General features: G+C 36.8%; 16 protein-coding genes and 2 long non-coding RNA genes across 20 annotated transcripts; 7 read left to right on the plus strand and 11 right to left on the minus strand.

The window, feature by feature from the left end:
* The first annotated feature begins 7032 nt into the window (after positions 1-7032).
* On the plus strand, positions 7033-9822 carry LOC135079529 (uncharacterized). Its single transcript, XM_063974182.1, has 7 exons — positions 7033-7079; positions 7283-7401; positions 7829-7940; positions 8573-8742; positions 9090-9189; positions 9352-9507; positions 9811-9822. Exons 2-7 carry the CDS (start codon positions 7310-7312, stop codon positions 9820-9822), a joined length of 642 nt encoding a protein of 213 aa, XP_063830252.1. The 5' UTR covers positions 7033-7079; positions 7283-7309.
* Positions 9823-10834: 1012 nt separating this feature from the next.
* Positions 10835-17941, minus strand: LOC135079320 (myelin expression factor 2). Of its 2 annotated transcripts, XR_010258778.1 has the most exons (13): positions 17827-17941; positions 17444-17635; positions 16688-16850; positions 16532-16613; positions 16290-16407; positions 16028-16174; positions 15609-15953; positions 15123-15381; positions 14938-15041; positions 14214-14349; positions 13718-13793; positions 11307-11451; positions 10835-10942 (listed from the first exon to the last, which is right to left on the minus strand). XR_010258778.1 is itself a non-coding variant. In XM_063973949.1 (12 exons), the coding sequence occupies exons 2-11, from the start codon at positions 17627-17629 to the stop codon at positions 13738-13740; spliced, it is 1596 nt and encodes a 531-aa protein (XP_063830019.1). In that variant the 5' UTR covers positions 17630-17635; positions 17827-17941; the 3' UTR covers positions 13040-13294; positions 13718-13737. The 2 variants fall into 2 exon arrangements, 1 of the variants encoding a protein (XP_063830019.1); XM_063973949.1 differs by lacking the exons at positions 10835-10942; positions 11307-11451 and adding an exon at positions 13040-13294.
* A 1573-nt stretch (positions 17942-19514) lies between these two features.
* LOC135079311 (integrator complex subunit 3 homolog) lies at positions 19515-25127 on the plus strand. The gene is made up of 5 exons (XM_063973941.1): positions 19515-19702; positions 19878-22481; positions 22844-22969; positions 23518-23646; positions 23980-25127. Exons 1-5 carry the CDS (start codon positions 19628-19630, stop codon positions 24043-24045), a joined length of 3000 nt encoding a protein of 999 aa, XP_063830011.1. The 5' UTR covers positions 19515-19627; the 3' UTR covers positions 24046-25127.
* An 83-nt stretch (positions 25128-25210) lies between these two features.
* LOC135079312 (uncharacterized) lies at positions 25211-28133 on the minus strand. Its single transcript, XM_063973943.1, has 5 exons — positions 27754-28133; positions 27470-27623; positions 27292-27392; positions 27000-27123; positions 25211-26748 (listed from the first exon to the last, which is right to left on the minus strand). Exons 1-5 carry the CDS (start codon positions 27997-27999, stop codon positions 26651-26653), a joined length of 723 nt encoding a protein of 240 aa, XP_063830013.1. The 5' UTR covers positions 28000-28133; the 3' UTR covers positions 25211-26650.
* Positions 28134-29522: 1389 nt separating this feature from the next.
* On the minus strand, positions 29523-30553 carry LOC135079313 (uncharacterized). The gene is made up of 2 exons (XR_010258777.1): positions 29981-30553; positions 29523-29805 (listed from the first exon to the last, which is right to left on the minus strand). It is a non-coding gene; the product is annotated as an uncharacterized LOC135079313 (long non-coding RNA).
* A 4477-nt stretch (positions 30554-35030) lies between these two features.
* On the plus strand, positions 35031-39885 carry LOC135079322 (arrestin domain-containing protein 17). Its single transcript, XM_063973951.1, has 8 exons — positions 35031-35496; positions 35979-36134; positions 36722-36933; positions 37117-37299; positions 37477-37665; positions 38078-38257; positions 38982-39078; positions 39305-39885. The coding sequence occupies exons 1-8, from the start codon at positions 35382-35384 to the stop codon at positions 39451-39453; spliced, it is 1281 nt and encodes a 426-aa protein (XP_063830021.1). The 5' UTR covers positions 35031-35381; the 3' UTR covers positions 39454-39885.
* Positions 39886-41751: 1866 nt separating this feature from the next.
* LOC135079317 (regulator of nonsense transcripts 1-like) lies at positions 41752-47516 on the minus strand. The gene is made up of 10 exons (XM_063973947.1): positions 47181-47516; positions 46897-47084; positions 46369-46569; positions 46045-46115; positions 45652-45719; positions 45420-45535; positions 44905-45114; positions 44200-44370; positions 43750-43909; positions 41752-43493 (listed from the first exon to the last, which is right to left on the minus strand). Exons 1-10 carry the CDS (start codon positions 47358-47360, stop codon positions 41766-41768), a joined length of 3093 nt encoding a protein of 1030 aa, XP_063830017.1. The 5' UTR covers positions 47361-47516; the 3' UTR covers positions 41752-41765.
* Positions 47517-72264: 24748 nt separating this feature from the next.
* On the plus strand, positions 72265-144825 carry LOC135079475 (A disintegrin and metalloproteinase with thrombospondin motifs 7). The gene is made up of 22 exons (XM_063974132.1): positions 72265-72628; positions 90646-91018; positions 97947-98160; positions 109703-109865; positions 116960-117571; positions 117654-117827; positions 117926-118176; positions 127632-127745; positions 135776-135922; positions 137286-137356; positions 137665-137831; positions 138223-138410; positions 138442-138612; positions 139579-139709; positions 139883-140008; positions 140795-140943; positions 141525-141640; positions 142691-142805; positions 143035-143390; positions 143423-143586; positions 143994-144130; positions 144691-144825. The coding sequence occupies exons 2-22, from the start codon at positions 90820-90822 to the stop codon at positions 144823-144825; spliced, it is 3900 nt and encodes a 1299-aa protein (XP_063830202.1). The 5' UTR covers positions 72265-72628; positions 90646-90819.
* A 3036-nt stretch (positions 144826-147861) lies between these two features.
* LOC135079325 (G kinase-anchoring protein 1-like) lies at positions 147862-152158 on the minus strand. Of its 2 annotated transcripts, none has more exons than XM_063973955.1 (7): positions 152070-152158; positions 151675-151855; positions 151213-151329; positions 150945-151131; positions 150529-150834; positions 150000-150142; positions 147862-147951 (listed from the first exon to the last, which is right to left on the minus strand). In XM_063973955.1, exons 2-7 carry the CDS (start codon positions 151837-151839, stop codon positions 147916-147918), a joined length of 954 nt encoding a protein of 317 aa, XP_063830025.1. In that variant the 5' UTR covers positions 151840-151855; positions 152070-152158; the 3' UTR covers positions 147862-147915. The 2 variants fall into 2 exon arrangements, with proteins under 2 accessions (XP_063830025.1, XP_063830024.1); XM_063973954.1 differs by lacking the exon at positions 147862-147951 and adding an exon at positions 148036-148197.
* Positions 152159-153321: 1163 nt separating this feature from the next.
* On the plus strand, positions 153322-154934 carry LOC135079315 (leucine-rich repeat protein 1). The gene is made up of 4 exons (XM_063973945.1): positions 153322-153949; positions 154021-154112; positions 154194-154348; positions 154434-154934. The coding sequence occupies exons 1-4, from the start codon at positions 153370-153372 to the stop codon at positions 154843-154845; spliced, it is 1239 nt and encodes a 412-aa protein (XP_063830015.1). The 5' UTR covers positions 153322-153369; the 3' UTR covers positions 154846-154934.
* Positions 154924-160048, minus strand: LOC135079314 (elongator complex protein 1). The gene is made up of 8 exons (XM_063973944.1): positions 159627-160048; positions 159274-159496; positions 156723-159165; positions 156470-156636; positions 156163-156385; positions 155786-155990; positions 155556-155703; positions 154924-155467 (listed from the first exon to the last, which is right to left on the minus strand). Exons 1-8 carry the CDS (start codon positions 159960-159962, stop codon positions 155403-155405), a joined length of 3810 nt encoding a protein of 1269 aa, XP_063830014.1. The 5' UTR covers positions 159963-160048; the 3' UTR covers positions 154924-155402.
* Positions 160049-161396: 1348 nt separating this feature from the next.
* LOC135079318 (large ribosomal subunit protein mL65) lies at positions 161397-163580 on the minus strand. The gene is made up of 5 exons (XM_063973948.1): positions 163069-163580; positions 162858-162996; positions 162638-162779; positions 162331-162486; positions 161397-162236 (listed from the first exon to the last, which is right to left on the minus strand). Exons 1-5 carry the CDS (start codon positions 163509-163511, stop codon positions 161467-161469), a joined length of 1650 nt encoding a protein of 549 aa, XP_063830018.1. The 5' UTR covers positions 163512-163580; the 3' UTR covers positions 161397-161466.
* Positions 163581-163720: 140 nt separating this feature from the next.
* On the plus strand, positions 163721-165278 carry LOC135079327 (eukaryotic translation initiation factor 2 subunit 2). The gene has a single exon (XM_063973956.1). The coding sequence runs from the start codon at positions 163824-163826 to the stop codon at positions 164739-164741; it is 918 nt and encodes a 305-aa protein (XP_063830026.1). The 5' UTR covers positions 163721-163823; the 3' UTR covers positions 164742-165278.
* Positions 165279-165651: 373 nt separating this feature from the next.
* On the minus strand, positions 165652-168244 carry LOC135079323 (beta-ureidopropionase-like). The gene has a single exon (XM_063973952.1). The coding sequence runs from the start codon at positions 167812-167814 to the stop codon at positions 166645-166647; it is 1170 nt and encodes a 389-aa protein (XP_063830022.1). The 5' UTR covers positions 167815-168244; the 3' UTR covers positions 165652-166644.
* Positions 168245-168500: 256 nt separating this feature from the next.
* Positions 168501-173094, plus strand: LOC135079321 (microfibrillar-associated protein 1). The gene is made up of 9 exons (XM_063973950.1): positions 168501-168762; positions 168927-169120; positions 169354-169565; positions 170140-170252; positions 170538-170719; positions 170941-171065; positions 171208-171351; positions 171471-171567; positions 171881-173094. The coding sequence occupies exons 1-9, from the start codon at positions 168681-168683 to the stop codon at positions 172064-172066; spliced, it is 1335 nt and encodes a 444-aa protein (XP_063830020.1). The 5' UTR covers positions 168501-168680; the 3' UTR covers positions 172067-173094.
* A 5305-nt stretch (positions 173095-178399) lies between these two features.
* On the minus strand, positions 178400-179556 carry LOC135079127 (uncharacterized). The gene is made up of 2 exons (XR_010258740.1): positions 179298-179556; positions 178400-178670 (listed from the first exon to the last, which is right to left on the minus strand). It is a non-coding gene; the product is annotated as an uncharacterized LOC135079127 (long non-coding RNA).
* A 2774-nt stretch (positions 179557-182330) lies between these two features.
* Positions 182331-184592, minus strand: LOC135079128 (acyl-CoA Delta-9 desaturase-like). The gene is made up of 5 exons (XM_063973723.1): positions 184222-184592; positions 183807-183937; positions 183446-183651; positions 182983-183168; positions 182331-182768 (listed from the first exon to the last, which is right to left on the minus strand). The coding sequence occupies exons 1-5, from the start codon at positions 184400-184402 to the stop codon at positions 182477-182479; spliced, it is 996 nt and encodes a 331-aa protein (XP_063829793.1). The 5' UTR covers positions 184403-184592; the 3' UTR covers positions 182331-182476.
* A 14527-nt stretch (positions 184593-199119) lies between these two features.
* LOC135079316 (uncharacterized) lies at positions 199120-205274 on the minus strand. The gene is made up of 2 exons (XM_063973946.1): positions 204316-205274; positions 199120-199683 (listed from the first exon to the last, which is right to left on the minus strand). Exons 1-2 carry the CDS (start codon positions 204607-204609, stop codon positions 199357-199359), a joined length of 621 nt encoding a protein of 206 aa, XP_063830016.1. The 5' UTR covers positions 204610-205274; the 3' UTR covers positions 199120-199356.
* Positions 205275-255560: the final 50286 nt, after the last annotated feature.

A 255560-nucleotide genomic window follows, 5' to 3' on the forward strand; every position in this document is an offset into this window, starting at 1 on the left:
AAAGAATCGAAGGCTTTCTCGTCCTAACTTTTTGTATCTAAATGTTGCCTCTTTTGACTTTGGCACTGGGTTTTTAATAAAACCGATTAGAGTTAACTTCACAGATATTGAGTTCACCATAGCAGTTGTACTATTGTATACCTACCACAAGTAATCCAAAATTGAGTTTTTAAATAAAATAGCTCAGCTATTTTTGAATAAAAGTGCAACAGCAGTAGGTATTCATACTTGTTTGCTAGTTAAAATACCGTTTAAAAATACATAGGTAGTTAACATAGCCCAGGCTCGTAACGCAGCATGCCCAAGGTTAGCAGCCGCTCAATTTACATTGGAAACTATTTTGCATAATCCCAACTTGAACCAGGAACTCGACGCAGTTTATCCATGTTTTATTTTCCAATATTATCCGCGATAATATCGTAATCTATACTAATACTAATATACTAATCTATACTAATATTATAAAGCTGAAGAGTTTGTTTGTTTGTTTGTTTGTTTGTTTGTTTGTTTGTTTGTTTGTTTGTTTGGTTGAACGCGCTAATCTCAGGAACTACTGGACCGATTTGAAAAATTATTTTTGTGTTGGATAGCCCGTTAGTTCCTGAAGGCTTTAGGCTATACAGTGTGTCCGGGCATGTAGTGATCAAACTTTAAGGGCGTAATCTATGGACAATTTTATCGGTGAAAATACTTTAAATTTGGGGCTTGACCCATTTCTCGCATATTTACAAGGATTTAAGTTTTTAATTTTAAGTTTTCACCTCTTCCTTCAAAAACAAGTGATAGCGTGGGTAACTTAACATTAATAAGCTAATATTTTATATCATGCGATAGCCAATAAAATTATCTACTAGTAGAAGTAGAAAACAGACACAAGTTTCATACATTTTAAGGGAGTAAGAATGGATTTAATTAGAAATAAACATGTTTTTTTTCACATCTTTTTCAGTTATTTCCCAACACAAGAAAAACCAGGTCGTTAAGGTATGTTTTATTTGCATTGTATTATTAGTATTTGAGCCATTCTACAAAACGAATGTAAATTTATTAGTCTACGTCTATTAGTTTCGACGTAATTGTTGAACAGAGATACCCATTCCCAGCGGTTTCCATAGTAATCGGAATAGGTTGTGTGATTCTTTCAGGCAGTGCATTTTCGCATGTCGCGTGCGCTATGGAAACCGCTGGGAAGGGGTATCTTTGTTCAACAATTACGTCGAAACTAATAGACGTAGACTAATAAATTTACATTCGTTTTGTAGAATAGCTCAAATACTAATAATAAAATGCAAATAAAACATACCTTAACGACCTGGTTTTTCTTGTGTTGGGAAATAACTGAAAAAGATGTGAAAAAAATTATGTTTATTTCTAATTAAATCCATTCTTACACCCTTAAAATGTATGAAACTTGTATCTGTTTTCTACTTCTACTAATAGATAATTTTATTAGCTATCGCATGATATAAAATTTTTGCTTATTAATGTGAAACTACCCACGCTATCACTTGTTTTTGAAGGAAGAGGTGAAAACTTAAAATTAAAAACTTAAATCCTTGTAAATATGCGAGAAATGGGTCAAGCCCCAAATTTAAAGTATTTTCACCGATAAAATTGTCCATAGATTACGCCCTTAAAGTTTGATCACTACATGCCCGGACACACTGTATATCATCACGCTAAGACCAATAGGAGCGGAGCACCAATGAAGAATGTTTCAAATCAGTGATTTTTTTCCTTTTGAGAGCTGACGCTGCGTAAACGGTTAAAGTTTCGCAAAAATCATGTATGACAGAATTGTTCCCCTTTAAAAGTTCTAAAAAAAGTCCGCGATAGCATATGTCTATCTTTTAAGGTTGGCTCATAGTAACCCTTTTAATCCAAAAAGAAATCTGTTTTAAATTAATGCATTATTTGCGGAGGTTTTTTCATAAACATGATATTAATCCTTATCCAAATAAATAAGTTATTGATCACAAGTATTTAATTTTAAACATACTTGGCCTTTACACCATTCGATTTCAATAAATATCTTAGAAGATATCGCAGTTTTAAAATATCATCGCAGCAAAATAATGATCAAGTACTGCGCGCGCCACTGATGGATCAATGCACAGCCTAAACCGCTGATCGTAGAGACCTGAAACTTGGACGGTGTGTTATTTGTATGACGCAAGCATCTGATAAGAAAGGATTTTCCAAAATTCTACCCCTAAGGAGGTAAAAAGGGGGGGCAAAGTTTGTATGGGATAACAAGATTCCTTCGTTCAATCTACTTCAAATTTCGCATAAGCATTCTATAACAGAATTAATGGAAGATGTGTTTCGTATTTTAGTGAAATGCACCCCCTAACTATGTTAAAAAGGGGTAGAAAGTTATTTTAGTGGTGATTTGCTTCAAAGTTGATATTAATTACTCATTAGTGCATTTTTTTTTTCAAACATGTCATGTTAAAGACTATCATAATCTAGGTGCCCGCTGCGTGCGCTCGCGTAACAATGCATAGTAATGCATGACGGTCATGCCGCGGGCACAATAAACTTATATTCGCGCGAGAGTTTTGGCGGAGGCCCTTGAGGTAGTGGGAGTAGTCTTGAGGAAAAGCTCCTTCTCCCACGGCCAGTGGCATGCTAAAAGCTTGGTGATTCTAGCACCCGTAGGAAAATAAAAAAAAGGTTTACCAATAATACTGCGGTAGGTGTAGTTTTCGATTTCGTTGTAAAAAGATAATACCACCGATCAAAGGCCGAGCTGCATATTCATAAAATATAAGAAAAAAATATTTTTATGTTTATTTAACCTTTAAGATTTTTATATTTTATAAGTATGGAAATCCTTGGGGGAGGCCTTTGTCCAGCAGTGGACGTCTTTCGTTACGACAGGACGACATTTAGATAATAACGGTAAAACATTTAAAAATCGTATGAGAACGTTTTCGACTTCTCCGCGAAGTCGCGGGCAAAAGCTATTTGTAAAATAATTAGACTAAATTATTAAAAGTGCCTACCCAAAGTCATTATTCCACGCGGACGAAGTCGCGGGCACAGCTAGTATACTAATATACTAATATACTAATATACTAATATACTAATACTAATACTAATACTAATACTAATACTAATACTAATACTAATACTAATACTAATACTAATACTAATACTAATACTAATACTAATACTAATACTAATATACTAATACTAATACTAATATACTAATAATATTATAAAGCTGAAGAGTTTGTTTGTTTGTTTGTTTGTTTGTTTGTTTGTTTGTTTGGTTGAACGCGCTAATCTCAGGAACTACTGGACCGATTTGAAAAATTATTTTTGTGTTGGATAGCCCGTTAGTTCCTGAAGGCTTTAGGCTATTTATCATCACGCTAAGACCAATAGGAGCGGAGCACCAATCAAGAATATTTCAAATCAGTGAATTTTTTCCTTTTGAGAGCTGACGCTGAGTAAACGGTTAAAGTTTCGCAAAAATCATGTATGACAGGATTGTTCCCCTTTAAAAGTTCTTTAAAAAAGTCCGCGTTAGCATATGTCTATCTTTTAAGGTTGGCTCATAGTAACCATTTTTATGCAAAAAGAATCTGTTTTAAACTTCTTTTTGCACCACCGAGTAACTTTCACCGGATCAAAGGCCGAGCTGCATATTCATAAAATATAAGAAAAAAATATTTTCATGTTTATTTAACCTGATTTTTATATTTTAAAAGTATTCAAACATTTAGATAATAACATTAAAACATTTAAAAATAATCGTATGAGAACGTTTTCGACTTCTCCACGGACGAAGTCGCGGGCAAAAGCTATTTGTAAAATAATTAGACTAAATTATTAAAAGTGCCTACCCAAAGTCATTATTCCACGCGGACGAAGTCGCGGGCACAGCTAGTTCTGTAATAAAATAAACAGCTGATATTTCTTCGTAAATTAATTACTGCTAATAAAGCTAATTAGCTCTGTCATAATGTCTGACAAACAAATCTGTTATTAGTTTCATACACACATTATGTAGGTGCTTCAAGTTTAGGCCGAAATTATGGCATAGTAAGCAATGTAACTATTACGTACGTAAATCAACCTGTAAATCCTAATCAAACTAGTTTGTACTGGTTATCCAAAACATGGTAATAAAACCTAGTTTATGCTACTAAATCTGTTTGATTACAGAGCTAATACCTACTATGGATGCTTGAATTGAGGGCAGGATAGGTATGTACTCTAAGTACATACATGCATGATACGTTAAGTAGCGCTCTAAGGATACATGTAGGAGTTTGTTTTTGTAAGACCGGGAAGATCGAACAATTCCATCGGCAATCTGCGAAAGGAACTTGTTATCTCTGCGGCTCTTGCGTTTTGTTGAATTAGTAAGAGGGTACAGACAAATGGGCGTGTAAGAAACACGGAACGATCTCCGACTCGCCCGAAAGCGATAGTGCTCCGCTAGTTACGATAATAAATAGGGGCTTAACGCTAGCAAATGGCCGATTAGGGCATTCTTGACTACAACACGGGCATTCTGATAAAGTTACCGTTTGCTACGCTACGAGCCTCCAGGGCTTTATGAGGACGAGCGGATCGCCTCTCTGCATCACTCACACGCTCGCTTGTTTCGCGCATATCGCTTTGTGGCGATTTGTTTGTAAACGCAGTAAGCAGTAAATACATACAATATGTAATCCGGTAAATGAGGCAGGTAGTCGAGGTAACATTCACGTGTTTTGTTAAGTCAATACACATCAAACTTGTATATTTTAAGGAAACTACGCAAGATGCCAAAATGTTTAGTTTAGTAGGTTCATGTGCATGTCGTCCTTAGTACACAAAAGCGTAGGTACCTACTTAACTATAAATTAACCACCTACCTTGCCATACACGTGTAACCTACTCATAAAAAATTAAAGCAGCCCTATACAATTTTACCCAATGAACGCTTTGTCACTTTTAGTCCAACGTTAACTTCGGCATTTTACAAAGGGACAAAACAGTGAATTAATTAACAGAGTTGCGTTTTATGTACAGTAAGCATTAACAATTAAAGTAGGTCCTCGCCTAAAAAAAATATTAATGAAATAAGAGAAAACGTGTAAGATCCACCTACGCTCTTACGAGATTTTAATGAAAAAAGAATAATCATGCAAATTATTTAATTATTTTGGATTGATGTGATAACGCCTACAAAACGTTTATTAACAAAATTCTCCCGGCTCCATTCGCCGAGATTCTCCCATTATACCTTTCATTAAGGACAATTGAAGAAATTAAAAGCTTATTGTTTAATTAAGTTAATTTTCTAAATCCATTTAAGCTTCATTTCACTTAATACTTTATAATTCTTAATTGCATTTAGCCTCTTTCTTAAGTAGGCGATGGTCTCGAATTTAAGAAATATCTACCTCTGCATTTGAGACTTTTAATAATATGATAAATGATATTGAAATTACAATGTTTACTAAATTACCTTACCAATGAGCTTTTCACTGGCAGTAGCCGAATAAAGAGTAGGTATTTATGTATTTACAAAAGCTTATTACAATGTAATTTTTCCTAATAATGGAATAATAAAACCCGTTTTCAATAGGACACACCGTTCCATGAATATTTAATGACATCTGAACAACAGCATTGTTACCGCAAAGAATACAAAACCAGGCTAGTAATTGAACAGTGGATAGCCACAGTTAACTGTTAGATAACTATCAAACAGAACATAAAAGATGTGGAGTATCCGGATACTGCCAGTTAATGCCAGCGTTAAACATACACCTATCTAATACAAAGAGCCTTAAAGAAAGGAATAAACAGAAGAATACCAAAACCAGGCTTAGGATGATACATACATTAGAAGTTGAATCTAATAGGTAGATGGCATGGCTAAATTAAGTAATTAAAATTCCTAAAATTTTCGTTTGCAGGATTTAACCACAGAAGCTATTTAATTTATTATGCTGTAATAGGGGTTGATTAGATCTAGAAAAATTAACTAGGCTACCTTTTGTCGGTAAACAAGGGGCTAAGTGAAGATTTTCTGTAACAGTCTAAAATGTAGAACTTTTATAGTAAGCTACAGCTACAGACAACCATTAGGCTGTGTTGCACCATCTTACTTTAACTTTGACAAACGTCAAAAATCTGTCAAACTCCATACAAAATGCATCGGTTATCGTCATAGTTAACGTTAAAGTTAGGTGGTGCAACTCACCCTTAGTTAAATAGTCAAATACAAATACAAATCTTTATTGTGAATCATAGCCCTGAAACATCTGCAAGTTATAAAATATCGTATGACCAAAAAATGCAAACAACATTCTTACTCCAATCCTTTTTAACCCAAAGCTCAGAATAACTAATACTAGCGTACCCGAAGGCTATATATTCACACGCAAAGTCATTTGTGCTCATTTTGTGACTCAGAAAACTAGTCATAAGTTATAAACTTATTTATCATTCGTGATGGGCCTAAGAGCGAGGGAAAACAGGCCATTATTCAAGAAGAAACGTGATAATTACGCGAGGAAACTGAGGAAAAAGAAACTAATAAACTATTTAGTGAGTGAGTTAAGAACTTGTACTACCCACGGGCTGCCTTACATTGTAAACAGGGAAATACATTGGGCAGGAAGGTAAACGTTGATACACCATTACGAGCGTACACACGATCAAGTCGGTCGTCCAATTTGCTTGATAGATAGGTACGATTAGGTTTGATTGACTAATTTGCAAAGTATAGATCCCATGCTAATCTATGTGTACCTGCCAAACGTTTATTCTATCCTGCTTGATCGTGTGTAGCGTGAAATAAACAAACTTTATTTTATTTATTCCTGTTAAATTTTAAATTGATGTTATGTTATAATAATAAATCATCAAAGTCCTAACTTTTGACACTAAAACGGTCTTAGTCTAGACTTTAATGTTAAAATAACATTCTGTCGCGTTCAATTTAACACAGAGCTCCTGAAATATTTAATGATTTATTGTAACATTACAGGACTTTTTGGGCGGTTAACTTTCTACTCGCGGTAACTATTCTTATAGCGTTGTTGGAAACACAGTATTTCAGGTTTACTGTAAGTATTTATTTAATCTTTTTACTTTTTATTTTATTATTTTTACAACTATTAAATCTTAAAATATGTATTAAATACTTATGCCTTATAAACCAAGTTACCAAATTCAAAGCCAATCTGAACTATAATAATATGTAGAACGTAGATAATATTGAAATCCAATCTTGATCGAGCAATGTAGAGCAATATAAATTCATTGGCAGACCTCACCGATCGTCACGAGTGTGGAAATGGACTATTTCAACTGGAACATATCGTACCCCGCCATCACGCTGTGCCCGATGTACAAAATAGAAGACGACGACCTGAATGAACTGGTCAAGTATGATTTTTATAGTTCTTTGGTTTTTGAGCTAGCGTTTTTTTAAAGCTTTAACCGTAGCTTGGACGCGTGAATGAGATTCAGCTTCTGTTATGTATTCGGGGATTAAAAAGCTTTTGTATAGCTTGTAAAATTTCTAGGTACCTATACGATTTGCCCATGTGAATTCTTATTATACCTTCCAATCTACTTGCATAATCATTACTTACGTTTAAATCCGTTTGCTACGAGTTTTTCAGTAAATTGTTTTTTTTACCTAACTCCACCCTTTACAACTTATTTTACAATAACATGTACCTAAATGGGACGCACTACCTAGAGACCCTATTACTAATAATAGATTAGCTTAATGACTGACAAGAGTAATGATTAGATGCACCAATTAATTAACCAATTAATTATCAACGGAATAATGACTTAATTTCAGCGAAACAATGGAAAGCACGGGCGAATACATAGACACGCAGCTGAGAGTGATCACTAGCATCTCCTACGACACAGCAGACATAGTGGATTTTGATAACTTGGATGTTACTTCGGTAGGAAAGTTACACGTAACTTTTAAAATTCCGTGTCTGACTATTTTTACTGCTTTACCTGTCTTAGAACCTGAACTTCGAACTCCTCCTATGTTCGTGTAATTTCGTTGCGGGTCCAATGACAGTTTAACTTTCCCCCGGGACAAACTTGACCTTCACTGGTTGGGTTTTTATTGGCGGTCAAGCTGTAGATCCTGACTACACAGGAGTTGCAGCGGTGGAAACAAGAGGTGGGATTAGTCCCGTGCTTTACCTGTCTAGTGACTAATTCATCATCATCATCCCGCTGCCGCTTGACTATCGTGGTGAGCCTACTTGTAACACAAGCATTTAGCTTGGCACGAGGGGCTAACGGGACTATAAGTAATTGCGCAAAATGTACTCCAGGCGAATAGACTCTACCCCAGGTGGGGTCAACAAAAGGGTTTTTAAGAGTTGAATGAACTCCAAAAATCCAATAAAGTCATGTTAAACTGCCGATATTATAATTAAAATAGCAGTTAGATCTAGATCATCAAATCAGTACTTGTCAATGATAATGTTGTGGCGTCAGTCACGTGCTACTTAATTATTAAAGTAACAAATTAATTAATCAATTAACTAATTAAGTAGATAATGTTCGTGTTTATTAGGTTATAGTTCCATCCGATTACGGAATGCTAGCGGCCATGATGTTCAAGAAGTTCGACAACAATTCCCTGACCACGAGCACCAACTGGCCCATCTCTGTGGAAATCTCTATGACCGAAATGGGAATGTGCCACGTCATCAACTCCAATGTCGCACAACTTGATAATCCTCTGTAAGAAAAAATCTGCAACTTTTTTTTCATCATCATCATCTCAGCCATAGAACGTCCACTGCTGAACATAGGCCTCCCCCACTGCTTTCCATGTTGCCCGGTTGGTAGCGGCCTGCGTCTAGCATCTTCCTGCTACCTTTATGATGTCGTCGGTCCACCACATTGTGTGTGGACGTCCCACCCACGCTGCGTTTTCCGGTACAACTTTTTTACTATTTATTTAAGGTAGTTTTAGGTACAAGTTTTAAATGTGTATAACTATGTAGAACAGCTATCTATTTAAAAATATAAATCATTCTTAAAGATGTTGACGTCTATCTATTAGGTAATCCGTTTTCTTTTTTCAGCAAATGGACAACCGCTAAATATGCAAAAAACAATATTGACCTTTCGGTACATGAACGGGATTTCTTCGTTCAGTTAGTAAATTATGCAGATGTGTATAAGGTACCTTGTACTCGTAATACCTACAATTTATTACCTAATAAGCAAGCCTAATTCTCATCAGGACGAGCTATATTCTGATATAGATAAGTGCCATGAAAAGGGCCTACATACTGATAAAGAATTGAATTAAAAGCTCTTTCATATTTATTTTACGATTTTCAGATTTACATTCATAGCCCAAATGAACTGATACAAACTACTACGCCATCTTATACTTCGAAATTGAATAATTACATAGACTTCGGGGTGAAAGTGTGGAGCACGCGAATATCTCATCGACTAGCAAAATATCCTTTGAGCGTGAGAAAATGCAGGCGAGTAATTAATAATTATAATACAAAATAATAACATTATTCACTACCTAATCATAATTTCAGCATTACAGATGCCGATCTAAAGAATCAAGAGAGCAGGGAAAAATTAAATTATTCGTTCTTCAAATTATCTAATTTTAATTAGCTATTTTCGTAGTACCTCCCTACTGGGGTACCTACTTACTTAATTAGAAAAGTAGCGGAGATATTCGCGAAATCTATTCTATAAATAAAAATACCTACTACATTGTTTAGTCATTGAATCCACCCACAGCTGTAATTACTTACAACTTGCGCTTTTTTTCAGGTTTCTGAATGAACCTATCAGCAAAAGATACCCAGTCTATTCATATACCCACTGCATTATTGAATGCAGAATTAAAATGATACTAGAAATATGTGGGTGCATACCACATTTCTATAAAAGACTAGGCAAGTACTACCTACCTAAGGTATAAACGCACATGTGCGGAATTCCATTTCGGTTTCCCCGATTAATTCGGAATTTCGAGGGCAGCAAACTATAAAAGAAATTTTAAAACGGAAAGCTGTGATATGGACTTTGATTTTTTATGGATTTTCTCTCTTCCGAAACGGAATTCCGCATGCTTTTAGCCGGTCTTACTATATTCTAGAAATATAGCTACATGAGCAATAAATGAATTATTAATTCGAGTAACAGTGATTCTGTTACTGTTATTGCTAGGTAAGCAATTAAAACTCAATTGCAGATCACGAAAGAGTATGCAACCTAACAGAGCTACCATGCTTCGTCGAGCACAAAACGGAATTTATAAAATTGTCGCTATCTGATGAAAGCTTGTCAAATCTCACTAACAGTAACAGTGCTAACATTCCGAAGTCGCCGAGCGATTGCGGTTGCCTCAACAGCTGCGACACTGATATCTATACCAAAGATCATGAAACCTTTACGCCTCAGGACGATCATAACAGCATGCGAGTTGGTATATCAGCGTATCCCAAGATAAGGATAGTCAAGGATACCATTATCAACCTATACGATATCATCTGTAAGTAATGTGCTCTGATTACAATATAATTTCGAGGACTGCTTTATAAATAATTATCCATAATTGAAAGTTTTTATCAATAAAACCAATTTTATTTTTAGTAAGAAGCGGAGGCGTAATTAACTTGTGTATTGGATCATCAGTTATATCGCTAATGGAATTGCTCGTGTTACTACTAAAAGTTATTATATTTTATTCACGTGTATTGGCCTCAATGATCATGCGAGCATTTCGTTATATTATTCCTAGAGTTAGAATGTGGACGATGTTCATAAGAATTAAAAAGTAATAAAACAAGTGTTTAAAAATATGTTTTTTATTTGTATAAAAATTATAAAAAAATTAAACGTAATGTATGTATAACTCCATACCACCACTGCCACCGACACGCGTCAGCTCACGATCAGCCTGTAACAAATAAAATTAGTTTTATCCGACTGGAATGAAAATAAAATGAAGATTGTCTTTATGGCGCAAACGTAAGAAGAAAACAGTTAGGCTAGAATACAGTGTTAAATATTAAAAACAATTACTTCGACATCTTACAAGCTAATAGATATTGTGTGGGCTCTCTTTAATTTTTAAGTAAGAAAATTATCAAAACTTCTTAAAATATGTACAAATTCATCTGCCTGCTTTTTACCATACATACTATTATAGTATCTATCCTCCTAAAATAAATAGGTAATATTACTTTCAGAAAGTAGTAAAATTTCATAAAACTTGAAATTTTTTTTTTCACTAAAAATAATATATCATGAACAAATCTTACCTTCGAAGAGATATCTTGCCATTTGAAAACCATCTTATCATAGAGACATCGGTATGATGACCGAGTTGGTTCTTATGATTTCTCTTCATTATCAGTTAACTTTGGCCAAATAGAATCAATCTATTGCCATTATTTCATTGGGAGCCTGAAAAATATTAAAAACTGTTATAAAACCAGTTATCATTGTCGCATCAAGTACGTTGCGTTTAAAATCGGATAAACTGCCGTCTGCTAAAACTGGAGACCACCGTCAAGTGACTATGACACCACCACAGTCGCAACCCAAGCAAGAATGCTCTTCTCGACACTAACTCGCTTAGGCGAAAACAGACCGAATCGATGCAACAAATCTTCTCGGCCACTGCGGAACAGAATCACAAGCTGTGGTCAGCAGTGAGCGCTTACAAGTTCCAATACACGCAGAAGATTTACCGTGTGAAAAGACGGAGGAAAACTGAAGCAACTACAGTGGCTACACAAGATAATAAGGAATAATGACACCCTTTTTGAATCGAAACCCCATGCATGCCCGTCAAAACAAATACAAATCCGTCCGATAACAGATCAACTTACCCTCGGTATTCAAAATTGACTTCGTACAGCAGCGACCGACATCATTGAAGATTTCATCTTCGACAAACGCCTTCTTCTCAATACTAGGAGACTTCGTGGAGCTATTTTTAACAAAGTTTTAGAAGTATGGCACAAGTTATACGGAGAGCGTCTAACCATAACGCCGATATTGTTCGTAATGTGTTTGAAAGTTAAATTAGGGTGCATTAAGATAATTCCTGGCTCGACTTCGAATATAATGTCTAACAGTTAACATTACCACAAACCTTATTACATTTTGTGGCGACTTGGCATCATATTGCCGTGCGCAAGTTTCAACGAAGCCGAATCGACAATATTAGATGCATCATATGGGAACAGTTCATGGAAATTGAGTGACTCATATTGTAGATCCACCTTCGTATGAATTGCTGCTTATCTTTGCAGTGCAGATTTCGCTAAAATCGGTTTCAATCGACCACAGATAAAAGGAATAAACGCTCTCATCTTCTCTGTGACTTGCAACTACAGACTACGCCTCGTTACCAGCAACTGTATTCATTCTGACTAATGATTTTTGCAAGCAGAACTCGACGTATAATTTGTTGGATGGACGCAACAGGCTTAGATGCTGTGCAATAACTGACATTTACTCCGAAGCCTCGCTTATCGGTGATCTAAAATCGGAGAACAACCAACACAATTCAGATTTAGTTGTGACTGCATTCCCACGTTTTAATCAATCTGTGACTCTCCAACAAACTTTAGTCGCAGCCAATAATAACAAAATAATACGATTTCGTTGAAGCCGATTGCAATAAATATAACAAATGACATTGATGGTTTTCCTCCATACGAATCTCTGTATGAGGCGATGTTAGATAATTTGAACTCGCATGTTATTAATAATAACAACACAAATAAGGATGTTCTTCGATTACCTAATGTGACGTGTTGAAACGCAAAACATATTTTACCCGACTGCGCATCATCAGGAAGCCTATTCTGATACAAAAAAATTACCTAAACCGATACAGCTACTGGTTACACTACCTAAAAATGCTATATGGTGTGATAAAATTGATACCGAAAATGTACACATAAGTCGACTTGGCGTACTATTCGGATAGCTTTCCCAAATTCTTTGCATCTCCTTTAGGTAACATAATAACAACTACAACTTCAATTTAAGTTAGAACGTCTCAAACTTAGTTCAAAATTTATTAATCTTAATCATTGGATGTACAGAAACATTAAGACACTTATTCTACTTTATCCTAAGATACAAATGTCGATAGATTGAAATCAACCAGAAGAATAATGTAGAAATTGTAGAGTATACGTTACATCGAGAAAGACTTAAAAACGAAGGTGAAATCCAGGCAGCAGAGTTTTTAGACAGAGCCCACTACAGACCGACTTCAAACCTCATATTCCTGAAAACACAAAACATAACAATTTCACTATTTTATTTTATGACACCAGATTTTTGGACACCTATCATCTCATGTAATCGAATTGGTTCCGTTGATAACACAATTTAATACAAAAAAGGAAATACAATGGGAAGACTTATCGCCGAAAGTTTTTATTTTATTGTTCCAAACAGGGACATGACCAACTGAATAACAGAAATTCAATTCATTACATTTAATGGCAATTTTGTATTACTTAAAACTGTAAGGTTCCAAACCATAGATATGAAGTTTCGGAAGATTATAATATAACGTCATGAATGGTAACGGTAAAAACCAATAACGTTTTTGAATGCAAGACAATAGCCATAGAATTTTCCTACTGCAAGAAAGTCAAAGACGATCTACGAATCCAATGTCAAAAAGTAACAGAAATCTACTAACCTCAAGGTTCCACCGATATTTTAGAAGTAGCGAACATCAATGGTTCTGCCGTCGATACGGGTCCTGTCGAACATTTCTGTTAGTTTGGTGTAAGAAAACCATTATTGAAAACAAGAACTTTTATATGCCAACATTGGAGCAATAAAGAATTTGAATTTGAATTATTGTAACACAGTTTGGCATTAAAACCATTTCTGTCTAAGGAAAAGATCAGATACTACATCTCTTAGGTAACTTTCTTTCTAGAAGGACATTAGACTTAGGTAAAATTGTCGAAAAAGTTTATCTTTTTCAGAAGAAAAAAAAACTTACGTGAAGGAAATAAGTGTCTGAATGTTAGTTACATTCAGACACTTATTTCCTTCACGCCCTGGTTTCATTACATTATTACATTCGAGCCCTGGTTTGGACTCTATAATCAGTTTATGCCAGCCTTATCATAATTTGCAAATGAATTGCACTAGTGTTGTTTTTTAATAATAATTTTAAAGGATACTGATAGCTCTGTCGGCGTCCCACTCTTTATGGAAGCGAACAATGGCGGTATCTGGAGCCGTCATTTCTGCAAACTTGACGTCTCCACACTCGCTGAATTTCTCACGGATCAGCTGCCATGTGACTGTCGGTGGAAGCTAAAAGAACAATGATCATTGAATCAATTTCATATCAAGAAATTTCCTTAACACATTCTCTGCCGCGTAGGTCATCGGCAGTGGCGGCGTAAGGCGTAGGCGACGTGGGCCACCGCCTACGGCCTCGCGGAACAGGGGGCCTCGCGCATCAAAAATTTTGCTCACATGTCAAATTCAACTTTTAAATACTATTAAATATAAATTATTGATAGGTAAACAATGTAGTTAATTTTTTTTTTTTCAAACAAATTCAGCCATAATCAGACACAAAATTAAGCAACAACACGGTTTTAAGTGACAAACATTATTCTTTGGCGCAAAATTCCTTTAAAAATAATCACTGAATCAAGAAATCAGAAACTGTCAATGAATAGACCATTGACCCGTTTTTTTTATTATTTCATAAAATCCGTCTTCAGGTCGCCACAGAACAAGGCCTCGCGAAATCTGTCTTGCCCACATCAAATTTAGGTCTTGCCCCGCCACTGGTCATCGGTGACCTCACCTGTACTGGATCGAGGCGCCGCGGCAGAGAATGTGTTAAGTATCTCACAAGCTTTAGATAAAATCAAAAGACATGAAACTTACATTGGTTATGATAACCATATCAGAGGGTTTGTCCCTTTGCTGGACACCTGAATCGCGATTGTAACCTTGGTTTGTTACAGATACTCCCAGTGGCCTGTTTGAACCTAAAACATGTGCAATTTTTAGTATATAAGAACTTTGTTACCACTGAAATAGATGACATATTCAGAATAAATTATAAGTACCAGAAAGAGGTCCACTGTTCATGCTTGTATTGTTGCCCAGCACACTGGTAGTCAAGCCAGAGTTACTCATGTTATTCATGTTGTTCATGTTGTTCATGCTGTTCATTACGCTTGAACCAAGGTCAGTGTTTGCCAGAGTCAGAGCATTGGTGTTCACATTTGCGGCTTGCGCGGTAAGAACTGTTGCCAAGTCGTTTGCTGTCAGTCCCTGCTGCAGCAACTGATTTTGAAGAGCTCCTAAGCCAGTCAGTCCTAAAGCCTGGAAGTATAATAAATATTGTTAATATTGGTCAATGCAAAATGTCGATTTTTTACTGCATTTACATGCCCTTATCTTCAATCAGGGGAATCTCAGATAACAAAACAAAAAAACATAATCAAACTGATCAGAATGGTGGAAGGCAAAGTAACTTTATCAATGTACCAGAAAATATTTAGTTTAGAGCAGTATGTGAAAATATTAGTGATCAGAAGTCATAACCATACCTGGAGTCCTAGGTTTCCACCCAATGCAGAACCGGCATTCAATGAGTTGGTGGACAGACCAGAGCCCAAGCCATTCAAAGCGACACTAGCTGCTGTCGGCACAGCACCCAACACTCCTGTGCTCAACGGTGCATTCGTGTTGGCCAAACTCAAGTTATTAGTTGTTGACGTCTGTTGCAGGTTTCTAGCAACGTCTCTCAGAGGTTCTCCATTAGGTCCCAAACCAAGACCAATGCCCTTCAGACCTTCAGGTAGCCTGAACTCGGTCTTATCAGATAGTCCCCTGTCCATGCGGACTGTCATCCTCCTATCATACAGCATTTGCTTGTCAAACATAGATATGGCCTGAAAAAATTACATATTCTCAGTAATTCAAAATATAATACTTTAGGAGCAGTTGTAATATTATAATACCATACCTGAACTGCCTCCACTGGATGGTCATATTCAATAACTGCAAATCCTCTGCTATTACCATCTTTGTCAACCGCCAAGTCAATATTCCTTACTTTACCAGCCATTTTATAGATTTCCTTGATTTTAGCTCTGTCTGCTTTGTAATCCAACTAAAAAAAATATTTTTCCTAAATTATCAATTAGGAAATACATCCTATTTTGCATCTACACAATTTAATGTGAAAAGGTAAGTAAAGTTGTTTCTAAAAATTAAAAAGTACTTACATTAGCTACAAAAACTTTCTTTACAAGTGGTGGTTGTACATTGATGGAGTCCAAAAACTGAAGACTAAGTCCATATGTGTTGAAATTCTCTGGTTCCCTTGGCTTGTTCATATTCCATCTGTAAGTTTACATTTTAGGTGTAAGTTAAATTAAACCTGAATAGAAATAAGTAGCTAGCTTGGCAATGTTACAGGAATTAACATCATTGATGCTAATAGAAATAAATAAGGAAATACACATACCCATCTTTGTCATCTCTATTATTTCTTCCACCACCACCACCACCTGTGGACCTTGATGAGTTAAGCCTGTTGCGCTCATTGCCTAAAACAAATTGGCATTATAAACATTGACTTGTAGAACTTGTAGAGAAAAATTTATATGTCTCGGATACCAACCAGTTTCTTCTTTCAAAACTAGTTTCCTCCCATTCAGTTCATATCTGTGCATAACAAACAGAGCCTTCTTCATTGCTTCAGAGTTTGTGAACTCAACTACCCCACACCCTCTTGGTTTTCCATTCTCATCATTGAATAACTCCACATAAGCTACATCTCCCACCTGGAAACAAAAGTTGAAGAGTTTTAATTCCACATTTTGGAAATAAATAACAAGGATGCAAGGGTTTCTGTTATAATAATTATAGTGCTATCAGTCACTAATGCAAATAATAAAGACAAATAAGGCCACACGCCTCCTGTACACCCCAACTAGCACCTTTCATAATGGAGTTAATACTCTTTCAAGTATACATTGAGCAGTTATGAACAAAATGAAGAATTCTCCATCCAGTGTGACAAATCATTAAACTAGTTTTTTGCTTTATCATCAATGTTTTTCTCTTTCAATAAATCTTTATTATCATTTAGTAATCACATCAGCTACTCTACTGGTATGGTTGCTTACAGGTTATGGGCCCTCCAGCAAGAGATTAACAATGATGGATGCAGCAAATTGAACTTCTCAATTTTACATTTATTGATCCAGTAAAGCAGATCCTGCCCTCTGACCCCTTTTGGTTTAACAGGGTGTTAGGGAAATCGATAACCTATTGATCTAACTAAAATTTAAATCTCTGCTATCGTCATTCGCATTGCTGATCTCTACATTGACCTAAGCTGCGCATTAACAGGGTACAGTGGAAAAACACAAACCTTTTCCTTGAATAAGTCTTTCAACTCCGTCCAACGAAACTCATAGGGTATGTTTGAAACAAACAAGCGTTTTCCTTCCGGACGATCTCGATCGTTAGACCGGTCGCGTGTAGCATCTGAGAATCTTGATGGTCGGTCTCCACGCCTTGATCGGTCACGGTCTTTTTCCCTTTGTTGATTTTCCATCTTGATCTAAAATTAAACAGGGCTGCTTTATCCGTCTATTTAAGGCTTCCATGCGCCAAATAAACAATTTTGTTCATCACAATTTCAAGGAACTTGCCGGCTACACACACACAGGAACTGTTTTTGGTGAAAAACAGTACATAAGTGGATTGAAAATAATTTCACTTAATTTTGTTATTTACGGAATGCAAATCTACCTGTTTTAGAAGTGTTTGGTAATACTAAATCCTAAATCCTTTGAATTACAAAAGTCGCACGAAGGCGAAGCAACAACAAATTGATTGCACTTCAACAAAATGGCGAATTGCCGAATTTGTCGACGAAGACAAGTGTTCCGGTTCCGGTCACAGATTAGCTATAAACTCACAGACAGACTGTGGATGATGACTTGGCTGAAAACCTTTAGACACCACACTACCCAAAGTGAATATAATTTTTCCATTTCTACAGCGCGGCAATGTTTGATTGATCGGATCTCCAGCGCTTGTTTTGCCCTAACACTACACAATGAAGAATGTTCACTAATTTTGTTTTTTAGCTTTCTGTATTCTCTGTTAAAAATAAAAAATACACGTGAAAGAATTATTTCGATACGTCAATTAGTTTCCAAGATATTGAATTTTAAAAGTGCGGGCGGCGGCCGGTTCGCCATTTTATGCGCGTGACGTCATATTACAACGACTGGCTCATATTTGTATGGGTGGAATCTTGCAAACTGAATTAAGACCCACTTCCAGGCAACCGATTAAGCTGAAATTTCGCAAACACATGTGATTTGGATGACCATGCAATATTATGATGACATGGAGCTGATCTGATGATGGAGCTGGAAGGTGGCCATAGGAACTCTATAATAAAACGACTTAAATGCATCGAGTTTGGGCTCGTTCGTTTTGTATTGATGAGTATTTTAATTCTATATAGTAATCGGGATCTAATGATGGAGCTGGAAGGTAATTCGCAATAAAACGACACAATCGCATCAAGTTTGGGTTTGGTTCAATTTTAATTTCTGTGATGGGTCTGGGTGTTAATATGTATAATAAGTTTGTATTTACAAAAAAAAAATTATTTAAGTATGTTTATATCCGTTTTCTAGTGAGCGGACGCTGTGAATGTACGTCACACGGGGTCACGTGACCATCGGCGGGATTCAATATTTAAGCGAACTTTGAATGCCTATAAAATCATAACTACTGGGTATTTTGGAATGAAATAAAAACTAATGTATTTGTAAATGTAAAGGCTTAACTGTAACATAGGTTTCAAGTGATTTTGCATACCTAGTAACATTCTCAATTAACAAAAACATGTCAACATATTAAGCTTTGTTGAATGTTGAGATGTTTTTATTGACTGTGTAGGGAGAGCACATGCTTCTAATAACAAATATGAGGTTTGTATCTGTAATTTTATTAGGTAATGCGAGAAAGTTATTGCAATGGGGCGGAGCCGCGATAGAATGTCTAGACCGCGTCTAGCTCGGATAATAACCCGCTATATGACAGGAAAAGCCTCACATCATAATCCAATGGTTCCCTTGGGCCAGTGGGTAGGTATGCAAGTTCATGCATTTCCTGCCTGAAGAAAAAAAAAGGAAAATATTTAAAAAAATATATTTTTTCTTAGGCACGCACGACGACACGACACTGCCTAGTTGTAATATTCAGTTTTACAGCTTTTATTCTATAATTTTAAACAAAATTAAGTTTTGTAAGCTGATTAAAATGATTTTGAAATAAAAGTTTCGTTAAGTTTTAATTAAATTTAATAACAAAAATTGTGAACTTATTTATATGTAAATAACGAAACGTTTTTTGGACTAAAGCTCCATCTGGTGGTGACATGAAACTTTTTGTTTGATCCACGATGACATACTCACACATTCATGATTTTGATTGTGTTGCTTCATAAATATTTTTCGCCTACGATAGCCATGCAGGGGACAACCTGTGTTCGATTTTTATTAAAATAAGTAGATATAATAATTTACAAATTATGGAGCAGGGCAAATCTAATTCACCTAGATTATTCGTGTGCACCGCCATAGAAAACAAGGATGAAATAGAAGAGGTACTGTCTACAATTTCGCAGTTTCCCAACAAAGAATCGTTTAGTCAGCCATGTACAACCGCACTTTCCCATATCGACCGTAGCGGCGCTGGTGTTCCACTAGCGCGAAAGTTCAATTTGCATCAAGTTTGATAACTTGGTAACTTTAGCTCATGTGTGATTTCCCATTTTTCAGAGGTACGAGAGAGCTTACAACTATGTCCACTCTCTGGTGGCTGACTGCAGCGAGAAGGAAGCTCACGATGCTCTCAATAATGCAGTGTGCAAAAACCATGAAGATGTATCACTTGGGCTACTCATGTCCATTCTAACGGAGCCTCATAATGCTACCAAGGGCTATAGAGACCTTACTCTCATCACCAGAGATGGTCTCACATGTGTGCTCAACAATTTGACAAATCTGATCTTAGAAAGGTATTTAAAATTTCAAGATACAACTCGAAATCAACTTTTATGGCTTATTAAGGAAATGATAAGAAATGCAGTTACTGGAGTTGATAGTGTGTGTTGGAATCTGATGCGTTATGCATCTGGAGGCGATATCTCTCCTAAAAACATAATCTTAGTGGAATCTCTACTGGACATTTACATTGAAAATAGAGCTTGGCTTGACAAATTCCCAGTACTTATTTGTATGGTTGTGTACACATACTTGAGGTTGATAGAAGACCACAACATACCACAACTGATGAACCTACGACAGAAAGAAGTCAATTTTGTGATTGCATTGATAAGGGAAAGGTTTGCAGATGTTTTGTCTTTGGGCAGAGATTTGGTACGTTTACTCCAGAATGTTGCTCGCATACCGGAATTTAGTCAACTTTGGCAAGATATATTGACTAATCCAAAAACGTTGTGTCCAACTTTCACCAATGTTTTGCAACTCCTTCAAACTAGAACATCACGCAGGTATTTACAATCCAGATTAACACCTGATATGGAAAGAAAACTAGTTTTTTTGACGTCACAAGTACGGTTTGGCCATCACAAAAAGTATCAAGAATGGTTTCAGAGACAATATCTAGCAACTCCAGAATCACAATCTCTCAGAAGTGATATGATTAGATTCATTGTTGGTGTAATACATCCAACGAATGAATTGCTCTGTTCAGATATCATTCCAAGGTGGGCTGTGATTGGTTGGCTACTTACAACATGCACGTCTAATGTTGCTGCATCCAATGCAAAGCTTGCTCTTTTCTACGATTGGTTGTTCTATGATCCCGAAAAGGACAACATCATGAATATAGAGCCAGCCATTCTGGTCATGCATAATTCAATGCGGTCACATCCAGCCGTTACAGCCACTTTACTAGACTTTCTGTGTCGAATCATTCCAAATTTCTATCCTCCTTATGCTGACAAAGTTAGACAAGGAATTTTTAATTCATTGCAACAAATTATTGAAAAGAGAGTGTTGCCTAATTTACAACCATTATTCGATTCACCTAAATTAGACAGAGAACTGCGCACAACTGTAAGAGAAACATTCAAAGAGTTCTGCAGTAACGGTAATGGCGAAGGCGTTTCTGGATTACGTGATGATAATAATGAAGAACTACCCCGCGGAGGCCCTGATGAACCGGCATTTTCTGATGACGAGGACGACCCACCGCCAGTCATAGCAGAAGATACAGATGACGACGATCTCCCGTTGTCAGAAGTCCGAGCTCGAGAGCGTCCTGAGCTGGCCGCAGCGTTGCCGCTAATCTTGAGGCCGCTCGCCGAAACTCTATTAGACGAACGTACTGCTGCTGCGGCCACTGCTCTACTTAACGCCTGTAGTGCACCGATGCCTACGCCTACCGCTCTTGCCGACCTCTTCACGGCTGCTATACAAGATTTACCTCCTCTTCGCACCAGTCGCAGTCCCAGTCCCGCGGAAATGGATGCTGCTTTAAATTCTCCAATATTTTCCATGTTCACTTTTCTGAGAGGCACCGGCGAGGGAGCAGAAGCTAGACGAAAACTCGTATTAGAAACATTCAAGGAAATCCACGCTCAAAACACTTTCCACAGTGTGGGATTTTATTTACTGTTTTATTTAAAAGTTGGATACGAACGTGAGCGTCGCTCAGAACGAGACGGGGCTAAAAGAAGGAATATTAAATTCAAAGCAGATTTATACAAAGAGTATTGTAGCTACTTGGAACTCAAACTTGGAGACAGTTTAGCTACCGATTTTGAGACGAGTCAGGAGTGTGATGCAAATGTTCTGGTGTGGCTGATACCAGATGTTTACCGAGAATTCAAGGACCAGGCTCAAAACCACATAAGGTTATTGCATGCTATTGTCTCGACGCTGGACGCGGGTCAGCTTCAAAGGTTGGTGTGTCTGACGCTCCAGGGCAATCTCATGATGTTCAAATCCGACGATATCACCACAATGCTGTCCACCAGCCTTGGTTGGGAAACGTTCGAACAATATTGTCTTTGGCAACTTCTTACCGCGCACGATATATCTGTCGAGGACGTCTTGCCTATCATACCCAAACTCTCATACAAAGACCACGCCGAAGCGCTGACATCAGTTCTATTGATGCTGAAGCAGGAAAGGCCAACAGCGGACGTGCTACGACAGTTATTCTGTAGAGACGTTGACGAAGAGGATACATTTGTTGTGTCAACTTTATTATATTGGTGTCAAGATTATGAAGATAAAGTTGGAGATATGCTTTCGGTGTTACTGAGCACGCGATACCCTGGAACGAGTCCCAATAAGCGAAAACGCCCTGGAAAACACAGCATACCGCCTAACGCCCCACCTTCAGCTGAATTGGTAAGCAATTTTTGAAACCTACTAAATTATTTATCCCTTAATTTTTTAGTGAGCTGCCACACTGGCGGATTACTGGCGGCAGCGTAAATGCTTGTAATCCGCCAATGTGGCAAAGCCCTTAATATGCCAATGGCTTTATTTAACTTATCATAGGTAATGTAGTTATGTTAAGCCAGTGAATCTGCTTTTCCCTGTAATTAATAATAATGTTTAGCAATTAACTTCTATGAATTTAATTAATGCAAACAGTTAACAGGAAAATGTGCTTTAATGTAAACATGAACCCAAAAGTTCGAACTAACGAACGCCTATGGCGACACTCGATGGTCGATGTTAACGTAGAGTATTAAAATCTTTTACAGGTCCTTGGTCACTTGGAACAAATGAGAGTACACTGCGTGGAACAAGATGATATGTCAATTTTCAACATGGAATGTATGCAGAAAGCTTTACAACAAGCACAGTCGAATAGTAGTGATAGCCTAAGGGTGAGTAATATAACTATGCCATGTACTGACATTATGTACGGCAAATAAGCCTAGGCGTAGACCACCAACTATTAAGTAGTCGGCCGATAGTTGGGACCGATTTTAATTTGTATGAAAATAAAATCAGTGTAATGTGCGCACTTAACGCCCGGTTACCAGCTTACTGGTTAACAGCCCGACCCAACTATCGTCCAACTAAAAGTCAGTGGTCTGCGACTAGGCTAAAGCTAAGAAACATTGACATAGCTGTATTCTAGCTAGATTAAAACTAATTACAATAAATATTGTTCTATAGAGCTTATTAAAAAAAAATTACAACTGTTAGCAATTTCACCCTATATATTTACAAAATTGGCACTTTCCTTTGGCGCGGACCATATTTAAAATAATAACATTAAATAATATTTGTATTTGTTAATTGACAAACAAAAAAAAATCATCGCATAGTTTATTATTTACATGTTAATTAGAAGATAGCAATTTGTAAACTGGTATCGGAATGGAAGTCATTGCAAAAATAATAATGCATTGTTGTTTTTTCTTTTCAGAAACAGTATAGCGAATTATTTACTTTAGCATGGGAAGACGAATTACCAATTTCAAGGCGCGCTAGAAAATTAGTCTCAAATTCGTTGCCTATCAACCAGAATTTACATTCATCAAATGACGACAGTGAGGTATGTATATTTTAATAATTTATTAACCATTATGATCAACTAGTTAGGAACTTGGACTCTATGTTTTATAAATTATGGATGTGATTCTCAAGTACTTATACCATACGTTGCGTCGACCGCCTGGCCTTCCCAGACTACTTTACCAGAGGTCGCGGGTTCGATTCCAGCACAATACAAGCAGAGCAGATTATATCTTAGAAGGTATCAGAAAATGGTTTTATTCCAGTATACCCAGATACGTGCCAAATTTAAAAAAATTAAAGTTATTTTAATAACTCACCGTTTTTGTTATGTCACCTAAACTTTAACTAAACGGGTATTTTTTTTTTCAAGGAGGAAGATTTCGTCAAGCCAAAACAAGCAAAACGTCGGAAGAAGGCAATTTCAGACAGCGATTGACATATCTCATGTAAAAAGGATCGGTAATTTTAAACACCATCAGCAAATTGTAGTGTGGGACATAGGAGGTTAAACACCAAAGTGCAACTCTACAATACAATAAATATAGTATTGTGTAATACATAATAATTGTTTGTTACCTTATGTTATTATTCAGGTGCAATTCCAAGAATGGTACCTTTGTTCGACGGTATAAGTTTGCCTTTGTTTATGTACATTTTTAATTTAGTATATGTTGTCTTATTTCCATAGAATAATTACGAAATGTCAGTAGTTGGCGATAATGTTTTATGAATAATAATTGTCTATCGATTATTAATATTAATTTAAATGGCTTAGGAACTACTTATAATAACAGTAACAAGGATTAAGGTAAATGTGTTATATTGCTTTATGCCATGTCACCAACCGAGTTTGATAATGAGTGCTCTTTACTTGCATACAATTAGGGCGGCCATATACTAGCCGTTTGGGCAGTTACTCAACTTGCACAGTCCGCTCGAGTAGTCATTGTCAACTGTTTATTAAATTAATAATCTAATTGCAGTTGTAATGTTAATTTTAAATTTACGCGTCAGAGTAGTAGAAAAGGGTAGTAGTCGAGAACAATTGGTGTCTTGCGATTGCTACTCTGCACTATGTTTTTGCCTTTCTACAAACTGTTTTGCTCAAGCGATCTCGTGCACATAATATTTAAATAAGTGGGACATAATCAATGCTTCAAGTTGCTCGTCTATGGCCGTCCTTATGTGACGTCATCGTACAGTAACTAAAATAAATATATTTTATTGTGACTTGACATTTGCAAAATAAATAATGGTTGCATTTGAATGTAAAAAATACTTGGTGGCTTGGAAAACTCTTACCAAACTGTACATTTTCAACCCATTATCTTACCTATTTGTTTAATGTTAGGTAGGTACCCCATTGTTGTACAGATTATTTTTGTCCTCCATACAGATTTACGTTAAGTATATAAGGTATCAGGCGACCAAGAGTTTTATTCAGAAGATATAATATTGTATTGATGCAATTTTCGAAATACATTTTACACTAGGATCAATAAAGTATTTCCCCTTTCATTTATATTTTTATTTATCTACCTATATTTTATTTAGGTAAAAGATTTCGATTGGTATATTGTTTATAATTAAAACAAATAAGATGAAATATTTTGTTTTAATAAACTTTTATTCTGATAACTCGAATTTATTATAAATGCAAAGTTGTACATACATAAAGTAAATTAATATAAATCCACTCCAATTACCGCATCTTAAATTAACAACACTGGCGATAAAATAACGTAAAAATATAAGTACACTGTGTAAACACCCCACCACTCTCTAACTAGATGCACTCCCATCTCATCCATAGAACATTTATTTTAGTTTGCCCCGTGAAGGATATTATGACGCATTTTTATCGTACGCGAGTCCTTTAACTTTCCACCATTTCGGAATCGAATTGTAACTGACTGAACACATTCATTTCAAACATCAATAAGGTGTACACAAACAAGGTTCTATGAAAAAAGTTTACTTAACAATGAACACAGACTTATGTGACTTACGACGATTGGTAGCAGGGCACACATATTAGGTTTTATATACAGGATGCAAGGGACAAATTGTAAAGTGAAGTTAAGCTTATTAAAATCCTATTACACTAGGTATTACAAAATTTTTGTTACTTATAAAAAAGGTGAAACTTTTTGTGAGTTACTTTACATTTATTTGTAAAGGCTACATTTCTATGCTTTAGAACCGACTCAGTATTCCTGCTAGTTCGATATGATCGTATAACAACGAACAGTTCAATAAATGCTTATGGAGATTAGTTCGATACCCGCTACGAAAATTCGCGACATAGGTATAAGTTGAGATGATTCTGTCACACACGCGAAACTTATGCTTGTCTTATAAAAGTAGCAATTGAAATATTGTAGTGTTTATAAGCCAGGATAAAATGTTTCTTTTTCTCAGTCTATTCTATCTAAATAAGGAATGTTAGTAAAGGGCAAACAATATAAACAGAATGAGATTTATAAAACAAAAGTGAAAATAAGTATATGAACATTTATTATGGAGTTCTAAAATTATAAGAAAACTAAATATACAAAAAAACCTCAAGATATAGACTAGAGCTGATGTAGATTATAAGGCTACGTTCACATATACGGGAGCTTGGCGGATCTGGTTCCCATGTACTTAAACATTCATGCAAAGGCTTCTAACTCAGTGACAACATGACCGGCAGGCATAAAATGTCAATATAGAAAAAGTTGTTGACGCTAATTCACATTATGCGGGATATATAATTGTAATGTAACTACGCCTAACATCACACTCCGCGCTAAGCTCCTCGGGTTTTGAAACGCGCGCGAAAATTTGGAAGACTAAAGTAGCCAATCAAGGATTATGGATAACAAGTAATTAAATCGTGTTTATATTTTACTGTCACATCAATGGTGATTCCTGGTAACCAGTGCCTTAAATCTTACCCTATATAAAAATCTAACAAAGTCAATAATATATGTAATTCAATTCCTTAAGCTACCCAGACCAAACATCATTAAATTACAAAAGAAAAACATTTTTTATGACTAAAGCTTTCCTTGCTTATACCTTTGGCGTGCTTGGGCCTTGCTGTATTTGGTTTTTTTCTCAGGTATTGTTTCTTCTTTGGAGTTGTCAGTGAAACCTGAAAATAAAAATACAAAATCTTTTAGTATAAAAAATGAGAGAAAGGTTGGGAGACTTCACTTTTTGTTAGAGTAATTTTTATGAGATTCAGATAATACATACAGACAAAAAGGATTTAAGATCCAAGTAATGGGCCTGAATAAGTACAGCTTACCTGACACAAAATTCTAATTGGAGTTTTTACATAGAATACTAGCTGAAATTTTAATGAATTCTAAATATAGGTAGGTCAGGTATTTTTTTTTTTACCTAAATCTTCTGGTGGCTGCAAAGATTTGCCAGCATTCCAGCTGCTCATCAGGGTGGCTGTTTTACCCGCAGCATATCCAATCCCAGCCAGAGCTATTGAAAAGGCGACCATACTAAATGGGTGCTGAAAGTAATTGATTTCATTAAAAATTTAACCAATATCATAAATATTTCAAATATTGTAAAGCTGGATAAGTTTCAGTTTATTCCTCTTTATAAAAACATGAGTTTTGGTGAAACTTCATGATCTAATTTTGATTTTTTCAACTGTATGATAACTAAATCCACTAACCGTTAGGGTTGGGTTTGATGTCAGGGTATAATCAAGTATAACCACCAGAATTCCTATAACTAGACCCAAGCATGTGGATATCCAAATTGTATTCTGATTGCCTGAAATAAATGAAGTAAAGTCACATTTTTGTCATAACTACACAAAACATTGATAACTTCGTAATTTACTAACTTACTCTTCATTCTCTTGTTCTGCATATCAGTAATGCTTTTTATGGATTCAATAAGCTTGGGGTTCTGTGGGTCAAGCTGTAATGCCCTAGTGTATGATATTATAGCTTCGTCATGTAGACCACTTGCTAACTCTACTTCTGCACGGCGAAAATACCCCTAGAAATACAAAGATCCGAAATTAGTTTATGCATAAGGAACTGTTGTAGAATGATTATTCGGTTCACTATTCATCTTTGCTGCTTGATAGAATATATTTAGTATGAAACACATTTATCTTTTTAATTACCTTGGCCCATTGAGGTTGTAGTCTAACAGTTTCATTTGCATCCTGGAGGGAAAGGTAATGCTGGTCTATTTTCAAGAAAGCAAAGGATCTATTGCTGTACAACACGTAGTTACTTGGGTCCATTTTAATTGCTTGAGTATAATGTAAAACCGCTTCAATGAATTTACCATCTTTCACACATTCATTGCCTTTATTCTTGAGTTCTTCTGCACTTCCCACTTGGGGAGTTTTCTTAGAGTCATCCATATTTTAAATTAAGCCTGAGCACTTCTTAATAGCATTAAATATTACGGCAATTGATTCATCTAATTATTTTAAAGTGTTTTTTTGATGCTAAGTAATTTTTGGCAGTGTAATGTGAATGTATGTCAAGTTGACAGTTGTTGTCAAAACTGCCACACTGTGCACTGCGTTCCGAAATTACTGGTTTAGTGTCCGAAACTCTTAGATTAATAAAACCGAATCAATTATAACTATGCAAAATCGATTTTGATGGGCTATTTCTGCTTGCTACTAACGAACTACGAGACCACCATCCATCCTTAATAATACGCTCCTAATCAATGCTATAAGCCATATTAAATAATAACCCGTAGAAGTAAGAACACACCATTCCCGTTCCCCTTGTCCTTTGGTCATCTTATATGATTTACATGGTTAGTTGGTGGACTTGGTTGGACTTTACATTCCACAAAGGTCCTGAATTCGATTCCCGGTCTTTTCTAATGATACAGTATTTAGGTTCTACCTCATTACAAAACTTTCTTTAAGTAGGTATTCAAATGTGTTCCTCCAATAATTATGATGTGGCACAGCCACATCATTTTGGAGGAAGTGATTATTGCTCAATGATAAGAGGTACCTACCCATAGTTTAATTTTTTTGTACTCTTTATAAAGATCTATTAGTGTCCGACCGAATGTTCGGTTTCGGTTTCGTTTTCGGTTGAGTTTCGGTAAAAACACGAGTTTCGGTTTAGTTTCGTTTTCGGCGGCAAACTTGCCGAAACTACGACCGAAACCGAATGTGCATTCGGGAGTTTCCGCGCTGTTATCGGTCATGTTCGGCGCGTTGAATGAGCGAATGAATCCGATCAGAGCCAATATCGTGATTCGCTCGCTTGTTTGTTTGCTGTTAGTTTTGTTTTGTTGTGGTGGCGAGTTTTCGAGTGATTTATTTTGAATTTGGTAAGTTTTATCTCGTTTTATGTCGTTATAACATAAGAGCGGGTGTAAACATAAAAAAAAAAGAATATGACTGATAAAAGTAACTATAATCAAGTTTAATCTAACCTATAAATTTTTTTTTGGTTCGCAAATGCTATACGTAAACAAACATTTGTTAAGTAGTTAGTAATGACTATAGTGCATTTCATGGTGATAATATTATGGATTCAAAGTTTCAAAGTTCATTTTAGTATTTATCACCAAGGTATCCAAGTGGCAAGTACAGTAGATACTAACTTATGTACTTTCAATTTTGTTTTGAGAAATTATTAAGGTAAAAGACCCGACCATGGGACGGGTTATGTAGATGTCCTGAATATTGCGAGTAATTTAAAAAAATCTAGACTATTCGCTGGGTGCGAAGTACTAGGTGGGGGTAACATAATCTATCGCAGCGCTCATGGTGGTCAAAAGTAGAAATAATGTAAGCTCTGCCATCAGATGTATCTGTCAATGGCAAAGCGATTCTACATAATACATTTTTATATCATTAATTAATCGCATGAAAAGGGTCCTACTGGGAACTTAAATAAAAGAGTGGACTGTATTTCGATAGGGCTGGTTTAATAGCCGTTTACAATTTGGAAATAACTAGACTATACAACGTGGTAGTACAAAAATGAGTCACAGTAGTTGTTGTGCACAGATGTTTGCCTTATGATGAGAGCGTGAATTATTGAACTCTGCCCTTGTTTTGTTCTGAATTCTTCTACATCTCGGACTTGTCCAGCCAATACCAACAACTTTCCTTTAAATACGGTTTGTGGTTGGAATTTGATATTGTAACACTCACAAACCCGGTCTTCAAAACAATACTCATTTCGATCTGAAAACGATATTTAATTTATTACTAGCGATACAGGAACATTTAAATATATTTACTGTTATATAATGAAACCGTTAAAGTAGCTTTTTCTTTTTGTTTTACTGTAAAACTACAACTATAAATGAAGTAAACAAACCCTGACACAATCAAAATTAAACACATTTTTTGGACTTACCTCATTTGATTTGAATGACCAAAATGATTTCAAAACCTTTTTTCCACCCAAATCGTGGTATCACAACAATTTATTAGTCGAAAATATTTGTTATTTTTTCATTTCGATATTTTTTCACTAATATACGACCTAAATGTCAATGTGACAGAGCCCTCAAAGTTGTGGACGCTAGTTGGCGCTGTAATCGTGCACAGAGCCAATAAATCCTTCTTTTTCTTTTTTAATACATAATTTGATACCTTTTAAAAAGGCACTTTATAAGTTCAATTTTAATGCAATTTAAAGAGAAAACAATATAGACTGACTGATTATAATAACGTTTTCTTTATTTTTCTCTCAAAATATGAGCCTTGTACGTAAGGAAGTTTCGGTTTCGGTTTCGGTTTCGGCCGAAATAGACATCGTTGCCGAAATTCGTTTTCGGTTTCGGTTTCGGTCGTAAAACTAGTTTCGGTCGGACACTAAGATCTATATTAGAGATGAAACGGATATCCGGTAACTATCCGGTAGGCCGGATATCCGGCCTAAATTTAATATCCGGCCGGATACCGGATAGTAACTCACTATCCGGATACCGGATATTAAAAAAGTACGACAATTTCCTATTAATAAAATGAAATACATTAATCTTTGAGGTAAATATCAATAAAATGGCTTATAATAATGACGGCTTAATTATTTAAAGTCCAAAAAGTTACAAAAGCCATATTAAGGCCTTTCAAAAAACTAATTTCTCTTTCTGGGCTATTCACTCTAATGTCGAAATATTGCTGAAATAAAAAAGGCGATATTTTTTTCACTGATGGTCTGATGATGCATTCAGTTCAGTCAGATTATGCAACAAGTAAACTATAATTTAATTTTTGCTATTCAATCACACTAACGATAGCAATTGAAATCGCCCGAATTGATCTGCCCCCTAGACAAGTGGCAAAATCTGACATTCTATTCGGACGGATTCGGTTTTCGAAAAGAGTGACTAGTCTAGTCTACTAATGGACCCACTATAGGTGTACCAGAATCTCATGGCAAACAAAAATATTGGAAAAGTGTGTTTTTCATATGGCCATTGTCTATGGATTTATTGTCACCTGTCAAAGTAAATCAAGAGATCTGTCAGCCGCTGCAGAAATTTTGTAATCTCTTCATGCCTATTTGTTATTTTTGTGAAAAAGACGAAAAAACTCAAGCAAGTCATATTGTTTTCAAAGTGTATTGTAAAATAAGGCATAATTCAAAGTCCATCTTTGATTTTAAAGCGCGTCGTTGAGTTGACAGTAAGTTGGAGTGAAATGTTTTGATACTTACCTACATTTAGTTAATTACCTAACTGCGTCAGAAGGAGGGTTATGTTTATTTTTATATTATTAGCTATTACCAGGCCTGGCTCACTCCGCGCGGTACATCCGATAATTACCTACAGCGAAGTGTCACGCGCGCGCTCGTCAGAACGCTGGCGTGTGTTGTAGTATGATTATAATTCTATGATCGAAGTATTATTTAAAAATGGACATAAAGAGAAAGAAATATTGTGCGGCGTTCGGGTGTTTAAATTCGAAAAGTAATCTACCGGATTTATCTTTTTTTTTCGCTTCCCAAAGATGCTGAAAGGTATGTTGGCCATGTAGGTAATCAATAATTCTTAGGATAGTATAGGAACCTAACCTACTATGAAGGTTTTCCATAATGAATGCATACTTACCTACATACGTACCTCATTACAAATAAGTACATTAATTATTTTTTCACTAGACAGCAACCCTAACAGCGTAAGAAGAGTTCAAAGGCACGCGATAGAAAGAGACAAAACTTGTAGGTGAATAAAATTGTAGGTACGTAGTGCTGTGCGAGCTGAATTCCACTGTATCGCGTCGTAGCAAGACTCGCATTTATTTAAATCGTCTTGCGGAGTAATCCTTCTGTACCTGTACTATTACTTATTCTGTGCTATTACCTAATAGCTGCTTTATCGGGGTTTTCAGGTGTATTTCATGCATTGGTGCAGAGGAATGGTGAAAATGTTATGACCATGTAAAATTATGACCATGAAAATTGAAAAAGATTTCATCAAGCAAGTTTGAGTAATTGAAATGCTGAAAAAGCGATTTATAGTATATTAATACCTCTTTAACTTGATCATCTATTTGAAGAACAAGAAATGCAAGTGGAGTTCTTAGAATCGTTTTCTAGTTCTGAATGAAGTGATAAGTTATAAGTATGATACTTAATAAAATTGTTTACAGTAATATACGGTTTACTTATTTTTCAAGACATGTTCCTATGTTAAAAATCCGATGTATAACAACATTCTTCATACACATTAGGGTGGAGCGAAAAATTTTTTTTTACATTTGCGTTTGTGAATACCTCTTAAAAGTTGCATCTTGTTGCAACGGTTACGAGAAAAATAAATAAAAAAATATTGCGACCATTTTTTAGCCCTCTACTGACTTTCGAATATTTCATAAAAATGAAAAAATAGGACTTTATTGCAAAAATCATAAATGACCTTAGAATAGGTTTTATTTGATAAATAATGTATTTTTGTAACTTTAAATATAATATACATCGTAAAAAATATTTGTAAATCATTATAAGCTTGTCATAAACTTAAAACAATACATTATTAAAAGCGCCGATTATAAGCAAAACTCACAGTCAGCGCGTAACTTTGCAACTTGAACTGTTGACATCAGAATTAGTCCAGTTACCTATTTTCTTCTTTCTATCTTTGTCTTATGTCTTTATCTTTAGTTGACTGATATGAATCAAGTAGATAGTTCGTAATTGCGTTGTCTAATTTTATTCATCCAAAGTCAAAATATAATAATCACTCGTAGGGACCTATTTTAGGATTTCCTTATTTGTTTTGTACCTTAGTCAGTGTTACCACTCACACCTGTTTTTTTAAAAAAATTAGATAGAGTGATTCAAGAGGAAGATTTTTAAGTATAATACATTACGTTGTACCTACCTATGCGAAGCAGGGGCGAGTCGCTAATCGGAAATAATAAAAAAAGGTAAACAGCCCGTTGTATTTCTCAAATTTTAGTCGAAACTAATAGGAAAACTTCTTAGCCTGTTGTTATGTTACGATACAACGAATAAAACAATTGTTAAAGTGTTGTTCTAATAAGTATTCACATTTCATTCGCTTTCCATAACCAAAACAATCAGATAACTTCAACGCTAAACTACAGCAATGTAAAAAATGCATACAAGAACTATTAGATAGTTTTCTTATATATCTAATCTGTAATTGTCCAAAAGATGAGAAATAACATTATTAGAATTAGTCATAAATAAAAATTAAACAGTATCAAGATCGTTTAATCCAATTTCCCCAGTATTGCACTCAACAAAGTTTATTTTCCCCATTTGCCATGAGATTCTGGTACACCTATACTAATGGATCGCGTTCGAAGCACCTGTGCGGCGCTAAACTCGTCACGACATGCAACGAGACAATGGGTCAACTATCCGGCCGCCGGATATCCGGCTATCCGGCCTAGCAACTGGCCGGATATCCGGTATCCGGTATCCGGCCAAACAACTATCCGTTTCATCTCTAATCTATATTATAGTTTTCTTTCTATTGCCTACTTTAACTTCATTTTATAGCTTTCCAAGTAAACAGACAACAAACAATGAGTTAGAATACATTTATTTCTTAAATAAATTAGGTAATAAGTTATAATTTTTCATGAGTTTGTAAATAATTCTTAAGATAGCATACTTATTTTATAAGTTTATTAGCTAAATAAAATATAATCTTCCCCTTCCTTGAGATTCAATGATTTGAGATTGCTTTCAAACTGACCTTTAGTAAGATCCAATTTAACACATATAACCAATGGAGGCTTGGCATCTCTAAAATGTATCACAGGTATTTTTTTAATTATAATTCTTTTTTTTGGACAATATAATTCAATAGTGCGGCCAATTTTTTTAACATCAACATCACAAAATGCAGTTACTTTCTCCAAGTTTTCTGGTGATAAAGCTCTAACTAGCTTTCTTCCAGACTTTCCAGCATTCCATACTATAAAGTTTGACCACTTTGGGAATACATGAATCTGCAGTCTTTCTAATTGGATTTGCCATATTAGTTCTCGTTTTACTGAAAATGTTGCAGAAAGCTCATGATATGTATAAATAACTAATTCTTCATCAATTCTATGCAAATCACCACCTAGATCTACATGGTTGTAGAAGAAAATAAGATCTTCAGGTGTTCCTAATCCAGATTCATTAAACCCCCCAACTCGGTCATATACAGATTTATGGCAAAACCAAGTGGGCATAAGTAAAGTTGGTCCATTAGACATATAAATTTGAAGTTTTAACTGTGCTGGAGTTAGACTGTTAGCCCAATGAACAAACCGTGGTGTGGAATTTATTGGAGCTCTACAAACTCTACTACCAACTAAGGTGTTACGATGATAATTAGCATAATTCCATTGTAACATTATTCTGTCTTGATGCATTATATCATCAATGTCTTGGAAGCATAAAAAAGAACCACAACTTTTCTTAACAGCGCCATTTTTAGCCGCACCAACACCTTTTGAAATTGGTGATCCCGTTATAATGAAATCCACGCCACATTTACTGAAGTGCTCTTGCCATTTCGTTAATAACTTAGCAGAATCGTCAATACTGCCGTCATTGTAGACAACTATTTCAAGTTTTATGTCCGTGCCAATAATGGTTTGTGATGCTATTGATTTCATGCAGTTATTTATCCATTTTACACCATTATAGAGTGGTATTATTATGGATATATCAGTCATTTTATTTACATATAATTTAAATGCACAATTTTATTTTTATTACGACATTTTTGAAAAAAGTGCAACAAACAAAAACAATGTCAAATTGACATTGCTCGCTCGCTAGTCTATGCCCCGCATGAAACATCCAAAGATTATGTAATTTCATTATGAATCATTTATTTAATGCTACGGTTATAATTAAGACTTTATCAGAGTGTAAAAGAGTGGTATACTTATGAAGAGTGTATTCGTCACAGAATTTTAAAAAAATAAAATCATCTCGCTGATAAGCTTATGTGCATTGCGCTAATTTTTAACGTCTCCAATACATTGGCGCTTCTTCACTAGTTGCGCGGGGCCAAGGTCTCCAATGTGTTATTCAAATCTCCTCTCCTCTCCGCTTCGGTAGTAGGAAACAGAGCATCAATAAGGGTGAAAAGGGTGATTAACACAGTTGCTTGTTACCTCACTATCTTTCAGCTGTCAGTTTTGTCACTGTCACACATCTGTCACATTTCTGTTTCTGCCTCTTCGCGTTCACGTCGTCCTCGTCTCGTCATTTCTCAGTTTGAGTTTGAGAATTGAGTGTTTTGTGATTTAAACTATTGGCTTTTTGAACAAATACAATGGGTATCAAGGAAGCTAATATATATCTCGATAATCAACTGAACACTTATTACGCTGGACAAACTGTTAATGGCAGGATTGAATACGTGTTCGACAGTCCCAAAAAAGTTAGAGGTAAGACTCATTGAAGAAAATTATAGTTTGATGCGTATTGTATGACTCATTTATCTTGGAATCCTATTAAAGATAGGTCGATACATTAGTTACATCGGACATAAGCTTATAGTGTGTCGTTAGAGTGTATGTTTGCTTGGATAGAACCATAACCGGCTCCAAAACAGAAAAGGCTAATGCCATAGAAGTTTTAACACTTATTTTTAAGTTCTAGCTCGTTGTTAAACAACAGTCTCGAAAAAAATCTTGCGTACTACTAAAAGAAACAGGATGTTGAGTATTAAGTCCTGTTTCTAGTAATGCCTTGTTCTTCAACAACTGCTACAGGAAATTAATGAGATAAAATTTTAGGCCATATTGCACTTATTTGAAACTATGAGACCAAACTATGTTAATTAGACAGAACCCACTTAAACCATTCATGTATACAATTTTAAAATAGCATTAAAAGTATCACAAATTAAATCTGTATTGTTTTGCAGGCATCCATGTAAAATTTAAAGGTGAGGCCCACACTGAATGGTATGAGAGCAAACAAGAAGAGAATGCCCAAGGAAAAACAGAATCAACTGACACTCTACACTCAGGGAGTGAAGAATACTTCCAAATTTCTTATTACCTTCTTGGCAGCAACACAGGTAATAAAAAAAATTTAAAATATGAATACATATTTGTAAAAATTAATTAAAATAAAGTTAACTCTTTTCAAAATATTGTATAAATTCTCTTTTGAATGTTCAAATGAATACAGTTTAATCTGATTCTGATTATGTCAAGATTGGTGGTAGTTCTAAAAATAGTGATGTAGCAATGATGTCATACACTAATATTGAGGGTCACACACATCTATTTGAATTGTTTAACAATATTGAGGCACGGATTAATGGTGTGTCAACTGTGTGGATTAATGTTTTATTCTATTTACATGCAAAATTGCTTATCTTATTGAAAACATGTACATTTGAAGCAATGTTTTAGGAGGCAATATTTTAATTGCCTATTGCACTCATTATGTCTATTCAGAATGGAATGCACATTTCAACACCACAGATAAATTGAAACTACTTAATTAAATAAATAAAAAATAATGACTCAAGAGTTTTTTAACTACTAGAAAGTCAGATTTCAGACCATTTGACTGATACCCAACTGCTACTATCAATTAGATTTTTAAAATATTTATTTGTAACATAGCATCAGCATTATACCACAATTTATTTTGCAGGTAATGAGATAGAAATCCCTGCAGGGAAGCAAGTGTACAGCTTCACTTGCACCCTGCCCCCTGTGCTTCCATCATCCTTTGAGGGGGAACATGGGTACGTCAGATACACTGTCAAAGTCACACTTGACCGACCATGGAAGTTTGACCAGGAGACCAAGATGGCATTTACTGTCATTAATGCTTTGGACCTGAACCTCAATCCGTCATATAGGGTAAGTTTATGTAATGGAATGTTAAGAGAATTAAAGGTTCTTTTTAATTATTTTTGTTAAAACTAATAATTATAATGCTCAGTAATTTTTAAGATTGTTAGGATTACAATTTGTGGTTTCTTTGAAGCTTGTATGTATGGTTAAGAACTGTCACTATTTGCTAAAGTTATTTTTCTTTCTTAGGAACCAATCCGCATTCAAATTGAAAAGACATTCTGCTGTTTCTGCTGTGCATCTCCCCCACTGTCTGTAGATGTCCAAGCACCAGTCTCTGGATACTGCCCTGGACAAGTCATACCGATACAGGTTGATGTTGAAAATAAGAGTAATGTGCAACTACATTTAGTGAAGATATTTTTAAGAAAGGTAAGATTTGCTTGAAACACCTTAAGTACCAACTACACATTGTTTTCTGGCCTAAAATTATTTAGAGGAGTTTATTCCTAGTAAAGTCAAAACAATATTTTTAGGGCTCTACAGATCTCAATATATTTTTTTTTGACTGCAGCCCTACATACTTTTTTTTTTGTTTATTCTTCAAAGGTGGTGACATATCGCGCAACATCGCCGTCAACTGCTACAAAAAAGGTTAAAAACGTTGTCTTGATGGTGCAAGAAGGCCCAGCTCCTGCTGGAACCACAAAACATTGGGACTTGAAGCTTGAAATTCCTCCCATTCCACCCTCGAATCTCGTCAATTGTAACATCATTGATCTGGACTATGATTTTAAGGTAAACACAGCACTATGTCACTTTTCATAGAGTCCTAAATTGTCTAGTACATTTTTAGGAGGTTCCTTTTTAAACCTTGTTTTACCGCCGCTAATTAACACTATGACCGTGTAATCAAGGTTACTTCAGTTTAAATGCCTTCTATTCTGTTATCAATGATGAAAATCTTACCTTGATGATCATGGCTGCGTTCAAAATAAAGAACTTTGCTTGTTTTATAAATCTACTGTACTATTAAATTAACAGGTTAAGCAATTTCTGGAGCTATTAATCTGGTTTTAAAAATTATTTTACCATTATAAAGCTACATTATTCCCATACTATATCTTTCTATGACAGACCGAAACTTACGCTGGCGAAGCCGCGGGAGACATCAGTATCAAATACAGAAAAAGTACAAAACTTTTTACAGGTTGAATGTGTCGTGCCAAAAATGCATTTGAACATGCGCGACAAGAAGTACATAACTATCGGTACGGTGCCTCTGGTAGGCGTGGGGCAGGCCGCGCCGGTCCCCGGCGACAGCGCCCAATACTCCCCGAGCCAGCCTGCCGTGCTACCGGTTGACCCTGGACAACCTGCTCAGCCCACGGTTAGTAGTATACCTAATGGACACACAGCCCGGCGTCTTTATTTTGCAACCTTGAAGGCTTTAAAACTCATTTTAATTTTACAAGTAGGCTTTTATACACGTCCCAATGTACCCTGCCACTGCTTCGGGCCAATAAATGGGCATGAATGGGCAATGGACAAGAATCTTAGTCATTATTTATCACACTGGATGCGTTCCGCGATCTGCTGTCAGGTCAGCAAAGAACGCAAATCGCACCACTACTGACTGATTGCCTTGTCACGACTGCTGACAGATTAATTGTTTTACCCGGGTCGCTGATCGACAATGTTGTTCATACATGATGTGGGCTGCGTTCACATTGACCTGACCGCAGACCGCACCCAATGTGGCAAATCCTTGAACCCGCGTGTGACGACTAACTTGCCTACAAAAAAAGTCGACTCATATCGGCGGGTTCGGTTTTATACATATTGTAATACACATCCAAGTATTTTTGAGCTTGGAAAATTAGTCATGATTGGCAGACTAACAGTGTTTGTAGGTAACACAAGCACTGAGTCATAGACAGTTTTGTCTTAGCACTATCTCGCTTGTAATTTCACCTTGTTTGTGACAAAGACAGGCGTATGATATAACACGTTATCTTTCTGCTAAGGTAATGTGATTTATTTGGTAAAGGTGTTTCAATAGTTCTGTAAGAGTGGTAGGTATTTAATTTTTGTATTTTTTGTCGTCTATCCAGGCTCCGTCTGCTCCAAGTGGCGATCCTTCGCCAGGATGGGTGATGCCTGGAACGGTGCCTGCGCAGCCGCCTTACCAGTCGCTGTATCCTACACTTTGTATGTATAACTTGTTCTAATCTTTGTAGGGCATGCAGTTTACTGTAGGTCAATTATTTCGCGTATTTATTTAATCATGTCTACTTATGATCCAGTCTTGGCTTTATTACAGTCATGGTGATCTAAAGCTGTAAAAAATCTTATCTCATATAATATTAAGTTGTAACAAATACTTTATAAGCTCTAAAACGTAAGTTTTGCTCAATATAATTCAATTTTGTTTCAGCTCAACCTGTGTATAAGGAGTCGGCATACTCAGCCCGTACGATTCAAGATAAGGGTGATAATAACTACACAGCTATTACTGGCCCAAATAACTTTGCTCCTTACTACCCTACATATGCAGCTGTACAACCACCCCCTCTACCTCAGTAAATAACAGTATTTCGTGTATTTTCGACCTTTTGGCATTTTATATTACTATTTGATACTAACAGCTATGTATAATTGTATGATATTAAAAATAGCACAAGGCGGGTTGTGGCAAATTGATATTTTGATATTATTATTTGCCTTTTATGAATGGCGTGTCGAACAAAAATTGTGAATCTCTAAATTCAATCTGTAATAGTGATCTAGCATTTTATACCGACCTTTATTTATACTAATATTTTTAGTTAAGAGAAATAATATTTGCTGTTATATTTAAATTCAGATGCTATTATGACTCAGACTTATTATGCATATTATGTAATTAATAATTTAAGGACCGAAGCTAAAGAAAATGTTATTACACATTTTATTTGTATATTAACTTAGTGAATAAGGAAAATATTTAGATGGAAATAATCAAAATTATTATGACAATATCTTTTATTGATTTTCCTTCACAAAAGAAACTATAAAAGTATTTGATGAGCTAGATATAACACTTTTCCACAAACTTAAAAACCAAAACGGAAATTATGGCAATGGAATACGATTTAGTGAATTTCATACATTGTTTCACATTATAGATAAGTTCATTTAAGTCGGGTAGAAGTAGCTTCTTAACCCACAAATTGCATACATAATGTGTTCGATTGATAAAGTTGAGTCAAATAATAAAGAAGCCCGATTGTTGATTAGGATGATTGGAATATGATGGACCTTTATGTATATGAGATGAGACATCGGTAAAAAAAGAGAATCAAAGAAATAATTATGGGCTATGAAACAATATCTGCGATGAAAGATGAGTGGAACACAGTAAGATAGTTTATGTAATTAAAACCGAAAGTAAATAGTTACACAAGTACTATTACTTTAGCTTAGTGGGTCAGTGTTTAGCACTACTAATTAGTGCTTTATTACAGTTTTTCGTATCTAATGATTATGTAGATAATACATACAGTGTTATAGTTTCATGTATAGTGTGTACATAAATTTGATTATTTACTATATTCATATGTCCAATAAGCTTTCAATAAAAACGCATGCATAAACTTTGAAGAGCAGTTACGTATTACCACTTACTCGTAGTTTTGTTACATAAACCAAATACAATTTGGTAATTTATTAACACACTTCTTAATTTTGTAATTCATTACAAATGATTTATTTCCTGTTTGCCAGACTTCTTTCATAGAAACATAATAGGCTGACTAAAAATTTTGTGTACAATATCAAAAATATTTAGGAATATCAAGTAAAAATATAAAATATAGACTGGTACTGTATTACATTTATTACAAAAAAACTTTTGTACTTAAATTTTAAGACGAAAAATAAGTAAAGTGGACTGGACTGAAGAAAAAAAAGAAAATATTAAAAATCTACAAAATACTGTAGTTGATGATAATAAATATACTAGTAAAGTAGTCAGCACTATTTCAGAGTTTAATGCTATTAGATCCTCGATTATTTTTTAAAATTATCAGCTCATACAATCTTTCGCCTATGGTTATGATGTGAGAAGGAAAAACAACAATTTGCGTTTTTGTCTAAATTTAGACTGGACATTGCGTCATTATTTAAAATATCGGCAATGTTTATTACGATGATGACGTAAACCACCCTTTAATGAAAAGAAATAATGAATGTTACTCATAAATGTAGCCTAAAATAGTTTACTAAAACGGCTTAAACTGTGTAATTTTATATTGATGTAAAAATAAAAGTAGCATAATGTGTAATTTCTAACGGTTACTCCAGATTTATTAGATTTTAGAGGATGCACTAACATTTTATATAAACTTAAAAATGATCAGATATTATATTATCTTAATCCTCAGCGATCGGAATAAATTTTATTAGGAGTGAGCGGGTCTTCGGAACAGTATTATCCATCCGTCCATTTTTAAGCCCATACAATTAAACTAAAAAAAATATTGCTGAAATTCGCAGTGAGTTTAGCCCGTGGCTGTCGAATCGAAAACGTGCCGATCGACGGTCGAAACGAGCGCATTCAGCGTCGCAACGACCCCACATTCGGCGTTCACCCGCTGCGTCTCATTAGAATTTAGCGTTACTCGCACTCGCTACACGTTCTATCCTTGCAATACAACGGTGAATTTATCGTTACGCGTCCCCTGCGACGTCGGCGACGCCCGCGCTGCGACGGACGCTGTGCGTGACACATTTTCTAAGTTGCAACTCTTCGGAACGGTCTCGGTGGTGGGTGTCGGCCCCGCGCTCGTGGCGGCGGGCGGCGGCCCGGCCCGGTCCGGGCGGCGGCGGCGGCGGCGGCCTGCGCGTGCGCGCGGCGCTCAGTACTGCGAGCAGCGCGCCCGGAAGCCGCCCTGGTACGTGGAGTCCTGCGACAGCAGCCCGTCCGGCTGCGACGGGCAGTCGGGCGCCGCCGACTCCTGGCTGAAGTCGGGCTGCGAGGCGCCCTGCGACAGCGACAGCGGCGGCTGCTGCGACAGCGGCTCCTGCGACAGGCGCGGCGCGCGGCGGCGCGGGCGCGGCGGCGGCCGGTGCGGCGCGAAGGCGGCGGGCGGCACGGGCGCGTGCAGCAGCGCGGCGCGCTCGGGCCCGACGTAGGCCAGCGGGTCGCGCAGCGGCCGCGCGCGGTCGTACACCGAGCCCGGCACCATGGCCTCGCGCGCGTCGAACATCGACGTGGACATGAAGTGCGAGCCGGGGTTCTGCGCGTTCACCAGCTTCTTGGGCTTCGCGAACTGGATCGCGGACTCCTTGAGGTTGGACAGCGGGCCCTCGGTGAGCACGCGGCGCTCCTTGTAGAAGGCGAGCAGGTGGTTCCACAGCGGCTGCTTGCTGAGCACCTTGGGGTTGCCGACGACGATGAGCCCGTACTTGGCGCGCGTGAGCGCCACGTTGAGGCGGCGCGGGTCGCTGAGGAAGCCGATGCCCTGGTGCTCGTTGGAGCGCACGCACGACATGATGATGATGTCCTTCTCGCGGCCCTGGAAGGCGTCGACGCTGGCCACCTCGATCTCCTGGTACAGCTTGGCGTGCAGGCTGCCCTGGTACTGCATGTGCTGCACGAGGTAGGAGCGCTGGCCCTCGTAGGGCGTGATGATGCCGATCTGCTCGGGGCGCACGCCCGCCTTGAGGAAGCGCGTGGTGAGCTTCTCGACGTTGGCGGCCTCGGTGCGGTTCAGGTAGGACGTGCCGGAGCCGGCGATCTCCTCCTGGCCCTGCGTGACGTAGAAGAACATCGGGCGGTCGGGGCGCGGCCACGGGAAGTCGATCTTGTGCAGGCGGCGCTCCTCGGCGCTGACGCCGTTCTGCAGCGAGCCCTCGTAGAAGAAGTCGGACGGGAAGCGCGACAGCTCCGGGTGCATGCGGTACTGCACCTCGAGGCGGAAGGGCCGGATGCCGAGCACGACGAGGCGCTCGAACAGGCTCTGGCTGAGGCCGGCCTTGGCGGCCTTCTTGCACATGACGACGGGCCCCAGCTGGCAGTGGTCGCCGACGAGGATGAGCTGGCGCGCGCCGAGCACGACGGGCACCATGCACTCGGGCTCGGTGGACTGCATGCCCTCGTCGATGAGGATGGACTGGAAGCGCATGCGGGCGACGCGCGGGTCGCCGGCGCCGACGCAGGTGGTGCAGACGACGTCGGCGGCGTCGAGCAGGCGGCGCTCGGCGGCGCGGCGCAGGGCGCGGTAGCGGCGCTCGTCGGCGGCCGACAGCTCGCCGGCCTCCTCCTTGAGGCGCGTGAGCTTGCGCAGCTCGCTGTCGGCGGACCCGAGCGCGCGCGCCTGCTCGTGCAGCGCCAGGAAGGACACGGAGGACTCCATGGCCTCGCGCGACTTGGCGCACAGGCGCACCACCTTGAGCCCGGTGCGGTGGATCTTCTCGGTGAGCTGGTCGACGGCGGTGTTGGAGGGCGCGCACACGAGCACGGGCCCGCCGTTCTGGCGCACCAGCTGGTACACGATGGTGGCGGACGTGACCGTCTTGCCGGTGCCGGGGGGCCCTTGAATCAATGAGAGCGGACGTTGGAGGGCATGTTTCACAGCGTAAACCTGAGAAATGAGAATTTGATGCTTTTAACTGTAGGCTACGTTTCCCTTTCTTCTCCATACTCGGCAAGTTTATGATTCTATTTGTATTATGCTGCTTTTACACTATGCGGAAATTAGCCGAGTCAAGTCAAAAAAACAGAGGAGTGGGGATGAAATTCATTCATAATTCATCCCCACTCCACTGTTTTTTTGACTTGACTTGGCTAATTTCCGCGCAGTGTAAACGCAGCATTATATTATTTATGAATAATCTTACCTGCGAGCGATTGAGGTCGGGCAAGTTCGGGGCGCTGAAATGCTTCGGCAGATGGACGCGGAACAGAACTTCCTCGACTTCGTGTCCTAGCAGGCGGCGGTAAATGTAGCCCGACACCGAAGAATCGTCTACGGCGAATTTGCGCAGGGCCAGTTGCATCCTGGAACAAGAAATAAGAAATGAGTAAACATGCTTAAAATGGTTTCTTGATTTTAAATGGGTATAAATAGCCGTGTGTTTCCAGTAGAGTAGAATAGGACCACCCCCACTCTTCCCGAGAATGTCGGACTCGGAAGAGACAACTAAAAGAGAAATATGCAAACATTAGGCCTTCTCAACACATCTGGGTAGTATTGGGGAATAAATAAAGTCTAAAACCTGCCTTTTGCCTCTGGCAAATTAGAGGGTCATTGTCCTCCTCTAGTAAATACAATACAATATAGCACTGACCTGTCAAACGACGTGCTCTTCCAAATAAAGTCAACGACAAAGTTAGAAGTGCAATCCAGCGGTGCGCCGGCGCCGCTCTTGAGCTCGAGTCCTACGTCATCGCCGTAGTTGTCAGGCACCTTGATCACGTGACCCACGCCCGACCACGCCTTGTGCAACTCGCCGACGTATCTGGGAATAGACAGATATTTAATCTAATTGAATAACTTCTTCTTCTTCTCAGCACTGGCCCATTTATTGTCCTGAAGCAGTGGTAGGGTTAATACTGGGACGTGTAAAAGTGCTTTTTTTAAGCCTATTTACAGAAATAAATCGAGTTTTAATGAGTTTTTCACAAAAACCTAACTGTGTAAAAAATTGTACTGTAAAGATAGAAACGGTGTTCACAAATGCAGTCTGAGGCATCCAATACATATCACCAAAAAAGAACTAGTCATTGGAATGTTTAAGTATTAAATAATTCAAAACATTGACCATATTTCAAAGTCATGTCTAAAATATTTGAATCTACCACCTACCCAAGAATAGATGGAAGATTTTTCTTTATTGGAAATTAACCAATTCCTGGCTTGAATTTATGCTAGCTGATTTAAACAAAATATTCCATTCATATCATTTCTTATTACAGGCTAAGTATGTTTATGCATCTTGAATGAGCAGCAACTACTTCTAAATCTTCTTATTATGTAACAAACAATATCTTACCTCAACCTAAGCTCATCACCATGCATGAGCTTCATATCACTATCAGTTTTGGCGAGTGTAAAGTAAGCAATGGTCTTCTTATTGAGGCCCACGTCCCAGCGAACCTCAATGCCTTCCTGGGTCTGAGACTCTTTTAGTCTCTTGTCATAGTCAGCTTCCAATTTCACTAATGGTCCAAAGATATTCTGGTATTGATAGCCATCTTCATATCTGAAAATAAAATGGAAATCTATGAACTACTGGATATCTGTATTTTATTAGCAAAAGACTTCTACAATACAGGACCTTGGTTTGTCTATATGTACTTGGCAGGATATAAAACTCCGTCACCGCGATGCAGGTTTGTATGAGCGGCGGAGTGTGCCATAGTGTAGTAGTAACAGCGCCATCTGTTGGTCACTAGTTTGTAGTGGCGTATCGTCGGTGTCGCCACACCAGCAAAATCAGTTGTTATGTAGTTCCAGTACACACTTTTAATTTTTCTAGAGATAAAAATGGTGATTAAAGAAACATACCTCAAAAGAACTTGGTTAGGTTCCTCATCCACTCCAGGTTTCTCCAAGTCTTGAAAAGTAGCATCGACGTTGTCACGCCATAGTTCTTCAAGGCGCCCTATTTGTTGAGGGGTCACCTAAAAAGTGAAGAGAAACGGAATTAAGATATTTAAAAAAACTATATCCAGACCTACATTTTGAAAAGATGTTGGACATTGTCAAATCAAAACTAGATTCTTTCATTTCAACATACCTGGCGAGCTCTCATTTGCTCTGCCTCAGATGGAACTTTAACTAGCCAGGACAGGAAGGCACGATCAGCTGTAAATAAATTATATCTATGATTAAATTATCTTGTAGAAAATAACTGGATAAAATATTTTCTTTTCAATTCCAATTAGTTTCTTATGAGCATCTAATAAGGTGAAAACAATCTACATAACATGGTGTAAGACTATGTATTACATAAAAAAAAGAGAGTAAAAAAAACTGATTGGCACAAACATTTCGTGATAGAGGCAAAATAAAATAGCTTCAGCTTAGCTTAGCAAGCTTACATAAACTTTTTTCTATTCTATTCTACATACCTACTATGGAATAGGTGTTATGCTTATCAGACCACTTGAAAACTAATAAAAAAACTTACAAATCAAAGGTTTCCACTGTTCTTGGTCCCAATTCATATCCTTCAATGAGCTCTGTGCAGCACACGGTTGGCTGGAACACAATAATAATGATTTCAGTGATAAAAAAAAACATATACCTACTTATTACACCTTATATGACTAAGATTAATTAGTAAGAATAAGAATAAGAAAAACTTTATTTAGAAGTACAGACAACAACACATCAAGCTTATCACTGTGGTATCTTAAACAGTAATTATTTTAAGTGCTCTTTTGAAACACAAATGACAAATCTGATGTTCTGTTGACAGTACTTATACATTATTTTTTATTGTAATACTCACCGGCACAACAAAACAACCACAGAGTCAGCTTTGGCCGGAATAAATCCAAGGACAAATACATTTCGGGCACCACAAGAATAGCACTCCAGCAATGTCTCTCCAAGGGGTCCGTCACGATGCAGGGCAGCTTCCTTATGCTTGGCCCTGACCAGGTGATTGATGATGTGAGAGCCTGAGGTGTTCCCACGCCCATTGCAAAACCTGAAATATTGAATTTAATAAAATGAAAACACTTTTGTTAACATCTAATTTATATGTTTTACAAAATAACAGGTCCAGGTTAGAGGATCACACAATCTGAAATATCATTCCAATTAATTTCTAACTGGATAACACGAAAATGTATGTTTCTTAAAAACATGTCTTTTCAAAAAAATTTTCTTATAACTGTACAACCATTTATGATTGAATTAGAGGTGACCTAATAATAATACATGTACACAAGCTTCTAGAAATCCAGAAACATTACATAAATTCGCTTCAATGTTTATCTAATACCTTAACATGAATTTCACTTTCAAGACTTACCATTTACTGCATATGTTGCACATAACGACCGTGGCAGGGTCGTGGATGCCACAGTACTTGCAAGCATGATCAGGCAACTCTTTACTGCTGTACAAAGCTTCATCTTCTTCCTCGAATTGCAACTCTGCTATCGCATTAGTCACGTTCAAGACTTTAGATGTATGGTCTGAACGTCCAAGACCGTTTACCTAGAACATTACCATACTGGTTAAATTCACAGAAAACCATATTTCAGTGGAAATGTACTGAGGTTATGTGTACAACAAAATAAGTCACCTGCTAACCTGATTGGATGTTGTGAGTCCGTGGTCATGTTGAGATGCCTGCGTTTGGCTTTGAGAAGGGAGAGTGAAGTCAGTAAACTCAAATTCGGAGCCCTGGGTATCAGCTCCAATAAGATCCGCTTCTTCAGTGTCCAGAAACGTGAGCGTTTGGGAGCTCGGACCATACGCGTCGACACTCATTTTTAGGCAGTTCAGTTATTGCGAACTAAACAAAGAAAATATGTCAAAAAGTAAAGAATACTGCCTTATTTAGCAGAATTCCCATAACAGCCACGCAATAATTATCAAACGTCCAGCGAAGAATGATGAAAATTCGCCATGTTAGCACATGGTTTGTTTCCGTTTACAAACTGGTCATTCATTGGCACATAATTTAATGCGATTTAGAATTGACCAATCAGCTTGACTGTAAGTTTGACGTAACCCAAAATCCACCAATGGCAACGAAGGAAAACATGAACCATAGACAACATTTAATTTTTTAGTAAAATCATGGCAAAAGTAATGACATTGTCTCAAAATTATAACAACGGTATTTCTAAATAACGATACCGTTATCAATGATATGACACTCATACGGGTGTCAAGCCATAAATTCTAGATTTGGGTTAAGGCGGTAGATTTAAACAAAAATTGGGCCGATAGTTGGGTTGGACTGTTAATCAGTGGAGATGTATGAAAGTAACGCACATTACACCGATTTGCTATCGGCCGATTCTTCATACAAATTAAAATCGGGCCCAACCATCGGCCAACTAAAAGTCGGTGGTCTGCGCCTGGGCTACAGGTCAGATCAGATGAAAAGATACTTAAGTACGTAAGTAAGTGCAATTTATACGTTCTTTCAATGAAGACAAGGTTATAGCTGGAAAAAGTCTTCTCCTAGGGGTTTCAAGGTAGTCTCCGTGACCTTCTCAGGATCTTCGGTCCATCAAGTAGGATTATGATTAGGTAATCGTTTTGTACAAACACACCCTAGAGCACACGACACCAGCTCAACCCAGCAGCTTACGTATTACAAACACAATGCAGCTGTGTTAGCGCAGAAATGGCATTGCTTGCATTGACGGACCTCGTCAAAGTGTTGTAAGTATCTAATGATGTCTTAATGTAAGTATTACATTAGGTACTCATTAGCTACTAAGTTTTTGGGGCGCCACTTCATATTATCATTACCAACCAACCAGTCCCTAGCCTACCGATAAATAAACATGCTTAATTGTATGATGAGTACACCGCGGCGGGGTTCGAACCCACGATCCTCGTATCTGACCCGACACCGACACTATTGGGCTATAGTCGCCTGTTCTGTAGTGACAATTTCGTGAAGGTGTAAGGTAGATAGGCTTATTATATTAGGTAAACAGCATGAATTGTATTTCTAACGGTTTGTTTTTACCTAAGCCAGACATTATTTTATTTTATATTGAGTTGCTGAAACGTGACCATGCAGTCTCTCCAATGCTGCACTTTAGGTCTCCACAACATGAGGGACCTACAAAATCTTGCAGGTTGATTTGGTATCTACCTATAACTGGGTAGTACCTATAGGTAGGCTCACAGTTTCGCGTAAGGAAAAATAAAGCTAAATGTGTAATAAAATTTGCGATAGCTTCTGTACACTAATGTCGGCTACTAGAGCAAGAAAACTCTTGACGACTTGGTTATTTTCGCATGGAACTAAAAGTGTTGGCCGGAGCTGGTTTTAGAAAAAATGGGTCAGATATCGGCAGCTGAACGCCGCGAAATTGCTGGTTTCGGTTTGACGAGACGTGAATATTATTTTTTATCGCTTTTCCAGCAAACGATGCGGTCGACGAACCCGTTGAACTTTATAATATTAATAAATCATACGGATTTTGCTTGTATCTTGCGTTCCCTTGATGTCTGAAAGCTCTGAAACTTTAGAAATAGGCCAACTTTTGTACTACTAAGTAGACCTACCTACCTAAGTACCTAATCTTGGTTGGAACTCAACTTAATAGACATAATGAAAGTAAGAACTCACCGATAAAGAAAACTCTAAAATGAATTGAAAGTGCTTACCGCTTAAGTTTGCATGGCGTAAAATTACAAATTCGCACATCAACCGGGCCGCGGACGCTGAAAACCGCAGTTAAGTGTTCAGATATAAAATGCAAATAGATACAGTGCATTTTCGTAAAATTCGAGACGGCTCCTTGGCTGGACGCCAGGGATTCCAAAGAGTGGTTGAAATCAACTATTTCTCATGGAATTGCATAGAAACGAACAGGAAATTAATTATGTCTAGTTTTGGGAAAACAGGAAGATTGTAGGTACATTTTAGTACCTAAACTAAAAATAACAACATTGAAACATCTACAGAGCCATTACTACGTGTTAAATCTCTTAAGGAAAGAATAATTTGAAACGACGTACAGGCGCCTGAAGTGCAATAAAAGATCCCAAAGGGCTTTCTTGACGTTTTTATGGGCTGTGATACATTAAATAATGCAATAACGTTTTATGATACGGCTGATTGTGATGATTGCTCTCTTTGTTTTCATAAGCACCAACTCTGTTATTTGTAACGATTACGACATTTCACTTTAAAAGATAAACAAGCGTCCTTCTTAAAAAGTTAGTAGACGAGTAACTTCTACAAACTAAGTAGATGTTAGAGGTAACTCTACCATTTCTAGCAGTTGCCCTTTGACCTAATTGTAGCTTTGACCGATTGGGGCAATTTTTTTTTTTTTTCGCTGGAAAATGCTTTGCGCATACCTACCGCCCTCGGGGGGGGGGGGGGGGCGGCAGTAGGTTATGTGGGACTCTCCTATTGGGGCATACCCACTAAAAACCAGCGGCGTTCTCGGGAGCCATGAGTTCGGGGCCACGGGTCAGCGCCATCAGCACACATCCACGGCCCTTCACTGACTAGACCGACACACGGTCTCACCCGATCTGGAGAGGGCATAATGCCCCTACCTCCAGCGCCGAAGGAGGGTATCCTCCGGCTTGTTGTCCCGATGATGCGTAGAACGCATTACACACCATCGTGCCTCTTAGTGGGAAGCGGACGCCCCCGCGTCCGCGACCCGAGGCACAGAACGATTTACATGCCTGCCTTAACTACGACTTAGCTCACATGATATCTTATTTTAGCACTCAGTGCTTAGTTTCATAAATCACAAACGCTGTCACATGCCCACATCCAATTAAGGGTCTGGAGTTGTCTGTAGTACTTAGTGGTCGTCAAGTTGGTATCAGATTTCGTCGGGATGCCGTTAGTTGACTCTTAAAACTTTAACTAATTGATGCAAATGCCTTGATTGATGGGTACGATGCCCTTACGCTCGTCTTTATTAGCACAAAATGAATCATTCCCTACATTATTGCCTCTGAAAGCTCAGTTTAAGATAAAGGAAGAAAACTTGTTACAAAGAGCCCGGATTGTTACATCAGCGATAAAAGCAATATACGTTTTACGATGTCGTTTATTCAATAGGAGCCAATATAATTATTAGCGTGCAATGATTTTATTAAGTACTTAAGCAGTAAATTATGCGTGCGCCGTACTGTGCGACTAGCACGAGACAATTGCCGACAATTGGTGCGGAGCGGCGCCACTCGTGATGTCACCCAACAGCTCTGTTCTATATTTTAAAATCTTACGTGATCCTTAAATTTTGTATCACATACAAGTAGCCGTCAGTATATGCTACTTGCCTAATATATCAGTCGAAGTTAGTGATGTACAGCCTCTTGTAAGATTGTGTCTGTGAATAGACATTCTGTATCGAGGAATCGAAGAGCTTTCAATCGGCGGCCCTAATTAGATCGCTGCGCGCTGGTTCTGGTTCTATTTGAGGGCCCCGAAGCTACTGTTTAACTGGTGTAAAACTTTGGCACGAACAAACGATAACCGCACAACGGAACGACATTAGTTACGGACCACTGCCTAAGTGATATTTTTCCAACGTGGCCTAATCAAATAAAATATCAAGCAAAGACATAATGATGCTTTAATTTTCCCACATCTAGTTATTAAGAATAGAAATATACCGGAAAACATGGAAATGTGTTATTCGTAGCTTCTATTTCTGGCTAAGCTTTTTACCTACAGTATTGTTTGTTTGTAGCTTTCGAATTGAGAGCGAGAGAGCAGCTTTCCTTCAATATGTCGCTGCCGAATGTGTACCTGTCAATGTAGCAAGCCTACATATTCATTGATCTCGTACAATGCAAGGACAGTGATCGACGTCATTTGTATGCAAATCTGGAGTGAAATTGTTCCACAACTCTATTATATCTCGGCAATAAAACACAAATGACATCATGACGACAGGCCGACCCGTATTTCGAGCCCATACAACCGTAAATCTATTCGACTGAGCGATGAATTCGTATCGTAAAATCAAAGACTTATCCCGCGCAAATGGTTAGAATCTGGCAAGCGCTACGATATTACAAATTGGAATTTCCGTTGTGGAAAATGCACGACACGAAACTATGAAAAGAAAACAAGAAGCACCCAAATCGTCTTATAGGTAACACGTGGCTCTATAATTAGTTACACAAGATCTAGAAATGCGATGACTAGGTAAGGTCTTAATGAACTTTCACCTTCTTTGCTCGGCTTTCGCGTGAAAAAGGGAACTTCCCATATTATGGGGTCTGCACGTGTCTGTCGCGCTATTTGTAAGATGGATACGTTACAAACTGACATTAACTTGCAAATAATGTGGACGGAACCAATTAGCAAGTCTGTGCTGTGATTAATACAAATTCGTTAGTTTTAGTCCACAGGAAGTTAGTTAAACATGAGAATGAGAATAACGTAGCTGCGTAGGTACACAACAAGAAATGTCTAGTCTACGGTAAGAAGTGATGAATGTGAAAAACAGCTAAGTAGTGTGATAACATTATACTGATGCGATCGCCTTGAACAGTGAATTTCTAGATTGACTGCTAGTGACGTCAGTCCAGAATCTTCGACCATAGTTGGCTGTCTGCACCTCATACAACTAGACACAAGGATATACCGACTTTGGTTCCTACCACGTGGTAAAATATTACCGTGGATGTTTGCTGTTCTTTGCTTGCTTGAATAAAGTTGAAATACCTAAATTGTTTTTTAAAGAATTCTTATGTAAGTACTCTACACCATAGATTTCCGTTGCATGTATTGAAGTCTCCGAATATGAAATAAGAGGGCAACCACAGTGCACGTACAAATAATTAGTCACGCGATTTTCATACTAATAGCCCGTGGATGGCGCCAGGACTCATCGGAATTCACGTCGCGGCCACCTCAGCGGCAGCTATCAATGGCTACCTAAGAAGTAAAAAAAATATGAAAGGTCATTATCACTAGTTACAGTCAATGTCAAGAATTTAAGGTCTGTTACAAAATGATGGACAAGACTCGATTCAATCTCAGACATAAGATACTGTCCTGAATTTTGAAACTCTACCAATCAAATGCCTTAAGCCTAGCCATCCAGGCTTGAAATTGAATCGCTGTTTGAGCTTTGTTTTAGAATACGCACATAAAATGTAGGTATCTCGGTCGGTTATGACTAAAAATCAGTGCTAAATCATGGCCTATGACTTAGATTACACATCGAAAAGAATGGAGAAAGTGAATAACAGCAGCAGACTGAAAGCAAAATTAGTTTTTCAGAAAAGATTTTACAGTCGATTTGAGCAAGTTTTTAACTCTACTAAATTCTACAATCTATACTTATAATAAATCTGTAGAGTGGTCAATTCTGTACATTAAATATATTTTCAAAATAGCTAACTATCAGGGGGTGATACTGATGCCAAAAATGCAATCAGTAAAATTTTTGTCTGTCTGTCTGTCTGTTCCTTATAGAAACAAAAACTACTCGACGGATTTTAACGAAACTTGGTACAATTATTCTTCGTACTCCTGGACAGGTTATAGTATACTTAGGAATTCCCACGGGAACGGGAATTAGCGGGAAAATCCTTTTGTATGAAAAATCTAAACCGCTTATGCTAGATGCTTGAAATTTCACATGCAGGTATCTTAGTAAACTTAAAGCTTACTTGCAATAGGATATTGCAAAATTCCCTCGGGAACGGGAGTTAGCGGGAAAATCCTTTTGTATGAAAAATCTAAACCGCTTATGTTAGACGCTTGAAATTTGGCATGCAGGTATCTTAGTAAACTTAAAGCTTAGTTGCAACAGGATATTGCAAGATTCCCAGGGGAACGGGAGTTAGCGGGAAAAAACATTTGTATGAAAAAATCTAAACCGCGTAAGATAGATGAAGGGGATCCACGCGTACGAAGTCGCGGGCGGCCGCTAGTTTAAAATAAATAACTAAGTTTATTTCAAATCTTATACTTTTTGCTATCATTAAAATTAACTGTATACATATTATGTGATTATAATCACATGTATATAAATAATCGCTGAAATTCTGAAGATTTATGTTTTGCCGCGCACTGATGCTAACGAGCCGAATGGTATCTAGGACTCAGACAAGACTGACTAGTATTTACCTAGACTAAATTAAGAACAATTTACGAGATGGTTGTTTTATGTTTGCAGACAATTCAGTTCACGGCTCATTCGCTAGTATGAATTCTGCAACTACACGCTATAAATGCAGTATCCAACGCTAATTATATTGTTAACAGCTTGTTTAAACAGGACCTTTAGGGTCGCTTGTGTCATACGCTCCTCTTCATCATCTCTAAGATGACTGTTTAACGAGCATTTAGTGTTCTAGCCTTCTGCTTTGGATCATATTTTTATTCTGTGCCACGAAAGTTTATTCTGTCATCTACTTTTTTAGATCTTGTTTTTTTTATAACTTAATGTTACCTACTTTATTTATTAGGCTTAGTTTTTGATATACAAAATGAAAACTGGCCAAATGATACAATAGTTTTTTATTAGGTACCTATTGTTTATGGTCTTCTCCGTAATATGAGTGATAGAGTTTTACCTAGGTATTCAGTGCCCTTTATATGATCGCAATCACTTGCAAGAATCAGCTCTATCGATGTAAATGCATATAAATAACATATGGAAATTGATCGTGTGTGTAGGTATAATGTCTTGATTAACAGTTTCATTTACATACGCGCCAGTCGTTATGCACAACGTGTCACGACCCTATTTATATACGTTTACCTTAGTTTAAATAGGAAATTGCAATTGATTAATTGCGTTTTTGTTTATAGAAAACAACAGCATAACGTATTGAATATGCGTTGTTGCAAGAATGATTCAGTCACAGAGTACGAGCACACATATTATTGTCTATTCGTATTGATTTCCACGTGGCTTGATAGAACTAAGTAAAGTACCTTATACCTATTATAGCTTTAGATTCTGTAACATGGATTTATGAGACAAATTATTATTAAGGGTGAAGGTTAAGAGCCATTTCACAAAAATATTCCGCGCGAATTTAGGTAAAAGCTGTCAACGCAACGTCAAAAGAGTAAAAAGAACGCTGAAAAGGACAAAAAAATCTTGAGCCGTGCGTGACCGTATTAAGACTTGATTTAAGTTATTAATTTTAAGGTAGAATGAGGTATTCAAACTTGATTAATTAATTTAAATTTTTAATAGAGTTTATATTATGGGTATAATATGTAAAATATAATATATTAAGTACAAAATAAAGACAGTCACATAGTGAAAAATAAATCTGCCCCCTTACAGCTCCATCATCGGACCCTGGATACGAATAATGAAACACGAATAGGTATAATATGTAAAATATATTAAGTACAAAATAAAGACAGTCACATAGTGAAAAAAAAATCTGCCCCCTTACAGCTCCATCATCGGACCCTGGATACGAAATATTCGTCAAGGCGAATCACACAAGCCCAAACTCCATATGGTTCTATTGTTTTGTTACGGAGGTGGCCATTGCATCTCCTCCAGATCCATTATCAGACAGAGCTAAGAAATAAATAAATAAATATTATTATAAGTAAACAAATAACTAAAATAATTCATCTTACTATCTTACTTTTTACTAGTCTTACTAATATTATAAATACGAAAGTTTGTGTGGATGTCTGGATATTTGTTACACTTTCACGCAAAAACTACTGAACAGATTTTGATGAAACTTTACAGTACAGTACAGCAGTACTAGGCAGCCTGTGTTCAACTATCACTCGGGTCGGACGTTCCTATCGCAAGACCTTTGGTTCACTCAGTTCCGATACGACTCTAGTGCTGTGTGTAATTATTTTCGTTAATACACTGAGTTTATTAATTTCTACGAGTGGATTTCATTTTTCCTGAGACCTACGCTATGAACCCTGAACCAGAAGACCCTGTCGCCAGCGACAGCGACGCTCATCCATCCCTGGCGTCGACCAGAATAACAATGTATAGGCTATAATTTATGACGATCTGTGACAAACTAAATTTCAAGCGGGTGAAGCCGCGGGCAATACTACAAATTTCATACTAGCTTTTTGCCCGCGACTTCTTCTGCGATGAAGTGGAAAATGGTTCTAATAGAATTAAAATATTCTAAGAAAATTAATTTTGTTAAATGATTATATTTTTTGATATAAAATCTACACATCATTATGTTTAAATATTTGAATACTTACAAAATTATGAGATCTTTCTAAAACAAAATTAAAACACTACACCTGCCGCAGATTTCTTTGTAAACAATGTTTTTTTTTGTTTTTCCTTCAGGTGCTAAAATCACCAGGCTATTGTGTGCGTATACTCTGGAGTATTCCACATACAACTGGTCATCGGAGAAGCATAGATTTCCATTAAGTCTACTCCCGCTACCATATGGAACTCCGCTAAAACTCGTGAGGGCGCCAACACTTGCTTTTTATCGAAAATTAGTATGAGCAGCTGCGCACGCGGTTGCCCGTTGCAGGCTCTATGCAACCACACTATTTTAAACCGTGGTCCCTAAGCATGAGATGGGAAACTGCACTCTCTTGAATTCTCTTGAATTTGATGGTGTTAGGGGAATCCTAGGAATGAATACAGACTTTCCAATGGAATCTCCTCATCAATATTGCGAAATTGCGAGTTGCAATGCAATGTTACGTTTTCACTTGTTATTTTATTGTAATCTGACCTTGATTTTTCAAACACGTGTCAAAATAAAAAAAAAATTAAATCAAAAGTACTAAGGAATATTTCATTGATATCAACTTAGAAACAAGCACAGATCACAGAAACTAAAGGGAAATGTGACAAGGGACAAATTGGAACATATTGCTTGTGAAAGCAATGATGACAGTAGCGACGTCATTATGTAAACAGTTTATATTGCTTGCATAGTACTAAAGATTATTCGAACGTTGAATACTGATACCGCAATGGATAATGAGCACATAATTTGATTTCTTTGTGTGTGTGAATTTCTAATACGACACTGAGTTTCGAACTCAGCGCATTACTTAGCATCTCTCTATATTTCTATGGAACCAAGTTATCTCCAAAATAACATCCCACACCTTTTTAACCTAGTCAGGTAATAATTTTAATAAAATACGAAGCACGTCATCTATCAATAGGATATATGTATATTTTAGAAGTTAATAAATTATGCATAAAATATAAACACTTTAGAAGTTTAGTTAAATCGTAGAATTTCTGAAAAACAAGTACTAAAATCGTACTGAAAAAAAAAGTATTAACATGTTATCTAATTTATTTATTAAACGTCGAATTTTATCAAAGATTTTGGACTAAAGTTTTTGAAAATATTTTATAGCCTACATAGAAAAAAAATAGGATTCTAAATCGTGAAAGAAATTTTTTTAGGAGCCTATTGCCTCCAAACAAACAAACAAACAATTAAATCTTTCCTCTTTTATTATTATAGATTTAACAACAAAACAAAACGCTTCTTTTTCTTCTTCACGAAACAAAACTCAAAGCGGATAAATAAATAAACAAATCTTTGGACAATTTCACAGCGCCATCTAGTCCAAAAGTAGGCAACCAATATGCTTGTGTTAAGGGTGCTAGCATAATGGATATACTTTTTTATAATTTATTTATTAAATTAAATACATGGTACCTACATATTATACATAGTTACACCCAGATCCGTCAAAGAAATTAAAATTCATCATTTCAATTTCTGCTCGGCCGGCCGACTCGAAACAGCCTCTCGGCATAGTATCAAATGTATTTGGTCGCCGTACAAATCACCGCTTTACGACACGAACGCACGTAAACGTCACGGCGGGAAAAATGACACAGGTCCTGCCTTGACGGGCGCTCGCGCCATACTAATCGATGTCGGCTTGCGCATTGTAATTTATACTGATATTCACATCAATATTTTGACAAAGTGGTTACTAATATTTAAACAATAACTGTAGAAATCAATTCTACAATGAATATTCTTTATTTGGGGATACTTTTATTGCAGTTATTGCTGTGTTTTTAAACCAAAAACCACGATCAAAATGTGACGTTAATCTTCAAATTTGCCAAATTATTTTTAGATTTTACTCAATAATGGTAATGAAATTCAAGAATCTATTTCATTAATGGACTACAAGAATATATGTCCGATGATTACTATATATTTTTAAGCTTATTATATGAGCATAAATAATAGATACAGGACTTTGAAAATGAGTCTGCGGCAATTTTTTCGTAAAATGGTTGTGGGAGATGGGGCACTGTGAATTAAGCAAAAGAGTTTTAGTAAATCCGTTTCATTAATGGTCAACAACAAGGATTGACCTATCTTTCGCAGTTATTAAATAATCTCTGGGTGTTGCTTAAGATAGTAATTCATGCTTCCAAAATCTTAGAAATTCGCACGAAAATGTAAAATGGCTCTTAAAAAGGATGCTATGATAGAAAATATTAGAAATAAAACGTTGTATAAAATTGTGCTTCAGTTGTTTGGTCAAAGAAAAAAAACTTAAATAAAAAAGCAACCTTTTGGTTTGCAAACTTTAAACACGATTCTCGCTAAGCCAAAACAACACCAAGTGTTAATGCAATCCGCCCAGCAAAACAAAAGCTCCAAAAGCTCGCGCGCGGCCATTCATCGTTCTCTCATCAGATAAATTACATTTTTAACCCACGGGCTCCAAGAACTATGGGCATTGTTTCAAACTCAATCACGATTCCATTATTTTAACTAGTGAGAATATAATGCATTAACGATTGCTATTATTCAGATAAGGCAATATTTATTCACTATACCCGTTCGTAATAAAAGTATGAGCCATTCGTATCTCTACTTATTCATTATTAACGTTTTATATGCTGAATGTTGACAATCACAGGTACTTAGTCCACAACCAAATACTATGAGTAAAATGAGCTAACAGTGTGTCAATCAATCACGTTACTTGGTTGTTGTTACGAGTGTTATATTTGTATATTTTGACAAATAACTCGACTCTACGAGCGTGATGAAATCTAATGAGAAGAACCCTGTATTGGTCGTTAGTCCACAACAATTTTTTGTCACTTGCTCATTTCTTGACGATTAACCGTATCCGTCCAGACAGTATCCCTTTTTGGTGCTGCTGACCTCGGCAGTCCTTAATGGATAATAGAGTAATTGTATTTAGTAATCTATTATAAAATTATGACGTGGGAATCATCCAAATTTATCCCTATGACGTCAGCCGAGTTAGTTTTGGTTGTCACGACGGTCAATTTGAAGGCCTAATATAGATGTGGATTGCCCTTTACAGTCTTTAACTAGTCTTGCAAAGCGGTGATTTGTTACGATCTTTGTAGTTGTAATGGTACAGCACAAAGATAGCCTCTCAACTTATTGTTTAGCTTAGTTTATGCTGTCTATTTTAGGTTTCATTTTGGTCTAAGTTGACGTCATTAAATACGTTAATCCTTACTTTACGAGGTATATTATTATTTGAATTTGACGTGTTTCAAACTCTATTTTTAGGTACCTAGATAGATGTCATTATTCTGGTAATTGTGTAGCCCAAATATCTATTACAAAACCAATACCATTTTAGAGCAGCGCCATTTATCCGATCTTATCGGAAAAACGATCTGATCACACGATGCCGATGGCCATTAATTGCTTCATCAGAAACATGGAAATGGCATAGTTGCATCCAAAATTCGATTATTTAATTTATCGACATACGACGTTCTTATCATGGAAAGAATGGATCATGCCTATCGTGTGCGAGACATGTCAAGTACCTCACCGTCGTAACACCATCATTTGAATTCGCCAGTCCATCCGGTTAGCGAATGATTAATGGTATCCTAAGGCAAGTAACGATATAGTCTGCAAAAATGTAATAGCTTCATTCATGTGCCATAGAGTGATTAAAGCCTGACATGTTAAACAAACTACCTGGAGGAGTTACTACTAGGAGTAACATAGATAAATTTGAAGAAAGTAGCCGAAATTTTTCGGAGTCCGCTTCCTCGGTTACTCATAAGTCAAGAAAGTGACATCCCTAGAGATGGTCTCGTTTCAAGCATTCATTCACAAACGTTTGCAAGCGTACGTATCAAGCTACTACGATTAACTGGCGTCTATCAATGAACCATTAGCCAAGAGCGGGTCAGTCGGAAGTTTGACCTGTGGCTATTGGCTATCAATTGACAGCTGAACGCAATCATCTGTGGCGCTTCACTCGACATGTGATGATAGCCTTTCACGTTTTTATGGCCAAGTATCCAAGCCAATATTTACAAACAAACGTTGTTCTTGATACCGGATATAATGTTATCTGAACGATTTGCATCTCCCTTCAGTTTATTCAAGGCTACTTTCAAGCGGTAAATTGTTATACATTTACCTCTGTTTAGTCATAAACCACAATTACTTATGTCCTTTAATTTCCTCCTAATAAAACAAAGCGGTATTTGTTTCCCTAGCTTTACTCAATGGAGTGTGACGTGTTTTACGGGCGCAGTCGTCGATACGGCTCTTCTGCCCACGCCCCATCATGCGGCCATTATACGCTCGATTACTTTCAAATTACCTCTTCACTTTGAGGTTCCATATAGCGATGTCAAATGAGCACTATTTAGCCAACCAAAAATCCATTCATTCGATGACAATCGGTTCCTTTTAAATTAAGCTGAAGTGCTTGCGGATTGTGAAAGCGGGAAACATAATTTTACCTTGTCCTGCGATAAGATATGACTGAACAGTTATGACATACAACTGAACGTGGCTCTATTATCCTTTGTTAAGGTAGGTGGGGCCTCACACGTTTACTAGGCCTAAGCGATTACACCAAAGGATCTCTGCGTACGGAATATAAATAGGCTTTCATACACCTTATGCGGTCAGACCACACAAGCAACAGGTACGTAAGATAAGAACAGGATAAGGAACACTTGTCTCGATTGTCGATTGTAAATGGTTCCGTGTTTTCCATAATACCGATCGGCAGTTTTGGATCTTAAATTGATATACGGAACAACTTTCGAACTTAACCGCAAGTGGAAGGCCCATAGCGATATTGAAATGAATCCACACGTAGCCAAGTTGGGTTCATACAATACTTAATGGTTGACATGTTCGCATCAAAGTGCAGTGAATCGTATTACATTAGCATGGACACAATGGGACTCTCGACGTATTCTCGCCGCATTGAGGACCCCCTGAAATCAATGCACATGCATTAATGTGAAAACGAGCTTGCACAACTCGCGTTGGCGTTTTGAGACAAACGTAGCGCTTAACGGGTAATGACACTCGCGACTCGGCTGGAGTAAAATTAACTTCAGCGTAGGATTGCAACAGAAACGTTCTAGATGCTGCAAATTAAGAATAGTGAAAGGAATAATTCATTAGAAGGTCGGTACATCCAATTGTTTAAATTGATCGCTTGTATTGATTCGGTGTACAATAGACGATTGATCTATCTGTAACATGTATCGGTTTACGTGTAATTTGAAAGTGGGTGTCGTCTCCTACGCTAGGATCGGAGCGAGTGACGGACGGACGGAGTAAGTAGTGACTAAGATAAGGAGTAGTTCCCAGCAATAAATTCAATTTATGTGTTTAATATTCTGCATAGCACACGTCGCAAATCATTCGGCGGAAAGGTGTCTGTCGGTAAATTTTATACATTGGCCAAATAGTCCAGTAGAATTAGCTTTTAAATCGGAAATAATTCCTACAAAAGATTTTATTGCTTTAATGGCTTCATTGGTTGCCCATTAAGACTCTCCTAAGTTTTCGACTTCGACGGAGTTGTGCTTAAGTGGTGGGGGCCCCCGAAAGGGGCGCTTTTTCGGTTTTCCAGTTATACCGCGTAAAGGACTTACCCTATCGAAAAGTGGTCTTCCTGATGGTTGAAGGGCATTTAATTCTGCATTAAATAAGACCAAATTCATATGTTTTGAACAAACCGTTCTCGTGCAAATGTTCGGCAAAGTAGAAAATATGTGTATAATTAATGACCCTCTCCACGTCCAATGGCTCGTTACCCGCAGGCTTCCAAGTCTTGAAAAGGAGCGCCTCAACCAGTGTAACCCTATCAAGGCATACGAGCTGGATTCGCCGATCCTTGTTCGTCCCAGCCGTTCCTTAACTGCGGTTGCTGCACCTCTTCCTGGCACTCACCTGAACGACTCTGTGTTACCTACTGTGGCTGCCCCTCTTCCTTGTATCCTCCTGCACGACTACGTTGCCTAGCCGTATGCCTGGTCTAAGGTTTGACGCCAAAAATCAACAACAACAAGTTCATATTAAAACGCTGAAGAGTTTTTTGATTGTTTGTTTGAACGCGCTAATCTCAAGAATTACTAGTTTGATTCAAATTATATTTTTTGTGTTGAATAGCTCATAAATTGAGGAAGGCTATAGGATATATACAATCACTCTACGACTAATAGAGCCGAAGCAGTAAAGAAAAATGTTGCAAGCACGGAAAATAGTATTTAAACTATTTTCACGCGTGCGAAGTTGATTTTGTGGCGTCGAACCTTGGACCAGGCATACGGCTAGGCAACGTAGTCGTGCAGGAGGCTGCAAGGAAGAGGGACAGCCACAGTAGGTAACACAGGGTCATTCAGGAGAGTGCAAGGAAGAGGTGCACCGACCGCAGTTAAGGAACGGCTGGGACGCACAAGGATAGGCGCATCAAGCTCGTAAGCCTTGATAGGGTTACACTGGTTGAGGTGGCCCTTTTCAAGACTTGGAAGCCTGTGGGTAACAAGCCATTGGACGTGGAGAGGGTCATTAATTATACGTATATTTTCTACTTTTCCGAACTTTAGCGCGGGAACGGTTTGTCCAAAACATTTGAATTTGGTCTTATTCAATGCAGGATTAAGTGCCCTTCAACCGTCATGAAGACCACTTTTCGATAGGGTAAGTCCTTGACGCTGTATAACCGGAAAACCGAAAAAACGCCCCTTTCGGGGGCCCCCACCACTTAAGCACAACTCCGTCGAAGTCGAAAACTTAGGAGAGTCTTAATGGGCAACCAATGAAGCCATTAAAGTAAAAAAATCTTTTGTAGGAATTATTTCCGATTTAATCAATTTTTGTGTTTAATTCTACTGGCCTAAAATATCATGGCGAAGATATAAAATATAGACGGATCACGGAGGTACTTCTTTGGTGGTATAATTTAGTATTTTGTAGGTGGAATTAATCTGAGAGTGCAATATTTTGCTAGGAGTAATGGAACACATTACGCAAGTCACACCTCTGCTAACGGGCTTATTATAAAATATCTGAGCTGAACCACGCTGGTAATAGACGTGTTACAAACCACTCACAAATTGCTTGAAAGCTGCTCTAGATAAACGTTTTTCTGGCTCGCAGTTGCCAAGTATAATGATTACATATGTGTAACTATCTTGGAGAATTTTGTCAATCACCAGCTCATAATAGAAAATGAGTTGGAACGCCCACGATATCCGGATTTCTGTCTGCAAGGTATAGGTGTTTAATGACGACTTCATAATTCCTGTAATTCAGTAGGTACGAGTAGCTGTTTTCTCTGCTTATTTACTTTTATGGCAAGTTATTACTTATTTACTATTTACCTATTAACATACACATTAAATATTATACCTAGTTTGTCTGAAATGATTAGATTTTGAAGTCTCAATTATTACCAAACCATGTTAACGCAATTAAAATCGATTTAACTACGTGTTTATATGAATTGACCTTTGACATGTTTTTTAAACTGTACACCTATCTATCACACTCTCGTATTTGTTTGTATCTCAATCTGTGTACAGCCGAGATGGGCGCACGGCGATGAAACGCACTGTATGTATTCCCAGAACCATAACAGTGTTTCTTGTTTTAGTTTCAGTGACGTGAAGGAAACCGTGTTTTCTTACTGTGTGCCTACCATGAGTTTACGTTAGGTGTGCTCGCTAGCGACTGCGTAAAAAAATGACATTTAAATGTATGACATATTGTGCAGCGCCCCTAGTGGCTACTTTCAAGAAATAAAATCTTCATAGAATTTTTTGACGTATTCGCTAGCGAGCTCACCTAACGTAAACTCATGGTAGGCACACTGATTCCACGAACTTGACCTTCCCACCGATGTTAAATCGATAAGAGTAAGTGCTCGCTGTTGGAAAACTCAAATAAACCAAGATTTTTTTAACCTAACTCTATCAGTGCTTTACTTTAAACATATCTTGTGGCTTTTGATGAATCTTTAATGGAATTTGAGTTAAAACAAATGTCCCTGCGATGTTATTCAACCATTAACATCTAGGCAAGCAAAGGCTGCACCATAGTCGTCTATCTATTATTAAAAATGTTCCTTTGTTACCTTTACAATGGAAACCATCTTGAACAATGTAACAATTGCCCAGAGGGAGAAGTAAAGGCAATTGCTATCAAAACACAAGTAAAAATATAAATTGATGTAGCCGTTGATGTCGGCTCGATAAATTAAGAGTTATAGAGCTGGGAGTCTTGGGGTGACCATGATTTATAAAGAGACCATAAAATATCATTTTTACAGATCTTGAAAAAAAATGAGTTTAATTATTTTGGATTGAATACTATGCAGTCTGCATGCTGCAACAGTCTAAAGTATAAAACTATCTGCACAGACATCATCATTGTGAATCAGTCTATTAGTGAAAACCGTAATCTGATCCGTGCATGCAGGCGTTTCCGAGATAAGCTAATTTAGATAGATAGCGCAAACGTGATGAAGACGCAAATAATTGATTACTTGTAACATAAAACATGTTTTATTTTCCTATTAAATCTAGAAGAAAATTATACATTAATTTTCTTGCCTTTGATGTATTTCGATACACTACTACACCTTGTAAATCAGCTAATAGAAGCGAAAGCGATCTCTTCCAATAACCAATTTATTCCGCTTTAACTTCAGTCAGGAGCTATTTCATCCTTTTACTCTCGAGTAATCGCGTTTCGGCCTGTTGATGACGGTGTCGATACCCTAAATATAGTCTGGTGACTGTTTGAAGTTTTGCTTTCCAGCACAAACATTGTGCTTTGCGCTGATAACGCAAACGCAGTGGTTTTGGGAAACATGCGTCCAAGACTACAGCGTGTTAGTGCGTGAGCTGCGTGCTTTCAGTATAAACATGGGAACTTTTAACGAAGTTCTAAACATCATTAGCTCGAGTACGATCTATGACGTGAACAGTTTTGAAATTACTCAGCAAAGCGGCGTGCTCGCGATGTATAGATATTTATTTTTACAAGGCGAAGGCTAATCTTAATCGTTAATTCGTTTCGTACACTTTGAAATAATACGGCCGTAGGTTGTGTTGCCCGAACGGCTGGTGCGTAGCTCTATAATAGTCGGGTAATCTTTATGTAGAGTGTCGATCTGTTAATATGTTGCCCGAGAAAATAAACAGATTTTGTTTTATAATTTAAACAAAACGAATACATATTTACATGGTTTATAAGTTAAACAATATGAATATTACCATTAATACTCTAGATAGTTAAAGTAGCTACACACCTACTTGAATATGAGAAGCAAGTCTGCATTAAACAAGTTCAATCATGAGGAAAAGTTACGTGTTAGGTGTTGAAATTTCAGACGTTTGAAGCTATTTTTGGCCAAATTTTGTGATCATCACTTCCAACAAGCGAGTGATCTAATGTAAATTATCAGACATCCCACTCGGCTCTGATCACTATAAAATTGTTATTTAGTATTATTAACCACTGAATCATCGGTAATTACCAGGCTGCCAATCTCAATATAATATTTTTTTGTCTATCTATTTCTAGTATAAACTTGTACTTATTAGGCTGACACGAATCATCCTCATTCCTCAACCAGCGCGAGACTTCATGTTAATTCCTAAATATTATTTCAGAACTACATTTACTAAAATTCACGCGGAAGTCCATATCAAAAACTTCACAAATAATGAAAGTATTAATAATACCTAATGGCTAGGTTTTTACAGGTCGTAACAGGACAAAATTTTAAATATTTTTTATCATGACGCATGCTTTTATTACTATCAGCAACTTGAAGTCAACCTGGGTCACATCGGTATGCATCATGTAGGTACTGACATTAATCATATTTTACTAATTAAGTTAGTTTCCATGAAGGTGATAAGATTCAGCTCATTATTTTATTTTACCCTTTAACTGCACACTAATATTATGAAAAAAATATCGTTCAATAACTATTTGTTGTGTATTTTATTGCATAAGGCTAATTAACCTGGTTCTGTAAATGTTCTTCTTTATATTTTCAATATTGGAAGTTGTGAAAAAAATGTTGCATTAGTGCAGCCAATTGAACTTTTTTAGGTTAACGTCGGTTATGAGCGTTTGGTAGGTAAATTTTAAAACAATTGAACGGTTTTATGAAGTGTGAAACCTCATGATATCACTACACCAAGTGCTAAATTCCATCAATTTGAAACATTAACATAATTAGCATGTTCCGATTGAATAAAACTGCCGATTTGAGAATCATTAAAAGAATGCACAGACTAGTAAAACATACGGAAGGAAAACTGGTCAGCTGGTATATTCTGTCTGGAACGATATGAGCAAAAAATATTGTACGAATTGTATTCATCAAGAGGTTTTCGAGTTGTTTGAATATCAATGTACTCAAAACACCTAGACTGCGAGGCGCTTCGGCTTAGCTAATGATATTTGGCAATATTAACCTTCTCATGTGTAGTCTGTATCTATGTTGAGTCAACGTCCAACTCAAACGTACTTAGATACTCCTACGCCTTAACCAATTTCAACACATCTTTGACCTACAGCAACTACACTATTTTTAGAGAAAATTCTTCTACTGAAAACGTGACAGTATGTAAACTTGCGATAGCCCGATACACGGAAAGATTTCAGACGCGAACGTTGCTCGTGTCGGACCTAATCAAAACTAGGGCGTCTAGTTTCGGCTGAGAAAGCGTCCCATAAACATAGTCAATTGCTCTAACGAGAGAACTTTTATTCTGGGACGATGAGATCATTAGGTGAATGGCCGAAATTGAGCAGATTTGGAGAAAATGGGTCGGTGGGACTCCACCGTGACATTGATGGGTTAGACGGAGGTTAAGAACCCAATCACCATCTTCTATTCTCAGAAATTCGTGTAGGTTTTTAAAGCATTGTAAACATTTGCGCTTCAGTCAGTATGATAATAGGAGCACCGACAGAAACTAAGAATATTGTTTCGTGTGATTAATGGTGTGTAACACAAAAAGAATTGGAAAACAATATAAAACAAGTCCGTTTAATGGAAATTCTTCGCCGACGGTATACAGTTAATTAAATCGATTAAGACAGGGTCAATCCACTGTCGAATTGCGATGAGGTGATAAACATTAATGTTTTGACAAAACTCCACAGCTGCTGGTTATTTATGTAGCTTTTCCTGGTTTAAGAACTATTTTAGACTATTTGTACAGCAGACTGCGACGCGAACTCCGGAATATTAATGAGATTATAAAGTATCTCTATTAAGAGATCTGCCAGGAATCTAGATATTATAATCAATTTCTCTGAAGTTTCGTTGATATCTATCTACAACCGCTTAAATACTTTATATCTGCATGTATATTAGGTTTCTTGAAAATAAAAGCTAAAGTTAAATAATCTATTCGCTTGTAAAAAAGGAACAAGTTTAAAAAATGTTTTTTTTTTAAGAATTGTGAGGTCATTGCTCACCTCACAGCAGCGAACTAATAAAGTGAATTAGAGTTCACACTGCACTCATTAAAGCATGAATCGTTCTAGCTTTGAAGAAAAAATTAATTAAGCTACGAAGAAAAAGAAAATTCGCTAGTTCCATTTTGATTAGAATGAAATGATGCTCGATGTAGAGTTCGATTGAAATTAGATCGAATTTTGAATATCGTTTAACTTTGGTACATTAGCAATATAGAATTCGTATTTCTTGGTAGAGCTTGCGATTGCGATCGCAATTAATATCTGAAACCATAACTTTTTTTTAATTGGACCTTATTACCTACATGTGAGTAATTATATTCGTAATTCCATTTCGTTATTCATTTCAAAGTTACTAAAATAGTAACTTATTGGGTTTTCATGGATAGATCTATGCATTCTTCAGAAGTTGCCTTGAAACTCAATTTTATTTGCAGCGTTTGCTAAGTGCTAACTATTGTCTCTTACATACCCTAGTTATTGTCCCTTTGACCTCTATTTTTACTATAGCTTTAATAGAAGATTGTAATCTCGTTTATGTTTATTAGTGTCCCATTCTCAAACGTCGTTGACATAAATACGCGGAGTCTGATTCAGGTTGGATATTCTGAAACTACGAGAAAATTTTATCAAGATGTCAAATCATTATTCATTTAAACTTTTCCTTCATGAGCGACTTTGTTATCACCAAAAGATTCCCGCTAAATGTAAAAAAAAACCTATAGATTCTACTTACCTACAAATTACCTATACTACGATAGCTACGACGCTACGACGCATTTTCATAGAGCACGCATATACATTAATATACAAAAAAATAGGTTTTGTTTTACGTTACATGTTTCTATTGTTTCCATGTCGTGTGCTTTGCGGGTTGGCCCCCGATAGATCGCTCGCATCAATCTGACTTATTGGTGAAATTGATAGGCGCCGTCTGCACAACTAATAACGCGTGCACTCCGACTCATCTACGGCTGACGTTTGACCGAAAGCTGCTGTCAATACATATCAATATGTCAATTTGAGAGCATGCCGCTTGTCTTTTGTCTTTGTCGTTCCTTTTTTTACAATCTGACTTTTGTTGGGGGTATGTAGAGACATTTCTGCACAAATGAAACTTTCGCTACGCGCACAAATTTACAATAATATGTTAAGCTTTTCGTATGCATTTTTGATTATTACGGAGGTTTGTAGGTTTTCTCAAAAAGTATCGGAATCTTTGAATTAACAAAAAATATGGCGGAATAAAAAATTATTTCAGATCAATTAACGATTTAGTGAAGCCTTTGTTGATTAATGAGCTAGTTAACACTACTAAGATTAAACGATTGCGAAAACCTTGAGCTTTCATTTATTTTCATCAGCCATCACTGAACACCTCCCAGTCAGACCAGAAGTTTTACTCATCACATACATTTTCCAGTCAATACAACTTGTCTGTAGTGGAAGTTGTAGGCTCATTAACGCCTGCCGCCTCGTATGACACCAGATAGAAATGTCAAATGAAAATATTTGACACAGTTTGAAAAAACTCCCGCCGGCATCCGTCTCATGAAGTGGCGCCTACCGCGCGAGTCCAATTCTGTAAATCATACAATTTGGCTGCATGCCGGCCAAAGATTAAGCAGCCATCTAAACAAACAGAAGATTCGTGAGCGTTTTAAGAGTCAATATAGTGGCTGTTATGTTATAAATAGATATAAAGTTTTGCTCTAATTATGAAATCGGTAAGCAAAAATGTGTAATTGTCCTATAATTTGTTGTTGATATCATGTAATATCGCGTAGTCGACTCTACACTTACTCTTGGTCGATTATGGCTACGGTTTCAGCTCAATATGGCATATTTTTCTCGTAGCATCCGCTTGGATGCTAGAATGGATACTTGTGGAAGCTTTTCTATAGGCGTAAAATATTTTATTTAAATATTAATCAATCTTTAGCATAGTCAGCTAAAGATGCAATAACTGATGAAGAGCTAGAAACCTGGAACTTAATGACTACACCAGCAGTCGGTGAACATCTTTAGGGTAGGTCATGAGGAATAACTTGTAGTTAGGTAGCAATTTTGAAATCTAGAGTTTACTAATCTTCACTCAACATGCATCGGTACGAACCACAATAATTTCGTTTGTATTCAAATATCAGAGGGAACACTATGATATCTTAGAAATATTACAACCGTATGTTATTACCGTAAATTAACACATCTAACCATCTCTATTTTGAAACGTGCAAGTGTTGTATATTCTGCTTTATTACGACCAGTAACCGCCCAGACGGCTTAGATACGAGGATGAAACGTTACAGCAAAATTAGCAGTGCAATAACCGACGGGCTCATTTCAGGCAGTTTACAACGGCACGCTACGTCGCTTGGCATTATAGTCACCAACAAATACATTAAATGGATATATTTTTTAATACTATCGGTTATCTTACTGATTGGCTTTATTAGGCTCGAGACGCGGAAGTAATAAATATTATTTGCCTACTGAACTAGGTCGGGCAGCGTTGAGTCATTTCACTCTAGATTATATTAGAAATTATGTCTGTCTAAGAAAATTGCTTTGCATAATCGAGATCATTTTTAATGATAAAAAGTGGTGGGATATTTTTGAGAACACTTTTCACATGTTAAATTATTGTTACAAGTATTAAGATCGACGATTGATTCACTATAAACAATCAATGTGCTAAATTGAGAAGCTAGGCAAGTGGCAACCTATATGTATAATCGAAAGGTGTTGGGTTTTCAATCATATACTGTAAATTAACAATAACCTCAATGATGTTTATAAGTAGAAAGCATATTTATTTACCGCGTTGAAGTACGTTACGTTATTTGCAATAGGTCCGTTTGAAAGGTTGTGAATAAATGAATTAGCGTTAGTACCATCGATGATGGCGGTGGTTGCTGCGAAGCGAAACTTTTACGATTTGTTTGAAGTGGTCCCTGAGGCGTCTGTGGCCCAGTAGGATGTTATGACAGACCGTCATGTCCGCAAACTGGCAACCGGCTACTTTTAGATCCGACCGCGTCGCCGTGGCTTTGTTAAAATATTTTCTACTGGACGATACCTCTTTGTGGTACAGATTTATCTTGAGAACATTTTCGGATGTTTTGGTAGAGGTCATTTGTATTATAACAAGGCATACCAACAAATGAAAATTTTGATACACACGAAACTAAATTCTGCCACACAAAAACATATTAGCCGATCAATCATATAAGAGGATATTTATAAAAAAGTTAAGACGTTCTTATATTGTTGTAACCTTGTTATGGTTACTAAATTATTTATATGAGAGTATCAATCAAAGTAATAGAGTGGGCAGATAAAATGAGGGATTATGGAGTGTTTAGACGTGAGATACCGGGCGCACCCGTTGATAGGATCAACGACAGGAGGGTTATGGCTCGCACCGAGAACTGACATGATCCGATGACTAGTTGACGGATTTATAGGACCACACACGCACGACCACTCACGTGCAATAGCTAAATTGACTTTCTTAGAAAATCACACGTCTCAATTTATTTCTGCAACTGCAACATTTTCAAGAATAAAAACGAATGTTGCTTTTATTTGATCTTTTAAACTGTCAACTAAAGCTCTTTCGGAGATCAATGAGATAAAACAGATTAACTTTATAAACAGATTTTCTATCGTGAACATTTTTATTTGTCGTCTCCATTACGAATTGTGACGTCTCATTTGTAATTCCGGCAATCATTTTGTCAGTTTATTTTACATTAGATACGCAGTTTATAAGAGCTCAGAATATTGCGTGTTAACAAGGCTCCAAGGGCTAGCAGATTGACATGAGATACGAGTGCTGGGGCCCTAATCCCGACAAGTGGTGTCGATAAATCAGGCTGGTGCTGCTGACATCACCGTCTGCTGGCCTTCCAGCTAATAGCGTCATGTACCAAGTCTTCGACAATTGTAATTGCTTTATACGAATCATTTCAGTAATTGAATGAAAAGGGTATACGCAGTTTGTTTTTACACTCGAGTGGTCTAACGATATAAATAGCGCGTCTTGTCAGTATGAAGGTAAGGGTTTTAAGAGCTTTCCTGGCTATAACAATGTAAACATTCGTCTACTTCACAATATAAAATCAATTGTTTCCGGCTGGCGTCTACACCGTGATCGTTCAGCCGTTATCACATTGTCCGGTGTTTATTTTTGCCACGATTAGGTATTTGTTACTAACGACAGTAGTTAAAGTATTCTTTCATCACTCTTTTTAGATTTCAATTTTTCTTTTCATATTTTCATGGAGCGGTCACATATTGTCTTAATACTGACGGCGCCGGTTTCCACGCCTTGTGTCATTATTTTATTTTATTGAATATGGAGATGAATTTGATTAAAATTTGTTGTGAAATCACACGCATCCGAACTTTAACCGGATCTGAAAAAATTTCCGTAGGCTCTATGCCATTTAATAGGATTTTCTAATGTCTGCACCAGTTGCTCATTGTGTTCCTAAATAGGTGCTGTAATTACAGTAGTTTGGCTACTGCTGACGTAGATTACTGTAACCAAGTATGGTGATAGATAGCTTTATCACTATTAGATGAAAAAAACTTGAAGTGAAGTACCAAATGACTTATTTAAATTGATTTGAATTTATAGTGTTAAAAAATGTTGACTCTACTTTGTAAGTAATCTTTATGTAATCTAATAATTTATGTGGTTACTCTTACTTTGGAGTTTATTTTCAGAGTATATTTTCCTAAAGATAAATAAAAATTATCAATTTTATAACAATTTGTTTTATTTTAAAGTACTTACTTAAAAGTACTAGGATATTGAACATAGTTATAACCACCCCTATAAAATCAACCATATGCCCAGGCTGCGTCGATCTTGTGGGCCTGAAAAGCGTGTAGTATAGACATTCTTAAATATTTAAAATTGGAAGAGTCTTGCGTTCTGTGCGCGGGCGCGCGCGCCGTCAGTGGCTAACAAGACGCCGCGTCGCGCGCTCCGCTCGGCCTGCCGCTCAGCCCTCGCATCTCCAATCGAAAATTACGAACGCTCGCAATCTTATAATCTAACCGCACAAATACGAACCGTCGCACATAAAAATTTAACTAAACAACCTCTTCTCCTGACACAAAAATACACTTCGTACTATATCTGAAATTATCAAACACGTGTTTATATATAGTTGGCGCGAACACGGTGTCGACTGATCCACGTTTTTCACTACGAGTGAATAAATAATTAGCGTCCGACGACGTCGCGAGAAATTTCACTTTTTACCGGCGAAGATCTGTTGCTGTCTAACCTTCTGGACCTGTCTGCACTGGATGGACCACTGAGCCGAGTGAGTATGCAGCTTATTTTCTACCGATTTGCAGAATACCATTTCTCGCAAACATTTATTTTTAAGTCGATATAGGGTTTCACTTTTAGGTAAAGTTAAAACTGACAGCTGTCGCATAAATTCATTTTTTGTCACATGCACGATAATGTAATATTTTTGAAAGTTTATTTCTGTGCGATGAATGAATATTTACAGTTGGTAGACATCGAACGATTGGAAATATTTATTTGTTCAAGTTGCTCGATCGCACTTGCAATATTACGCGATCGGTTCCGAGTGTATCTAACCCGTTGACGACCATTAATTGTCAATTACTTTCTATTTGATTAGTTACTAAAATAGTGTGGTTCTATGTGATTTCACCTGAATAAACGTTCGTTACCTACTTAACTGACGAGGATTAAAGTAAACGATAAGTATAATAGAAACCACAGGAAAGTGGAAGTGGTTGCTAAGAAGAAAATTAACTAGATACCTAATAAACAGCATTTACATCACAGCCTAACTGATAGATATGATAACTACAAACATTTTAAGACAAAAAAAAATTCGTACGCAATAGATACTTACTTATTCGGATGATTTTCAGTTTGTAATTTACTTAAGAATCCAAAATGTACGCGCGTCCTTGGACAAAGTAATAAATTACATAATGTAGAGTTTAATGGCCGGTTTTACATCATGATAAGAATTACATTGATAAAAAATACAACTATTTTAGATCAAAATATAAGTACACGTGAATTTTATATTACTTATATCGCAGGTGGCACCACATCACATTTGACCTTTGACATTTGATACCGCCGATCGATGACTCTGTTTTATTCAAATATGTAATTTATTAAATTTATATTAGTGTATAAGCTGAAGTTCATTATCGGTCAGATTAGTAGGTACGTGTGATGTTATTTTTTGCTAGTGAAGCATTCTATACAGTTTCTATATTTCTCATGTAATAAGGTGTGGGTGAATGACCGTGTTTCGTATGTGCTAATTTCCAGCATTGTCACTACTTAGCAGAAACCATTCTTTGCTATTAGCTACAACAAGGCCTTGAGAGTTCGACTTGAGAATTATTTTAGCCTTCCTAAATGTGCATTTCGTGAATCTTTTTCAATGATTATGAAATTTTGCGAATGTTTTTTTCTGAACTCTAAATTTCATCACTGATGGGATTTTAAGAAATTTTGTGTTTACATGGTCCAAAAAAGTAATTGAAAGGACAGGTTTGGAGGTTTCAATGAATATTTAGTGCCCATTAGTGCCTAAAACGATGTCATTAGTCAGAATCAAACCCTGTTATTGTGCCTTGTTCGGTCCCACTTAATAGCGCCATTTGGCTGGCCTCACATCACCTACGACAGTTTGTATCAATTAAATTGTCATTGTTAATTTTCGCCATAGGCTCGTGAGAACGGCTGGCGGTCCTAGCCAGGGCAGGGGTCAATGGGAGCTGTCTTTGACTTCCTAGGGCTACTAATTGAATTACTCCATTAAAGGCTCTGCTCCAAACGCTATGTACAAACAATGGGTTTTCACAAAACGTCACAAAATAAGTCAGTAACATCTTGTCCTTGGTCTATACTGATAATTTTGCTTTAAACAAATTTTAAGACATTTTCGTATGTTCCAAGACGGTAGGTAATAAAAATGGGCAGAAGGCACTGATCCATTGACCTGATTTTATTAGCACTAATCTTTGCGTAGCAGCAAAAAACATTCACGAGGCACTTATCCCAGACCTATTTTGAGCCTGTATGCAAAATGTAGATATGTTTTATAAAGCGCATTATATTGATCGGCTTGCTTTTAAGCTCGCGCACAGACTACTCGGCGATAAAATTGGTAGGATTACGTCAATGAAATGGATGAACAGTGCCGCACACTAGACTACCTATTAGCTACAATTAAGGTGGTATATGTCGCAGTTGGTCAGATGTGGCTTCCAGTGGAAACTACAAGAGACAGTGTCAACTTCCAACTCACTGAGATTAAAACAAAATGGAAGATTTTTCAGGAGACTAGTATTTGACCTACAGCAGTAGCAGCTTTTAGATGAATGTTACACAATTTTGTCATGTTTGCTATTATACCTGTAGTGGATGCCGATAGTGTCCAAGTGTGCTTTAGTTATAGCAATAAAAGTGGCCCTCGCCGTGAACTCGGGTGCAGAATCGCGCCCGCACAGCGAAGCTGGTCATGTCGAGAGCAACAAACATTTATCTTGTCACGTTTCACTTTCGTTTAGTCTATTCACGTACATGACCACTTTTGACCCGTATCACGAGCCTTAAGAATTCCACTTTTGTCGGTACCATTTTTAACCTCATTGGTTATAAAAGTTACCGTAGGTACTAGAGTTTGTGCTATTCTATCTCTTATTACTTTTGTAATGGATAATCTATTGAAGAAAAAGAATGGACAATTAAACCATGTTCCTCTCCATTTATTTCAGTCTATGAATAACAATATCAGATACATTTATATGCAGACTCGTTTGGATAGGTAGGTATTACATGTGCCAGACGAAGCGTGAATGCATTGCATTTTAATTTTCAAATTATATTATACATCCATATTACAATGACTTGAGACTTCGCTATAAATAGGACTCAAAATAAAACGAGAATGGTACCCATACAAATCGAAACATAGTAAAAAGTAGCGGAAAGTTTGTCTGCAGTCTTTTGTTTCTCGTAGCATCTAAAAAAGGTAATTCATATGCCTGCTGGGCATTCTTCGGACAATTTCTGGAACCGCTTTGTACATTTCCATAGTAATGGTATAATGCGATAAAGCATAAGTTGATCGGTATTAGAATAGGGTCGGTAATGATCCAAGAGTCCGCATTGAATGGTAATGATAAGAGCGGTCGTTGAACGAAACTCGTGAACTTGCGCCGTGGCCTTCGGCTCACATCATCTCATTGTTAACGCGTTACTATTTCATACCCAATCTAGTAACTAATGACTAACGTTATGCAATAATAGTGGTTAATTGATAACTTATACGTTTGCCCTCTCGATAATGAATTGACACAGAAGTTTGACTGTATCCCGCATTCCTGCTCTATCGCAATACCTAATTGCAGAATACGGAATTATTGCAGCACTTACAGAATATTGACTCTATAGTAATCAATTGCTAGTGTAGAAATGGCAGTAAAATAAACAAGCATGGGCTTAATTTTACGATATTAGTTACCTGCAAACGTAGCATCATGTAATACCTTAATGGCCTATGTAAGCTGTTTTATAAGATTTGAAATGAATTAATAATAGGCAATAGCTTATCTACCTATGCAACAAGCCCGTGAATCGCAGATAGTTTTGTATACCAGTAAAGGTGAGCCCAATCATGTGACCTATGTAACTGGTCTCAATAGAAATGCTCTCTCGCAATTAAGGAAGTTGTATATTAGCCCGAACACGCCGGCAACTCGATTCGACTTGAGATAAGCCTCTTGAGCCTCAGCCCAACAGAAGACACTTAGTCGATAAGCATTAAAGGAGGAGGAAGCGGATAGTTTTGAATACATTTGGAAGCTGCGATATTTTAATTCGTGACCACGTACAGATATGGCAGCACGTAATTTTAACGACTTAACCTCAGTAGTGTATACATCCATTAGGTATTTTATTAGGGAAATGAGCTTGCCTAACTTAAAATGAGAGGAGCGGTACCTAAGTATGGATCACACTGGTTGTAGGTAAGTGACTTAATTTAGATTGCGACATTTATCATTGTCATCGAACCATGTCAGTGATTGTAAACTCTTGAAACACAGTCACCGCACCATATGTGATGGTGTAGCCCCGTGTAACTATGTTAGTCCACATTTAGGTCGTACGTGATTTCATCCGAATTTGCGAGTATCGAATGTAAATCTGCGGGGACTTGTGGAGTTGACCCGGTTTGTATGCGCAAAATTAAATCTATGTCTGTGACATTATATTATAAATAAGCGGCCCAAATCTGTGTATGGCCGATGTCTGACTTGTTGGCCTAATTTCCACTAGTTCAATAAAACTCTTCCTCGTCTGGTTTCCCTGAACTTGCTCGCGTTCGATCCGGATGAGGTTTCCGCACGAAAATAGACCGCGGTACATCGAGCTACAAAATTTTATTTGAGCAGAATTCAAACACATGGACACGACATTGTGATTTTGATTCCCTTTGTGTGATGGATGAGATAAAAGCAATATAAACTAGCACATACTTTTATGTCAATCATAGTTGTTGAAAATGACAGGCATATTTATTTTAAAGGCCCTTTTTGAAATGCTTCAGTTTAATTTTTCCAATGTCAAAGTAATTCTAGCGTAAGAGTAGTATTAATACCTACTTATTAAATCACGACCGATCGTGATGGATGAGTGCATCTCGATGCCACATCCAATCAAGCTTGTTTTTCTTCGCGAGTGTAGAGTCGAGTTTTATTTTGGCCTGTAGTTGGGCGCAGCGCTGATCGTTAAAATTTTATTGTTGGGCCTCTAGTACGCTCGCTGATTTTCGCATGTACCTTTTATATTTCGTCATCAAATAATCTACCAACTCGATAAATAAGGGCTTTATTTATTTTACTGGTATTATAAATACGGTCATATTGGTATGCCTAATATATTCATGAAACACTACGGAAATTGCTTTTACTGTAAGTAGTTAGCTGAACCAGAGGTTTTTACGTAATCGCTTGTTTACGAGGAATGTGCACCAATAATCTTGTAGTTGTCATGAAATTAACATGCAAAGTTCAATTTACTAATGTCTGTTGCTAAGATCGCATCCTGGTTTTCAAAATTTTTATCTACATACCTATTTAATACAAGATTTGCGATAGGTGCATAGTATAATCCCAAACCGATAAAAATCGTCCGCAGTCCATCCGTTATTGTTTTATAGATTTTATATAAAATACTATCTTTGCTGATGTTATTATCGATTTCGATGTAAGATAATGCAGTTACTATGCTCGTTAAGGTACCTACTCGAGGTCTATACTACTGGATTCCGGCATTAAAAGAATATTATGTATATGTAATCTGACTGTTATCAACCAAGTAATGTCACAGAATACCTACATTGTTGTGCATGGACAGTTCTGGTAAAACCGGGTGGTATTTTTAAGAAAAATGTGATAAAATCGAGTAACTGTACGCTTAGCCAGTGTAATGATGATGTTCGTTATAATTTATTGTTATGACTACTAATTATACTCGTAGTGCGATAAAAGAAGCAAAGAAATGAATAGCATGTGATAGTATTGACCTGTGACATGTAACGTATGTTCTCGTGTAAAAATGCGAACATCAGTTAATTTCGGCGTCTTTGATTTCATTCTTAAATAAAACTCTTGCCTATACCTAAAGTAAATTAACACGGTTTTCTTTTATCTATTCTTTTACTCGCATTATCATTTTGTTCTACTTTAAACACAATTGTAATAAAACGTGGTTGTGACAATTTATCCCCGACTACTGTAAAATAAAAATATAATACTGAAACTTTATATAAAGACTAGCTTTCCGCCCGCGGTTTCGCGCGCGTTGACTATATTATCTATATATTTTACGGAACCCTATTTTTTTCCAAAATAAAATTTAGCCTATGTTACTCGTGGATAATGTAGCTTTCGAATGGTGAAAGAATTTTTAAAAACGGTCCAGTAGTTTTTGAGCCTATTCATTACAACCAAACAAACAAACAAACAAACTTTTCCTCTTTATAATATTAGTGTAGATAGTGTAGATTAGGAAAATCAGTATAAATTTTTAGCATTTTCCGATATGTTGTCCCTACCCTAAGTACATATTTTCAGTCTTAATGACCATTTTCAGACATTTACTAGTTTTTGATTATTTTTCAAGTCTCTTCCTTTATTTTCTGTCTATTTGCACATTTATCGAAACTCGTTTCGTTTAATCGCACTGAATTTTAACATTCAGCTACGTTGTTAATTTAGTTGCGTGCTGAAATATAGGCGCCTAGTTTATTGGGGCCTTAAGGTGCTCAATGTCTAACAAAAAGGTTAAGGTTTAATTGTATATTTTAGTGTAGATCGCAACCGTTGCTCCGCACAACCTAACACTGAGGTATTCCGCGAATTTCAAGTTTATGACCAAAGCACCAATACGGTCTCTGCAGCTCGTAAAGTTGATCATTTTTGCCAAGTTTATTGGGCAGTTCCAGCACGGAAGTCGTTTGCGAATCTGAGCAGTAAACAATGCGCGGCGTGATATCTTCTCGGATAATCGCTAACGATTGTTTGAATGTTAAAGGGCGCGTCCTCATACACTCATATTCTAGATATTAATCATTATATTATGCCTTTAATTATATGCCTTATAGTTGACATCAGAAAAAACACAGACCTATACCTGATGATGATGTACATGATATAATAATAATGAAATAATTTGGTATTCCAAGCATAACGCTCGTTTTTAACGCTACTAGTTTAATAATCATCAAGGTCCCTTATCCATATTCATATGATTTTGTTATTTTAATCAGGTTCACGTAGTTTGGATACAAAGTGTGCATTATAAGTTTTTGGAGTAATCATAATTCTTCAGGGTTTCTACAAATAAAAACAGAAAATCTATTGGTTAACAAATGTATAGGAAAAAGTAGAACAAAAGGTATAAAATAAGCACAAAAATAGTCCACCCACGATAATCTAAATCTATCTAGCGCGGGCGCATTATAGAACGGAGTCAGCGTGCATTTCGCGATTTTCTCCTGACAATCAGGGACAGATTTATAGGTTCTTTCGTCGGCCTACGCTCTACCTTACTCATTACAAAAAGAACTTCGCTAGATATTATAGTACCTGAGCTTTTTTATTTTTGTTGTACAAAGATAGTTTCTATGACTCCTTCGATCTAAAAATAAATATTTTATTAATACATACGTTTTTAGTAGAGAAAATTATTCGAACAGTAGAGAAAGCGTTTGTAACACATTTTTCATTCTATTCCATATTTTTTTAAATTATCAGTCATGTCTTTCATGAGCATGAGTAAATTGGAAAACTTGAGTAACTTTGACACCTACAGTAAACACGTAACTGTAAGTTGTCTTTGGCATTACTGACGTGGATACAGTTATGTATTTACATGTTTCAAACAGTTAAAGTTAATATACCGAATGTAAAATACAACAATGGCAGATGAGCACTAAAACAACCAAACAGCTGGAGATCGGAAATGTGGCCTGTTTAGCATTTATATTGGACGCCTAATGGAAAACTTAGCCATGAAGGACTTTTGTTTAAAATCACACCATAAAATTGATGGTATTTTCTTTTTAAAGGCGATTAAGTTAATTGCCATAGGTGTGTTGTGTCTAATACCGCTTTCAATTAGTGTCAAGTAGGAAATAAGCAAATCCCAATGACTGAGCGTTTTGTATCAATGAATAAAGTACAGTTGGCCGAGCTTACAACCTTGTAATTACGTTATTGCATTCAATTTTACATAATTACTCTTACGCAACACAACTAGAGAATTAACTGCAAATGGATCCATGTTCAGAAGTTCGTATTTATCAATGCTTCACACTTAGTAATTTTCCATAAGTTGAATTATGGATGTTGATTAATGTGGGTTGATACAAGAATTAACGGAATGAATGAAAGCCTAGTGAGGTGATTATCGTTTGTCGAACAACAGAGCTTTCAATAAATGACTTATGTCTGTTGGGAGATAGCGTTAATTTATTAAACGAGAAATCCCAAAATTAATAACTTCGCTGTCTGCGCTTGATTACATTGTATTATAATGCTCACACGGTTATTTGTCGTGTTCGAACGAATACTTTACAACTCTTTTTAAACATTTTAATATCAGAGACTACCTGTCTCCGCGTTTATCGTGAACAGATTAGCATCAGATCGCGGCCTTGTCAAGGCGATAAGGTTGCATTATCGATAACACCCGATAACTTATGCATATGACTGACCGCCATTTTGCCACTGTGCGTTACATCACGCCATATCATGCTCGGAGACAATTTGTCGCCTACTTTACCGCACTTTTCATTTTCGAAATAACCACTGTACATATTTGACACTGAATATGATGAAACGAACTGACAGGTTAAATAAACACATCACAGCCTCTTGATTATGTAACGCAAAAAAACCGTCTGGTCCTATCATAAATCGAAATCGTACACTAAATATTAATTTCGATTGAAGGCTCATGGCGAAAAACATTGTCACAACGATAACACGGTTTCGATCCAAACAGATTTGATTAGATAACCAATCTAGTAGTTAGAAGACTCCTGTTTTACATATCGCGAGGTACGAGTACTTACCAATTGTAAAATTTTAGTATCAAAAATGCATTGTAAAGATATAAACACCATTGTAAATTTATTTTGTACCGCAAACTTTTTCGCGTTTGAATATTAAAAGTACAAAACACTCGGATCGTATCGAATATGATTTCGATACAAAATGTGAGGTAGCGTCACTACTGGTAGACATTTCGAAGTGCTACGCGGCAGGACGTTTCGCCGCCGCGAGTGCACTCCGCATGCAAATCGTATGCAGCTGACAATGTAATTAGCACCTTTATCGGACGCCCGTCGGTGTACCGACAGAAAATAAAGGAATGGAATTGATAATTTGGACTTCTGACGCAACAATACCAACATAATACTTCGTATCATTGTCGCGACAATCTAATTCTATAATTTTTACTGACTATTTGCCGTCAGTTTCTACACTGTCGATGTTTTGTGGCGTGACAGCACATTCGATATGGTTCGCAGTCCAATAAAAAGTATCAATCAATATTAGAACGATCGATGTCTGAAAATTCTACATTGTGTTGTATTTCAAGAAAAAATTCAATCATGATTATTGTAAGCAAATAAATTTCATTATTTGATTGCCAGTACGAGATTGTATTATAAAAGCTAGTTTTTTATTGGCAGTACAATGACAAGCACTAAAATCACAAGAAATTAAAATAATAATATTGGCCCCGGCGCCACCATGCGGTTCTCATTGACAAAATATTTCAAAATATTTTTGGAATGTTTAAATTATTAATTTTTATTGCAATAATTTGCATGTTAATAGATTTCAAGTTTTAAACGAAATCATTTAAGTCACACCCACCTAGATAAGGCTTACCTCAAGCTTCTTCAAAGTCATTTTTTTTTAAATAAATATAATAATATTTTGCATTATCTATCTACGTATTTTAAAAAGCAAATATGTCGGTTCCCTTATGAAAAAACATCGATTCTTATTAGTTTTCGCATACGTAAACAGAAACTATAGGTGATTTTTAAAAATTTGCTTAATTAGGCTTAGATTATTTAGTTAAGATAATTACTACTTATATTTTTTTACTCATCTTATAGCCACTGATTTATATCCTATCTTAGTACCATCACTTTATAACGATTTGATGTGACACGTGACTGTTTGGCTGCAAAAACCACATGCTCTATTCGGATGTCGACCCATTAACATTAGTTTAATGAAACCGGCACCTACTACGACAATATCGGCGAGATGGTATCGCTAGAGCTTATTAAATTCAGAAGACAACACTCGAAATTGCTTCCTGTATAGTATGCGTCCAATAAAATAATAATTTTATACGGGGCGCATGAAGGTCAAGCAGGTGTTAGTTACTTTATAGATTTTTAGCTTTTGCTATTTATTAAAACCCAAGGCCTTCGAGGTATGAGAGAATTGGTATCTTCTTGACAAGCGATTCGCTTTATTATATCACATTTACACTCTCGCCTGAGATTTAAATCTAACTAAATTATGAAATGTAGAGTTAAATTTTAAACGCGCATAAATGAACGCTAAAGCTTAAAATCAAAATTAAATGTAGAGTAAGCAATCTTAGATTTTAATTTTTATATTGGTCAGCAATTTTAAGCAATGAGCATCAAATACAGAAATGCGTTTAAAAAAATCCAAACATCTGATTTTACAGTTAAATATGGTCATAATAATTTTATCTACCGCTTTTGTAATCGTTCATGCCTCATTTTAGCTCTACTGCATATTTACTCGGATAATTAAGGAAATTGAAGATAGACACAAGAAATGACTACATGGCCGTTAATTAAATAACCCATCATGAACATATCTAATGTGAGCTGTGTAGTATCAAGACAAATATGGCGCGCTCCATAACTCTATCTTCTCGGAAAATAATCTTATCCCATACGATTTGTAACACGAATAAGTAGATATCGATAAGCTGCCTACAATGGGACATTACAAGATACGTTTAAGTATTCCGATAAACCTCCGCCTACACATTCGATGCAATTTACAGACATAAAACACTATTTTTAACTGACCAGTAACAAAGTTTATACTTTTTCAAAGCGAGGTTATGGTTAATTTCAGATGTTTAAGTTAATTATTGACTTGAATAGTGGTAGTACTTTTCTTGGTAGGGTAATAATAGTTATGTACAATTTACTTTTAAATGTGTATGCATGCTAGACAACGACTTAAAGATAATTCAACTTGTGCATGTTGCAATGTATATGTGCGTCGAACCTTAATCAGAGTGAATCCGTTGAATACTTGGAAGCGGCTAGAAGAAGGGTGCTGTCATCAGATCGATGGTACTCAGGTTTCATTCATCGCATCGTTGCTCGTCGCTTCGTAATAAACGATTGTCTGTAAACAAATGAGATTGTGAACTAAAGTCATTCACCTTTGATTAATGCCAGATCTACAATAGAGCTGGGGAGAAAGAAAATGTTATATTGCCTATTATTTGAAGACACTTTACTCAAAATCATTAAGACTTAAGATAGGTTATATACGAGTACATTGTACTGTTAAGTCTTTGCTTGGGCCATTTTGATTGACTCGTATTTTCTTCTTGCTCCGACTAACTCAGGCATTTGCATATTTTTAGATAATAAAAGTTCGAATTAGAATTCTTGAAACATATCAAACGTCAAACAGCGTGAGACACCGCACAAAATTAACCCAAATGTCAGAACCGCAGGTCAGACCAAAGTCACCTACTTAATAAGCAGATTTCCGTCAGCAGATCCTTATTCCTATTTATGTTACACGGTATCATCTGACGTGCTGTCAGTTTTTACAAACAATGTGCGACATACATTATTCAAAGCAGTCGATACAATGAACGGATAGAGTGGCGAGAAACTCCCCTTTGCTTTATATTGACTGGTGGCCTAGTGAGGACAGCGCTTTAAACGAGTGGGTTTGCAAATAAAAGAAATCAAGCGTGTTCTTTGTGTAGCAGCCTGAATAGATCATAGGCGGTCACCGACAAGTCTAGCAAATAATCTCACAGATTCACAATACATATATTCAGGGGCTAGTGTACAGTAAAGTTTACTCTACCTTCATGCCTTAGTTGATGTTAAATTAATTAACAGCTGGGTGAAGAATTGTTGCCAACTTACCATCAGTCTAGTGAAAGAATGACTACCAAAGTTTGTGTGTGAAGTAATAATGACTGACAAAATGTAAATGGGTTAGAATCAGCCGAGTTGGTACTTAGGTCGCTGACTAAATGCGTTATTAATGTAAGTCAAAAACCCACAAGTAACCCACAGTTCAAGTCAAAGGTTTTGTGTTTTAACAAACAATGATTTTTAGCATGATATTAAATGGGTCATACTCGGTCACATAATGATAAAAATCGTTAGACACGGCGACTCTCTACCGATAAAAGTTTGTACTGCAAGGATGATAAAAATACAAGGTCATGACCATAAAAAGATTACTGTGACGTGTGCGATGCCCTTCAGAAGTGCACCGTAGTTTTTACGATAAAAGTAAGTAAGAACGTTGTTCAATTGGTGATAAAACAAATGTTATTTCATGTTTTTTTGTTTTATTTACTCGTTTTGAACACCAAGTTATCAAAAGTCAATAAATAATTTTACTTTATCATGACTCTATCCTTTTTAATTTCAATATCTTGTAAACGCATATAATCGGATTACATCATATTACGAGCATATCGCTTTAGTTATCGGACGTTGTAAACACCATGTGGGATTATGCTTTAATTGAGATAAATTTTACACTTCACAAATGAGCTACCTAGAGCCCTAGAGCCAAGTTCAACAACCGATCGTGACGTAGTCTTGACGTCACGTCATAGCTTGCTGATAAGTAGCCAATTTGCAGGGTTTTTTTTAAATAATTAAAAACCCAAATTTTTAAAAATTACACAATGATTATTACTACTAGCACACTACTACATAGTATAAGTAGAGAAGCTGGGTTAGGTATCAAGACAATAAATAAACTTGTTAGTATTTTATATCTGCAGCATTAATTATTACTTTCATGTTATAATATTACTTTGTAAATCACATAGTTATGTAATATCAACTGTCTATACCCACTGTATTAAACGAATAAAGGCCATCTTATGCAAATGCGATTGTCTTATTAGTATCTTTATATCGTTTTATTGATAAAGACAACTCACAACTTCAAAGACACCATTTTTATTTCTATAGAAGCAAAAAATGTATCTGTCATACTAATACGTGAAAGGGTATCTAACTTCTAGATGATCGAAAAGACATATCGCTCGTTCACTATTTCACTAATGGCACCTGTCAACTGTCAAGGTGACACGTGAGGACCGATACTGTCGTCGAAGACAATGGCAGCCACAAAAAAAAACAGTGGTCGACTTAAAACCGGTGGCATGCCTCCTAGGGATCTCACTTCCGGGTTCTTTTAGAGACTTCAATAAAGCCTAAGAAGGCTTTAAATTTTATATAATTCATTAATGATTTAAACCTTTATTATAAAAGTTTAACATTAACTTTATAAAACCCTTTTGGTTCTGTCTTTTGTTCTTTAGATTCCTCTGATAGTATCTAAACCTTTAAAGGCTAATAATACGTTATCTTACTTGCATTCAATCATAACTCCCGCACCTTTTATTATTTTAAAGAGGAATTACGTGCACTGCGTATGGAGAAGGAATAATGGGGTTTTATTAAATTGTATCATGAATCCAATTAACTTATGCAAATCACTTGTAGCTTTATGGATAGGAATAATGAAAGCATTCCACCTTGTTCAACGTTTTAGTTTTTGTTTTACGCATTGGGATCGGCATATTTTATTTATGGCAAGGAAGACAGAGATTAACTTTCGAGTGTAAATTGAAAATAAATAAAATTGCACTGATTTCACCTGCGTCGGAATGTACCGAGGACCCTTAAATGTTGAAGACTTCAATGAGATTAGAGACAAGATAGTAATTTATTCCCGTTCGCTTATTTTGCGTATTGGTAATGCAATAAAAAACAAATTGGACGCATTTCGGACCCTTGCATTTTGCATCCATATCTGTGCATCAATTTCGGAGAAACAGAATGTGTTCGGTACATGTACCTACCAATAAATAGTATTCCAGAATATCTTACTGTACCTTAAACCTCGCCGTGGTCATTTAATTTACAGACGAAAATGTGTGTAAAATTAACGAAAAAATTGCTATAATTTTGTAGAGCAATATTTTCTCATTTTTTTCAAACTCTACAACGGTAACTTCCGTTCGTAGCTTGAATATGTTATTATTTCTTTGTGTATTATTCTGTAAGACCAGCATTACGTATGAGTCTTTTATTTATTATATTTACCTTTAACAACCTTCACGCCTTTTGAAAGTATCATCAGATACTAAACCCAATCATGATGTGTAAAATAATCTTACTCCTCATCCTATACAGGGTACCCGCTTCTCTTAAACTGTTATAGCTCATCGTACCCATTTAACCCTTAAACGCGTAAACGATTTCGAGCAATCCGAAGGCGCTGGGTTCACGTCGGGCAATAATTCGAGGCTGCGAACCGGCGCTACCGGTCGGGCACAATGCGCGCGGACAAAGGCGCGCGCGAGACGATGACGGATCGGCGCACGCGCCGCGTCTGCTGCACAGTTCTGTTGTTTCTTTTGATTCCGTGAGCTTTAACATTATTTTGTAATACTGGCATTATACGTTTCAACTTCATAACCATTATTATCTCTCTTCTATTAGATGTTGGGATGGATTAGAAACATGGTAATATTATATGTATTGTCTGTAAATCATTTGCAATAATGTAAGATATTAATGTCCCGTTATATCTTGATCAATACTCCTTAACAAGTAGGTAAAATCATAATGTAACAAAGCAATTTTTTATGTAAAGTAAAGCAAATCCCGCTCTACATTGGTTAAATAATAGCACATTACATTGTATTCTATGCATTTAATTGGAAAATAAGTTCTATAATTTTATGAATGAGCAATTTTATTGTTCCATTGTCTAAAACCAATAAAGTAATTTCATCCAATTAAGTAAAGCTCTTCAACTTTTATTTGGTTCGCTTCACACATAAAGGCTGACGAACATTAATTAGTCTATATCTGGAAACTAGGAGGGCAGTGTAAAAAGTGGATTAACGTTAGTGTGGGCTGAGGAGCACGTAGCATAACCGGCGACTGTATGCGCAGGAGTAATTTCCACGGCGCCAACGTCTGCGGAGTTTTTACACAACATACCAATGCATTTACAGATAATGTTTTCGATTTTCATTCCATGATTTTATTGTTTTATTCATGAATACAAGATTAACCAATTATATTTTTATTGCTCTCCTTTTTTTGTAGAAATTGGAGGGAAATTAAATTCATGATATTCATGACACGATAGAGTTTATTGAAATAAACTATCTAAGTTATGTGCTTATAAATAATGAAGTACGTGCTAAGCGCCACATTTAAATGAGTTTTCTTATCTTAATTCGCATTTGCGATTGTCAAATGACTTATTAAGTGTTCACATTAGTGTCAGCTGTTTTTTAGTTTGCTATTTAAAAACTTGTTTAAGGCATCACCTGAGTTTATCTCCGTATGTCCTCAATCGTGGAGTACTCTAAATCTCTATTATCTGGTGTTGACGCAGAGGAGACTGAGTCTAGGTCATACGTCATTATTAGCCACCACGATTCGGGTCAGCACTGAGATTAGACGATGTATACAGAGAGATCTTCGCTGATAACGTGATTATATCACGATAACGGAAAACTATAGCGCGATTTAGTCTTCTGTAATCTTCATTATATTTTATCTACTTAGTTAATACGTAAAATTTTCTCGTAGTTTTCATACATGAGCAGGTTTTGCAAAATTAATATGAAACTTGGTCTTCAATGAACATTGTTATGAAATAAAAATCTCAATTTATTATTCATACAGAAGTGTAATGAATATTTTACACAATTAATTCGTTGCCATGTGCTCGAAGTATATCTACCTAACTACTTGATAAACTTTTTTTAAGTTACGATAATGACGTTATAAATTGATTCAAGTGTTTGAAGCATGAAAGATCTAAAGTTGTATTTTATTGTAAGAAGATAAACTAACAGGTGTTCAAGGATAGCACGCGGTGTACATATTGGCGTCTCGCGCCCCTATTGTAATAAAAGTGATTTAATATGTATAGTTATTCAATCGCAGAAAGCAATAATAAAATCGAATAATTCTTATTTCACTCATAAAATGACTCCAAATTACAATGGCCATAAAATGCAATTGTTCATTACATTAATGACAAGTAACAATAAGTCTACCAAACCTTTGTTTCAAGTCATAAAGTAATGACTAGAAAGAAAGCAATAAACCGTCTCAGTAAACAGTAAAAACAATCTGTGATGGCGCCACTCGTCTCTTTCTTGCATTTGAGGTTCTATTCTGGAAAACGTTTCGTCTCTACTTATTGTAGCATTCATGGTGTGAGTGAAAAAGACAGATAGCTGATGTATCGAGTCAGTTTCCGGAGTAGACCCCCTTGCTCTTGAGGAAGCAAACAAAAACAAAGCGGCATTGTGGGGCCCGGCCATTGCCGGCGCCCGTCTTATCGCCCCATCGTATCCACGTGCCCGCACTACCTTCGCCCTCTCATCATTCTTCCTAGAACACATTCCGGTCCCACAGAAAAAGGGTGCGTCCTTTTACTTTTTTAAAAAGAACGTCTGCTTGTTTCTAATTTTTTTACGGCATTCTACGAAAATTCTTGTCGATTAAACATTCACTTTTATGTTTCATTGTTGATATCGAGGTAATGTATGCCGTATTTAATTAAAGTGCTTATCAAAACAGGCTAATGTTATGTCGTGAACTAAAAACTACACGCTTCATTCAATGTCGATAAGGTAGCGTGTTAATTTCCAAGAAAATTATACTTTTCAACCGTCTTGTGCTAGAAAATATGTCAAATCAACACCCTGTATACGAGCAAGTCAGCAACTGTCAATCATTCTTGTTAAAGCCTGTAGAAAACGTCGCCATAATAAAGAAGGAAAACCCGGCAGCACATTTCATTTTAATATCCACCATGATTGTGACGTCACCGCATTCGGTATCACATCTGTTTCTAAGGTAAATACAGCCAATGTCAAAGTTATCACTATGTTAATTTGGTAAATTGAAATTATTATAATAAATTAGTGTATTAATTAAAATTTAATAAACGCGTGGGGATTTTGAAAAGCCTTAACTCATAATCTCCCTGGCCGTGGTGTCATGTCGTAAAGTTTTACGTAGCGCACGATTATTAAGGTACACTTTGGAGATAGTACATGAGATAAATTATGTAACCATAGCTCCTCATTCAGCTAACGCTGCCTGACTCAACGGTCGTTTCCTGAATAGTTAAAATTTCAATACCAAAGGACATCATCCATTTTGGTCCAAAATCAAAAGTGCCGGCCAAAAAATAAAAGTGCTGTATTCTGATAGAATACGTCCGCCTTAGCATTTATTACTATGGCACCAAAGCTGTAGCACCACTGTGCATCGTAGTATTTGAGTTCTAAAAATATATGAAACGACTGACTTTGATCTCAAATACTACGACGCACAGTGGTGCTACAGCTTTGGTGTCATAGTAACAAATGCTAAGGCGGACGTATTCTGTCAGAATACAGCACTTTTTTTTTATTGGCCGACATTTTTGATTTTGAACAAAAAATGTTATGAATTATCGATGAATTTTAGATCACAAATACTCGACGCACAGTGGTGCTACAGCTTTGGTGCCATAGTAACAAATGCTAAGGCGGACGTATTCTGTCAGAAGACAGCACTTTTTTTTATTAGCCGACACTTTTGATTTTGAACAAAAAATGTATGAATAGTCGATGACTTTTAGATCTCAAATACTCGACGCACAGTGGAGCTACGGCTTTGGTGCCATAGTAACAAATGCAAAGGCGGACGTATTCTGTCAGAATACAGCACTTTTTTTTGTTGGCCGGCACTTTTGATTTTGGACCAAAAATATATGAAACGTGGATGATGTCCTTTGTCTCGTGGTTAGGTTTTACCATTTACGAGTATGTGGTGAAATTATTACATAAATTAGTAACTACAATTAATTTCCTATTGACGTTAGTTTATTAGTCATAAATTATTAGAAACCAAAATTAGAAATAACCATAGAATAAATACAGCTTCCTTTACGACCTATTATTACTTTTGTCGTGGCAGTCAACCGGACCACCAGAATAGTTCTTCAAACGTAAAACCTAGACTGATGATGGAGAAATAGAGGTATTGTACTAAAATATTAAACTTTAATTTATTTCTTTATTAATATTAGGGAAAAAATCAATTTTGATCGTTATAATTATTCATATTTTTAAACATTATTGTATACCTCCGCGTTTACCAACTTCGCTTGTCGTTCTATCATTCTTAAAATACTGACTAAATGAGACAGGGTTATTCATTTGTATCAAAGTTGCGTGAACGCGACCTTGTCTTCGAAGCTTTTGATTAGAATCAGAATTTTTAATAAGCGCCCACCGCACTAATCATGTTGGTTTATTTATCAATCACAAAGTTATCGTTACTTGATGTGACAGTTGTCAGTTTTTCACACTTGTAGATCTAATTTGTGTTTCCTCGATGTTTTTGTAGTGTGTACTTGTCTAAAGTGAACTTTGTTTTTGTTTCAGATCCACTATAATGAAATTTTACCAGAGTGGAAGAAAAATTATATATTCATCGAACTACAAGCACAAAATATAAACAGAAGCAAATTATTTCCTCAATTTGATATCGAAGTGAAAGTGTTATGTTTAATTCATAGTGACTGTTAAAAGGGTATAAACGACCCTGTGAGGACAAAAATGGTTGTTAGTGACTGTTGGGTGCTCAGAAATATGGATGTCCGACATTCAATATTCAAACTTTTATTATTCCAAATTTTGGTGGCGTGGTGCAGCGCGAAGCATGTCACGATAGAAAATAACCTACCGAGAGTAGAGATTCTATCGAACGATGTAGAAAATGATGTCCAGGATAGTATAAGAAATTTATTACACAATGGTAAGTAACTTTTTGTTTTAATTTAGTTAAGATTCGACATGCTTAATCCTGTCGTAATTTTTAGCAACGAAAAAAAGTTGCATGATACTCGTACCTTGATGGTGTTAAAAGATCTTAACATTAAAATATCGTATTTAATCAAAGATGACAGATGAAAAGGGTACCATATCGTGAGTTCGAGATAAATAAAATGATTTTAGATATTGTAACTTTACCTAATCTGGTGTCGGTTATAGTAGATGTCACGGTTTGAAAAGTTGATAATTGGATTCGCAGTTTGTGACAGGGTGGGATTGCCGGGAACGATATGTCTCATCAACTTCTTAATTATACTTTATTTTATTACCGTTAGTGAAGCTTCAACCGTCGGCAAAGTTCTTAGGAAATGTGCAAGCTCGAACTTTCGGGTCGAGCCACAAATAATAATTTCGTAACTCATATAATTTACGTCCTGTCCTTTCACCCTTAATTTTTATTTTTCTGTCTTCAAACGTGTACCTACATTACAACTTAAATATTATGTAATGCTACTGAACACATAAACATGCAATTATGGTAATTATCATTCACTACCAACGAGTACTGACCACCCAAGGAAGCGATCTGTCGATTGAGATTTTTAAAATTATATTTTTATTTTGATTTACTGGCTGTTCTAAAGAGTTGAAATATAACACCCTGAACTATAAAATTACATGAACAGAGTTGGGTTACCGTTGCAAGTTTACGCACGTAGGTCTTGTAGTTCATGGTATTGTAATATTATTACATTTTATGATAATTAAAATAGTCAACAGATTGCATTATTTTATTTTAAAAAGCTTACAAATAAACATTGCGCAACATAGTATTGATTGTACAATTCTTGCTAGATGATTTTCTAAAATAAAACGCGTAAACTTATTCCAATTTTTGTCAAACCTTAGAAAGTTTAATTTCATTTCAATAAACTGTTTGTATTGTAAAGTATTAAAAAGAAAAATATTTAAATAGAAATTCGTGAGTGAAACGGCAGTCGGACTCTACTACATTCGTAAAAAGATTTAGAGTCTCGTAGTCGATAAAAAGTGAATTGAATTGAATTGTAAAATTGGTTACGCAGAACTGTGACGAGTTAAATAACCATGCTAACCAAACATTTTTTTGGGGTCACAAAAAGTAAGATCGGCTTTACAAGTAGCAGCACCTAAACACGTAACTGAATAAATCAATAAATAGGTAATAGTAGCAGTATTTCTACTACCTCTCAGTAGATCAAACTTTATCGGAGCTTTAGAAATGGTAACCCGTTTGGGGCCATCATAATAAGTCATTGGGTGCAATTGTCAACGAAACCGCTCACAAAATGGAGCAATGAAACCAATAACCGTAAAACGGCAATCGCTGGCAGGATTTACAAAACAAACCTATTATGCATTTGAGTCGACACGGTCGTCGAACTTTGCTTCTAAAATTGATCCAGGACTGCGGGGCTGAATTCATGGCATATTATTTCTGTGCGTTTATCTCATCACTCAAGTAGTCAATAGTCCCTGCTTGCTTTGATTAGATCTTTGTAGAGCATGCCAACTAATTTTGTATTTTAGTATCTTCAATTTCAGTCTTCATAATTCTGCAAATAATATTCTTTGAATTAATATTTTAAAACTGGACATTTGTTCAAAGACCTGTAATTTTACTCTAACCTAACCTCATCTCTCATTATTGAACTAGCCTATCTGGTGAATACATAATAACGCCAAAATTTATCTCAGTGTAAAGTGTAACGATTCTAATTCTCTTATCTAGTTTCAATATTTGTAAAGTGAATCTTATCTGTAGTGCGAAAAGGCGCGAAACTGTTGCCGCGGTGACGTGTGTACGTGACGTAGCTGTCACCTGCCAGGTGATATTGCGGAGCGTCTAGCTTGCGTCGCGTGCGCATGTCGTATTTGCATGTAGCCAGTCTTATGCAGTCTTTTTATTATCACTTACTTTTGTTGAAATATAATACCTATTACAACTGCATAAGATGCGACTGTGTCATCTGCTTCCACTACTACTACTTACTACAGCCACAACTTGCTGTAAATTAGTCTGAGATGTTTGCAAGGGTTTACGGTCAGGAAGTCCTTTAGTCACAAAGCAAACTTCACGCATCACTAACATGTAACACATCACGCATAATATCTCAGTTTACTCGCTGCGATGAAAACAAATAGGTAGAGTCACTTCGCTACTACTCTAAGATACGAGCAAATTAACTAAGTGATCTCAAGTGATTGTTTTCGAAACAATTATTATAGGCTCTTAATCAAACTTATGTTAATGAACGTAAAAGATTGTCCATAAAACATTAAACACTATTTATTACATTAAGTAATCGTCGTAAACTCTTCGGCATATAAAATTAATTGCATTTTATAAAAGACTACTCGTAAAAATTGCCTAAGGTAACATAACTTTGAATAACATGAATGAAAATGTAAGAGACTACCTAAAGTGTGGTTATTATGAGTCACCTTGACCAAAGACCCGAGCAATAATGAAGATGATTATTGCAGACTGAATGTAGAAGCGTACCGTCTTGGCTTGAAGAATACCAGCAGACTGGTTCCTATCCGGCATTGGAACGTGATAAATAATTAATTCTATTAGATTAGTTATTATAGCCACAGGGGTTCTCCGATAAGGACGATCGAATACAATGGAAATCTTTTCAAATGTTTTTCTGGTCTAATTTTGACTCTAAACCTTTGTAGTGTTTAATAGGATTAAAATCGAAATAATCATTACAAATGCGGGTTTAACCGGCGCATCCTTCCTCATTATCGATAAATTATCTTAACAAGTGCGGACCATAAACCAGTTCGAAAAGATTTCTTACTATTTACGGCAACGAAATCGCTATTCATACAGCTTAGATGGCTCTATGGCACGACAGCAATCATAGGTCGGGTCATCAGGCAGGCAGAAAAAATGCGGCCTAACCGCGTGCCGGAATGCCGGGGAAACATAAATAATATGTTAATAGACGAACAAATGAATAAAAGGACAAGGATGTGGCAGTGGAACTAATATGGGTGTGAAACACTTAACCGATGGGCACGACATATCATTAGTACATAAACGTGAGATTGACGATTCTCGATTTGGTCTGAAGCTGTAGCGTCAGGAAAGAAAGCTAATGAGAATATACTGACTTCTATCACTTATACACTATTCATATCTCCTTTTCAGTAAATCGATAAACTTGGTTGCTATTATGTGAATGACACGAGAATAAAGCCACCAGTCAGTGTCATAAGTATTAGTTATTATTATTTACCTTAGGTAATCTATTTACTATTTAGTACGGTAAATAAGTACGACTACTCATGTACTACACATTTAATGTCTTAAGGCCGTCAATGAGATTGTAAAGTACCTAGTTGCAAAACAGAACTATAAACTTGTCGTACAAATATTAGAAACGTGCGAAGTGTTTTGACCCTCATTACTACCACTTGTCTGTCCGTGACATTCGTAGCGTAACAATCGTAACTAATGCTCGCACAAAAAACGCCTGTCAATCCGATATGAGAGTATGAATCCCAAAATAGACTGACCAAAAAACGTTCTCACTAGTTTAGAAATCCAATTGGCCAAGTCAAATAACTTTTGTCTTAGAATAAAACAGTTCACGTAATTGTTGAATAACTTCTGTTCAGACAATATAGCGTCTGAAATTTGAATAAGTGGCCTAAAGAAATATAGAGTCGGTATAACATTACGGACAGAAATGGAGTTTGTTTAATTATTCATTAGAAACGGATTGGGTTGCATGTACTGCGTTGATTAACATTTAATACGTTCAGTTGGATGTATGGTCCACCCACGCGGGGTTCAGTCGACTCTCGCGGCAGGGGGCGGGAGCCCTGGTAATCTCCGGTAATGGCTGCCATGCCTCTAGAAGCAACAGCCAGCATTCGTCTAGGCGGCCCACGCTGTGTCACAAAAACCTACACCGAGCTAGCTCCATAAATGTAAATGATTTTAATTGCTCATCGGAAGTACCAAACTCACTGCTCTTGTTTGCTGTCGTAATAAATGATCTTACTCGTAACTTGTCATTTAAGGGATTTTGTTATCATTTCCGCTGTGCCTCCAAAGTAACTGTTAATCATTTCCGTTTTTCCTGCTCATTTCATGTTAGCGTAATTTTCCCTAGTTATCTACGTGGTGCCACTTATGTTTACCTAACTATTATAACTGACGCAGACACGTAGATAAAGTGATATCGGCGGATATCGGACATAAAAACAGATTCTGGTTCATTTATCATGAGGCCAGCGTGAGCCAATAACTCCGGTGGAAAGATGATTTCGCCCTATAAGTAGCGATTCTAAGAACCGAACGGTTAATTAACGAGTTGTGGCTGGTTTATTGCAGTTTTTACTTTAATTAAATCGATTTATGTATGTGACAAATATGGTTGAAGAAAAACATAAGTAGCGAGTGGACCCTGTGTGGCCTTACTAGTCAGCGGTGTCGTGTGACTAGCGCCTGCTGACCGCGCTCAGTTTCTTGTGAACCGTGTGTGATGATAACCTATGATTATCAATGAAAACAAAACTAATTACTAGGAAACCTCCGCGGCGCATGGTTACCGCGGCGGCTCTATGGCGCCAGAACTTTGTCAAACGTGTCGTAAGATGATGCCCGTGTATCTAACTAGACTATAGCAATGTTCTGCTTTACATTTTATTTAGATTACTAGGAAACTACTCGATAATCTCATCTCAATATACTCGTACTTTAACTTTACGCTCTGAGGATTTCGTAGCAGTACTTATTTCTTCAACGTTCCTACTATGTAATACCGATGTAATCCTTATATTATGTATATGTATGTATTTATGTAGGTATATATTTTGTATTAATATATTATAATATTTTATGTATTATATTAGTATAAGTTTTTTTGTATTTGTACTATTTTGCACCGCCTACTTAAATTCTCTGTTTTGTCTAATTTTCTGGTTAGCTGGAAGAGAATGCCACATGGCATTAAGCTCGCCTGTTGTACCACTGTTTTTATGTGTGCAATAAAGATTTTAAATAAATAAAAAATAAATATGTATGAACTATGTCAAATTCAAAAGCAAACTTTACTGAAAGACAAGATACTCATGGATACTCGTAGATCTTATCGTAGATAGACATAGAAATGATTGTATAGATGTTACTTTGAGGTACGGTAGAACCAAAGTTGTGACTCTACCAAAATCGGTGCTACGTGACGGTACCTTAATTTTATTTCCACGATTGCGTTGTAACCAACGCCTTATGGAAGATAGTACCCGAAAATAAATCTAATGTTTCATTACAAACAGTGATGTGTGCTGTGTAATCGCTGCTATCAGTACAATATATAATTAGAGCGATAATGACACGGCGGTGTGCGCCGGCGCCGCGTCTGGCGCCAACTGTAGGGCGCAGGGCGTGACATTGACCCTCAAAATTACAGCCACAGTCGACGCATTGTTTGTAGTAACATCATTGAATACAAAAAATGCGTTAAAATACAAAATCTTTCTACCGCCCTGATAAAAAATATGGATTGAGCGTCTGATTTAAGATTTTGACGTCGAAGGAATTGCAAAAAAAATTAGAAGTTGTGTCATTACTTTTGAAAATGTGATGACTACTATAAAAATAGTGAGCTACTTATAGCTCCTAAAGGGATAAGATTTCATTGCATGAAAAATTGTTCTAAAATTCTAAATAAATGATTTAGCTCTCGATAAGCACTGATACAAGTAATATGTACATTGAACTGGTTTCGATTTCGATTTTATTTAACACTGTATATCTTATTTTTTCGATTTTATTTATTATTTCGATTTTATTTAACACTGTATATCTTAATTAAGATACAAACAACATTAGAAAATGTGTAAAGGCTTTAATGAAATATTCTATTAAAATAGTCGGAATTGCATCTAGTTCTAGATCTCTATATTACTTTAAAAATGAATTTAGCTGCAATTTTTTTTTCACAAATTGCAAATGTTAAAACTAAATTACTACTGATTTCAAAACTCAGGTTACTGATTATTTTCGTACTGTGACAATTAAATGAGACTGACCAGGCCCCACAATCACATTGTAATGCTTATTGCATTATGAATCGTCATTATTTTATTTTTGTTCGTGAACCTCTAATAAATACTCGTGACAGCCACAATATGAAATGATCGAGGTTCTTTGGTTAGGGCTTTAAATTGATATTGGCCCTTGTAAACATGTTATTAACAATACTGATTAAATCAAATGTAAGTTCATAAAGATAAATAAATCAAACGAAATTTATCTTAGATACTATTGAAGATGATTTTCGAGGAACTCGGTCTTATTCATACATAATAATTAATTGTTCCACTACACAATCTAATCTGGTTTACTTAAGGTTTTCCGGAGAGCAATTCGTAGTAAAGTTTATACTTTGTGTACGAAAAAGTGTCTCACTATGCTAAAAATATCGGAGTGTTACGTAAAGGAATCATATTACAAAGATGGTGTGATGTTCTAAATTCTGTGACAAAGCAATTTTAAAGAACACGCGTATGGACCGACTTTATTGACTAGTTTCAGCATAATTTTGTTATTAACATGTCAATGCTGATCAGTCAGACACCAGACAGTTTCACTATTCGTAGAATGCATTCTAATAAAAGCTGAATAGGCGGTGAGAAAAATATATTAGCCACTTAAGTAATCAATAACTTAACTAAGCATATTTTCATTTCCGATCGATCTCAATCCAATTTGTGCGCAGTCATGACTGATAAAATATGTTGAAATTAAAATGGTAGTTGACTATCAAAATCAATTAATCAGACTGATAACAATCAAAGCTGGTTGTGTATGCGTAAGTGCATTGAAACTTTTTCTCTATTGTCCCCAGGTTTATATTCTCATCAGCATTTGAACCCATCAAGTCTACAAGTGACGACGCCGGTGAAGGTGACGTATGAGGGCGAATTCGTGTCGCACTCCCTGGACCATGAGCATCCGCACGGGCACGCGCGCGCGCGCCGCGACACGCACGAGCGCGGCCTGCCTCATGACCTGCACTACAACCTCACGGTCGACGGCCGGGACCTCAGGCTCGACCTGCGGTGAGTTAAGCCTCTTCTTTATCGATTGGTGCAAGTACACTATGCGGAAAATTGAAGTACGAAGCGCGAGCCCGAATACCGCAGTATGGAAGACATACGGCGAAACTAACCGAAGTGCATGCTTACACTAACGTCTCGATCAAATTCGCATAGTGTACTTGCGCCATATAACTATAACTATAACTAATCATCTGCTTGGACACACGGCGCTTGCTACGAGACGCATGAGCGCGGGTTACCTTATGACTTACTCTTGAACGTTACCTGAGAACATAGGCTCGATCAGCAGTGAGTGACGACTCCACTATATGCCTAAATGTTACACATGAGACCACATGAGCTGCGACTGCAAATTCGGGTATATTCTATGAATATTGTTTTTCCGAAATTGTCACCCAGTTATCTAGTCTTTTTGTACATAATTTTCATTAGTAAATTATGTAGATATGTAGTTCATTATTTAGAGAGAGTAGAGTAGAGTCCTAGAGTTCCAGGAAATCAAAAAGAGCACCTTGTATAACTTTGCACTACATATGTCAGAAAATTTCTAGAGATGCCTACTCGGGTCGCGTATGCACAAGAATTGTAGAGCAGGCGGTCAGCAAAAGTAAAGACTTTTGCTGCATGTGCGAATGTAGAAATCACCAAGAACTGATCCAATACTATCACGGCTAAAGTACACAATATCAAAACCGAACATCATGAAATCATCATGACACTGATAATGACTGACTCTACATGTTACTGTGTTTGTCAAAGATTTAACATTAGAGTCTTGATACTGTAGCACTAGCACCTATCTCATGTAGCTTTATCAATGAAAGATAAAATCATTTAAATTATAATGAAACTAAAGCAATTCATTAATTGTTTGTAATACCTACTGTAAAACTGAAACACAAAGAGGAGAACAAAGTAATAGAGCCAAATTGTTATATTATTTTTGGCACAAACACAAGACAGTCACGTCATAATAGAACAGCAAAAACAATGTACTACCTACTCTAATAAATTAAGGACATTGACCTTTACCTAAAGACTACTGTAACACGACAGGTAAATTATTTTTTCAATAATATAATCACAACCTGTTATAATAATAAGTGCTTAATCAGATGTACTACTATTTGTCGCTTATCGCTTACAAAATGTTTTTAGTGGCATTAAGGTTATCAAATACATCTCTATGTTTATAGACATCGTAAAAATCTTTGGAGCATTGATCTCGAAACTTGTAGTAATTACAACGTATTGTTACAATTACAATCGTTTCTTATCAAATGACCGTGTATCTTGCTGATAGCATCAACTATGTGAAATTTTGGCCTGAAAAAGGCGAGAGTAATGGCAATAATATTTGATAGGAGAGAACAACAGACGTCTGTTCAACGCTGCTCTCGGTAAACGACTGCCACAACTTTTTTCGCTATCGCCTCTCGCAGATCGACCTTCTCAAATATTTGACTTGAGAGTGTGTCGTGAGCCACGTTTATCTGCGGTCTGCAGTCGAGCCGACTGTCGCTAATGTCCTGTTATCATTATCTCATGTGAACGCTTAACTTTAATACTCCTTATCCAGCGGGTGGAGTAATATAATGCACGTTTTTGTTACTATCATCAACTTGATTTTTTGCAGTTCGACACCCACGTCGAATGACGCTGCCGGACAAAAAGCTTAATTTGAAATAATCAATCATTGGTAATTATAGCTTTATACAATTACACCGTGGGCTCTATTGCGTGCGCGAGAAATGCAGTAATTGATTAAGAAGTGCGCTCTGGCCTCTTGACAATTGACCGTGAGCAGCGACAACCATATAATGTGCTTACACACTAGATTTATTTATTCAGTTACGCTCATTACTTACCGCGGTTAGCGTGTATGTTAGAGCAATTAGATAAATTGCCTTCATTCACATTTGTCAGATTGTAACAAATCAACGTAATGATACGAAACGAATCGCTCCCAGGCATTTATTATTAGATTAAAAAAAACTCGCTGGGAAATGATGCCCTATTTTTTACTTAATTATCTAGACATATTAATTTATTACATTGCTCTTCCGGCAGAACCGGATGAACGATATGTCTGAATCAAATTAAAATCTAATTAGTCCCAATACATTATAACTTTATAAGTCATCAAAAGCCTATCGAAACCTTGGCCTGAGTTTATTATTGATTTCGACACCTCCTTATGAGGTTGATTGGAGAGACTAAATGACTTATGATGATTGATGGCTTTATCGCGAAAGCTGTTATTAAGTTGCGGGGACATGATAAGCGCTGCAGCGGCCTTGAGCGCTGTCTGAGGACCGACTGTTTCGACGAATACGAACATAAATCTTCGTAAGTCCTGTCACTCCCTCTCAGGCGCAGTCGCGAAGATTTAATCTCATTTGTGCCACTCTTTACGCCGATTCACGGAATTGATCAAACGTAGGTAAATTAATCTATACTAAACTCGTCTCAATAATCCAAATAGCCAGAAACGCAGCCACATTTGAATTCGTAATAGCCGCATGAATATTTATATTTGTCTCAATTTAATTTAACGATATTACACGACATATCTTCAGATTATGGACGACATGATTTCCCAAAACATTTCGGGTTTATGAACACGGAGCACAACAGCCGGCAATGTTGACATCAAAGTTTGTAAATTGATAATAGCGTAACATAATTACGTCGTTCATTATTTGTGTTGGATACAAGACTGAGTTTAGACACGCTGTTGGCGGGCGGCCGAACAAGCCGCCTGGAGTGGATATAATAAATATTCCTGTAGCTATTACTGAACTTTTTCAGAACAACTTATCACTCAGACTGACTAATGTTGATTTTTTCCAACATGAAAAGATATATTTTCCTTCGTGTATGCGAGTGAGGTTCGGCAAGGTTAACGACTAAATTCACGAGCAGCCATTAGTTTAGAGCTTTTTAAAATTGGACTACGGTGGAAAATTTACTCCTTCCTAAGCAGACTACATAGTTTTTAGTATTATAACTTGAAATATTGCACAAATGCAAACAATACTGAAAGTAAACCATCAAACTTTCCAAGAGGCTATAAGCTTTTTCGTCAAAAGGAGCTTTTGCTACATTTTATCGTAGATACAAGTAAAATGAATTCCTAATCTATAGTCTTAACAACATTCTTGTCCCAAATAGTGCGTAGATTAATCACGTAAAGTAGGCACTCACACGCAATAAGGACTTTTAATTAAACATTTAATTTTGTGCAATCGTAAAACCTACCAATTCATAAAACTATCATACTAATATCAATTTATGAAGACATCCAATTATAATTGCAAAATATATCATGATTATAAAGTGAAGTATTACCAAACTGGATATATTACCTAGGCCTGGGTTTATTAGATTTTATGCATGTTAATGATATTGCGTTGCAAAAGTGAAGTATCTACCTAATGTGTGAATCTGAAACTTGCCTTACTAGACATTAGAATTTTTTTCACGCATCTGCTAATACAACTGTTTGTTACTTAATATTGATATTTTACTATTACTATTGTCACTTTAGAATTAATAGCGCCTGTGCGAAAACATATTTCAGCTAGTTTGTGTGCATGACTGTACTAGCCAGTGGCCAGCCCTGGTGAGTCAAGAAAATTGCACAGCGCAAAGGCTTTTAGGTACCAGATAAAATGTACTGATTAACTCCAATTAATTACGCCATAACTTATTACGTATCACATAATCACGACGGCAACAGCTTTGTGCATAATTCAAACACTAAATTCATTTAGCTGGTTCTGGTAATAAGACTAGGCATGTAACTCAACGTTAAATTTAAATTGCTAAACTTAACGATATTGAGGGAATTTACTCGGCTGTTTACGGCAATCGTAATGGTATGAACACAGCCTAACGATTTCGAGTATCCTAATGAGCTTTTTATTTCTTCATAACTTCGTACCGAAACGATAAAGTTAACGCTTCCCGTATTTTTTAGTTATTCTGCAAAAAGTTGTAAAATTTAATTTTAGTTGGCAGCAGAGTTCATTCATGGAATTGTAATTAAATATGTTTTACACCTCGCTCAAAATCAGAATTTTCCTTAGCCTAAGTTATCCTAATACGCAAGCTTATGCAAATTGAGAGTTCTCATGAACATTTCTGTGTTTAGAATGAAAATCCATTCATCTACATTATGATGTTTTAATTACTGAGTTAGATGAATATTATAATTTATCTTAAACATTAGCCATAAATAAGTAGCTATCTCAGTTTCTATCTTATTTACGACATGCGTTTACCGACTAATTTGGGCAAAGGCGAGACTAATTCGTTTGTTTGTGTCTGGAGCGCATGCGCCGCCGAGGATCAAAGGTGCGCACGCAACGATGTTATACACCCTAGATGTAACACACTTAAAGCTCAAAACATGACCCGGAAAAAGAGTGCGTAAGTACCTACACTATTACTCACAGTCGCGAGCGAACCATCGATGATTCAATACGCCGAAAAGCTCTGTGAAAATTTCAAACAAATATTTAACTGCTAGTTCTAAAAAGAATCGGGTGAAGTTTTTCCTGTAATTAATAAAAATTAGAGCCAATATTTCTCATTGTGCGAAAAGGCATAAATAATACTAGCTTTACAGAAAGCTAAAAAAATTTTTTAGGAAAAGTCACAACTACTTAATGAATGAACACAGATACGATATTATTTTAATATCGTACCTGTGTTCTAAGTTTATTTTAGGATACTGAACGATTATTTAATTTGGTAAATAAACAAATACTATTTTCCTCATGTACTTGTTCACTACTTTTGAGATACTTTTCAGTCGAAATTTTATGTGCTGGTGCATCTAGAGTATTCTGCATCTATGTGCGCACGCCACGGAAGTGCCGAGTTTCGCGTGCAATCGCTTCGCGGAAGCGCTCCTATCTCGCGTGTGAAACACGCACTAGCTTACCGGGAACCTGCGCGTGCACTGCGAACGCATCTTATGACCTGACCCGTGCAGGTGATAAGAAAGATCAGCGCGTTACTTTTCTTTTGATCTTTCTATGTCTGTAACCGTAATTAAAAAAAATGACTTCAGCTATCTGAAGTTATTAGATACATAAATGGTATTGTTAATATATTAAAATTTTGCCCTGTGTACTCGTTCACTCATGATTTATTAAGGAAAAAGGTCCACTACATAAACGAAAATTGAAAGATACATAAATAATAAGATGTTAATAAATAGTAATAACCATGATTAAATAAACCGAAGGTTCATTATTCTACTTCCTTATGTGGCTAACAAAAAAACATGGCCACCACAGAAATATGTCACCAAAGTTACACACGGCCTGACCTCATCGAATTTCACCGTAGCAGTAACGACGATTCTCATGCATTTTTAATGGAATGGGACAAAAAGCTGACAGTTTGAAAGTCGCTGCATGATTTTCGAGATTCATACATATTTATGCACCAATTACTGTAATACAATGAACGATGAATATTGCAAGGATTGCGCAACGTGACCCTCCCTGTGCCGCTACGCACCCATCTCGAATATGGAGTAGCCATAATAAATAAAAGGTATAAAGCTTACAATGTATTCTTGGCTTTACATACTTAATGTTGAAAGTTTTGACCCAGCAACAGCAGTGTAAAGTCGCTGCCATGGATCGAAAATAAATAGCCAGGAAAATTCCTATGTGAAGGGACTTTATCTAACAGGCGTTAGCGAAACTTTATTAATAAAACAAATATCAATATAGCTTCACAATTTCATTATGTTTATGTTAATAACTTGGCTATCTTTCAGAACAACATATTGTTCTCGTTTATAATAAAAATACGCGACAGTCGAGTTGATAAATATAAACCAAAGTGTAAGGCCAAGGCTACAATTGTTTATGCAATCACCGATCAAAGGAATTTGAACAGTATTTTACATAATGTGTCAATGAAAGTTAAATTCTTTTGATCTTGCACGTAAAGATCCTACCAAAATCAAGTCGGAATCGTTGCCCTACTATCGCCCAAACTCTCAGTATACTTGATAACATCTCATTACTTTTATCTCGACAAATTACTCGACGTTTTATCGCAGTTTATGTGGGTTTCCAACCGCGTAAACGTTATTTGGCTTCACAGCTTTAAACAATTTGGCAAGTGATATAGTAATCGTATTTTTAAGAAAAGGTAGAGTCATAAGACATTTGGGGAACAATCTAAAAATGAGACTTCTTTATGCTTGCAGCTTTTAGCATGTTAATGCAGTGTATCTGCCTAATTTTAAATTACATTTTTACACAAATTGCTTCAGCTTGAGCAGCAACTTCTTGAAAATAAATAAATTTTATTTTTAAAACTTTTACGAACTAATTTCAAATATGAAATACCTACTACCTTAAAGTTTCCAATTATTTTTAACCATTGAAAGCATTCAGTTTCAACACGAAGAATGAAATTAGGGTATGCTTGCCATTCAGATATTTAGGAAGGCATTTTACATTGCAAATACACAAGCCAAATGCTCGAGCGAACCGGCGATTGTGAACACGATTACCAAATGACAGTTACTCGATATTTCCAAATAATATTATTCCGATTAAAGGCAGTAAACTAATTGCACCGAAATGCAGTAATGGGCGCGAGGTGGCGCCGCTGACGATAAATTTTCGCATCGGCACGCGGCCGGATCAGACAGGCCGTGCGTGCCAAGTCGTTAGGTTCAAAATAATTTACATTACACACTAGTGATGTGCTATGGTAGTATGTTCTACGAAAAATAAAACTCATAAGGAGTTTTTTTGAGTGAAGTTTTACTGTCGTTCCTCTGACGTCAATACAGACAATAATCAGAAACTAGAGACTATCTTGTTAGCAATCAAGAATGTCTACCAGGTTTTCTTACTAGAAAAATGTGATAACACATGTTGTCTGCGTCGATAGAATTTGATAATCTTATAAGATATGATTAAAAATGTAGAGAAATTGAACTCTCAGACAGTTTAGGTATTTTACTTAAAATGAGATCACTACGAATACTAAATCATTCATGAAAGTAAAATGTGTTACTAACTCAGACTAAGAAAATAAATCGACTACTCGCAATATACTCGAGTCGCAAGCAACAGGCGCCACACTCTTTTACACAATCTCATACTCGTACCTGCATCGCGCTTTCGAAGGTAGGTAATTTTCGAATTTTTGTACGAAGAATTATGTTCGGCAATTGTTTCAGAAGCGTAAAATTGCAAATTTGCAACCACCGCGCGTACAATATTTTTCTTAAAATTTTCTCACGTTTCTTTTTTGTGCTCCCAGGCAATGTAGGCCAGTATGCCTGCTAGACAATACAATCAGGCTTTTAGACCTTATTATGTTGCGATAAGACTAATTTATCTATTCACATTTAAATAAACTAAAGCCTATTCTAAAAGTTTTGTCTTGAACAAGTTTTGCTAAGGGTGAGTGAGACCACGCCTTGGGTGCAATAACCTCGTAAAACGTCACAACGAAATAAAGGGCCCGCAAGACACTAACCGCACTACTTTCATGCATCAATGCATGAGGTACGCGTAACAGGTAGAGCGTGATCTATAACAACTAGCACGTGTGAAATTTCAGCGAAGTGTCTTTAAGTTATATCGAAATTTACATTTTTCTCATTGTAATGGTCTCGTCGACAATTCCTTTAGGATAGGGTGCAAGACTTGCCAAAGACAACGACCATTCTTAAATCTCTACCCAACCCTTGCTGAACCCAACATTGAAGCAAAGTTCGAAAAAGGACCAAGACTTAGTTTCTTTATTTTGTGGTTTGCTTCAACATGTTACTGCGCGAGGTGTGCGATATCCTGTCTGCTCGAGTCAATAGCTTTTTGTGTAAGGCAATCCTTTAATTTTTTTGAGTTAGTCCTTTATTTTTTAATCAACAGGTAAAATATGCGTCTGAAATACCTTTTGGTTCTTAGAAAAGCTGTAAATAATTTTATAAGTTTAAAGGATGCTGGAACTGAATGTTACGATGTCACACCGCAAATCATTAATATTTTTGTTCTTTCTTTGATCTTGACGTACCTTTATATTAAAAACCATAAAATATAAGCTTTTTATAGTTATTTTATAACTATATCTACGTTTCCAATAAGAATTTTCATGTAAATTGTCCTCAAATCCTTCCACGTACGAAAAAGGTCAAGGTCAAATAATGACCACAGTCCTAAACACCCATACTACGAGGTTCTAAGGGTTAATTCGCTTATTGGCTTTATCTTTATAGATATTAGCATGCTAATCGCGGCTGTTAGGTCGTAATTGTCCAGTTATCTTGTAGAGGTCTTGCAGCAGCGCCGGTGTCGCCTAGCCATACATATAAGGATATTACCAACTATAAAAGTTACACCCACCCTAATTGGTACTAACAGGTATAGGCTCTAAATCGTTACATTTAATGTCCGACCGCGCTTTTACATAAATTGTTACATAAGCAGCTTTATACTCCGCCCATGATGAATGGTTATGATTTCTAACACGATACAGACAACCGTAAAATGGCAATGTAGTTCATTCGAATGATTGAACGGCTGAGATATCGTTACAAAAAGTTTTCTCAAAATAAACAACTTAATTGGGCCGGTCAGAAATTTGTAGCATCGTACGTGTAGACTGCAATTACGTGCCATTATCATCGGATTTGATATTATTCATGAGCTGGAACTCGTCTCGTCGGGCTTCCTTTCAAAGGCGAGTTTACACAGCTAAGTGGGATCGATTCAATATTTGAACTGGTTTATTTGTACACGAAATCGATTTATTTATGTTATCTAATCATAATATTAGCGCAAGGCTACTAATACCTTCACGGCTGAATTAAAATTTTATGAGAAATGTCAACACTTTAGTAAAATCAGGACAGTGACCCTTATTATGTGTAGATGTTTATTAATTTATTTTACTGAATGGACTATTTGACACCATTCTCCAATAATTCGAAAACACAACTTTTCTAAAAAGACACTTCTTTCTGGTCTTAAAAACTTAATTAGTTTTAAATTACCTGTAAATACCCTAAATTACGATTTTTGGTCGCATTGTAAATTGAAAAAAGTAGTTTATTTGAGTTGACAAAATAGTGACGTCACTTGCTTGTAGTGCCATACAAAATCTATGGGAGCATTTCGTTTTGACAGTTTTAAAAAGTACGTCAATTGATTGGTGGTGTCAACATGTCTATTTACTGATCCCATATATAGACCCTAAGAAAATTTTTATTTTTCTGATCAACGTACAGAAGCAATCCTTTACAAGTTGTAGTTAATAATTTATAGGTAGATAGGTGACAGTGATCCGTCCGCGCGTATCAACATTTGTGTCAACACGACCCAACTGGGGCGGCCATGTTTACCTCCGCTAATTGCCATAATGAGCCTTATCTGTGTGCTTAGCCGCCGTTGTGTTTGCTGCCGATCGACAGCCGATGTTCACCCCGCCCAAGGCTCATTGTCCAAACAGGCTTCTATGTCAAGTATTCATGCAGGTTACTCTGAAATCACAAACCCATCGCTAGCCGCGCTTTCTCTTGGCGGGAGTTGAATAAACTTGTAAAACTTTACAACTCTCAAAATATACACAATTCTATCTTCTAGCTCGTTTTACATAAATGCAACAAATGCTCCTAGATTGATTGAAACTACCCACACAGCCTACAGTTTAAATATTTAATGACTACGAGCGGATATAGCCAAATGTAAAATAAATATAAGCCCCTAGTTACATCGTAATTCATCGCTAAAAATCTAGATTGTTTATGTGTCTAGCTTCTAGTAGGAGAATGCAGTTTGAGTCTGCTTTATATTTTATTAACAAGTTTTCAGTGCTAGAGTCAAACACTGATCGGCTCGTCTGTCGGTAGCCAGTCTGGAGCTAGATTACCGACGTAACGCCAATTAATTAGGTGCTAACTACGAAATTTTCTTTCTGCGTTAAAAAACCTAAGAAAAATTATTTCCCAGTTTAAGATTTTTTTAAGAAACCAATTTACTCAGGCACATAGGTAGGTATGTATTATTATTATGTAAAAAAATATACGAGTAATAAGTATCAACTTTAGTAAATATAATTAACTGTACGAATATGAATACAACAGCATACAAAAGGTCCTACAAATTCCTAATAAAGCATAATAAGGCTGCCTAGTGCCTGTCATTTTCCTTTTAGGATTCTACTTAATAAATTGTAGCATTCCACAATTTCTTGGTATCTAAGGCCGTCGGTGGTACTGCTCGATAAATCTTGACCGTGTGCCAGACTGCCTGCGCGAAATCTACTTTTTATGGTCGACGCTATGGACAGATGCCTTGGCCGATATGCGCTTAAACCGACTTGGATTTATTGCTATCCATACACATTTTTCAATGTTCAGCATTATGCATTGAAATGAGAAAATTGAGGCTTATTGAAATCATATATCCTTCTTTATCTATACCTCAACGTTGAGGTAAGAAATAATTCAATAAATACATTTCAGTTCAAAATAAGACTTTTCATAACTTTCGTGTATTTTACAAAAACTTTGAAACTTTTAATATTTTAAGTAAATAATAAATCTTATTTTATTAAACAAGGGTTTCGTGCTTCTTACTGACACATCAAGTCGTAATTTACGGGGAAACCCGAGGATTAAAATTAATAAAATAACCCTAATAAAAAGTGTGTGGAATTAAACGTGAAATTAACGTATAAAAACCTAACTTACCTTCTAGATAACATTCATTTTGGTTGCCTGTAAAATAAAGTTATCCTGTGAATGGGGAATCTTGAACAACTTATATTAACAATCATATCTTTGATAAGGAAAATATTTGCTTACGCCATTATGTGTTGCATAACAACGTTTGGATTCTTGGTTGCTACAATTCCAATTAATCATTCATTATAATTATTATCAAGGAAATATTAAGTTCAGAAAAATGTAAAATCCATACTACATTATCAACCTTATAAATATTTACAAACGCAACTATAAAACTGTTCTTTCCTCGTAAAACGGCAGAAGGCTGAACGCTGACCCTTGACTCAGCCTAAGTGTTTGCAAAAATAGCCAATAGACTGTCTGTTCGAATGTATATTTTTATAGCTTTAGTTTCGTTGTATATCGTAAATTTTACTGTCCATAGATATAAATAAATGTTATGTGTTTTCTTTTGTCTGTGCCCTCTTGTATTTTCAATTGATGCTGTGAAGGCGCTCCTTCAGTGGGAAAATTTACATAATGTTACATCCAAGAATGGATCTTATAGGAGACTAACATGTACTTAAGTATAAAAGTAAAGCTATAAAAGATCTTAAAAAGATAGGATTACAAGTTTTAAGGTGAAACTGTCCTCTGGCTGGCTAAAGAACATTTGCTTGTAATGTAAAAACAATCTAAGATCGGTCAGTTCTCCTCACTTACTGGTGTACTGCCCGAAACGGAACATCATAGCCGAACATACCCTGTAAGGAACAGCCTCAAAACTGTTTTGTCAACTTATTCATGAAATACTTTTTTTCACAGGCCGTCGGTGTCATTCGTTGGACCAGCGATGATCATAGAGCGGCACAGGATCAGCGGGCGCACGCGCGAGCGGCCGAAACCTAAGGCCACGGCCTGCCACTATACGGGCGCCATCCGGGGGCAGCCTGCCTCTAGCATCGCGCTCTCGGCGTGCGATGGACTTGTAAGTAGCAAACATACATATAGAGTCAGCTAATATACAATACATTATTCAGTAATTCATACATTCAATAGTTAATTTATGTCATAAGCAACATAAAGGACATTGTCAGAAACGGCCTCAGATTCCTGGGCACAGCAGTAAAGTATCAAAATTGATCTCTTACTTTTTGAATACATAAATATTAATTAGATTGTAATGGACACTTGAGGATTAGAAAATGAAATAATAAAAGTCTTTTATATGTATTCCATAATACTATGACGACATCCGGACATTTTAGGGCGTGGCCTGCTCCATATCCTATGAAGTTCCATAATTTGTGTCGATAAAATCTATGTAAAATCGGCACAAGGCAATGCCGTACTTCATTGTTAGGAATCCACGTAATAGTGATGTTGATTGCGGTCATCATAGACAATAAGATACCGATCTTGTAAATAAAATAAATCGTCCAAATTGCTACAGTATGACTAGATTTTAATTAAAAGTTAAAAATATATTGCACGATACTACAAGAAGCTATCTAATGTGTCCAACTGGTCTAAAAGGTCATGAATAAAATAAAAAGAATTGTGATCATAATACTGATATTGACAATGACATAAATATGGGATCATCTTTAATATATCTGTAACAGTTTCAAAATCCGATGAAAAATCCAATGCCGCTTAAAGTGAGAGAAATGTCTAAAGTTCTAATAGAATTGAAAGTTTTATTCACTCAAAATGCTTATAACAATAATTGGTAATACATTTCAAATATTAAGTACCTACCTTTATAATGTATCGATAGAACCAAAATGATGTCCTCTCAGTTTGGAAAGGGAAAACCCAGGATTGGGGGAGCGCTCCAGGCAATTTTCAGAACATTTCATAGGTGGTAGTAAATAATATTTATTTTATTATTAAAATTGAATATTTTGATATTGATAAAATTGAATATACCTTTCGATTCAAATACCGAATATTTTTCAATCGATAAAAATTATCGAGAATTGTTAATAATATTCAATTAAAAGTTGTTCAATCCCTAGTCATGCATAGACTAAGACGGTAACCATGGAGATAGTTAGTTTGGTAAGTCACGTGTTAAATGTCAAGAGTGGAAAGTAAACATAGGATTCATGTTATTTATTTACGTGCAAAATGTAAGTAAGTAAATGATAAAAGTGGAACGCCGAGCTATTTCCAAAACCCGTCCAATATTATAATACAATTTGGCTGCGACAACTACAATACAGAACATCTCCCAAATCGATGTGCATACAATATTATAATACAATACTAGTAAGTAAGAGGTTATGATAACAATATTGCTATCAATAAGTTTATAGAATTGGTCCGCCAGGAATAATTGTTCTTACATAAAGATTTGTGTCATTTAGAACCTAGAAAGTATTTTTTCGGCACTGTTGATCTAACGGCGAACAATGTATGGAGAAAGAACATTGTCCTTTGGTTTACTTGGCAATGGACTCATAAAGCGTAACGTAAAACAATCGCCCTTAACTTGTAAAACCAAAGGTCTGCGATTGAACGGGCTCCATCCGAAGAATCAGTGTTTTTAGATATAATGAGTAATTAATACACTGCAATGGTTCGTATTTATTTACATAGCGTAGGTTATATTTTTCTAATTTGGGAAAAAGAACCTCTATTTTACTAATTTTGGGTATTTCATCCACACATAAAAGGAATATGTTACTTTGTATGATTTTATTTGAGGAAAAAGAACATTCCGGAAATTCAAATCCTAACAATAAAAAGTGCATAGACCACCCAGACTATGCATTTGTAGCCAGAAGACTAAACTTTTTGTGATCGCAAGAAGAACTCGTTAATTTTATTGTCAGTTATAAATAAACGGACTAAAAGATAAATCACAGCCAGAGATTATAAAGGAACAAGGTCAAACGTAATAGTACGCAGATGATACTAATGGGCAACCTGTAGGTTAAGCAAATTATAATTGCTCATATTGTAAAATAATAATGTAATAAAAACTTCCATTATACGGCCTTAACAAATGGAGGTTTGATAACATTGAGCTTTAGACGCTTTGCATTAAGACAAGAATCATATCGATATTATCGTTAAATCTCATCAATTTTAAAGATACATATTGCAATATAAACGGCTAATAAAGAATGGACCTGCGCAAAGGGTACCGGTGCATTTTAAGTAATTAAAATTTTCAATTTTATATGATAATTTTTCTTCATATGATACTTTAGAATGTGAAGATTGGAATCGAAGTAATGACAGTACCTACATTTTTCAAACTTGTTCAGTGCCCTTAAAAAGATACTTTACTAGGAACAGTAACATATATTCCGATACCACATCATTAATCACATAAAATTTATGAGTCGTGATGATAAAACACCGCAGCGTCTTCCGGTCAAAGAAAGTGAAACTTGTCGGTCATTCATAGATAGCATACTATTTTTCAATCATAAATAGATTGATCGATTTCCGTTGATTAGCCGTCAAACTTTATTTATAGCCTATAAAATATTATAACATATTCACGACTGCGATGGCAGAAATTGTAGAAAATTGACGATTTCACTTGCGAAAAAGTTGTGTCTAGAAATATATATTTATTGATCGCTATAATTTATATTTTATAGTTTCGCCATTTTGATATGCTATATAGGTAATCGACATCAATCAAAACCTACACCAAGTTTCGTATTTCCAGTTTACTGACAGGTGATATCGTGATAAAAATTAGCGCGCTTGTTATACAATAGTCAAAATATATCTGCATATGCAAATAATTAGACAAAAAGTGGGCGTCACCTGCCGATTGACCGGAGCTAATAGTTTTTGTGTTATGACACAAAAGTATTAATTAACAGTGGCGCGTGTTCGAAGATGTTGGTGATCGATCAATGTAACATTATCTAAAATATAATTCGGCTTCACAAAAAAGAATTATGACCTAACTACGCCTGTGGGCGGTAGGAATGAAACAAATCTTTTTTTCTCCTTAAAATAAATCTCTTTTAATTATAAGCATTTAATCAAAAGCGACAAGAGTATAATGTTATAACAGTAAAGGATGATACCGCGCCATTTATTTATGGAAATGAAAGATGTTCATTCAATTTAATAAGAGTAACATTCTACTCGTAGTGTGGTGCTCAAATCGAATATTGGTACTTATGAATATTTTTATTCGCATGTTTATAAGTATAAAATGACCGACTGATTAATTAAGTGCGTGACCACAGTGTAAGCTCCGAGCCGAATATTAAATAAATTAACCGAAACACTCGATTAAAAGAACATAAGCCCGCGTCCAGCAATGATGGCATAAGGATAATTTATTTAAATCACACCCATTTGTAACTGGTCATATTATGTCACGTGTACGTTAATTAATGTATGCAAAAAAACTGATATTATCTAACAATTATTTCGCTTAATTACAGTCTACAGCTATTATTATTGGCTATTATGGTGCCTGATAAACTAGGCGTTCGTCTTGTTTTACAGCTTAATTAAGTTAAAATGGGCATTCTTTTTTTAATTCAAATGTTGCCTGCTTTTTTGCACAGATTAGGCGATACTTTTTGCACGTAATAAATACAACTCTGTCCTTCTCCGAAAGCTAAAAATAATATACTTAACGTTCGTTACATACATCGATGCACATCTGAACACTTTGTATTCGCTGTGACGGACGCTCCAAAGATCACACATCTAACAGCAAACATCCCATGAATACCGCGTCAACTAACATGAATGGACTTGAGCAGCTGAATGAGATGTCACAGGGTTGCTACTAGCCAAATAAAGAACTAAGTATATTCCCTGAAGAACTCCAAATTAACCATAAAATGATCTTACATTAATCCTTTTCCTCGTTTCAATAAAAAAATCGGTCAATAAGGAAAATTTAGAATATGACGTTCATAAACTGCATTTTTCATAGTGTATTTTCCAGTTTTATGGCCTAATATAATCGTGATAAATATGTATTATTGATTAAATGGTTCATAACACGCCGATTTAAAAATACTACATCTAATATTTTTATTTATGGGTCGATTATAATATAAGTCACTTGCTCGATGTGTCAATATTTATGTAGAGACGGCCACTGATCCTGTTGGTTCGCATACAACGTCAGTGTCAGGCAGGCGTAGGTTCAAATCCCGCCGTTTGAAAATATGTACTTATTAGTACATAGATCAGTATGATGAGATGTAAATATTAATGCTATGTTACATTGTTTTCTATGGAACAAGCTCTACCACTTTTTGGACTAAGCAATTACGAGTATTGATGTATGTATAACTGAAAATATTATGTGTACCCATCATGAACATAAAACAAAAAATATTTTCTGGTTTTGGACAACCCTTCCTCCCATGTGTGGGTACGTCAAGATCCATTAATCAAACACACTCTTCTATTTTGTTGCATATGCATTAATACCGCGGCATTCACCCTTTTTTGTTCAGTTATAGCTATAATTAAGATGCGAATCCGAAAAGGAATTAATTGAAAAAGGCGTTCGTTAAAAATACACATCGCCATTTTTGTTGATGGTCGTTTATCTTTTTTTTTTTTTTTATAAACACAGCTTTTGGCAAATTATTTTCGAATCAACTCAGGAGCAAGGGTCAATTTTAGATAATGATGGAATCAATGGCCTGCACATGCATGTAAAAATAAAAGACATCAAATATTAGTGAGGTTAGTCATCATGGCACATTTTAACAGAACTTTGCAATTTTGCTAAGAAGACATCTATGATGTAATGTTTTGCTTCTTAAGATTTATTGAATTGTGAAGCTAATTTAAACGCCTTACATTTATATTGATGGCCACATAAAACAATGAGTGTTAATTTCGCAATTTTCGCATAAAACAAGGTTTATAGAGGATGTTACGTTCGATGCAACCACTAAACTTATAGCAAAAAATTTGATTGTAATTGCCCTTGAGCATTCAAAAAACAAAGTGTGGGCAGAACGGGCCTGGTAAAACAATGCCAATAATATTAAGATCAAAAGATAAGCAAAGCCGGATTATAAGCATCGTATAATAAAAAATTAATCGATTTCATGAGCATCGCGAGAAGACACTACGTATTTGCATAATGTAATAATTTTAAATGAATTTTATTTAATTTCATTATTGCCATTGCCCATTCCTACGTTCTTATTATTTCGAGATCATACACAGAACAATAATTATTTTATTTTTTGTCTTCATGTCATTAAGGTTATGTTAACTAGTTTAATTTCATTAAGTAGGTCCTTTATAAAACAGTATAATTTGAATTACACAATATTACAAAAATTCCTTCTTACTTGTTTGTAATGTTTTCCTTGGCTTCTGTTACAGATAAATATTTCTTTTACGTTTTCCTTCATTGTATGCCTGCTATGGTAGGCGCTTCTATATGTATTAGTTTATGCTCTATATTAGCTTTAAGATTCTATCGAAAGTTTTGTATAATTGGTCCTATGCGCCCACATTGGTGCCAATTATTATAATCGGTGACCTTGGTCGGGGTTATTAGTTTTTATCATTCCAAATTAATGAATTCTATTTTTAATATACGGTCGACTTATCAATCACTAGGTATGCGGGCGTGGAACTTCCGACGGTATTTTAATATCGTTAGGAACTGCGTTAATAGTAAACCAGCATTCTTTTTATCGATATCGACCATTATCGAATCATAGCGTATCCAATTGCATACATCGTCATCATCGTCATGCCGGTTAAGAATTCGATTCGATTCAAAAATAAGTATTGGGTAATAGAAAGTCGTCTGCTAAAATATTCTCACACTCTCGCGGGCCTTCCACTCTGCAAGGTCGGCGGCATCGGCAGACTGGCTGGCCACACGCCTTCATTGTAACGATATGACTTGCGACTACACGCATATTGGTATTACTAATATTTATGTGATTGACCCAAAACACTATTCCTGTTCAGTTTCTTAGATTTAAGATTGATTTTACTCCCACAAAAAGATCGCCACCACGACCAAGAAAAGATATATGACTCTAGAGATAAGATCACCTTAGCCATTGTATCTGGGTGCCATTAATTCCTTATAACATAAAACTACTGCTATTGTTGATGAAACCAATAATATTAGCTAATATTGGCCCAGACAAACAAATTGCAAACGTTATAGCCGCTAACAACATTAGCACCATTAGTTATGGCTTGACTTCTTTGAATATTGACTTTGACTGCATGCCTTAAAGCAACAAATACTTGTACAATAAAACCTTCAAGTTAACAATTAAGCGGATGTGAACTAAATTCGCAAGAGCTATCTCAAAAGTGAAATCGATTTTATAATCGGGAAATGCAGTTTAATATCGTACATAAATCATGCTTGTGTACAATCGGGCGCGCGGTAAGCTTATCAAGATATCTGCCCAGATGGAATAGTTTCCATTAGATTTCGCGCAAAGCCGCCGCAGGTTCGTTATCAATCAATTTATCTAGTTACCAGCAAACAGACGGCAGATTTGTTGACCCACAACTGCCCAGACCGGTTTGCCACTCAATGGACGTTTTGCCATTCAATGTTACTTTGAAAACAATTTTTGCAAACCTTTTCATACCTCGAGGTTATACTTTTACAGTATAATGAATTTTGCATAGAGAAAATGTTCAAATGCATGTAAGAAGTAAGAAGCAATCAATTTAAACTTTCAAAATTTATCGACTCTAAATTAACACATAAATTGATTCAATTCAGTAAATAGAATATCAATTTAAGCTTCATAAGATCAGATAAAATCTAACACCATTTTATGTTAACTCATTTCCGTTGGAAAACATAGATGACAATGCGTCAATTAAGTTTATCAAAATAGCGGGAAATTCGCGTCTTGGAAATGTAGCGCTAACGAGACAAACGGCCCTTTGCTGACAGGTACACGCTATAAATTACACGTAATACGAACAAACCCGACAACAAATGTAACTGCAAGCTAAGTATGAAATATTGTGCGTTTTGTCAGAGAAGGGCTTAAGTAACCACAACAAACTCGATAAAACAATCCAGATGTTTCTCCGATAAATCACGCAATGTATCTTTGTTCACAGGCAGGCCTTCTACGAACAGAACACGGGGAGTATTGGATTGAACCGTCCAATCAAATATCTTCTGATAGTTCGCAAGGACGGCCTCATGTCATTTATAAAAGATCTGCTCTGATGCAACAAGGCACTCATAGAGGCAAAAGAGAAGTAGATACGAGAACACATTCCGATAGACCTACTCAAAGATTTAGCAGTAATAAATACACACAAAATCAGCCAAACAAGTATTATGACACGGCAAGAAGGGATAGACTAGCGATGGATCGTCGTCGGCGAGAGTATTTGGAGGAAAGGCGAAGACGCTTAGAAGCGATGAGAAGAAATCCTACCGAGTACAGAAGTCATCAAGCCAAGCTACGAATGGAACAACGACGATTGCAAGCAATGTCTAAAAGTATTTCAGTAGAGAGCAAGTCAGTGGAACAGAACTCAGCATTAAAGAACGGGAACCGAAAAAAAATCAACAATGATATGAGATTGCGACGAGTAAAAAATAGACGAAACAGACGTAGGCGATCAAAGAATTGCGCCACGAAGCAGCCGCCTTACCAGTGGAAGACCAAAGACATGGATCATCATGAGCTTGAGCAACATAAAAATAAAGGACAAAATAGGGTAAGTTTTCATGTCATCATCACCACACAAGGTTCTAATTGCTGGCAGTTGACGATTTTAACACATGTCTTTGTTGTTCTAGAACAATCATTACAACAGCAACTATCGTCGCGGCAACCCCAGAAGGCAGAGACGGCCAACACGGTCAGTGAGCAAGCCTCGCCATGTAGAAGTGTTGCTGGTAGCAGATAAGTCCATGACTGACTTTCACGACGAAGACAACATAGAGACTTATCTCCTTACCATTATGAACATGGTACGTACTCGTAAAAGATTAAAAATTACCTTCTAACCAGTACCTATTCTTTAAGTTAAGCTATAGGTTTCTTCTATAAACATCTGTTTTTAAACCAGGTGTCATCGCTCTACATGGATCCATCAATAGGAAACTACATCAAAGTGGTGGTTGTAAAGATCATCTTCGTGGAAGACCTAGGAGCAGCTCCTGACTTGGAAGTGACGAGTGACGCCGACACCACGCTGACGTCATTCTGCCGGTGGCAGCAGCAACTGAACCCGGATGATGACGCCAACCCTCATCACCACGACGTAGCCATTCTCATCACCAGGCAGGACATTTGCAGTCAGCACGGCAACCCTTGTAGGTATGGATGATTTGCTTACTGTGTCCCAAGAAAAGTATCATGTAGTACCCCAGAGTAAATAGAGCATTAGTGCCTGGCAAAAATAAAGATCTTATCATAGTTTACATAATAACATCTTGGTCTTTGTTTCTCTGGATTACCACTTCACACTGTTTTTGATGCATTTTCTTATTTGTAATCTAGAACCTCGAAAGAATATTCTTTAAAACTAGAGTCTATTTACTACAGTCAGGTTACTACTTTTTATTGACGTTAAAAGCAAACCTAATAAATCATTGATATTGTGTTCCGTCATAGCAAAAATCGCATGTAATTTATTACTTTCATTATATAATACAGACTCAAGATCGTTCAATTTTGAAGTGCTGGTGTCTGCTCTTGATCCATAAATATATTAAAATATTGTATTTTAAGCGTATTTTATCATCGAACTTGTCATTTGCACGACTTGAATTATTCGCTCAATCACAAGTAGTGAATTGATTGACACGGTTTTCAGCCTTATCAACGTAATACCAGTAGAGTGCGTGAAGAGTTTTCCCATGGTTATCGTGTCTGAAGTGAATGAGTGCCATGAATGAATCAAGTCGGTGCGTGACGGTCGCGCTGCAAAGGCGCGATATTATTTACAGTCGTACTCCGTGCTGACTCCAGACTGCTTCAAACGTATTAGCATTTATATATTTTTTCTAAACAAACTTACGTTGAGACAAGGTCAATGGCAGGAGCAGGCGTCTGTTCGCAAGTAAACAGTTTTGCGATGAGTAACCGGCTTCGAAATAGAACACTTTCGCATCCTCTCGTCGCCACCTGGGAACAGGTGCGTCCGTAATCAGTTGAAGTCTAATATTTTTGCATTTACGTCATTTTGTAGGTGGATGTATAAATTCTTTCCATAGCAGTAAAATGTTTAAGATGTAATGATCAAAATAAACTGTAAAAGACTTTTAAAGAGTTCACCAATAACCAGAGAACTGATAATTAAATTAAATACGTTATTATAGATAGAGCATGCTAACCAACTGCCATATCTCAAGAATTTGCATCTCGTAAAAATCGTATTATATGACTGAAAGCTATCAATATACCTATGATTTTTGTTTCTACTTAAAAGATTTGGTTAACCAAAACCGTTCTACTTGTAATAAAATGGTCTAGTAAAAGGAGCGTAATCAAAATGAGAACACTCGGAGATAAACGGAGACAAACTGTCCTGTGGCGCTCTGGGCTAAGTAAATAGGCTAGTAAAACTAAGTGGAGATTAAATACAATATTTGGAGTGCGTTAAAATAACAGTGTAATCAGTTGTAATCGGACATGGCTCAGGCCGTGCATACAATGTTGCACAATCGGTGGTATTTAGACTGCAGGCTGTCGGAGCGTTCGTAGTAGAGCATGTCAAGCTTTAACTTACTAAATAAATAGACACCTTCGATACTCGTAATAGGTTCTATATTTCAACAACAATGTATAGTCTAATGTGCTGTCGACTGTACTCAGAAATTCAATTTAAACATTCGACGGCACCGAGGTGTCTGACCACGCAACTGCTCGCCACACACGAGCGACTGGCCAGCATTGAGATCATTGACGTATATATTGATAAATGCAAATTGTACGGTGTACTTTTCTTTTGATATTATGTTATCTGTGACTATATGTAGATAAATGTATCAGACGTTCCGCGTACGCAGTGTATACTGCAAATAAAACAATTTAAAAGTATACTTACGTAGATAAGAGGTCAACAGGAAATAACAGTTAATTATTCTAGTTGACTTACGGTGTACGAGTATAAGCAAAAAATTAAAATAAATACTTGCGCATTTTACACTTAATGCATTTACAATCTCATTCTGCATTTAATGTTAAAACACACCAGCCAAACCTCTCGCAAATATAGTATTAAATGCCTTAGTAACATCAACGTAGTTTTTTGTCCTGTGTAAAATCTTGCATATCATGGACATTTATTTATTTTTTTCTATATATACATTTATGGACTCTAAATTATCAGCCTACATTCGTAAGTGTTCTCGCTGGCCGCCGATCTTTGAATTATCATTAATTACGGTGCTTTGCAAATTATTCAAGGTGCTTAAATGATTGCGTAAACTTTAAACAAGCTTGAAGGCAACACGTCGGGTTGTATCATTTTAGAAATAAAAAAACTAGTAGCGACATACCTTAAAAGCAATCAGAATATATATTTTTTAAATTTGTATTTCAATGATCGGCTCATGCAAAAACGCGTGTATTTAACCTGAAAATTAGTTGCAAAGTAATGTTTAGTAAGGAGTTTAGTATGGGTAATACACCGCCGCGCTCGCGCTGGGCCTCTGGACAAATTGCCGTTTACATTATCGCTTTTTTACGAATGTTTGCGAATCGCTAACGGCGATGCGGTCACATCAAACACGCCGACATTAAGGCCAAGGATACTGAGGTGTATATAAATTGGACACTCATTATTTTAACAAAAGCTTACAACCATATAGCGATACGTAAGTAATTACGGACGCAAGTTTTTTGGCCAGGCTTACTTTTGTGCCTTGCACAACACTTGTATGTGCGATGAGTATGGCGTATTCCTAGCAATTTGAATGATTAAAGTCAATATACTCCGACACCTCTACCACATAATTTTCATTTTAATTTTAATTCATTTTTTGTAAGCAAGCTATCGCGCACAGCGTGAGATGCGACATACTACACAACAATGGTACCCATTGTAAGAACTTATTTGCAAAATAATGCATGAGATTTTCTAGTTTTATTATATAAAGTAATAGAAAAATAATGTGCGAATTGTAATTACCAATAATATGAGATTTTATGCGAAAAACACGACTTTCCAAACTTTCAACGTTGAGTAACGCTTCATTTGAATAAAATTCTCACACGAGTAGTACTCATAGTTAGTCATAGTCTACGAGCATTTTCTAAGAAAAAGTTTTTCAAGTGGCTCTTTCTAGTGCGATTTATTTAAATCTTTCATTAATAGGTGGGCGTGTGTTATTTTTACACGAGCATTAGGTGAGTCGTAGGATAGCCCGCAAACCTGGATACTGAACTGAGATGAAGCAGACACAGGTCTTACATAACGCGATCATCGTGTTGAGTATTTGTTTAGAATCAAATATTTTTCAGCGGTGCCGACAGCACTCCAGTCTACTCATCAACACTGCACGTGTTTTCTCACTCGAATTCAGATTTGCATATATTGTATAAATTAGTAACAAGCGTTCATGTTTTATGCATTGTTTAAATAATGTCACTAGGTACACCTACTTTGGTCTGCGAACTGGCAAACATTGTTTTAACTGTGTAAAGAGTGTTACGTGATAATTATTTAGTCATTTACGAGCCTGTGCCCTGACCTTTCCTATATCGACCAACGTAGATACTCTACGTGTTTCTAGAATAAAATCAGTTTTAAACTTCATGTAGGATTTATTAACATGCAAAAGCAAATTGGATCCAGATTGGCCTGGTAGGAATTATAAATCGGCATAGGCCGGGTGCCTTCGGATATTGACCCACCGGCTAGCCTTCGACTGTCAGCTCGCTAACCGGCCGTGCCTAATTTATGTTGATGCAATTTACTCTTACACTCTTGTTAATGTTTTTTCTCAGCTTTAATACTCGTTCAACATTAATAATGACGCGCTTTGTTATGCGAGTAGGAGTATTTACAGCGCATTTTGTACTTTGGGTACATATTTTGTTTCAAAAAATCACAATTGATTGTCTGTAGACCTTTTTTCGTTTAGAAAATGCACTTTGTATGTGAATATAAATAAGACATAGGTAAATGAAATACTCGTAGCTTAAAGGCAACATTACTGATTTTCTAGGTAAGTAGTAAGTAGGTATCTATTGTCGTAGGTCATTATTCAAATTTCGTTTTAAATACCCTATTGCGGACCTCTCTCGCCACAGAATGCAAGTTATTCAGCAAATCGATTCCAACACGGAGCACGTATGACCAAAAACCTGTGCGTAATGAATGCAACGAGGAAGCACGGTTCGGTAAACGGTACAAACGAGTAGTCGAATGTTCTCAGAAGGCGGCAATCAAAGACAATGTGCGGTAACGGTGTCGCCGCGGGCTTGCACATGCATTATGCATCGGCACTCGTAAAAAATTGCAATCATCAATATGTAAACACGGCGCATAAGATACGCATTTGCAGTTGCGACACTGACGCGAATAGCGAAGCCAGAATTTAATAAAACATGCTCTAGAGATTTTGCAATAGCAGTAATAAATTGTTGACCACAACAGATAAATGTTTAATAGTTTTTACCTTCATACTAAACAATAGGTTAATTAAAATTGAACTTATCAGTGTAGAGTGCAAAAATATTAAATATCATCTGTCGTGCACTTAGGTAATTGCATTCAATTTAAGATTTATTTAAAGCTTTGGCATAAACACCAAGTTGATGCAACAAAAAAGATTATTCCAAACGATAACCAAATACTTCTTGCCAATATTACAATATGAAACATGGCCGATAGCAGTCGCAAGATCATCATAACCGCTAATTAAAAAATAAAAAAGGGTCCAGACATCCGAAGAAAGTCCGACAGATGGTGTCCCCATTTCAAAAAGAGGGCAGATCAGTGATAAGCTATCACCTAATCTCGCTTGATTAATCGCCGCGCAATCTAAAGACTGCTTTGACTGCTTCTCGGTAGCGGTCTTTGGACAAAGGGCGCTCGTTAAAAATAATGAAGACAGTTAAGGCGCGGTCATGCACTGAAAATTTAATTACAATATCGTCTGTCATATGAATGGGAGCGATGAAAAGAAACGTTGAGAGAAATTCATACATCCGATCCTGTTGATATATGTACATATTTAGTGCAACTAAATGCCTGACAACCATATTCAATTGCGAGTGTCACCTCCAAAATATTACGTAAAATATAAGTAAATAGGTTACCGAAGCAGTCGCCAGGCTGTCTCGAGTAACCTGCATGTTTGCACAAATGCACCGCTTTGTCGAAAATACGATATGCGATACGTTGGGGTTAAGCGAATGACAATAAATTTTATACGCACGATCGGCTCATCTCTGAAGTATCCAACAGTTTTTCATTCAATACGGTAAAATGAAAATTTATGTAGGTACATAAATTCCATTAAAAAAGCAATTTTATTGAATTTTTACGTTAAAATTATCGCTATTCGAATCGAGTCGAGAGATAATCATAATTCGGCCGATATCGAGGTTACTTTTACTCGAAATGATTCATTTCCATTCATCCGGCGTTCGTAAGTCTACCACTTAACACGGTCTCTGCGGTCAGCCGCCACGCCGTCTCGCTGCGTACCTCCGCCTCTTCCGCTGCAGTCCCAGCTAATAATAACCCAGTTATTAGCACAGACGAATTGCTCAGGAAGCTGCTACTTGCTGTCATTACGGACAGGTGGTGTGGAGCGGCAGCAAAATGGTTAAAGGATACTCAAGTTCGTTGACACTTCAAACTGGCAATGTTTAAATATACGATAACATTTTTTCTGTAGCTTATTAGAAGGCGTGTTTCCTGATATTATGCAAATGCAAAATAATGTATTCAGTATAATTAAAATATCCATTAATCACACGTTTATAACCGTATGGCTTAAGACGGTATCATAGACGTAAAAACATGAATGTTAGTCGCAGTAGACATCCAACTGGATATTTTTAAACTTGAATGACCATTTTGTATTGCTTTATAAAAGTCTTTACAAATAACACAGTAAAACAACGAGATTCCCTTCTGAATATATGAATGTCAGCGAAATAAAAAAGACTGCAAATATTTATTTAGCAAGACATAATTGCTCAATAAAATTGCCATTGCGCCTTCGCGCTATTTTTTGCTGCAAAGGCTCGGCGCTCCAGGCACTCGGTGCATCTTACAAAATTAAGCACAAGTACGGATAACTTGAAACTCGTTAAAGCGAGTGTTCCGTACAATTTAATAGAATTACTAAATAACGCATACAATTTATGTTATAGTTGAAATTGTTATTGCAACTGAGTAATTGCATTTGAGCACTACACAATACGTTTACGGGAACCGCCTTGCAACTCGAGACATTTGATTTACTATTTCCACTTAATAAACAATTTTCGAAACATAAATAATCGCACTTTGAAACTTTATGCATAGCTATTCAATTAAAAATAAATAAATAAATAAATAAATAAATATAAATAAATCTTTGGACAATTTCACACAGCGCCAGCTAGCCCCAAAGTAAGCAACTTAATGCTTGTGTCATGGGTGCTAGCTTAACGGATATACTACTTATATGCTTTTTTTTTTTTTAAATACATACATATTATACATAGTCACACCCAGACCCGTCACAGAAATTAAAATTCATCATTTCAATTTTCTGCCCGGCCGGGAATCGAACCCGGGACCTCTCGGCATAGTAGTCCGTTCTGAACCACTACACCAAACGGCCGACAAAAATGAAGTTACCAATAACTTTGTTATGTAATTTTGACCTAATTTATAATGATTTACGAGAAAATAATTTATTCGAGTAATTTTTCAATGGTGTACATAACCGTTTTAAAATTGATTCCCATAACCCTGAAGCGCTGCGCATGTGGTTGACCCCATTACCGACAATTATTTCCCATAAACGGTCCGTAAACTGTTTAATATGTTGACGTTTATTCACACGCCTACTTTCTCCGTTTTCAACGCGAGAAATCACTGGTTTTGATTCGAAATCTTTATGCACGGGATGAATTTATGTGTCAGGCGGTAAATCAAACACGTAGAATCAAATTTTGCAACTCGCTGGAACTAACACCCGTGTCGGGCCGCGGTGGTCGGCCCTTTGCCGCCGTGATTTACGCGCTCCGTAAAAAGAAAATGTCAATCGATTAATGTCATTAAAACACAATCACATGGCGATTGAGCGTTACAAAATAAAACCTTATTATGCGCCGACTATATCTGGAAAATGACCTCTAAATATATGCGGGTTTGGGCATTGACCAAGCCCGTCCAATACCTACACACGTCAATAATATTAATTGCCTAATTTGACGCTTCGCAACATATTTTTTGTACATACAAGGTGTGTGTTTTATATCTATAAAAATACAACAAACATGCCGTATAATCATGATTAATATGGTGTTGCTGTATTTATTTCTTCGAGCTTTATTTGGTATTGTCTGTTATTTACGATTACAAATACAGTCATATTTAACTGTTATAGCTACTGTAGACCTTTTGCATAAAAAGTTTACATATAAAGTAAATATATAAACCTATATTTTACTATAAAAATATGTTTATCTAAATATTTGGTACAAAAGACATCAACGCGTTGGTAACTTTATTATTTTTATTTATTTTGCATTTGCAGTGAAAAGCTTGATATTTAATTTTAAAAAACTTTAAATTACTAACAGACATATAAATTAATCTGAACCAAAAATATACGCAATCACCGATGCAATCATATGATACCTATGGAAGTAGTAATATTGAATATTCAAAACCGTTTTACAGCAGCTGCATTTACGAGTACAATCGAGTAGACCTCCTTTTTACTGTGCCACTTCTTACGGTCTTGTGCCCTTTAGCCCAGTACAGTCTGAACAATGAAAAACACCAACACAATATTTAGACGTGTCGTAAAGTACGCCGTATGTAGGTTTGTACTGCAACCGGGAGCCCTTTTTACTGGTCCATAAATAAAAAGCTTAAACGCTCTGCTGTTTTGTGTATGAGTAGAGTATATTGAATTTATTGCACGCAATTTATAGTGCTTTTCATCGGCTTCCGCGTGGCTCTGAGTCAGCGGCGGCGGTATTATTAGCCGCCTATTCCCGTACGCGCCGGCACAGACTAGCCGACAGATATTTCACAGAAGTGAATTGCTTTCATTCAAATTATGGAATCGGGGATTGTCTACATTGATTTAGTTTAGATTTGGTCTGTCCCCTTAACTGTGACTTTCCTTTTAGCTACTCATGTAAATGTCAGTATCCTTTTGGTTTTACTAATTGAAAATCTTAACTAACTTACCCATTCTCCAAGTAATGATTTGCTTGCAAAAACGACTTAAATACTCCTCACTTGAGTCCTCAGCTCCTCACTATGAAAATTGCTGTATTTTTTGCAAAATTATATGATTTATTACGATCCTATTTCCATTTATTCTTTGAGTATGTTCAGTTATTCGTCGCAACGCTACCGCTGCGTAATCGCGACGCACTATGCGTGGCCTGCAATTAGTGCATTGCTGATATTTGCGACACGAACCGCGATTATCTGATATTACGCGCCATTCATGACATACCTTCAGTGTACACCGACAAAATTGTAACCGTTTTCCTTATCGTAATGAATGAACACAATGGCTTGCACTTTTTCCTTAACACTAGCAATATTCGCATTTATCTATAGATATGTAATATGTATGTACTATCCATCTATGTAGTTTTTCCATTCCATTAAGTGATGAAAATGACATATTTTTCCCCGAAAGTGTGTTGAAAAACATTGCTACGCGCGTGAGCTTTACTGAAGCTCTTAGTAGCGGCTGCAATTCCGCCTCGACGATATTAATCAACTACGCATTCATTAGGATCCAGAGCTAATTAGCATAAACCCAGTTTTTTTTATCTGGGACTTAAGATACCTATTGATAATCATCTGAATAGTAACTGTTTGTGAGATTTTCCGACAAAGCAGTAACAAGTTTTTTGTAGATACGACATGCTGTAACTTATCCGTTTGTTAACAAAAAATAATGTTTTTGCAAATCTCAATTTGTCCTATGACCGTTGCTCTTTAGCTAGGTTTAATTATTCGGTAATTCTGCGTACGCGCACGCGCGTGCAAATTACTGCAGCTACGATTTGCGACATACTCACGCTAATAAGCGGCTAAACATCACACGTCTCACTAAACATAACCACTAATTAATTTAATAAACGTTTAACTTGAAATTACAGTTTGGTTAGAACCGATTATAAAATTAATTTGTTGGTTTTTCGTAAAATAATTCTGACTTAATTTTCTGCTTTATATGTTTAATTTCTGATGTCATTAACTTTATGACATAAGTAGTTAGTAAATATAATTTTGAGTACTACTGATCTTTCTTTAGGTTTGAAATCGATAACCTGAAAAACCTGAAAATACTTAGGTATGTGCTCGCTTTCTGCATTATTGTTTTCGTTTAAATACGAGTATGTCATTGTCTACCTACATTATTCTTACACATTACAAACTACGTCATAATCTCTACACTTTCAGTAAAGTACACAGCTCCGTCTTCTTTTCTGTTTAGACTTAATTTTCCCCCATTTTCTGCTCAAGCAGTTATCATCTACTAAAGTCTTAAGCATATTTTCCCCCATCTACTCTATACTCTATCGGTTATTATCAGCACACTAAGTCGTTTGTTTGTAAACAGTACGTTGGGCGTGGCGCACGTGGCGGGCATGTGCAAGCCGGACCGCAGCTGCTCCGTCAACGAGGACAACGGCATCATGCTGGCGCACACCATCACGCACGAGCTGGGACACAAGTGAGTACCATGGCTTCTTCTATTTTATGACTTTGAGCGGTTTTTTCCACTTCTTCTATTATCATCTCTCGTTCCCACCGCGGTACCAAATTATTTATTATTCGCGGTATTTCGTCCAAAATACCGCAGTGCCTGAAGACGAAAGTCTACAACCAATGTGTGTTACCAGTGATAACTTATGGCTCGGAAACGTGGCCTCTCACTATAGGCCTTATACAGAAGCTCAAAGTTGCACAGCGTGCTATGGGGAGGGCTATGCTTGGTGTTTCTTTGCGAGATCGAATCAGAAATGAGGAAATCCGTAAACGAACTAAAGTCGCTTACCCGACGGATTAGCAAGCTGAAGTGGCAATGGGCAGGGCATATAGTACGCATAACTGACGGCCGATGGGGCAGCAAGGTTCTGGTACCGTTGTTACTCCTATGTAATCAGGATGTAGATTCTTTTCTTAAAAGTCCTTGTATGTCACCTGACATCCACTTTGGACTGAGGGGAAGTCGATCCATTACTTAGAACTTCTCATGTTCTTCTTTCGTTGCGGATCCAATGACAGTTAACTTTTCCCCGGGACAAACTTGACCTTCATTGGTTGGGATTTTATTGGCGGTCAAGCTGTAGATCCTGGCTACACAGGAGTTGCAGCGGTGGGAAATAGAGGTAATATATATTGAGGATCTCTATGACTTTGAGCTGTTTTTCAAGGGATTATTCCCTGATACTTTTAAGAAAAACTGTATCTTGGCAAGAAGTTGCAGCGATGGAAACCAGAGGTGGGAATAGTCCCGTTAAATGAGTACTATGTTTTTTTCTTCTTTGAGCGGTTTGCATAAAACTCATTTCCATGAGTTCCAGTTTTAAAACTACTATCAATTATCTACTTTAAAGTAGATATGCATTGCATGACATCATTTTCTTTTAAAAGTTAGGCAGATACTTTTAAGATCAGGAATGTATAATACTCAATGTGGTTCTTTTTTCTGAGCAAAATCATGACTATTAATAATATCAAATTCAAAGAGTTTAGAGTTGCTGAAACAAGGTGTCATTCTTAATGACTTCGGTATTATTTATGACGAGTTCTCAAATTGCCCAGAATCGTTTCACGTGCACAGAATGAAAATAAAACAGTCAAATTATATTGATATATTTTTCTTTCTTTCCTTCGATGTTTTTATAATACAATCGTGGTATGTGTATTTTTCTTTAATATCTATTTTTCTGTTCAAAAAATAACCAGTTACTATTATTGTTAATAGAAATGCATCAGTTTGTTATGACTTGAGCGAAGAAATGTTTACATAAACTTTTATATGTAAATTGTTATTTTAAGAAGATTGCACCATTTTTCTCTTGATATGTAATCACAAATCTGTGCGTAGATACTAAACCGAAATAGAGACGGTTTTCATAAATCCGCAATAGATAATATCTACTGAATGTTTTACTATGCTATAAAGAATTTAATGTTCGATTAGATAAGAGAAAATTATTTAGACCATAAGCAAGATTTATGGCGGAGGAGCGATCGAGCGATGCATTATCGGCCGGCGCGGCATCGATGCCTAGTATTCTGAAACTATAAAATACTAATAGGCATTGATAAATTCAAATAGATTTCATGCTTTACATCGGACTGTAAATTTTATGTGATTTATTAAGACCACAATATAAATTACAACAGTCAATCAAATGGGAACTTTACGGTTTGTGTCGTAAGAGCTGTAAAAGCTAAACGCAAAGTAGGTGAACTTTATAAAGGTTTGTTGTTAGTTCAAAATTATAATTGGGTTTGTTTATCATTGCAAATGCCGCGCTGTAATTTAAGCTCTCATAAATTAGGTTGTCTAGATAATAATATTTCGCTTGTTTGACCTTCCTGAAAGTATGATTACATGCAATTGATATTGTTCAACTAATTACAATTTGCATACACTGTATCACGAGTCCACGATCAGTAACATGCTTAGTTGAAATTCACTGTAAATATGAATATCAAGTGAACCAGAGTTCCCATTTCACTGCGTGTTCGATATCCATCGTCTCACAACAGCAAATTATTCCTAGCCGTATTTACGTTGATAGTTTTACGCAACGTAACGTTTATAGTACGCAGCTAAGGGCCACATCCCACGACGGTTCTATGGCGACGTAGGCATAATAAAGCTTCAAAACACAAACTTCAGCTTATCATATTTTTTGATATTAGGTAGAATTGGTTATTTGTAGTTCTAGCTTTCATACCATCTTCCAGATTCAAACAATTTGATTCAATCTTGTCACTATAGAACTGCTGCTGGCTTCCCATAGCTTCATAGTGAGATGTGCGCCTAAGTTCGACTGGCTTCGCAAATAGGTTATTGTAACATTGCAACAGCATCATTAGTCTGTCGTCCACTTCGCTCCAGGCGCCTACTGTATGGGCTTCACGATATTCACTTCGATCGTCTATCGAAATGATAAATTACAGTTGAATAGCTCCATCCAAATTATATTATATTACCAATACATTTCATAATAGCTGTATTGTGTGATAAAAGCACACTTCATTATGCGTAAGTTGTAAAGATTTCAGCATTAGCTGATTGTAAGATTATGAAAATAAAATACGTTTATCGTAAGTTTTATCACTTGCACAACACTCGACAGTGTTCAAAAAATGTTTACAACGACAACAATGTCTTACGGTTTCACCAGACGGATAAATCATTTCCCCACAAAATGCGAAGATATTTTAAGCCCCACGAGTGCTGTTACATTGTTATGCTATATTATTTTGAAAATAAGTGCTAATTTTATTTGGCAACTGTTGCCTAGCGCTTCGCTATCGACTGACTCATGTTACTAACTCGGGATTGCCGCAAGGACGTTGCGTTATGATAGAAAAATTAACAAATGATTCTTCCATTCCACTTCTAATTTTAGTAATCATTATTAGAGGTGCGAAATTGATGATGATAAGATACAATTTGCGAGTAAATCTTGCGCAATATTTTATTAAAGATTTTACGCAAGTGTTTGTTGAATTCTATCCACTATAGCTTATACAGCTGAATTTACATAATAATAACACCTATGGGTCTTGCATTTCACTTATCTTAAGTCTGAGCTTTTCTTTAGAAGTCGCAGAGGCTTTCAAACTGCCATCAATACTGCAAGACACCGCTAAAGAGCTTTAAATAAAGTACGATAGTTGGGTGTAAATCCGTGTAATTTAAGGCCAGGGATTGTGTGAACACAAACGACGGCTGATTATGAGCCGACAATGTAGCAAGAGCACATCAGGTTTCACATATTTGTCGCAAAATCACCCTTAGCACTACTACATAAGATACTATAGTGCATGAAGCTTGATGTGCCATCATGGATACGAGAAAAGACTCCGTGAAATGTAGCTGAGGCATTGAACGGTTTGAATACGTATCGTGCAATTGTGTATTTACAGTTTACAAGCCGTAAATAGCCATAGAGGGATTTGTGGGCGTGGGCCTTTAGTACATGATTGTGCAAAAATATTGCTTGGTATCAAGAATAATATTCGAATAAGTAGTGTGATGAGCATATATCTACGAGTATACGCGGAATCATAGAAGTTTTGAGTACAAAAAAACGTATAAAGTGTTAAGTACCAAATCATCGATCGACTTCAACAATAAAATTGACGATCAATCATAGGTAGGTGTGGCAGCTTTGACCGGTTTAGACAAAACGTAAGCTATTAAGTAATGGCCATAAATTCGATCGCGATCCAAAATACCTACAAAAACATAATAACACAGATATCGTATCAGGCAACAGCAGGTGTATTTATGTCAATTTGAACTTCCGCTCTATCAGTAAGTAAATAAAGGACGTAATTGGAGTTGCGTGCTAGACAACACCTACAATCATAACGCACACAAAGGTTACATAACTGGCGCACAACGACCTTCCGACGAGAATGCATCATTCGCGCAGAACGATGCCCCCGCGCGTATCTCCAAACAACATCGTTATTTTTTAACTTATCTCGAACAAAGAATAATGGAAATGATAACCGGCGCCAAACTACGCCTGTTTATGCAATTAAAGATTTTATTACCAATAAATGTATCATCTTTCCGTATTTCAGCAATCAATCAATGTTGACATTAATTAGATAATTTATGAAAGACGGTCTTATAAAAATAACCGCGTTTGCTATTCTTGTAGTACAGTCATCAACAGATAAGCAGTGTCATGTATTGGGCCGATACGGAAATAATACACTAATATTAAATATTGACCACAAATAGGTAATTTTCCTAATTTATTTAACTCCGAATGAATGGGCTGTTGTAATCGATTTAAAAACTTAACGAAATAAGCCATAAAATCGTTATAAGGCAATAAAATTAAACATAAAGTACCAACATTCATTGACTAAGGACCATTTAAAAATTAAAATTGGTAATTATAACGATAAATAAAGGCAATAAAACGACTTTCAGAAGACTTATAAAATCATATCAGTGTCTTTTTATTTTGAAGTAGGTATTTATGCCTGTTTATGGGAATATTTGTCTTTTATAAATAAAAAAATAATAATTCGTTTTATGATTCTTATTAAATATTGTAGGCCTTGATCATACTTGGACATTTGCCACTATAAATAAAGGTCGTTTAGCATACATATTCTTATAGGTACTTAAGTAGTTAACTGAGTGAACTGTGCGATAAAATCCGCAATTTATCACTGCTATGATCTGATGAATGACACTGACATGTGTAGGCTAGCGGCTATCGTCCAAATCGTTTTTCAACACCCACGCTCATGCGTTGCAAATCGACCATTTACATCGCTTTTAAAACTTTATCTACACTAATATTATAAAGAGGAAAACTTTGTTTGTTTGTTTGTTTGTTTAGTTGTAATGGATAGGCTCAAAAACTACTGGACCGATTTTAAAAATTCTTTCACCATTCGAAAGCTACATAACTCACGAGTAACATAGGCTAAATTTTATTTTGGAAAAAAATAGGGTCCCGTAAAATATTTAGGATTTTCATAAGACGTGGAAAAGCGCCATCTATCGTCATTGGTTAAAATCTTCTTGCGCCTGACAAAAATTTTTGAGGTACGTAAATATTCATGAAGGCAAAGCTGTCAAACGCCATCTATCGACATCATTAGTAAATTAGTAACTAAATATTACATGTACTATGAATAGCGCTGTTCGTAAATAATATTGAAAATTTAATAAATAAAGATATTTTATGTAATTGAACCATTCACTGTATGTACCTATTTGAATCATTCACTGTGTTTAAACGAGCAAATCAAAGTGTTAATTAGTTACTTTTTACAACTTCCTTGCAAATTCTTACTATGTGCCGCCATCTACCGAGATGAATATTAGGGTACGGTTCAGCGGCGGACAAATGGGATGGGCGCGTGGGCGATTGTAGTTAAATAGGATAAGAATTACTTCGTTTTTATTTTCTGTATGTAATTTGTAAATTTTTTGATAGGGTCTTTATTTTAATTACTTAGGTTGGTAGGTACTTACTTATTTGATTTTAATGATAATTACTATAGGTACGTATTAGTAGAAAGAAAGGTCATTGAATGACTAAGTGACTCACTCACTCATCACGAAGTCTCGGAAACTACAAGTCTCAAAAGAGTTCTCATAGGCGTTAATGGTCTATCTATTCCACTTTGATCACCTGGCTTTGATCACCAAGATGATCAAAGTGGACTCCAGTTAAATGATTTTTTTAGTGTTCTTTGATCACCTATAAATAAATCATACCTCTGAATTGTCACATACATGTCCAATTTGTTTATTGCGGTTTTTAGAAAATATCAAAAATGTTACAAAACAAAATATTATGTAGTACAACAATTGGACATGTGACTATTCAGAGGAGGTGTGATTTGTTTGTAGATGATCAAAGGACACTAAAATAATAATTTAACTAGAGTCTACTTGGCTCACCCAGGACATCGTATCCGTGGCTGATCAAAGGCACAGAACAAATTCAAAAGACACTAAATTGTCGCTGTAAGTCCACTGGCTTTGATCAGCCAGGTGATCAAAGTGGAATATACCTCCTTTTAGAACGTAGGTAGTCTCTAAGACGAAATTTTGCAAAATTAAACCCTTATGGGAGTTATAAAGGGGGTTAGAAGTTTGTATTGCAGTCCTCGGTTTTTAAAGTAAGAGACTTGAAAGTTAAAATGTATGCTCACTATGATCTCTAGATATTGTGGAGGTGTACATATACTGTTCGGTATACTTTGGTACTGTGTACACATAGGTTTGCCGACGATTGTCGTCATGCCAGAATCGTTGGAAGATCTTGGCACAATGCTCGAAGACCTTAATCGATTTTCCCAACAGGTAGGCCTGAGGATGAACATGGACAAAACGAAGCTAATGTCGAATGTCCATGTTGCGCCCTACCCAGTTTCAGTTGGGAGCTCAATTCTCGAGATTGTCGACAAGTAGGTATGTCTACCTCGGACAAACGATCCAGCTAGGTAGGTCCAATTTCGAGTAGGAGGTCAATCGTCGAATCCAACTCGGCTGGGCAGCGTTCGGGAAACTACGCAACATCTTTTCGTCCAAAATACCTCAATGCCTTAAGACTAGAGTGTATAACCAATGTGTGTTACCAGTGATAACTTATGGCTCGGAAACGTGGCCTCTCACTATAGGCCTTATACAGAAGCTCAGTTGCACAGCGTGCTATGGAGAGGGCTATGCTTGGTGTTTCTTTGCGAGATCGAATCAGAAATGAGGAGATCCGTAAACGAACCAAAGTCGCTGACATAGCCCGACGGATTAGCAAGCTGAAGTGGCAATGGGCAGGGCACATAGTACGCAGAACTGATGGCCGATGGCGCAGAATGGTTCTGGAATGGAGGCCGCGTACCGGAAAACGTAGCGTGTGACTTCCACCTACAAGGTGGACCGACGACATCGTAAAGGGAAGCGCTGGACGCAGGCCGCTTCCAATCGATCAACATGGAAAGCATTGGGGGAGGCCTATGTTCAGCAGTGGACGTCCTATGGCTGAAATGGTGGTGGTGGTGGTGGTGGTGGTACATATACTGAAAATGTATCATTAGAAATCAACTACGGGGGCTAAGGAGATAAAAGGAGGGTTGGAAGTTTAAATTATGAAAGTCCTATGTGTTTAAAGTAACAGAGTTGAAATTTAAAATGTATGCGCTCTAGATGCTAAGAGCGGATTTTACGAAACTCCACCCCTAATGGAGTAAAACGAGGTCCACGCGTACGAAGTCGCGGGCGGCCGCTAGTTTTGGTAATAAATTTGGAAAAGATTTACAACTTCAACACCAATTAACCGTGTACCTTGTAAATCAAACATCAATATCATATTACGCCCCAAAATTAATATCTGAAAATGGAAACCATTCTTCAATCTGCCCACGCTGCTAACAATGGGTTTTCATCAAACGTCGACAAGAAAATTTAATCTGTTTTCGTAAATTGTTCGGGACCATAGCCGCAGCACTAAGTCATATTTTCATTGATGTGATTACAGCCCGCGCCCGGTAACAGCGATTACGCTCGATTCTAATAGAGCCATTAAAATAGCCAATACCTAAGCTTGTTGCCTCAAACATGCGCCGACCGAATGGCTCTGATATACATACAGTTTCTTGGTGGGTTAATCGTTATGAAGGCTATATTCGACTTTTTGCTACATACATGGATCAATTTTCACCTCAGAAAGCGAGGCGCTTTTCCGTAGCAGGTAATTCGTTGGCAACCAGACGAAAATGTTTATAGCGCCCTGCTGGATATTTTCTTATTCAAGTCGCGAAAAAAATATGAATAAATAATAGAAAAAGCTAAGCATCCATCAGCCATCAATACTCTTATCCATAGACATGCAACAATTATACAATACAATATCCAGGCATAAAATAGTATTTACATTTAATTCAACTATACCATAGACTATACGTACCTGGGTTTTCTTTTATTTTTCTTAAACTTAACTTCATTCGAATTTTAAATCCACGCCTTTGTTCCAGTTTTGGCCTGTACCATGACACGGAGAAGATCGGGTGCCATCGGCGCGAGGGATCTACCCTGCACATCATGACGCCAATCTTCGAGGCTGACACCGTACAAGTGGCTTGGTCGAGATGCAGCAAGCGGGACGTCACCAACTTCTTGGAGTTAGTGAGCTCTACCTACGTTTATTATATGTAGAGGATGTTTTCAATAGCACAGCAGATGTAAAATTACAATGTTACCATTCTTATTTAATAAAACTTGCTGTTATAGAGTGCTAAGCTTACGTGCCTGAAAGTACAATTTGTTAAAAGCAATCGTGAAAAAAATCTGTAGATGATGAAAATCGGTAATGTTCTACAAAAAGCGGGTATTTTATTTACGAAATGTTTGTGTTACTACTCCAAACCGCATCTGGCTTAGTAGCTTTACAAAAAACCTGTGTAGTAAAATCTCAACAATGCCTTGAAAAATCATGAAAAAAGTTACTTAACTTACATTGTTGCAAGGAAAATTATCAGTTACATTATCAAATAAGACGAAAAACAACAAGTAGGTAATGTACGAATCAGTATTAATTAAAACTTGAAATAAAGATCCAATCAAAATAAATACGTGCAATTAACGCAAAATCCTTTTCATTATCATCGGCGTGTATCTTTGATATCCGGCAGATATTATAAAGTTAAATAGGTACGCTTTAAAATAAAAGACCTACGCGAGTAAAATGCGTAAAGCTTTTAACGCTTCCTACTCACAGCGAGAATTAAATATCAAAGCTATTATTGATTCGCGTTATCGCGCGATCGCAGATGCCCCGCAGCGGATCTATTGAAGTGCCACTATATAACTTTCCTTATTACAGCCACTTAGTTCCAAACTAGTGTCGTTTAGCATAGAAAGTTATTTGATTGTACTAGTTATCTGTCATCTTATTACACGCTAATAATACGAATGTTTTACGACCATAATAAAACTGAAAGTTGAAATAGAAATTCTACGCGTATGAGCCGCCTCACAAGGCCAGATGTCGTGAAGGCTTCAAAAATTTAATATTTATGCCGTGATTCAAATCGTCAATATTTATTATGTTCGACCCAAAACTGCGTGTCCGAGGTATTTGTCATCGAACACACTAATCACCATAAACCATCGCGTTATGGCGCATCACCCGATATTTTATAGCGGTCTTTACTTAATTTAGATACGAATGTGAATGTAATTATTACATATTTATGCTAATACAATACAATTAGCTGTACTATGAATAAAAGCTAATGGTTTATGTTTTAAAATTATCTATTTTATCTAAACCAGGTTGTATGTTTGATATCTTTATTGTAAAAGTAATTTGATGTAAATTAAATTAGCCTTAGGTTCGCTCGCTTGTAGTATGAGGTATCGTAATTTATAACTCATTAAATTAATCAATAAACTTTTGATGCTTCATGTCGGCCTCCCATGACACGATATTAAAATAGTATGTTGACAGGAGAAATAAAATAACACGAATTTGTATTCCCACAGTGCTGGCATGGGCGAGTGTCTGAGCGACCGGCCGTCCCAAGACGAATACATCTATCCCGAAGTCCCAGCTGGTAAGCATTACATCGATAAATTATTAGATCATAATGAATTTGGTACCGAACGTGTCTCTCTTACGACATAGTAAAATCTTTATCCGCTACATTATTAATATTCTGCTGTTCATGTAACCAAAATGTCCTATGGGTATTTATGATTTCTCACGATCTGATTTGAAGTTTATCTAATTGCCCATTGCCTTGACTCTTGCGTCGTTGTTTTAATCCAATCGCTGTTTGCACCTTAACAATTAAAAGTGAAGATACTGTTTTTAGATAAGTACCTAGTTCTTTTTCTCAAAACCATGAACTTTGTTATCCAGGGGTGATGTTTGACGCGGCTACACAGTGTCACCTGCAATTTGGCGCGGAGGCAGTAGTATGTGCGAAGCCATCGGAGCTGTGCGAACACCTGTGGTGCCTCGTCAACAACACCTGCAAGACCATGCTGCGGCCCGCCGCGCCCGGGACCACTTGTGGACCTGATATGGTATTTATTTATTCATTCATTATAATCGATGCACCGTATACCAAGCTAAATTAGGGTAACTACCTATACTATCATCATTTGCCTATAGCAGCCTACTACTGGACATATGCTTTCGGCCATATGCGCCATTTAAACTGTCTCTCCACCTACCTGGAGGGTGTCGAGAACTCCCAGCGGTTCTTTGACAGATATGACCACCGCTGTTCCTAATTCGACGTAATCCGCAATAAACAAGCACCAGATTAGCAATTCAAATCTGTTCCTAGTCCCCACTACCGGATAACCTCCATTGCTTTCAGAATCAGACATTGGTATCAGACTCCGAAAAGCGCTCTAACGATCATATAGCAGTAATTTTTATTGTGTACTAATAAGGCCTATTTGTTTCTAGTGGTGCCAAAACCAGACGTGTGTAGCCCGAACTCCATCACCCGCGCCGCGTCACGGCGGCTGGGGCCCGTGGAGCGAGTGGAGCGAATGTTCGCGCACGTGCGGCGCCGGAGTCTCCACGCAGTCGCGCAAGTGCAACAACCCGGAGCCCTCCAACAAGGGCAACTACTGCATCGGAGATAGGAGCCGGTGAGTGTCTTCCCTAAGCTCTGCACCAGACGTGTGTAGCCCGAACCCCATCACCAGCGCCGCGTCACGGCGGCTGGGGCCCGTGGAGCGAGTGGAGCGAATGTTCGCGCACGTGCGGCGCCGGAGTCTCCACGCAGTCGCGCAAGTGCAACAACCCGGAGCCCTCCAACAAGGGCAACTACTGCATCGGAGATAGGAGCCGGTGAGTGTCTGCCCTAAACTCTGCACCACGCGTGTGTAGCCACGGCTTATATTTATACAGCATAACAAACTAAGGATACGTAGGTACGCGAGGTCTGCTACTGACTGCACTAGACGTGGGTATAATAAACTGTGTACCTGCGCTACTAAAAGATTTGCTACGGATAATATGCTTTTCTTCTTTTTTATGTGAAACCAATTGCTCTAAACGTTTCACACAATTCAAGTTCGTGACACAGTGAGATCAAAGAGATCTTCATTTCTGATCATACTTCAAGAGTGACTGGGACGACGGTCTGTTTAAGTAGGCACTTAGACTTTGAAATGTCTAGGCTACTAGGCAGGTCCTAAAAGCGTGAGAACTATGATTCATGTCAGTCTAACAAACGTGAGACGAATGGACACGACTGCTTCGCTCCGGACATCAGAAATGTCCCACTACCCTACCGATACGCAGTCTGCGAATACAAACTAGTTTATTACCGATTGGAGACGCAGTGAATATTAAAACGGTAAATGACATAGATCTCCGTTTATAGCAACACTCGATAACCGCATAGTACTTATGCACGCTCGTAAACCTTCATCGTAGCTAGTAACTGGTTGCAAAAAGACCACCGAAGCCCTTAAAATTGCAAATTAATACTTTCTGTGAATCATCGACCACTCGAACTAATAAAACGGCGAATTAAATCTAAGCTCAGCTTTTTGCCTGAAGTTACGTCACGGTTAATTTGACAAAAACCCTAGGAGGTCCGAAGGACGAAACGGATTTGATGAAAACCGAGACCGCAACGCTTCAGTTGAGCTTAAACAAAACGATTCCATTAAAAAAGCGCAAAGATTAAAGGATGTCTACAATAGCCGACGACTAAAGGTTATCAAACTGTATTCTATAGACGCACAATATTTTTGTTTTCGAACTCAATCATAAGATTGTTTATAAATATTTTATGTATTTTTCTAGATACAAGATATGCAATACGGATCCATGTCCAATCAACGAGCCGACGTTCAGAGAAGTGCAATGCGCCAAATACAACAACAGAACATACAAGAACGTCACAGTGGCCGAGTGGATACCTTACTTCGACCAAGGTAGCTAACAGTCTTTATTCTCCTTTGTTTCTTAACTTTGTAATATATTTTTTTTGGGATAGACTGTCCCGCTGAAGCGCAACTTTGTAATAATATTATGCTTTTGTATTGCCTGGATTTCTGACGTACGTCACTAGTGTTGCAAGCCCCTAACTTGAAGTTTGTGCCTACAGACAGGCCGTGCGAGCTGAAGTGTGTGCCTCGCGATGACAGCGACCTCCAACTGATGTCGCCAGCCTTCGTGGCCGACGGAACACCCTGCAGGCAGAGCATTGGCTCTAGGGACATGTGCATTGCTGGTGAGTTATCTTCCTTAACCTGCAGCTGTCTACTGGTATGCTTACCGTATTTCCTGCGCATAAAAGGGGTAGAAAAACACGAACCAAATCCAAATCGTAACGAGAAAACAGAAGTATGCATAAAGTACTACTCGTAGATCTTTTCCACTCTCATTAACACATGAACTTTTCCTCTCCATTTAATTATACAGGTAAATCTTTTTTTATTTTCGATTAACTTAATTTACTGTCTTGTTGGTTGTCCTAATTAAATAAAAAAATATATAAATAAATAAAGTATTCCCAGTAATCACCTCTAAGACTGGGAATTGTCTTGACATATTTTCCCAGCTGTTCACTTTTGATTCATTCCAAAGAGGTCAACTGGTAACTTTTTTCTCAATTTTCTCTCTTGACACCTTCCCATTTGTCCACTCCTAGTGTATTTTCTCTTCTTTTCCCTTTCTACTAACATAAAACTTCAAGATGAAGAAGATGCCAGTCTTTAGCTTGATGGGCAGTCGTCTGTACTCTATGAAGCATAGACGTAAAATTACAGCTTTTAATTTGTTTCCAAGCTTTTAATTTGGGCAGCAAGGTTCTGGAATGGAGGCCACGTACCGGAAAACGCAGCGTGGGACGTCCACCCACAAGGTGGACCGACGACCTGATAAAGGTAGCGGGAAGGCGCTGGATGCAGGCCGCTACCAACCGTGCGATGTGGAAGTCATTGGGGGAGGCCTATGTTCAGCAGTGGACGTCCTGTGGCTGAAATGATGATGATGATGATGATGAATTTGTTTCCAGGCGTATGCTACAAAGTTGGCTGCGACTGGGAGGTGAATTCCGACGCAGAGGAGGACGCTTGCGGCGTATGCGGCGGCAACGGCTCCGCCTGCAAGACCGTCAAGGGCATCTACAGCAAGGGCACCACTAAGCAGTCCGGCTTTAGCGAAGTAAGACCCCCTCGATCAACCCCCCCCCCCCCCCCCTTCATAAGTCCTAGGGCACCCCCTGGAACCCCCCCAGGATTTTGGGGGGTTACCTACCGATTCGAAGATTGAAAGATGAGATTATTGAATCTGCGTGACTATTGTCACCCCCTGATGCTTGGCACCCGGGGCGGACCGCCCCCACCGCCCCCCCCCCTTACGCCGCTAATGAGTAAGACCATTAATACTTCAAAGACAAATTTCTTTTATCATTGCTTGCCTAGAATCCATTCGGTATCAGTCGTACGTAGAACTTTTGAAATGGATAAGACTACCACTTGGTGGATCGACACGTTATTTATAAATAGTTGCGGGAAGCAACTGAATGCGGGCAACACAGGTCCATTCGTTGTGGAAATCTTTGAGGGAAACGGCCTCTCTGGCCTGAACTTTATCCAGCAGTGGACGTCCTTTGGCTGAAATGATGACAGTCTATCGTATGTACTCGTACGTGTAGACTCGTAGTTAGCTAGCAAGGACATTACGTGAAAGGTCTTCTTGGTTGGTTATTATAAAAAAATATAAACCGAGGAATTATTTCGTAGGTTGCGGTCATACCAGCCGGCTCAAGAAATGTGAAGATTCAAGAGAAAGTCAGTCCTGGAAACTACATCTCCATTGGAAGCGCGAAGTCGAGGAAGATTTATTTGAGTGGAGCAAGGTTGGTATCATCTGTTTCATTTTCATTCCATTTTCTCATTTATACAAAACTAGCTGACCCGGCGAACTTTGTTCCGCCTTAACCTTCAAGCGGGCGCGCGGTCTTTTGTAACGGCAGCGGTCGCGCGTAAACGAAAAGACCTATGGGGTCTAGTAAATAAATAAAGCACTTATTTTCCAATAATCATTTATTATTTTGTATGCAGATATATTTTGATTGTATTTAAGTCTTAAGTAATTTGAATTAAGTTAAAGAAACAATTATTTAATCAATTAACATGACGAAAATATTTGGATCAAAAACTAATTTTTGAACACAAAATGTTTTAAAATACCTCAGAATAGTTCATATACCTGGTAAAAACGATAAAAATGGCAAAATAATGATAAAACATAATTTTATAATTTTGACTCAGTTTAGCTTGGTATCTGAGCTCCGATTCACTCTCTTTTTCATCTTTTCGTAATAATGCCTCTGTTATTTCACTTTGTACTAGCAGTCTACGACTTATTTAATAAGAAAAAACAGTATTGCAAGCTTAATTCAATAATATTGGGTGATAGCCGAAGAAATGTTATATCGCATAGAGAGTCGCGCGTAACCTTTTCGACGACAGGCGCATGGCGTGCTTTCGACGCCGGCGCCGCGACTAAAACAATAGCAAGCCATGGGGTGGGGAAAGCGAGGAGAGCTGAGATAAGCTCTTTATTTCGCTCACAATGAGCAAGCGACAGGCTACTAAAAATGAGAAATATGTGTAACATGTAAAAAAAAAGTTATGAACGAAAATGTGTTAGGCGCGGTCGATTCGACGCCGCGCGCCCGCTTGAAGGTTAATGGCAATAAATAAGCAGACTTTTTTTTTATTTCGAACGGGATAAAAAGTATCCTATGTCCTTCTCCTGGTTCTAAACTACCTCCCTGACAATTTTCAGCTAAATCGGTTCAGCCGTTCTTGAGTTATAAGTGGTGTAACTAACACGACTTTCTTTTATATGTATATATAGATAATCTAAAATATTTTATAACTTTTGATTGCTTCTATTATAGAAATACCACTTTGACTGAGTACTTCGTGGCTGGAGCGCAAGCAATCTATGAACGAGATCGCGATTGGGAGAAAGTGAGAATCTCAGGACCAATCGAGGAAGACATCAAAGTTTATGTAAGTAATAATTACTAAAATTGCGACAATTACAACTATAGTCAACTTGTAAATCTTCGTCAAGGGGCGGGGAGATGCTGATGCTGAATGAAGGAGTTAGCATAATGGCGGCAGACGAATGCTTAAAACTTATCAAGAGTGCCTTCAACAAATAAGTTTCAAAGACATTTAAGAAAATCAACTAAAGAGAGCCATAAAGAAAGTAACTAACCTGTTATTGCCATTCCAGCAACGAATATACCGCGGCCGCCACCGCAACCCGGGCGTGACATACCAGTACACGGTGGACCGGCAGCGGCAGCGGCGCTTCGGGTACCGCCTGTCCGACTGGTCGCCCTGCTCCGTGACGTGCGGCGTGGGCTACATGCGTCGTCATTACGAGTGCGTCGACGAACACAACCGTGAGTACAAGGCTTCACATACGAATATACCGCGGCCGCCACCGCAACCCGGGCGTGACGTACCAGTACACGGTGGACCGGCAGCGGCAGCGGCGCTTCGGGTACCGCCTGTCCGACTGGTCGCCCTGCTCCGTGACGTGCGGCGTGGGCTACATGCGTCGTCATTACGAGTGCGTCGACGAACACAACCGTGAGTACCAGGCTTCGCATACGAATATACCGCGGCCGCCACCGCAACCCGGGCGTGACGTACCAGTACACGGTGGACCGGCAGCGGCAGCGGCGCTTCGGGTACCGCCTGTCCGACTGGTCGCCCTGCTCCGTGACCTGCGGCGTGGGCTACATGCGCCGCCACTACGAGTGCGTCGACGAACACAACCGTACGTAAACACTGTTTCGATTCTTTTTTGTTTTTTCTGTACAGACTGAAACAACCGTGTATCAGGCCCGGTTTCCACCAAAGCGGAGAAAATTATAACCAATTAGATTTCATTATTTCCACTTCTTATCTCCGCCCCGCATAGGAAAAATTTTACGGCCCGACACTTCTCCGCTCTGCTACACTTTGGTGGAAACCGGGCTTTACACTGTCGAATCACTTGACTCTTCAACTTTTACCCAAACGATTAAGTATAGTGATGATGATGAATAATTTTCTGCTGAAACCCAATCAATTCTTTCACTCCCTCCTACACTGTTTTCCTATACCTTGTATAGAAAAAAATTAAAACGCCTCACTGAAAGAACAAAAAATATTCCCAATGCTGAAAAAAATCTTTGTCAACAGACCTGGTAGAGCAGTCGCAGTGCTACCACATCGAGCCGCCGCGGCACGAGGCCCTGATGCAGCAGTGCCGGCCAACCGCCTGCCCGCACTGGTGGGTCGGCGCCTGGAACCACTGCTCCAAGCCCTGCCATATGCCGGTAAAGACATAGTTTTAACTAGACGAGACTTTAAGGAATTATGCCTAAAACTCAATACATAATCAGTCATAGATTTTGTACTGTCTTCTCAGTCGTCAGACTCTTGACAGAATGGTAGTGGCGTCATGAGTGTGATTTGTTGTGGGTGGATATTGCTCGCCTTAATATCACCATCTTTCTCAATGGCGGTCAACTTGGCGCACTCATACAGCTTTGAGTCTACTCTTAAGAATCCTGTGATTGATCCAAAAATATTGACATCACACCACGGAATCACACGCTTGAATTAAGTTTACGGGCCGAAGTCAGAGATGATGTATACAGGGTGTTAGGTAAATGGGTATATGAGCCGACACTATTATTTAAATTTTCATACAAATCGGATTTTATAAAATTTATTTTGTATGAAAATTAAAAAAAAATAAATGATGATATCAAATTTCTGACTTCACCATACCATTTATATGACCATGTTAACATGGACTAGTGTCGGCTCACATAGCCATTTACCTAACACCCTGTATAATTCAATCACACTTCATAATCATGATGTTTTGTAGGGCGAGGAGGCAACGAAACAGCGCAGCGTATACTGCGTGGACAAAGTATCAAACGGGGTCGTGGAAGACTCCAAGTGCGACGCGGCGACCAAACCGATCAGCATCATCAAGTGCGCAGACGTCCCCGCGTGCTAGCGGGGCCACTACGCCTACTAAATGGATCACGTTACCTTGGATCAAACCAGAACAGAAACCTAATACACGAATTACAAACAAAATATGAGAGTCAAATGACTGAAGATAATAAGAGATAAGTAGCAGATTACAGATTAATATCACTAAACAAATGGTGGCTACAAAATTAGTGACGTAACAAAATAATATAATGAAACGGTGAAAGTTTATGTGAAGTGTTTTGTCTTGAGTGAATCTAAAATTCGGACAAGAAAACTTTATTGAAACGACGATTGTGAGAGAGCCGGGAATATGTGTTACGTTTTACTTACAATAAATAAGTAACCCATCGAATAGACTTAAAATTACGCGTAAGAACTCGAATAGTATCACTTTGTGGTGACGTGCGAATCTCGCGAGACACGAAACAGTTTTCTGCAATTACCACTTACTGCCATATTACATAAGTAATTTCTAGTTTTAACATAGTCTCCGCTTAGTTTTTAACGACTAATAATATTTTTCAGTATTAAAGTGGTGTATGTATTTCTGGAAATATGCAGATTAAATGTGAAAGTGTTTTTGTAGGTACTATAAAAATTGGACCAAAAATATTTTAGAATTCAAATTCACGTTGCCATAATCACGGTTACTGCCAATATGACACTGTATTATAATAAAGTTAATGCATTAGGTCTTATTTAAGATTATCTTATTAGTTACTAATAAAGTTGATATTTTTATACAAATAAATTAGAAGTAGGTACACAAGACGTAGTGGGTAAAACATTGCTTACCTTTAGAGTATAGTAATACGTATACAGCTAGTCAACAATTTATGCAATGTTTAGCAATAATGATAAAGAACTTACTATCATTTCATGTCATCTGATAAGAAGTCGTAGTTTTTACGTACACATAAACTAAACTATATTTTAATGTAGTACATCAAAATTTTGTACCTACTTCTCTTGATTATGTAACTATCGTAACAAATGCATTTGATTGAATATGACTTAGTAGTTTTATCTATCGATTTGTATGTATAAAAATATTGAAATCATCTTTAGCTGGAACAAATATGCCGATATTTACAAACTAATTTATATTATGTTTTGTGCCTTCCCTTCTACATGTGACTATGCATAATTTTATATAAATTAGTAATATGTTATTTATATACGTACCTATAGGTATAACCCTTGTAAAAATAAGTTCATTGATGTTTCGGTTCTAAGATTCATCAAGGAACATTGTCGATCAATTGATACACAATTTTAATTGATCAAATGAAATGTATAGAACTAACTCGCTTAATATAGGTAATAAATATACTGGACATTTTGTTTTTGCGTTTTAAAAATTTCACATCGATGTAGTAGGTAATTATAATTGTGTATTTAATTAGACAAGACAATAAATCTTGCAATGTTATAAAACATCTTTTATTTTGTACCCTTCAATAGTCAATCTCTACTCTTCGTTTTTCGAATGAAAAAAAAAAACAACAAATTCAACAGTGAAAAAAACGCGTTCGCGCAAGTTATTCGATATTTCTGAGACACAGAACGACATAATACTTTACGCTATAATACTTTTTATCCGATAAGAGTCCCAACTGTAATCTGTAAATTAAAGTGAAAAAAATAATTGGGTAATTACTGAAAAACGTTGTTTAAAGTCGAATTTTGTTTAATTCTAAAGATGGAATAATCGGAAAAAAGTCACAGTATTTCAAAAATTAAATTATTCACAGGCAAATAAATCAGTATTTTTGTAACTAAATAGGCCAGTCTAAAATGTATCATTATTTTCTATCTTTTTAGGCAGTGATTAGCATTGAATTCCATTCATTCTGTATTATATAAAAGAAAATATATGTGAAAAAAAATACAAAGGAAGTCAATATGTTACTTCCCATAATAGGATATTGAACGTACGAGTATGCTGTCATTTTAATAACCTTTGAACCACAATAAAAGCAACTATGAAATGGGCATCTTTAGTACAAATCTCCGCATATAAAGACGTAGGCAATACCCGTGTTAACATCAATTGTTTTTTTGTTTAACATTTCTTAGCGTTGTCTTTGAAGACCTACCAAGTAGGCACACTGGCTTTCAAGATAGATTTAATGTGATATAGAGGAGGAATAAAATATTATATGATTCACGTGTTTTTTCTTTATATCAAGCAATTAAATGATATAAAAGAATGCATTTAATTGTTAGAGTGAACATTGGTGGAAATAGAAGTCCAAAATAGACACGAGTTATTATAGCGGGCTCAAAACGTGGGCCTATTTGACGGGTCGCCAAAGACAGACATTTTCAACTTTATTTCTATACAATTTAAAGACATTTGCGTCCCGATTGCGCTAAATATTTTCAACTGCAACGCGACTGGACGACGAACAAAAATCAGCTGTTTGCACAAATCCGTATCGCAGTGTCGCTTTGACAGCTAGTTCAAACGAAGTTGTAACGTAAACGAAACGCTACTGCGTCTTTATGTAAAAGCTGATAGAAAGCTACCTTTTTTTCAAACGCAAGTCAAACGCTTCAGGAATTTTAGTGAAAAATTTGATGTGTTTTAGTGAAAAAATAAGGTGTTGGGACTTTTAATGGAAAGTGCTAAAATCCGTTGTTTCGTCTTTGTTTGCGCGTGAACTTTACCGCGATACCGAATTGCACATCAGCTGGAATAAAAATGGAGAGTGACTGGAGTGTGGCCTAGAGATGAAATGCGAATGTATTGGAGACATTACAAATTAGAGCAATCGGGGCATTGGAACTGTAGTTCAGATGAGTCATTAAAGACGAGGCAGATTTCTTTTCACTGTTTATCATTTTTATAGCATGAATGTTAAGATTTTTTAAACATAAATTCGATAGGAATAATAAAACTAAACTACAAATATATCTAGGTTTAAAACTAAGAGATCTTATAAAAGAAGAGTATTTTACCAAAATATTGTTTTCTAAGTTTATATGAGTAATAAAATAGGTGGACTTAATAAACGCTCTTTATGATACCTACCACATATAACTAATTGCATTAAATCATCGTGATGTCGCACTACCTATGTAGAATGCTGTCATTTATCATAACTCACAACTTTTCTTTATCATTGCCTCCTTTTTTCTTCTGAAAATAAAGAGAAGATCTGCCTTGAGCGACAAAATATATTAACATTCAAGCATATTAAAAATGAAATAATAAATTAGTAACTTAATCTTCAAAGTTCTTTATTTCAAGAAAGAATGTAGCTACTAACAAAATTGTTTGATATTTCACAGTCATAAATTAAGCAGTTCCTGTACTTGATTCTTTTGATATTATTGCTTCGGAAGAAACATCAAATCGAATATTTTTCTTTTTAGCAGAGTATTTCTGAAAAATATGGCTTGATCAAAGAACTGGTTGAAAATTTTAGGTAAAAGCACAGAATAATAATAAGTAGGTACTACGTATAGAAAGTTTTCTTGGTGAAGGTATTTAAAAAAATGTATGCTCAATGCCGTCAACAATATGGTGTAATTTAGCTTGTCTCAAGAGTCGAGCACCGTTTCGTTGACATACGTCAGTGATCGGTACTGTGACGGCGCCATAGGGCTGACTTCGGTAAATTAATGTGTGACGGGAAGTGCCAAACTTCGGAAAATGGCAGAGGAAATACAAGATTAATTATTTTATTATTCAGGCAGTTAAAATACTGCACAGTATTTAATACACCACCACTTTTTTCTACTTTCCATCATACATAGTTTATGTCTTTACAACGCAAATGGGTGAAGAATACGCGTGCGTGCGTCAATGCTCGCTTGTGAATGTCCTATCGATTATACAGGGTGTTACTTTGCATTCTTGCCATATTTACAGAGGTAACTATATTACTGATACTGACTGAACACAAATCCGTTAAAAAATAATGCCCGAAAATTTTGATTTTTAATTTTGAGTATTTTATTTTATCGACAATCTGTTAAACACATCACTAATTATCGTAACGCATGCACATCACTTATTAGCGATGGCGATGGAGACTTTTTTACTTTTTATTGTATTTTTAAAAATCTATTGCAATCTATTGTCTTTAAAATGTCTTTTTGACACTTTTGTAAAAAACTGATAAATCCATCAATCACAAATCACGTTATAAATAATACAAAAATGACTGAAGTGTATTCAAACAACGAATATTTAATTCAAAATGGTGCTTGGAGTGTCTGCAAGACGTCTTAGACGAAATGCTTGATGACGTACCCTTAGCGTTACACCAAATGCTCTACTACCAGCAGGATGGTGCTCCCCCACAATAAGGACGTCAAGTGTGCGAATAATACGTTTGGTGAACAGTGGATTGGACGAGGGAGTCCAGTAGCTTGGCCACCACGATCCTCGGACCTAACACCAATGGACTTGAAATGACCTGGTATGCGCAGAAGAGATAAATAGTGTAAACGACAAACGTGTTACGTGAAAGTATTGTTTCAGCGAAACTGTGAGACAAAACGTTTATGTGTTGCGAAAACTAAAGCGAAATACCTATGCTTCGCCGTGCTAGACTGTGCCTTCATCAGAACGGAGGACACTTTGAACACTTGCTTCGCAGTACGTAAACTTTGTAAGTAGGAACTTATAAATAAATAATTAATTGTGAATAAGGTGATTTCATTTCATACTTAATTTATTAATTTATAAAAATAGGGAACAATGTTATAAATTAATTAAAAGCCTAATAATTATTACGTATTTTTGAGATTTAAGCCCGTAAAGTAGAAAGGAAAATCTAAAATCAACTGAACAGTATTTTAAAATAATTATTATGACTGGATAAAAAGACTGGTACCCAGAGCCAAAATACATCACAGATTAATAAGAACTAGGCCACGCCCACTAGGTTTATTCCACTTGCACCTGTAGAACGTGCAAGACAAAATTGGTTTATTCCAATTTGTACTGCAAAACCAAATTTACTAAAAACTCAGTGTACTTTCTTTATGGGAGTCTCTAGTTTATCTTAAATAATAGGTATTGTTCCCTACTTTTATCTCTGTGAATATGGCAAGAATGCAAAGTAACACGGTGTATATCCCAGGAGGGGTCGTCGCGCGTATTTTGTTTTCCATGCAAACTCGCGGAGATGAACAGGCCTGGTAAAAATTTAAAGATATACTTAAGTATGTCATTACCTTATCTTTAGTTCGAGGGTCCTGAGCATTCTTTGAACGTTCTTTTTCGAGTTCGGTGTGCAAAGCTGCCAATTCGGCATTTAGCTCCGACTGCATGGTTCGCAAGTTTTCAACTTCCATTAATACTTCGGCTTTGTCTTTCACTGCGATTTAAAAAAAATGGTAAGTCTTAACTCAAAATATATCTTAACTGCAGAAAAATACATATATGACACATCCTTAAGATAGAAATTTATGATAGATAAATTATTATTCAATTTAAGTCCTTGGCGGCGTGGGGCGTAGCAGGTGTTGGGATTGTTTGAGAGATATATTCAGCACTCATAATAATTTACACAAAATGACATTTAAGAGAATGGGCGTTAAATAAATTAAAAAGTTTCCCACGCGCCCGTCGACGTTGGTCCTTGTCGCGCGTAGCACCCTAAAGACTATGTCTGTCTATGGAAAATCGATACGACATTCTTACAAATTTGTCATGCTGCCTTGAAAAAAAACTAAAATAATGTTACACTTAAAAAACACTTACTTTCGCCCTGGCCAAGTATATTACACAATTTTTTATTCCTTGATTTTACTGTCAAAAGCTCCTTTTTAATAGAACTTACTTCTTCTCGTAAAGCTAATATCTCTTTATCTTTCCGCTCAAGGGCATCAATAAACTGAACTCTAGTTATGACCTCATCTGAGACTGCCAAACGGTGTCGGACTTTGTCAATGATTTTGTCTTTGATAAGCTCTTGTTTTGTGTCATCTTTGATTCTTTCAAAAAACTCGGTATCCTTTTCAGCAGCTTTTTCAACTTCAAAAGTGTCAATTGCATCTTCAAAGTTGACTAAAAATAATTTATTATAGTGATTAACATAGCTTTAGCTTGGAAAGTTATACACTATTTATAAAAAAATATTCTTGCAAGTTTAAAAAATCAACTAATAACTCATTTACCTTTTTCTTCACCAGAATTCACCATATCATTAAACTGATCAAGGCTCATCACATTTTTCTTCTTTTGTTTCTTTGTTGTGGTGCGTGAATTCTGTTCACTCAATTTCTTCTCATTTTCAGCATCTTTCTTTATCTGTTTGTAAACATCTTTTTTCTCTTCGTAATCTAGTTTTGATAAAAGTATAGCCTGAAATGAGATATTTAAAAATAATTAAGTAATGGAAAAAATAACAATTAAAATTAATTTCAGAAAAATATTTTTTATTACCTGTTGTAGTTCACTCTCAAAGTTGCCGTCCACAAGTTCCTCATCCTTCTGCTTCCAAGTTTCCCATTGTTCAGAAGTAGCAGCATTTTGCTTGGGCTTCTTCTTCTTTGGAGCAGCCTGAAAATTTTATAAAAAGACTAGTTTTATATCTACCCTCTAAGACAATAATTATCATACATCAGTACTAAAACTCTAATATTTAGATTTTTTTATATTTAGGTTTAATTAGATAGTTATTATATTATTCATGTAATATTTAAATAAACTGCTCAACACCAAATAAGAAATTTTGATGACCTATAATCAGTTTGGATTCAAGTTTGAAATTAAATTATGTAAAGCAACTACCTATATTTATATGCTTTCACATTAAGATGAATATTTTTAGCTAATTTGCACATCATTAAAACTACAGACATCTCTTGGGTGAGCATAATTACAAAACAAAGGTTCATCAAGTACCTGAGTCTTAGTAGCACTTTTATTTTTTTTAGGAGGTTCAGCAGGCTTCTTAGCAGCACTTGGAGCTTTCACTTTCTTAGATTTCTGAACATCCCCGGTAGGAGGGTAGTCGTCGTCCTCAATTTTAAGTCCGGCAAACCGAGATTGTACAACAAGTGCAGCCATGTTTCTTAATTCAATCCTACATCAAAATAATCGCTTATTAATTATAGAATTGCAGTTTCGTTCCTCAATCTGATAAATTGTTATTTAATGAATTTTAATACAAAACAAAATGTTTACGTTAACAGGGAGACAATTGTTTGTGCATGTATCTAGCACGATTGAAATTTGTCCTGCATTACGTATTTAAATTGTGAATAAGAAATTAATTGTGATAAATGAAAAATACTTACTGGATTAGAGTTGAAGTTTTTAATTTGAAAACAATTTCGTCGTGTAAAATCCACTAGCCGAATTGACAGCTTTGTTGTTACAAGTTTCAGTGTTGCCAGTAAACATAAATAAATTGTAAGTACACTATTTAAATAGTGATGTCACACATAACTTGTTTCACCCCCAATTTAATGCTATGCTTAAATATCAGACTATTGACTGTAATACCTATTAGCCAATGCCATTAAAGAAATTAAATTTAAAAAAAAATTATAGTGACAGTTGTCACTTTTGACAGTTGTTTGTTTCGCAGATTCGCGATCACAGATATGGATTAGAGTAGATACAGCAAGTTGCTAGTCAAAGCGTGCCATTCCGATATGTCCAAATGGACATACATGGTCGAGTGATGTTCATGTAATCCGATTACAACAATCGGATACGATGATTTTACGAGGACAGTAGTACGGACACGGTAGAGAGAAGAAATTATTTACGGATTGAGAATTGTAATTAACAGCAACGAGTAACAAATATGTAATTAATTAGAATAAAGTAGCAGAAGAAGAATTATAAAACAAGTTAGATCAGTGATCGCGGAAGACAGAGTGCACTGTATAACGTCGAAATATACAAATCAAGAAGTTAGGTCAGTGATCGCAGTATACACTATTACTACTATGTATACGACGCCCGAGATTTTGTCGTTTAGAAATATCTTCAAAACTAGGTGCCTGACTTAGCTTTATGAAAAAAAAAACGTATTGGCAAAACTACGCATTTTTACATCTATTAAAAATAAAAAGCTTGAGTAAAATAGTCTTTATTTTATGAAAGTAGGTCATTTACTTACTAGGATATTTAAAAGTATGGAATTAAGTATGAATTACTAGTAGTACTATTTAACATAATGGAATAACGATCATTACTTTTATAAACATTAGGCACAACAAAAATATTATTTGCAAATTAATAATGTTGAATTGTAGAGTAACGTCTACCTACCGCTACATAATTATTTTAATCCACAGTCAGACTAGCTATAAATTTAACAAAATATCAGTTTTATCGGAATTAATTAATTTTTGAATCGAGTCACACGATATCATTCGATGACTTTGCGAATGCAGTACGATGATACGATTACTTTTACGTTGCGGCAATCACTAAAATTCGCTAAAATGACACTAATGACGTTTAAAAAGTGGCACGCTCGGCTTCATACAAATTTTGACACATGCTGCATCTATCCTTATCTGTGTTCGCGATTGTGTGGTTGTTGGTTTCTGTTTGTTTACTAAAATTTAAAATTAAAATACAATGAAACTTCAATGCCAAGTAGAAGTGGTAAATAGATTGTTAAACAACCTCAATATTAAATCTGGTGGAAGATACTTAAAGTCTACGTTAGCTCTTGCTAGGGAGCCAAAAAGTAAAGGCGACAAACCAGAGTATGTTATACTGCTTTTCTCTTCTATTAATAAAACGGGCACTAAATACAGGGTTAAATGTATGAAACAAGTATTCTGCAAATGTATTAACAAAGGCCTAAGCACATTGAGGTTTGAAGATCCACCTGTTGATTTGTGTATAAAAAGTGAAGTCACACAGTTGAAGTGTTTCTTGAAACTGCTGAAGTCATGTATAACAGGAGATGTGAAGGATTTAAAATTGAGTGACATATCCAATATATCAGTAACAGCCACCGATAATATTCCCACCAAATTATGCATCCGAGATAGAAGTCAATTTCCAGACAAAGGTTTGCCAAGGACTCTGGAATCACTTCAAATTATTGGGCTCAAACTGCATAATTTCCGTAGAGATATCTTATTACTACGAAATCTCGTTGTATTGGATCTAAGTGATAATGAAATTGAAAAAATTCCTGCAGAATTTGGTAAGTAGGAATAACAATTTTTAAATAAAAACTGAAACATTTCAACTTTTTAACCTTCTAATATCTTACAGGTAGAATGCCCAATCTTGCTGAACTAATTCTGGCCAATAATCAACTTGGTAATAAACCTGACATAGATTGGCGCTGGCTTTTTGGACCCCAAGTAAGTTCCATTATTAAATTACTAAAATAATAATAAAATACTGCTGCTGTATCATTAAAACACGAAATTTTTACCTTTCAGATCACAAATAAACTAAAACTATTAGATTTGAGGGGCAACAAACTGAAAGAACTACCTAAAAGTATTTGGAAGTTACAAAAGCTTGTAACACTCAATGTGGATAACAACATGTTGTCTAAATTGCCTTCAACACTCGGCCGCATCAGCACACTAAGGTAAAAAGTAGTATAATCTTTATCAGTTATAAATGCCACCAAATGTTCCCAAAATAATAATATTAATTTGTATTTTTTTTTTCAGATACCTCACTTTATCTCAAAATGAATTAGAGTCCCTGCCATGTAGCCTGATGCATTGTCGATTGGAACACATAGACATCTGCAATAACAAGTTTCAACTTAAGAAAGGCAAAACAGAATGCCAAATGAACAGTCCCTGGGACATGTATGTGGGAAGTTTAGTACACTTGGCATCCAAGGTCGTTTTAAAACACAAATTATTCTATGCTCCAAATATAATACCAAGAACATTAGTGGAATTCTTAGACAATGCAAACATGTGTGTCTGTGGAAACCCAGTTGTGAATCATATATTTTGTCTGATGGAATTTGACTTAAAAACCTATTTTAATGTTGTAGTGTTTGATAACTATAGAAACAGCTCTGTTGAATTTGAGTGTTATTTTTGTTCACCAGTGTGTCTTTCAATTTGATTTAAGTTATTATTTTCTTATTTATTTTAATTATTGTAAGGTCTGTGCTGTGACTGCTATGAATAAAATCAAAATAAATCTTTCCTTAATTGTTATTTTATTTCAGTAAATATACATGTATTTATATTATAATAGTTTATTTTGGCTAGACTGTAATGAATGCTTGTAACATTTGCCACCATCAATAACATTTTTAAGATAATAAAACTGAATTACATTTTATCCAAACATCTACTATAAAATTGCTTTGAAATATGAATAAATAACCCTGCTGGTGCAGTCGGGTAAAGATCAGTGTCTATCATAATGTACATAAATGTGCCAACAACGATTTTGGGCGACTTGAAAGGCTAATAAGTTAGTTTCTGCTCTGGCGAGTTTATATTCATGCTTCGCGAGTACATACAGCACCATCGTAACGTAGTCTCGGAGTTCACGAATATTTGTGGTTGAGGGTGTAACAGTGCTATACAAAATTTTCGATTGTTGAATTTATTCTTGTTTTTCATGGAAGGTTGGATATTCACCAACTGGTCTGGTTCAGTGAGGCACCATCACTAGTTTAAGCCTTCCAGTTTCCATTTCACATCTTGGATTACTGGTGCAATTCTTATGTGCGGTTCTGAAAGAAATTATAATGGTTAAGAATAAGAATGTTAAGGTTGTACTGTTTTGAAATTTGTAAAGTAGGTACATAATTGTGTGATTACCTAAAGTAGCTATGCCCTCAAGTTTACTCCCAGTTTCTGGACCAGTCTGTGCTGTTATTGTAGCCTTTGTTGCTTCCATTACTAGATCATTAGTCCAAATATCTCTGAAACTATCTTTCATCTCTTTCAAACACTTTTCCAGTGTCATCTGAAATAAATTACACATTTTATTAATGCTTTAAATATAATAAACACTGAGTTTTGTTGGTAATAATTACAAAAATAATTACTTGTAAGATTAATGCTTCCTTGTCTTTATCCAGGCAGCTTAAAGCTACATTGAGTTGCTTCACTTGTAGCCGTAATTCGAATGTTGATGTGACGACAGTGTGAAGGGCCATTACAAGTGCTACATCTTCGTACTGTGAGCCTTCTTTTAGAGATGCTAATTTTCGCTCGTGTTTTCTCCTATTTTTGCTTGACCGGAAGCTTCGACTGAAACAATTATTATAAAAACACATTGTTATAACTTAGCAGTTTCAATAATTTGTTATTTTTAAAACTACATCAGTTATTAGGCACAACTATTAGTCTAGTATAAATGGCAGAAGGCCGCCTTTTTACCCTGTTCTATGTGCATGCATAGGTGAATATCATTTGCTCTCACCTTGAACCCCTAGATGAAGATGCTAAAGTACTACCAGCGTCAGAATACAAGTCGCAGTCTCTGATGGCGTAAGAAGGATCATATATTTCACTGGGTCCCTTATTTTTATTTTCTCTAACTACTTGCAGACGGTCTCTATGCTTTGTGAAATTGCTCCAATTTGCATCTATTAATTCTTTCAAGTTTGTATAATCTTCAAGAACAGCTGGCACTAATGTTGTTTCTGTAAATAAGATATTATAATAGGTTAAAAAATGTATTGAATAAAATAAAATTATTACTAATCATGCTAATAACAGAGACATACCCCTCAAGTCAGATTTGCTGTGTTGTGAACATAGTCTCAATGCAGTTTTGTAATGTCCACTTTCAATTGCATAGGATATAGTTTTTTCACAATCGTCATAATATTTCTCTAAAATATTTAGTGCTTCATTATGACGTTTTTCTTCCTTTAAAGCATTCACTAGATCCCTAAAACAACAAGAATGAAATAAATTTATACTTAGACATTGTATACACTTCATGAACTATTTTCTAAGATATAACAGAACACTTACCAGCACAATTCCTTAAAATGATCTGATGTCCACCTGTTGTATGCTACTTCTATAGCTAATTCCCACTCTAATGCATCTTTATAACATTCAACAGCCTTTTCATAGTTTCCAGCTCTTTCAAAAACAATCCCTGCTTCAACATGTTGTTTTTTTAGTTGTAAGTGATGTCCAAAATCATTTGATATTTCCTTGTAGATGTCACTTCCCACAGGAAATTGATCCAACGCCTCCCTGTATAGGCTGTGGTACTTCACAAGTGTTTTCAGCTCCTCATACTTTTCAGGACCACACATCACCAGGGACTTGACAGCCTTACTGAATCTCTTCAAATATTTATTAATTGAGAACTGTTTATAGTTTTCGTCCATTTCATTCAATTCATTTAACATAGGGATGTACTCCTTTGGGTCCTTTTGAGACTTGTCAGCGATAAGCAGAACTAAACCAAAGTCGTACATACCTAGAGCTATATTAAACAGCTCATTAACATCTACCATATAAAGCAAATATTTAATAGCATCATCTGATCCAATGGCTAGTTTCGATCCACTGTTTTCTCTTGTTTTCAGTTTTTTGATGATGGAAAGAGCACTTTCCAGATCTTCCACAGTATTTTTCTTCACATACGTAGTCAGCAAAGGCACTATTTTATGGTCAATATCAGCCCTTTGCTTTAAATGTGAACGAACCATGTCACAAATAGTGTGTACCTTTGTGTGGCTCACTGTGCTTTTTGGTTTATTTGGGTAACTACTTGCGTACATTGTTTTGGTCACATCCACATTTTCTAAATCTGACAGGAAAAGTGTCAGCCAGGAAACATTTTGTATAGATCCCAGGAATATGTCAATTGATTCAACAAACTTTATTGGATCATGATCATAAATTAAGTTCAAATTGATCCTCTGCTTCCTCATCAAATCAAATGCTTCATGATATTGCTTTGCATCAAGGTATTCACCAATTACTTTCAATGACAGTGGCCTTGGTTGAATAGCTTCCAAGTTTCCTCTTGGCATTTGAAAGACTGTTCTGGTATCATTTGCTAATGCAACTACTAATTTTGTTCCCCTTTCTATTTTCCTTTTGTAGATCTTTTCTGACGATTCATTGGTTTGATACTGAATTATTGCATCAAGTCCTAACTTTGTCAATTCAGTGCATAACAGTAAATGTTGTAATGTAGTTATAAGTAAAAAGTGAGTGTGAACAAAATAAGAACTTACTCCATTCATGATAACATTCCCATTAATGTTCAAGGTATTTTTGTGGGACAAACCCAAGTAATACAATGTTTCGTCTATGAAAAGCAGACTGAATTTTGGACAAGCTACTGAAAAAGACATGCCTTGAGACTCTATAGAACCTCCCTTGTCATACCTTACAATTTCTCCATTTCTTAGCTGTATAAATACCACTGTATTCTTAGCAGGATGTGGTTGTATTCTTAAGCCCCCACCAGGTAGCAATGTCCTACTGTCTTGGACAAACTTCCCAGGTTCAAATCTGTATTCTAGTACATAACAGCTTCCATATTCTGCTTTTGTGCATAAAATAGTGTCATGGTTCATCCAAAACCAGTTATAATATTGGTATGGGAAATCACTGACTTCTATATTTAAAACTTGTGATTGGTTATACTCCAAAGGGAACTTTTGTTTCTGTTCATAAAAAATAAGCTTATTATTAGTAGTTATAACAAAAAAGTTGTTACTACAAACACCCTGCTCTGAGGGAGCAAATTGTACACAGTTAATGGGGGAGTCTAACTCAATTTCTGCAGCAGACATTGGTGGAGGCACCACTGTTTGTCTGAAACCAGTAACCAAAAGTTTTTTTCCATCTATCACAGCCACCACAGCATCATCATCAGAACTCTGGCCTCTGCTGTGGTCTACATTCCAAATCCATTTATACACCAAGTGTTGACCATTTTGTAAAAATATATGCAGGGTTTTATGACTTGAAACATCAAAATCATTATCCCAGATGATTTTGTTTATTCTCTGCTCACTTTTGAACTGTAGAGTCTGTTTGTGAAACCAATGGTAATTACTTGATGTGAATAAGAGTAGCTCTTGTGTGTTTGTTTCAATGCTTCCACACAGCAATGTAAGTATTTCAGAATCTGAACTCCAAGTAATATGTTCAACGTAAGCTGTAGGCTTTACTGGTATGGAGAAACTGCCATGTTTTAGACCATTTTTCTCAAAAAATGATACAATATACTGATCAGAAAGTCTTTGTGTTGTAGTAATGACATTTCCACTGGGTCTCCATGATAGATTGGCTTCCAAGCCTGGTTGCTTTTCACTTGTGTACAGAAGATGACCTTCTCTGTCAAAGACTTTAAATCTTCTTAAACCGTCCATATTAAAACCAATGGCATACATGTTTCCATCGCCTCTCCATGTTATTTTGATTGAATCATCTACTCCTGATTCTGTAAGAAGTAAAAGAGGAGTAAGACTCAACAATTTCTAGCTATGTGTATTATCAATTTCTAAGAAAGAAAGAAAGAAAAAGTACATTTTAAACTATGAAACCTTACCTGGTGTAATTTCTGTTTTCACTTTTGCTGCCTGTTTGCCTTCAGACCCATGGAATTGCGTTTCTTTCTTGCCCCAGCCAACAGTCATAAATTTTCGCTGACCAAATTCCTCATCCAAGAGGTTTACTTCCTGTATAGTGTCATATGTGCATGACATCAATATAGTATCGTAACTTTTTGTAGCTAATACCAGTAACTCTTGGTCTGGGCTCCACTCCATAGCCTAAAAAGGTGCATTTGTTATTTTTGTTTACAAGCAATAATGGAAGGAAACACAAAATTCTTTGGTTACCAAATGTTTTTTTTAAATGCAATTGGACAAATTTTAATGATATGGATGATGGTCAGCTTACCAAAATGCCACTTTCACACACTCCAGCCAGCTCACATATGCTACCAGACTCGGCAATGGTAACAAGCTCTCCATCTTCTAATCCCACACACAAAGTGTCCAGTAACGAAAGATAAGTCACGTTAACTGGTTTGCTTTTATTTAATATAACGTCGGAAAGGTCTTTCTGCCATTTAACTTTACCATCATCAGCAATGTTGGTGACTTGGAGGTTATGTGAACATGTATACAGCTCAGCAGAACTACGTTCATTATGGCTGTAACTTAGGGTTAAAACATCTTCCGCATTTATCTTATGATTCTTTTTAGACACATCCCATAAGATTAAATTCTTCATTGTTAAAACTAAACCTAAGAAATTATAAAAACACGATCTCCGAACCAAAATTTTCGTCTTTTACAGGTGACACTAATGACATTTTTACTTTTTTTTATCTTTTTAATATTTTTGAATCACGGCTGTAGACCTAGCAACTAGTTTGAGCTCAGAAACACTGAGCTCATTTAGAAATAGTGACGTTCTTCTAAATTATTTATGTAGGGTGAAAGCACAATCTGGGGCATTCTGGGGTATACAGCAGGGTGTTAGGTAAATTGGTATATGAGCCGACACTAGCCCATGTTAACCCTTATTCAAATAAAGGTAGATATATTACCACTTTGTTTACTTTTAAAAAAGGATCCTAATTTTCGATATGGTAATACTTAAAGATATTTTGGTCACTTATTTATATTTTTAAATATATTTTTTTACTTATCTATGCCATTTTACAACTTTTCCACGTCATTTGTCACTGTCAGGTAATGTCAAAGTCAACCAAACGGTTTTGGTGTGAAAAATTTCAAGTTTTTAGCGCGCGTTTTTGGTATTTTTGAAACTTTGTTCAACGAAAATTCTGATAAGTGTTTTTTGGATTCAGATTCCTAAACTATAACATTTATTGTATAATCTCACTTATAGGCAACGTCTGCAATTGATTTATTCATATAATTTAGACATTTTAAAGAAGTGGTAAATAGTTTACCATTGTCCGATCCCGTCTTGACAAAAGTTTGATGATATATAAAAAAAACTGTTGTTTTTTCTATGTGCCTAAATAAAACTAAATAAATATTTGGAGAAATTTTAAGTTATTTTGATAACTATTTACGTAACATTTTGACGTTACGTAATTAGTGAACTGTTAGTTTCAGACTCAAGGTAAGCATCCTAATTGTAAGCATAATAAGTAATATTAATAAATATTTTTTTTTATAAAAACAATAAATTTATTTCCTTCCCAAAATATTTAATAAAATATAGGTAGAACCAAGAGGAAGTCACTAGTCAAGAACCAAAAATAAACCAAAACGGACAATGGTAACTATTTTACCACCAACATTTAATAATTTGTAGTCATGAATGGATAATGGTAAATTATTTACCACCCAAAAAACTACCCCTTCCCCTATTTTTTTATAAATTTTAATCAAAAATATGAAATAAGTGACCCACAATTACCCAAAATCCACTTCAACTTTGTAAAAAAAATGCATACCAGCTCGCGTTTGAATAAGGGTTAACATGGGCTTATAAATGGTATGGTGAAGTAAAAATTTGATATCATATTTTTTTTTAAATTTTCATACAAAATAAATTTTATAAAATCCGATTGTATGATTAATAAAATGAAGATACCAATTTTCTGACTTCACCATACCATTTATATGCCCATGTTAACCAAACATCTTGTATAAATTCTTATTTAGATAATAGATAATTAAAAAAATATTTTTCTTCTTACACTACATTTTTATTGAAATAACAATTAAAATGAAAACTACAAAAGTAATAATTAATTTTACACATCAGGGTAGTAAGTGGTTTCGAACTTCTTCTTGCTTCTTGGATATGGTCGGAGAACTTTAGGAATATAAGGTGGCAAATGTTCGTCCAAACGTCTCTTGTAAGGGTTTATGTCAAGTTCAAATGGCCTTCGTTTTTTCTCATGGTATCGTGTATCAAATTTTATTTTATAAATCTTTTCCCACAGATATACTTCTGGTTCCAAAAAGTGTTTGGGCCTATTTGATACTAAATGCTTATATCTGCTTTCTAGCCAACACCGCTTTTTATCATCTTCTATATCTGCAACAATCTGCTCTTCTTTTCCTAAGAATGGCTTCAAATCATGTTCACGTTCCTCTGGAGAGTTCAGGTAGAACTGTACTAACATTTTTAAGACTTCTTCATTTAAACCATTAACTTTTCCATTTTCTATGTTATCATACAGTTTCATTGGCTTTGTACCAAAGCAAATATTATGTTTAGGGTTTTCATCCATTTGCTCATTATGCATCACTATTGTGTTCAGTTGGTAAGCATAAAAAGACCAAAGTTGGCCATTTGTGATTACTGTTTGTGTTACCAAGGGATATGTTATGTCATTGTATGTAGTAAATCCTTGGAAATTTGCTTGTGCAAGTAGCCATCCAAAACTAGCCTTCATAGCTTGACAATGTAGTGCTTCCAAGTTATCTTCAGGTCCAAAAGTATCTTTTCTATCAAGAATGTGTCCCCTGCCATGATATGACAGCACACCAAACTCATCATAATCACCAGGCCAATATCCTGAAACAGTAGAATAATTTTATTCTTTTAAATTATTCAAATCAAGAGTATCAAGTGGTATAAACCAAATTAATTAATCAAACACATTAATTACCTGGTATATTAGTCCCATGTCTGAATTCCTGAAAGTACCCAATATTGTTAGGGGCATAGGTAAATTTTGGTACTTTGAAATCAGGATTTTTTGCTTCACTATAAGGTATAATGGGTTTCAAAGGCAGCTTGTTTCTCAATGTCAAGAGAGGAGTACCTATAAATCAATATAAGACATTGATTACAAAAACAATTGCAAGTTATGAAAACAGCTGGAACATTTTATCAGATTTTTATGAGACATCTTAGCTGAAGATGTCTTAATTTTTCAGTTCTATTTGTGCATTGAAATTAATATTATTATTTACCTTTGTATTGTACAGGCCTGTCAACATTCTCGTCCATTCTTTCTTCATAACACTTGTACTTTTGGCGCCAAAGGCGTACTGAAGTGGGGATATCTACCCCTCCAACAAACCAGAATGCTTCATGACGTGGTTCAAAGTCTACCTAAAAACCAAAATAACCTTATTAATAATTACCAAATGTTTGTGTGAAATATAGTTATTTTAGTAAAAACTAGCATACCTGTGAGGACAATATATGAGGAACTTTGTCTGTCAGATTATTACAAATTATTCTATTGATCTGCTTTACGATGCACTTTGCAACTGCATTTTCTTTTTGGCTGAGTTCTGATTTGTCTGTAGACAGCAATACCTCACGACTGAAATATAAAATGTTATAGAGTTCTTTTTTTATCATCTAATAAATTATGAGGTTTAAAATATCTACTTACTCCACTCCCTCTGACTCAATACATACAGCATCTTCAATAAATGATTTTACTTCTTTTGTGATTTCCTCTGCTGTAGAAGTATTATCTGCATAAGAATCAGGAAGTTTTTCTGAAGGTATGAAATGAGTTCTAGTGTAACATTGAACTAAAGGCATGGCATTATACGGTACTTTATCTTCATGAAGCATAACACACGGCCACCCATAATATCGTGGCATATTCAGAGCCATTTGTTTCTCTTCAACAGTATTCAGTTTTTTTATTTTCTCATGAATAATTTGCCTTTCTCGTAATTTTCTTCCTGGAATGGACATATCCAATATTGGCGGATACTCCGGTGTTTCAGTGTATTCATTCTGATCAACTAAAGCAGCTTGCGAATAGTGTCTTGATAAAATAGTTTTAAGTTTAGAAAATGTTCTGTGCGTTCGAATTAAATACATTTTTAATATTTTTGTACAATAAAAATTAGGTTAGGTTTTTACAGAAATGACTTTTTACTTTTTTTGGTATCACCACCTCACGAGGGATGTGACACAAAAATTAAAATTAGATTTGTTTCGGTTTTACATCACTAAACCTCTTTTCTAGCCAAAGTACTCTTGTCCAATGCCGGTACAAATGAATCAACGAAAAAGTTAGCAAATCTGATGCAACAATTTTGACGTATTCTTTCATTTCTCAACTCAAAGGGTCAGTACATTTTCTAACCAAAAAGACATCGAGTGTGTTGTGTTATTTTATATTGTGCAATCATGGAAGAAGAAATGATATTTGATCCTTCTCTCAAGAAGAAAAAGAAGAAGAAGATTGGATTCGACGTAGATGCAGCGCTAGCTGAGCAAGAAAACACGAGCGTGGAAGCACCCGCTGAGACAGGTGACGTCGACGTGCCCGACGACGATAACCTTGATTTAGATACTTTTGGGAAAAAGAAGAAGAAGAAAAAGAAGTTCTTCAATCTGGATGAAATAGAGAACGCCCTGCCAGAGACTCCTCCGGCAGAGGAGCCAGACCCGCAGGAAGAGGAGGTCGTAGACGATTTAGTCCTAGAGATAGATTTTTCGAAGAGTAAAAAGAAGAAGAAGAAGAAAAACGTAGATGATCTGCCTACAGAAGATGATGTCAAAGGTGAAGATCAAGAAAATGTTGAAGATGTACATGGTGACTGGATTGGCAGCGATCGCGATTACACTTATGACGAACTTCTCGAAAGGGTCTTTGACATCATGCGCGAGAAGAACCCTAGCATGGTCTCAGGAAAGAAACAAAAGTTTATAATGAGGCCGCCCCAGGTTGTTCGAATTGGTACAAAGAAGACATCTTTTGCCAACTTTACAGAAATCTGCAAAACCCTTCACAGGCAACCAAAACATTTGCTAGATTTCTTACTTGCTGAGTTAGGTACTAGTGGGTCAGTGGATGGTAACAGTCAACTTATTATTAAGGGCCGTTTCCAGCAAAAACAGATAGAGAATGTCCTTCGTAGATACATCAAAGAATATGTTACATGCCACACATGCCGCTCTCCTGATACCATTCTCCAAAAAGATACTCGATTATTCTTCCTTCAGTGTGAAACATGTGGATCACGCTGCTCCGTTGCTAGTATCAAGTCTGGTTTCCAGGCAGTCACTGGCAAACGTGCAGCCATTCGTGCAAAGACTGCATAAAGTATTAGTGCATAGTGATAAACTAATTTTACTGTTAAGGGTCTGGGGTACATACAATAATAATTCTTGTCTGTGTATTTTTTGAGTCATACCTATCTGTTCAAATCTGGTGCTGACATTTGTAATTGTGTTCAACAATTGTGCAATCGAATATTGTAATTATTAGACTTGGTTAGGTAAAGGTATGTATGTACCTTGGGCTCTAATCAAAAATATGTTTGTATTAATAAAAAAGCTGTTTTGCTCTTGTTTAGATTAACTTTCACAATTTAATACCATGCCATGTTATTATGTGCAGTGTACAAGATTATGCTTTGCAATAGCTGGTCTAATATTTGCAAAGCTGTATAGTTAGCTAAAGTTTTTTTTTGTATGAAATTGTGTTGTATAAATACATATTATGTGCTCAAATAGTAACTCTTGGAACCATTAATGAACAAAAGGTTTATATGGATGTACCCCATCATCCTGTAATCCCAATATTTATGTATAGCTCACTTCTGTATTATTCTCATCATTGATACACAATGTTTTATACATAGTTGTTTTATTTCATAATTTTCCTTCTGTCCCCTTAATAAGCGAAAAATCAGCATCCGCTGCAATGTGATAAAAGGTGCTTCAGCAAAAAGCAAGGCAACCCAGCTTGTATGTTGGTATTGAACAAAAATATTTCACTTTGGCTCTCTGTGGCTTAAGTTTCTAACCTTCCAGGAGATAAATGTTATTATTATTTTTTTCTAGTCTTTTTTTTTTCTCCATTCTTTCATAAATAAAAACTCTGGGTAGTTATGTAGTTAACCTATCATTTATTATTATTATTCTGTTTAATGGCTTCAATAGTGCGTATTTGAAGCACACGTATAATGTTATTTACAAACTTTCAAGGATACAGAAAAACATCAAGAACTTCAGAGAACAAATTTAATAAAAGTAGTTTAGATCTTAAAACTAAAATTGGAAATTATAAAAATAATAAATAAAAAGATATTTTAAAATTAAGATTATGGAATTTCTTTGAATCTTCCGTTGCTTCCTCGGCTCTTGTATCTACCCTATCATAATGGTAAAGCAAATAGCATGATTGTTTTTATTGGATATTTTATATAAACTATATTATTAATTTTATTTTATTATGACGTAGATGGGTAAGTACATGCATAAGTGTGTAGCATACTACATTTTATTAAAGTTGCCAAAAATTAGCATCCGTTAAATTGTTTCAAGTTGTCACATCTTATTTATTTTATTTTACACAGTTTCATAAAGATTGTGCATTATGAAAAAACTGAAATGGATAGCTGGAACTGTGGCACTGTATTTGGTTGGATTATTATTGGGTACATTGGCCCTTGGACTTCCGGGACTCCCGGACCGGGAGTGAATGAGAGTGAATCCACCACAATGTCCAAAATGTAAAGTCTAGTCCACATTGATTGCATTTACGATCGTTCTTTTTCAAACGAAACGGAACCGGAAGTTTAAATTGTAGACTATAAAAAGTAGTCAAAACAATCTCTATATAATGGGCAAAAGTAAACGTAACTGATAAAAATAATAATTTTCTGAAAATAAGTAATATTAAAATTTAATTAATAAACAACATTTCGTAAATATCTCTTGTTATAAATAACAACATTATAAAAAGTTTAACCTACATTAAGTAGATAACCCTTAAACACCTGTAAGCGTTAGTCACCAACTAAAAAACATTTTCTATGAAAATAAGATTTAAATTAAATTCATCGATCTTACACCCTTAGGTGGCAAAACGATAACTGTAATATCTAAATTCCTTTACGGAGTCAAATAAACTACATACAAAAAATACCGGAGAGATTGGATTTAGAAATTACAACTGTTACGTTTTGTCATTTTGTCCAGGGGGCTGTACAATTTATGTTTATTTTTCTTTGTTTCTGATTACTTGAGGTTCATAATCATGTTTTATAGCTTTATTAAGGCTATCCGCATACATGTCTAATCTTTGAGTCATAGTAAATGCCCATTTATCTTTGATTTGACGGCAAAGGTTCAAATCAATTCGTGCAATGAGTAAGCCATCTTTGATTCTCGAAAGTCCAGGTGTCCTCGTTCCATCAGGAGCAGTGATATAACTCGATCCATAAAAGTGGCCAAAATCTTTATGAGCTGGTTTCCCATCCCCTGAAGTAAATTCATTCGGGAATGACTCAGTTCCCACTCTATTTATAGCACAAGTAAAATAACTATTAGCTATAGCAGCGTTGCGGGCTTCAACCGCCCAAAGATGTTCACTTAAACCATGAACAGTTGCTGAAGGATTAAAAACTATCTCAGCTCCGTTAATGCCAAACATCAACCAGTTCAATGGGTGATGACGACCATAGCAAATATTAACAGCTATTTTACCAAACTTTGTTTCAAAGACTGGATGACCAGTGTTTCCTTCAAAATAATAAGTTGACTCATTGAAATCGCCTACACGAGGTATGTGATTCTTTCTATGCTTTCCTACAACTTTTCCCAACTCATTTATAATCACAGCAGTGTTCCAAATAGTATCACCATGTATATCATCTCTTTCTAAAATGGGAGATATAATTACCATGCCATATTTTAGAGCCAAGTCTTTCAGAAAGTTACTACTAGGACCATCCAAGGCAGATTCCGCGAATTCACACCATGGTTGCTTTTCTCGAGTGCAAAAGGCAAATGGCATACTCCAAGCTTCTTGTAAGCATATTACGTTCACACCTTCATTGGCTGCAGACTCAATAATATTCCGTATTTTATCAAAAATGGCTTGCCTTTGTTCTGCAACAGGTTTATTGGTGGCAATAGCGATAGAGTGCTGGATAACGCCAATTTTTACAATACGAGGTGACCGAATTTCTTCCTTCTTTGTAGGAAAATCATATGCTGCAACTTCAAACCCATTTTTAGCTGCAAGTTCAGCAGAACTCCTACTTAATTCAATTACATTATGGTCAATTCGCCCATAGTGAATCCTATTATATTCTTGCAATTCTTTTTCCGAAAGAGAACTCATAATCAGTTTATCTAAACTTGGGAGTTGGGATGTCGATGCCATTTTTGTAAATAGAAACTAGATGACACTTAAACAATTTTTTATGGGCGCGTGACACACTTTTGTACTGCACAGAAACAAGTGAACTAGCAGATCATGTATTCAATTCAACTATTTCAATCCTGAAGGCCACTTTAATCACTACTGTAGGTCAACAGTCGACTGTTTGTAGATAGGAAAAAGCGATTTGAATCTTATGAGTTTTAATAAATGCGATCGGAACGAATCCCGGTTTTAAACTGCCACTATTGTGTTGTTGTGACAAAGTTTTATAGTGCGCTGTGAATATTTTCTTATCCTTATCTAATTGCGTTCTCTTTACATAAATTATTATTGTTACACATTATCATAATGTTATGTAATGTTAAACAAACAGCGTATTACAGTAGAAAACTTTAAACATGTCTAATGTTTCATGGTTTTAGGGGAATTACACTTAACGGCCACTCTATGACTCTATCATTAAATATTCTACCAGTAAACGCTATGATGAAACGTTTTTATTTACATGGTTAAAATGTTGTAGATTTATCACCTCTTTTTATCCAACATACGAGGGGCACCGCCCTTGATCTACGACGGCACATCACTATTGTCGTGTTCGTTTTCATTCGTCTTTTTGCTATCGTTCTGTCAATTCTGTCAAAAAACTCGACCAAGCAGCAGCCCACACAAGTGTCAATCAAATGTGTTCGTTTCGTTTCGTTTTGTGTTAGATGGTGCGTTGTTGTTACAAAAAACATTAACGAATTAATTTTTGTGATCGTTGTTATGTGTAATACAAATTAATATTGATTGCTGGTGTCAAGGATAGTAACCTCCAATAAAGCTTTTTTATCTTACCGAGCAAAGGTTTTGTGGGAGCAATAATGTCGAACATAAATGTTTTGCCTGCTCAACCCATGGGCATTCAGAGTACAGCGGGAGCTGTACCTGTTCGAAATGAAAAAGGTAATTAAACTAGTGCTTAATTAATTTATGTTTTATACCTACTTTAATTTTAAATGAAGAAATCTGTACCTGGAGTTAATAATCCAACCAATCCAGTTTTCTCATTGTGGAGAAAGAAAACGCCAAAAAAATCACTCATCGGTATGTAATTTATATTTTTGCAGGTGAAATATCTATGAAAAAAGTCAAGGTTCAGAGATACATCTCTGGAAAGAAGCCCGACTACGCACAAGGAGTTTCCTCATCAGAGGAATCTGACAGTGAGGACTTTATAGAGCAACAACGCCCTGAGCGGAGACAGCAAATCCTACCTCAGATTATCAGTCAGAAAGAAGACTTCAGTGATACTGAGAAGGAGGTAGGTATTCTGTACAAACAAGAGCACATCAAGCTCGACATGATTAGGTGTGATTTCACAATAAAAATATTCTCTCTGACCAAAACTGTAGTCAAAATATGTATTGTCAACAGCATGGACCTATCAACAGTATACAATTTTTTTTCCAACCTTATTAATTTATTGGACTTGTTAAAGTTATTGGACACTCAAACCTCATAAACTCATAGAAGCCAATATATCAAATATTTCAGATTGATGATCCACGTTTAAGACGATTGAAAAATGCAGCCCGCTCACCAAATCGTCGTGCGGAACACAAACCAGAGATCATTGATGCTGAGCCAGAACAAGAGTCTGAGGACAGTGCCAACGAGGCTAAGGACAGTTCGGAAAGTGAAGATGAACTTGATGAGGAAGAGATTGAAAGACGTCGGCAAGCCCTCAAAGCAAAACTTGCAGCAAGGTTTTTTTTTTTTTAAACTTTTCATGATTTCTTGGCAAAGGCTTTCTTGGCTTCTCCCAGGCTCCTCAAAGAATCCTGATTCTGAGGCCAGTTTGACACACTTTCTTATGACACTGCCTTTCTTGAGAGTTGAGATTCTGATTCTGAGGGCTTCATTCACGTGAAATTTACTTTGTCACAGATCGTCATAAATGATGTATAGCCTATATGTTATTCTGGACTATAAACTATAATACTGCGAAGTTTCATCAAAATCCGTTCAGTAGTTTTTGCGTGAAAGAGTAACAAACATGTTGACATCCAGACATCCATACAAACTTTCGCATTTATAATAGTAGTAGGAAGTAGGATTAGAAAAATTAAGTACAATTTTTTATGTTCGTTCGTTCGTTCGTTTCAGCCAAATGACGTCCACTGCTGGACAAAGGCCTCCTCCAAGGTTTTCCACAATGCACGGTCCTGCGCTGCCCGCATCCAGGCTCTTCCCGCGACCTTTACGAGATCGTCGGTCCACCTAGTAGGAGGCCTGCCCACGCTACGTCTTAATTTTTTATGTATATTTATTATATTACAGAGAAGCAGAAAAAGAAGTCCTAGGCAGGGATGAAGATGAAGATATGCTAGAAGGAGATAAAGAAGAAAGTGGCTCTTCAGACACTGAATATACAGACAGTGAAGAAGATACAGGTTTGTAAAATATTACTAGCAGGTCTACTACAAAACCCTGTTTACATAGTTTCGGGTCTATCTGTCACCGTCGCTCATACTGGCATCTCGCTTTGCATGAGAGGGATGGCAATATTCGAAACTTCGGATAGCGTTTTTCGGAGTAACCCCGTAGATTTCGACCGCTGAGGTTTTTGTTTATTTTTAATCTAATAAATATTTATTGTATTAACATATTTATGAACTACATAGACCAAATATTTTTGGTTTTGAACATCCTTGTAGAATAATTTTCTTCTGTTACAGGACCAAGAGTAAAACCAGTATTTGTCAGGGCATCTGAACGAATGACTGTAGCAGAAAGGGAGCGTAAAATGAAACAGCAGAAGAAAGAAGAAGTTGAAGCAAGAAAAGAAAAAGAGGAGAGGCGCAGAGAGGCTTTGAAATTAGTTGAGGAGACAATCAGATCAGAACAAAGACATACTCAGGTATTTTTATACTTTATCATACTGATCTGTATTTTACTTAGTTTCAGTGTCACTGATTACAACAGGAAAGTTAGTATGAATATCTTGGTAGCCCACACCCACAGTAGGATAGGTTGGGTTGACCAGCTAGTGACAGTTTTTTTTTGGTAACTTGCCCGATGCAGTTGTATTTTTTTACGTTGATCATGTCTATTGTAGTAACAGAAATTGTTTTTTAACAGGGTGAACAAAAAGAAGGCAACATTGATGACGTATGCACAGATGATGAGAACGACGAATTGGAATATGAGGCGTGGAAGTTGCGTGAGATGAAAAGGATAAAGCGAGACAAGGAGGAAAGAGAAGCGTAAGTCATTTGTAAACTGCAAGTATTCGATGTTTGCCTCATTTTACAATGATTGAAGTCATATCTAAAGACAAAAATGTTGTATCAGTTTCCTATAAATCACATGATCAAGTTGTAACGGCTTAAAACACATTTATTTCAGAGCGGAGAAAGAATTGTTGGCGATCGAACGGATGAGAAACATGACGGAAGAGGAGCGCCGCGTCGAGCAACGAATCAACCCGAAGCAGGTCACCAACAAGGCTGTCAAGGGCAAATACAAGTTCTTGCAGAAATACTATCACAGGTATGACAAATTTTTGTTTTTATAATTACTACATCTTTGAAATTTCGACTAAAATGTCATACAATTAAGGTTACAGTTGTTTCTCTAAACTCTAAAGTGTGAAATGTTCTTTATTTCAGAGGTGCTTTCTACTTGGATAAGGAGGAAGAGGTGTTCAAACAAGACTTCTCTGGGCCCACCCTGGATGATCACTTTGATAAGACTGTTTTGCCAAAGGTTAGAATTGTTCTCCTTTGCTTTTTGTTTGTGTTTTTAATTCAAAAGATTTTCCATTACTTCGTAATTTAACTAGGCTCAATAGTATAAAAACTTGCATGCTGCATTCGTTTGTTGTATTTCATAAGTTTAAAAAAACTGCCAGTTTCCGGCAGTATACCAAGCTATACATTTTTATTGTTAAATAGCACTTACAACTACACAAGATGACACACACACTGTATTGCTTGATATGCCGGCTGTACATTTCACGCGTATAGTGTCGTCATTATACCTGTCAGTACATTGCTTAACCCAAAATATTCTTTGCCAGGTGATGCAAGTAAAGAAGTTCGGCAGATCTGGCCGCACAAAGTACACGCATCTTGTAGACCAAGACACCACCGAGTTCGACTCGGCGTGGTCCAACGAAGGTGCAGCGGCGCGGCTGACCAACTTCAGAGGTGGCATGAAACAAGTCTTCGACAGACCCACGGCCAAGAGGCAGCACAACGTCTGACGTCGATAATGCTTCACTCATGGCAGCAAATAGTTTGTCATCAGCTCAATAGATGTCGCTTATTCTGGGTCGGGCTGTTTTTTGGAATATGAGCTGGCAAAACGCGGCTCTTTTTCGCCGATTTACAATTTAATTTATTACAAATATACTAAAAATCATATTAATACGTTTAAACTAATTCGGGTTTCAGAGTTGTGTTAATATTGATAAAGTTGTGCCTTGTTTATTACGAATGCCCACGAAAGCCGTGGCCGTAAACTAAGGTAAGTTATTACAAATTCTTAATTAATTAATTATATTAAGTCAGATATTTTTTTAAATAAAAAAGTAGCCCTCGTCAAATCAGCGCTGAGATGGTGACAAAAATGTTGGCTCCTATCAGAGATTATGTATTATGATTATTGTTCTATTACAAGTAAATGCTCTAACTCTAGTCTATAATCTAGTATATAACCTTAAAATTAAACTTAGTGAATAAATTAAACATATCGTGCGTTCGTGAATGTTGTCATTATTTTTTAATTAGGTACATACAAACAAGTAAAAATGATGGGTATTCCAGATATACAAAGATGTACCTATCTCCAAAGTCCAAACCAAGCTATGAATTTAATTATTTTCTTAACTATTTTGTTAGCGATAATTATTATTTTCAATCGGTCTCCTACCAATTTCAGAGGATAAACAAATTTTTATAAACCGGTTTTAAAATTTATGACGTTAAAAACCTTTATTGTGCAGTGGAAACATTTATTATTTTCGTTTAGTGTGAACATTCGTGTATTCTTCAGTAGATAGCAAATAATTACATTATCAGTGCGGGGTAGTTGATGCCTTTGTATAGTAGAAATAGAATGGAATAACTATTGGTTTAGTAGACTGACAATTTCATTATCCGTTGTAAATTCTAACATAACATGCAGACTGTTTGTATGATGTTATTACGTCTTTGTCTCGTTGTAAATAGCGATAGTTTATAATTACGTTATTTTTAAGCGATTTTCAATAAATTTAGTTAAAAATACAAATATTCGTTTGATTCTATCCGATAATTTTAATTCTGCTTTGTTTAATAAACCGCAATTTTAGTAAAAACTGCGACGAACTGAAAACCAAAATGTAAATTCTGTAATTTACTTTCTCATAACATAAAACGGTCGACCGTTAGTTAAAGTGATGAACAGAGCACGTTTCAATCGTTATACAATTTGAATAAGTGTTCAAAGTTAGACATTATACAAACTCCTTCAGCCCGTCGGCTTGCGGCTTTACGTTCGTACCACGAAGTCTAGATTCATCACCGACACTCAACAAATGCCCAAGAAGTAGCGACTCGAACGGATTTAAGCACGAACTTCTATCGTTAGAACTTTTATTCTTTACGACCTCGGTGCCCTGACGACACTGGAGCGATCTTAACTTGATTTATGCTCAAAGATTTTCTATTCAGAAATTCTTATGTGCCACTTATTTATCTCGGATTACCTATACACGTTAACATCTGCGTCTAGCTTATATTTAACTTATTATTGTCCTTACATACTTTGTTTTACTATCTATCGGGGTCCGGGGGATATCGGAAAATATTCCTCGTGTTCACTCTCAATAACTTTAGGTACTATCGGGGACTCTTCCATAGAGAAAAGTAATACATAGGAAATAGAGAACCCTCTCTGTCAAATTTTTGAACCTACTGATTGACAGCCTGGTGTTAAATTCCCTGTACTTAACCTACGTACGTAACGCTCACATACATACATAGTCCACGCACACATACATACATAAAGTCCACGCACACATACACACAGTTCACGCACACATAGGCCCTCATAACCTTCAAAGAATTATTGTTTTTTTGATGTACAATGTAGAATTTTTTCAAATCCATTATTTTGAAAATATTTATCTTTATGGTGTACGTATTGTATTCTTTTCAAAACAATGGATTTGGAAAAATTCTACATTGCACATGGAAATGCAAATAAACAAAAACTTTTCAATTTAATAATTTTACTTTATTTATGAACACACATAATATTATACACCAAAAGCGTCTTTTCGCAAAGTTTTCAACAACACTAAAAAGCATTTGCACTTTGAGAAAACTCTGATCACTTGTGAACATAACAGAAAGTTTCTTCGCGATTCACGAAGGAACGAACAAAACTCCGATGAACCAGAACAGCAGCAGGTACGAAGGAATGAACTTGAATTTGACTCGACTCTTCAATACTTTTATAGGGCCACAGAACTCATAAACGATGGCTAAGAAAACAAGAATGCATTCAACCTAACAAAAACAACACCGGCCATTTTGGAGGAAAAACAAAGTTGCCATATGTTAAATAGTAATTTCTACTACTCTATTATGTAAATTATAACAAAAAATGTCACCGTTCAGTTTTAAATTAAAACAAATTAATTTCATTTTAAAAAAAGTTTTCACATTGTAATTAACAATATTCTCAAATATATTTTAATTAAGAAAAAAATTAATATATGAAGGAAACAGGAGCAGCGACATCTAGAGCGTTTTAGGGTAGTTAAAAAGTATTGGAATTTATCGACTGAAGTCGCTGTTTGGAAGCAAGTTTCACTTGGATGATCGTAGTATGGAAGTTTCCGCACCCTGGACTCTTCCGCCTGACCACTTTGTAGAAATTTTAGCGTAAGCGCATCGCTCCGGTCACGTGCTCACCCCGTCTCTAATTGGTTACGCATTTTACTATATTTTTACTACGACCAATAAGAGACAATCAGGGCTTAGGTTGCAATACGAAATACCATTGTGCACTTTATTGTCATACGGTTAAGGTTTAAAACGAAATGTTTCTTTTTCTTCAATCTTTCTTAGTTTTAGGCTGAGTTGCACCACCTAACTTTGACCGTAACTATAACGGTAACCGGTGCTTTTTGTATGGAGTTTGACAGAATTTTGACGTTTGTCAAAGTTAAAGTAAGATGGTGCAACTCAGCCTTAGAATTTTAATAATAGAATTTGGTTACAAACAAATAGATATTTTTTTTAATATTGTGTTTTTATACGAGGTCTGTCTGCTTTTTGCTTTGGCGATCTGTCGACATATTCTCTCCTTTGTTTTGTTGTGAAGTTTCGTGATCAATAACCGATTGATTTGTGTTGACCCGTGCTAGTAATTGGACTGTTTGATTGCCTTTTTATTGACCTCCGCTCGATTACTGAACCATGCCTCTCAAAATAATTCTTATATTTACTTACAAACTTATCTATACATTGTTAACTGTTTAAGTATTATTTAGTTTGAAGTTTAATTGTTATTGATTTAAGACCTTGTGTAAAGACACTTAATGTGCAATAAAAAATTGAATTTGAAATAAAACTAACTTAATATTATAATATTTACGATAACCAATTACCTGGATCATTGCTACCTAGTGCAATATTTATATTAAATTTTAATAACGTAGATAAGTGTTTCTTTAAAACGGAAAACAAAATATGCATTAAAAATAAATAGAAACCTATTATAAGTTTTTATTTACATTCAAGGATTTAAGAAAGTTATAGCCAGATCTTACAATAATTGTTTTTAAGCCACAAATATTCCTTAACTCTTTACTAATTAATTCAATAACATATTGTTTTAAATTATAAGTTCCGAATAAATTAAATACCTATTAAATAAGTAAAATTCGAAAGTAACTGTATGATTTTGTATTTCTCGCCCTAACTAGCTAAACTAATATCATGAGATTTACACTATCAACAATAATTGTAGAAAAGGCTACTTTTTTCTCGGGAAATTGCATAGTTACCTCGGAATGTGCGATAGCAATTTTGTGACCCGAGCGGGCAATCGCTAGTTCAAATTTTACACGAAGCCTCATATAATATTTTGTAGCGATTCTTTATTGGGTTTCAAATTGACTAAAATGCGACGTTGCCAAACGAGCGCTACGGATGCGGGTAATAAGCAATACTCAATCCTAAATGCTTTACATAGAGCTTGGTTTGCTAGGGCAAACATCTACAGTGGTGCGCCGACGCTGCTTAGACCCGAAACATGAATGAACGGGGGCGGAGCATAATCGAGCGTGTGTGTGCAAACAATTTAGGCCCTTAAGGTGTCAAGGCGTTCGAGTCCCCGATAGTACCTACTTGATAGAGAAATAAGGGCTAGCCAGATAGGTTTAAAAGTTACGTCGCGAATGCCTAAAATATCAATCAATTAAGTTTCTTTTCCGTAAAATTTTCGTCAGAATCTCGACATCGTTATTGAAATGTTTGATGAAGTCTTGGCACGGAAAAACTTCGAGTTAACTCCGCAACGCTCAAACTTAAGATAATAATGTAATTACCTACACAGAAAGCTACTTAGGGCACCCAGATAAAACGATTTCAGCTTCGCAAAATTCCTGGTTTCAGACCGCCCACGATGATAATTGTTCGACGTTAGAATATCAGGCTGCCGAACAGTCTGCCAACATCGCTTAAGAGTTAAAATAAAAGTTTAACCCCGGCTCCCCAATAGCGGGTAGATGATAAAAGTTTGTCCCCCTGTGGCCATTAGACAATGTTTACTGGGATGCGGCGTGCTCCAGGGTTAAATTTGCGTTGCTCATGCCTTTTGTTCGTCAAACATCTGTTTTTTGGGCCTTGTTTACCCTTTATGGAGCGACCACTGTAGTGTTATGAGGATAGTTTTATTAGGCAGTTATTTGCTCATAACAAATGAGAGTTTCCTTATTGAACGGGAAAGTTACATGAGCCTTAAGTTAGAAGAAAATAAAGAAAAGAATGCCACATAGACTTTTTAATTAGAGAAATATTCACTTTAAACACAGGTCCTCTCGGTCAGGTTGTTTGTAGTGCTTTGGGTCTGGTTGCGGCCCTGAGCGTGAGCATTCGCGCATCATAACTGCACGTCTTCCATATTTTGGTGGTTGGCGGTGGAATGCACTGTCTTTCCATTGCCAACTAATAACGTTTGTGCTTGTTTCACAAAAGTAGTATTTCTCATCGGGGATCTTTCGCTTCCTCGCATTGAGATACTGTGAACGGCCTCCCACAGGTAATTCTTCGTAGAGAATTTTACTGACTGTGGGTTCCACCGGGAGCATTACGGGGTTGCGGGGTGGTACGAGTTGATTTGGATCGCTAACATCTGTTGTAATTGACTTGCTTTTCTCCACGCCCAAAACTGGCCCATCTATTGGAACCTTTTTCCGGCGATTAACAGCACTTGTTTTGTGATCCACAGTCACCACTGGCATGCAAATTTCTATCGGTGCTCTTCGGATATCATCTACTCGGTATCCTTTATGTTTTTCAGTCAGAGTTGCGTGTTTGATGAGTGTCTCTTTATTGGCTAGGAACCATCCTACGCGCTGATCTTTTTCTTGCTCGTAATTTTTCTTCAAAAATTTTATTATACTTGGTTTTGAGTAGTCAAGTGGCATTTTGATGATTTTATTACATAAATAAAAAAAGAAAGTAAACAAATAAATAAAAACATGTAAAAATGGTTAAAAATCTTCAAAAAACGTATAAAATACAAAAGTCAAAAATATGTCAGCGTGCATAGAGCACATATAGTTCCAAAATACTGAACTGTCCTATGCATGACATTGACAGTAGGGCGCCACCGTCAATACCGGATCGCTGGTTCCGATTTTTGCCATGTTGGAAACCATATAGTTGAACGATGGTAGCGCCCCCCTGTCATTGAGTTTGGTGGGACAGTTCAGCGTGGGTCATCTATAATTTTAGGATATTACCAAAGATGATACAAAATTTCCTTAGAGGATACAATCCACGCTATTCCTATATTCAATACGCTATGTTGAGAGTAGGACATAGGTATTCAGAAAATAATCAAATTGCTGTGTGTGTTCTAAACACGAGGATTTTTTTAACTTTCAGCCAACTAAGGGCCTTGCAATTATTCTACCATAAATAAAGTATTGATGATTCTTGATGCTTCATTATTAAACGTATTCTATACTTACGTTGGTGCAAGTGTTTCATGTATATGCTAATAAAATAATCCCATCAAAAACAATACTTGTCAAAAAAACCAAGTCTCGCAACTCAGTTGTTCTACGGTAAAAAGTTGTGAGATCCATGTATAGCCTGACCAGGAACATAAAAACCCTGGCATAGAGGCGCGTCAATTGCATTTGATAGTGCAACACTGAGTACAGTCGTACCTGTGTTAAATTAATAGGTTAGGTTAAATTAATAACTTTATGTATCAGGATACAGGATTACGGGCTAATTTGATATTTTCATAAATTAACGAAAAAATATTATTATAGGTAACCTGGTTTAAATAAATTAAATGAAACCATCAATCGAGCTACTAGGATTTATTTTTATTATTCATCAATAATCAAATTCAGAACTTGAATATTCAACTGCAATGTTTGCTCATGAACGCTTCAAACTCGGTACTTCTTTCCCAATTCCATAAAATTCAACTGGAAAGTGACAAAAAATTTTAAAATAGGTAGTTGAAACAAACCACAGCTAATTTTTATAGTGGACTGTACTATGCGATAAACATGTCAGTCAATTTGACAACCTTTGTCGGAAACATTATGCAATGAAAATATTGTCCGAACCCTTAGTCACGGTAATAATATCATACAGTATTGTAACTTCATATAAACAGACGAAACGAGAACTTTATTTCGAAATTCAAATCTCGGTATGCGCTCGGTATGCAAAAGTCGGGGGTGTCGCGAATGTGCCGAATGGACGTCGGTGGCCAAGTGTTAAAAATGACAAAACTGATTGAATTTGACTGACCGTCATTTACGGTCAAATTGGTCAAAAACTAGTCAAATTGACATTTTCAGTCAGTTTGATTTGAAATGAAAATGATATTGTATTAAACCAGCTTTTGCCCACGACTTCGCACGCCCGAAATTAACGTAACAGATCATTATGATTATTAAAGTTTTAAAAATATTTAAGTAGATTTTACTAAATTAAATCTACTAGTTAATCACAAAACAACACACATTTTTAAACTATTCCATTCACAAAGTATGTGGTTTGTCTAACTAAATAAAAAAATACAATCTCAAAACTATATAGAAATTCTAAGTAGGCAGATGTAATTAAACTGGGTACTGTAGGTGGGCAGCCCTATCGCATGTTGTCATACTGTGACGTACCGCGGGACTGTTGACATTTATTTCAAAAATATGGCCGAGTTGGAATACTGTATAGATAGTATTACCGTGCCTTAGTATTTCTCTTCGACAAATACTTTAACACATTGTAAACCACTTTTCTTTCACGACTATAAAAAGATTTTAGCAATTTAATTCACAAAATCAATTGCGCATATTTAAAATAAAGTTTGTTTACACTTTGACAGCAATAGACTGACATGCAAGGTGACATGACAATGAAGTTTTCAGTTACTGTTGCCATTAAAAGAAATTAGTACCATTAGTTTTCCGCAACATGGCGAGGGTTTTTATGTTCCTGGTCAGGCTATAATACCAAGTCTAGGCCAGGAAATCTTTAACGTTTTACATAAATATATTGACTTGGCCATCGCACTAAATAATTTAATTTACACGTGTTTTCATGCGATGACCAAGTCAATATATTTATGTAAAACGTTAAAGATTTCCTGGCCTAGACTTGGTATTACATGGATCTCACAACTTTTTACCGTAGAACAACTGAGTTGCGAGACTTGGTTTTTTTGACAAGTATTGTTTTTGATGGGATCTCATTTCTTTTTGTATTTTGTAGACAGCAGTTATGTATCTAGAAAACTGGACCGAAATTGAAAAATTTTGCTCGACTTGGCGGTTGCACTACCGTGCCCCCAAATATTTTAGTTTTTCCTTCATTCATACACCAAACACTACTTATATTCCAAATTTGAAGCTTCTAGGTCTGCTAGAAGTGCCTTAGAATTTTGATGATCGGTGAGTCAGTCAGTTAGTGAGTGACAAAATTATGTAACTTTGACCCGTTATAATTCTTAAACTACTGGTTCAAATTGAATGAAATTTTAAATATACCGTGTCTTTACAATGCCTGCATAGCTAATGAAAATTCAGCCTTCTAGTTTTATCCACAACGAAGTTACAGGCGGTCGAAAATGGCCTGAATTGCTTCGAGAAAAGGATGGTACGGCCGTGCCGCTTTTTTGCTCGACTTGGTGGGGGCACTGCCGTGCCCCCAGATGAAAGGCTTAAAGTAGAATAAATCTATATAATAAACTATAAGAATACTAAGAATAATAACATAATACGAAAAGTAACAATCAAATCAATCAAAATAATGCAAATTACATAATGTCAAAAATTAAAATATCAATACAAATCATTTTATAAAGGACATTTAGAGACCCCTGGCGGTTCAGACTCCTTGTAGTGCGCCGGGTCCGGGTGGGGACCCGTTCGACTTTTGACATCACGAGTCAGCCTCCAAACGCGGCCACACTTCGGAGCGTTCTTTTTGAAGAAACTGTCTCCCAATCTCCATCCATAGACCCATCCACTGCATTCGTTGAAGTAATACTTTTTCTCCGGCATAGTTCTAGTGCGATTCTTCAAATAAACAGCTCGTCCGTAAGTCGGCACGTCATCGTACAAGATTTTCTTTTCTTTAGGGTCTATTGGTCTCATAATTGGGTCTATCGTGAGGTCTGTGTCTGGCCGCGCGAGTCTTGGGTCATCCTTGGGATCCCCAAGGCCAACATCAACAATGGAATGGCCTTTTTTCATTTCTGATACACCATAAATGTGGACACCGTCTCTGATAGGCGTGCGTCTTCTGTTGTAGCCGGCTACCTTGAAGTCTCTTGTGATCGTGGCCATCCCCCCTGCCATGCTCTCTTTTAAAACATCGGCTTCAAAGTACCCCTTTTCATCTCGATGTAGTGTGGCAGCTTCTTTAAGTTTATCAGCATGTAACCTGTTCCACTTCAAGCGCAAACGTGTGGTCTTGTCATAGCTTTCTACAAGAAATTTGATTACGTCTGGGTTAGTTATGTCCGCAAGCGGCATGCTTCAATCTTGAAATGAATATTTTCAATAAAACGTAATCAAAAAGTTGTTGCTCTCTGTATACAAATATCAAAAGAACATTTTCAAAATAATGAAAACTTTAGTATGGAAAAATAAGACTCAAAATGCGTCCTATGTCATTAATGACATCGTGTGACATCCAATAGTGAGTTTGCAAAAAAGTTTATTATTATTTTGACTTATTTTATTCCAGTCTTTCATTTCATGTAAGTATTTGCTTACTATCAAACACTACGAAATTAATTGACCATTTAGCTATTTAATTAAGTTTATTTAAAAATCCAATAAACCAAATTTTAATTAATCTTTATCATTGCCTACCTGATGTAACCTGATGTCAAGACGTGTCATTATTGTGTCATGTGACATTCATCATATTGTGACATCGTTGGTAATATAGCGAAAAGTTCAATAATTTTAATAATACAATTTATAGAAGAGCTTAGTAGCTTCTCTTCACAATGCCTGTTTTAGATGTTAGTAATCCGAAAGTAATCAACTTTTTGTTAGAAAACTATGAAAAAGAAAGTCGCCTTCGGATGAAATGGATACAACTTCACGCAGGTAACTTTGCTAAAGCTGCTACGTTTACTCGAGAAGAGAGGAACTACAGCAAAGAAGACATAACGAAAACTGTGATAGAAGCTGGTATGATAGCCACTACTCGGGATCATATTACTGCAGCAAGACATAGGACTACTGCACCCATTCCGGACTATTTACTAGCAAAAGTTGGTGCAACTGATAAAGAAGTTATAGCGTCAATGAAGCCGGTTGCGCGCGAAGTGAAGGACACTTTGCAGGAGAGTACGTTCGAATACCTGAAGAAGCGAAGTAAATTGAAGCCGGAGGACAAATACAATTTTGCGGAGTGTTCAAACTGGATGTATGGGTGGCAGCTGGCTGAAAGTGAGATCAGGATGTCTGGACCTGCGCATGGGCAGGTGCATCATTTGCTGCGGAATCTGCGCAGCCGAGTGGGGCCGCAACGGGATCCTGACCATTATGGCGCTCCAGACATTGGTCACACACTCTTTGCAACCATGTAGGTTATAATTAGATTTACATAAATATTTTTACGCGAAAATACCTAACTATTAATATATGTATAGATTTATTTAGGTAGCAATATAAGTAATTTAAATAAATGAATAAACCTTATGTAACATGTTTTATTATTGACACCAGCGTTTTCTTTCTATCCATTTACAATAATAAAAATAGCTTAGGCAGTTATATTTTATTCCAAGAATTACACAATAATGTGAACTTAAACTTGTAATACAAATACGTGTTTACCTAACCTTCCAGCAGGTAATAAATTCTTAATAATGTAGATTTAATTAACAATACCTTTTTAAAATTTCTACTTTATCCTAAGGTTCTCTCATCTTTTCCGCTGGGGACCTCGGGTAGCGGAAAATGTATTGGAGTGCCGTCTCCTAATCTCTTTGCAATGGAATTTATCATTTCGGGTGTGGCTTCTCTGAGGTCGTAAGCCCAGCCGATCTTCTCGAAGAATCTGATGAACCACGTCCCAAAATTGAAGAGGTCGAAGTGCTCAGCTGCCTTGTAGTCGAAGGGGAATGCGTGGTGGTAGTTGTGCCAGCCTTCGCCCAAAGTACAGATAGATACAAACCGATTTTCTGCGGGGACAATGTTTCTGCAAAAGCACCAATTTGTTGTAGGATAAATGATTTTTCCGGTAACGGGGTTATATTAAAATCAAGACTGAGTCAATGATAGCGCTTAAAATGATAATGTAAATAAGTAGGTATACGGTAGATATGATTACGATTATAAGACCTCTGTTGAAATCACCGAGGTTGTTAAAAACGCTACTTTAACCTGAATGTTATTCAAAATCGAATACTTACTTGTTATAAGGTTTGTATCCAAAAGTGTGAGCCAAGCTGTTGACAGTGAGTTCACTATGGAACATACTGAGGAATCGTATGAAGCATTGCCACGCGACTGCGCACTTCCAGTTTTCTTCCCACAGCCAAACCCCAATCATCGTGGGCAAGATGTAGCAGAAGATCAGTTTGAAGAGCCCGAAATGCCTGTAGCGAAATATTAATGTGAAATTACTGAATTGAATTCAATAACTTTTAGAAGCTTTTGAAATGTCTTCTCAAAATGAGAAGCCAAAACTGGCGTCCCTTTTGGAACATAGATAAATCTAAAGAAATTCTTATTATCATCATTTAGCCACAGGACGTCCACTGCTGAACATAGGTCTCCCCCATTTTTTTTTCACATTCCTGCAATCTTTATAAGGTCATTATCTGTTCACCTTGTCGCTGCGCTTGCCGTGGCCTTATTCCAGAAAATACTCACCTATCATAAAACCTCAGTATAGGGTCGTTCTCAATATCACTCATATCGATCTGCTTTCCGCGAAGAAGCACTTCTTCGTTCTTCTTCATCATGAGCCAGCCGATGTGCGAGAAGAACAGTCCACGGTTGGCATTGTGAGGATCTGCCTCCGTATCGCTGAACTTGTGGTGGATGCGGTGGTCTCGTACCCATTGGTATAGGGAGTTCTTTGTCATGAAAAAAAATAATTTTGAGATTAATTGATATAAAATCAGTAGATCCTGGCTACACGGGAGTTGTAGCGATGCAAAGGATAGGTGGGAATAGTCCCGTAATTTCTGATAGAAAATAAATAAAAACGAAAGATAATAAAGTTCTTTACCTGTCCAGCACTGGCAAAGCATAGTAGGAAGAATAGCTTCAGTGGCGTGTTGACTTTGAAGGCCCTATGTGTCCACAGCCTGTGCGCTCCACCGGTGATTCCAAAGCCCGAAGCCACGTACATAATCAGGGCTATGTACAGAAATTACTTTATTTAATTAAATATTTCACTAAAGATTGTTATGTAATTTTATTTATCAAATTATTTTAATACTTTTTCAGAAATCTTCATGCTAGGTATACAGGGTGATTTTGTAATCAGTATCAAGTTTTTTTAATAAGCTCTATAGAACAATTTAACAATACAACTTTGTCTTAATTATTTTTAATCGCGGTATTTTTTCGCGAAATAAATAATGATAATTTATATATGATACTACTTTTTAATACAATGAATAAACAATAATACTACTCACCGAAAACCAAAGTTTGCCATTTCACTGGAAACGCGAAATAATAGCACCAGTAAACTCCGATAATGTGATACAACGTGATCGCAATAAAACTGGGCCATTTTATTTCATTTTTAAAACCTAAGGATTTCTCAAAAGCTCTCAGTGTTTCACTTAACGACAACGGTTTGATTTTTTGTTCCATAGTAAAGTTAAAAATACATTGATGACTATACGAGTGTACCAGTCAGGCCCGAAATCGAAAAACGTTTGATTAATTTCGAATACAATAAAATAAGTTAACCTATTTTAAAATACTGTATTGTTAACAAGAGGTTACTTGAATGTAAAGGCTGGCATTGTTTCACAATAAGTAGTTAAAAGTTCTTCAAATGTTGTTAATTTATTCTTCGAATTTGAGTAATGACGGAAATACGTTTAGGTGTTTTGATTAACCTTCTGCGACTGTGATTGACGTGCAATTGTTTAAATTCGACGGAGATGTCTCTCAGATATGCAATTTGCAATTCAAAATCTATAATAAAAAATTGGCCAAGTGCGTGTCGTGCCACGCGCAGTGTAGGGTTCCGTAGTTGTCCGTCGTTACCACAATATATTTCAGAAGCAAGCAATTACTTCATCTAAAATTCTAAAGTCACTTTTCATATTTTCTTCAAAGGATTTTTTACAGGTTATAATACATAGTAGTATTATTATGAATTTTTCCAGATTTTTCAAGCCAATAGTTTAGTTTTTAGAGGGGGGGGGGGGGGGGAGGGGCGGGGGGACACGTCCTACTCGAACAAAAATTGTCACTTTAAACTTTCATATCTTGCAAACGGATCCCTAAATCGAAAAATAGTCTTAGAAACCCCTAAGCCATTTTAAAGGCTATTTATATTCATCCCCACTTTACATGTTGGGGATTACCCTAAAAAAAAATTTTGTTTTGTCGGCGTGATTAATATATGTACATACCTCCACAAAATTACAGCTCTCTAGTGTCAATAGTTTCCAAGCAAAACCTCTGACAGATAGACAGACAGACAGACATATCGAAACTATAAGGGTTCCTTGTCAGGACTACAGAACCCTAAAAGGGCGCATTGTTACGAGTTCGCTAGTGGTAAATAAGTTCCAAAAAATCGTCAACGTCACAACTCTCCTCGGTCTCCCCTGTATGTTAAAGCCATGCGTTACCTACCTACTTTTAAGTAAATGGGCTAATTTAAATTGATTATGTAGAGTTCATTGTATTTAATTAACAGTTTCGTAATTACTTACGAATTCCACATAACCATTAGCTGAATTGGAGTAAATTGATTAAACGGTTTGTTCATTTTGTAACTTCTGATTTCATTTTATTCGAAAGATGAATGATATTCTATTTTGTTTAAATTATTTAGAGCATAAATGGTTTCTTTCTACGAGATGTATCTAGTACCTACGTACATTGAGTAACTTTTATTTGGTAAGAGTTCTAACTTACAATAATCCGGTAAAATCTGTATTAATGTTCCGGGTATTGGGTATAAAATGCGGTCTCCCGCAAAATTTATATCCGGCTGCGATGTTACTTATTACAGGCGTTAAAAAGGAAAGTTCCCAGGTGATTTTTTTCTTCTAAGCTTTGTGAATCCCTCCGCTGAGAGTTTTGGAAGTTGACTATTATTTGAACTCTTTGTGTCCGTTCCTTTTGTAGCGCATTATTTACAGCTTGGCGAATAATTGTGGATTAAAGATTTACCATACTTATTATTGCGGGTGCTTTTTCTAAAAGTAGGTGATTTCTATTACAAGTCATAAACTTTTTGGGATGTGTAAGATAATTGAATATTTTCTTAAAATATTTAAGACCTTGTGTCGCTTTCACCTTCCATCAGGGGAGATGCAAGATTACAGCTTCCTCGTTGTGGATAAAATAATCAGGCAAGTGGGTAGGTACCAACCTATTTACATAATTATGTTATTCCTGGAAAATTGATTTTCTGCGTGTAGTTACTACACGTTGCTTCGTGCTAAAATATAACATTGTTACAAAACTTATTACTTAACATGATTAGATTAATATAACACGCGAACATTGTAACGTTTGTTTATTAACACTAAAACTACGTGGCATGAATAATCCGACCGCCTTTACAGGCTAAGGTTTCCCATCGCGTGAACTTTTATGTTTTTCCAATAATGGTGATAGGTTTTAAATTCGAATTGAAAACGACAAACAAACATTTGCCGGGAGTATTCACTGTAAACTTTGCTCCAAAACATCTAAATCGCATCTGATGGGGCTGACGGTTCGCTGCAGCAGGGTAGTTTCAATAAATGCTGGGACGGTAAACATTTAAAGTTTTTAGAACAATACCTATTCGAAGTTTAAGTTGGAGGAGGAAGTAAAATCCAGGTAGGTAATTCATAATTTATTGGCAATGTTACTAGAAATATTGTCGACGCCTGCATTTTATGAAATTAGATTGAAAAGTTATGTACGTAAATAACATAGGTAAAGTTGTTTTAAGCTCACAAGCAGGCACTTCAACTTACGTATTGTTTACCTACCTTCGTGGAAGGCATATAATTTGACAGTATTTGTTATTGTGCTAATGAGTTAGGTAAGTAACAACAACAATTTGAAAGGAACGTTTCCAATTTTTTCAGATTATTATTGCTGAAATAGCTGAATTACCGTCGAATAGCTGAACGACCTATTGTGTACGCTTTACAAAAGTCGCTCAATTGATAACACTATAAATGTAACATGAGATTTATGAATGTCAATATCCGACAGATATTGAATTTCGTCAGTTGCCATAACACGATGGGGAAAAGTTGGCAACCCTTACGACCGCGATAGGAAACAATAATAATATTATCAGCGGATGTTCGTAACCATCGTTATGTCTTTATCAGCGCTCGTCGTCGTAACTCGATGTCGCTGGTCGTTATTTCGTTATACACACGCGTACCTAATTATTTATACGCAACTTCGGCATGAAGTAGGAAGCTTTTTCATATGTTTACTGTAAATAAGTGGTGTGTCGCGTCAAAACATTTACCTACGACTCTACAGGGTGTTAGGTAAATGGGTATATGAGCCGACACTAGCCCATGTTAACATGGTCATATAAATGGTATGGTGAAGTCAGAAAATTGATATCTTCATTTTAATTATTTTTATTTTCATACAAATCGGATTTTATAAAATTTATTTTGAATGAAAATTAAAACAATTAAAATGATGATATCAATTTTCTGATTTCACCATACCATTTATATGACCATGTTAACATGGGCTAGTGTCGGCTCATATACCCATTTACCTAACACCCTGTATATTAAAGTTAGATTATTTTATAAAGTATTCATTCATATTATGAACCTACTCGGTGGCGGGCGACACAGATAGATAGTGCCATAGCATAAGTGTCATCAAATGTTTTGGTCTAGACACTTATAAAGAAGAACATAGGGCTTTAATCGTAATGCTCCCTGAACTTATTATTTCGAATTGTTTAACTTGGAATAACATGTTTGTTAAGGCAGTGAGTTCGAGTCTCAGCCGCACCGAAAGCAATATGTAAGCAAAATCGTAAAGGCGTCGTTCCATTTTAGTCCATAGGTGTTTTTATACGTCGTCATAAAACACACGTGTCTCCCAAACTTTCCCTGACGCGTTTCCACAAAATGCGACACAATAAATGACCTCTGTTTAACTATAAGTACTTTACTTAGATATTAAATTCTGAGGGATTAATATGAAATTCGATAAATTTTTAACAGCCGAGTTGAGAGTTCGATCATGATTAATATAAAATGAAGGTCAAAGTTGGACGGCGACCTAATTCATTCTGTAATCTCTTAAGAGTTCACGAAGTAATCAAAGTCGAAATAAAGTGCTGAAAACGCACACATAATGGCAGTTAGTTTGCATTGGCAAAATTAAAGGTACGTATTTCAAATAAAAATATTATTCATGTTGATCATGTTGATAACGGAGCTATGGATAAAAGTTGTTGTTACTAAATATTTTTTGAGTTTTAAATGTATAATCATCTCCATAAAGCTTATTAGCAAATGCATCCCTGAAAAGTAATCTAGACACTTGAGATAAGTGTAGCTTAAAGGTAAAATCATGATTATGAACAATACTTTCTGCAATAAGCACCTACCTCATGTAAGAACTTTATCTTATCATTAAAATCTACTGAGATTTCCAATCACAAAAAATCGAACGTCATTATTATTTGTCATTCAACGGAATGGTATTCTGTACAAAGGCGAGAATGCGGCGGCCAAGAATAGGCGGCCGTTTGGCATTCCACCAAGCTTGGCCGGACATCTTCGGGGCGAGAAACAATGGCCAAGATTGGAGGCCTGGATTGGCACGAAAAAGGCCCGCAACCGGGTTAATAACAACTAACAACACTGGTAGGGGTGGATATGAATATTTCCGTTGATTTATGTACAGAAGATAAATTAATATCAAGATAAACACTGTAGCATCGTGTGTCATTGTAATGGATCTTATTTTACAACAAAATGCATTTGATGTGCTGTCGTCGACAGTCAAATACACTGGTAGATCTGGTATAGTTACTTCTACAAGTTGTTCTATTCATGAAGATAAATCATAAATGACCTATTTACATTCTGTAGAATGGAAACTTTTAAATCTGCTAATTTTTGTCACCACTTATGGATGAGGGGTATTTAAAATAAAACCGACCTTCCTGTCCTTTCCATGCCGTTCCCCTCAACTCCTTGCCTACTCCAGATAATGAACGAGGCTGTAGCGTACAAGTGCTCTCACTAACCCTTATTGGACAGGGCTCGGATAGCCATGGTTCAAACACTCTACCTTACTTACCCCAGTAGTACAGAAACTCGGTTGCAACTTTAGAGGCCGCAGGTTCGATCCCTGCACAACATTATCTTTTTGTTGGGGAAAATTATACTATACCAGATAATTATACAAGATAACCAAGAATATTACATTTAATTAATGATAGAGTGGAGGATACTCACTCATATCGTTCATTATCACCAATTTAATTTTAGAATCTAGTAGTAATAATTAAAAAATATTTTGCTTAAAATTAGAATTTCATACATACCCGGCCCCGAGGCCGGCATCTTCCGACATCTCTGCTTACCTAATTAATAATTTAAAGGTTTCAAATAACATGGCAAATTCCCAGTGAACGTGTTCAATAAGCGATTAAGTCACAACCCTAATGATAAGGGACCGTGTATTTAACGAAACAATGGCTCGGACGAAGGGACAAATTCTTGTCGTAAAGGCTTTATTGCCGGGGCAGATGTTTATAAATTATGTCCACGGTACTGATTCATATCTGACTTTTCTGGGCGGAACGACTGTTATGACGGAATGGACGGAAAACCATTAATCTGGATGAAATACCGTTTATTGAGAGCTAAAAAGTTAATGCACGAGCGAGTAGCAACGATTGTAGGCAAAGAAAAACAATCACAAGTCACTTTCAAATTCATGCTTGTACAATTACCTACATTACATACGAGTACAATGAAAATGAATGTGGTTAAAGTAAACAGACTGATGGTAAATTATTAACCATGGAGTTCCGTACTCAAAGGGTGTCAAAGTTTTGAGTTGTAATCATAATAGCAAAATCGTAGGTTGAGAATTAGTTTAGTGTGTTAAATATTCTGCCGCTGAAACAATAAATTATAATAGAGGAATCTAGAGATGGGTTGAAAAATGAAATGTTTTAGTCGTATGGAGCCTTGAGAGCTTTAGTTCAGTCTTTTTTTAATGAACCGGCTGGTCAAAAGTTCTATAATACATAGTTTCAATTTCAGTAGCGGCTTTCTGTTTGAATTTGTTCAGAGGCCTTTGTCGAATCAGGTCTATGCAATATGTTATTAGATATTAGCAATACGCCTTTGGGCAATTGGACTAGAACCACATTGACGGATCATACGAAGCTAGTGGTTTGCATTTAGTGTGTGCAACTTTGCGGGCAATTGATAAAGTTTTGATCGATAAAGTTTAAAGGCAGTTTGCCGGTTGTTCTTGTGAACTGTGGCTGACACGACGTATCCCTGCATTATACATGAGGTGCCCTCTAAATATAGTCATTGTTTGCTCACGATGGGCCGAGGGGAAAAATCTTGGCGAGAAAAACTCTGACGTTCATGGCTAGCACGTACCTATTCATGCGCCTGTTTTATTGTGTTCTATCCTTTTTTTCTTAAGTAGATCATCAACTTGCTCATCTTGGCCTAATTAACTACTGTGCTGAAGTTCAATTTGGATGGAGACTTGTGTTATGTTATTATTTATTCTAAATCTATTTATACACGTATCGATGTACCATTTACTAATTAAATAACAAAATAGTATAAAAAAAAATCAGTTCAAGTAAGGACGACAGCACAATGTGACTAAACATATTATTATAAGTAGAGTTGTGGGACGAGCCTGTCTGCAGAGTAGTGCGGGATAATTTACTTCAAACGTCTACCAACTCTGCAGACCGCGCTCGTCTCCTAGCCGTGGCTGAATGGGAATCAGGCCTTTGGCTGAAATCCTTACCCTCTCCTGCCCTTGGCACTCTGATAGACAACATTTCGTTCAGAGTGGCCATTAGTCTCCGCTTGGGGGCCCCTTGCTCTGTACCTCATCGATGCTCTTGTGGGAAGGATGTTGATCAACTTGCTCACCACGGTCTTTCTTGTAACAGAAGCGCTGGCCGAATCCCTCGTCACGCTGGTTTGAACGACGTCATTCGCCGGGCGCTTGTCAGCGCTCGTATTCCGGCCATCCTTGAACCGAGCGGCCTGTCTCGCAGCGATGGGAAGCGTCCGGATGGAATGACGCTTGTTCCTGGGAGATGGGGAGGCCTTTAGTGTGGGACGCCACTTGCGTTGACACCTTAGCGCCCTCCCATCTTCCTTCCACCGGCGTCAAGGTGGGTTCGGCTGCTGCTTCTGCAGAGGACCTCAAGCGGCGCAAATATGAAAATCTCAATGAGACTTACATATTTGAGCCGTTTGGAGTTGAAACTCTGGGCCCGTGGGGACCAAGCGCCCACAAACTGTTTCGTAAGATGTCTCAGCGCTTAGTTGAGACATCTTACGATACAAAAGCTGGCCTTTACCTTGGCCAACGCATCAGCCTTGCCATCCAGCGTGGCAATGTGGCCAGCCTTTTGGGCACCTTCCCCTAAGGGAGCGACTTAAACGAAATTTTTTATTTATAAAGCTTGTACATATTTTAATTTTTACCCTTTTTTATTTAGTTATAGTTTAGTTAAGTAGTTATTTGTTAATATTTAGTTGTATAATATATAGAATATTGCTAATTAATAAATTATTTATATTCTGGGTTATTATAAACTTTATATCAAAACTTAAGTGTTTATAGCAATGTTACTGCCAAAGCAAAAGTAGAAAGTTGACTCTTTTTCGTTTCCGTTATACGCAAAGTTTAAAATTGATTTCGTATTTTAATGCATTAACGTGTTACTTAAAATGGATAAAAAATGTACAAGTAAACATTTCATTTTCCACGAAAAAAATTTGCACTCTAACTAAACACTCGGCCATTTTTCAGACGCGAAAAAATCTCCTGGAAAAGCTGATATTTACAAATGTTAGCATACTGATGGACGTTGCGGGGATTGCATTTGCTATTCCCTGTATGGCGTTTTATCAGGCTATCGTACAGTTCGAGTATTTCTCGCTTGTATCAGAGTCGGACGTGAAATTGTGATGCGTGAAATTGAGGGGTCACTTCCATACGAGTAAACATTTGTAAAACGTTTGTTGTGCTATCGGCCGCTCCGTGGAAGTGGTTGAAACAATAGTACCAATTGGCAAATGGAAACATTTTGATGGTGGTGTACGGAATGTTTGTAAGGGTTCCTCTTTGAATAAACAGTTTTCGAAAGTTAACGTTTTTAAAGTTAAAGTTTTCGAAACTAAATCAACAACCGATGCAATGAAATAACGCCAAAGGCACTATCTAAGATAAGATAAACTGTTGACAGACATCAGACTAAATACACATTTTTGTTCCAAAATAACTCCTATAACAACTACACACATAAGATAAAGGTAAGTACAGTGTTTAGTTTGACGTGCAGTTGTCTCTACTTACATTTACAATTTTCTACCGACTGCTACTACCACATTATATTATGAGTTCTATGCATAATATAAAACTATACGACCAAATTATCTTCCTTTCTTCTTTTTGTATGGCAATGGGAAATTGGGAATTTTCAAATCATGAGCACAAACAGGTAAGGTAATCATGCCAAATCTCGAGCTTTGTCATTTGAAATATTTCAGCTTCATTCCCCATTCGTATTGTTTAGCGAGCTCGGTTTGATTCGAGGGACATAAGATAACATCCGCAATCCCACTGGCCCTGAGCTGTTTGCATTTCAATGTTCATAAATTTTGATTATCACGGAGCGTAGCTCGCAGCCTATATTCTAATGTAATGCACTGAATTAGAATTTATTCGGCCATAATTCATAGCCGACTGGCCGACTCTTGGGTTGACTGTGTATCATACAGCCGTAAGATTACGCGGTCGTGGCCACAGAGCACGGAAGGCCGCTCTGTTCGCGGAACACCAGTTCCTGTAGCCTGAAAGCGGTAACCGCAAGCCCCTACCTACTCGCAAATAGTATTATCTACGCTCTGCAATTGGGGTAAGCCGTATTGTTTAAGCCATGAGGTTTATTGTTTTGAATTGTTTTCAATTGCACGTGAGAGTTTAGTTATCTAAATCAATAAGTAGTTAAACCATCATTTAATTGACATTATTTTTGCGAGTCGTCAAAATGAAATTCCACCATTAATTTTGTATGGCAATTTAAGTGAGTGCATCTCTTGTTCGCCTACTCAACGGAACAAGGATTGATATTAAAGCATCGATAATTTAATCAAAACTGAGGTCAAATTAAAAGTGTGTAAAAATTGACTTAAAATTAGGTTAATTTGTGTCAACTCAACTCAACTATGATTGTTAAAAGGACTGATCGAGTGGACTGTATTATATTGTATTGAGATAGGTTTGCTGGTGGTGATTATGCAAGAAGCTACTGAGGAACTTATGGAAAAACTCCAATTAAGGGCCAAACGGTGTATTTTGAATCGTAGCTATTACTTATAATATTACGTAACGACTTTGAGCACCATTATGGACCTCATTATTAAATTAGTGGAAGAAAATAACTTAAGTAAGCATCAAATTGATTGTATATGATGATGATCCCTAAAACAAATAGAAAAAAGTTAAATAACATACAATGGCGAGGTCTGACTAATTGACTGTGCCACAACGCGGGTTAATTTAATGTAAATCGAATTTGGCCTGTTTTATTTGAATGTGTACCTAATTAGTATTGCCTCGAAGTCGAGCACTTATTCAGACTACATTCTGTTTGCTCCATTATTTTAAAGTTTCCATTTGTCTCTGGTAACACTTCTGAGACTTGTTCTCTCTCAGGTATTTTATTTTTAACGACAGCAGGCAATATCGGTTCAGTGCGAAGAATAATTTTCTTTTTAATGGGGAAAATGTTTTTCATTTTCATAATAAATTAATACGCTTTTCACGCCGGCTTTTAATGTGTTTTTGTGAAACTTAACTTTAGAATAAATTTATAAAAATAAGAAAGTTCTTATAAATATACTATCTTCGATGAAAAATTCACCTAGCAGTATTTTAGAACAAACCATTATCTACAAGCGGAGTCGCGTTAAAAGCCAGTAACTTATTTGTTTTTTCGAATGTTATAACTGAGCGCAAATGACAGCATTCATAATTCATAGGTCGCGCAGTCCATCAATATTTGTTATTAATTACAGCGAAAATAATCGTGAGTTTGTGAAAGGATCGCATATCCCGACCGCCGGAGGCTGAAGGTAGTAAATCTCTTTGCATTGCAAAGATGAGCTGCCATTCAACTTCTCGATATTAATATTCATTCCTTCCATTATTTCCATGACGGGGCTATTAAAATCTCGAAGCGAAATTTTCTCCCGTCTTATTAAAGATATGTCCGGAATAAATTTGATTAATTTCTTATATTCCACGTCAGTCTCAAATTTATTGGGAATTACCATTTTTACCTGTAACACGTTATTGATTCAAGCAAAATTATCAGTTTGATGAAATTATTTTGATAAAAGTGATGGGGATTTGTTAATTCAATTTCGCGTCTGGAAGTTTTCCAATAAAAGTTTTGAATGATCTACTGGAATGTATTGTTTTGAAGTCAACTAGTCTGTCGTAGTAATCTATTTAGTGGGAAGTTTCTTCGAGGTGGGGCGTGAGTTTGGACACTTCGATTACAGTTGTTTTGGTCTCGAGGGAGATTTTCAGTTTCACAAGCGATATGCCCCAACAGAACTTTCCGCTCATAAACAGATTGTATTGGATTTAGTGACCTTTTTCCTCTTGGGCCGCCACCAAGGGCTCAATGTTTTGCTGTTGGTCCTTTAAGTGCATTACTTTATGAGTTGACGAAAATTGTTTCCATTTATTTAAGTAGGTAGGTACTGTGTACAATGTACATTTATTTAATCTATAGATAAATGCTGTGATTTGCTTTATTATTGTTCTAAATAAACACACAACTTAATGGTCTTCATACAAATACTGAAATTCAACAACGTATCACAAAGTTGAATTTCAATATTACTCGGACATTGTTATTTTAAAATAGGTAGGCTCGTGTCCAAAGGTGATTTTACTAATCAAGTAAAATAGTTTAAAAAAATCCTTTTAACAATAATTCCTGGAACTTTCCTAAAAGTACTAAGTAATAGAAAGTAACTTTTTCTATAATAATACAAAACCTACCCAAATCTCATCTTTTCTGCCTCTGTTATATCGGACGCTTTAAGTTCCTTTAAGTAGTACAGCCATCTACTGAAATTATCGTAAAAGAGCGATATAGAAGCGAGAAGTGCAAACTTCACGCTACTTTGTCTAGGGCCTACTGCGGGAAGTTTTTGCAAACATTGGCGTCGAGCCAGATTGCAAAGTTACCTTGCGACGCTCCGTGCTCGTCTAAGCAGTTTTTAGCGAATGGCCACACTCTGTGATAGTTGGGACTTGGGAACTTGCCGCGGTCAGAACGTCTTCAACATTTCTCTACTTTATCGAAGACTGCGAATAAAGTTTAAAATTTTAACGCAACTATCAATTTTAATAAGTACCTAAAAGTTTAATATTTTTCGCAAGTTAAATAGAATTACTAGAAAATTTTAGCTTTTACCAAAGCTTTTTAAATAACGTAAAGCATTTCGTTTCATAGAAATGTATAGAAACGTCTTTTTAATTCAAATCCATTGATTGATTTATAATTAGTTTAATCTTTTCGGCGATTTGAATTCAATGCTACGAGTATTTCAGCATTGAAGGCCAACGAAGTATGAAATAAAACTGCGTTCTGAAATGTTTTTTCAAGTTATTTAAAATGAAAGATTCCCGTTAAGTGGGAAGTGAGTAGGAGGTGGATGGGTCAATTTTGCTGTCAACTTATTTATTTTATAGGAGAAGAGGTTCCTTAAATTACAACCGTGATATTTCTCAAAGTTGTAACAAAACAGCATACAAGTTGAAGAGCTTAGAAAAGGTTTGAAATGGTTTCCGGAAAAAAATGTGATGACGAAATATGGCTTTGTAACAACCGATAAAACAGTTTTAAATTCTGTTACTGTGTGTATAAGGCACGATTATTTCACCTAACACACTTAATATAAGCAAGTTATGTGCGCACAATGTGTGTGGTTGGGAGTTAATGGCGTAGAGGCTTGTAGGTAGCAACCGGCTGAAAAGTAACAAATAATAGTACATGACAGCGCTTCTGTATGTTTTCCTTATTGCCTTAATGATAAGGGTCGAAAGTAGTCAGCAACTTTTGCTAAGTAAGTATACACACCCCAAATAGCCTGACCACACTCGCCTACGGGTGTGGGCTTAAATGCGGCATATCAAAGTTAGGTTACTTAGGTAGTTGGTGTGCTTAGGTTAATTCTCCGGGCACAAATTCAACAATGGATTAAAAATTTAAGTGTAAGTACCTATAAGAATGTCGGTATTGAAATTCATTTATTAACCTAATCAGAAACGTTTTTCTCTATCTTTATAATTACACTAAACTTCGTACGCGTGAAAATATTTTGAATAATATTTCTCGTATTTGCAACATTTTTCTTTACTAATTTACACATTCTCAATAACTGTCTAGGAACTTAAAGATGTAACTACTTATCTGCTTTCTGTCGTACAGTATTATGTAACCCTTTGGTGTATTTTCTACGTGACATCGCAGTACATCAATTGTACGAAGTTACTGAAGGCAAAGGCAAAGGAAACCGGTCACGTAGTTAATGCCCATTGCACTGGACTGATCCGATCAAAGTCGGCTTTGAATGGCCCTTTACATGAATGCATCAGGAAGACGGTTGTCTCGGACGAGACTCGACAATTGGCTAAACGTCACTAGATAAACGACGATCACAACCTATCTTGCTACAAACGCGTGCTCTTAGCATTAAATACCTTCTTCAAGTGTCTTGATTCAATGTTTATTAAGTGGTTCATCTTACATTTGACCGTCCTCAATCTCCTTAACGTGTTAAATGGTCCAAGGTGTTCCATCACCTCCCTATTTAATGCTATTCATAGAAATGTTTGCAAGATAGTCAATTACATGAACGACGACCAGCCCAACGCGAATTAACCCTTTTCCAAATCATTTGGAGCCTATTGATTTCATTGGAGACGTCTCTCTAAGGGATTATTTATGATAATCGAGTTTTGTATTCAATTTCCTTTCTGCAGGGAACAACATCGATGAAATACGGCAATGGGAACTAATCTCGCCGATTTATTATGTCTTATTGACAAAGAGGATTTAATTGGCAGCATTGCTGGCGGATTATAACAATATTATTTCATTTCGCCGAGGTATTTGATTTATGGAGAGAAATAAAAATGTAGCAAGAGATTTAAGAGCGTTTCAATTTTAAGTAGCTTAGCTGGTTTATTCTTAATAAAAGTATAGAAAAGGTATTTTGTAGTTTTAGGTCTAGACTTTGCATTTCGTGAGCCTTGGTATTTCGATCAGGTCAGCGCGGTGGCCGATCACCGCTCCGGGCCGACAATGCACCCGTGTTGCACATATTCAAATAGCCTATTTCTGCGGCCAACTGGCATATGCGTACACTCCGGCCTTTATACACGGACTATTCAGAGAGCACCCAAATGCCGCCACAATACCATGTTGAATTTCGATACGCATTGTATTATTGGCGATTGATATTCACAGCTCATTACGGCAAAACGAGGTGCAAAGCCTCTGTGGTTTCCACATAATACTTCAGAACCGAATTTCAGGTGTTTACAGCAATAATAATGAGCGCAAAACGAATGAGCGCCAATCTCATTATTGTTCAGTAAATTGCTGTAAATTCAAAGTGCTGTGTGTATTCTTAAATTTCATTTGTTTGTTAACGTAATATTTATTATACTTCCAACCAATTAAATTACTAGAAAGAGTAAAACATTAACGATCTTGGCTATGCGAGAACACGTTAACCTGTCGGCACTGTCTTCCATAAAACGGTGTCGTTACCCGTATCGGATTTCAGTGGGGCAGCTTGAAAAACTTTGTCAATTAGTTTAACTACTGGCGTAAAACCAGCTCTAAGCTGCACTGCTCTGTGGCTGTGGCTCAATGGTTAAACTTCCTGAATGGGCTTTTCTTTAAAGCCGTGAACTAGTCGGTATTAACCCATGGATGAAACCGACGAGAAATGACCGCTTTTTCAAGTTCAGTAATAAATGAAATGTTTTAGGTACAAAAATAAAAATAATTATAATTTGTTCACGTTGAATTTATCGTAGCGCGTAGCTGCGACTACGGCGTAGCATCAGAAAAACAAGCCCTGTTAGATAATGAAGTAGTAACAAGCCTAGCCTCATAATTAAATCCAGTTATTAGCTATTGCCAGATTAGCTGGTCACTGTTAGTGATAGCTATCATGCCATTAGTATGCATGCGGCCGTGGCGTCACATCGTCCACGCCCAAACGGATAAATCTCCGGCGGGTATCAGCGGCGGGCGACAGCCGCCGAATGTGGCTGGCATGAAATGTTAGACGGCTCGCCCACTCGTGATATGATAACCATGTAGCGAAACCCCAAAATCAACTTTCGGAACGGCTGCGAAATTGGAGATGCTCTTTTGGTTTTTTGGAAAGGCCGCTCGACTGAACTTCTGATGGTGCATCGATTGATTCTGTTTGCCGTAAGCTCGTTATTCAATGCACCACCGCTTTTTTTCCTTTCAAAGAGTGCACGTTACGATGCAAATCGATGACACACGACTGTATCCTCGTACATGTAAACATTATGCAAATTTTAATTTTGATATTCTGCTTTTGAAATATTCAGAAAAAAGTGGAGGGCACAGTCATTCTAATCTGAGTTTAAGAGTTTGTGGACCATAAATTTTACCTGACTTGCACACTAAAGCGCTTGGGTATACAATTTAACCCCAAAAAGCTTTGCTTAGCCAATCTTTAATAATTCCATTTTGAATAGAAGAGGTTACGCCACGAAAAACACGAATCGTTTTATAAATAAATGCAACTCACATTTATGTAAATTAAATTCAAATATTTTATTGCACACATGTAAACTCCGAGTAAGTCGCTCGAAAGCCGGAATAAGTCTTAGTTTCTTTGCTTTTATATCACCGTTAGCTTTAAGCGTAATGTGGAGGATAAGACGCGTCCGTTTCTTTTATGTTTCGCTGATAAAAAATATACGTATCGTAAACATAAACGTAAAATGGCTAATGAGTGAGCCGGGCTGCGTTCTAACTTATCGCTATTGGAGGGAATCTTCATAAAAACCAGCTTTTCAGGAACAGTTATTTATTACGATGTTACGAGTACAATGGTGACTTTCAAAATTTAATTAGGAGCGCGGTACGTGCGTGCGGCGCGGTGTCTGACGGCGAGTGAGAGGAGAACGGCGAATGTATGAATACGCCGAACGATGCTCGGGCGCCCTTCAGTGGGGGGCGGAGTTTTGTGCGTTGACAGGCTCCCCGGGTTGAAACGCTGAAGCGTTTAAAATGATCAGGGTAGTGGGCAAAGTCTGTTGTATGCCCTTCGTAAAACTCCTGCCGATGTGTTGACGTCCACGACGCGGGCGATGCTGTCACGGCCGGGATGGAGGCAGGCAACTCGTCCCAGCAGCCAGCGGTTAGGTGGGAGGCGGTCGTCTTTCACCACCACCAGGTCTCCAATGCGCAGCTCTCCACCTTTGGTTGATTGCCACTTTGTTCTCTTCTGCAAGTCTGAAATGTATTCTAGGTAGTAACGATTCCAGAAATGCGTTATGAGCGCCTGAGCGCGACGATAACGTGGCAACGTTTGTATCCTGGCGGGGTCTTCTTCAGCAATCTGAGGATGAGGCAACATTGTGAGTGTTCGTCCGATAAGAAAGTGAGCAGGCGTCAGAGGTACCAGGTCGTTAGGATCAGATGAGAGGGGAGTTAGGGGACGTGAATTTAGAATTCCTTCTATACCTATAAGAACGGTATTCATTTCTTCATAGATTAAATTAGTCATTGAAGTAACTCGCTTTAAGTGGTGTTTAATAGATTTAACAGAACTTTCGGCTAAGCCGTTGAAATGGGGACTGTATGCGGGTGAAAATTTAAAGATTATAGACTGCTCCGCTGCCTTTTCACTTAAATCATTACACTTTACACGTAAAAATTTAGCTAATTCATTGGCGGCCCCTACGAAATTAGTTCCGTTGTCGGAATAGATAAAGCTGGGCTTACCCCTGCGCGATATAAATCTGTTCAAGGCAGCCATGAATGACTCCGTGCTCAGATCTGTGACCAGTTCCAGGTGCACTGCCCTTACAGCAAGGCAGACAAATACGCAAATGTATGACTTAATTAATTGACAACCCCTACCCTTTCTATTGGCAATCAAAATTGGACCTGCATAATCTACAGCTGTATTAAAGAAAGGAAATTGACTATAAAGTCGTTCATTTGGAAGGCTGGCCATTATAGGCTGAATAGTCTTGCCTGTGAATCTACAACATGTGTGACATTCATGTGTTATTTTTCTAGCTAAGTTACGGCCTCCCACTACCCAAAACCTATGCCTAATGATTGACAATAACAATTGGGGCCCTGGGTGCATTAGGATTTTATGATAATATTTAAATATTAATTTAGTAACATGATGTGACGCGTGAAGCATAACTGGGTGTTTTGTATTATAGTCATAATTGGAGTTAGACAATCTGCCACCGACACGAATTATGTTTTCATTAGATATGAATGGATTCAAATTTAAGATTTTTGATTTTAAATGTAGTGGCTTTTCATTACATAAAGAAGTTAATTCGTCCGGAAAGTTGTCTGTCTGAACAAATCTACACAATGCATAAGTGGCACGGTTCAATTCATTCACTTTTAGGTGACCACTGAATTTATTACTAGGTTTTTGACAATTATGTATGAATCTCAATAGGTAAGCTGTGACCCGCTGTAACCTATTAAAATCTGAGTAATTTTCATAATAGTTAAGTTGCGCAGAGGCCAGTTTACACTGTAACTTAGTTTCCGGTAAATCAGTCGGTGTATAATTCAACTGAGTGGGCCATTGAGACTCAGATAGCAACAAATATGATGGGCCGGAGAACCACAGTGATGAGCACTGTAACTGTTTGGCGTTACACCCCCTAGAACCGATGTCAGCCGGGTTCAAATCGGTAGGTACGTATCTCCATACATCTGAGTCAGTGTGATCTGTAATTTCATTAATTCTATTTAACACGAAGGTCTTTAAGGTCGACCTGGGGGTTCGAATCCATCCTAGGACGATTGCAGAGTCGCACCAAAACAAACAACGATTTATTGTAAGTCTTAATGCAGACTTGACCTTTTCTACAAGCCTAACTGCTAATAATGCGCCACATAACTCCAATCGAGGTATCGTAGTACTTTTTAGGGGAGCGACCTTGCTTTTAGCCATTACGAGTTGTACAGTAATGCTACCGTCTGCGGACACCGTGCGTAGGTATACACATGCACTATAGGCATGTTGGGATGCGTCGCTAAAGGCGTGTATTTCGATACATACAGGTGAGTTACAAACAATACGACGTGGTATAACAATTTCGTTGAGTTGTGGCAGTGATTTCAAAAATAATAACCACTCCTTTTCAATTTCAGGAGGGAGTGGGTCATCCCACGAGATCTTAGAAGCCCAAAGTGTTTGTAGTACTATTTTTGCTTGTAAAATACAGGGATTAATGAGACCTAGCGGGTCGAAAACTTGACCGATTGTTGATAAAATTGATCGTTTACTAAGTCGAGTGATGGACGATAAATCTATGTTATTGACTGAAAATAATAATGTATCGGATTTCCAAGACCATCGTAAACCTAACGTTTTTGCGTCGTCATCATTCACTAGCTTGAGTAGACCATCGTTGGTAGTTTCACATTCAATATGATTTAAAACTTCAGGAATATTGGAGCGCCATTTTCTTAAATAAAATTGACCAGTTTTAAGTTGCTTAATTACTCCGTTAATAATGTGAATAAGAGTTGTTTTAGAGTCGTGGCCGCTTATATAATCATCTACATAAAAATCATGCAATATAGTTTTGCGTACCAATGGATCTAAACATTCCCTACCTAACTGTACAAGGCAACGGGTGGCGAGGTACGGCGCTGACGCGGTGCCATACGTCACAGTGTTAAGTTTGTATAGTTTAAGTTCTTGAGTGGGATTAAAACGCCACAATATTTGTTGTAAGCATCTTTGTTGCTCGTCGACTAGCACACAACGATACATTTTCTCACAATCCGAAGTAACTACATATTTGTGTTGTCGAAAGCGAATTAAAATTGTAATTAAATCATCTTGTACAGTCGGGCCTATGTTTTGAATGTTATTAAATGACAAGCCCGACGTAGTTTTCGCTGAAGCATCGAATACCACTCTCAACTTTGTTGTGAGACTGGATTCTTTTAAAACACCGTGGTGAGGTAATATGTACTTGTGTTTATCGTCATTAATGATTGTGTCTGGCGACATGTGACCCAAATCAATGTATTCCTGCATAAAGTTGCAATATTTTTCTTTAAGTAATGAGTTTCTAGCAAATCTACGCTCTAATGATTGAAATCTAGTAAGTGCTTGGTCGTATGACTCACCTAATACATCTGGTGACTGTTTCAGAGGAATCTGTACAATAAAACGACCATCCTTTTGCCGTTTTGTTGTTGATGAAAAATGTAGTTCGCAATCATTTTCTTGTTTAGTAGTTTTACGAGGCGTGGGTACAGATTCTAATTCGAAAAATCTGTCGAGTGACGTTTGAAGTTCAATATCGTTGATAAAGTGACAGTGGACTGTATGATTATGTGTGTATTTATTGTTATTATTAGTGCGTTGCGACTGTATTGCACCCGATACAAGCCAACCGAATTTAGAGTTACTGAGTATTGGTTTGTTTTTGCCCAATGCAATACGTTCAGTACCTAGTACATTCCAGAATACGTCGGCGCTAAGTAACATGTCTATCTCGGAAGGCGAGTTAAAGGTTGGGTCGGCTAAATTAATATTGTTTGGAATGTTTAATGATTCTATATTGAAATGTATGGAAGGTAACATTTGAGTTATGTGTTGAAGAATGAAACAATTAACGTTAGTTGTGTAATTCTCTGTGCGGGAGGAAATAGTGACATTAGAACGCTTTGTAATGCGTACAGACTCACGACTTAACCCTTCCACTGCAGTTGAGGTTGAAATAACATTAAGTTTTAACTGTTGCCTCAATTTCTCTGTTATAAAGTTGGATGTACTGCCATTGTCTAACAAGGCACGGGCAGTGTGACGAGTGCCATCACTACCGATCACATTAACGAGTACAGTGGACAAGAGAACGCAGTTGTTGTGAGTAGATGAAAGTACGACCTCACTGTGATTGGAAGTGTCGTCATCGTATGATGACTGTGAGTCGTCGTGATCGACAGAGGCTGAATCTGTGACTTCCTGAGCTTTCAGCATTATGTTTTTGTCGTGTTTAGAGGATGCGTTGGGCAGAGCGAGTCGACTCGGCTCCGCTGCTGACGTTGCATCAGTGTGTAACATTGTGTTGTGCCATTTGGCACATATCCTGCACGGACCGGACCTACACTTATTAACCTCGTGTCCCGAGCGCAAACAATTAACACAAAGCTTAAGTTGTTTTACTTTATTCATTCTCAAATTAATTGACAATGACTTGAATTTTGAACACTGATAAATGGCATGACTTTGTTTACACAATGGGCACACATGAGAAACTTGTGTTGTATTAGCATTCGATACAAATGCGCGTAAGCGATTGTTTACCGGTTCGCTATGCCGACGTTTCACTGTCGTTAAGTTAACAGTTTCAAGTAGCTCTGCACGTTTCTTAATGAAAGTGATAAATTTGTTCAGATCAGGCAATTGGTCAGAACTACAAGTATGTTCTTTCCACTTTCTACTAGTCGCGTTATCAAGTTTAGTACAAACCAAATGAATGATTAACAAGTCCCAGTTATGCGTGTTCACGTTAAGAGACTCTAAAGATCTTAAGTTCTTTTTGATGCTGTCAATCAGATTTCGTAATGAAACTGACGATTCCTTTGTAAAGGGCTCGATGTCAAACAATGCTTGTATGTGGTTGGTGATTAAAACTTTGTTGTTATGATATCTTTCACATAACAAGCGCCAGGCAACTTCATAGTTGTTGGCAGAAAAATCTACTGAATTTATGACACTTGCGGCTTTATCCTTTAATGAAGATTGTAAATAGTGAAATTTATTAATGCTAGGAATATTGTCATTTGTATGAATCAATGAAATAAAAGTGTCGTGGAATTTAAGCCAATCCTCAAAATCACCAGAAAAAGTAGGTAGTTGTATAACGGGCAAATTCAAAGAAGGCGTACCTGCTGTAAGGACAGTACCTGCCACCGAGGATGTGGCTGCGTCGTCCTTGGCAGGCTGCGCAGAGGTGAACCTGCTTACCCACTCTCGAGCGCGGCCGACGATCGCGAAGTACTCAACCTCAAACTTCTCGCGGTACTCGTACTCTCTCTCGCACTCGGTTTCTGAAATTTCCATCGAACTTTCTATTTCTATTTGTAACGAGTCATACTCTCCGTACCAAGACTCCACGGTGGAAAGTCTGAGGCCGAGATCACTGAGTTGGGTTTGACTTGGTTCGGTTTGATTTGTTAAATTATCTAAAAAGGTTTTAAAATGCGTAAGCTTAGCTTTATACGAACCACGCTTTCTTTTGAGTTCAACTAATTTCGTCATTGTGAATAGAAATTAATTTAGTATGAAGTGGGGTAGTTAAAACTGACAATGAATAAACTATAGCGGTTATGAGAAAATTATAACGATCTGTGTAAAATGTAATGAAAAAAGATACTTAAGCGTAGGTGCAATGAAGAGAAGATGCAAGCGATGATGAAGAATCAGATAAACTGCGTGGAAGCGGGAAGCGAGGCAACCTGGACCTCGTCTGCGTGCGTCACAGCCTTCGTGGATGAGTCTCTGCTCTGTTGTCCTCGATTTGCTGCTTGTGATAGCTTTCGTGGATGAGCCTCCGCTCTGTTGTCCCCGATTTTGCTGCTCGATGATGACGTGACGTGGTGATGACTGCGCCTTCTTCAGATTTTGAAGTAACGGTTCCGCCGTTGAATAACTTTCCCTCAGTCCAAAGGTCGTTGCCGGTCTTCTGCGTTGTAATCTTGGCTCGAAGGTCCAAAGCTTGGAGGGAATCTTCATAAAAACCAGCTTTTCAGGAACAGTTATTTATTACGATGTTACGAGTACAATGGTGACTTTCAAAATTTAATTAGGAGCGCGGTACGTGCGTGCGGCGCGGTGTCTGACGGCGAGTGAGAGGAGAACGGCGAATGTATGAATACGCCGAACGATGCTCGGGCGCCCTTCAGTGGGGGGCGGAGTTTTGTGCGTTGACACTATCACAAAAGAACGTACTATGCACATAGATTTCGGCGGAACGCTACAAAATAACACTAAACTGTGCCGCCAAGGGATTCGAAACGTGTTATAAAACCGAAACAGTCAGCAAAATATCTGCTCAAGAATGGCACGAAATAAGACATTTTTGATAAAAGCTTTTGTAAGCAATACAATTCTAGACGGACTAACGAGCCCACACTTGAAATAACCTAACGTGGTTGCAGAGCGTTTTGTTCACCCGTTCGTGTAAAATTACTAAGTGCCTACAAATAAATGCGCTCAAGAATTTTCTACAATTTCTCTAGCACATGCTTCAAAGGAGCTACAAAAACTTATCCGGGGCATGTTCACTTCACTAACTTAGTTTGTACGTTTTACGTAGGTACGAGTACGTTTGCACTACCTGCTTGATTTAATTAAAATGTACTACGTTACAAATAAGCATTTGAAACTGAAAAAGTTCTAGACCAATGACCTATTTAAAATGATTATCTTACCCTCATCATAAGTAGTTTTAAAAGTTAGAAGTATGGTTATAGAATGCGAGGCCAAAACCCCTCTGTGGCAGAAACAATTGAAGCGCGCTCATTTTGCGTCATTGCATTCATTAAGTTCAATCTTCGAGTTTCTTAAGAAAACACAATAGGTACGAATTAAAATTTCGACGGAAAAATGTTTGCAGAGTCTAAAAGAGTTTCCCTTTTATTACCATATCAAATTGCCGGGCCGCTACTTTTAAATTGCGTATTATTTGGAGAAAAAGGACTGGCATTTTCGCGGGGTCTCGCCGGGCTATATTCCATTAGGCGGGGAGCCGCGAGTGTAAGTAGCCTGCTTAATTGGGGAGTTCATGCGTGGTTCGCTTTTATGGCGCGAATTTCAGTGGCGGGATACAGCACCTTAGGGCTTTGACGCGGCTTGTGAGTTTTGGGACCAGTTTCGGTTTGTAACTTTGTTAGTAAAAATATAACGATGTACTTTTCTTCGTTGATGGTTCCACCATTAACTTAGTTAGACGACGCTAAAAGATTAAATCTGTTTTAAAGGTTTTTTTTCAGGCTTCTGTGCTTCAGGCGCTGGATGTAGGCCGCCACCAACCGGACATTGTGGAAATCATTGACGGAGGCCTATGTTCAGCAGTGGACGTCCTATGGCTGAAATGATGATGATGACAGCTATTCTAGTTTTTATTTTACGTAAGAATAGGTTTTGTATGTGGATGTAATATAGCATACAAGCAGTTGTAACATAATTTAGAAAAGACAAGTTAGATTTTCAATAAATCCAGAAATCATTCATCAGGGACTTATAAAGAAGTAAAAGTAAATAACCTAGCTCGTTATGATTTTCTTGTCAGTCGTTACCATCAATGGCTGACTTGACGACTTCGTTTATTTTCGTCATTAAGCCCTAATACCACATAAAATACTGACGGGCCGACTTAAGTAGTGTCAATTAGTTCCATGTCACGTCGTCAAAGTAAATTGGTAATCCACGAACGTTTCACGCCGTTTACAGTCTCAGTAAACATTGACATGGCTAATTCTGCTGATGTTATGGCTACTGTTATTTTACTTGGCGGCTGATACGTAGAATAACAAGTCTGTGTTGCTTCAGATCAACGAGTTTACTTGGCAGTTCATACTAGTAATTTGGTTTGCTAATCGACTGTGATGTCTGTGTATACTAATCGGTTAGAAGTAAATCGTGTGTAGGTGTCATGGAGAACAACGATTGGACGCTCTATGACAGTAATAATTTTACAGAACGCTTTACCTAGGTTGAGTTGCACCACCTAACTTTGACCGTAATTATAACGATAACCGGTGTTTTTTGTATGGAGTTTGACAGATTTTTGTCAAAGTTAAAGTAAGATGGTTCAACCCAGCTTTAGAATTCCGTACAGGTTTTCCTCTGTACATCACTCCATTTTACCCAATCGAATCGTTAAATAAATCCGTTGACTTTTCCAATTGAGTTCTGATTGAAAATTGGTATTCCTCTTGCATTTCCCTTCATTGTTTTTCGTTCGATCGAGAGAGACCTGCGGCCTAACTTGATCATATCCGAGTCTATCCTGGTGTGACCATAGCGTCTCGCTGTAGGCAATTAGGTCAAGGCGCCTGTTCCGTAATACGTGGCTTAAACAGTTTGTGCAAACGTATCCGACCGAAGTGTGGTTTGTATTAATTAATGCTCAGTCTTCTGGGAAATAAAACGTCCAAATAAGATTTTTACGAGCTGTTTTGTGGGCTAATAAAGAGGTCGACATTCCGTTACGGACACCTTTTAAGAGAGCCCGCACGGACCCGTGTTACGTATCAGCCTGCCTTTGTCCGGGTTTCTGGGTAGGTAAACAACTTAATTACTCACGTCAAAAAATGTTTTGTATGTTTTATTGCGAAACATATTCTTTGTTTTTAGGTGCTTCATAATGTATTTTGTTTCAATTCATACCTCGGGTTTTAAGAGTTAAAAAAGCAACTCAGTAGAAATTCAAATTACCAGTGTACGAGGTATTCGTATGAGTGAAAAGTCATTGAATTACAATTATTAATCACGGATAAGTTTCCTAGCAATTTTAATATCAACAATATTATAGTTCAAAAAACTTTGCGCAGTCAAACTAGATTTTTAAAATCTAAGATGATACCGTTTTTAAGAATACTTAAGTAGGTACTTTAATTAAAATTAAACAGCAATATTTCAAGAATTCTGATTAAATTGAAAATCCTTTACTCAAATAATAATCCATAAGATATTTAGGTAGCATAAGTCAAATTGCTTGGTTTTCGAGAATTAGAACAATGCGAGCCATTAACAATAAGATTCGTCTTTCAGCAATTAAACTGAAACAACCGACAATAATCCTTTTACAGCTCAATCACAGTATTAAAAGATCAGAAATTGAGTACTACAATTAAATATTTTATTCTAGACACTATTAAAACTTTCAAATAGGTACTCTGAAATTTCTGGGAAAAGGTTGCTCGTATTATGTTCTTAGTTAATTAAAAAAGTGTCAATAAGTCGGACAGTCTCCGCATTACTCTTATCAAACTCTGAAAATGAAACAAAAAATATTAATTCCTTAGAATGATTGTCAAATTAATGTTTGTTCGACCTGTTTGAAGTTTCGAAACAATGCAACAAAAGACAAAAGGTCCTCTTTTAAAAAAGCTGCTTTGATTTTAAAATACAAAGCCCAAACTGTGAAGCGACGTTTTCCTATTTTGATCTCTCATGTGCATACCGGGAACTTCATTTGAATTTGAAGTCTGTGCCTGTTTAGATATTACTTAGAAGTGGGTGGAAATGAATTCGTGATCAAAAGTTTACGTCTTCTTTGATCATTCTCAGCATGATACGACTCTTAATATGTTTTCGGTTCCTATCTGTCTTACATATTATATTTTAATTTTGAAGTACCTAAAATGTAAGGTATAGCAGAATTTTATGATAACTCGTTTGATTATGAACATAGCATTTAACAGTGTTTCAATTTTGAGTTTCAAAAAGAAACGGTAATTAATAAACTAATTAGTTCTTATTAATGAAACTGAGTACTGTTAATTATGAAAAATCTAAAACGTTTAAATAGCGGTATCGTTATAGCCAATGAGCTACTGTCATAGTGACATTGACGTATTGTCAATGTCACGCTAGCATCAAACGTCAGAATAGAGGGACGCGCGGAGACGACTCCGCGCGCTTTTGTGCTAAGTGATGAATTGTATTTAAAATAAGGCAATATAATGTGAAAGTTAAGTATCTAGTGTTTTATTTATGAGAATAGATCTACCGGCCTCTAATAGTACCTACTCGTAGTAAATGTACCATACAACGTAAAATAACTTTAAATATTAAATTCATATTCGTATTCGATGCAAATATACATTTTCATTTCAAACGTAATTTCTAAATATGCTGCTGCAAATTTATAGGTTAGCTCTGTGAAATCAGAAGCGAAATTAATTAATGAAGTATCAACGAATGCTACAAACTATGAGTTATGTTGGTTCTCCTTTTCATTCGTGAATCACTTCTTATATTATTTGTATTTGTTAGGTACCAGGATACATTTCCTTTAGCGGTAGGCTGAATGATACCAACAACCACTATTATAGGTGTACCAGAATCTCATGGCAAATAGGGAAAATAAACTTTGTTGAGAGCAATACTGGGGAAATTGGAATAAACGATCTTGATACTGTTTAATTTTTTAATTTTATGACTTTATTATTAATGAACATGAAGTACGAATATACATTTTAGGTAGGTATGTGTATGAAGAATGTTGTTATACAATGGGTTTTTAACGTAGGAAAAAATCTTGAAAAATAAATAAATCGTATATTAATTTAAGTAACTAATTTTATTATGCATCATACTTTTAACTTATCACTTTATTCAGAAATAGAAAACGATTCTAAGAACTCCACTTGCATTTCATGTTCTTCAATAGATGATCAAGATAAAGAGGTATTGTAAATAAATTGCTCTTCCAGCATTTCAATGGCGAAGTTTCCTGATGTTAAAAACACTATATTTCTCTGAATGGGATTAAAATATATACCAAAACTAAAAAGACGGTGAAGTTTTTTTTTTGAAATCGATCAAATGGGAAATTAATTATTTAAATTACCTACATATTTTCGCGTGGAATTGAAACATAGGCGGTGCCGTTCTTTTTATATAAATGGCCAGGTCTGGGATATTTTAAAAAAAGGTTACAAAATTTTACTAAGAAAGAATCTTGAGTGACCCTAGCTGAAAAATTAAAAACTGCTAGATTTAAAAAAATGGATCTGTCAACAGCACTGGATCAGTGGGTTTAGACAAAGTGCAAATTATAATCGCAAACCAGTCGAAAAGTGGTCGAAAAGCCCCTTTTTTGTATGGAGTTTTGACGGATTCGATTTTCGATTCGATCAAAAAGTGCGTTTTGTCTAAGGGGGCAGGGGTGATTTACTGTTTGTACTCCGAATGACTGTCGTGAATACACCGATCAAAATGGCGTGAATAGTTATGCGCAACTTTAGGGCCCTGTAACTTATTTATTTGTAGAGATATTTTCATGATTCTTTCACAATTATTATTAGTTTTACTTATATTTATTTCAAGTTTATTTAAAAGAAAAAAATTTGGAACTTCTCCATTAGTCCTTACTCCTTGATGAAATCTTTTTAAATTTTCTTTACATGGTCATAACATTTTGACCATTCCTCTGCACCAATTTGTGAGATATACCTGAAAAACCCAATAAAGCAGCTATTAGTAAGAATAATATAAAAAAAACATGACCCTCCTTCTGACGCAGTTGGGTAATAAACTAAATGTATCAAAACATTTCAGTCCAACTTACTGTCAACTCGACGACGCGCTTTAGAATCGAAGATTGACTTTGAATTATGCCTTATTTTACAATTCACATTGAAAACAATATGACTTGCTTGAGCTTTTTCGAGTTTTTCACAAAAATAACAAATAGTCAAGAAGAGATTACAAAATTTTTGCAGCGGCTGACAGATTTCATAATTTTCATTGACAGGTGACAATTAAACCATAGACAATTGCCATATGAAAAACACACTTTTCCAATATTTTTGTTTGCCATGAGATTCTGGTAGACCTATACCTACTGAACTATTGTATCGGTCGAGTAATACAAATTCGTATCCACTATTTATAAAATCAGTTCACAGTTCGAAGGTTTAATTTATAGTATTTCTGATTTTATGCGAAGTTAATTTTAAATAATCGGTCAGTCCAAACATAAAGCGTCCGCTTTAATACTGCATGAAATATGGTTTTGTCGGATATTTTTTCTGCTTTAGTTGGCAACTCGAACGAAATGTTGCCAGTCCCGCGGGTTTGGGCCGGCCCTACTAACGTATTTTGAATACGAATTGCTATGATGAATGACTGTAATCTTTTAGTTATTCTATTCATGAAATTATGCATTTACTGAAATCACGATCATGTATTGCAGTGGACTTTTTGAAATGAGGACAACAATTGATAATGGTAAAAAGACAAAAATGCTCTAGTACAATGGTTCCACGAGTCGGTGGTTCCAGAACAAACGAGATATAGAGCAAGAAAAAATACTACTGATGGCCGTCTTAACGTTCAAAGCCCAAATAATTTGGCACAAGTCAACGCTCCATAATATTAACGAGGAGAATCGAAATTGCCACTTTAGTTACAAGCCACAAACTTCGCAATTTGCATAATTTAGTTAATTCAGAGTGGAGAGTTGGAGTTATAAAAAATCCCTTCGAGTAGAGTGGAGTCGTTAAAAAGTATGTCCATAAAACGGATCAAACGGGGCCGATCGCCGACAGATTTATGGTTGCGAGGAGTGAGTCGAGATACGCCGAAAATTCTGGTAACTGCGGCCGGACGGAAATCCTTTTGCAGGTTTATCGCGTGTAAAATCGACCCTCGCCGATTTGCCTCAGGATTAAGAGCGGCTAAAGATCGCGTCTTGTGTTTAAGACGCATAGATATGTCACAAGCTACTTTATTCTCCGTGACAGAATGAGATTCCTTCACTCTACCCCTCCACTAGGTACTTTGTACTGATACGAAATTTTTCCAAGCAGATTAAAACAGTAAATGTAGTCCGGGAAAGTGCTCAGACTCTTATCGTAATAAATGTACAGCACTTTAGGTTTCCGGTTAAGAATACTGTTTTCTTCGTAATATGAGAGCGTAGCGTATAAAGTAGGAATAGGCACGCTAATGCAAAGTTTTTTGGACCTCACATGTAGTTTTTACGATGCTTATCAACACAACGTCTCTAGTCTTCCATACTTTTGCGTTGAAGTCTGTGACATAAACGGTACAGTTGTTGTGTTTGCGTCCATCGATGTTTTTGTAGTTCGGCGTTGCAATGTTTTCTGTAGGGAGAGAGATGTGAATAGGGAACATTTTGTTGTGATAGCACGTCGTGGAGGGTTCTCGTGGCGTGGTAGCGTCTGTGTTGTCTTGATAAGAAAACGTTATGGCTATTGCTGACGGCCCTCCCCGGGGCCTTCGTGCGTAACAACATGTAAGGCGGGTTTTTCTCCGGAGTCACTTTTAATCTACGCTCTAATTTATTGCGACAGAGAACCACTACGTTTTCGTGTAGTGCCATACATTCAGGCGTTGCGTTGGAACGGTTGGACGTGTTTGTGGGAATGTAACTGCTATCTAACATTAGCATCTATCCAATAAAACGTAGGTGGTAGAATCCAGAGTAAGGCAAGATTGCCGCTGGCATTTAGCATAATAATAGTCGTTGTTATTTGTAGTTATAGGTGATTCTTCTTTTGCCGAATATACCGGGCGTATATTTTGGTTTAAACCGTGTTCCCAGCAGGCCTCACAAAAGTATAGACCTAAGTTGGCTAGCGCCGAACGCGACCGATTTTAGAGATTTCTCGTGTTGAGCTCAAGTTCGTAAATCACTCTGAATAATGCGACTCCATTTCGGGTTTTCTCTGCCATTGGGCGTACTTTAGAGGATTGCTCGAAAAACCTGTAGTCACTCGGCTCCTTGTCATGTTAACTTGCCTAAGTAATGCTTATTTCAATTTAAATTTTCAACACGCCTGAATTAACATATCTCTTCACTTGAGCCTCAATCAGAAAGGCAGTTTGCTTGAATGATGAGTTATTTACTTTATGCGTCTCGAAGGGCGTAGGTACACGAAGGGCATACGAACGTTAAACCAAATTCTGTCTTATTTTACTATGAGTGAGTAGAGTGTGTTTCGTTTGTAATATGTATAAGAGGTATGTCTGTTTTAGTTAGTTACACGAATAGCCTATTTTTTTATGATGCGGCTTAGATAAATCCGACCGCAGAAGAACAGTTTTAAAACCACTAAATCAAAATAATCCTTAACGCTATCTCGTTTCGAGTTTTCTTTTTATTTTTGCCCAAACTTGCATCCCGCTCCAAGTTCAGGTCTCCAAAACTAATTGTAAGTTGCGCTGCAGTGCAGCTGATGTTTGTGTACAGTCGACTTTTACATTTGTGTTGGAAAATCGCTCTTATTATAACTAAATAAAAGCTCGATGTGCTGTTTTCTGTACTTCGCACATGCAAATGTTTGCGAATAAACTTGAACACAAAATCTTGAGATGAAGTTTATCATCGCGATACATATTTTTGGACGACTGTACAGACTGGTTTTGTGATAATAATGCTCCACATTCTCGTAACATTTTACTTGTTTCTTCTTAGCTTCTGAATTATTTCAAACTCAAGTCCCAAAAGACGTTCCGTCTTTACCTACACAATTTGCGCGGACTACTGGTCTTATCTATACCTTTTACCTTTTAAATATAAGAACAGCTTAAAACTTTTTGTTTGTAGCACTTAAAAACAATGTTTAGACTTAGATTGATAGACAAAATAGGTATTGAGTCTTAAGCACGTTTAGTTTTATAGGACACATGTTTTTTCAGGACAAACTACTATACCTAATTCAGTACCTATTCACATAAAAAGTTTAGTTCTTAAAGACTAAAGATTTTTCTTGCAAGCACATGTAGACTTCGAGAGAGTGTGTTACTTTTAAGATAAATAAAGGGCGAGGGAAAGTTCTTATAATGAACGACGATGTAAACTTGGGTGGCAACACTGGCAACACTGGCAACTGAGATTGATGTGTGGAGATTAAACGGGTCGCAAGTTAATTGATGATGGTGGAGAAAAAGTATTTGTTTACGTCGTAAACTTTACGAGATTCGGCGGTAAACGGATTTGAAGAAAAGCGAAAGGGTATACATACAAGTACCAGAGTATTTAAAAGGTACTGCTTCTAGCGGTTTTTATGCGTTTCAAAATCTTTTTGTTTTTATATACGAGTGACATTAGGTCTTTCTTTAGTTATGGTATGACCAAGGTTACCTATTATGTATCTGCTGGGCTGATCCAAAATAGATAAACGTGCCAATTATATGACTTGTAAATAAACTAAATTGTGGAATGGACTGTCGTCTGCGGTGTTTCCGGACGGATACGACTTGCAAGCTTTCAAGAGGAGAGCGTATCTTTACCTTAAAGGCCGGCAACGCACCTGTAACGCCCCTGGGTCTGCGGGTGTCTATGGGCGACGGTAATCACTTACCATCAGGTGATCCGTTTGCTCGTTTGCCTCCTATCACATAAAAAAATAAAAATAAACTGTTAATTATTATAATTAAGTGGTACGTCAATTATGTTATCGTTTGGAATCAGACTACGTCCTATCTATATTAATCGACGCTACATTCCCAATTGAATTGCACGAGACGCACGACTATGAAGAGCAATTACGTTTGACATACCTACCTACTCGGATAAGTCAAACTTGCAGCCAAGTATGAATCGAGTAACTTAGATTACTGACATAAGTTCAGCAACTAAACCGACTGAGCATAGCTTAACGCTAACACACAAACAGCTGTTTGTTGCAATCTAGCTACTAATAAACTTGTGACTGCACAATTAATCTTCCATGCATAAGTTTATACTAAAGAGAGCGAAGTAAGCAAACACAAATTCAATAAAGACTATTCATATGATGACAAAATATTTTCCCATAAATAAGCTCAATTAGTAATATCACTCATAAAGGTATCAGCGAAGCGCTGGACGTAGGCCGCTACCAATCGATCAACATGGAAAGCATTGGGGGAGGCCTATGTTCAGTTTCAGGAGTTCGTCCTATGGCTGAAATGATGATGATGATGACAATGAAGCTCAATAGTCGTAACATGCTACGACGAGGACCACCGTCGATAAAACTTAACCTATTTGCTTTTTAAAAGCCTTATTTACGCAATATTTGTTAAGTGCGAGTCAATAGTGATTGACATAAAAGATCTTAATCTCCTTGATGGGTCATACTTAAATTTTATAGTAAAGCTAGATTTAACTTCAGATGGACCGTAAAATTGGTGGCAGTTAAAAGATAGATTAGTTGTCGTAATCGTGTGACCGTTTGACCTTTGAGAGATCAATTTTGCAACTGGAGAGAAATAACAGTTTGAACAATAATAGCTGAAGGATTGTTCGATTATTTCCTACTTTCAGTTTATGTACCGCAGGTAATTTATTTTATTTTGCATTTAGTATTAGTAGTGTTTATAATTAAAGTAAAGCCAATTACAATAAAATGTATACTCGTATTAGCGTGTTCTCGAATAGAATATTACTATTTCAGGCGATTACAAACCACCAAAAAGCATGGTCTCCCGTTTTCGTTTTCCCATCAAACTGCTTTTCTTAACATTTTCGTAATGAAACTATATCAGCTCAATGTTAAATTCAAATGTATATTTTTAAGCGTTGATTTAGTTAGACGATTGATTTTATTTAAACATTTTGACCAAAATAGTCTGGAATCTAATCTGGAATACTTATAGCTTTATACTTAAGTGTTTCCTAATGTTTCTTGTTTTGTTTCAAGATGTGAGTAGGTATAACCTAATTTACTGAATTGTGTCCATTTGTTCCATGTTACACAATTTCTTCCATTATCAATATTAGCTGTTTTATCTTAGTTGCAAGTTCGTGTTGTGTCTAGATCGACCGAGTTTTACGAGTCCCCGGTGAAGCGGCATTAGTATTCTTCCAAGCTACTTGGATGAACGAGAGTTGAACTCAGGCTTTGCAGGTTTATTGTTTTTATTTCAGGCAGCCATTAAAATAAGGTTATAATAAAATACTGAACCATATGTCCTTTGGGGAGGGCTTTCGACATCGCTGAGCGGCGGTTGACAGCCGTCCTCGCGGGGAGCTATCAAATCGTGATTTAGAGCTGTATCACGAACTATGTACAGTCCACAGAATCTCGGAAATTTTTGCTGCAAAATCACACTTATTACAACTAAGTTAGAAGCCACGGTGTTAAGCTCGATGTGCCGTTGTATGTACATCTGTACCCTACATAAGCGGATTAATATTACGTACTCAATAAGTTATTGTAAAGTTATTCTTAAGTAGATAGGTACATAAAATGTGATATTACTTTTATAGAGACTCGCAATGAAAATAAGAGTATGAAAGTTCTTAGCTTTTCTAAAATTTGCTATTGAATTTTAGAGAAGACTTGTTGATAGTTTCAATGTTTTTGGGTATATCAATTATCATGTAACACTTTATTTACCATTTACCATTTAGAATATTGAATAATTTTATTGCATTTGCGAGGTGAAATAGTATACAGACAAAATGTGTTCCAGAAAATATAGTTTTTCATATAACAAGCATTAAGAATCCATTTGGAAATATCGCCCCAGGCTAGTTATAACGAACCTCCCCAAATTGAGGGTAAAATATTAAAAGTCTACGGGATATTCTGTGGAAAATAATTTCATTTTTGTAGTAAATATTTCTTTGATATTGAACAAATTACGGATTCTGTTTCGCATAAAATGGTTGAATCTTTATATTGGCAATAAAATTACGTGGAAAATTCCTTTTTTTTTCTCAGTATCTAATGATACCTTCTGACAAATTCAGAAACAAATTAGTACAACTTTGTAATTATTTGAATATTATATTTATGAACATTTGCTAAGTGAGACAGTAGTTGTCGATTTGTGGTATTGAAATACTAGTTATAGTTACTCTTAGCTAAACCGACATTTCCATTCATTAGACAAAACGAACACCGAAACCATTACGGTCGAGCCGAGTTACGAAGACCGCCACATACCTAATTCGTTAGAATAATCCGTTTATGTTACCTACTTGATAATCTTAAATTATGCATTTTAGCAATTTTATGAGTGTACAGTTACCATCTTAACAAACCATGACCTACATCTATCAATTTTATTAATGTAGGTTATTAATCTAATAAACATCCAAATCTCTCTTCTCACATAGAGACGAAAACTAATCATGTAACCACAAAGCTAAGCTTTACAATGAGGTGATTACTTCATGAAATAAAAAAGATTTAAAAAAAGGTAAAATTAGGTTTAGGTAAGATTTTCAGGTGGGTGTACGTTCTATTTTTATTCAACAAGGAGCAAAAATTCCACGGGCCGCCTGAGAAATCTGACGACAATAAAATTGGTGTCATCGTTAAATTTCGATCAGAAGAGTTTTTATAATGATGAAACCATGTATCGTAAGAATCTCAGCCCTAAATGCTAATACTGGAATTAGGCGTGTGGTGGTTTATACTAAATACTTTACTAAAAGCGAGTACATACGAGTCCTATCCTGCGGAATAAGATTATCCATGGTTTAACAACCCAGCCGGTTAGCTAGCTTCCACATTAATTTAGGTAACGTAGGTAAATTAATTTACATTTTAAATGTATGTTTCATAAAGTAAACCGCAAAGAAATACCCTCAGGGTATTCAAATTTCAGCCCTTGTTTGTATTATATGGTGCTCGGGACGTCCCAAGCCCAACATAATAAAAACATCTTTATAATTTTCGGATAATGTAAAAATAACTTTTTAATCAACGATTTTCTCTTAAAATATACAACAATACCGGTAGCTATTATTACACATCACAATCAGACTATTCACATTTGATAACAAAACCCGGAAAATTATTACGAACATGAAGTAAAATTAAGTCTGTATAATTTTTGGGGTACCTATTTATATTAGGAAAAACTTAAGCATCCGTTTGGTTACTTGAATAAAGAAATATTATAATCTCTTACTTTTCTTACACGCGTAAGGGCTTGTTCCCATGGAGGCATCCTGTATACCTACGTGTTTTAATATTATCGTTCACACGAACATCCCGTTTACAGTGTCCCGAAAAAAACGATCCGTTGGAATTTGTAAGTCGAATTTCAAATGTTCTCACGATAGCATAAGGGCTACCTTTTCTTTCTTTTTTCTTTTTTGACGTTCATAAGTGCCACTTGTGGTCTAAACTGAATAAATGATTTTGATTTTGATAGTCTAGTTTTGCGGGATCACGGGATCATGCAGTACTGGATCCCTCAAAAAACTGGATTGCCAGGGAAACGAGCCCTTAGTTTAAGGCGAATAGTTTCAATACATCTCTTATGACGCTCCGTCCGCGTGCTGAATTCCTTATCAGAGATCAGCTCAGTCTCATGTAACACGGAATGGAAATGACGTTTTATTTTAAATAGAGCATACGGGTATACTTTTGTGAGAAGGATACCCTGGGGATTGCGAGTTTTTGCATAATAACTACTTTTGTGTAGGCACGCGGAACGAAGATCTGAAGTTAGCTTACGTGGGATGTGGAGTTTATTTATAGAGTATCTTCCAGAACTTATATTTATGTTATAAAAGAAAGGAAGAAATAATATTTGGTAATGAAAACACAACAATGACTACAGAGGAGACAGAAAAAAACCCTGTAATTACAAAAAAAAAAAGCGATGGAAATTGTAATGAACGCAGCATGAAAATGTTTACCTATTTACATTGACATGGCTTAGTGCTATTATTTAATTTTAAATACATTATGAATTATTATTTGTGGAATACCCGGCTCGACAAATAAATTCAAAATGTATTTGAAATCATATGAGTCAGTAATAATTTCAACAATTCTGCATACAAATAATTTTCTCTATTCCAGTCTGCTTATCGAGGTTATGAAAGCAGCTGCTTTAAATATTATTGCTGTATATTTTATGAGCATATCATACGGAAAACTAACTATTAAAAACACGTTGAGAATATTTTCTAGATAAATCTTTACTTTATCTTAAAGTTTCACGTCACTTCGAAGTTGTAAAAGTTAATATTGCGGTACCCCGCAGCCTTTCCTCACTTCATTTTAAGGCCGAATGAAAGGAGAAGTGTAAAAATTCGCTAATAGGGTTCTCCAAACAAGCCGGCCCCGTGACTTGGCCCGCGTCCAGTCCGCTTGGCCCGCGGCCAATTGAATCTCCTCGCCTTCGTCCTGTAATGGCGACGGGTGTCACACGGTGGCAAGGAGCAATCGTCGGCCAGTTGTTTCTTTAATTAGTAGCAGTACGATTTTAATTTCAAGCTTTAGAATTTTTTCTCAAGTTGCGCAGGTATGCATTATACTGGAATGATAAGCAAAAATAATTTCAGTTTTTGTCATTAGCATATTATTACTATTTCTGCTTAGTTCGAAAGAGATAGGTAGTCATACCGTATGGGATAACATCTAACACTATGACATTGGTCTCTACAAGGTAAGGGAAAAGGAAAACTTACTAAGGTGTAATTGTGGCCAAATACCAGTAAAATACGAGTATATTTACGAAATCGGCTTTGGATTGTATTTTTTTTATAAAAGCTAGCTAAATGACCAATCGTACAAATGTTCAACCATATGTGCTTGGTTCGAAGTATTCGTAGACCGATTGTCAGTAACCGAGCGTCCAACACACTTCCTTTGTGAATTGCGAGCGGGCCACGCAAAAAGGATGGATAAACCAAGGCTTTTTTACTCGACGGTGTTGATTACAAATCAATCCATAGTCGATTTCGATTCGTTCGCAAAAAGCCCGGAACGTCAGTTGAATTAGCATTTGCCAAGATTGAAAATGCAAAATTGAACGCTAGAATCACCTTTTGGTGGAGTTGGATCAATGTTAGTCTTCAGTACCAGGTAAAAAGTTCACGTAATTATTGTTTTTTTCAAAGACAGCTTTAACCTGAATACAAACAAATGTAGAGGACAATTGTAATTCCCTGAAATCCTGTATTAGTTAATTGTTGCAGGTAGCACAGTTGCAGCAGAATGCAGGCGTTGCATAACGGCGTTTGCTCGCTTTAATTAGAGATGTGTCGACGGGTCGAGCCAATGAGTTGACTGTGTACTCGTACTTGGATGGCATTTGCTTCTGTAATCTTTGGTTATAGGTACTCATAAGATAGAAAGTTAATCTCAGCTGGGACTTAGCTTGCTTAGCTTAACCACTAGTCCGTAGTAGGTCCGAACAAAACGATGATTAAATTGCACCTATTGAAAACAATTACTTGACCGTCTCGGTCCGATTAGGAATTCCAAGAACACTGGATTAGTAGAAATTGTAAGAGATTAAACGCTCTAGCAAATTCTTGTAATGCTAAGAAATGTTGAACGGTTCGGAGTAATTTCAATTGTGTTTGTAGTGTTTACAAATTCAATCGTGCGAATCATATTGATTATCAAAACTATGCAATATCAGTCCACTTCACAACTTTGAACGCTCAGAATCGGTAAACAAGAAAGTTTAACAAAATAATGTAAACTGCTGATAGAACTTTGAACAAAAAGTTTTTTGATGATATTGGCAAAAGCCCTGCTACATACAGGCTTTTACTCGTTCTCACGATCATTCAGCCTATGCCTTGACGTAAGGAATTCCCCAAAGCACGATCTCCCGACTTTTTTACCGACTCGTTTTTCTCGGTTCTACTACCATTTTCCATTGACCCGTATCGCAAAATACGTCTGAAGATTTGCAAATGACCCGAGTTCATCTGCGGGTATATTGCCGCACCTCAATGCGACGCCGCGAGCGACGCGGAATGCACGAACTATGCCGGATGCTCTCGGAGTTCCTCTGAGGCATATATTTGAACATAAAAATGTCAGCTTCATTTGCAGACGGTAATGTAAAAATGATTTTCTTTGATAGATTTTACAGAAGATTTCAGGTTTCATTTTCTTATTGAATAAATGTGTACCTATCTAGTTAGGTTGTTCGTTACCAAATGTATCTAGTAAGAATGAGAGTGTAAGAAGCAGGTAAGAAAGTGTTAAAACACTGAACTCGGTTCGCGATTTTTACATAAGTTTTATTGTTTATTTCTACGTTATCGTCATTTTTGAGATATAACATACCTACTGCAGTAACAACACAATACTTATGTACCTACCAAACAACGACACAATTTTGGCACACGGTTCATTAAAACAAACGAGCCATTGAATGCCGGACGTTAATGATTAAAGCTTTGCTAATTGTGATTAATGAAATCACTAAATAGATTGGATACGTTCGTTACCATAATTAGAGTTTGGAACATTTGATTAGATAATTCCATTCACGTGCAGTAAAGTGGTTATTTAGTATATGACTATACAAAGGGTGTCATGATTGAAAGGCCCGTAGCATAACGAAGTTGAGTAATTGGGTTGATCTACTAATCAGTTCATGTCTATAAAGTATTGAGACTACAAGTTTGCTCGTATACATTAGCGAGAAACTACCAGCACTTTCTAAAAATAATACATTATTGTTTGCGTTGCGTACATGCAAAAACCGAACTCCGGCAATTTCAGCTGGAGATTTAAAAAAAAAACTAATCTGTTCAGATACATAACCCCTCATCTGGCACGTGTTCGCGCGCGCCTACATTTACCTAAAGTCCACCATAATAGATCATTCATATTTAAAAGTGTAACCGTAATCGTACGAAAGTTATTTGTTTAAATAATAGTAGCTCAATAAATGAACGAATCATGTCAACTAAACATTTTTAAAAAGTAGCAGTCTAGCATAACAATTTTCGTAGTTGCTACGGCGTAGACTACGGCCTACGACACAAATTCGTAGCCGCTTGAAACTTCTTTTATCACAATGGATTCAAGCCAAAGAGGAAAAAAATGTGTGAAAAATAATGAAAGTCTGAGTAACGGTGCCAAGTCTCAATCAAAAAGCAGTCGCGCCGCTGTATTCTGAAATGTTCTTTAAGTTGTGCGGTTGACTGGTGTACCTACTCTAGTGACTTTGTTTTTCCTCTTTTTACCCGACTATGGCGAAGATAAAAGGAAGTGTTATGATCTTTTATTACAATATAATAACTTCTATAAAGATGGTAACTTACTGAGAGCATTGCTCTATTATGTAAAAAGCACGAATTTACAACTTTACGTAAATTAAAGTACCTAAAGCTCAAAATGGAATCACAAGGCACCGGCACACTGTAGACACGTTTCTATTCAAAATCAATCCACATGAAAATATTTAAAAATAACTTAATAAGGCCTTTTCTAAACAAATTCGATTGAGAGATATGTGGCCTAGTTGAGTTCCCTATATTCAGTTTCAAAATTAGCCGATTCAAGAGGAATTGAGATAGGCTCGTCTTCCTCACGTCTTGACCATAAAATCATACTGTGAACAATACGTGTTCTGAGCGAGAAGTATTGACGTGCCGTGTTTGACAATTACAAATCGTATTCTTGTAGAATATCTAACCTTCAAATGTAAGGCGAAATAAAATATGAGGCATTGTTACGCAATAGACCGAAATTGAGAAGGGCTTTTGCTAAGTCGTTTCTAGAATAGTCGGATCAGATAAATTACTTGTTATTCGTCAAAACGGAGACAAGAGTTACTTGATAAATGAACTTATGTCTTTGAATAAGTTCGCTCTCTGTAATGTATCTCCTTATTATCGTATGACAGATTTATAAGAAGTATTTTATTTAGAAACATGTTATTTTATACATTATAGTTTACGGAATCGCTTGCACGTAAATAGCTTTTGAATCGCTAGTTATTCACGAAGCAATCAAGATGCTTAATTTATGGCGCCAACTCTGAAAACATTCCGTTGGCTTCTCGCATTTCGCCAGTTTTGCAACACAAAAGCAGTAAATCGTGGGGAGATATTAGGTATTGTTGTCGATGCAACGACCAAACGGGTTCCTGGCTTTACTCGCGATATCATCGATAATATTACTGACCGCTTTACGTTAAGAGGACACTGATATTGCAGTTCATAATAAAGTATGCTCTATAAATTTTACAGTAATACGTAGCGTGTTTTATTAGCTGCCATAATAATGAAGGCAAGCACAACACAATGTGTAAAGTTTGAATCATCCGCTTTACGTAATAAAGTAGCAGTTAAAAACTTTTAACTCGTGGTTGAAATAAAGAAGCCGGTTTTTGAAAATGTCCCTTGGAGCCCGTAAACTCGGTCGGCGATTATAAAATCGGAACGTGCCTTTAATTTTGTTCTATCACCGCCGAGGGCAAAACTTCGGTCTCGAATGTTTGAAAACTACGAACAGCATAAACCAGGACGTTTCTATCTCATAACAAGTTCGGAGAGGCAGCCCTGAGGAGATGAGTGCATAAACTTGCGACGACACACAACTTGTTTCGTCTGGGGAATAAAAAATTTTAAAAAAGCTCTCATTAATACATCCGTCCTTTTCAAACATCACAGAGAGGAAAGGAGGCCGCGAAGTTTAGAGATCCGAAACGTTATACTCGTAAATGTTTTCTTTTTTGACAGTTAAAGAGATTGGAACGTGGATGCACTCGTAACTGACGGTAGAGAGACACGACTATAGTATCTTAGCGAGCGAAGTCGCTCGTTACTTGGCTGATACTTGCGGGCGTGATGGTTCATAAAGGAGCTTATACGATTGCGTGCGACTTTATAGTGCAACGCGTATGCAATGAAAGGAGATGTAATTTATGCATGGAATTTAACTTCTTAAGGGTCATTGATACGAGTCTACAAAGCATAACTTTAAAGTAATTAATGCACTCTTAATTGTAAACTGAATAAACGCCCAATTAAATTACGACGAGTTAAATGTTTCGGTAAACTAATTTAGGTACATATCGGTACCACTGTGTCTAACCCAGAACGTGCAAACTAAACGAGCAGTCATCTCACGTGGAGGACACTAGAAAATACAGGGTCTAATTCGTGGCCGGTGGCGAGGGCAGCGCGGTTGAAATGTAAACACCGCCGCTTTGTGGCGTTCGATGCGCTTGGCGGTTGTGCGTGCGAGCTGCGAAAATTACTGGCGATATTGACTCGCACCTCGCATTAGAGTGGTATTTGCAAGACTGCAATGTAGGTGTACTTTATATTGCAAAAAAAAAGCTACACCAGTAGGTTTAAAAAAGTCTTTGCTATGGGGAAATGAGCAATGAACTTGTTGGAAGAAGTGAGCAGAAGCCAGTGAAAACGGTTTAGTCAACCTACATCTTAAGACTTCGCTAACTTTAAAGCAAATCATTCTTGTGCGTCACAGTTCACTCAAACACCTTCAGAAGGTCGTCCATAATTTACTAAATAAAACTCATGAAACTCATTTTATTTTTGCCAGTAGGCTCTTAAAAAGCACTTTTACATGCCCCAGTATTAATATTAAGTAAGTTGGCGAAGTTTTTTTTGCAATTTCAATTTCTCTTTTCAACCAATAGACGTCCACTGCTGGGCAACGGCAAATTTTCCGTGGCAATCGGTCTTGCACCCGCATCTCGCATCCACTTCAAAATATTATTCCAAGACTGTTGAAAATTTTTACGTCAGGAAATAATGGGAATTAAAATGTTTGCTCGACGGAGCAACGCATTCAATCTCCAAGCAACCGACCGGCTACGGTTGTCAGCTGCCATAACCTACACTCGCCAGCTGGTGCCATGTCGTATTTCATAGGAAAAGAGTAACATAAGATGGTGAAGAATCTTGTTTCCATATTAATTTTGTAAAATAATAGAGCTCTGAGAGTCGCACTGACTAACATTTAACTCCATAATAAAGATATCAGTATGCAAATACAGCCCATTCAAACTGAAAAGTGGGTCAAATCCAACTTTCAAGATTTGTCTGACCGACCACGGGGCGGAGTAGATACAGAAAAAGGCACATACATATTTAGACCCAACTAAAAAGGATGTTAGTTATACATTATGTATTGTTTACATCCACCCTTCACAAGTGAAATATTAAGGGCATTATCATCATCCTGTCCGAGCCACTCTTTGTGCCTATTGTCGGAAGTCATTAATTTCGTTTAAATACTGCCGCTTGTAACGCAATATTTTTTAATATTTTTTGTTGATAAAAGAACATTGTACATAAAAAATACCCGGTAAAGTGTACAGAAAACATTCACATAGATAGGTACACCCAATATGTTTATGAATACCTGAGAAAAAAGGTTTTTTTAATGCATAACAAGGGAGGTAATTAACCGCAATGGCTGCAGTCTAGGATGGTGCATTTATCTGCCCTGTAGGTGCCTATTTACTCTCGCCTTAAATTCTTTGTTATTTTCTCTTGAGCGTTCAAATGATGAACTAAAGTTACCTGTTCTGAATTTGCTCTGAAACAATGAAAATGTTAACATACCTACTCAATACCTGCACTTAATTAAAGTTCGCAACTTTGTTTAACTCCACACGTAACGATGTACTTACTCGTATTTAAAAGTTATGCACGTTTCACATCCTTCATCAGGAGTTTATTCGTTATTTGTTTCATCGGATATCATACGTATCGATGTAATCAATCTGAAGTATTCGAGTAATTGAGATTGAATTTAGGGACAAATGATTTTATAATGAAAATGGATGGGCGAATTAGTTGGCAACTTTTGAAAAGTCCGATGTGTTACTAGGCAGCCAGATTTTAGGACTGTAACTGTTGAAATTTGATCATGACTAAATTTAGGCGGACGATAAATTACAAATAAGGTTTGTGGGAGCAAAGTTTAGGCTACTCAACAAGCATTTAGTGTTTCTATAGTTTTAGGACGCCTTGTGAAGTAGATAGTATTTTAAATGCGAAAGTAACTCTGTGTATCCGCTGATCTAGTTTTGATGAATTGTGATATAGAAATAAATAGGAAGTAGAAAAATCACATACTTACCTACCTTTTGGAGAGGCCGCCCTCAAAAACCCACGTAGGCGAAATCACGAGCAATAGTTAGTCATAACGATAAGCTACTTTTTCTACCTACTAAAAACTTAACCCAAAAACTTCCAAGTTATCTTCTCCCAAATCAAGTGATTACTCATGAAGGCGCAACTCCCATTTGTTAGATAGGGGAAAATTCAAATGAATCCGCTCGATTATTGGAGATAGCCCCTGGCCAACGTTCGGTGATTTGTTCGGGAAGTTTGATCCGTGGGTCCCAAGGGCACAATGAACTTCGTTCGACCGCGGGTCCATCATTTGGCCCCGAAGTAAAAACGACCCGTGTGCTACCTCAATTAATTTGCAGGGATGGTTTTAATTACTTCAGGTGGACGAACGGTTTACTTCCACAAATGCTTGAACACAATGTTACGTTAATGTCTCGCTTCTGTATTAGTAACTGTTTTAAATTCTACAGAGCACTCAAAACGTTGAACTTAGTTGTAAAATAAAGCATCTCAGTAAACTGAACTAATAAGTTATTCATATTGTTTATGTATTCATGACTTGAATTTGTCAAAGATAGAAATTATGTTTACTAAGAATTCAGTGCCATATAATTTACAGAATCTACATAAGTTTCACATAAATCGATTTAATAGGGCTTCCAGACATTAAATGGAACAACAACAAAGGGAAACGTTACTTTGTAGTCACAAAACAAAATATTGTTACTGGGTCTTAATAATAAGACCATTATACTCTCCATTATTAAAATATCTAATGTAATATACAATGTACAATTTAACCACGATGTGGGATATCGTGTGACATGGATACGTTTGCGTATGATTTGAATTCTAAATTGATGCGAAATCAAGTTGCGAAAAAGTTACGTTTTTATTAAGTGGAACGACTAGATTCAAAATATCTTAAGTTATTTGTTTGTTGCAGACATAATTCATAGTCCTCCGGGCATTTAATCTCGTAATTTGGCCCCATAATCTCGGAAGGCTCTTAGTCATAATGAACAGATTAAAAATTCTGGGTTTAGTAATTGCTTAAGTGCTTAAACCAGATTTTCTTGCGAGGCGCATCAAAATAAATTTTGCTAGCTACTTTTTGCTGAAACTGGACTCGGTTTGCTCTGAATTTACATCGGCTAGCAATAATGTTTGTAGAAAATTTCGTAAATTGAGAAGTGCATGTATTGTTTTGGTTTATGAAATTGAAAGAAAGAAAGAAAGAAGAAATGTTTATCGGACTATATTATCCAGTATAATACTTACGGCTATTGGTAGTTACGGGCGTTACGGCACAGAAGTGTAGTGGAGTGGAAGAAAAAGTATTTTAAATCCACTTTGTGTAATGCAAAGAAAAGAAATGTTGTAATCCTTTTTGCAGCATTTTATTGATGTTATACCAGGAAATTGTATAAAATTCAATCGAAGGGGTTCCGCGGCGTTTGTCCCATGGTAAAGTACTCTCAAATAACTTTCTGAAACAAAATAGACAAAGCTTATATTGGACGAAATACTTTAGCTATTCGCAATATTGGAGACTGCAAGAATTTTCATAAAATTGAACCGAGCGGACGGATATTTAATAAAGCTGTATGTATTTAAGATTTATTATTACAAGCCTTTGTTCGGCGACAAAAACTGACCGCGGGAAAAATCAGCTTTTAAATTAATTATGTTAAGCTAACAAATACTTTATGCAAAGTGACATTATTCGCTTAATATTTGCTGTTCTGGACATCTATACTAATATTCTATAGAAGTTGTGTTTGTATATTTGTTAAATTGTAAGGGGTAATCTCGGGATCTACTGAACCGATTTTAAAAATTCTTTCACCAATAGAAAGCCACATTATTGCTGAGTGTCATAGGTTATATAATAAACCGAAAAATTCCACGCGGGCGAAGCCGCTGGCGGAAAGCTAGTAGATATAGGTATTGACGATTGTTTATTTACATTTAAGTATGTTACAAAAATAGAACATGGTTTTGAAAATTGTCTAGTTATCAAATTTTTTATTTAATTGTATGATGACACGGAGGTAAGGCAATTATTACAGTAAACTAAGCAGTGCCACCCAGTTACAACTCACAATCTTGTTGCTTGCTTGAGTTTTTAATCCATCAAAATGGATTGGATGGACATTGGACATCAATCACAAACAACAATAAAAGAAGATCAAAAAATATTCCCATTTTGTTTCCAGATGCAATATTGAAATAGAATTGTGAGTTCGGCGGATGTGTAATAGCAAATGGGGTTTCATTACGTATGCATTTTCCCCAGTTTTTGTCCATAATATAAGTTATATTAGTAGGCAGGAGCCGGTGGCTGGCTCATGTTCCCTTATTCCGCTCACGGATCCCGCATAAAGTTCCATGGGTAACTTATTGCGTATTTGTGTTGAAAACCAATTACACAGGATTCCGCACTCGTTTTTACTTTCCAAAGAAAAAAGGATGGCAAGCAGAATTTTAATTTGTAACTTATGGTGTTAAGCCCACGATAAATTGTTAACGCTTTTATACCGAGAAAAGTCCGTGGGGAATAGGGGATTTCGGAATAATTAAAATTTCCTGTTTAATTTGATTTCCTTGGAAATACGGGATAATGTGTTAAATAAGCTTTGGAAATTGATTGCGTTTTGTCATTAAAGGGACATTATGTTTATTTGTACCTATTTGTTTGAGAGCTTTCCATTTACTAGGGATATATACGCCCGTATTCACAAACATTACCCAGTTACTAGTTACTTTTGAGTTGCATAGCTAAGTTTCTGCCATAGCGTCCGTTGAGAGACCACACATGACGCGACCAGTTTGAAACTTTCAGTTTCAGTTTCATTCATCAGAATCATCAGAAAGTTGCAGTTTCATTGCAGTTGCGTTTCACCGTCTGTTCTGGGCCTTACAGTGCGCGTGGACGCACAGGGTCACACACGAACCAATCATCATTATCATTTCAGCCACAGGACGTCCACTGCTGGATATAGGCCTCCCCCAATGACTTCCACATCACACGGTTGGTAGCGGCCTGCATCCAACGCCTTTATCAGGTCGTCGGTCCACCTTGTGGGTGGACGTTTCTCGCTGCGTTTTCCGGTACGTGGCCTCCACGCTAGAACTTTGCTGCCCTATCGGCCGTCAGTTCTGCGTACTATGTGCCCTGCCCATTGCCACTTCAGCTTCATAATCCGTCGGGCTATGTCAGTGACTAGTTCGTTTACGGATCTCCTCATTTCTGATTTGATTTCGTAAAGAAACACCGAGCATAGCCCTTTTCATAGCACGAACCAATCACAGAGCTCTATTCAACGCTGTGCGTTCGATTTGCTGCTTCACGTAAGCATCGTTTCTGAATACGGTTGATAGTTGTGTGTAATCCGTCTATTGCGGAATTGGATACAAACATGTCTCTTCAGTACGCCTATTTGGGTTCGGAGTCCAATGCCGGTGCTTCAACTATTGCCGTGACGAGTGTTGACAGCGAACCGACTATTGATATTAGAGTATTGGGCTTGTCTCACTTGTGTACAGAGCCAACCTAGAGATTACAATTAGATCGTGATTAAATCGTAGGTATACACCGTGATTTATATCCTATACTCTAAGGCTAAGTTGCACCACCTAACTTGGACCGTAACTTTAACGGTAACCGGTGTTTTTGTATGGAGTTTGACAGATTTTTGACGTTTGTCAAAGTTAAAGTAAGATGGTGCAACCCAGCCTTAGCCTACATTATAGTACCTATTGTATAACTCTAATTGTTAATTTGATCTAGATTAGTGTTATTGTAAAAACCATAATACTTTGAAATAATAGTACGATTAAAAATTATTATACTATGCCCGGTTCCTGAATTTTATTGAGATTTTTAGCTAGAAGTGCTATGAAAAGTGAGATACAGGCCAAGAGCTTGCTCGTTGTGGATAAAAAAAAACTTGAGAAGAAAATGAGGACGCTCAAGCTTAATATTTCAATTCAGAAATTGGTCGTATACCAACGCCGATAACTCATACCTGTACCTATTACATACCTAGCCTAGCTAAGTATAAGTATAATTCAATTTTGCTTTTAACTCAAGGTACCTAAGTACTACTTCAGTTTCTCAAGTCAATTGTCCGTTTGCCGTCGAAGTTCCGAATTCTAATCGCAGTTAGCAACGTCTTTCAGATTAACCATAGCTACCTGTAAGATAGTATTCCTTCTGAAGGCGTTGAATGGCCTAGATTCCGTTGCCGTCATCACACTATAGGTTTCAGCTGTATTTATATACGGATCTCACATTTAAAAGGATAGATAGAATGTTGTCTCTGTCGCAGTTTGTACATTTAATAGTCTGGTAACACTAAGTATTATTTTCGCACTGCAAGTTGGTATGTTCAAATTATTCAATAGAAAAGTCCCATATGAAGAAAAACACTATCAAGTAAATGAATAAGTGTTTTATAGAACAAGAGTTTTAGCCTTTATCTACCTACATATTTTATAGAAATTTTTCTGGCGGTTATTTTTTCCAGTAATACACAAAAAATTCTTGTGCTATTTATTCTTCTAGCTTTCAATAGAAGTATTGAGTGAGGCTAGATAAATGATGTGTGCTCAAAGGTGCCTTTACACAAATAGGATTTTCATCTAGGAATAGAAAGTGGGATTGACTTATAAATATGGTATCGTCTTAGTGTGAGTTCAGCAGACGTTTAATTCAATTAGCTTTCCTTAGGTTGTTTATTTATGCAGATCAATGCCTTGAACTCCGTAATTTCTTTAAAAATCTAGGTGATTGCGAACCACAGAAGCCTTTTATTGTTGCAACGTTTCTTTTATTTTAACTAATGTAATATAAATAATACCTATTATGTAAAGAAATAAAGACCAATTTTACTTTAACTAATCTAAATAGGTACAGCCAGTAAGTTTTCAACCTTGACTGGATGGCTCAAAAATTACTGAATGGGATCTGATGAAAGCTGTAATATTATTGCTGTATCATACGCTGTAATTAATTACGTTACGTCTCGTAAGTCGGCCTTTCTGTAAAAAGCTAGTTTTTATATTTAAAATACATCAGTACAATGAACACGTGAAAACTAAATAGAACGTTGAAAATGCAAGAACCGTTTTAAATCGGAGCCGTTGTGGCCTGAAGTGGCGGCTACGTGTTAATATCCTGGGCATCAATCAGACGTTAAATCGACATGAATTCACTCGCGGCGGCTACGCGGCGGGATGGCTTTTAAGTTTTGAGAGTTTTGTTAAAATCGACTATTCAAATACTTATACTATTAATAGTACGTATTTAGTTTGGTCATGTAAAACTACATCATACAAGACGAAAAAAACATAACCCTCATTCTGGCGCAGTCAGGTAAAATCCCTGCCCGATGCGAGAACCCCTTCTCGAAAACTGAAATAAATCAAGATATACGTAATTGAGATTTGGATGTTGACCAACATTTTGTATGAGAATAGGACCCCATTCATACCTATAAAAAGTTGTATTTAAGCACATTTCGGATGGCTTTTTCGCAGAACGTCCACTTCGCAAAATGTCTATAGGATCAAATACGTTTTAACGTAGGTAGCTACTGTGGATGGGTATATCTTTGAACAACAATGCGTCAATTGAATTACTGCTATTACTGAAACCTAAGCCTATCTAATTACGTCTGTGATCGTGTATCACCCCTTACAGTAATTGATGTCAATGCTGGTTATTGAACTTCCTATTGTAATTAGCATCTATACGCTTGTGTGATTTCATTAACACCGGAGAATGGAATTGTCATTATATTTTAGGGCCTCAGTAAATACGCTACTTTTAGCATTGACGATCGGTAATTTTGCAACTGTCTAAAAGTAAAAAATGTCTGTTAATGGAATATCTAACACAACATTTTTCAATATGCGAGTGGCCAAATTTCAATTATTTGTCCTTCAGACAGATAATAAGATAAAATAAATAAATAGCGCGTGACGTCGCGGGAGGTGCCTGGATGCGGGCGGTGCAGGACCGGTCTTTGTGGAAATCCTTGGGGGAGGCCTTTGTTCAGCAGTGGACGTCGTTCAGCTTAGGTACAGCTGCAGCAGAACGAACGAATAATTATCATCTGTCTGACGGTCTAAATACAATATCGATTTCATTACCCAGTTCACATCCCTATTCGAATTAGTAGTTACTGAGCTCAGCGCTTTCAACCAAATAAAGGAAGTCGTCAGCTTTAATTTTCATTTTACAAACAAAATAATCATAGACTTAAAAATACTCTTGTGGAAAGTGTCTATTGTTATGTGTGTAGTAAGGACGTTTATAAATCACAACACAGTCTTAGGGAAACACCAAACAGTTTATTGACGTCACACACAGAATAACTGTCCACAATAAGAAGGAGTAAGAAGTAGATAGATAACAAGGTCACAGTAGAATATCAGAACGGAAATTTACATAAAACTAACTAGGTCACGAATGAATTAAGCGCGCGCGCAATGTTTTTATGCAAAATCGACAGCTGACTAAGATCGACTGGCGCGCGTCAGGCGAACGCGGCGGCTGCGGCGGGGGGCGTTCATCCACGGAACCGGTCGGCCCGACCGCCGCCGCTCGCGCCGTGCTGATCGTGCATTCACAAAAATATCTAATAGTAAAACGAATTGCGCGCGGTGTTTGTGCGTTTAATTAGATTGACAAAAGTTATACAAAAATAAGTATGCTATTTATTATACACAGTGTAGTTACGTTAAGTAGGTTTAGTACAGATACATATTTATAATATTTTTACAATTGTATTAATTTAAGATAAACTATGAAAAATATATGTTAACTTAATTTTAAGAGGTTAAACGCCACATCACCCCCCTCCAGAGACCGGGTTACGGGCGATAATAATCTGGGAAACGTACTTTACGTCCTGACCGTGTCGTTCTAATATTATTATCTTGTTCGGTTTCAGGAGTAGTTTTTTGCCCTTGATAATCTGGGGATGTCTTGGTCTCGGGGTGTGTCTCGCGAAGTGAATATGTGGGTTTGACCCGATCGATCGAGACGGTCGCTGGTTTCCCATTAATTATGATTTTAAAAATCTTGTCTCCTCGCTCTAGTACTTCATGGGGGCCGGTATAAGCCGGTTGAAATGATCCGTGTGTTGTATTGTCCCTAAGAAATACGTATTTGCAAGTAGCCAGATCTTTGAATACGAAGACTGGGTATTTGGTTATGTGTCGGGAAGCAGGAGCTGGGAGCAAGTTGCGTGCGAACTGACGTATTCTATGGGTGAAATCGGTCAAGTCCGGTACATTGTCGGTTTGGTGCTCGAAAAATTCTCCTGGTAGGCGTAGGGTCTCACCATAAACTAGCTCGGCTGGTGATGCGTGGAGGTCTTCTTTGTGTGTAGCCCGTATACCTAGCAGCACCAGCGGGAGGGACTCCACCCAGTTACTATTGGCATGACAGGTAATAGCGGCCTTCAACTGTCGATGGAATCTCTCGACTAGCCCATTGCAGGCCGGGTGATAGGCGGTGGTACGGCGACGTTGGAATCCTGCTAGCTCGGCTAAGCGGTTAAAGAGCGTGGACTCAAATTGTCGGCCTCTGTCTGTGACGATTTCAGTAGGACAACCGAAGCGAGCTATCCAGCCTTGAACAAGTGCTCTTGCTACGGTCTCTGCCGTTATGTCCTGCAACGGTATTGCCTCAGGCCAGCGCGTGAAACGGTCGACAATTGTAAGGCAGTAGCGATAACCTTGGGATGGTGGCAGGGGTCCGATTAGATCAATGTGGATCTTCGTGAATCTGGTACGCGGGAGTTTGAACGTGCCAAGTGGAGAATGAACATGGCGGGTAACCTTTGCACGTTGACAGGCGATGCAGGCGCGTGTCCATTCGCGGCAGTCTCTCCTTACTCCGGGCCAAACGAAGCGTTCTGTGACCATCTTCGTCGTAGCTGTCGCCCCCGGATGATTGAGGGAGTGTATGCTCTCGAAAACCTGTTTACGCATTTCTTTCGTGACGTAAGGTCGTAAAGTCTCACTACTTTCATCGCAGTACAGTTCAGAGCTCAATCCCGGCAGTTTAACCTTTTTTAGGCGTAACGATGTCGTGTTGTCGAGGAGTAGCTGGAGTTCTGGATCGGAAAGTTGTGATTTGGCTAGTTGGGCAATGTCAACGGGCTGAACGATCTCGTTTACCCGTGAAAGAGCATCAGCTACAACGTTATCCTTACCAGAAATATGTCTGATGTCCGTGGTAAACTGCGAGATGTAGTCCAGGTGTCTGAACTGTCTTGGTGAGCAATTCTCTTTTCTGTTATGGAATGCGTAACAGATGGGTTTATGGTCGCAGTAGACGGTGAAGTGGCGAGCTTCCACCATGTGCCTGAAGTATTTGATCGACTCGTATACAGCAAGCAGTTCTCGGTCATATGGGGAATACTTCTGTTGTGTGGTGTTCAACTTGCGGGAGAAGAATGCGAGTGGCTCCCATAAACCGTCTCGTTGTTGCTGCAACGCGCCGCCAATTGCAGAGTCAGAGGCATCTGTAACGATGGCTAGTCTGGCTTCGCAGTTAGGATGTGCTAGCAGTGTTGCTCGGCATAGACTCTCTTTACATTTGGCAAAGGCGTCGTGTTCTGCTTTGGAGAAACTTACGGGGTGTGAGCCCTTGACCGAGCCAGTGAGGAGTGCGTTGAGGGGTGCTTGGTGCTCAGCTGCGTCAGGTATAAATCGCCTGTAAAAGTTGATCATGCCCAGAAATCTTCGTAACTCTCTCACGGTTTTTGGGGTCGGATAGGACTGGATGGCTTCCACCTTCTCAGGTAGCGGCATTGTACCGGCAGCAGAAATACGGTAGCCGAGGAAAGTGACCTGAGATACGCCGAACACGCACTTATTAGTGTTGATGACCATGCCATACTGTTGGAGTCTGGAGAAGAGCTGGCGTAGATGGGCTTCGTGGGTACTCTGGTCCTTCGAAAAGACCAGGAAATCGTCCAGGTAGGCGTAGCAAAAATCCAGTCCCCTCAGCATCTCGTCGACGAATCGCTGGAATGTCTGCCCGGCATTTCGAAGTCCGAACGTCATGAACGGAAATTCGTATAGACCGAATGGCGTGGTGATAGCGGTCTTCGGGATATCGTCGACGAAGACGGGGATCTGGTTGTAAGCTTTTACTAAATCGATAGTGGAAAAGACCTGGCATCCGGAAAGACTGTGAGAGAAGTCGTGGATGTGGCGGATGGGGTACCTGTCGGGAATGGTTCTGGCGTTGAGCATCCTGTAGTCGCCGCAGGGGCGCCATCCGCTGTCCTTCTTAGGGGCCAGGTGTAGTGGGGAAGACCAGGGTGACTCGGAAGGTCTGGCGGTACCGTTCTTGAGCATCGCGTCAAACTCTTCCTTGGCAATTTTCAGCTTGTCAGGTGCCAGTCGACGCGACGTACTGCAAATAGGTGGGCCAGGTGTGGTGCGAATATGATGCACCGTGTTATGAGCCGGCGTGCGGAGTATACCAGAAGGACGGGTGATGTCTGGGTATTCCCGTAGTATGTCGTGGTATACAGAGGCACCGGTAATTACCTTGACCGAGGAAATCGCATCTGTTGAGCTGGCAGGCGAAGCCTGGGTCGCGAGCGTTGTGTTGTTGTCGATGAGGCGTTGATGTCTACAATCTACAATCAGATTATAAAAAGATAAAAAATCAACACCTATTATCGGCTTCGTAACGTCGGCGACTATGAATCGCCAAGCAAAGTCGCGGCGTAGGCCTAGGTTTAGAACGAGATGTGCGTAACCGTAGGTATTTATTGTAGATCCGTTCGCTGCGCATAGTTGGTAATTTGTCGGTAGACGTCGCTCCTTTAATGCAGACCGTGGGAAAACGCAGAGGTCGCTACCAGTATCGACCAGAAACTGCACTTTCGTCCGGTGGTCCGTGACAAACAAGCGACCGGAGCTAGGGCGGGCGTTAGTCGCCATTACCGTCCGCCCGACGCGTTTCCCGCCTTATAGTCGCACGGTTTAACACATTTGTTCGCTTTAGCCCCGTGCGTTGCGTGGTACCAGCATATAGGATACTTATTGTAGCTCGACTGGGACCTGTTGGAGCGGGAGCGGTCGCGGGAGCGGTGAGCGGCTCTCGCTGTAGGTCTGGAGCGCGAGTGATCTTGGGCGGTTGTGAGAGCTTGCACTTGTTTGGTTAGCGCTGCGACCTGTTGCACTAGGGTATCCAATGTGCTGCTGCTGGCTGCGGTGGCTGACGACATGGCTGCTACGTGTGGGCTGGACGGCACTACGTCATGGATCCGATCGGCGAGATCAGCCAGGGCCTCGAGTGACGTCGAGGGCTGCGACGCGACGATGGTCTGAGTAGTGTTGGGGAGTCGGCTGGTCCAAATTGTCCTCAGGAACTCCTCAGGGACGTCGGGGCCACCAGTGTGGAAAGTGTCTATTGTTATTTGTGTAGTAAGGACGTTTATAAATCACAACACAGTCTTAGGGAAACACCAAACAGTTTATTGACGTCACACACAGAATAACTGTCCACAATAAGAAGGAGTAAGAAGTAGATAGATAACAAGGTCACAGTAGAATATCAGAACGGAAATTTACATAAAACTAACTAGGTCACGAATGAATTAAGCGCGCGCGCAATGTTTTTATGCAAAATCGACAGCTGACTAAGATCGACTGGCGCGCGTCAGGCGAACGCGGCGGCTGCGGCGGGGGGCGTTCATCCACGGAACCGGTCGGCCCGACCGCCGCCGCTCGCGCCGTGCTGATCGTGCATTCACAAAAATATCTAATAGTAAAACGAATTGCGCGCGGTGTTTGTGCGTTTAATTAGATTGACAAAAGTTATACAAAAATAAGTATGCTATTTATTATACACAGTGTAGTTACGTTAAGTAGGTTTAGTACAGATACATATTTATAATATTTTTACAATTGTATTAATTTAAGATAAACTATGAAAAATATATGTTAACTTAATTTTAAGAGGTTAAACGCCACACTCTAATAAAGTTCTAAGATTTATCTTTTGTTCTCTTTATACAGTGTGAGTCACGTTAAAGTGTACATATGAAAATAGGTGAAACTAGACCTATTTTTATCGGCAAAAAAGAGGTCAAAAAGTTTTTTTTACTTTTTTTTTATTTTTTATAGAATTTTTTTTCTTTCAGTTACTTATTGTAAAGAAATCGTAATAACTTTTAAACTAAGAGGTATATCCTGAAAAAAAAAAACAGTAATAATGCTAAATAACAGGCGATACTAAAAAAATACATAAAATACTCAGAAAATGCCAACAAATAATAAAAAATGATACTTTTTGGAAAAAAACCTGCTTTTAAATTCGTGTCTTTTTGGTTATTTGATAAATTTTTCCAAAAATGCCCGTATAACAGGTGGTTTTTATTACTTTGTATTATTCTCTATTGTATTACCTTTGTAAAACCAAAAATTGCATGTCTCTATCCCTATCACAACGTTTGCAATAATCGTTTGAACTAAGCCTCTCCGGGCGCGCCATTCAACGCTTCGTTAACAACGAAACTGAAAATGGCTCTAGATTTGTAATTTTGATAAAGACAAGTTAGATTTCAAATAAAAACAAAAGATTTCGAAGTAAAATAAGCATTTTAGTTAAAATTAAAATTGTCCCTACCTGTAGCGGAGAATAATGTTGTGGCAGGCCTTTGTTCAAACGATCATAGCAAATGTTGTGATAGGGATAGAGACATGCGATTTTTGGTTTTACAAAGGTAATACGATAGAGAATAATACAAAGTAATAAAAACTACCTGTTATAGGGGCATTTTTTGGAGAAATTTATCAAATAATAACCAAAAAAACACGAATTTAAAAGCAGATTTTTTTCAAAAAGTGTAATTTTTTATTATTTGTTGGCATTTTCAGGGTATTTTATGTATTTTTTTAGTATCGTCTGTTATTTAGCATTATTACTATTTTTATTTAATCAGGATATACCTCTTAGTTTAAAAGTTATTACGTTTTCTTTACAATAAGTAATTGGAAGAAAGAAAATTCTATAAAAATTTAAAAATTATCTAAAAAAAAAAATTGACCTCTTTTTTGCCGATAAAAATAGGTTTAGTTTCACCTAATTTCATATGTACACTTTAACGTGACTCACACTGTATAGTTCTCACAGATAAAAATAGATAAAACAAAACCAACCTAAAAAGTTCTTGGAATAACACGATCTTCATAGTTCAGCGAGGTAGTGCCGTGACAAGTGAGTTCATAAAAATTTAATTAGCGAGAACTTGAGCGATGAGTTGATTTTTGAGTGTTGTTAATGAAAAGCCGAGTTCATCAGGAGTTGCCAATTTGCCGTTTCGCTTTTGTTTTCAAGCTGGAGAGGATTTATGTACCCATTTGATGGTGGCAGTGTATCACTGTGTAGAGTTACTCCCTTCTATAACTATGAACTAGATGATTTGCCTCTCATAGTGCGATCCTGGATGAGAGTTTATCAATTCCTCTAAAATAATAGACTCAAAAATAAGACAATTGCTTTTGGGAAATGCTCCTGTTCATATAAATGTTCTCTCATTTAGAGCTTTGGGTTATGGATGAAATGACCAAAGAAATAATGTGTTGTTTTAATTTTCAACAAGTTTTTAGAACGTCTAATAAACAAACATAACGAAAACATCGCCTTTGATTTTCTCGTAATTAAAGTACCTTCACTACTAATAACCGCTTATTTACCCCGAGATCCTAGAGAATATTCGAAGTTATTAGTATTTCCTTTGGTAAATAACGTTCTTACCTTTCGGCAAACCAACAAGTAGGTAAAACAAAAATGGCACATCAAACTATACACTGTAGGACCTTATCTAGTTGTAATAGAGATTATTTTGCAACGAAAACGTATAGTCGATGTGCTATCGTCAGTACATAAATCTCGCCTAGACTGAAAGGTTTAATTTAGGCAGGCTTTGACGGCGGAGTGACATAGATATAAAGAATCCTACCTAACTTATAGCCAGTTAATTAAGTGTCATACTCAAATACGTGTATAGAAAAGGCTCAGCGCAGCGATTCTAATTAATTTTCATGTTGCGAATGTTTCTCGACGACTTTATGAGCAGAATTTTGTTGACAGACTTTTTTGCTAGTTTGTTATGTGAAATAATTAGTGAAGCTTTTGAAATAAACTTTAATCACAATATTGGAGCCTTTACTGTTTTAATTTTGCAACTAATGAAAGGCCAATTAGTAGAGATAACTAGGTACAACAAAATTTGGCAAAGGGCCAGTGAAATAAATGTAGTAAAAAACTATAGTGCCTTGCAGGACTTTAGTAGTAATTAAGACTTTGACTTCGAATTATTGTTTTCTAGTTCTGTATTCTGAGGTTTTCTATTACGAGTATTAAGATTTCTCCTCCTGTAGAATGTAAACTTCTTCGTTCTTAACCTTCGCAGTTTTTCTCTATTTAAGCCTCAGACTGCAACAGCGTGTGACGTCATACTCTATCTATTTCCATTGATCCTCTTAAGTCTAAGCAATGCAGTGCACGTTCATTTGTTTTAAATGGTTTTCTGGAGCATCTTAATCGTGAGAACTTCTCGTATACAAACGTTTAATTAATTGGTTTTCCGCCAGGATACACGTTTAACTTAACTTGGAATTGGTTTCACTGTAGCAACTGTAGTAAGATAACTCAGACTAATAGAAAGTCGTGAAAGATTAAAACCTCCTTTTAAACTTTTACTTAGGTTCTGTGGTTTGGCCCTGAAAAAAAAAGGAAACAAATAAATTGAGTTGAGAGATTACAAACGCTAAAATTTCATCAAAATTAAGTAGTAATATTTCATAGCAACTTGATAGAACCGCAGTTTGGTAATATATTAATTTGCGGCAATATTGATTTGCAAACGAAATGGCGTATTATTGGTTTACTGCCTATTACCAGTACCTGAATTAATGTTCAGTATTTGCTTTACGTTAGTTACATTCGGTAGAAACGCCAATGACTGCTGAGCTGTCGAGTGGTGCGTAATACTGCACACACTCACAAGTTCACAACTACTAGGGTTGCCAGATATTCGGGATATGGCGCGATTTTCCCGAATGTTTGTCCTCCCGATAGAGTTAAAAATCTCCTAAAATCACTGAACAGAGTGATGCGGCAGGTACAAAAGACACTTAACTTCAGTGATATTCTATTTATTGAGAAGATAATTTACAACCATGTGCACACACTTGAAAATGGTAGGAAAAAGAGGCCATAGAGAGGGGCCATAGACCATACAACGCTTCTGGGTTGCCAGATATCGTTATTACATTTTTACCATACACCCGCCCCATTGAAATTACATTTCAATCTTCAAACAAAGAAGTTAAAGTTATTAACATTACAGCTTACATTTTGCAATATAATACTTAAGCAATGAAATACACCTACAAACAAGAAGAAAGTAAGTTAAGTTAGTTAAGAGATGCACTTAACAAGAAAGAAATTAATTAAGGTAAGTAAGTTCAACAAACCTAAGCGCTCTTGGCGTCATACATAAGTACAAGCTCTTGGCGTCATACATAAGTACACAACCATAAGGTGTCCTACGAGCTATAATAGCCTACCAGTTACATACTTACTAGTAGTAAACAAGTTTTACTTATTGTAAATCCTTAAAATATAACAATGTAATTATCTATACAATATTTAGTTTAATACACAAGATAGTATACACTCATAGTGTAGAAACAAATCAAACTATGTTTTTAATAATGAAAGTTAAACAAATACATAATTAACCTTTTAACTTTTACAGTTTAGACAGTAATTATAAAATTACATTTATCAGTTCTTAAGTTAATTATTTTGCTCAATAGGCAATGGGACAATTTTTGTAATAGGTCGAGAATACAAACCAGTTTTAGTTTTTACAACAACAGCTCGAATATGATTATCTTTACCTTTATATAATTCAACTACACGACCCAATGGCCAAGACATTGGTGGCTGATTATCATCCTTTAATAAAACAATAGTATTTAACATTAAATCTGGGTTTTCTTTGTAACATTTATACCTCATTTGTAATGTATTTAAATAGTCAGTCTTCCAACGCTTCCAGAAGGTTTGCCGTAGCTTACATATTTGTTGATATACATCCAATCTATTATCAGGAAATTCTGCAAAATCACCCTCTGGAAACGAAGTCAGACTGCTCCCAATTAAAAAATGAGCTGGCGTGAGACACTGCTCATCACCATCGAAGTCTCTCAATGGAGTTATTGGTCGACTGTTTACAATAGCTTCAATTTGAGTTAAGAGAGTATACAAATGTTCATAACAAAGTACAGTGTGTCCTAACACTCTCTTTAAATGATGCTTTACAAGTTTTACAGAGCTTTCCCATAACCCGCCCAATGAGCTGAATGAGGAATTATAAACCGCCATTCAATACCTTCTGAAATTACATAATTTGAAACTTGTTCAAAATCGTTCTTAAACATGTTGAATAACTCATGAAGCTCATTTTTTGCCCCATGAAAAGTAGTACCATTATCACTGAATATTTTAGCACATTTACCTCGTCTAGAAATGAATCTACGCAATGCATTTAGAAATTCCTTAGTAGTGAGATTCGACACTAGTTCGATATGAATAGCTTTAGTACTCAAGCACACAAAAAGGCAAATATAATCTTTAGTTATAATAGGTTTCCTTATACGAGCAACTTTGACAGACAGCGGTCCAGCAAAATCTATGCCTGTGAACAGAAAGGGTCGAGAAGGAGTAATACGACATTTGGGTAGGTCAGCCATTATTTGTGAAGCAGTTTCTGCCTTAAACCTGTAACAACGTACACACTTGTGTATGAAATGACGCACAGAATTTCGAGCGTTTAGCGGCCACACAAATCTTCGTAAACTGGACAAAGTCGTCTGCGTTCCAGCATGCAACAACCTCTCATGCTCATACCTAATCAACAAGTCAGTGACATGACAACGTGCTGGCAGTAGCAATGGAAATTTTTGATCAACAGGGATATCAGCATAACGTAAGCGATCACCCACGCGCAACATTCCTTCGCCATCTGAAAATATGTTTAAAAACTTCAAAGACTTAGAACCAGAACCAAGTTCCGAGGAAACATTACCATTAGCATTTTTTTTTTAAAATGAGCATGCTGCACGCATTTGATGATACAACTTGATGCTTGATTAAGCTCCTTACTTGTGAGAAATTCAGTGATTTTAGATTTAGCATTTTTCATATTGTTAATAAATCGACGTACATAAGCCATGACTCTAACCAATCGACTCCAAGACGAATATCTCTCAAATAATTCAAGAAAATCGTTTTTAGTCTCCTCAAAGGTAGGTAGTGCTACACTTGGCATGTCATTACAAGTGTCAACACCCACTGAGTCATCCTGAGAAAACACTTGAGGTGAATGAAGCCAAGGTGAGTCACTTTGAAAAAGCCAGTTAGGTCCATTAAACCATAATTTGCAATTGGAAAGATCCTGTGGTTCCAAACCACGTGAAGCCATGTCAGCAGGGTTCTCTGAAGACTTGTCAACCAACTTGACATGAAACCAATTGTCTTTAGGAGACAAATTTTGTATTTGGCCAACTCTATTCGATACAAAAACATCTCGTCTAGCGGGATCACTCTGTATCCAACACAGGGTAATCATGGAGTCAGTCCAATAGAATGAGTTCTCAGAACTAATATTTAAAGTCTTGGAAACAGTGCTCATAAGCTTAGCAAGCAACAGTGCAGCGCAAAGTTCTAACTTAGGCAGAGTGACAGGTTTGAGAGGAGCAACTCTTGTCTTCGCACATACTAAGTGGACTGTAGTTTTTTCAGGACAACTGCAGCGGATGTACACGACGCAGCCATACGCCTTCGTGGAGCTATCTGCGAAGCCATGAAGCTCAACCCTCTCTGCGTCAGTATTAACCATGAGACGAGGCACTGAAATGACATTCAAGCATTCAAGATTGGCACAAAAAAAAATCCATTTAGATAAAATAGCGTCAGGCACCTCAGAATCCCAGTCAACGTTTGCCTTCCAGATATCTTGCATTATCAACTTAGCATAGACTGTAACTGGAGCAATAAAACCCAAGGGATCATAGACCTTAGCAATATCAGACAAAATATTTCTTTTGGTATGACTAGTGGAAGTATATTTAGGTACCTCGACCTGAAATTTATCTGAGTTTGGCTCCCACTTCAAACCTAGCGTTTTAATACAAGAACCTTCTTTATTGTCAAAGGAAAAATGACATTTTTCAAGTTTTTCAGGAGGAAATTGCGACATTAACATTGAGCTATTAGAGTACCATTTGTGCAATTCAAACCTTCCTTTAGCTAACAACTCTTGCAACTCATTTATGGTATTTAATGCAGAAGAAAGATCATTCTCGCCATGCAAAATGTCATCAACGAAGGTACTTTGAAGTAATGCCTTAGAAGCAGATGGAAAATTATCACCTTCATCCTCAACCAATTTCACCAATGTCCGTGTAGCAAGGTAACTGGCTGATGCTGTTCCATATGTAACAGTATCCAGCTGAAGACACTGTATATCATGCGATGGATCATCTCTCCACAGGATGCGCTGAAGTGCTTGATACTGAGGTTTCACTCGAATTTGCCTGTACATTTTAGTTATATCAGACACAAAAACATAAACATAGGTACGAAATCTCAGAAGTATGGTAAACATGTCAGGTTGAACAACAGGACCCATAAGAAGTACATCATTTAAGCTCAAGCCCGTAGAAGTGGGTTGAGAACCATTGAATACAATCCTAAGCTTGGTAGTAGAGGAACTTTCCTTCAAGACAGCATGATGAGGCATGTAATATTCAATTTCATCACTTTTGTGTGGATTTATATGAACAAAGTGAGCATGGCCAAGTTTAAGAAATTCCTCAATAAATGCTTTATAGGCCTTAAAAAAGTCAGAATTATTTTGGAATTTTTTCTCCAATGACATAAGACAACGAAAAGCAACATTGTAAGAATTACCCAGTTTTGGTAGAAGTTCTTTGTTTATTGGCAAATCGACATGATACCTTCCTTCTTCATCCCTGGACACAGAATCAAGGTAGCTCTGTTCGCACCTTTTCTCCTGAAATGACAACATATTATCATTAGGCATTTCTTCTAATTGCCAAAATTTTTTAATGTCGTTATGTAGGACAGACAAATGACATTGGCTTTTTAAACCTGAAACATGTTGACCTACCACAGACAATTCACCACAAAATACCCAACCAAATTCAGTATTTATTAATGTGGGCATATTTGGACCTAGATCGATCTTGCCTTCTCGAAGACATTTTGCAAAACATGAAACACCAAGAATCATATCAATGTCCTTAGACACATTGAAATTAGGGTCAGCTAAATGCAAATGCATGAGAGATGGCAGTGCCTCTTTAGACACATTGACCATTGGTAAAGGATCAGTAATAAAATCTAACACACCAAATTCTGAACAATATTTAAAATCAGAACAGTTAGAATAAACTGATAGTGCAACTTTATGCTTTATTTTACAAGTATGACCTCCCACCCCGGCCACAGTTTGACTAGCATCTTCAAAATTAACATAGTCCAATTTATTAGCAAACGCAGAACTAATATAATTCTTTTGGCTACCTATGTCCAAAAGCACAGTGCAGTCATATCGCTTACCATCACTGTCACACACATTCACTAATGCAGTGGGCAGAAGGGACACTTGACATACAGAGGTACTATTTTGTGTAACTATTGAAGATGTCATTACAACATTACTCGGGGAATTGATGTGAGAATCATTTGAAGTAGAGCTACGGGCAGAAGTCTCATTACATGTCTGCGAATCAAGATGTAATAAGTGATGATGCTTTTGTAAACACTTTTTACAGACAATATTGGATGTGCAATTGCTAGTACAATGTTTATCTGATAAACAAACAACACACAAATTAGTTTTGTTAACAAATGTCTGTCTGTCATTGGGACTCAATTTAATGAATTTAAAACACTTGTAAGTTGAGTGATTTTTGTTGCAGTACAAACAAGAAAATAACTTACCATTTGCATTACTGCCGCTGCCAACAGTCACATGACTAGTGCTTTTTGCCGGAGGCACAACCTTTGTAGTGCTCACTGCTTCATCACGGCATAGCATATCTAATGCTTGGCAGCGCTGCTGTATAAAGTTAAGAAATTGTTGCAAACTAGGGAAATCACTGGAATCTCTATGCAATTCAAAGTCACGCAAAGAACTGTAATCAATTTTTGTTGACAAAATATGTATGAGAATAATATCTTGCAAGTTTGAAATATTCAGTGATAATAGTGAGTTATAATACTGCATAAAATCATTTGTTAATTGCCTTAGTGTATAAGATTTACCATTGACTTTATGTAAAGACAAAATGTGTTGCAAATGATAATTAGCTATAAGAACCTTATTGTCATATCTTGATGTAATCGCAGACCATGCCTTCACGTAGTTTTCGTTCGTACATTCCAAAGTCGTAACCAAAGAGGCAGCTTCGCCGACCAAACACGACTTCAAGTAATAGAACTTCTGCACGGGACTTAAATCTTCATTTCCGTGTACCATAGTGACGTATAAATCCTTGAACGACAGCCAGTCTCCATAACTTCCACTGAACTTGGGCAACGATATCTTGGGAAGATTCGGTTTATGCTGGTGCTCTTGCGTCGATCCGGAGTCACTCGCCGATGAGTTACAATGATGCTTCAGCGCCTCACGACGTTCACGAATGTCAGTTAGTATTCTTTGACACCTTGACTCGATTTTCGATCCCTCAGCGGTCTCTGAAGTATCCATCGATTCCAAATTGAGATTGACGTCCTCCAATCTCGTAAAAAGACTGCTAATTCGTTCGGCGGCAACATCCAACATAGCGGTGGATTTTACGGTAGAAATGTCCCCCAGCTCATTTTCCACAAGTGATATGCGGCCTTTGATGTATCTTCTCACATTTATCAATTTTTGCTTGTCTTGATGAGCAAAATCACTGCTGGTATCCTCGCCGGTTAGGGGCATTTTGAAAGCACGCAATATGTGGTATGCAATGCGTTAACGTCACCCCGAGCCGGCAGCACACAACACGAAAAAAAAACTGCTCGAAGTACAGATTCTCAGTACAGACTCCTGCATCCAGCTCTGAAGGACCATGAACAGAGTGATGCGGCAGGTACAAAAGACACTTAACTTCAGTGATATTCTATTTATTGAGAAGATAATTTACAACCATGTGCACACACTTGAAAATGGTAGGAAAAAGAGGCCATAGAGAGGGGCCATAGACCGTACAACGCTTCTGGGTTGCCAGATATCGTTATTACATTTTTACCAACCACTCCATTTTAGTGCGCACTTGGAATGTAGGGGAGAACAAGGAGAGTTGTAACAGAGGTAAATTGTACCCAAGCTCATTTCCCTGCTCCTATGACGGTTAGTGAGCTGGCAATTTCACGAAAACTGTGAACGGGACTATTCCTCCAGGATCTACAGCTTGACCACCAATAAAAACCCAACCAGTGAAAGTCAAGTTAAACTGTCATTGGACCCGCAACGAAATTAATCAGAAGAATAGGAGGAATTCGAAAACTGTGAAGTGTCGAAAAAGCAACAAATTCGCGAAATTGCTAGCTCGATAAAATATCATAGGCTCAGAGAAATTGACTTTGTAATAACACACGTGTGTTACAACTCTCCTCGGTCTCCCCTAAACATAATATCGTTGTTTTAATCATAAGTAAGTGTTTTTAGTTTAATAGTTTCTCAAAATTCCTACAAATTGTTGTTTACTTTTTCCGATAATAGGGTAATTCGATCCGGAAACCCTACTCGGTAGGTTGTTGTTAACGTTTTCATTTCGCCTTCCTAGAAATTCAGACTGTCGGAAGTGTTAATTGGAAAATAATAATTAAATAAAAACAATAATATTATGTTTTCGACATGAGAGTGGGAAACGGTTGGAATTTCTTTTTTTGTCACTTGCATTTGATGATATTATAGTTAAATTTTAATAAATATCGTTTGGTTAAATTAAAAGTATTTAAAAGTAATAAAATGATGTTGAGTTTGTGCATGTGTGAATGTAACATATTTCAATGTGGCTTTACTCAAATACCCCTGCATGAATTCGTAAAATAAATTATCGTTAATTAACAATAACTGAACACCTACAAGACCTACAAGGTGGACCGACGACATCATAAAGGTAGACTAGTAGGAAAGAGCTGGACGCAAGCCGCTACCAACCGGGTAACATGGAAAGCATTGGGGGAGGCCTATGTTCAGCAGTGGACGTCCTATGGCTGAGATGATGATGATGATAATGATGAACAAAAGACATAAAAGTATTACTTTATAGCAATTAATATATATAAAACAGCTAATATAATAATGATTAGTCAAGAAAGATAGGGTATTGTCTAAAATTGATTAAAACTCGGGAACCAATTACCCGGTTTCGATTAGTTCATTGAACGTAAGACAGCCGTGTGGAGGACTCACGTGTCCATTACAGACAACCACAAATAAAAATGGGTCAGTAAATCTAGAATGAAGGAAGCTAGAGTTCAAAAGTATAAAACAGTTAGATAGACCCAAGGCAACTTAATACAATGTTATTAAACTGGTTATACCTACCTGCAAGTAAAACGACTTTCATTTACGTTTTATCATCGAAACTTTTAGCTTTTTTTAGTGATACACGTGTAATTTCATGGATGCTTTGTTTTTCAACAATGACTATTCACTGAAATCATCTGAATAGTAGAGACTTAAAGTTTAATTTAGGATTTAAGTAGACAGTCCCCAAGAAGTAGATACACTTTGAGAACTGATTAGAATGCTGTTTCTAATAGATCGAAAGTACCTACTGATTTCTGAATCTTTTTTTTGTCTTATTTATATGAAAATACATCCAGGCACAACTGGGCATAGGGCTATACCTGATGACATGTGAGTTAGGAGTAGAGTAAATTTAGACAAGCCAAGAAAATTACAAGTGCCACTGTGTATACTTACGCTGTGGACTTACGTCATTTACCGCTGAAGTGCTGAATAGGGCTACCACACAACTCGCACATGTTATTTCAGGTCTATTCACTAAAGCCATTGAGCATTATTCGTTCTTGTCGTGTGAAGCTTGGATACGCACTTTTGCGGGAGGTCACAAAGAAAAGGTAGCACAGATACACGTAAATGCGAATAAATAGGTAACAGATTTTTCTCTTTGTGTGTTGCCTTAAATGTAGGAATGGTAATACTAGTAGGTTGTCGTCCACAACTCTGTGAGAAAGTATTTCCACTTAGATCTTTTAGGAATTTCAATCTAACTTCAAAGCTCGAACCAATTTGTAATACATTTTATAAGCAGTCTTTTGAGTAGTAAGTAATACGTCAGCATAATATTAGGTATACTTTTTGGTCATTGAAACTCTTTGAAATTATAATGATTCATCGAAGATTGTCTTAAGTATTCTTCGTGGGTTGATCTTAGTGGAAATATAGCTATTTATGTTTATCACAATGTTACATAGATTAAAGTTGATGAAATATGGGTTGTGTTCGCAGCAATATTTATAACTTAACGTTCGGCTCTGCGGTATTCGTAAACACAGCTCGCCCCCGCCAACCTTTTAACAACGCATACGTTTTGTATATCGACGGAGGCAATCCATCGCTGGCTTACTTGAGCAGAGAGCGGGCATGAATAAACCATAGCGCGAATGTGGAACCCGTGTCGAGCCACTGTTGACTGACGCGCGCCCGTCGCATTGCATTGCCTGAGAGCGATTTGGCCTGGCTTGTACGTTTCATTATGCCGATATTTTGGGCACAATAAGGGTTACCTGCCCCGTTTGTTACTTTACTACTTCTATGGGCCTATGCTATGAACTACCTTTGATAGTTGCTCAATAGTTGCTTGTCTCATAGCATTGCCTGAGAGTGATTTGACCTGGCTTGTACGACTGTACGATTCATTATGCCGATATTTTAAGCACAATAAGAGTTACCTGCCCTGTTTGTTACTGTGCTACTTCTATGGGCTAGTACCTATGCTATTGTGAGCTACCTTTGATAGTCGCTCAATGGTTGCCTGTCACATTGAACATTATGCTGTTATTTTGAGTACAATAAGGGTTACCTGGCTTGTTTGTTGTTGCTACTTCTATGGGCTGAATCGTCAAAGATAATAATTGCTCAATGAATTGAAATCTGAACTGTTATTGTTCTCATAATCTCAGTCAATCAGAATATTTGTAATTAGTGGTACCTATCTTTAAACCACTACAAAATGCTTAATTCCAGTAGAAGTTCTAGAAAAAGTCATGAATTTGAACTCCATTATGGTTTCATCAAATTCAACCAATGTTAAACATTTTCAAATAACAGATCTAAAAAATCATTCATTGTATGTACAAAGGGTACTTAAGTAGGTACTCAAAATCTGTCGAAAATTTTCTAATTTACGTTGCCTGAAATGTAAACTGTGGGGTAGATTTTATTTCGATTAGAAATAGTAATCCGTTCATTTTGCTTGACCTCTCTACTGAGCGACTGTCTGGAAAATGGTTGGAACAGATCTGGAACGCACATCCAGTGTGACGTAAAACACTTCGTATTTCCATTCCGAGCATTCAAAACCGGTGTCTCCGTCTACGTTACTTACACGTAAAAATAAAAATACTACATAAATTCCAAAGACAGATAAAGATTTTATTCCATTTCAGACTGAAATTGCACAAGTAAAATGCAATTGAAAAGACAGCAGAAAGATTTAGAATCCCTTGTGACGAATCAGCGAGTACAATCTCCTCCTGCGCGGGTCGCAGAACTTGGAATCATACGTTTTGTACATTTCACAACATGTTGAAGTTTCATGTCATGAGAATGCTATGCCAATTCAGCATAACATTCTCAGAAACATAAACTTTGACGTTTACCTGACATTCAATTAGAGGTTGATTATAAATTAAATTCATACAAACAGAGTGAACTACATTTTTGTTGATATACTGAAGTTTTAATTCGGCTGGATACAGTTTAAAACATTATGTGAGTGGCCCCAAAGACAATTTCACTAAGGGAGATAAACAAGCAGTGCTTGTATAACAAAAGATCAATAAAAGGTAAATGCAGAAATCAAACAAAAGCCATCAACGTCGTCCCAATGGGAATTTATTTAGGCTGATCCAGAACGTGGAATATAATTGGGGCCCACACACTGTAATAATGTTTGCGGGGCCGACTAACCTCGACCGGAGTAATGTTAAACACCGCTGCTAATTTGTTGATTATACAACGAAGAGCTACGAACTAATTCTGGGTGGAGTGAGAATTAACACGCTTAAGAAAGTGTCGCCTTCAGCTGAAGTTGCAGCGTTGCGATTCATTAATGTGCCTTTAAAGAGATGGAAAACATTTGTTCTCAGCGAGACACAATTCTAGCGAGAGTGTAAAATGTAACAGCCTTGACACTGTCCTATAAGTGTCTCTGTAAAAACGTGTCTTCTTTAACGTTGTTAACACGTTCTCATTAAAAGGCTTTGGTAAATTTTCCGTGAATTCTGTGAATAAAGAGGTATGATGTTACACACAATAATTGTAAGAAACGACCTAGCCACCGACTTATGATGGGCTCAATGCGTAGAACTTGGTAACAAACACGTTTGACTCCCAGTTTGTGGGTGTCACGTGTAACACCGATTTTAAATAAACAAGTTAATGAAATCGAAATTTTATGTTAATGCTCTGAATCGCTTTACATTGGTTAACTAACACCAAAGAGTGAATCGACTCTAATGTATTCACCAGAACCCACTTAATCTTTACGGTTCAGTTATTTGACCTTTTATGTCTGATACCTACTGGTCGCAATAGTGAGTCTAAATATGTTATCTGCCTTCATATTTGAATTCGATATAGAGATGCGAATGAAGCAGAAGCTTTCAAAGTTTCCACGAATGCAATTTACGTACTGGTACTTCTTTAGAATGGAAATTGCGTTTGGTCAACAGTATTTGAATTCAGAGTCGTATTGTGATTTCCAACGTCAGCCGTGGTCGTCTTTATTTGCGCAAGTTTCAGAATATCACGATTCTGTACACATTATGTCACACGTGTATTTTTTGTTGTACCCAGACTTGAAATTGACACGATTTTGCAGATACCAATTTCACCTTTATGTCCTCACAAGAAAATATAATTTGTTCAGATTTTCGGCTGCCGTCCATGCCAGCCACAGGCTCTGATAAAATGAGATATTTTATGAATATCCACTAAAGTTTCGAACATAAGGCTCTATTCAACCAAATTGGAATGTCTTTCGATTTGTGTAAGAGAGTCAGAAGCAGCAAACATATTCTGAAGTAACACTTTTCATGTATTTTATACCGAAAGAAATTGGTATAATATTCTTGTTGTCAAATGCGCCCTCCGCTGTAATAACATTCTGGGTTTTATACTCAGATTTCATAAACATAATTCTGTCTTATGACAAGATTTTATGATCTTGGGTTTTTAGTATCATATTTTCTTTGATGAACATTGTCAATTGATAAGAAACTTTATAGTGTACTTATTGTTATATATATATCTAATCTACTTTTTTATATTATTCGTATAAGATGAAAATGTGAAGGTCATTTATTTCAAATTACTTCGTCGTGTTAACTGGGTCAAAAACGTAAAGCGTTTTAAAGTACCCGTGTGATTTTGGGCCCGATAAAGTTGCAGTGTCCACCGTTCGTGTCGAGTTTCGTCGTTCAGTTGTTTCGTGGATTCGTGTCGTGTGTCCAACAGAGACGCCCCCTTGCGGCCGCCGAACACTGAAATCAAATTAGCCGAATCCCTTTGACAAAGTTTGGGTTTGAGCAGCCGGCTGAAGTGTGGAAATTATTTAGTAAGAACACAGACGGAGGGGACAGGTGATCGATCACCTGTCGTTGTGAGGTGATTATTTTGGAGTTTTCATGTACTGAAAGATTAATAGCGTGAATACTAACTAACCAACACTGCTTACCCAAAAAAGGGATTAATGAATTGATTGGGTTTTGGATATAATAGACATGGGAACAAATCCAGTTTGTATTGAACAAAATTTTCAATTAATTTCCCATTTTACACATATTTTCCTTCTTGTCTAATGTTGAGTACCTACTTATTTCAATTGCAAAAATAGTAACTCATTTTGTTGTATTTTATCAGTGAATAATTTCTAACTTTGTAATTGCGAATAATTAGAGTTAATCAACTAAATCATACTTTCAACTTTGTGGAAAGTGATATAAAATATTCAAGATTCCCTTAACGATTCAGTACACGCTAAGATCATCCATTACTGTCTGTTGGAGGAAAACTGTACGATAGTAAGTTATTAAACTGAAAATACGGGTCTCTATTAAAGTAATTTTGTAGAGTTTCTTGCAGCGAACTTGCAGTAAACTCTTTTCTTTAGTCTGAAAATTATGGGCTTCAGAAAAATTAATTGCTTCAACCGCGTCACGAAGATCAACCGAGCTTGGATAGCAAGTAAACTTTTAAGTAGGTACGTTTACTAGTGAATTAATTAAAGTCTAGCAAAACTGGAAAACAACGTTAATTTAGGAAAATATAGCTGTAGCACGAAACCTTGGTGAATTAATACCTAATAGAAGGAAAGGTACTAATTTGTGAAACGGCAGATGCTATAATATTTAAACGTTAATTTTAGACGAAAATAATTATACGTAATTAAGTAGTTTTGGGACTAAAACTTAGATATTTTGTGCGTATAAATAGCTACATTTTATAGCTAAGGAGAATTAATATGTATTATAGTAGAAAAATAAGTTTATGATAATAAAAGCATGCTTTATTTAACAAGCTTCTGCTACGTTCACCCGCTGTTATCCATGTTGACAGGATGTTACTAGTGATGTTAAGGTGTCAAAATAGAAAAAATCGTGGTGTAAGTAGGTACTGCATTTAAAATAAATACTGAGTATTTTGTGCGTTATATTTGTACTTATTGTAAACATAGTAGAACTTATTCAATATCTGTAGTATTATTAGTGTTATAATAACTGCAGTATTGTTTTAGTGATTAAGGAAATGAGCAGGACGTACTCTTATAGGGTTACGTCTACGTGCCTACCTAACGTGTAAGAAAATATGTCTTTTACCAGCACAGCAGCAACTATTTTTTTTATTCAAAATATTCACCAAATGGTTGCTTAGAGATGGTTTTTATAACTCTATTTAGTTACATAATATTCCTGTGTATTTTCTAATTTACTTTTTAATAACTAAAGGTACATCACTAGAAAATATTCCTTCATTTTAAAGCCATCCCTGGGGAATTGTGCGTCGGTTCGCGCCTCATAAAACTTTGTAACTCCATATAAAATGTTTCTATACATTAAATTCAATGGAATCATAAATTATGCGGACTACAGTCTGGAGTTTGTATTAAGAAGGAGAAAGTTTTGGGGACCCCGAATGAGTGACAGGGTCATTGACATTTTGAAAAGAAACTAATATCTCAATACATCCACAGAAGCGAAACATAAAGTTAAAGCTTACGACTGACGCTCTGTATTTTAGCTTTTACGAGTTCGATATGTAGGTATTATCATTAAGAAGAAAACTCCAAGAAGTATGAGTAACAATCCTGAAAACGTTTTTGTAAAAGTTGCTGAAAGAACCCTTTGTGTTTTGTTATCAGATTTCGACATTCTCATAAATATATTTATTTACTCAGGTTTTACAGCGACGTAAAAAACTCGGATTTCAATACTTTATAGGACTGCATCATTTCACGTGAACGTTGCCCCGAGCCGCTCTACAATTCCCATGGGAATAATAAAAGCAAAGAAATCCATGGAAAACGAAATTTATCGGTTTCCAAGTAATGTTCGGCAATTGTTTCTGTTTAAAAGTGGTGATGGCAGTGAATTTATTTTTCTCATTCAAGAGCCGTAACGACTTTGGGCTTAAAACATTCAATTCATTCATTCAATTCAACAACTAGTCTTTTTAGATTTATCTTTGCTGCCTGTCGTCAAGACCGCAAAGATTTTGCCGTAAATTGCGTCGCACCGCCGCCGCAACGCATCGTGTGCTTTACCTCTAAGGCTGAGTTGCACCACCTAACTTTGACCGTAACTACTACGTTAACCGGTGTTTTTTGTATGGAGTTTGTCAAAGTTAAAGTAAGATGGTGCAACCCAGCCTAAGTAAGTATTCACATTTTGACGTAGTTATTATTTAAATGCTAGGCGACAGTTAGTAATTTAGTATGCATAGCTGTAGAACTGAATGCATTTATAAGGATTAGTGTTTGTAAGCCAAAGTTGTCACTCTTGCTAACGAAGATGCATTTGATGCAAGCCGTTCGAATAATATGTGGTTGGTTAAGCTGTTAGCGCTAAGCGATTCGATGTTGATACATCCAAAGTGCTGTAAGAAAGTCACAAACAAGAACTTCACCGCTTTAAATGGGGGCTCGTTTTATATTAGATAGTATTAAATTTTTTACCCACTAAGGAAAAATAGACCTAATAAAATGCATCACAAAAAAATATAAGTTTTTTTGTTCTGTGACATTGACACACATATTTAGAGTAATTAATAGTATCAGGCGTTACATTGCGGAATAGTATAAAATTTAAATTACTGTAAAAAGATATTAAAAAGATAAAATTTCCGCTTAGTGACGCCGGCATTTGTATGTTGGTTTAGTGGTTGGTTACTTGTGTTTATTATCATATTTAGAGTCACTGCGAGCTAAACCATACAGGGTAAGGTCGCAGTGACTCTAAATATGATATTGAATCTGAAGTAATTCATGGTTGAAAGTTTCCTGTATTTTCACTTCTGTAATTTGAATATTATGTTGTGTAACATCGAAGGTAGTATCAAATATCCCAGACGTAAAATTTCGGTGCTATTCTACTAATAAACAAACAAATTCAAGGAAACAATAAACTTGCCAATAATATTGTTATGATTACTTGTTATACATACAAAGGCTTCCTTCTCAAATAGATGGTTATTTTCTCAAGTTTCGCAGAATTTACATTTGAATAAATATAGATATTGGGAACTGTCTGTCTGCTGTCATAAACAATATCGCTTTTTTAAAAGGTGTTTTTTGACACCATTTTATAAAATTAACTTTATTTAGGTTAATAAAACAATGTAGTAAGTAAGTAGTTAGTACGTTTTGTTTATTTATTTTATTTATTTTTACTTTTGCACATAATACCGATGTACAGTGGTGGTCAATGCCGGGTGGCATTCTCTGCCAGTCAACCACAGGTCAAGTAGAGAAACTAAGGTGGTGCTAAAATTATGTCAGTTTATATACTTACATAGGATTAGATATAATAAATAACATAAGAATACATAATTAATATAACAGACATACACATCAATACATAAACGTGTTTTAGGTGTTTTGTTATTTCAAACAGGTCGAAAACCAACTCCATCAAATGAATGATTATTTTGCGTTAGGATGATTTCTGTTTATGTATAGAGTTTCATTAACCGAGTTAGTTCGAACTAGCTGGAGAAACATAATAGGATCGGTAGTTATCGGATTTGGTGAAAGCGACTCACGTTAAATCAATCAGAACAGGTTGGGGATATTTGGAGAAATA

The sequence above is a fragment of the Ostrinia nubilalis genome, chromosome 16 (genome assembly GCF_963855985.1).
Source record: "Ostrinia nubilalis chromosome 16, ilOstNubi1.1, whole genome shotgun sequence".
Taxonomy (NCBI): Eukaryota; Metazoa; Arthropoda; class Insecta; order Lepidoptera; family Crambidae; genus Ostrinia; species Ostrinia nubilalis.

What these genes read in the sequence shown, in the direction of transcription:
- LOC135079529 (XM_063974182.1), top strand. Translation starts at nt 7,310, where the DNA reads ATGGACTATTTCAACTGGAACATATCGTACCCCGCCATCACGCTGTGC. An exon ending in GACCTGAATGAACTGGTCAA is followed by an intron (nt 7,402 to 7,828) that starts GTATGATTTTTA and finishes ACTTAATTTCAG; the next exon opens with CGAAACAATGGAAAGCACGG. An exon ending in ATAACTTGGATGTTACTTCG is followed by an intron (nt 7,941 to 8,572) that starts GTAGGAAAGTTA and finishes CGTGTTTATTAG; the next exon opens with GTTATAGTTCCATCCGATTA.
- LOC135079320 (XM_063973949.1), bottom strand. Translation starts at nt 17,629, where the DNA reads ATGGAAAATCAACAAAGGGAAAAAGACCGTGACCGATCAAGGCGTGGA. An exon ending in AGTTTTGAAAGAAGAAACTG is followed by an intron (nt 16,614 to 16,687) that starts GTTGGTATCCGA and finishes AATTTGTTTTAG; the next exon opens with GCAATGAGCGCAACAGGCTT. An exon ending in AGAAAGTTTTTGTAGCTAAT is followed by an intron (nt 16,175 to 16,289) that starts GTAAGTACTTTT and finishes TATTTTTTTTAG; the next exon opens with TTGGATTACAAAGCAGACAG.
- LOC135079311 (XM_063973941.1), top strand. Translation starts at nt 19,628, where the DNA reads ATGGAGCAGGGCAAATCTAATTCACCTAGATTATTCGTGTGCACCGCC. An exon ending in CCCCACCTTCAGCTGAATTG is followed by an intron (nt 22,482 to 22,843) that starts GTAAGCAATTTT and finishes AATCTTTTACAG; the next exon opens with GTCCTTGGTCACTTGGAACA. An exon ending in CATCAAATGACGACAGTGAG is followed by an intron (nt 23,647 to 23,979) that starts GTATGTATATTT and finishes TTTTTTTTCAAG; the next exon opens with GAGGAAGATTTCGTCAAGCC.
- LOC135079312 (XM_063973943.1), bottom strand. Translation starts at nt 27,999, where the DNA reads ATGGATGACTCTAAGAAAACTCCCCAAGTGGGAAGTGCAGAAGAACTC. An exon ending in GCAGAACAAGAGAATGAAGA is followed by an intron (nt 27,393 to 27,469) that starts GTAAGTTAGTAA and finishes CATTTATTTCAG; the next exon opens with GCAATCAGAATACAATTTGG. An exon ending in GCAGCCACCAGAAGATTTAG is followed by an intron (nt 26,749 to 26,999) that starts GTAAAAAAAAAA and finishes TTTTATTTTCAG; the next exon opens with GTTTCACTGACAACTCCAAA.
- LOC135079322 (XM_063973951.1), top strand. Translation starts at nt 35,382, where the DNA reads ATGGGTATCAAGGAAGCTAATATATATCTCGATAATCAACTGAACACT. An exon ending in CCTTCTTGGCAGCAACACAG is followed by an intron (nt 36,135 to 36,721) that starts GTAATAAAAAAA and finishes TTTATTTTGCAG; the next exon opens with GTAATGAGATAGAAATCCCT. An exon ending in GACAACCTGCTCAGCCCACG is followed by an intron (nt 38,258 to 38,981) that starts GTTAGTAGTATA and finishes TCGTCTATCCAG; the next exon opens with GCTCCGTCTGCTCCAAGTGG.
- LOC135079317 (XM_063973947.1), bottom strand. Translation starts at nt 47,360, where the DNA reads ATGAGTGTCGACGCGTATGGTCCGAGCTCCCAAACGCTCACGTTTCTG. An exon ending in TGCAACATATGCAGTAAATG is followed by an intron (nt 46,570 to 46,896) that starts GTAAGTCTTGAA and finishes TCAATATTTCAG; the next exon opens with GTTTTGCAATGGGCGTGGGA. An exon ending in GTGGTTGTTTTGTTGTGCCG is followed by an intron (nt 46,116 to 46,368) that starts GTGAGTATTACA and finishes ATTGTGTTCCAG; the next exon opens with CCAACCGTGTGCTGCACAGA.
- LOC135079475 (XM_063974132.1), top strand. Translation starts at nt 90,820, where the DNA reads ATGGTTGTTAGTGACTGTTGGGTGCTCAGAAATATGGATGTCCGACAT. An exon ending in GACCTCAGGCTCGACCTGCG is followed by an intron (nt 98,161 to 109,702) that starts GTGAGTTAAGCC and finishes TTTTTTTCACAG; the next exon opens with GCCGTCGGTGTCATTCGTTG. An exon ending in GATACCTTACTTCGACCAAG is followed by an intron (nt 139,710 to 139,882) that starts GTAGCTAACAGT and finishes TTGTGCCTACAG; the next exon opens with ACAGGCCGTGCGAGCTGAAG.
- LOC135079325 (XM_063973954.1), bottom strand. Translation starts at nt 151,839, where the DNA reads ATGGCTGCACTTGTTGTACAATCTCGGTTTGCCGGACTTAAAATTGAG. An exon ending in GAATTCTGGTGAAGAAAAAG is followed by an intron (nt 150,835 to 150,944) that starts GTAAATGAGTTA and finishes AATTATTTTTAG; the next exon opens with TCAACTTTGAAGATGCAATT. An exon ending in ACCCTCGAACTAAAGATAAG is followed by an intron (nt 148,198 to 149,999) that starts GTAATGACATAC and finishes CATATTTTTCAG; the next exon opens with AAATACTCTGCTAAAAAGAA.
- LOC135079315 (XM_063973945.1), top strand. Translation starts at nt 153,370, where the DNA reads ATGAAACTTCAATGCCAAGTAGAAGTGGTAAATAGATTGTTAAACAAC. An exon ending in AAAAATTCCTGCAGAATTTG is followed by an intron (nt 153,950 to 154,020) that starts GTAAGTAGGAAT and finishes AATATCTTACAG; the next exon opens with GTAGAATGCCCAATCTTGCT. An exon ending in GGCCGCATCAGCACACTAAG is followed by an intron (nt 154,349 to 154,433) that starts GTAAAAAGTAGT and finishes TTTTTTTTTCAG; the next exon opens with ATACCTCACTTTATCTCAAA.
- LOC135079314 (XM_063973944.1), bottom strand. Translation starts at nt 159,962, where the DNA reads ATGAAGAATTTAATCTTATGGGATGTGTCTAAAAAGAATCATAAGATA. An exon ending in CATTTTAAGGAATTGTGCTG is followed by an intron (nt 156,637 to 156,722) that starts GTAAGTGTTCTG and finishes TTGTTGTTTTAG; the next exon opens with GGATCTAGTGAATGCTTTAA. An exon ending in AGGAAGCATTAATCTTACAA is followed by an intron (nt 155,704 to 155,785) that starts GTAATTATTTTT and finishes AATTTATTTCAG; the next exon opens with ATGACACTGGAAAAGTGTTT.
- LOC135079318 (XM_063973948.1), bottom strand. Translation starts at nt 163,511, where the DNA reads ATGTATTTAATTCGAACGCACAGAACATTTTCTAAACTTAAAACTATT. An exon ending in ATTGAGTCAGAGGGAGTGGA is followed by an intron (nt 162,997 to 163,068) that starts GTAAGTAGATAT and finishes TTTATATTTCAG; the next exon opens with TCGTGAGGTATTGCTGTCTA. An exon ending in CAGGCCTGTACAATACAAAG is followed by an intron (nt 162,487 to 162,637) that starts GTAAATAATAAT and finishes ATTGATTTATAG; the next exon opens with GTACTCCTCTCTTGACATTG.
- LOC135079327 (XM_063973956.1), top strand. Translation starts at nt 163,824, where the DNA reads ATGGAAGAAGAAATGATATTTGATCCTTCTCTCAAGAAGAAAAAGAAG.
- LOC135079323 (XM_063973952.1), bottom strand. Translation starts at nt 167,814, where the DNA reads ATGGCATCGACATCCCAACTCCCAAGTTTAGATAAACTGATTATGAGT.
- LOC135079321 (XM_063973950.1), top strand. Translation starts at nt 168,681, where the DNA reads ATGTCGAACATAAATGTTTTGCCTGCTCAACCCATGGGCATTCAGAGT. An exon ending in ACCTGTTCGAAATGAAAAAG is followed by an intron (nt 168,763 to 168,926) that starts GTAATTAAACTA and finishes ATATTTTTGCAG; the next exon opens with GTGAAATATCTATGAAAAAA. An exon ending in TCAGTGATACTGAGAAGGAG is followed by an intron (nt 169,121 to 169,353) that starts GTAGGTATTCTG and finishes CAAATATTTCAG; the next exon opens with ATTGATGATCCACGTTTAAG.
- LOC135079128 (XM_063973723.1), bottom strand. Translation starts at nt 184,402, where the DNA reads ATGGAACAAAAAATCAAACCGTTGTCGTTAAGTGAAACACTGAGAGCT. An exon ending in GCTTTGCCAGTGCTGGACAG is followed by an intron (nt 183,652 to 183,806) that starts GTAAAGAACTTT and finishes TTCATGACAAAG; the next exon opens with AACTCCCTATACCAATGGGT. An exon ending in ATACTGAGGTTTTATGATAG is followed by an intron (nt 183,169 to 183,445) that starts GTGAGTATTTTC and finishes ATTTCGCTACAG; the next exon opens with GCATTTCGGGCTCTTCAAAC.
- LOC135079316 (XM_063973946.1), bottom strand. Translation starts at nt 204,609, where the DNA reads ATGACGAAATTAGTTGAACTCAAAAGAAAGCGTGGTTCGTATAAAGCT. An exon ending in TCGGCCGCGCTCGAGAGTGG is followed by an intron (nt 199,684 to 204,315) that starts GTAAGCAGGTTC and finishes CCTCATCCTCAG; the next exon opens with ATTGCTGAAGAAGACCCCGC.